This window comes from Diceros bicornis, chromosome 28 (genome assembly GCF_020826845.1).
Source record: "Diceros bicornis minor isolate mBicDic1 chromosome 28, mDicBic1.mat.cur, whole genome shotgun sequence".
NCBI classification, from domain to species: domain Eukaryota; kingdom Metazoa; phylum Chordata; class Mammalia; order Perissodactyla; family Rhinocerotidae; genus Diceros; species Diceros bicornis.
The window spans coordinates 37,716,962-37,998,432 of NC_080767.1; the positions used below are offsets into that span (position 1 = coordinate 37,716,962).

Here is a 281,471-nt window from a genome sequence, read left to right on the forward strand (position 1 = left end):
GACGCACACGGGACGATGACCAGAAACTTCACACACACACACGACTCAGCAAATGACATGATCCTCACTGCTATTCCTCCCCCGGGCAGACTTCCGCAGGAAGCCCCGCTGTGGTCAGAAGGGCCCTGACGTGATGAACTCTAAGGGCCAGGGGCTGAGGTCCCGTCCTAGGGACGTCGCCTGCAGGGCCCAGGAATTCTCCAGGTCTAAAGCCAAAGTTTTCTCTCTCTGGACTGTGCTGGGTGGTCACCACCCACGTGTGCTTCAGTCCTCGTCTTAATTTCAGCTCCCCCAGAAAAGGTCCTGAGTCAAGGACTCGAGGGCAAGGGTTTATGTGGGAGGTGATCCCAGGGAACTGACTGCACCAACCTGGGAGGTGGGTACTATTATCCCCGTTTTACAGATGAGAAAATGCGGGCTCAGAGAGGCTAAGTGGATATTAACATTACACTTGGACTATTTTTTTAATGATATCATAATATCGTTTATTATGTTTATACATGTTTATGTTATGTTTAAACATGTTTCACAATGTTTATAACATTGTGAAATTGCAGTTGTACATTATTTGTCAGTCACCATGTGAATGCACCCCTTCACCTCTTGTGTCCGCCTCCCAACCCCCATCCCCCTGGTAACTTCTCTGTCCCTGTGTTAGTTGATCTTCCACATATGAGTGAAATCGTGTGGCATTTGTCTTTCTGGCTTATTTTGCCTAACATAATACCCTCCAGGTCCATCCATGTTGTTGCAAATGGGACAATTTTGTCTTTCTTTATGGCTGAGTAGTATTCCATTGTGTGTGTGTATATATATATATATATATATATATATATATACACCACATCTTTATCCAGTCGTCAGTCGAGGTACACTTGGGTTGCTTCCACTTCTTGCCTATGGTGAATAATGCTGCAATGAACACGGGGGTGCATAAGCCTCTTTGGATTGTTGATTTCAGGTTCTTTGGATAGATTACCAGTAGTGGGATAGCTGTATCATAAGGTATTTCTATTTTTAATTTTTTGAGGAATCTCCATACTGTTTTCCATAGAGGCTGCACCAGTTTGCATTCCCACCAGCAGTGAATGAGGGTTCTCTTTTCTCCACAACCTCTCCAATGTTTGTTATTTTTTGTCTTGGTGATTATAGTGATTCTAACGGGTGTTAAGTGATATCTTAGTGTTGTTTTGATTTCCCTGATGATTAGTGATGCTGAACATCTTTTCATGTGCCTATTGGCCATCTGTATATCTTCTTTGGAAAAATGTCTAATATCCTCTGCTCATTTTTTGATCAGATTGTTTGTTATTTTATTGTTCAATTGTGTGAGTTCTTTACATATTATGGAGATTAACCCCTTGTCGGATATATGCTTTGCAAATATTTTCTCCCAGCTGGTAGGTTGTCTTTTCATTTTGATCCTGGTTTCATTTGCCTTGTAGAAGCTCTTTAGTCTGATAAAGTCCCATTTGTTTATTTTTTCTTTTGTTTCCCTTGTCGGTGTGGACATGGAATTTGAAAAGATCCCTCTATGACTGATGCCAAAGAGTGTACTGCCTATATTTTCTTCCAGGAGTTTTATAGTTCCGGGTCTTGCCTTCAAATCTTTGATCCATTTTGAGTTAATTTTTGTGTATGGTGAAAGAAAATGGTCTACTTTCATTCTTTTGCACGTGGCTGTCCAGTTTTCCCAACACGATTTGTTGAAGAGACTTTCCTTTCTCCATTGTATGTTCTTAGCTCCTTTGTCGAAGATTAGCTGTCTGTAGATGTGTGGTTTTATTTCTGGGCTTTCAATTCTGTTCCATTGATCTATGTGTCTGTTTTTGTGCCAGTATCATGCTGTTTTAACTATTATAGCTTTGTAGTATATTTTGAAGTCAGGGATTGTGATGCCTCCAGCTTTGTTCTTTTTTCTCAGGATTGCTTTGGCTATTCAGGGTCTTTTGTTGCCTCATATGAATTTTAGGATTCTTTGTTCTTGTTCCTTGAAGAATGTCCTTGGGATTCTGATTGGGATTGCATTGAATCTATAGATTACTTTAGGTACTATGGACTTTTTAACGATGTTTATTCTTCCGATATCTTTCCATTTCTTTATGTCATCATTGATTTCTTTCAATGTCTTATAGTTTTCATTGTATAGGTCTTTCACCTCCTTGGTTAAATATATTCCTAGATATTTTATTCTTTTTGTTGCAGTTGTAAATGGGATTGTGGTCTTGAGTTCTTCCGTTAGTTCATTATTAGAGTATAGAAATGCAACTGATTTTTGTAAGTTGATTTTGTACCCTGCAACTTTGCTGTAGTTGTTGATTATTTCTGATAGTGTTCCAATGGATTCTTTAGGGTATTCTATATATAAAATCATGTCGTCTGCAAACAGTGAGAGTTTCACTTCTTTGTTGCCTACTTGGATTCCTTTTATTCCTTTTTCTTGCCTAATTGCTCTGACCAAAACCTCCAGTACTATGTTGAATAAGAGTGGTGAGAGTGGGCACCCTTGTCTTGTTCCCGTTCTCAGAAGAATGGCTTTCAGTTTTTCGCCATTGCGTATGATGTTGGCTGTGTGTTTGTCATATATGGTCTTTGTTGTGTTGAGGTACTTTCCTTCTATACCCATTTTGTTGAGAGTTTTTATCATAAATGGATGTTGTATCTAGTCAAATGCCTTCTCTGCATCTATTGAGATAATCACATGGTTTTTATTCCTCATTTTGTTAATGTGGTGTATCACACTGATTGATTTGCAAATGTTGAACCATCTCTGTGTCCCTGGTATAAATCCCACTTGATCAAGGTGTATGATGTTTTCAATGTATTGCTGTATTTGGTTTGCCAATATTTTGTTGAGGATTTTTGCATCTATGTTCATCAGCGATATTGGCCTGTAACTTTCCTTCTTTGTATTGTCCTTGTCTGGCTTTGGTATCAAGGTGATGTTGGCCTCGTAGAATGTGTTAGGAAGTGTTCCATCTTCCTCTATTTTTCGGAATAGTTTGAGGAGGGTAGTATTAAATCTTCTTTGAATGTTTGGTAAAATTTCCAGAGAAGCCATCTGGTCCTGGACTTTTATTTTTTGGGAGGTTTTTCATTACTGTTTCAATCTCTTTACTTGTGATTGGTCTGTTCAGATTCTCTATTTCTTCTTGGTTCAGTTTTGGGGTTGTATGAGTCTAAGAATTTATCTATTTCTTCTAGATTGCCCAATTTGTTGACATATAGCTTTTCATAGTATTCTCTTATAATCCTTTGTATTTCTGTGGTATCTGTTGTAATTTCTCCTCTTTCATTTCTAATTTTATTTATTTGAGCCTTCTCTCTTTTTTTCTCAGTGAGTTGACTAAGGGTTTGTCAGTTTTGTTTATCTTCTCAAAGAACCGGCTCTTTGTTTCATTGATCCTTTCCACTGTTTTTTTTTGTTTGTTTGTTTGTTTCAATTTCATTTATCTCTGCCCTAATTTTTATTATTTCCCTCCTGCTGCTGAGTTTGGTCTTTGTTTGTCCTTCTTTTTCTAATTCTGTTAGGTGTAGTTTAAGGTTGCTTATTTGGGATTTTTCTTATTTGTTGAGGTGGGCCTGTATTGCTATGAATTTCCCTCTCAGGACCACTTTAGCTGCATCCCATATGAGTTGGTATGGTGTATTTTCATTTTCATTTGTCTCCAGATATTTTTTGATTTCTCCTTTAATTTCTTCAATGATCCATTGGTTGTTCAGTAGCATGTTGTTTAGTATCCACGTCTTTGTGACTTACCCAGTTTTTTTCTTGTAGTTGATTTCCAACTTCATAGCATTGTGGTCAGAAAATATGCTTGTTATGATTTCAATCTTCTTAAATTTATAGAAGCTTGCCTTGTTTCCCAACATATGGTCTATCCTTGAGAATGTTCCATGCACACTTAAGAAGAATATATAATCTGCTGTGTTTAGATGCAGTGCTCTCTATATATCTTGTTAAGTCCATCTAGTTTAGTTTTTCATTTAAGTCCACCATTTCCTTATTGACTTTCTGTCTGGATGATCTATCCATTGATGTAAGTGTGGTGTTAAGATCACCTACTATCATTGTGTTGTTGTCAATATCTCCTTTTAGGTTTGTTAATAGTTGCTTTATGTATTTTGTTGCTCCTGTGTGGGGTGCATATAAATAAGTGATATGTCTTCTTGGTGGAGTGTCCCTTTTATCATTATATATTGCCTCTCTTTGTCTCTCATTACCTGTTTTATCTTGAAGTCTACTTTGTCTGATATGAGTATGGCAACATTTGCTTTCTTTTGTTTGCCGTTAGCTTGGAGTATTGTCTTCCATCCTTTCACTCTGAGCCTGCATTTGTCTTTAGAGCTGAGATGTGTTTCCTGGAGGCGGCATATTGTTGGATCTTGTTTTTTAATACATCCAGCCACTCTGTATTTTTTGATTGGAGAATTCAATCCATTTACATTTAGAGTGATTATTGATATATGAGGGCTCAATATTGCTATATTATTGCGCATTTTCCCGTTCTTTTGCATTTGGTTTGTTTCTCGTCCCGTGTGTTTCGGACTACCAATTCAGTTTGGTAGTTCTGTATGACAGTTTTCTTAGCTTTCTCTTTATTTATCATATGTATCTCTGTTCTGTTTATTTGTTTAGTAGTTACCACGAGGTTTGTATAAAAAAATATCGTAGATGAGATAGTCCATTTTCTGATGGCCTCTTATTTCCTTGGACTAAGTCCCTTTCCGTCTCTTTCCTCTTCCACTTCTAAGTTACTATTGTCACCATTTATTCCATCTTGTGTTATGAGTTTGTGTTTAAAGTAACAAGGTTATATTTATTTTTGGTGTTTTCCTTCCCTTAATCTTTGATGTTATAATTAAGTGTTTGCTAACCTATTCTGATAGAGAGCTGCAATTTTTCTGATTTTGTCTACCTATTTTTCTCCTTGCTCAAATCTTTGTATCCCCTTTCTCTTTTTTCTTTTTTCAGGCATGAGCACCTTCTTGAGCATTTCTTGTAGTGGGGGTCTTGTGGCTATGAACTCTGTTAGCTTTTGTTTATCTGGGATAGTTATTATTTCTCCATCATATCTGAAGAATATTTTTGCTAGTTAGAGTATTCTTGGCTGAAAGGTTTTGCCTTTCAGAATATTGAAGACATCATTCCCTTCTCTCCTAGCCTGTAGAGTTTCTTCTGAGAATTGGCTGAGAGCCTGATTGGGATTCTTTTGTACGTTATTTATTTATTTTTTTGTCTTGCTGCCCTTAATATCTTCTCTTTGTCATTGACTTTTGCCAGCTTTACTACTATATGCCTTGGAGAGGGTCTTTTTATGTTGATATATTTAGGAGATCTATTGACTTCATTCAGTTGTATTTCTAGCTCCTTCCTCAGGTTTGGGAAGTTCTCAGCTATTATTTCTTTAAACAAGCTCTCTGCTCCTTTTTCCCTCTCTTCTCCCTCTAGAATACCTATAATCCTTATGTTGCATTTCCTAATTGAGTCGAATATTTCTCAGAGAATTTCTTCATTTCTTTTTAGTCTTAGTTCTCTCTCCTCCTCCATCTGGAGCGTTTCTGCATCCTATCCTCAATATTGCTAACTCTTTACTTAGTATTGTCAGCTCTGTTCTTTAAAGATTCCAGATTTTTCTTTATCTCCTCCATTGTGTTTTTCGTCTCCAACATTTCTGCTTGGTTTTTCTTTATAGTTTCAATTTCTTTTGTGAAGAAGTTCCTGATTTCATTGAATTGTCTATCTGTGTTTTCTTGTAATTCATTGAGCATTTTTATGATAGCTATTTTGAATTCTCTGTAGTTTAGGTTATAAACTTCTGTGCCTTCAGGATTGATTTCTGGGTGCTTGTCATTTTCTTTCTGGTCTGGAGATTTAATATATTTTTGCATACTGCTTGAGGGCGTGGGCTTATTTTTCCTCATTCTGAAAATATCTGGTCACAGCTTCCACCTGCTGCCACTAGTTGGGGGTCAAGAGCTGTGTATTCTGAGCCTGCTGCAATCCGCAGGCACTCTGGTGGACTGGTTGCGCTGAGGTGCTGGGTGAGGGTAGGAGTCTTTCTTTTGCCTGCCTGATCTCAGGGGCTTCTCACTATCTGCTCTCCTGGGGTGCTAGCTTGATGAAGGCACCCCCACAACAGTTCAGTCCCCTCCATGTGGGAATTTCCCATAGGCTGTGAGAGAACTTGGAGAGTGATGGTTTTCCCATGGAGGGCCACCCCTCCCCCCTCTCTCTCAGAGAGCTGCACAGTCCTGGTCCCAGGGTCACTGTTGTTCAGGAAGGAGAAGAGTTCTCCTTAGTCCTTCCGCATCCTCCGGGGATTCCAGCACCTCCACCTTCAGATGTATGGCTGCGTGGGTCTCTCAGACATCTTTTGTGTTGTGTGAATGTCCTTTGTTGGTGTATAAATGTCCTTTTTGTTGTATCTTGGGGGGAGAGTCTAAGGGGGAAAGCTCACGCTGCCATGATGCTGACCTACACTTGGACTCTTGATAGATTTTTTAATTGTATTTTTTAAAAAGCCCTATTGTCATGGCCAGTAAGCATGTTGAACATGTTTCACTTCATTAGCAAAACAAGAAATACATATGAAAAATAAGTATAACACATTTTCATCTACTATATTGGTACAGATTTTAAAAATAGCATTCAATATTGGGAAGAGTATAGGAGAATAAAGACTTCCACTCACTGCAGGTGGAAGGATATATTGGTACAGACTTTTTGAGGGCAATTTACAATATATAGCAAAAGCCATAAATACGTGCACTCTTCAACTCAGAAGTCTGCTTATGGAAAATTTTCCATTGAAAATAGTTAGGGATATGTCCAGAAATCCAGCTACAAGGTGCTCACTGAGTGTGAATAAAAGTAATAACAATAATTATCATTGCCTTGTTTGTATTTAGGAAAACAACTCAAAAAGTGGAAATAAGGCAAAAAGAGGGCCAGGCATCCTTTTAATGTCATGCTAGGGCATTTTGTAACAAGCCCACCTGAGGGTCAGCTGATTCTCTCAGGAGTTGTAACTTCTTTTGACTCTAATCGCCATCAGTTACGGATCGGATATTTTACAACTCTGTGAGGGTAGAGGCTAATTTGTAGACAACCAATACCGTGCAAAGATTTTCTTTTCTGCCAGGTAGAAAATAACCCCAAAGATAATCTCAGTGTTGTATCTACTTCAGCAATCAATGTTGGCATTCCTTCTTTCACCAACTGTAGACAAGCCCAGTCTTTTTCATATTCTCTCTCAACCAACTTTGTCTGATTCTCTTGCTAACGCACTCGGTCATGTAACATTATTTATTTGTATGAGAATTATGTTTTTATCATTTTGAAAATTTTGCTTTCACATATCTAATATTAAAGATAAGACACAACGTAAACGTCTGATTATAGGGCATTGGCCAAATAGACTATGGTAGAACCATGGTATGATGGATTATAAAGCAGCCACTAAAAATCAAGTTGTAGAAGACTCTTTAATGACATTGTAAGTAAGAGAGCAGATTCCAAAACTATAGGAACAGGATGAGGTCATTCATGTTAAAAATAAGGTGATGTGGACTGAATGACTGTGTCCCCCCCAAATTCACATATTGTAATCCTAACCCCCAAGGTGGTGGTATTAGGAGGTGGGGCTCTGGGAGGTAATTAGGTTAGATGAGGTCATGAGGGTGGAGTCCTCATGAATGGAATTAGTATCCTCATAAAAGAGGTCCAGAGAGCTCCCTCACCCCTTTGCCATGTGAGGACACAGCAAGATGATGGCCACCTATGAACCAGGAAGCACATCCTTTCCAGACACCGGATCTGCTAGCAGCACAATCTTGGACTTCCCAGCCTCCAGAACAGTGAGAAATAAATTTTTTGTTGTTTATAAGTCATCCAGTTTATGGTGTTTTTGTTATAGCAGCCCAAATGGACTAAGACAGAAGCAAAGACAGATGTCTGAAGTTACAGTCACCAGGATAATAACAGTGGTTATCCCTGGTGTGGAAATTAACAAAAGAAATCTCAACCAAATTGGAGTTGGGAAGGCCTCTAGGGGGAGCTCTCATGACCTATCACCCATCCTCAATTATACCAAACAGGAAGAGACCTAGGCTTCCATCTTGGACAGGAAGTAAAACTACTTTACTACTGAAGGAAAATTTTTCTTCCCACCCGGTAACAGTCCAGCCAATGAGAAATGCCACAGCTCAGCCAATCAGAAGCTGTTGCCGCCCTGAACTGTTACTTTCCTCCAATGGACTTTGGTTTAGAACAGCCCCTGCCTCCCCGTTTCTCTATAAAAGCAGCTCCCCTCCTTTGTTTGTTGGAATTGCGGATGACTCGCCATAGCATGCACATCCTGAATTGCAGCTCTTTTGGCTTTTTTGAATAAACTTATGTTAAAGTTTTTCAAGTTAACACTGGGAAACTGGTGTAAGGAATATTTTAAATTTTCATCACGTGTCATTGGTTTTTCTAATTTTCTGTAATGATCATGTCTTGTTTTTATGATAAGAAAAATATTTTTACTTAAAAACTCATATACATTAAGTTCTCTTCAGAACTATATATTGATAGCTCTTACTATTCTACACTAATCTTTTTGAGCTTCTGTAGTTTTTAATTTTATTTTTTGAATTAAGAGACAGTAAAACTGACTTTATTTTTGGTGTGAAGTTCTACGAATTTTGACAAGTGTAAATTTGTGTAACCACCATGACCATCAGGATCCAGAACAGTTCTATCACCTCAAAAAAATTCCTTTGCTCTATCCCTGTGTAGTCACACACTCCCCTCACTCCTAACTCGCAGCAACCACTGATCTGTTCCCGTCACTATATCACTATGGTTTTGTCTTTTTGAGAGTGTCACATAAATGGAAGCATGCAGTGTTGCAAGAGGTCATCAAGAGGACATGAACAGTTGACCCTCAAGCTGGACACCGGTTATTGGAGGCTCCACACCTCCTCCTGTGTCCTTGGAATGTATGCTCTGCCTACTGTTTCCACCGTGGGAGCCATTTTCAGAATGCAGCCTTGAGAGATTAAGGTGTAGTTGAGACCATCTGGATGGTAAAGCCTCTATATAAACTTTAAGATTCCAGCGGGGATGTGTGGAGATCTACTTGTCTTGTGGCTGTCCAAGATAAGCCTCGTAAGTAAGTTCCCTTGCTTATTAAAACTACCACCTACCCATCTGGAGTGGCCTGCTTCTGTCTTTGGTCTCTCCTCGCCCTCCTTGTTCGAGACCAGTTTCGGATTTCACCCAGGAAGCTCCCGAGGGTGCAACGCAACACGCAGCGTGTAACCTTTTGAGGCTATCACCTTTCTTTCAGCCTAATGCCTTTAAGATCCATGCAAGTTGGTACTTGTGTCCACAGTTCATTCCTCTTTGTTGCAGAGTAGTGTGGATGTACCATGGTTTGTTTATCCATTTGCCTGTTGAAAAACATTTGGGTCCTTGCCAGTTTTTGGTGATTATGAATGAAGCTGCTATGAACATTCATGTATAAGTTTTTGTATGAACATAAATGTTTACTTCTCTAGGGTAAATACCTTGGAGTGGGTCACTTGGGTCATATGGCAAGTGTATGTTTAACTTTATAAGAAACTGCTGAACTGTTTTCTGGAGTGGCTGTATCATTTTGCATTTCCACTCGCAATGAATGAGAGTTCCAGTTCCTCCACATCCTCACTAGCACTTAGTATTGTCAGTCTTTTTTTTTTTTTTTTTTTTTTATCTTGCTCTTCTACTAGGTATGTAGTGCATCTCACAATGGCATTAATGTGCATTTCCTCAATGGCTAATGATATTGAATATATGGAACAGTTAACTTCCGTATGTCCTCTTGGGATTATTTCTTTTCCTACTGTTGAGTTCTGAGAGTTCTTTATACATTCTGGATACAAGCTCTTTGTTGGATATGTGATTCACCAATATTTTCTTGCAGTCTGTAGCTTATCTTTTCATTCTCTTAACAATGTCTTTTGCAGAGCAAACATTTTTTTTTTTTGGTGAGGAAGATTGGCCCTAAGCTAACATCTGTTGCCAATCTTCCTCTTTCTTGCTTAAGGAAGATTGGCCCTGAGCTAACATCTGTGCCAATCTTCCTCCATTTTGTATGTGGGATGCCACCACAGCATGACTTGATGAGCGGCATGTAGGTCTGTGCCTGGAATCCAAACCCATGAACCCTGGGCTGCCGAAGTGGAGCGCACGAAATTAATCACTATGCCACAGCCAACATTTTTAATTTTGCTGAAGTCCAATTTGCCAGCTTTTTCTTTTATGGATTGTGCTTTTGGTGGCATGTTTAAGAACTCATTGCCTGTCCCCAGGTCACGAATATCTTCTCCCATATTTTTTTCTAAAAGCTTTGTAGTTTTACGTTTTTTATATTTAAATCTCTGATCCATTTTGAGTTGATTTTTGTATAAGGTGTGAAGTCTAGGTCAAGCTTCTTTTTTTGTTGTTGTTGGTTTTTGCATACAGATATCCAGTTGTTCCAAGACCATGAGTCGAAAAGATTATCCTTTCTCCACTGAATTGCCTTTGCACCTTTGTCAAAAATCAACTGGCCATAATTATGTGTGTTTATACCTGGACTTTCTATTCTGTTCCATTGATCCATGTAGCTGTTCCTCCAACAGTACCACACTATCTTGATTGAGAACTGTTGCTGTATAGAAAGTCTTAAAATTGAGCAGCATGATTCCCCCCACTGTATTCTTCTTTTTCAAAATTGTTTTGGCTATTCTAGTTTCTTTGCCTTTCAGTATAAACTTTAGAATTGGTTTGTTTATATCATAAAACCTGCTGGGATTTGTATTGGAATTGCACTAAATCTACAGATCAATTTGGAGAGAACTGACATCTTTACTATATTGAGTCTTCTAAGCCATAAATGCAGTATGTCTTTATTTCTTTGGGTTTTCTTTGTTGTCTTTCATCAGCACTTTGTTGTTTTCAGCATATGGATCCTGTAGTTATTTTGTTAGATTTATACATATAAGTCTGTCCGTTTGGGGAGCCATTGTCAAATGTTGTTGTTGTTGTTTTTTTAAATTTTGATTTCCAATTGTTCAATATTGGTGTATATAAATAAAATGGATTTTCGTGTGTTGATCTTGATCCTGCCACCTTGGTAAACTCACTTATTAGTTCTGGGATTTTTTTAGGGTAAATTCATTGGAATTTTCTATTCTGACAAGCGTGTCATATGAAAAGAGGAACAGTTTTATTTCCTCCTTTTCAGTCTATATGCCCCCCTTTCTTTATTCCCTTATCGGATGAACTAGGACTAATAAGATGTTGAAAAGAGTGTTGAGAGTGGACATCTTCTCCTGAATCCCAATCTTAGGAGAAAAGAGTTCAGTCTCTCACCGTTAAGTACAACGTTAGTTGCAGTTTTTTGTAGATACCACTTACCAAGTTAAGTAAATGTCCTTCCATTCCTATTTGTGGAGAGTTTCTCCATGAATGGATATTGAATTTTGTCAAATTCTTTCTCTGAATCAATTGATATGATCACGTGGGGTTTTTTTCTCCAGGCTGTTCATATGGTGGATTACACTGATTGCTTTTGAATATTGAAGTGTTTTTTTTATTCATCAGATAAACCCCACTTGGTCTTGGTGTATTATTCTTTTTATTTATTTCTGAATTTGGTTTGCTAATATTTTATTGAGGATTTTTGCATCTATGTTCATGAAAAATATCAGTCTGTAGTCTTCTTTTATTGTATGTCTTTATCTGGTTTTGGTATCAGGGTAATACTGGTCTCATAAAATGAGTTGCAAAGTGCTCCCTTCTCTTTTATTGGATAGAACTTTTTCCTCCTTTAAATATTTGGTATAATTCACCAGTAAATTATCTGGGCAAGGAGTCTTCCTTTTTGGAAGGTTTTAAAACTGCAAATTCAATTTCTTTATTAGTTATAGGATGAGTCAGGTTATTGATTTCATCTTGGGTGAGTTTTGGTACTTTGTAGTTTTTGAGGAATTTGTGCATTTCATCTAAATTATTGGCTTTATATGCATAGAATTGGTCTGATTATTTCCTTATTATCTTCTTAAAGTCTGTGTGACCTGTAGTAATATCCCTTCTTTCATTTTTGATATTGGTAATTTTTATCTTTTTTTCTTTGTTGGTCTTGCTGGAAGTTTATTGATTTTATTGATCTTTTCAAAGAACTAGCTTTTGGTTTTACTGGTTTTCTCTATAATTTTCTGATTTCAACTTCATTGATTGTAGCTCTAATATTTGTTTCCTGCCTTATGCTTTGGATTTATTTTGAAATTTCTAGTTTCTTAAAGTAGAAGCCCAGATTATTGATTTGAGACCTTTCTTCTTTTCTAATATGAGCACTTAATACTATAAACTTTCCCCTAAGCACTGCTTTACCTGCACCCCAAATATTTTGATACATTGTCCTTTCATTTTCCTTATTGATTTCTGGTTTAATTCCACTATGGTCAGAGAACATACTTTATATACTTTAATTCTTTTAAATTTGTTAAGGTTTGCTATGACCCGGGATATGGTCTATCTTGGTGACTGTCCCAGTTGCAATCAAAAAGAATGTGTATTCTGATATAGTTGGGTGGAGTGTTCTATAAATATCAATTAGATACAGGTGGTTGATGATGGTGTTCAGTTATTCTGTAACCTTGCTGATTTTCTATCTGCTAGTTCTAACAATTCTTGAAAGAAGCAGAGTCACCACATATAGGTTTTGGTCAAGCAGGGGCCAAAATGCCACTTGTGAAAGATGAGATGGCTTTGTCACCAAGAGGCTGAGTCCTCATGGCTACATGGGTGTTGTTCATTGCACCATCTTGGGAGGCAGATGCATGTGGGTTTGAATCTCACCAGACTTCCTCCTCCATAAGGGTGAGTTCATGGTTAATGGTTGAGTTTCAGACATGACCTACATACATCCAAACACACATGTGCCTAGAACTTATTTATCATTATGTTCTTATGACATTTTTGAGGAGGGAAGGTTGAGGGAATCTGGGTATTCACTACTTTTCCCCCTTCCTGATGTCCTCATGAAGGTTTTGTCATTTTCCTTGAAACTTTGTGGGCTGAGGAGGGGTAAGGATTGGAGAAGTTGAGACAAGCCTAAAGGGACTAAATTAATTTGCATTTTAAAAAGGGCTCCTTGCTATTGGAAGGGGAAAATAATGGATTTGGAAGGAAGAGGAGAGCTGGAGTGAGGGAGAGGAGGAGAAGAGAAATTTAGAGGGGCAGCTGTGACGATGAGAAGCCTTTGGAGAAGGCTTGGGAAGGAGGACTTTGGGAAGCTGAATGGCATATTGTGAGGTGTGATTCCACCTTTCCCAATACTCCAAGAGTCTTCAGTAAAGACTGACTTGACTCTTTGATGCCTTTGAAACTGGAAAACAGTTAGGCATTGATGATTGAGTAGCTAGTAACTAAAGTTTTTTTTCCTTTTTGCAATTACTGATTATAGCTTTTGGTTGTCCCCCACCCATTGTTAACTGTGCTGTTTGGGCAATATGCTATCTGACTCCCACTAGGTTCCTATAGATAACATCTCCTTGGAGCCTGGGTCACCATGATAATGGGTGTTTGAGCTTTTTTTCAGTAATTAGAGTCCCTTGCCCACTTCAGGCCAGTTGAGACCATGAACCCATCAACTGGGCCCACGCAGATGCCCGATAAGAAACGATTTGATGTCAAGAGGCTAAAAATTCCACCCTCAGGTCATGCTAATGCCGCCATTTTGTGAACATGTGCCCTATGAAGAGGCATGAAGTCTGACTACACTTGTGCAGATCATCAATTACCTCACCTCTCCTCACCGCCACTCATCTATTCCCACACTTCACACCACCTTGTCCCCCTACCCCATAAATATTCCTGAGTCCCCATTATCAAGGAAGTGGATTTGAGACTCATTCTCCTGTTTCCTGACTTGGTTGCCTTGTGATTAAAAAACACTTTCTCTGTTGCAATCTCGTCATCTTGGTGTTTGGCTTTCTGGGGAGCGGGACAAAATGAACGTGGTCTGGTAACAGTTTGGCAAGCCAACCAGGAGGTAAGTCCAGACGGACCTTTTTGCCTGAGATTCATCAGCCACTTGCCAGTGTGGAGAACCTGCGGACGAGTCCAGCAGCTGCCAGGAGCATTTCTCCTGGAACTGTTCCGGGATTCTTTTCCTGGCTTGGTGCTGCCGACTCCTTGGTGCATATTTTCACTTTGCAGTAGAGAGATGGTTTCTGGCTTTGGAAGACATCTTGTTGGTGAATAAACTTCAGTACAAGTGGCTGGATTCTTATTTCTTCTTCCTTCTGGTTTGACTTCTGAAAATGAAGCCTTGGTCTGGCCTTCATTGTGAGGGTCTTGGTTTCAGGGACACTTGAAATTCTTGAGATCTGGTTCTATCTGCAGCATATGTATGCTTTGACCGGTCTAAATTCTGAAACAATGGGAAACGCTAATTGGACCCCCACCTGTAGCCGTTTAGGGTGCATTTTCCCAAACTGGGTGACTTTTAGCTACGAGTCCATGAAACAGGAAAAGGTGATATTCTTTTATAACACCACATGGCCACAATCAGAGAGCTTTTGCAGTGACTAGTCTTAAGAACTTAATCAAATTTGGAGTCTCAGCTTCCTCTCGTGGTCTTACAGATGCTAATGAAATATCCACACCCCATCCCCACCTCTGGGAGCTCTCCTCTGGTTTTTGGGCACCTGGAGTGATTCCAGATTGGCCTCTGGATCAGTCATTTGACTAACAATCTGGAACCCTGTTTTGTCTCCTGTCAAGAAGCTGTTGAGTGTTTTAGGTGACTACTGAGTCAGTTATGGGGACAGGAGATCTGTAATTTATTCTGTAAACTGTCCTGCCTGGGAACTGTTGTTTGTGTGACCATTATCTTGATAACCCTTGGGAAGAGGCCATGAGGGCAAGGCCTGATCACCTGTTTCCCTTCTTTGTCTGTCTCCTTCGTCACCTCCTCTGTTGTCAGTAAGTCAAGGTTAAGTTCAGGCTGGACCTGAGCAGAACCTGGACCTTCTGTAAAAATTGAAAACTTAAAAAATTTTCAGCCAGGAACTTGACTCTCAACCCTGGTGTTAGGAGCCCCGGCCCCCAGCCCACTCCAGGCCTTTGCCTCTTGCCTCCCTGACTTGTTTTGTGCCGGCTCAGGGAGTAAGTGCCCGGGCTGAGTGGGACTTGACTAAATCTTATAGCTATAGTCACGCCCTCAGTAGGGCTCTGCACCCTTCTCTGGGCCGCTGTCAGTCGGACACCAGCTTTCCCATCATGGGGAACGCCCCAAGCATCCCTGAAGACTCACCCCTCTGGTGCATTTTAACTAATTGGAAACACTTTCAATTGGATGGGTTGCCCCAGAAACTCCATCTTGGAGAAAAGTTGAGTGGTTTCTCTGTGCCTTTATGATGTAGCTGGACAGGTAGATCAACCTATGTCATTTAAGTTACAGCCCAATTTCTGAGAAATCAAGAGCAGTTGTCCTTAAAAAAAATCCTCACGAGACTGGAAATGCAGCTATAGAGGCAGTTCAGATTCCAGCCAGTTCCTTTATCTCAGAAAGGATTATCATCTCACCTCTCTAGGAACTGTTATCTGGCCCATCACTAATTCTTAGGACTGAAGAAAAAAAAGTAGAGAGGCTAGAAAAATGGCCATAAGCACATCCTTGCCAAAAATCTAGCATCTTGAGTGTCTGCTACACAAATATTAGTAAAAAAGGCTTAAAAAAATTTGGATTCATAACTAGTGTATTACTGTACCTGATCCATGGCAGTAGTTTTAAAACAATAGGTGTGGAGACTCTGTGTATGTGTGTCTATATGTATGTTATATATGTGCGATGTTTTACCTCTGGATGGTATAATTTCTAAAAAGCTCTATTCAATTGGCTAAAAGTCAGTGCTTATATGAATTATTCCTAAATGTAATAGAAACTAACCCAAACGTCATTCAAGTTAACATGATGAAATTAATCTTTGGTAACTGAAAGCTTATTTAAGTTTGTTGGTTTGATTAAAATGGACATGTCCTCAGAGTTATCAGCACGGGATATGATGCAGGCATGCAGCCTTTATTCTACATTTATTGGTCAAATAAGCTGATGTTATCTCTATTACAAAAATAGTTAGCAAAAATAATAACTTAAAATGATGCCTAATTTTGCCAAATGTCTCATGAAATTTTGTACGCAATCTAAATAATTATTGGGAACAAGTAAACTAAACAGATGTGAAAAAGATAAAAGTGTTGGGCGAACTTTTTAAAATAATTATGTGTTATGGCATGTATATTTAAAATAACTTTCAAAATCTCTCTGGTAACTTGAAACTTCGAAGTTTTGCTAGGTAAAATTGAATGATAAAAAAACTCGTTGAATATATGGTCATTTTTCAAATAAGATAAAATACTGAAACATTTTCCCTGGACATGTCTAAGTTTATTTAATTTTGGCTTCTTGTTACAAAGAAACTAAAAGATGTTTGGATCTATTAGTAAACATGTCTTGTATTTTATTAAAAATTGTACTATGAAGTAGCATGTTTCTAGAAATTATGAAAAGTGTTTATAAACTTGCCAAACCACAGAATGCTAATGTAAAAGACAGTTCATAATTGCTTGTTTTTTAGTTTTCACTAAGGTCTGTAAGGGTTAAAAATTCTAATTAATATATATATGTGATGAAAGTTACTAAAAATTAATAAGGAAAACATCTTTGTATTCAAGGAAAGGAAGATATATGGTTTCAGTAAAGAAAGTATAAAGAATAGAATTATTTTTGTCTGTTTTGTTAAGAAAGATAAATTTGTCCTCAAGTACTATAAAGGAAGAAAGAAGACATGGGACAAATTCTGAATGTAAAAAGAAAGTTAATAAAGGTTTGTGAAGAGGAACCTTAAAAAAGAGTTTTATACATGGTCAAGTTGGCTAAGATTGAAGTAAATCTAATTAAGTAGATGAGTTTTAATGTCAAAAATAAGCTGGCACAGAAAATTAAAATTTGATTCTCTCCCTTATAAGGGATAATTTTGTTAAACTCTTCGTCTGCCCTTGATAAAGAGGTTATAAAAGATTTTTCTTTACCTTTGAGTAAGTCTGCCTAAAAGACAGAAAACCTATGTTTTGTGAAAATAATTTCCTATGTTCAAAAGGACTGAAGTCTCTCTATTAAGGTATTTTTTTTTTTTTGACTATTTTAACTCTCTATTTGCCCTGGACTGTTTCTGTTGTCACTTTGATTGAATGGATAACTGAGAATTGTTTCACAGTGAGCGTTGTTTCCTATTTGACCAAGTGTTTTAAAACGCTTTGATATTTTTGACAAGTTTCACCCCCCCCACACAATTCAAATCCTGAATGAAGTCTTTCTTTTGACTTGTAATAAGGAAAATTTTTTTTCTCTGAGAGGTTTCAGAGGGCCCCTGGGACTTCTCAAAGAAATTTGATCTCTCTGCTCTCCCTTCCTATAAAGAGGAAGATACCAAACTTATTAGGCTTATTTTGTATGTTAAATTACATGGGAAGCATTGTTAAATAAGTGATGATAAACTTTCTCAGGTGGTATTATGTGGGTAAATGTTATTGATATAAATGTTTAAAAAATTATGTAAAATTCTGATCTGTCCTGGTTGTCAGCCATAATTCTAGTTATTATCTTGAAGTGTTGTATGTCACAGAAATAGCTGGGTATCTTTGTCCATTGCCCTTTTTGAGTCTTTTGTCATTTGCAGATAGTTGCTGTTTTACTCTGATGCTTTTGCAAATATATTTCATCTTCAGAGAGATTCATGAAAAGGATTCTAACACTTACTCTAAAATACAAGTTTCTGATAAACTTTCAGAAAACTGGGAAACTGATGACTTCATGAAACTGCTAACAGAAGATTAAGATCAAGAATCAATTACACAGGACTGAATGAACTGATGAGGATGATTATAATTTATATGACATTTCATTTGAGATATTGCTGATTTTTTTTATGTTTTATTTTTTTCAGATTTAAAGAAACATTTTTCTCTTTCCTGTAAGCTATGACTGGTAGCAATTTGGTAAAATTACACTTTTGGGAGCAGAATTGAAACATTTATCTTTTTCTCTCTACCTGACCCCTCCAGAATTTGGAAACTATTAGTGAGTGTTGTTATTTTTATGGCAATATAGTTATTTGCATAAGTTCAATAAGAATCTGTTCTCCTTATAATGGGACACAATTGGAAACATTGGTTATATTACCAAGGCTTTGACTGGACTTTCATATTTGAGAGAAACATACAGACTCACATATGTCAAGACAGCTTTTGAGGCATAAAGGTTGACTTTATTGAATAAAGCCACTTGGAAATATTGGCCTGATACCTTGTTTACAGAGTTCCAAGCAACCTTACTAGGTAAGTAAGGAAGGTCACTTTTCCGGCAGGTGCAAGGAACCTCAATATTTTGGGGAACCTCAAGAGAATAGAGGAATTCACCCAAATCTAAGGTATTGCAGGCAAAGCCTGATGACAAATCCTTGACTTGGCTTTGAACAGCCTTTAAAGTTCAATCTGAGATTCCTCATAAAAATTTCCAGCAAAGCAGATTTAAAAGAGCCTGTATGATCACTGGCTATTCTTGCTGTACTTATGTAAATAACTGGTCCAAGTTTATTGAAACTGAACTTATTCTGCAAACCAGTTAGTCTTAATTTGGCCATCTTTTATAAAAATGAGGATGATTTTAGAGAGAAAAATTATATTTCAGTAGAAACTATAGTACACATTCATGGATATTAGGTTCTAGTTCTGATAATTGTCTTTGAGGTTTTTGTTTTATATCTTTAACTGGACTGGATCCTGAATTCTTCTAGTCTTCTGAAATATTTGGCTACAAATCTCCAAACTAATGTTTTCAATTTTTTCCATCATTTTCATTTGGAATCATTGAGAATTTAATCTTCCCTTTTTCCTGAAGCCTTACAAACTGAAGCTGGACAACTTGATATAAACTTAAGAGAGATTCATGTCTGTTGCTGTGTAAGCCACTCAGAAAGATACTTGAACACCCGATGACATCATCAGAGACATTTCAAGCTGCAAAAGATGCTTTGACCCTGACATCTAGAAATCTTCTTGACTGGCTGCCCCCTGGGCTCAGGAACTAGTTTATAATTTGCTCCAACCATTTACCTTGTTTTTCTTTTTGTTTCTCTAGAAATTCTTCTTACTGAATACCTAGTTACTTGCTTACACAATATAGACCTAACTTTGGGAGCCCACCTGCATCACTGCCTTACTATGAAACTGGTTCAATGAGATGGAATGACCTACACCCCTTATCAGCAGATACCCCAAGAGGTACCAGGTCCAGACTGGTTTTCAGGACTGTTTTCTTGGATTCCACAAGGGATTAGGTCTATTTTTCAAGGACTGTTAACATTTGGGTTGTCTATACTTCTTATACTTCTGATCAGATACTTGATTGTAAAATGCGCCTTACATGTTCCAAAACTGTTGAGCAAGGTACAAAAATTCTAATAATGCAAAATGAAGCTGGGAGCAAGGGAATATCTCCAGGTGAGTGCTAAACAGTTTCATTCCTCTAACCCTGATCTACATCCCAATTCAGCAGGAAGTAGCTAGATCGGTCATCACTCTGAATCCCTCAAGAATGAAGAATGACCAAAAAATAGGGGGGAGTGAAAGTGGCAAACAGTTCACTGTTGATGATTAAGTAGCTAGTAACTAAAGTTTTTTTCCTTTTTGCAATTACTGATTATAGCTTTTGGTTGTTCCCCCACCCATTGTTAACTGTGCTGTTTGGGCAATATGCTATCTGATTCCTGCTAGATTCCTATAGATAACATCTCTTTGGAGCCTGGGTCACCATGGTAATGGGTGTTTGAGCTGCTCTTCAGGAATTAGAACCCCTTGTCCACTTCAGGCCAGTTGAGACCATCAGCGCATCAACTGGGCCCACACAGATACCCGATAAGTGACCTTTTGACGTCAAGAGGCTAAAAACGCCACCTTTAGGTCACACTAATACCGCCATTTTGTGAACATGTGTCCTATGAAGAGGCATGATGTCTGACTACATTTGCACAGATCATCAATTACCTCACCTCTCCTCCCCTCCAATCATCTATCTCCACATTTCAGACTACCTTGTCCCTCTACCCCATAAATATCCCTGAGTCCCCATTATCGGGGAAGCAGATTTGAGACTCATTCTCCCGTTTCCTCACTTGGCTGCTTTGTGACTAAAAAATGCTCTCTCTGTTGCAATCTCATCATCTTGGTGTTTGGCTTTCTAGGCAGCAGGCAAAAACAAACCTGGTCTGGTAACACCATTGGGTCACACTTGTGTTTCTTCAGTCTGGGACATCTTGCTGAGCTGGGCCTGAAGGTCAGACAGAGGCCAAGGTGTCATGTTCAATGCACTAATTTGGGGGACACCCTACAGGAGCTTGGAGGACTATGTTTTCTTTCTTTCCAGGCCCAGAAGGCCCACAATTGTGCTCCCCATGCCAGCAGGGGAAACTTGGCAAGAAGATTACGAGTTGGAATTCAGGGAACTCCTTCGTTATGAAAGTTTTGTATTTAAAGTGGATTGCTGCCTCCAAGAGCAGGTCATCAACTCCCTCAGTGAGCACAATTTCCTGGTTACATCAAAAAATATATTTTTTCCCTTTTCAAGTTCACAGAGCTGGGAGGAACCACTTGGGGTGGGGCCTTCATCAGAACTGTTTGGAAAAAAGGGGGAAACAACCCATTCCAGATCCCAAGCCCACCCCCTCCCGTCAATCCCCTCCCACCCAACCCCCTGAGCTGTAAATGGGAAGAAGATATTAGGACCAATCATAATAGTGTCTTACTGTGCCCAGCAATTATTGAGTGCTTGCTGGATGCCAGATCATTTCACATACCTGAAAGCACCTAGGTCAAGACCTGGCATTAGAAAGATGCTCCATAAATGTTTGCTGACTGACTAATACTGGCCTGCTCTGCCAGTGGCATTTCAGTGTTCAGGGATTTTGCTCCTTTCAACCGTTAAGTCAATTGCCATCTCAAGAGAAAGACAGGCCTATGAGTCCATCTCCTGAACAAAGCAACATTTCTCCACCTTCAGTGTTTAGGACTTTTGTTAAAAAGGCAGAAACCCAACCCAAATGAGCCTAGGCAAGAAAAGGAAGCTAATTCATGTAATCACACTGCAGAAAGTACGGGGGATCAGGGGCTCAAAAGATGTCAGGCTTCTCTCTCTTCCTCTCTCTGCTTTTTATCTCTGCTGGTTTCATTCTCTCCTACTGCAGAGTCTCCTCCCTGAACCCTGAGGGTGGGAACATGGCTGCTGGCATCCCCCATGCATAGCCTTTGAGTCCCATCACCCCAGAAGCAAGAGAGACTCTTCTCTGGTAGAAACATCCCAGGGAAGGATGTGGATTGGCTCTGCTTGGGTCACATGCCCATCTCTAGACCAATCAATGTAGCTGGAGGGATGGGACAATAGGATTGGTTCAGCCTGGGTCACATGACCACTCTTTGGCTGAGGGAAGTCTGTTGGAATCCATTACCAGAAGGAATGGGGCAGAGTTCTTAATTGTAGGCAACAGAAGCTACCTTTTACTGATTTAAGCAGCACTATTGGGTGCTCACACGTGAGCTAGAGAATTATGCTTGGTGCTAACCAGCTGGAAACAAGTCCCCAAAGCCATCACAGCCTTACTCTGATGAGTAGAGGCTGTGGCTCACACCACTGCTCCTCATGCCAGGAACTTGATCCTGCTGCCACTGCTCCAAGGGGCCATCAGCTTCTTTGTCTCTGGCTCTGGATTCAAAGGCAGGTGCGACTGTATTTGATGGGTGGAACCCATGACACACCTATGTCTTGGTAGCAATGGAGGATAGGAAATCGAGTAACTGGCATTTTAGCATTTTGGGTGGCCAGAACTCACAACAATGTATGCTAAGAGGTATATAATGTATGTTTGTGCAGTAGCCACTAACTGCTTTGTTCCTGAGGCTTTCGTTCCTGCACTGTAGGCCTGTGTCCCCTAAATGTCAAATGAGAGGTAACCAGGTCTCGTTTTGTAACAGAGTCCATCCCATAAACCTTGGCACTTGACAAGCAGCTCCTCTTCATGCTAAGAAGGTCACGACTTGATGCCTGAGCTGGGAAGCATCATTTCTCTCCTTCAGATTTTCCAAATGGGGTTTCTTGGGAAGCAGCCTTAGGCACCATTAATTTAAACGTCTTGAATCTGATTCCCTTTGCAATTCTCTGCTTTAATCAAAGGTCACCTGTCACAGCTCAATTGTCAGGATGCATCTGTTTTCTTGATTGACATCATCTCAGTGACACAGTGGATCTTTGGGTGGAGATTTCCTGAGGGTAAACTGAATTGGCAGGAAGTTAAAGGAGACTAGGGGGCAGGAGTCCAGGGCGGTGGGAGAATCCATCACCGCCACTGCAGGGGCTGGGCTCAGCTTCACTCAGAGGCAGAGGGAGCCCCCCCGCTGGCCTCCCCAGATCCCTGGTCATTGAGAATACCTTACTCTGGTTTCCACCTGCCCTCCCCAGGCACCCACGGCCTGCCTTTTTTTTTTATTGTAGTGAAATACACATAACATAAAATGCATCATTTAAATGATTTTAAAGTGTACAATTCAGTGATATTTAGTACATTCACAGTGTTGTGCAACCATTACGACTACCTAGTTCCAGAACATTTTCAGCACCCCAAAACGAAAACCCATACCCACTAAGCAGTCACTCCTCACCCCCCCAACCCCCAGCCCTAGGCAACCACTAATCTGCTTTCTGTCTATGGATTTTCATATTTCATTATTCTGGATCCTTCCAGATTCCACGTAAATGGAATCATATAATACACGGCCTTTTGTGTCTGGCTCCTTTCACTTAGCATAATGTTCTTAAGGTTCATCCATGTTGTAGCAGGTGTCAGGACTCCATTCCTTTTTATTGCTGAATAATATGGACACCTATGGATACACCACATTTTGTTCATCCAGTCATCTGTGATGGACACTTGAGTTGTTTCCTCCTCTTGGCTATTGTGAATATGCTGCTATGAACATTAGGGTACAACTGTTTGCTTGGACACCTGTTTTCAATTCTTTGGGGTCTTTGTCTAGGAGTGGCATTCCTAGACCATACAGTAATTCTATGTTTAATTTTTTGGGAAACCACCAAACTGGTTTTCCCAGTGGCTGCCCCATCATATAGTCCCACTGCCCTGCTCTTCTTGACGTGGCATCTTTAAATGCTTTGCAGTGATTTTTCTTGGCTGCCACACTTCCCTTCCATTACCTTGGAGACAGGATCTCAGAATCTTCTGGTTGGAAAGAGCCAGTCTGCTGAACAGTCCAAGCTAATGTACTGATGGGAAAGGGCTGGGGACGTTTTGTCTGAGCCGAGTGCTGTATCACGGGCGCTTCCGGAGCAGACCCTTCATCTTTGCCATGTAACACAGAGGAAGTGGCACTAGTGGTGGGCACCTAGGCCTAACAGGAAGGGAACCATGGCTGTGACAGGAGGGGCCCTGACTTGGGGGTAGCTGGGGCCTTATAGAATCACTGGCTTTAATGACTCTGTCCCCAACACAAAGACTGTCCAATTCTATGTTCTTCAAATACTTAGGGGGAAATTATTCAAGTAACAGGAGCATGTGAATTAAGGGCGATTACTAAAGGAGCTAGGATACTGCTTATTGTATTTTAATTGTGCTGATTAAACTTGTGGTTTATAAAACAATGGATGGAAGGGCTTGGGCTTCTCTGTTCTATCCCTCCATTCACATAACACTTATTCACTGAGCTCTCCTATGCGTCAGGTACATGCTAGGTCTTGGGGCTGTGAAGGAGCTGAGTCAAATGTGGTCTCTGTCCTTTGGGGACATTTTCTCGTGGGTCACTTTCTGCAGTGGACAATCACAGCTCTTTCCTCAGGGGACCTCAGCGCGTGCCCGCAGGTTGGATTCCAAAGTCAACACATAAGAAGAAATCTAGGTATAGAAAAAATTGTTTGATAATCCTTTAAACTACTCATGAAAATCAGTGTGCTCGATGTTTTGTTTGCTGCAACGATGCAGGAAAATGCATTCTCGTACAAGACAAGAAAGCCACACCTAGGGCAGCTCCAAAGGGCTCTTCTCTTTCATCTCTCTTATCAGGCTGGCTTCCTCGTGGTTTCAGGCTGCAAAGTTCCGGGGGTCCTATGTAGACAGGACATCAAGTGGAAGAAGAGGGGCTCTTTATTCCTTGTGCCTCTTTTTCTAGAAGCTTTATAGTTTAGCTTTTACATTTAGGCCTATGAATCATTCCAAATTAGTGTTTGTGTATGGTGTGAGGTAGGGATCTAGGTTCATTGCTTTTCTGTACAGATATCCAGTTGTTCCAACACCATTAGCCAAAAAAGACTTCCCTTTTCCCCATTGGCACCTCTGTCAGGAATCAACTGCCCGTGTAAGTGTGGATCTATTTCTGAACTCTCTTCTCTGTTCCATTGGCCTGTTCATCTATCTTTTGGCCTAAACCACACCATCTTAATTACTGCTGCTTTAGAAGAAGACTTCAAATCAGGTGGTGTCAGTCCTCTGATGTTGTTCTTTTGTGTCTCTTCTGGAGACACACCAGCACATGTTCCTTCATGGCTCATTGGCCAGAACTGCAACAAATGCCCATTCACAGCCCAATCACTGGCAAGGAGAGTGGGACACGAGGGTGACTTGGAGAGGGGGAGGGGTCACCTTTCCTCAACTCACATGGAAGAAGAGTAGACATCTGAACCAAAGTCAGGGGGGAAAGCCAAGCTTTCCAGGAAGAAGGGAGGAAGAACTTTAGGTTAAGAAGCCAAACATGTCTGCCAAAATGTACGAAATAGTTGACTGGAATTTTGAGTTCGAGAGAGATAAAGAGGGCAAAAGAATAAAAGGGATAGATAGTAAACTTCAACACATTTTGGATATTCATGCCAACCACCAACGACAATGATAAAGGCAACATCTTGGCCATAAATGACAACAAGGCTTAGTGTTCAGCACAGCGAACAATGACCCCTGCCAACGAGGTGGGCTCCTTCTCTTTCGATGACAACATCAGGGGCTCAGCGGCACATGAGCTCCATTCAGGGGACGATGGGCCAATTCTGGGTGGTGGGGAGCAAGTCTTAGAGCTCTTGGCTCTGATTTAGCTCATTTGATTGTTTGTTCTTGAAAACATGGGGATGGGCAACAGTTCCTGCGTCTCTTGAGCTGCTCAAATATTTCTTGGGACCGTCTCAAATCACTCCTTATGGTCCAAGTGATTTGGAGGCTTGTTCCATAGAGGGATTGCATTCAGCGGTAAATCACTCAAGGGCCTGGTGCTTGGCGCCCTCCGCCCAGTTATGCAGATTCTAGCTTCCTGGCTCCTCCTTCTCCTCAGTAGCTCTGTCTTCCCCAGCTGTTTGTCAGTTCCTTCCATTCCCTGCTGGTCCTGTCTTCCAGGGCCCTCACTTGGTTCTTTAATACCTTCCTAGAGGAGAGAAACAGGCTTTGAGACTATTTCTACTTCTCAGGCCTGGGCGTGTGTCTGCAAAACAACAGGCATATCCACCCGTTTGTCTACGTGGTTGTTTCTTTCTCTCCCCTCATTTTGCCCAGGAAGTTTGGTTAAATATGGGTTGGATATGACTTTTCAGCACTTCAAAGGTGATAAATATCTGAAACTTGAATTGGAGTCCAACCCAAGGAGCTGCCCACCAAGCTCCACGTTGGTTCTAGAAGTTCTGCAGGCTGGGAATCCTGTACAAACCACCCCCCACATTTCTAGGGCAGTGTGGAAGGGTAGAGCAGATCATAGGCTTGGGAGAAAGGCAGATGGGGATACAAAGTCCAGCCTGGGCACAGGACTTCACCTCTCTGAGCCTCAGTTTCCTCATCTGTCACATGAAGAGTAAATATTGACCTTATTGGTTGTTAGAGGACATCTAATGAGGAGGTGTTCTGCAGTGTCTGGCACTCAAGGACGGGCAAATACTCTCCACCATTAGTATTTTAACTCTTTCAGAGGATGGAGCAGATTTCCTCAGGAAGAGGGCTGGAGTGGGGTGAGGTGAGAAGTGGTTCTTAGAATCACAGAGGATCTAATATGGCCAAGACTAGGATGCATTTAGGGAGTGGGACATAAGGAAGCCTAAGGAAGGCCCATTGGCAGGGAGGGGCCATGTTTCTTTGACCAGCCAAGTGTCCACAACCCTGGGTTCTGATCTAGCCCCTCAGCTGGTCTTGGATCCCCAGTGTAGACACAGTGGACAGGACTGGATTTCCAAGCCAAAGCTGAGCGTGGTGGGGTGAGTAATGACAGTGCATGCTTCACTTAAGTGAACGGGCCAGGCCCACGGCGCTCTCCATAGCAAACATGTGGTATGTTAGGAAACAAATAACTCTGCTGGGACCGCTCCTTCTGGAAATAAGGGAAAAATGTGGATTATCTTGAGTTCAAAAATGTGAGCTCCCAGGCAGCCTGGAGAGTTGAGGTGGTGGGATGGAAATTGATTGATGAGGTTCAGTTGTGTTTTCTCGGGGCCTTCTGTGCTCATGCTCATTTCCACTTGGATGGCTGTGGTTATGTTCTTGGGAAGCATTGAGCCCCTGGAGAGGGCCATGTTTGGGGCAGCACCCCTGGCCACCCTGGACGGGGTGACGAGTGCCTGCCCAAGGCTCCCTTTCATGGCAATTGGGGGAGGCGTTGCCACAATGAGCTCAGAACTTCTCGTGCATCCTTCCTGCGTCTCCAAGGGGCCCCCAGAGATGGTTCTAGAGTGGTGGGACTGCACGAGGTCATTTTGTCAGCCCCCCTCCATCTCAAGTAATTCTACAAATGGGGAAACCGAGGGCCAGAGAGGGGGAGGGCCTTGCTCAAGGTCACAAGGCGATTTCAGAACTCACATCCACTATCCCGCTTGCCCTCAGGGTCAGCCCGAGGAGAAGCATCTTGCTTTCTTTGGGCCAGCTCTGCTCTGTGTCCCTGGGGAGTAGATGTATGGTTTCTTAGAATCCACAAGATCTACCCTCTGAACTTCTGTCGCTGTGACCTTTCTGAAATGCGAATGGGATCAGGTCGCTTCCCTGCCTGCCATTCTTCAACAGCTCCCCAGTGCCTCTGGAGAAATCCTACACTCTTCGCAAGACATTTAAGGTCCTTCAAGATCTGGCCCTTGTCCTCTCCTCTGCCATCACCCTTCAATCACACAGGGCTAGCAGCAAGTCTCTGGTGTCTTCCTCCTTTGCACATGCTGTTCCTGCTCCTCCGATGCCCTTCTCTCTTGTTCTTGAAGGCTTCTCAGTCTTACTCTGTGGCCTCCTCTGACCCCTGAGGCTCAGCCACTCCTTCCTCCAAGCTCCCAGAGCTCTTGTTAAGTCCTTTATTAGCACTTATGTCATTGACTTAGAATTATTTGTTTACATGTCTCTTCTCCCCAGGGTAGAAAGCTTGTTTTACCCATCTATGTGTCCCCCTCCCCCAACAGTGCCTAGTGCCCGACACCCAGTTTAGGCTCAGCCGATGTTTGTGGAGTGAAAGACTGAAGGACTTGTTTGTCCCCAAATGTCACAGACTGTGCCTGAAATGTCACCGTCTGTGAGCCCTGCCTGGTCCCTGGCTCCTGTTCGCCTTTGCCTTCCCACAGCTGGGGCCTCTCTTCTCTCTCCAACAGCTGGCCCAGCCCTGCCCAGGCTCTGGGGCCAATCACGGCCTTAGTCCAGGGAGATTTAAAGAGCCAGTGTTCAGAAGTGCAGGTGACACAACCTCCCTTGAGTCTGGCTGTGAGTTCTTCTCTCCCCTGGGCCTGGGTGCTTGGCTCCACCATCTCCCGTGAGACAGGAAACTCCACGGAGACCATGTCCCCTGGATCCCAGCCCTTCTTACACGAGCGCCTTGCCCTGGTCTGGAACTGAGTCCCTGAGAACGTGTGCCACCTCCCCACTATGGCCAATGCCCAGCTCCCAGGCCTTTCTGATACCTGCTGCCCCATTCATGTGGCAAACCTTCCTTGGGCACCTACCCCGTGCCGGGCACCAGGTGTCTGCTGCCACAGAGCTCCCAGTCGGGATGGGAGGGGCAGACCTACAGAGATGACTCTGGCGATAGTGTGGTCAGTGCTAGGACAAGGGGGCAGACAAGGGGCTGGGGGGCCACAGGGCAAGGGTTCTGAAGTGGCCTCAGAGGCGGAGGTGAGCTAAGACTGAAGGGGAAGGAGGTGGTATGGAGTGGGGGGCCTTCCTCCTGCTTGAGGGCTCCAGAGGGGTAGGAGCTAGAGAACTCTCCCCCGCCACCACCCGTCGCAGACCCAGAGCCCTCAGGCATGTCTGCAGGCCTGGTCTTCTCAGAGACGGGACTGAGGCGTGAGGGGGCCAAGCTGCCCTCTCTCATGTGGCTCTCAAAACCAGGCAGGCCCGCAAAAGCTGTCTCTTCTTTCTTTATTCCCGCAGCGTTTAGTGAGTCCCCACCACGTGCCAGGGACTGGGCTGGGAACTGGGGGCTGATCCAGGGAACCAAGACACACCCCTGCCCTCAAGGGGCTCATAGGCCAGTGGGGAGAGAGTGTAGAAATGAGCCATGAGAGCACAGCCTGAGCTGAGCCATGGTGGCAGAAGGGAGCACCGTCAGGGAGGGGACGGCTAAAAGGAGCCCCAGGGAGCATCAGCAGTGCCTCATATGTGTCCCAGAACCTTCCCACACAATCCATGGGATCTGGGGAGGTCGGTGGGCAGGGTGCATCCCCCATCCTCTGGAGACATCAGGTGACCTGTGACAATGTCTTACAACACTTAGGGGAGGCAGCAGAGCCCAGGGGCTTCAGAACCTTTCCAGATCTGGCTTCTAGTCCTGCCTCCACACTTGAGAGCTGAGTGACTTTGGGCAAATGACTTCCCCTCGGTTTGCAAATGACTGAGCCTCAGTCTGCTCATCTGTAAAATGGGTTTAGTGTTAATGCCTCCCTCTGGGGTTGCAGCAAGCATTTGAGGAAATAATAACTGTGAAAACAATCAGCACACAGTAGGTGCTCAATGTATGGTGCTTGATTATAACAGTAATAATTAACAGCAAATGGGAAGCGCAGATCCCTGCGGAAAAGAAAAGGTATTGCAGAATGTGTGTGTGTGTGTGTGTGTGTGTGTGTGTGTGTGTGTGTGTGTGTAGGGGGTAGCTTTTAGGGGGCTGGGTGGAGGGAGCAACAAAAGCCAGGGCCCGCTGGGGCCAGGCCTCGGGGACAGCGGCTGTCTCATCCCCACCCTTGCTTCCGCCCCCGCAGTTGGGCGCGCGTCGGCGGGAGGCGCAGGTGTCCGCCGCGTCCCGTGCGTCCCCATCCCTCGCCGCCTTGGCCGCGGCCCCAGCTCCCTTCTGCCGTCCGCCCCGCGTCCTCCCCTAACCTCGGGTCTGGACTGTCGAGCAGCGGGGCCGGGAAAGTTTGAGTCACGGTGGGGGGAGCGGGGGAGGCGGGCCCGTGACCCTGAACGGGGTGGGCTCTAGGACCCGCCTCGGACTCCCAGCAGGGGGACCCCGCCGCGAGCCCCTGTCCCGCGCATCGGGCGGCCGCTGGGTGCACCGGACGGTCGCGCTCGCAGCGCCCCGCGCGCCTCCCCCGCGGCAGCCGCACCCCGTCGGCCGCGCAGCACGATGCCCGGGGCGCCGCTCCTGGGGCTGCTGATGGCCCTCTCCGCGGCCGCGGCGGTGGCCAGCGAGCCCGGGACGGCGCTGCCCCCTACCAAGGGGGCTGCCACCCTGGCCTTCGTCTTCGACGTCACCGGCTCCATGTGGGACGACCTGATGCAGGTGGTCGACGGCGCCTCGCGCATTCTGGAGCGCAGCCTGAGCAGCGGCAGCCAGGCCATCGCCAACTACGCGCTGGTGCCCTTCCACGACCCAGGTAGCGCCCCCTGCGCCCCCCGCCGGGCGCCCTGTCGCGGCGCGCTCACCGCCTGCCCGCCAGCGATTGCGCCCGGGGCGCACCTGGACGCCCGCGGGCTGCGCGGCGGCCGGGTGTGGGCGCCTTCTCGGACATTCGCGCTGTCCGCCCCCGGGCACCTGGGGCAAGCCTCGCAGCCGCCCCTTCCTCCCCCCAGGGAACCTGCTCCACCCTCTCCCGCGCCTCCCGGGTTGCGTTGTCAGCCTAGTAGCGGAGAGCCGGGGGCACTGCGTTCAAAAGCCCGTCAGCCACCTCCTGGCTGTGCGACTTCAGCAAGTGACCTCACCTTCCCGAGCCTCACTTTGCCCACTTATGAAATGGGGCGACAACTGCCTCCAGAATTTGCCAAGACGTTGAAAGGAGGCATTCGTGTCCAGGGCTTGGCACGCGACGAGCCTTTGCAGGGTTTGCATTTTTACTTTTTGTTAATTCTTGGAATTCGCTGCCCGCATGGGCTTCGGAGGCCAGAAAAGCCCTCCAAGGCAGGTGAACTCACCCCTGCCGCGTCTTGCCGCCTCACTTGCTCTTTCTAGGAAAACAGCAGCTCCCTCGCGTGCCAGGTGGCCTCACCTTACCTGCCTGTCCTCACTGCCCAGTCCCCACCACCCTTCTCCCCTGCAGGCAGCTCCCCCTCTTCCCTGGAGCCCCCTTCCTTTCAGTGTTAGGGGCGTGTCCATGAAAGGCGTCCCTGGGAGACCCCATTGTGGGGAGTCTCAGGGACAATAGGCTGATACACTGCAGATTCCTAACCTTCTGAGTAGCAGGACCGCTTTTTCTCCAATATTTTTTAATGAAAAATTTCAAGTTTACCGCAACATAGGGGGGGAAAAGTACATTGAACACCTGTCTGCTCACCACCTAAATCCTATGATTACTGTTTAGCTCCGTTTGCTTTATTGCATGCCTGTCCATCTGTCCACCTCCGTATCCAGAATAGCTTTAAAAAAACCAAACATTAAGAAATAAAAATGGCAGATTCCTTGTAAAATTGTACTGCAGTGTTCTTGTGCAGAGAAAATACACAATGACCCAAGGCTACATGAGATAGTAAGCCCTTTTTAGAAGAATTTGCCTTTCTTAATCACAACATCATTACAGAGAGTTGAAAGGCGACAGCGGGTGTGGCATAATCTGTGCAATCCTCAGGCTGTTTGTTGTCAGAGGCGTGGATGCAGCTCTGCTTCCTGGAGTTCTGGGCTCCGTAGGGCTCTGCAGCTCAAAGCCCGGAAGCTGGGGGTCTAGAAAAAGGTTTCTGGGCACATCAAAAGGAGAGCTCGCACCCCGGGGTCAGAGGGCGGCAAGGTGGGGGGAGCTGTGAAGACATGGGCTGCAAGAGATGTCTTGGGGCTTCAGCTGGGACACAGGTCACCCTCCATCCCCCCAACTCTCTCACTCCCTTTCTGGAGCATCCTTGGGCTTCCAAAGGCATCACACTGAAGGAGCTTAGAGATCATCTAATCCACCCCCTTCTCTTACAATTGGAGAAACTGAGGCTCAGAACCCTGATGGGACTTACCCAAGGCCACCTGCCAGGATGACATAATTTCTGATTCATATCCCATATTTATCTCTGAAATGCTTGGCTGCAGTTGCAGGGCAGGACAGCAGCCTATTGGAGCCAGCCCTAGTGTCCCAGGGCCCAGGCTGGGGCTCCTGAGGTCTGTCCTCACTGCCCACTCTGCCATCAGCTTCTTGAATCCCACGTTCCATCCCCCAGCTTTTCCTCTCCTCTCTGGGTCCTGAGCGGGTGTGTGACTTTCCAACCTTCACTCCATCCTCCATGAAACAAAAGACGTAATCCTTGCCCCATCCCCAAACCACCCTCCCTACACACACCCCCAGGCCCAGGCGTGGAGGGGGATCTCAGTATTTATTGAGCCCCTGCTGTGTGCACAGCCCTGTGAGGCTCCCACTGTGAAGGGGGCAGGGTTCACACCAGGAGCCAGCAGCCTGCTGGGGACAGGCCAGGCGGAGAATAGAAAGTGTCAGGTGCTGGCCCAGGTACCAGCTCCTGGCTGTCCTCCAGGGAGGGGACTAACCAAAGGCTCTGTGAGGAAGCAGCATGGGAGCAGGGCTCGAAGAACAGGAGTGAATGTTGATGGGGATGTGGGGTGCAGTGGGGATGAGGTCTCCCTGAGCACATGGAGCTTGCTGGGTGGTGGCTGGAGGACGGTTTGGGTGGCTGACATGTAGAGACACATGTGTGTGTGAGCCAGGGCGTAGGAAGAGTGAAATGGGAAACGGGGGAGAGGCGAGGCTGGTCCAGGCTAGGACTCTGGGACTGAGGATTTGGAGCTCTTAGATTTCCTTCTATGGGCTGTGAGCAGCCACAGACGGTTTCTGAGCAGGGATGGAGCTGTGGTTTAGGTTTGGCGTCCGTTTTGAATCAGCCAATGGAATTCCCTTTGGTGGAAGGGGCCCTTGAGAAACAGGGGTTTTTGCTGACCATTCAGGACCCCCAGGGCTGCACCCGGGGAGGGCTTTCTTCAAGGGAACCCCTGTTCTAAACCTCAAGGACCAAACTTTGCAGGGCAAATATCGGTGGTTCTGGACTGCGCATACTTGGAGATAAACCAGGACCTGTGCTTCGGAAATATTTTTAACAGTTTTTAAATGAGAAAAGTGGCACGTTCCCAAACGAAAAAGTTAGAATTTTGCTAATGGTTTCGTTTTGGCTAAAAATTTAGGTTGTTCTCAGTTTTTCTCTTTTAAAATGTTGCAAATAACATTCTCGCTTGTAAATCTGTGTCTGCAGCTTTGATTGGTTTTTCCGTAGAATTAAGTTTCTCGAAGTGGAATTTGTAGGCCATTTTTAACGCACCAAGTGGGTGGGCGACTCTTCAAATTGTTTTCCGGAAGGTTTCAGGAGTTTAAACTTCCACCAGAAGCGTTTGAAGGGCCCGTTTCAGAGCAGCCCCAATACTAGGAATTAGGATAAAGACATTTTTTCCCTAATCCAAAAGATGGAAAATATCTTCTTGTTTTACTTACTAGTGAGGTTCTGTACATTTTCAAGTGTTCACTGGATTTTTTTGGTGTGAATTTCTTCTTTTGTAAATTGTCGGTTCCTTTGTTTATTTTTCCATTGGCGTTTTAGTGGTTTTCTTACCAATCAGTATGAAGACTTTATATCGATGATATTAACTGTTTTTTGTTATGTGGTTGGTATTTTTCCTAGTTGTTTGCCTTTTAGTATTGTTTGTGATTCCTGATGTTCTGAAGTTTTAAATGTTTATGTAGTGAAATCTATTGACTTTTTCCCTTTGTAATTTCTTCACTTACACGCTTAGGAAGATTTTTTTTTTCTGTCACAAAATCAGTTAGGTATATGTTCTAGGTTTTTTCATTTATTTTCTCTTTCTCTCTTCATGTTTAATTTTTTAACCTGGAATTAAAACAAGTTGATGCATGGTATAAAAAATAATCTAATGTAATTCTTCTAGAATGGGATAATTAGTTGTTGAGGTATATTTTATTGAGTAATCCTTTCTTTTTCATTCAATTGGATCCTGCCTTTATCCTAAATTACTGTATCTATTAAGAATTTGTCTGGGCTTTCCATTCTCTTCCATTGTATGACAATTCTTATGCCAGGAACACTTTATATTCATTATTTGGGTTTATAATATGTACTAATAGGGCCAACTCTTCCTCATATTCTTTCTTTTTTTAATTTTCCCCAGCTTTATTGAGATATAATTGATATATAATATTGGGTAAGTTTAAGGTGTACAACGTGTTCATTTGATACTTGTATATATTGCAAATTGACAACCGCCATAGCGTTGGCTAACACCTCCATCATGTCACATAATTACCATTTCTTTTTTGTGGTGAGAACATTTAAGATGTTTTTCTTAACTTTCTTGGCAACACTCAAGTATATGATACAGTATTATTAGCTATAATCACCATGCTGTACATTAGACCCCCAGAACTCATTCATCTTCTAACTGGAAGTCTGTGCCATATGACCCCCATCTCCCCATTTCCCACACCCCCCGGTCCCTGGTAACCACCATTCTACTCTCTGTTTCTATGAGTTCAGCTTGTTTAGATTCCACATATAAGTGAGATCATACCGTATTTGTCTTTCTCTCTCTGACTTATTTCACCTAGCCTAATGCCCTCAAGATTCATCCAAGTGAAAGAAATCTCATGGCTGAATACTATTCCGTCGTGTTTATATATACCTCATCTTCTTTATCTATTCATCCGTTGGTGGTTAAAAAAAATTTAATAAACGTTTTATTTTAGAATAGTTTTAGATTTACAGAAGTATTGCGAAGATAGTGCAGAAAGTTCCCGTATACCCAACACCCAGTTTTCCCTATTAGTAACATCTTATCTTACTATGGTGCATTTATCACAATTAATGAACCAATATTGATATATTATTATTAAATAAAGTCCATACTTTATTCAGATTTCCTCAGTATTTCCTTAATGTCCTTTTTCTGTTCCAGGATCCCATCCAGGACACCACATCACATTTAGTTGTCATGTCTCCTTAGGCTCTTCTTGGTTGTGATAGTTTCTCAGACTTTGTTTTTGATGACCTTGACAATTTTGCTGAGTAGTGCTCGGATATTTTGTCCCTCAATTGTGATTTGTCTGACATTTTTCTCCAGTGAGACTGGGTGTTGTGTTTTTGGGAGGAACAATGCCATTCTCCTCATATCAAGGGTACATGCTATCAGTATGACTGATCACTGTTGATGTGGACCTTGGTCACCTGGCTGAGGTTGTCAGGTGTCTCCACTGTGAAGTCACTCTTTTCTTTCTCCCTTTCCATACTGTCCTCTTTGGAGGAAAGTCACTAAGCGCAGCCCACACTTAAGAAGTAGGGAGTTGTGTTCCACCTTCTTGGGTGTGGAGTAGCTACATCAATTATTTGGAATTCTTCTGGGTAAGAGAGTTGTCTCTTCTCCCCCAATTATTTATTTACTCAGTCATTTATATATATCAGTATGGACTCATGGATATTTATTTTATGCTTTGGGTTATAATCCAATACTACTTTATTGTGTTGCTCAGATTTTTCCAGCTTCAGCCATTGGAAGCTCTTTCAGTTGGCTCCTGTCTCTGACATGCTCCTCTTGCCATGGTTTTTTTTTAAAGCACTTTCTTACTTTCTGACACTACAAGATATTCCAGACTCATCTATGTATTTCCTGCCCCATTCCTAGAATTAGCCATTTCTCCAAGGAGCCCTAGTTCCTTTTATTGAAAAAAGGAATTAGAAACTAGGGTCTGATGTTAAATATGCTTATTGCTACTGGGGTATCATTGCTTCTAGACCCTTAGCTGATAGAGCAAGGAGATGGATGTCGTATATATAGCCTCTATATATACCTATATCTGTAAATATTTCTGTACGCAACCATCTGTATCTATCTTAAGCTGAACATGAGTTCATACTGATGTCTCCAACCCTAATTTGTTACCATGTGGATTACAGTAACCTCCTTTCCTTGGTTATCTGTAACCTCCCACACCAACAGTGACAAACCTGGCTCGCATCATCCACCATCCACCAGCCATTTACTTAATTGTCCAGTTCCAGTACACATAAATGGTGGCTTCAGCATGGTTAACCCACACCCCTGTGGGAAACAACTTTATTAACTAGAGTACAGTTCTTGCCTTTAGTCTTGCAGACTCACTCGTTTCCAAAATTACTTAGGCCAGCATCTTATTCATATTCTTTTTATTTATCTTGTTCATTTTCAAAATATTCTCAAAGATTTATTCTTTCAGATGAAATATAGAAAAACGTAGTCAACTTCCAAAAAAAATTCGTACTGTGATTTTGCTTGGAATTGTGTTAAATCTTGATTTGGGGAAGAATTATCATTTTTAAAAAGTTCAGTTGTTTCCATCCAGAAGGCATGCCTCTTCCTTTGTTACTCATTTATTTCTTTTAGTAAAGATTTATAGGTGTTTTTTTTTCTTACAGGTTCCACCCATTTCTTTTTAAGATCATTTCTGAATATTTTGTGCTTTGTTGCGATTTTGACCAGGAATTTTTTTCCATTACATTTTTTGCAAATGAGTATTGCTAATGTGCTGGAAAGCAATTCATTTTCATGTATTTATTTTGTATCAACTTTCTTACCAAAGTTTTTTTTTTTTAACTAGTTCTAATTTGGGGGGTAAAGTCTTGAGTTTGGCAACCACAGCCTGTCCAAATTATAATACCATCTTCTCTTTTCCAATCAAGTATTTCCCTTGTTTGAAATGTTTTGTGGTGTTTATCAGCTAGAACGTTCAGAACAGTGCTAAAGAATGGTGGTGGCTGCCATCATTCTTGTCTCGTCTCTGACTGTACACTGTTGTATGATTTTGGCTTTTGGTTTGAGGTTTCTTTGTCAGATGAAGGAAGATCTTTCATTCTTAATTTACTAAGGGTCAAAAAAAAAAAAAAAACCAAAAAAACAACACTTGCAATACAAAACACCCAAACGGGGATGGGTGCTGAATTTTAGCAACTGACTTTCTGGATTTGTTGAGATATTTGTATGATCTTTCTCCTGTTGACCTAGTGATGTGATTCCTTCATTTTTAACCATTTCCACATTCCCTGTCTAAGTCCTGCTGGGTCTCGGTGGATTGTTCTTTAATAAACAGCTAGATTCTATTTGCCATGGTTTTGTTTGGGAATTTTGCATTTCATTTCAATATGTATGATCAGTAAGTGATGTTCTTTCTTTGTGCTCTTTGTCAAGTTTTGGCATCAGGGTTTACCTCTTGCAGTTAATAATTTAAATTATTAAGTTTCCTCCAAAAATTGCAAAATTAATACATGCTTGTGAAATATTCTACTACTACTACTCTTAAGAGATGCCAACACTTTTAATAATTTTGTGTCCTTCCAGACTGTGTGTGCGTGTAATTCACTCATATACATATATACACTTTTTTTTTTATTGTAGAAAGAATGGGATTATACTATGAATAGTGTTTAGCAACTTGCTTCCTCCCCTCCCCCGACTGCCTGCCACGTTATATATCATGGATATCTTTCCATGCTAGGAAATATAGATCCACCTTATTGTTTTTAACGACACGTAAGATGCTACAGGAGGGATCTTAATTTATTTTAATCTTATCTTAATTTATCCAACCATTCCCAGATTGTGGGAAATAGGTTGCTTTCAATTTCTTTACAATAAACACACACACATTTGCAAATATCGCTATAGAATCGAATCCCAGGAATGGAATTGCTTTGTTAAAGCATATGAACATTTTCAATTTTGGTAGAGATGCTAAACTGTCCTCCAAGAGCGCTGTACCATCTTGCCCTCCTACTAACAGAGGATGAGACTGCGTTTTCCCCACATCCTTGCTGGCATCCGGGGCCATCCCTCTTCCCTTTTTTCTAATTGAACAGGTGAGACATGGTGTCCCATTTTGATTTGCATATGTCCGGTTGTTGGGGAGTTTGAATGTCTTCCCTGGGTCGCCAGGTGCATGGTCAGCCGGTCTTGGTCCATCAGGGGCGAGGGTGCTGGTAGGCGGAGCAGGCATGTTCAGGTCACAGAATTGCCTGTGAACTGGGAGGGCTTGGCCTCCGGCTGCATGCTCTGGGGTGTGTGTGTGTCTTTACTGTCGCCCTGGAGTGATATTGCTATTAACAGCCTCCCATCACGAAATAGATGCGATCAGTACTCACTCTGAGGGGAGAATCCAGCCCCTTGTCCTGGGCCCGGTGCTTCTCTCCTTGGAGGCCAGGAGCTCTGAGCTACCTGGGCGCCGTGAGCTGGATTAGGCATGCCCCTGTCATCGATGGCACCATCTCAAAGGGCAGCTTTCTAGGCATGAGCCTGTGCAGGGCAGGGGTGCGAGGAGAGAGACAGGCCGGGGTGCGTTGGAAAGGAGGAGCGGTAGGGAAGGCAGCAGTGGGTCTGAGGGCAGGAGCCTCCCTGAGGGGGCTGGGCTGGGCTGGTTGCATTAGGTCAACCTTTGCAGAGTGAGTCTGGTCCCCAGGGGTCCCTGATAGACCCGTTGTTCACTCACTAACTCAATGTGCAATTCTCCAGGGATTACCGTGGACCGGGCAGGGTGCCAACTTACTATGGCACCTTCAGTCCAGCCAGGCCCTCAGCGAAGGGCCAAGTTCATTAACCACAGTGTGGTCCCTGTGACAAAGAGGCGGGGAGACAGCAGTGGCGTTTGGGTTGAGATGAGACAAACTGGCTGGGTGGGGAGTGTCTGTCTATGTCGGGGAAGAATTCCAGGCAGAAGGAACAGCAGAAACAGTGGCTCTGAGGCTGGCAGGAATGTGGGTCAGAGCATCTCCTCCATGACAGTGGGGAGTGGCTGATGTGGACACTCAGGGAGGAGCCGGAATCTCCCCGGTGTTCGGGGCAAGAGGACCTCGTGAGGAGGCCTCAGGAGCTCGGGTTCTGGACTCCAAGGAGGAGGCAGAGGAGGGTTCTAGGGCCATCTTGGCTCTTTGGACAGAGCCACTTGTCTATGTGGTTCCTGCCCCTCCACGTCTGTCCTTTGGGGGTGTCTTCAAGGGGATCACATTCACCCAGACTTGGGCTCAGGCACTGTGGGAATTCTAGCAGGCTAGACTTCATTTTCTCCAGCCCCTGCCTTTTACAAGTGGGGGAACTGAGTCCCAAGGTGGGGATGCTGTTTGCCCACAATGGTGGCAGATTGTGGGGCCCTGCCTGGGGTCGCTGCGGCTGGAGTAGGGGGTATCCACACATCCAGAATTGGCTCCAGGATTCAAGCCCCATCTCGAGAAGGAGGGGGAAGGGCAGACCCCAGGAAGAGTCCTGGATGTGAGGTCTTTCTGAGACTGGACCCCTGGTGCCCGGCTGTGGTCTTGACCGGCTCTGCTGGGACACGCGAGGCTGAGCGAGGGGCTGGGTGGTTCCGCCAGTGTGTGATGCTCACATGTCCCAGAGGCGCCACACCCTCCTCTCATCCAGTGGAAAAAACCCGCCTATGGAGAGATGGTTCTGGGCCAGGCTTCTGGGGCTCTTATGCTCAAGAGCGGCACAAGTAGAGCCAAGGTCATGGGTTTAATCATCCCCTCAGACAGCGGGCCCTGCTCAGAGACTGCACTCCACATGTGCCCAGCTGTTTGGCAAGTGCCCACCTTGAGTCATGACCCTCCCTTACCTCGAGGATCGGGACAGAGGGACTGGGGAATAAGTTCCACGTATCTGCAGCTTCATGTGCAGTTGAGAGCTTGGATCTGGGTTAGAATGACCCGGGTTTGAATCTTATCTCTGCTGCTTCCTTGTGGTAAGACCTCGGGCAGGTCGCTTTACCTCCCTGGGCCTCCATTTCTCATCTGTAAAACGGGATAATAAATAGTAGACTTCATAGGCTGCTGTAAGGTTTTTCTGAGCGAATGTATGTCAAGGGCATAGAAGAGATCCTGGTGCTAAGTAAATCTCAAGCAACAGTAGCTTTCCCCATCATCATCACCACCACTGTTTTTGGAGGCAGTATAGCCGGTGGCAAAGGGCACAGGCTTTGGAGCCAGACATGTGGATTTGGACATTTTTCTAGGAGGAATGGCGTCCTTGCAAAACACAGGTCCTTCCTGTAGCCTCAGAATATGAGCTTATTTGGAAATAGGGTCATTGAAGATGTTCTTAGTTAAGATGAGGTCATAGTGGAGTAGAGTGGGCCCTTAATCCACTATGACTTGTGTCCTTATAAGAAGAGGAGACACAGGGACAGACACAGGGAGAAGGCAGAATCACAGTGATGGTGTGTCTATATGTCAAGGAACCACAAACATTGCTAATATCACCAGAAGCGAAGAAGAAGAAGGCGTGGAGCAAATTCTCCTCTAGAGCCCTCAGAGAGAGCGCGGCCCTGCTGACGCCTTGATTTTGGACTTTCAGCCTCCAGAACTGTGAGAGAATAAATTTCTGTTGTTTAAAGCCACTGAGTTTGTGGTATTTTGTTACGGTGGCCCCAGGAAACTAGTATAGATGTTAGTTACCACTTACTAGCTGTGTGACCTTCACCAAGGGCATTAACTTCTCTGAGTCTTGGCATCCTCACTTGTAATGGGGAGATGTTAACAGGACTGAGCAAAAGCCTGTAAAATAATAAGTGCTCAATGCATGGAAGCTGTTAATACCGTTATCACCACCACCTCCACCATCATCATCACCAGCATCATCTTCGCCAACATCAGCGTCATCGTTATCACCAACATCATCATCATCATCAACATCATCGTCATCATCAACATCATCATCAACATCATCGTCGTCATCATCATCATCATCATCGTCATCATCAGTGCCACTCTAGGAAGGGCAGCACGTTCAGATGGAAGATGGCTGGCGCTTTTTGTCCAGAGCCAGCCCTGCTGGACAGAGTGAAGGAGGGAGATGGAGGGGGGCTCGAGCGACCCCTGCCAGTGGATAAACTCAAGGGGGGGGCATACCAGGAGTCCTGCCCTGTGCCGCCCTGTCCTGGCCCTTTACTCTTTGTCCTGCTGGCAGCAGGGTCCTGAAATGGCCGTCTGCTGAGAGCATCCTTTCTGGGGGAGCTTCGGGGTGGTGAGTGATGGTGGTGCAGCAGATCCGAGGGATGACAGATGGAGCTGTAGAGCAGAGTTAGTTAACGACAAGACGGCATCCATCTCCGTCTCCCTGCCCGGAGCTGTGGGCGGGCACTTGAGCAGCAAGGAGGGCAGGGGGCTAGAAGACCTCCAAGCCCCTCACCCCTCTTGGCAGCTTGGAGGCTGGTCCTGCCCTGGAATGACAGGACTGGTCAGTAGCAGCCAGTGAAATCCCAGACTCGTGTGTGTGTGTGTGTGTGTGTGTGTGTGAGTGAGTGTGTGTGTGTGTCTATAAGTGTGCACTCTCCCAAGAGCCTTCATTGTTCAGAACTTAGGGCAGACATTTAAAAACTCTTGGCTTCAGTCTTTCCGAGGCCCCGCCCTCTGTCTGAGAGGAATCACAGACACTTTTGGCCATCTGGCCGGCCTTCCCTGAGTGTGACCAGCCAGCCCTTCTGCATGCCCTGCCGATGCCTGGGTTTGAGGACTCCTGACCTCCAGAGATGAGTATGTGTTATTTTAAGACACTAAGTTTGTAGTAATTTGTTACAGCAGCAATAGGGAAGTAATACAGAGGCCAACTTAAAATTCTTTCCAGGATCTCCAGCCCGGGGGATGCTCCCTGGCTCCTGGAATCTCCCGGGTCCTGTGTTAGCCATGCGGCCCCTGGTCCTCAGCGTGTGCTGGCTGAGTGCTGGGGACAGGAGGAGGTCAGATGACCACGTCACTGTTGGGGAGCATTGCTTAGGGGTCTGGGGGAGTCGGGGTTGAGCGATTTCCCAGAAGAATCTTCCTCTCTCCCAGAGCATAGAATCTCCCAGAACAACCTTGGCGATGGAAAGCCAGACCTTAGACTGTGGATCTGGCATCTTCCCCACCTTCCACCGCAGGGCCGCCCACTTTGGGTTTCTCAATCCAGTAAAATTGTTTAAAAAAAAAAAAAAAACTAAAAGAAAAGAGAAGAAAAAACCAGAGGGAACTGACAGGGATGACCAACTTTTTATCTTGCCAAGCAGAGCTATGAACAGATTCAACTCCTTTAAAGTATTATTGTCCCCCCATGAAAGAAAGAGCAGTCCTCAGCCCCCCAGGTAGGAAGCACAGAGACCGGGGAATAAAGGGCAGCCCTTCCCGCTGGAGTACGTTTAATTATGATAACTCATTTCACCAACTTTATTTTTCCTGTGTTGCTGCAATTGGGAGAGAATGTGGTCAGCCCAGCACTGGTCCAGCATTGGGAGCCACTGAGGTAGGCTGACATCGCTGATAGATCATGATGGGGGGCCGGGACCACCAGATTCAGAACTGGGCACTGCAGAGGCTTCACTCAGTCTGCAGGCAATGAGCAGTTCCTGTCAGCAGCAGCTCCCCCCGCCTCGAGCAGGGGGGGATGTGAGCAGAACAGGGCACAAGGGAGGGTTCTGTAGCATGGGCAGGTAGGGTGGATCAGAGGCAGGAACGGCTGGGGATGAGGAGGACGCTTACGAGGTTGCTGAATTTGCATCCAGAGTCTTTACAAATGCCCTCGCCTTTGACCCAACAATTCTGCTTCTGGGAATGTATCCCAAGGAAACAACTGCAGTGGTGCTTAAATGCTATGGATCTAAAGGCGTTCTTAATAACATTCTTCCTTATAAAAATTGGGAAAAAAAACAATATGGGATGGGGCAAGTCCATTATTAGACATTTATACAAAGGAAATACTTTGTAGCCATCAAAAATTATTTGAATTGAGTATTTACCTTCTGGAAAATTGCTCACAGTGTGTTGTTCAGTGAAAACAATCGGGTCAAAGATAGTATGTTATTTATACGTCAATAGAAATTCTGCTTAAAATAGTATGCATGTATGTAAGATATAGTTATATGTTTACAAATATGCATAAAAGTTTTCAGGGTTATATATACAAATAAAAGTGACTATCTCTGGTTGGTAGAATTCCCTTCTTTTTCTGCATGTTAGGAATTTCTGTGTACAGTTCCTAGGGAGCAGTTGTCAAGAGCTCAGATTCTGGAGTTGCACAGACTGAGGCTCATATCCCAGCTCTGCCGCTTACTGGCTGTGTGTCTTGGGCAAGTTACTTAACCTCTCTGGGCTTCCATTTTCTCCTCTTAAAAATGTGGGTAAGACTTGGACCTACCAGGTGCCAGGGAGGATTCAGTAAGCTAATACACAGGCAGCATCTCAGCACGTGCCTGGTACTTAGTAAATGTCAGTATCATTAATGCTTTCTTTTTTTTTTTTTTTTACAATGAACCTGTATTATCGTGTAATAAAGAAATAACCAAAGTTGAGTAAAATTATTGTTCATCTCAGTCAAACTAGAATTTGAGGACCTCGTGTTGGAGGAAGACTGTCTGCCTGTCTGCCCAGTGTGAGACCACCCGCTGGAGCACGGGCGAGTGCGTCTTCATATCAGCAGGGCCAGCTCCCATTTGCTGAGTCTTTGCTCTGTGTCCCTACCTGGCTTCACGGAATTCTCGCAGTGATGGTTCTCAGCCAGGAGAGATGGTGGTGTTATATGCCTCGTTTTACAGATGGGGAAACTGAGGCTGGGGCAGTGAAGGAAGCCCTGAGAGGCCCCAGGGCTGGTGAAGGATGGAGCCAGGATTCCAGTCAGATCTGTCTGGGGTCAAAGGCCGAGGGTTTGGCTGAATTAGTTACTGCAGAGTTCAGAGAGAGGGAGGTGGGGGGAAGACTTGGTAAAGTTCATAGCCAGTGAGGAAGTGGGCATGGACATGATGAATAAAAACAGAACCTGGAGGCAGGGGCCTCCAGGGGGAGAGTCTTCAAGTGTGCAGCAGGAAATCTGGTGTCCACACTTCTCCTTGATAATTGTGGATGCGTGCCAGATAATTCCACAGGAATCATCTAAGGAGGACCGAGGTCTGCTGACTAGTTGCCGAGTGTGGGAGTTTTTTTAGGGTGACTGGAGTTTAGAATTCCTGAACTAAAAATAGTCCATTACTAGAGTTCACCAAGGACTCAAAAGAAATATTTTCCTAAGAAATCTGCTGTCCACACAACCTTGTAAAACCCCCATTGTGCACACGCCTACACAGCGAGTGGACACTCTAGCCCCGTTCTCGGGCACTGGTAGCCTTGTCTTATTTTGGCTGTGGCTTTCAATTACTGCTATTAAAAAAAAAAAACCTTTTTATTAGGGAATATTTCAAATATATACAAAGTAAGCAGAATGGTACAATGAGTCCCCATATGCCCATCACCCAGCATCACCAAATATAAAAAAATTCTGCCATTCCTGTTTCATCTTTACCTCCTCCCACCCTCCACGCCCCCCCAGTGATGATCAGTTTTTATAGTTCTTTTTTTAAGAGATAAAATTTACATACATTGAAATGCACAAGTCTTCGCTGTTACCTTTTGACAAACGGATGCGCCTGTGGAACCCACACTCCTATCACAATATAGAAGGTTCCTGTCTCCTCAGGCAGTTCCTTTGCATCTCCTCCAAGTGAATCTCCCCCATCCCCCAGACAACCTCTGTTCTGATTTTTTTCATCTGAGATTAATTCTGCCTGTCCCAGAACTTCCTGTAAAGGGAACCATGTCGTTTGCACTCTCTCGTGTCTGGCTTCTGTCGTGAAGCGTTATGTCTGTGAGATTCATCCGTGTGGTTATCTGGATGGGTAGCGTGTTGTGTTTCCTTGCTGAGTGGTATTTGATTATATGAATACAGCACAGTTTATTTATCCCTTCTCTGGCTGACGAACATGAGGCTTGTTTCCAGCTTTGGGCTGTTAGGAATACACTGCTGTGCACATTGGAGCACAAGTCTCAGCGTGGAGGTTCGATGTCATTTCTCCTGGGTAAACGCCTAGGAGTGGAACGACTGGACCATGTGGTGGGTGCACGTTTAACTGTTCAGAAACTTCCGTTGTCTTCCAAAGTGGTTGACCCATTTTGCATTCCCGCGGGCGGTGGGCGAGAGCTCTAGTTGCTCTGCGTCCTTGCCAACGTTTGGTGTCATTAACCTTTGTGATTTCATTTTGGTCTTTGTAAATGGGCTAGTGTGTGGATGGTGTTTCTGAAAGATTAGCTGTTGGTGATCAGTCTGGTGTTGGAGGGTTGCTGTGTGGTCTAAACCAGATGATTTGTTCACTTCTGTTTCCATGTCTTCCCAGGATTCCTTTCCCCCGACGGTGGGAGTGGGTGGGCCGGTAGAGGGAGGTTCCTGGGGAGTCGTGGTCACAAAAGATGGGGGAACCGCTGTTCTGAGAGAGGAACTGGGGGTTGCCTCTGCCCCAACTCTGAGCTCCCCTGGAGCTCAGGTGCCCGTTTGGAGCGGGGCAGGTGGGCTGAGTGGTCTGACCCTGGCAGGCCTGGAAGCTGCTCCCTTACTGCTCCCCCTTTCGCGGGGGTCTCTGAGGCCCAGGCCTCGGCTCCCCTCAGCTCTGGCCGCACGTGGTGTACTGCTGCCCCAGCCCCTGGAGGCCGTGCTTCGGGAGCCCCCGCCCACCCGGCCTCTCTCTCTTCCCTGCAGACATCTACCCGGTGACCCTCACGGCGGACCCGGCGGTGTTCCAGAAGGAGCTGAGGAAGCTCGATGTGCAGGTGGGCCGCCCGCCCCTGGCTGCCGCCCTCTATGCCTTCTTCCCAGGCCAGGCCGGGGGCAAGGTCTCCGCCCCACCCAGGGGCCAGGATGGTGGCTTCTCGCCACCGCCATGGCCCGCCTCCCAGCTCCGCTTGGGGCCTGCACCCCAGCTTGGTGTCCTGGGGATCCTCTACTCCTTGGAGGTCCTTGCTTTATTCAGTTAACCAACTATCTACAGGAGCCCCTGTGCCTGGCACACAGTAGGTGCTTATTATTTAGTGAACGGACGAAGGGGTGGAAGGAGAAAGTATGTGGTAGCTGAGGGACAATGTTCGAGGGGTCAGTTCAGACCCCTAAAACCAGGCCCAAGACTGGGTCAGGTGCCCCATGGCCACCTGGGCTTCTCTGCCACACCGAACACCTCAGTTCAGCATCTGTCCTTCCCCTGTGCACTGAGACCCTCAGCTTCCTGAAGGCAAGGACCCCACGTATCAGTCTAGGTACTGCTGGGTCCCAGAACAGGCCCGGCACCTACCGGGGGCTCAGTGAGTCCTCGTGGGGTGAATGAGTGAACCAAGGAAAGAAGCGTTTACTGAGAAGTTACCACATGCACATCCCGCTGCTGGTGCTGGGCGTGGAGCCTGGGCGATTCAGGATGTGCTCCCTTCCCGCCCAGAGCTCCCGTCTGCTGGGCAGGGAGGGGAGGAGTGTGTGTTTAGGATCGATTCCAGGGCAGGTTACAAAGAGGATTTGGGGAGGCAGCTTTGAATGCTTTCCTCTGCCTGTCACCCATCTCTCCTCCTGGCCTCCCCTGCACCCCTCTGTCCTCTGAGCCTTGGCTACCACGTGGCTTCTTTGGGGCATCTGTTGGATGTCCCAGTGGCTCGCATCCCTCCTCCCCTGCTTGCAGCTCTCATCACAGTGGTAATTAAATAATCCTGTTGTGGTTATTAGTGTAGAGGCTGCCTCCCACCCCAGACCTGTGGGAGGGACCGTCACTCTAATGTGGGTGGGTGAATGAATGATGTTGCTTGTCTGAAGTTAAAGCAGGTAGGATGCTACATTGTGTCTCAGGGAAGGGAGTGGCTGGGGCCCTGGCCTGACCCCTGGATGGGCGGGACAGAGGCAGCTCGAGGGAACTCCCACCTCCTGTTGGTTTCAGAGGCGTCCCTGGGTGGGCCCCATGTGGAGGAGGTAGGCGGCAGCCGCTGACACGCTCCTGTCCTCCAGGGAGGTGGTGACTGCCCAGAGATGAGTGTGGGGGCCATCAAGGCTGCCGTGGAGGTGGCCAACCCCGGCTCCTTCATCTACGTCTTCTCGGATGCTCGCGCCAAGGACTACCACAAGAAGGAGGAGGTGCTGCGGCTCCTGCAGCTGAAACAGTCGCAGGTGAGCAAACCGGCCTTGGGGGTCTTGGGAGGGTCCTGAGGAGGCTGGGGCCTCCAGCTCGGGCAGCCCGAGCCCCCACCTGGGGAGTGGAGGCCGGGCACTTCTCTTCCACAGCCTGGGGTCCAGCCACGCCGGCCGCCCCTCAGGACGGAGCTGGTCTGGTGAATTCCAAGTGTGTTCTCATGCTCGGCCCTCCCAGGCCCCGCCGGCTCACGCCTCCCTGGCGAGGCCGTCCTTGAAAAAGACCACACCACCCTACTCCTTTCACACCCTGTCAAAGTCTGTGCGATCCATCTTCCCTCTGGCGTCGCCTCTGCTCCCTGTCTCTGCCGCGCACGGCGCCCTTCTCCCATGGTCTCAGGGTCTGGAAGCCTGCCTGGGCTTCTTTTTGCTTTCGCAACGCGGGTGGGGGAGGGATGTGCATGGGGACTGGAGAAGGGCCGGCCCGTTTGATATCCTTGGGTGAGGATCTCAAGGGCTGGGGCGGCTTCTCTGTTCCCCCGTCTAGAACAAACTCATTCTCCAGCGTTCTTCTAACTCCGTGGCCTCCAGGGCCACTCGGAGTGGAGTCAATTTCCATTCTCTTCCTTGTTGATTTAATAACAACTCCCATTTATTGAGCACCTACTGTATTCCTGGCCCTGGGCTGAACCCTTGACCTGCGTGGGTCCTCATCCCCGAGGGGGGTGTTCTCTTATCGTTCCTGTTTTACAGATGTGTCACCTGAGCACAGAGAGAGGAGAGGGCCAGCCCCAGGCCGCTCCCCGCTGGCTCCGGTCCTGCCACTCACGCCTGGAGAAGGTGGCGGGGAGCCGTGAGCCGGGCTGCATGTCCCTCTTCCAGGTGGTGTTTGTGCTGACGGGGGACTGTGGTGACCGCACCCATCCTGGCTACCTGGCCTACGAGGAGATCGCTGCCACCAGCTCTGGGCAGGTGTTTCACCTGGACAAGCAGCAGGTGACCGAGGTGAGCCTCCCCTGGGCATCCTGTGTCCCCAGGCGGCTCTGCCCGGTGGCTGGAGAGCATCGTAGATGAGCGTGGCTGAGAGCTCACCCCGCAGCCGGTGAGGAGCACTGTAGTCTCACCAGACCCTCCCACCCTCCCCAACGGCAGGTGCTACGGGGTTCCGATTCTGGAGGTGAGGAGGCCGGGACATGAAGAAGCACCCCGGGGTTTAGCCCGGGGCCCGCAGCTGGTCCCGGCTGGCAGGATGGACCTAGCAGAGTTTGGCGGAAGTGGGAGTGTGGGGTGAGCTTCTCCCCAGGGTCAGGGAACCCAGGAGTTGGGGGAGGAGCGTGGAGACCACCAGATTCAGGCTGTGTTGCTAGGACAGAAAATCCTGCTCCGGGACTTGCAGGCAGGGCTTTGCTTCGTGCTGTGGCCTGGGTGCAGGGCTGCCAGTGGTCTGGCTTCACTCGGCCTGGCGCTGACCGGGTGTCTGCGTTCTTGTCTTGTTCTTGGGCCAGCTGCCTACCCTCCTCTCCTTTAGGCTCCGTCAGCTGCTCTGGGCTCTCCCTCGTTCCCTCTGCCCCACATGCCCCTTCCTTCCCGGGAGCCAGAGGGATCCTTCCAGTGATGAGCTGGTAAATGTTTCACAACCATGTCCCCGGAAATAGCAAGAATGCCCATTTCTATGGTGTAAATGCTCCTACCTTAGCTGATTTCAAGCTGCCGTCGTGAAGTCACTGAGCAGAGTTGGGAAGTGATGCTTACAGTTGACTTTCTTGAGCCTGTAATGGGCTGGCTTCAGCATCCCACTGGATCCTTCTAAAACAAATCTGGCCAACAGGTCCCTCTCCGTGGACCCTGGAGGAGGTCCAGACCCTTATCTGAACTCGGCCTTTCTGATGCCCGTACCTGTGTTCTCCCCCTTGCCCACTGCCACCTCCCTGCCGGCCTCTTTGCTGTTTCTTCAATGCCCCATGCCTTTCCTACCCCAGGGCCTTTGCTCATGCAGCTTGCTTGTCCTGCTCCTCCTCCCCTGGCTCCTTCTTGTCTTCCCAGTCATAACTGAAATGCACTTCCTCCGGGAGACCTTCCTGGATTTCCCGTCAAGATTAAGCCTCCTTTCATACCCTCTCTCAGCTGGCTGTGCTGCTTTACATAATTGTAATTTTATAATGGTGCGATTATTTAATGCCACTAGGCTGTGAGCTCCCCGAGGGCCAGTTGCTACTGTATCGCATGCACAGCCTCCAGCACGTAGCAGGTGCTCAGTAAATAGCTAGTGAATGGACAGACGTCCCTTGCACCTGGGGCCCTGGGAAGAGGAAGGCGAGAGAGGCAGCGTCTCTGAGGCCGGTCAGGCCCTTGAGCCAGCCCTGCTGTCGCCTCCAGCAGAGGGTTTCGTGTGTTGTGTATTTGTGGACTGGAGAGATGGTCTCCAGGGCCGTGTTTAGATTAGCGTGCCTTAACTCCCTGTTGACAGATGGCGTTTATGGTTCCCTGTGACACATTAATATTTATTTTTTGGCGTGTCAGCCGACTCTGACACTGAGCCGCCTGAGCGGGGGTGGGAGGCGTTTCAGGGTGGAAGGATGGCCTGGTTCTTGTTTTGGGGGAGATCTTTTTGGGCAATCACACAAGAACTGGGTTCCCACCAGGGGCAAATCAGACGGCAGGGCCACTGGGCAGGTCGGCAGAGGACGGCTTGCCCAGGTATGGGGCTGGACTCCCCTGTTCTCTCCCAGGGCAGGAAACTGGGGTGAATCCACCAGCTCCTGGCTGTGGTGCCAGCCTCCTGCCGTGGGAGCCTGCTGGGCGGCGTGTCTGACTCGGTGGGCCCTCCGATGGCCAGGACTGGCTGCCTCCGGGCAGGGGCCCGGATCCCTCTCCTTCCTGGACGCAGAAGTCTGCTGTTCATTAGCTAATGCCTTGGACCTGGCCCTTTCCAGATGTTCCCAGGCTTTTGACAAGCCTGGGAAAATGGCCGGGGCAGCCAGGGCTGTGGTCATCCCCCCAGGAGAGGGGACAGTGCCTTTGCCCAAGCCGAGGGGGCTCCGGCTGGGAGAAGGACTCCTCAGAAGTTGCAACAGTCCCCAAACGTGTACGTGTAGTGAGTCCTTTTACCTTTGCAAAGTGCGCCCGGTGTGGCAGGAGCGACACGTTCTGCATGCTCTCCCCTCCTTTCTTGAGCACCTGCCACGTGCCCGTGCAGCGTTGGGTGCTGGGCACAGAGAGATTGTCCGTCAAGCTCGGGTCCCAGTGCTTCTGAGCATTTAGCTTTTCCAGTTTGGGGCTGACCTTGCTGGTACCAGGGAGCCCCTTGGTTTCCAGGGTAACTGAGGAAAATAAAGATCCCCTCCCCCTGCAAGGCTCATTTGAAGCTTTCACCATCCTTGAACAGATAGGGGAGGCAGGCAGCATGGCCCCGGGACCTGTCCCAGAGGTGCACATTTCTGATCAAGGCTTAGCTAGGTCCAAGAACCCCTTTGATCCAGCACAGCTTTCCTGCTGGCTTCCCCCAGCTCAGACCCAGCTCAGCGTACTGTCACCAGCCCTAGCAGAATGGGACAGAATTGCCGGGCAAACCCCATCATCCTGCAGCCTTCCCTGGTCCTGGGAAGTCCCATTCTGGGGGCTCCGACCCTTGCCCTGTTTAGCACCAGCAGGTACAAATATGACAGATTGCCCAGATTCTGCACATCAACTAGGCAAAAGGTTAACTGCCTTCTAAGCCGGTGGCGGGGCTGGTGGGGGGCGGGGTCGGGGGGCGGGTGGAGGGGAGGTCTGACCAGGTGGTTCTGATTAACGGATCAGAAGGCACAGGCCCTGGAGATGACTTCATCCTGGACTCTTCCCCGAGGAGGCGTGTGGAGGAGGGTTAAGCCACATGCCGGCTTTAGACCCCAGCCCTGCCACCTCCCTACAGTGTGACCTAGAGCACTGTACTTAACCTCTCTGGGCCTCCACTTCCTCGTGTGCACAGCTGGGCTATGGGAGCCCCTGCCTGGTGAGACAGCGGCGAGGATGAAAGGAACCTGTGCGTGGGGCGACCTGGGCCCGAGGCCGGGCACCGGGAAGCCCTTGGTAAGGGCTAGTGATGGCTGCGTCTCAGTGTGAGCCCAGAATACACCCCCCACCCCCGGCTCCAGCAAAGCCCCCTGAAGCGTAAGGGCTCTCTATGGAGAAGGTTCTCAGGAAAGCGGAGCCTGGACAAGGGCCCGGGTGCCCCGTCGGCAGGGGCTAGCGCTCTCTGTCCATCCCTCCCCGCAAGCGTCCTGACACGGGCCCCGGAATCCAGCCCTCAGCTTTCCCATCCGTGGCTCTGAGGCCCTTTCGGCCCCCTGGCTTCCCCGCTCTGCTCCCTCAGCCGGCCTGGCTGTCAAGTGTCCTGGGAGGAGCCCCAGGGGAAGAGTTATCTGCTGTGAAGGGCCCGGTGGCAGCCATCTGGCCGGGCCGGCAGCGCCAGATTCTTTCGTTCCCTCCCCGTCAGCGACAGCGAGGAGTCCCAGTGCATCTCTGGCTCCCAGGCCCCTCTGGTCCCGAGAACATCTGGAAGCCATTGCCTTCACCAAGTAAACATGGAGCGTGCTCGGTGAAGTCTCCTCAGGGTCCAGTCTGAGCCCTGGGGGCATGGCAGGGTCCAGAAGGCCTTCGCCTACGGGGGTCTGGCCTCATGTGGGTGAGGCGGTCACCCCCCCAGCTCCCGGGTGGTGATGTGCTTACAGGGCAGGCCCCATGGGCACGTTGCCTTCTGGCAGGGTCACTGCCGTTCCATCCCATCTCAGCCCTCTCCGGGGTTCAGTAGCCCGAACTAGGCATCTTCTCTCCATCAGAACATCCTAGAAGGAGCTTGTAATGACAGCTGCAACACAGTAGCGGGTGTGACTGGTCTGGGTAATTGTCAGCTGGTGCTACCACACTTCCTGGCAGCTCGGCTCAGTTACGATGTCCTCCCCACCCCTGACCAGGCCTGGCCCAGGGGAGAGGACGTGGTCCCGGGGCTGTTGCCTTGCTGTCGAGGGAGTTGCCCCCCTTACCTCGCCAGCCTCTGTCCGCCTCTCCAGCTGGGAGCCCTTGGCTGCCGCTTCCTTCCAGTACACCCCCGCCTGGACGGAGGACCTTGTCCCCACTCCTTGGCGAAGACAGGTGGGACCTTTTCGAGAGAAACATTATTTAGAAAGCGAGGCAAAACAGAAGAATTAAGTAGCTCCAAGTATATAAACAGATGGGTTTTCAGAACACAGAATTCTTATCCTGGGATCACTGAAATCTAGCTATAAAATCTAGGCACATATGTTCCAGCTCAGTCTGAACAAAACATTCATTTTCGAAATCTTGGGCAGTTCTTCCAATTCTCTTCTTTTTCCTTTCCCTTCCACGGAAGATCATGTGGCAGGCAGAGCTGAAGGACTCTGATGTAGAGCACAGATGGCCAATAGGTAGCATGCAAGTTGTTACTTTCTAATCCCATATCCATGGCAGACATTGCTAATCAATCACAGAACTTTTTCTAATTATTAAGGCTGAATGTGGCTTTGCATTTCTTCTTCAAACAGTATTCCAGGAAGCCACTTCCAGTGGATTAGGGTTGGCAGGCAACAGGATACCACTACGGTTGCTCGGGTATATATCAAAGTCATGGCATACATGTTCTTTTTAAATGACTTTCACTTTAAAAAATTACCGTGAAAAATATGGAAGATGATATAGAAAAGTAAAAAGAATATGTGTACCAACTAGATTTAGCAATGAACATTTTTGTTTCATCTCTCTCTTTTTATACTTTTGCTGAAGGGTGACACTTTATCCATAAAAATTCAGCATGGATTTTTTTAAAAAAGATAATCTCCAACATAACCTACAATATCATCTAATGAAATTAATAGTACTTTGCTAGTGTCATCTAATGCCCATTCCACATTCAAATTTCTCTAATTGTCCTCAAAACGTCTTTTATAACAGTTTTTGTCCTATCAGGATTTAATCAAGGGCTGTGCATTTCATTTGGTTGTTATGTCTATTAAGTCTCTGAAATCTGGAACAGTCTACCCTTTTTTTGATGCCACTAACTTGTTGGAGAGGCATTGGTGGTGCAGTGTCCCATGTTCCCAATTCATTGGATTGTTTCCTTATGGTGTCCCCCATATGTCTTGACCCCCTATATGTCTGCTAAACTGAGAGTTAGCTCTAACTGACTGTTTAGGTGGAGGCCGACATTTTTGGCAGGACTGTTTCATAGTCAGTGCTGTGTGTATTTTCTATTGCATCACACCAGGAAGCAAATAATGTCTGATTGTCCTACTATTACTGATGACAAGTTTGATTACTGGGTTAAGGTGGTGACAGCCAGCTCTCTGCATTGTAAGGCCATGTTTTTCCCTTTATGACTCAAGTGGTCAGTGGGGTAATGCTAGGGCTCCATGTGGACATCCAGTTCCCCATCACCTTTTCGTCTAATGGTCTAGCATCCACTGAGGTTGCTTGCCTGAAACAATGATTTCCTTAGGGGTTGCAAGATGGTGATTTCCTAATTGTGTCATTTCTTCCACATTTATTAGTGGCCATTCTTTCATGAAGAAGAGATTTTCCTCCTCAAAAGGGTTGACTTCATTTCTCTGAGGCACAATTCATGTTGAAAAGGGGAGAATCACTCTTGATTCTTTCTCTTTTAGAAATTGCGGGGCTGGCCCACGTAGTGGTTAAGTTCGCGCACCCCGCTTCAGCGGCCTGGGGTTTGCAGGTTCAGATCCCAGGCACGGACCTGCTCACCACTCATCCAAGCCTTGCTGCGGTGGTGTCTCATGTAAAGTAGAGGAAGATGGGCACGGATGTTAGCCCAGGGCCAATCTTCCTCAGCAAAAAAAAAAAAAACAAGTTGCCTTCATTAGTGGCAAGTGAAGTTTTATTGTTTTGAATTTTGCTTTTCTTTTTTGAGTATCATTATGGGCACATAGATTATATAATTCAATTAATTACGGTTATTATTTCTTTTTGGGACTCAAGTTGTCCCAAATGTAACCCACAGGAGCTCCTTCAAGCTGGTGCCTTTGTCCTGTTGATAAGTCCCTTTTAGTCTTTGAGAACTTCCCTGCTTTATGGAATCACCGGTTGTCCCAGGCTTACCTTGTAAATTGCCTGCCCCAGACCTGGAATCAGCCATTTCTCCAAGGAACCTTCGAAAGGAATGGTATTTAGAAACGACTGGGTTCTAAATTCACTTGGAGTGAATGTATACATGCATAAGATACTTATGGTTCTCTCTTACACTTGGCTGTAAGAGAAAATCTTGGTTCAGAAAATATTAACGTCTTGAATTCTTTGCTTTATCCTACAAGATACATAAAACAGTTTTGCAATCACAATACTGATAGTTCTGCCAACTTAAAACTACTGAGAAAGATTTCTTGGCAGTTCTTTTTGTGCTTGGGATGCCTCCCGCTGAGAAAGTACAGTTGAGCCTCTGGGTTTTCAGTTCGCTTGGAGTTGTCTTTTCTTTCTGTGGCTTTGGTGCTGATTTGTTGTGCAGTCAGGTTGGAGTCTTGTTTTGTTTCAGTTTATGGTTTGTGCAGAATGCTTCTGGAAGTCACTTGGCCTGGAAGGAGATGGTTCAGACTGGAGGGGCCCCTCTTTCTTGGTTGTCTTACGGAACCTGGGAGGCTTGTCTGTTGCGCAGGAGGCGTGAGTTGGGGGAAGGGGTGGAATTGACTGAGACCTTTGCGTCTGCGAGCACCTGAGGCGAGCCTGGTGGCCCTGTTCTGGAGGTGTGTGCCCTGCGTATCACCCACAGTGAACACACTTCCTGAACACCCGATCTGCACCAGCCCTGAGCTGGGGGCACAGGAGAGGATCTCTGTCCTTGTGGGGCTCCCAGGCCAATAGGGTAGACAAGCTGGGATCTAACCAGGAGCTGGTCGATGAAGAGGGGCAGGGCATTTCTGCAAAGAGAACAGCGTGTGTGGTGGGGCTGCCTAGGGAGGCGTGGAGGTCCAGCCCAGCAAGCACGGGGAGAGTCAGGGGCACAGTGTCCAACTCTGTCAGGTTGGACGGGGGAACCACAGAACGTAGGGCCTTGAAGGTAAGGATTTGGAGAAACTAAATAGTCTTGTGCTCAGTGAGATACCATCCTAGACTGGATCCAGGGTTGTTGACATGGGCTCCATGCACTCATGGGGATGGTCTTTGAGGGAGCTTGAGAACTCCCTAAAATCGTGCTCCAAATGTGTGCCTAAGCAGTATGGTATTCTGGAGAGAGAGGCCTTATCTGTTCCCTGATTTTCAATGGGACCTGTCCAAAGCACACAAGATTTTAGAATGAGTGAGCAACTATAGAAACCAAGGATTTAAGATTTCTCAACATTGTGAGAAGGAGCAAGAGGAGACTGTCTTTGCAGCAGACTCTCTCTGTCCCGCTTAGAGAGCATGGTGCCCTGGTGGGAGCACAGTCTGAGGCCCCTTGGGGGGTGATGGTGAACTACATTGGTCTGGGGGAGATTCTGGATCTCCAGGGTTCATGTGTAGGAGGCATCAGGGGTGCTTCCTGCAGGAAGTGATGGGTGCCGTAGAAGTTGGCCAGGTGAAGAAGGAGGGAAGAGTTTTCCCAGCAGAAGGACATCCCTTGCTTCTTCCCTCTGAGCTGAGTCCTCTGGGTGCCTCAGTTCAGGAGCCACAGCTCTGAGCCCACAGGCCAGGAGGTGACGACGTGTGAATCGGGCCTGGTGTGGGGCAGTGGGGTGTGGCCTCGGGTGACCTGGAAAGCCTGTATGCTGCCTAAAACCCATGGGGGGCCCAGATTCTGTGCACGGCTGGCAGCCTGTTAGGGACCCACCTCAGATGGGCCAGACACAAGCGAGACATCACGGGCACCTGCCAGCGTCAGCTTCTCATACCCGCCTCCCAGGTGCTGAAGTGGGTGGAGTCAGCGCTCCAGGCCTCCAAGGTGCACCTGCTGTCCACGGACCACGAGGAGGAGGGCGAGCACTCGTGGAGGATCCCTCTCGACCCCAGCCTGAAGGAGGTCACCATCTCCCTGAGCGGCCCAGGGCCCGAGATCGAAGTCCGAGACCCGCTGGGTACATGCGCCAGGGCCGGCCCCCTCTTGGCCCCGAGGCTGAGCTGGCAGTCCAGGAGGGGACAAAGAGAGAGACCTGGGGTGGCAGGGGGTTTGGACGCTCTGGAAACAAGGAGGGTGGGGTGATGCCAGGGAGAGGGCAGAGAGGGTGCCTGTAGTAGGTGAGGAAGCAGGGGGCCAGTGGCAGCCAAGCAAGAGGAAGTAAAATAATGGCGGGACCGGGGTGCGAGGTGCATATGGAGTCTTCCCCGTGTTCTCTCGGTGGATCCCTGCAGCGGCCTGGCGGGTCGATTGGGCAAGAATTAGTGGTACACCATACAGATGGGAAGCTGGGGCTCTGGGAGGTGGGATGACTTGTCAGGGTCACCCAGGGTCGGTGTGATTTGGACCCAGCCACCTGGCCCCACAATGCTCCGAGGATGCCGTGGGTACCCGGGTGTAGAGGCCAGGTGCACAGCCCGCACCTGGGGAGGGAGGAGGGCGGAGTGCAGAATGAGGTGGAGGCCTGAGCATTGCTGAAGCCCCCTTGTCAGTTCCTCTGGGAAGCCTGAGGCTGGTGTTTGGAGGGCTGTGGGTTCTTGGGGACAGAGTCAGGCCTCTGTCACCCCCAGGAAAGGGTCAGGGACTGAGCAGTCCTTGGGGCTTCCACAGGGAGGATCCTGCAGAAGGATGACGGCCTCAACGTGCTCCTCAACATCCCTGACTCGGCAAGGGTTGTGGCCTTTAAGCCTGAGCATCCTGGACTGTGGTCCATCAAGGTAGGAGGCCCTGGGTTCCGGGGGAGAGGGGAGACCAGCTTCACTGAGTGGACACCATTTCCCTCCTGCCTGCCCCGGGCAGCCGGGGGCCCTGGGAAGCTGAGGGGTGGAGAGTGGGTGCTGATGTGGGCATATCAATAGAAGTAAAAGATCAAGAACAGAGGAAGGGTATTCTGCTTTGCACCAGTGAGAGAAAGTGGAGTGGTTTGGCATTAGGGAACATTTAAGAAGGACTTGAAATAACAACTTGAGTGTCCAGAGGTGGGTGACTGAGCTGGCTTGTGGCTCAGAACCCTGTCCCGTGAAGAATGCACAAAAGAAGCCAGGGTGACCTTGGGGGGAATGGCTCAGAGAGGCAGGGCTGGTAGAGGGAGCTGGGCCTGCTATAATCTGCAAGGTACTGGAAGCCGGAGACAGGGGCAGGCTGGGCTCCCGACAGTGTCCTCGGATGGGGCAGCCTGTTGCCTCGGAAGGACGTGAGTGCCTGCTGCTCAACAAACATTTATTGAGCGCCTGCTGGGTGCCAGGCACTGTGCTCAGTGCTGCTGGGGAAGTGGCAGCGTTGACCCCTGCCCTTCAGACTCTGAGCATCTCTGAGCCAAGAGCTCTAGTGCCCACGGGGAAGGCAACGCGGGGATTAGACGTGCAGGGGGACAGACAGGCCTAGCGGGTGTTGAGGGGAGCTGGAAAGGCAGGGCAGCTTCGAGTCCTGCTCAGGACAGGGCTGTCAGCTGGGGCTTCTTCATTTTCATTTGGGGAGCATCGTGCTGGGCCCCCGAGGAGCAGGAAAGTTGCCCAGGTATCTGCAAAGGCAGGAGAATTCCAGCTGCTGACACTGGGCCTGGCTGGGTCGGCCGCCTCCTGCCCTGGAGCTGGGGTGCTGGAGTCGGACGCCCTGGTGACGTGGGCCCGGCCTGTGCCAGGTCTATAGCAGCGGCCGCCATTCTGTGAGGATCACCGGCATCAGCAACATCGACTTCCGAGCCGGCTTCTCCACTCGGCCCTCCCTGGACCTCAACCACACCATCGAGTGGCCTCTGCAAGGTACAGAGCTCCTGACCCTGGGGGCGACGCAGAGCCGCCTGCTGAAGGGGTGGGCTTGCCTTGGGCAGTGGTGGGAGCGCTGGGGGATAGGCTATGAGTGTGTGACTATGGAGTGGGCCCTGCGGAGGCCAGGTTGAGCCGTTCTCTCAAACCACAGTGAGCTGAGCCCCAGCCCCAGCCCAGGTGACACTATGACCATTTACCTTTAGAACATCCTTCCTGCCCCCACAGGCCTCCAGGACCTTCTGCTGTCCCACTTACTGCTGAGTTCACACCTTCTCCTTTTTCTTTGTCAAAACTTGTCTGTCTAGAGCCTGACTTCTTTGGTTTTCGGGTGAACATCGAGCTAGTCCAGTAAACTAACAGGCACTAGTGAGTTGATAGCTCACCTGAAAAGAAGAACAATGTCTTACTCCAAAGGAATGAATGTCCTGATGGACGTTTTGATGGCCCGGGGGCTGATGGGATTGGTAGCCTGAGGGCAGGTTGAAGTTGGAGGCACAGGGTCAGTTTTCTGATTAGAAGGTGCCCACTGGGGTCTGAGGTTGCCTGTGTGCCCGTGGTGGTTCCATCTGGAGAATGCTGAGCCCCAGAGCGGGCAGGGGCTTCTGGCTCAGGTTGCCAGAGCCTCCATGCCAGAAAATACCATCTGGTGGCCAGATCAAGGGCCCCAATTTATAGTTTGGAAAATATGGTCCCTCATCACGGGGCCACTCAGAGGATTTTGTTAGGACCAGCTCAGAAGAGAGAGGAGGAGTGGCCTAGACCAGGTCAAGCTAACTCTGGACCACTGAATAGTGACCAAAAATAGTACCTGCGAGACCCTTCGAGCTTTCTTTCGAGTCTGTACCTTCTCTGAAGTTTGTCATTCTTGTCGGCCCTTGTTGGTTTCCCTGCCAGGACCAGCAGTAGTATCTACAAAATGGAAAGGGGGCTGCTTGCTCATTTTGTGTTTGTTTTTGCTAACAGCAGGAAGAAGAGAGGCAGGGAAACTTTGTTCCTATTCTAAAGCCAGGAGACAAAAGGAATTCTAAATGGGGTGCTAGAGTAGGGATTGAAAACTGATCGGTTCCCAGGGCCAGTCCGTGGTGGGAGAGGGTGAAGGAGGCCACGTGTGACCCTCTCGGGTTTCTGCTGTTGATAAAGATGTGAGTCCAAGACATTTTTTCAAAAAAAGAGAGAAATAGCAGCAGGGCAATTAAAAATGATAAATAGCACTTGGCCCTTGGCCTCAGGGCCAGGGGCATCAGGGAGTGGGGGAGACTGTGGCTAACTGGACAGTGGCTGCCTGGGCTGCAGGGATCAGCTGCTACGTGCTGTTTGCTAATTTTTACAATGTGGGAATGGGGGCCGGCACTGACACACTTGATTTTTCAAGGCAGTCTAGAATTCTAGATTTTTACGTGTCCTTTCCAGATTCTTTGATGTTTCTTCAAAAATTTTAAGGCATTTCATGGACCACACCAACCACACCCTCTGGTCCCTGGTTTATGATCTCTGAGAGAAAAAAATTAATAGCTTTCTGAAAAGAGAGAGACCTGACAGAAGTTCCCAAAGCAACTAAGGGAATTGTGAAACCCAAGTCCAGTTCTGTCTTTTCTGGGATAGTGTGAAAGTGTATTTCTAATAAGATAGAAAAGGAGAGCTGAGCACAGGGAGAGGGGGGGCAGGAGTCAGAGTCCCCAGACTAGGGTGTGTATCTCACCTTTGCCAGTCCCAGAGCCTGCCTGATGACGGCCAACACCAGAGTTAATGGGGGGCGGGGAGGGAGGGGAGGTGCCCCTTCCCAGCTCTACTCCATGAGAGCCTGGGTCGGCGGAGTGGAGGTGATGAAGCTGTGGGCTGGATGGAAAGTAGCATTTCAGGACCACGGACAGTAGCAGGGCCCCCTGTCTCCTTATCCCACCCCCAGCAGTAGATGGCTCAGGGAAGAGAAGGTGAGGGAGCGCGTGAAGGAGGGCCAAGCAGGCTGGCCTGTGGTCAGACCAAGCAGACTGTGGTCCTAAGACGCCTGCTTCGGGAGGATCATGGAGCGCAACGCAGATGCCAGCACCTCCTTCCTCTCCCTTTCCTCTTCAGGGGTGCCCATCTCCCTGGTGATCAACTCCACGGGCCTGCAGGCCCCTGGCCGCGTGGACTTGGTGGAGCTCTCACACAGCTCAGGGCGGCCCCTCCTGACTTTGCCCACGCGGCCCCTCTCCAATGAATCCACCCATCAGCTGTGGGGCGGGCCGCCCTTCCACGCCCCCCAGGAGCGCTTCTACCTCAAGGTGAAAGGCAAGGACCACGAAGGGAACCCCCTCCTCCGTGTCTCTGGAGTTTCCTACAGTGGGGTGACCCCAGGTGAGTGATTGGCTCTTAACACCCCCAGCTCCCTGGCTCATGTGGAGGCCCGTTTCTTCCTGGAAGCCTTCCCTGATTAGATTAGATTAGGAAATGTTTGTTCATTAAACTTCTATGGGTAGCAAGCTCTGCAAGGCATTATACTAAATACTGAGATGCTTCAGATGTGGCCCTTAGCTCAAGGATTTAGTACAAAGTCATCCATCCATCCATACATCCATTGGTCCATCCACCCATGCTTCCACCCATTTATCCATGCATCCATCCAATCATCCATCCATCCCTCCGTCCATCCATCCATCCATCCATCCATCCACCCACCCACCCACCTATTCATCTATCCACCCAACCATCTATCCACCCATGCATCTATCCATTTATCCATGCATACATGCATCCATCCACCCATCCCTCCATCCCTCCATCCCTCTATCCATCCATCCATCCCTCCATCCCTCTATCCCTCCATCCATCCCTCCATCCCTCCATCCCTCCCTCCATCCATCCATGCATCCATCCAATCATCCCTCCATCCCTCCATCCATCCATCCATCCCTCCATCCCTCCATCCATCCATGCATCCCTCCAATCATCCATCCATCCCTCCATCCATCCATGCATCCATCCAATCATCCCTCCATCCCTCCATCCCTCCATCCATCCCGCCATCCCTCCATCCATCCCTCCATCCATCCATGCATCCATCCAATCATCCCTCCATCCCTCCATCCCTCCATCCATCCCTCCATCCCTCCATCCATCCCTCCATCCATCCATGCATCCATCCAATCATCCCTCCATCCCTCCCTCCATCCATCCCTCCCTCCATCCATGCACCCACCCACCCACCTATTCATCTATCCACCCAACCGTCTATCCACCCATGCATCTATCCATTTATCCATGCATACATGCATCCGTCCACCCATTCATCCATCCAAACATCCATCCATCCTTCCATCTGTCTACCTACCCACTCACTCATCCATCCATCCATCCATCCATCCATCCACCCACCCACCCACCCACCATGCATCCATCTATCCAAATACCCATCCACCTGTCCTTGCAACATTCATTTTGTGTCAGTCATAGCGCTGGGCATTGTAGACACAGCAGTGGCAGGGCAGTGGGTATGGGTATGCTCTTCCATAATCATAATTATAATCATGGTAATACTAATCTAGTCACCATTTTGAGCACTTCCCATGGGACAGTCCTGGGCCAAGCACTTGCCATGTATTAGCTGATTGAATGCTTGTAACAGTTCTGAGATGTGTCCCCATTTTATAGATGAAGAAACTGAGGTAACCGACCTCACAGGGTTACTCTGAGGGTTCCGTAAGCTAATGCACATAACGAGACAGTTCTCAGGCACTCTGAGGCTGCACCCAGAGTGTGGAAATTGTGGACCAGGGCCCTCCACATGTGGCAGCTGCTGTTACTGTTATGTCATTCTAGGCACAGGTGATTTTGTGGTCCCATCTTTGGTCATGTTGTGTTGGTTCCCACATGTGTGGTTTTTTGCTGGTTTCCTGTGTGTCCCTGCGGTCTCACTATCCAGGGCAGAAGCTCGCAGAGGGCAGGGCAGAGTCTTCGGCTTTCCAGCTCTGCCTCTGGTCCTAGCGGGGGTGTCTGAGTTCACTGGCCCTCAGCCTCCTTCTGGGCCTCGTTCCTTCCTCCTGCCCACTGCCCCTTTCCCTGGGCAGTGGCTGGGAGGACCTCACAGAGGTGGGTGTCCCTGACATTCCAACCTCTCCTTTGCTGGGGATCGCAGCGAGGGGCAGCCTCCTTCAGATAGGGATGTGGGGATGCCCGTGGCGAGGTGGAGGACTTTGAGGACCGTTCTTTCCAGGCTCCTTGTCTCTGCTTCCCTGCTGTGGTCCGGGACCCCTCCTTCCTTGGCCTTTGCAGCTTTGAAGAAGAACTTTCAGGAAGGAATTTCAGCAGGGGAATAACAGCCTCTGTTTCTCTGTCCCCTGTTCTTTGGTCTCCGTCTCAGCTCTAGATTAAAGTTGTGTGTGTGCGGGGGCAGGGATGTGGTTTGGGTTTTTGCTTCCTCCCTACCTTCCAGGTCTGGGAGGCCGGGAGTTTCGCTTAGAGCAAGAGGCTCTGGATTTGGAGACATGGGGGTGGTGAGGGCTGGGCCTGAGGTCCCTGGGCCCATTCAGCTCATAGAAGAGGGAGCCCGAGCTCGCCTTGCAGAGGCTTCCAGTGTGTGTGTGAGAGGTGGCTGCTTTGCACACAGCTGAGGACGTGGCTGGATGGTCCGATACCCCTCTCCCCTGGGACATGGCAGCGAGCCTGCAGCATGATGTCACCGCCACCCTCCCACCCCCAACTCTGTGCTCAGAGGAGGGCTGGGGCGTTGTCTTACCCTCGGAGCATCTCTGGTGGGGACGAGGGAGAGGGCCATACGAGGGTTGAGTGCATGCCCGCAATCACCCAGTGAGGCTCTGACGGGCCGCAACTGACCCTGTGGGGGCGTTCTCAGACTTTTCCATTGAAGCAATTCCAATAGCCAAGGAAAGAGAATGTGTCACCCCACGACCAGGGTCAGGCGAGGGGGCAGTGGTGTCTGATGGGGGCCCCAAGGGGCTCATCCCAAGCTGTGAGATTTCATTGAAGTCTCTTATTTTATCTCAAAAATGCGTGTGAATTTTGCATTCACAGCCATGCTCCAACTGTGCTTATTTTTAAATAAAAAAAGGCTTCCCTCCAACATCTTTGGGTAGAACTGACCCTCCAGCCAGACGAGCCCCACCCACACCCAGGAGAGCCCAGTCTGGCGAGCATTTCATCAGATTTTGGGACTGGTTCCACTTCTCTGTCCCGTACAGTTGAGGAAATGGTGGCACAGGCTGGTCCATCTCGGCCAGTCTTCTCAGCCAGCCATAGACACAACACGAGCGTTGATTGACGGAGCTCGCCATGCCTTGTGCATATGCCACGAGCTTTCTCCACACCACCTCCCACCAGCTCCTCATGACACGATGAAGGCAGTACTGTGATTAACCTCATTTTACCGAGGTCGAAACTGAGGCTTAGGGAGGGGACGCTACCCGCTCTCGGTGGCCACCGAGTGGTGGAGCCGGGATGGAACCCCGGCCTCTGGCTCCGGCTCATCCCTGGGTCTCTGTGTCACTGGGTGTGGCGAGGGCAGGCTGTGGGGCGGTAGGGAGGGATCCTGAGTGCTGATCCTTGCCTGCAGGCGCCCCTGTGGTCAGCATGCCCACCAGGATCCAGGGCTACCTGCACCAGCCCCTGCTGGTCTCCTGCTCTGTGCACAGCGCCCTCCCCTTCCGGCTGCAGCTGCGGCGGGACGGAGCCAGGCTGGGCGAGGAGAGGCACTTTTGGTGAGTGGCTGATGGCCAGCCGTTGTCCCCAGCCACAGGGCTCCGGGGGTCCTGATGCCCTGGAGGGATCTGAGGGGAGTGGGTGGCAGGAAAGGGACCTTGGTCTTGGTGATGTTTTCCTCCCGGGCAGCCAGGGATGGGGGACGGGAGTCCCTGAGGCTCCGGCCACTGCTGGGCTGTCACCCTGTGAAGGAGCCATGGGCCTTCCTCACCTTCCAGAAAACTCAACCCATGCAGGGCCCAGCTCTGTGGGGGTCAAGGCAGGAAGGACCCTCCGAGACTTTCCTCCTTATGGATGGGAGTCCAGGGCTCAGAGAGGGAAAGGGACTTGCTCAAAGTCACACAGCATGTCGTGGAATTTGCGTGTCCTCGGCTGCCTGAATCTTCTTACCAAGTCTTCAAGAGGATTTGGGGCCTCCCTTCTGGGCAGGATTCAGGGGACCAAGCCCCATGAGGGCCAGATGAGGCTGGGGAACCCTGGCTGGGGTCAGTGTGATTGTGTGTCTCCAGCTGTTCCGTGTTCGCAGGGAGTCAGGAAACAGCAGCTGGGAGATCCCACGGGCCTCCAAGGCTGAGGAAGGCGTGTATGAGTGTACAGCGGTTAGCAGGGCTGGCACAGGACGAGCAAAGGCCCAGATTGTCGTCTCAGGTCTGTCCCTCCTCATATCCCTTCCCCACCCACTTCCTGATTTTTCCCTCTGGGATGTCCTCTTGGGGTGTCTCAATCCATGGGGGAGTGCACCAGCCAGCCAGCAGCTGCTGGGGACTGTCCATCATCCAGAGTCTGGCTGCCCAGGCTGCCACCTGCCTGCTGGCCTCCGTTTGGCTGTCTCCCCTGGGTATGGCCTGTGGGTGTCAGCTGGAGGAAGGTTGAGAACCCGGGCTCAGGGCATGCCTCCCCTGCTCAGCCTCAGTCCCACCTCTGACTTCTGTCTGGCCTCTGGGGCTTGGCCAGCCCCCAGGCCCTTTCCGGGGCCACCATCCGCCTTGCAGTCTCCATCCTTTAATGCCTCCAAGTGCTCGCTGGGATGGCACCTGGAGCTCAGGAAGGTTGGAAACACCACAGACCATCTCGAAATGAAATTGGCGTTATCTTTTAAATTATGAACCTAACCTGTCTTGAAGAGAAGAAAAGGAGCCCAGGGCACGTGGGAAGATCAGCCACTCTGCTCTCTGATCTCACCCAGCCTCACATGTGCTCCTCGTAGGAAGGCTGGGAAGATACAAATAAGCCAAAGAAGATCCCAATAACCTGGGATCCCTCCATGCGAGAGACGACCTCAAGAGTATTTTGATTTACTTCCTTTCAGACCTTTATCGATGTGTACGTTTTAGCAAAAATGGGATAATATTATACATACTATAGCAACCTGATTCTTTATCACATAACAATATAGTATGTCAGCAAATATACTTCCATGGCACGAATTAGAAAATTTAACTTTTTCTAAGTGGTGAGTGCAGAAAAGAGAGCAGTGTAAGGAAACTTCCCCACCCATTACTTTGACTTCACCGTCGCTAATATTTTGCCATATTTTCTTTTTCACTTTTTGGCTATTTTAAAGAAAATTGTAGTCATGACATTTCAGTATTGGTCTCTTTTTTAAACAGTGGATTTTGCTGTGTGATAAAGCTTCTGTGATCACACCTAATGAACTGAACAGTAAGGCTGTGATGCTGTTTAATTTAGTCTGTAACCTGGTTTCCCCGTTTGCCCCGGGGTGCGATTTCCAGTTGTTTTGACAGCACTGTTGTTGGTGGCGTGGTGTGCAGACACCGCTCTTGAGCACGTGGGTACTCGGACGTCATGGTCATTACCACGCATCGCCTGTGTGCAGCCGGCTCTTTTCCTGCAGGTTCTCAGGCCCAGGTCCCTGGATAGACGGTCTCTGATCTTGTCACTCTCGTTGGCTTTTTCCGATGGAGATAGCGGTTTCCTTATCTTGTCCCTCCTTTGGGGCAGTGGTGTTAGATCGACAAGTTGGCCGTTATGAGAGCCCTGCTGTTTATTCAGAGAACACCTTTGTGCTCCTCGTTCTTTCCCTGTTGAGGGTTGTTTCCGGGGCTTTATTCTCCAGGGGGGAATTATTGGCTCACAGGGTGTGAAAGGGTCGCAGCTCTTGTTCAGTATTGCGGTTGGCTGTTGGGTGGAAGCACGCACAGGCCGTGCGGCCCCCGGCGGGTGTGCGATGGCGCTGGGGCATCCGCCCTCCCTGGAGTGTCACCGTCCCGGGAGGGTGAGCAGAGGTGGTTAACTGCGCTCCTGGCCGACGTCTGGGGGACCCGTGCAGGGTTCTGGTGTCTGGACATGACCAGGGCCTGCGTGACGGTGCCCTCCCCCGTGTCAGCCCCTCAGTGCCTCCTGTGCTCGTGTCCCTGCAGACCCCCCGCCGAGGCTGGTCCCTGCCCCCAACGTGACCGTGTCCCCGGGAGAGACCGCCGTCCTGTCCTGCCGGGTCCTGGACGAGGCCCCCTACAACCTGACGTGGATCCGGGACTGGCGAGTCCTGTCGGCCTCCACGGGCAGAGTCACGCAGCTGGCCAACCTGTCGCTGGAGGTCAGCGGCGCCATCCCCAGTGACGGCGGGCGGTACCAGTGCATGGCCAGCAACGCCAACGGGGTCACGAGGGCGTCCGTCTGGCTCCTGGTGCGAGGTGAGGCCCCTCCTGCCACTGCTGTCCTCCCCATCCCACACACTACCTAGCATTTACCCCAAGAGCCCAGTGATCCCTCCCTCTGCCCAGACGTCACCTCTGGCAAGCAACTCCAGACCTTTCGGTGTTTTCTGAACCTTCAGAGAAAGAGGATTCCCTAGCCTCTTGGCCTAAGTCTAGTAGCTCTCACTATTGGGAAGTTCATCCTCATATCTAGCTTAAATTTCTACTGCTGTAGGCCAAGCCAGTTTCATTGTGTCGTGTCCTTTTCCCATGCCATCAAGCACCTCCATTGTCCCTCCCCCCACCAAATATGTAGGCCAGGGATGGAATACTGGAAACTTCTGAAAGCGCGGAGATCAGATGTGCTTGGCAGGGTTGGGCAGCACTGAGCAGAGGCGGGTGGAGGAGGCAGTGGCAGGAACACCCGTCTGGATGTGGCCTCAGGTCTACCCAGGATTTAGAGGGATCCTCCTCCTGAGGGTGCTGGTTCCCCACGCGTAAAAGTGAGTGTGTTGGAATAAGCGTTTGCTCTTGTGCCAGCGACTTGATTGGCTGCCTGGAGTGTGTTGAGAAGGATTCTGAGGCCATGTCTAGGCCACTGGTATGGGAGGGGCGTGCTTGCCGTTTCTAGATGAGATGGCCCGTGAGGCCTGTTTGAGACTGACAAGTCCGTTGTACGGTGAGCTTTCTGAGGACCAGGCTAGAACCTAAGTTTGGGGCCAGTACTGGGGGTGCAGGCCTCAGGGTCCACTCAAAGTCACTGGAAATGAGAGCCAGCCCAGCCCTGGATCTGCTGACATCTCCCAAGCCTCTCTGAGGCACTCAGTCCAGAGCAGACCTCCAGGGAGCTCGAGGCTCCCGCTGCAGGGTGTTGGGAAGTCAGCTCCCTGTGTGGCCTGGCTGGCCGCCTGGTCAACCCGGAATCCCAAGGAGCCCACTCCTGGGATTCAGGCCCTTCGGTGCCTTTGCTTCCCATGTCTCTGCCGTCTGTGGCTCGGGAAGGGCAGGAGACCCAGGGCTGGGTGCCAGGGACACGGCTGCTCTGACGGGCTCTTCCCTGCCTGTCCGCTTTGCACCGCAGAGGCCCCGCGGGTCAGCATCCACACTGGATCCCAACGCTTCTCCCAGGGCATGGAGGTCAGGGTCAGCTGCTCGGCCTCTGGGTACCCTGCCCCTCGCATCTCCTGGAACCGTGAGGGCCGCGCCCTGCAAGAGGACAGCAGGTGAGGGGCCCAGGGCCTGGGGCTCTGGGACTGGGAACAGGTGGACAAGTACACTGAGGACCTCTCCGAGCCTTGGTCTTCTTACCTGTAAATGGGGGAGCAGCACTTGCCCTGCCCTCCTCCTGGGATCATTTGAGACTCAGGAGTGAGATCACTTTGGAAACATAACGATGCCTCAGTGTGGGCTCAGGGGTCAGGAGCTCCAGCTGCAGAATCCAGCAGATCTGCTCTTCAATCCTGCCTCTGCCATTCAGGCTGTGTGACCTTGGGCAAGTCACCTTACCTCTCTGAGCCTCGTGAATGAAAAAAAAACAATGTATGTAAAGTACTGAGCACATAGCCCGGCACAGAGGAAGCGGTCAGTATAGAATGGTGGTCACTAGTGATGGTATTCATTAATTTGTTATTACGATGATGGGAGCAACCCCTGGGACCCAGCCTAACCAGCCCTGTGTTGAACATATTTCATGGCCCGACTCCAGAATCCATGTGGATGCCCAGGGAACCCTGATCATTCAGGGAGTGGCCCCAGAGGATGCCGGGAATTACAGCTGCCAGGCGGCTAATGAGGTTGGCACAGATGAGGAGACGGTCACCCTCTATTATACAGGTACTCGGGCCTCGGGCATCTCAGGAGAGGGCTCTCCGTCCACAGATACTTAGTGAGCATCTGCTGTGTGCCGGGCATTGGGGGTGCGGCAGTGGAAACACGGTCCCTATCCAAGTGGAGCTTATATTCTGGTGGGGAGGCACAAAACAGACATGCAAACAGATAAATAAGGTATTCTGGGTGCTGAAGGTACTTTGAGGAGCACAGAGCAGGGGGTGAGATGGATGATGCGCAGGTGGGGATGAGAGGGGCGTGGCTGTGACACACAGAACGAGCCAAGGCCTCCATGAGGAGGTGCCCCTTGCCAGAGACAGGAATGGGAACAGTGTTCCAGGCAGAGGGACTGGGCAGGGCAAAGGCCCTGAGGTCAGAATGAGTCTGGGTGCTCAAGGGGCTGCAAGGAGCCTGGCGTGGAGTGAGTGGGGCTGGGTGGGGAGAGGGGCAAGGGAGGGGTAGAGGAGGGGCAGGTAGCCCTTATAGGGCATTTTAGGCCCCTGTAGGATTTCGGCTTTTATGGCAAGTTCCATGAGGAACGATGAGGGGTTTTGGTCCTAGGAGACTGGCTTTAATTTGAGGTCCTGTGTGGGAAGCTTTTTAAAAACCAGCTGTGGCTGGATCTTTCTGGGGTGACGGTTCCCGATTGGGGGGCTGGGGAGGAGGCAGGGTGCTCCGCTACAACTCTGTGCCCGCCACCCTCCTCTCCCCAGCTGTAGAAAGCCACATCCTCACTCTAGGGAGTTTGTGGGTTGGTCCTAAATTCCCCCTCTGCTCCCCACACAGACCCCCCGTCGGTCTCGGCCGTAAACGCCGTGGTTCTCGCTGCTGTCGGGGAAGAGGCCGTGCTGGTGTGTGAAGCATCCGGGGTGCCCCCGCCCCGGGTCATCTGGTATCGAGGTACGTGGGGTGGGGGGAGGGATCTGTGGACTGTCCCACTGGGGCCCTGGAGGATCCGCTTTCCTGAACAGTCTTTGGGGGGCACTCCAAGTAGAGTGTCTGGGGAGAGACGGCTGTTTCCAGCAGCCCCCACCTCACCCCAGCCCAGCATCCACACAGCTGATGCGGCACGGCTCAGCAGTTAGGAGGAGGTTTAGAGTAGACCCATATGTGAATTCCAGCTCCCCTGGGTGACCTTGGGCAAGTGACTTGCCCTCTCTGAGTCTGCATCCTTATCTGGAAAATGGAGAATGTCTAAGCTAGGTTGGTTGTGCGAGGATTAAATGAGTCCGTATATGTGAAGTGTTTAGACAAGCCTGGCACCGGGCTGGGCTCGGTGTTCTTCACGATGGTGACGATAAGGGTGTGACTGAGAAGTGGGGGTCATGGTAACAGGCTTGTTCTGGGGCTCTGGGTTAGCGGTGTGGAGTGTTTCCTCGGGGCCGGACGCTGAGCTGGAGTTTGACAGACGGGAGCGGTTCCTGCGCCCACACCAGCGGCCGTGAGTCCCAGGGTTCAGTCTTTCTGGGAGCAGAATACTGGCTCCTTCTGAAGCATCAGCCAGGGTCACCAGTGTTGCCCCTCCCACCTGGGCACGCTCCATCCTTTGCAGCACCTGTAGTGATCTTGTCAGAGCCTCACCTTGACTGTGAGACACGCAGGTAGGAGCTCAGAGTATTGGCTCAGAGTTTGAGCATTTTGTCCAAGGTCACCAGCTGGTGGGTGGCAGAGCCTCGGGACCCCTTACTCAGTGCTCGTGTCACTGCCTGTTCTGAGAGCCCCGCCAGCCCAGCCCCGGAGCCCTTTATAATAGGGGATCTCTCAGGGGAATGTTATTAAGCCTTAAAAAGGAATGAAATTCAAGTTGTACAACAAGATGACTGTGGTAACACCACTGAACTGTACACTTAAAAATGGGTAAGTTGGTAAGTTTTATGTTTTTTTACCACAATTAAAGAAATTTTTTTTAATTTGAAAAGAAGGAAAGAGATTCTGATACAACATGGATGAACCTTGAAAACATTATGCTAAGTAAAATAAACCAGACACAGAAGGACAAATACTGTGTGATTCCGCTGATATGAGGTCCCTAGAGTGGTCAGATTCATAGAGACGGAAAGGAGAATGGTGGGTGCCAGGGGCTGGGGGAGGGAGAACAGGGAGTTAGTGTTTAATGGGGACAGAGTCTCAGTTTGGGAAGATGAAAAAGTTCTGTGAATGGATGGTGGTGATGGTTGCACAACAATGTGACTGCACTTAATGCCACTGAATGGGATGCTTGAAATGCTTAAAATGGTAAAACTTGGTGTTTTGGATATTTTACCACAATTTAAAAAATTAAAAATGAAATTTTGAAAAGCGATCATAATCAGGGTTGTCTGTCAGGCCTCAGGAGCCTGGGGTGGATAACAGGCAGGAGAAATGAGGGAGGCCTCAGAGGCAGGCATGGGAGTGGTCATCTCAGGGTGACCCTAGGCCCCTCCCAGAGCTGATCCAAACCTCAGTCTGGACCTGGGGCAGAGGACGGGGACCCAGGAGGGGGCCCCAGGCAAGGAGCTCTTAGGTGATGAGCCTGCCAACTGTCTGGGGACAGTCTGGGCCTCACTCCTGGTCAACAGAGGGGCTCAGGGAACTGGGCCCATGGGTGCCGACTTTAGAGAAAATTTTAAAATTGTGGTAAAATACACATAACATAAAATTTACCATCTTAACCATTTTTGGGTATATAGTCCGATAGTATTAAGTACATTCACGTTGTTGTATAGCCATCACCACCATCCATCTCCAGAACTCTTTTCTTCTCACAAAACTGAAACTCTGTCCCCATTAAACAACACGGGTCCTGACTTTTGGGGGGAACCTTCCCCCACCCACCCCCTCCCCAGCCCTGGCCTTGGGGTGTCGCAGGAGCCCAGGGTCAGGAAGGCAGCCTGATCCCCATGGTGACGGTGGGCACCTGCCTGATGCCTTCTCATCTTTGGTCCAGGGAGTCATGAAATGATCCTGGCCCCCGAGGGCTCCAGCTCTGGGACACTGCGGATCCCGGCAGTTCGGGAGAGGGATGCTGGCATCTACACCTGCCGAGCTGTCAATGAGTTGGGTGACGCCTCTGCGGAAATCCGGCTGGAGGTTGGACGTGAGTGTGCACCTGGTCCCCACCTGCTCCCCCCACCTCCGCCTCTGAGCAGGGAGGAGAGAACTCTACCACGTAGCCCACCAGTGTGGAATTTGCATCATGTGGGTCCAGAGCACGTGGGGACAAGGGATGTCAGAGGGAAATGGTGTATGCGTTACCTCTTGCTATGTAACAGATTGCTCCGAAACTTTGTGGCTTAGAACAGTAAGCATTTATTGTCTCACATTCTGGAGGGTTAGGATTCTGGGAGTGGCTTATGGGGTGGTTCTGGCTCAGGGTCTGTCTCTCACGGGGTTGCAGTTCATCCGTTGGCTGGGGCTGCAGTCATCTGAAGGCTTGACTGGGGCTGGAGGATCCACTCTGAGCTCACTCTTGTTGACAGGAGGCCTCAGGTCCTCACTGCGTGGGCTTCTCCAGAAGGCTTCTTGTGACGTGGCTTCCCCCAGAGCAAGGGAGCAGAGAGAGAGAGAGAGAGAGAGAGAGAGAGAGAGAGAAAGAATCCAGCTGGAAGCTGTGGTCTTTATAACCAGCCACAGTCTTGCTAGTGACACATCATCCCTTCTGCTATATTCTCTTGGTCACACAGACCAACCCGAGTACAAGGTGGGTGGGAGGGGCTACTCAAGGCTGTGAATTCCAGGAGGAAGGGGTCATCGGGGCCATCCTGGAGGCTGCTTACCACAGAGACGGTTTGGTTCAAGCTGGGCCTTGTCATCTCTAAGACCTGGGTTCTGGTCCTGTCTTCATCACTTGCCCTCTGTGTGCTTTGGTCAGTGACCCTCAGTTTCCCCATCTGTAAATGGGTCTGACAAGACTTCCCTCATTGTGTTGCTGTGAGGGTTCAGTGATGTCAGGCATATGATACTTAGCACAGGGTCTGGCCCATTGTGAGTGCTTAATAAATGGAGGGTGATTATCCCCTTTTTACCCATGGGGAGTCTGGATTCTTCTGTGGCCAGTACGTGGATGTGGCTATGATTGCTGTATGTATGTCTAAGTTCCAGGCCTGGATCCCAGGCACTGGGACCTGCTCGGAAGTTGTGGGCTCAGCTCTTGGCATGCTGAGCCAGGACGGATTGGACTCAGAGTTTGCTGTGGCCGTGGGGGGAGAGGCGGGCGCTGGGAGTCCCGGGCAAGTGCAGAGAATTGAGCATGTGCTTGTCTGGGCTGGGCGGGATGGCGAAGGGGCTCCCCAGGGAGGGCAGGGCCCTGGCTGGAGCAGGCCATTCAGAGAGTCTGGCCTGGGGGCAATGGTGCCATCTCAGGGTTGGGATCCTCCCAGGCTTGGGGTACCCTTAGCCTTCATTCATTGGTTTGTTCCATCATTCATTCCCCCAACACGTGGTCACCAGGTGCCCATGCACCAGGCCCTGTGTTGGGGACACGGCAGCAGGTGAGACTCGGCATCTGCTTTCTTGTTGCTTGTGGGGTCAAGGAGAGAGGACAGAAGGTAATTAGAATGCTTAGTATACTGAGCGTTTTGAACTGGCATCCTCAGGGACTGTGGGTACCCAGAGAGAGGGGCCAACCCAACATTGGGGGCCGGGAAGGCTTCTTGGAGGAGGTGATGTCTAAGCTGAACCCAGAAACAGACAGCCAGGAGACCAGCTGGGGAGCAGCGTTCGCTGTGGCCTCGGGAGCTGGGCGGGGTTTGGGCTTTGTCCTGCGGGCGGTGAGAGGCTTTAAGGAGGAGAGTGATGTGCTCAGACTTTCCCTACAGAGTGCACTGTGTGGCTGGCCTCTTGGGTGGGGCAGGGTAAGTGTGGAAAGCCGTGGGCTTAGAGCCTGATGATGATAAAAATATAAGCTGACACTTCCATATTTGCCGTGTGCCAGGGCCAGCTCATCCTTTGCCCCACGTCTGATTTCTTTTCAGCAAAGCCTTATTTCTTTGGGGCCCGGGCTGACGTGCCTGCCTGGTCCTGTTCCTTCGCCTGTCAGCCACTGGCCTTGCAGCCACTTCCCCGTGTCAGAGGGCGGAGGTGACTGGTGTCACAGGCAGGGTTCTGGGGCACTGGGCCACTGGGCCACTGGTGGCCTCTGGCTTTTAGGTCAGGGGAGGGGTGAACAGTGGTCTAGCACCTGTGTGTCTGGGGCAAGCCGGCCTGGCAGCAGTGGTGGGAAATTGAATTTCCTGCCCATCTGGGTGGCAGCTGTGGTCCAGCCTTCCTGGCCCGGCTGGCAGAGCCGTCCAGGGCTGGAACGGGTGGGCACCATGCCCACTTCCTGCTGTTGAGCTGGAAACTGTCTTCTGGAGCATGAGAGGGAAGACAGCCTTCTCCTGTGCTGACAGCAAGTGCCTGCGTTTGTGGACCAGCCGCAAGGTGCTTCTGTATCACTTCTGGCCCTGGCATCTGGCAGTCAAGAGTCCTAGATCAGCGTCCAGGTCCTGCTGCTAATTTGGCCAAGTTATTTACCTCTCTGAGCCTCACTCTCCTCATCTGTGAAATGGGAGGATAATATTGGAGCCTGGCTCCCCGGGTCCTTGAGAGATTTAATAAGATTGTGCGCTTCTCTCAGGTCTTGCATGAAATAAACACTCAATACACTTGCCGTAGGCTGGGCCGGCCTGACAAGGGCCCGGGAGGCGGAGGGAGGGGAATGATTGGTCACGTGGCTGGTGACCAGGCTCCATGGCCTGTACCCTCTCCCCAGGTTCAATGCCCTTTCTGTCACTTTAAAAAACTGCCCTGAGCTAAGTTATCTTCGCCCTGCTGGATTTGTCTCTAAATGGATGTGCACACGTCTCTTTCTATCCTCTCATCTCAGTCCATGCTTCGTGTTCCTGGCTGCTGAGTGGGGAGAAGGGGGTGTGCTTTCGTGGGTCCAGAGAGCCTCTGGCCAGCCTCCTGGGTGCAGGAGGGAAGCAGAACTGGGCTCTGTGACACGTGTGGTCAGTACGGGGGCGGCTTCTCCATCAGGCACAGCAGGCACCGGTCCAGGGCCTGTGACACTTTTAGGGGCACAGGACCATGCTCTGATTTTAATTTCCCTTAAAAGCAGAAGAAAAAATGAATATTCTTGAATAGATAAAAATGACTCCAGCTTGGATTGTGTTTATCTTTATACCAATGGAGTCATAAAATATAATTTTTAATATGTTTTTCCAGAGGAAGAAGCCCATGGAAGTCATCCTGTACCCCCGGCCAGTGTGGCTGCGGCTCGAGGCCCGATCACAGGGTCTTTATACGGGAGATGAGTCGTCAGGGGAGGGGGCTGCGGAGGTCGTTCCCCCCAGCCCCTGGCTCAGTCTCACTCCCCCTAGGTTTCATCTAAATGCAGGGCGGGGCCTGAGGCCGGCCCCTTCTGTGATCCACTTGCCCATCTGCACAGTTTTTGGGCCTGAGACCCCCTCCCCCTCCCCGCCAAATTGAGTCCAGGCTGACTGGGGCTCTCCTTCCTGAGCTGGCTCATCCCCAGAGTCCTGACTTGGGACTCTGAGCCACGGGACCTGGGAGCATGGCAGAGGAGACTGGGGGCTGCAGGGTCTCCAGACGATAATAAAGAGCTCTGGAACTTTGAGATATTGGGACCAGAGTAAACATAGTTACCTCTTTCCAGATGGGGACACTGAGACCCAGAGCGGTGAAGGGGCTCATCTGTGGGTACCCAGTGGGGCAGAGGCAGTGCAGGGGTCCCACCAGGCTGTGGGCCTTCAGGCTGGTGTCCCTTGTCCTGGGGGCCGAGTAGGAGGATGGGAAGTCGGCACCTCTGTCATGGTCACTTCGCTGCAGCCGTTAGAATCCACGGGGGCCTTTCCTCCTAGAAGATCCCTGGGGGGTGAGTGGTCCCACCTGCGGGGTCCAGTTAACGTGCCCCTCAGCTCCTCTGAAGAGGGGGAATCGGGGAAAGGCAGAGGCAGCCCCAGGAGGCCTAGCAGGAGGTCCAGGGCATCCCTCAAGGTCCTGCCCCCCCCCGGCCTGCGTTCTTCAGTGGGACCATTCTCTCTCCCTGGGTGTTCCAGGCTCCCCACGCAGAGTCACCTCCCCACAAACACATGGCTGCAGCCGTCAGGTGATGAAACCTGGGCCTCTCCGGGGAGCGCTGGTAGCTGCTCTGATGTCCAACTGGGCATTTGCAGCTCCTGCCCCCAAAACCTGCACAAGGGAGCCGTCCCTGGGGAAATGGGATGGCGGTGGAGCCCGCTCACAGTCTCTCCCTGGGCTACTGCAGAGAGTCACCTGGGAGGAGGGGGCTCAGAGCCTGAGAGCAGAGGTGGCTGAGCCTGGAGGATGAGGCCCTGGGGTAGCACTGGGCTGGGAGCCTGGCCCCCACTCCTCGACGGGCTGAGGACTCAGGCCGGCCCCGCCCCACCCATCCTTTAACCAACGAGAGGACCTTCAGCTCTGGCATATGAGGGTTCTGGGTCCTGTCTTTTTGGGGGGACTCCAGGTGAGGAGTGGGGGGATGGTTGCACTGGCAGCTGAGTCACCGTTTTCTGGGCAGGGTCTGAGTCTGGGGTTTGGCTGAGAGAGGATAGAAGTGCTGGGTGCAGCTGTGGCCGGGACAGTGGCCAGGTTGTCCCCAAGTACCTAGGGGGATGCAGGGGTGCAGTGGTTGAGAGCCTGGGCCTTAGCAGGAGCCAGACCTGGACTCTGATCCCAGCTCTGCCATTGACTTTGAGCTGTGCCCATGGGCAGGTTCCTTAAGCTCTCTGACCCTCAGTTTCCTCATCTGTAATATGGGGGTTGTGATAATATCCACTTCATGAGTTTACTGAGACTGGTATTCAAATCGTGTTTCTAAAAGCGCCATCACCATGCCTGTCACTGAGTGGGCATTTCAAACGCTCCCCTTTATACTTATTATTTGCTTATTATTATGAAGGAGCTGTCCTTCTAGGGGGGAAGTTCAGGACTGAGAGAAGGATGGGAAGAGAGTGTGCTTCCCAATATCCCAGACTCAGGAGGCAAAGCTGGGCTGGCTGGGGGCTAAGGAGGAAGAGTTCCAGAAGCTCTGAGAGAGACAGTGGATGGGAGGCTGCCTGGAGGAGGGAGGTTTGAGCTGGGCCCCGCAGTTGGGCTGGGCGGTGCTGGAGAAGGCAGGCTCTGGGGGCAGCTGGCACTGGGGCTGAGCCTCCGCTCTCCCTAGGATGGGGTGCGGTGGCTAAGCCGTGCCCCGGGGCCAGGGCTCTGCGGGAGCCACGACCCCGTCGGGAGCACAGGCTTTCTGGGATTCTGAGCCGCGGCAGCTGCCAGGCCCCAGTGAGAAGGAGAAGAGGCGTCCGTGTGGTGTCCGAGGTTGGTTCCAAGACTATCTTCCTCCTTGCAGTCATTTTCCAAGTTGTGTTTATATCTCCCTGGAACCTCCCTAATCCCTGAGGCTGGGAGGGAAATTTGATGTCATGATTTGGAAGGCCGGGGGAGATTTCTGGAGAGAGACGGAAAGAACAGAGAAGTGGAGGATTTTCCATGGTGCTGGATGCAAAGCTTTAAAAAAAGGCCGGGGACCTTCCTGGTCCTGGGTGTGGGGACACGGACCTGAGGACAGTGCCCGGAGGCTGCAGGGGACAGGCCCGGACCTATCTGGAGTTGGACCTTCTCCTGGCCTGCTGATGGGCAGAAAGGATCATGAGTTTCTGTTTTGGGAAATAATTTATTTTTCCCCCGATTACAAAAGTAAGACAATACTTACAAAAAAGTTTTGGAAGAAACACTACAAACTATTAACAGGGGGTTTAGGGTGTGGGATTTGGGGTGTGTGGAGCAAAAATTAGGGAAACATACCCCTTATGTGTGTGTGAATTTTTGATAGCTCAGGTGTGCGGGGCAAACCTCATTTGGGTTGTTGTCTGGGTGTAATTGTTAATACAGCCATTTTTACTCTCAAGGGCCTCCGTTTGGACCATAAATTATAAGGTCACATTATTTATAATAAGTATGTTTTAATTTTGTTGTAGAGTTTTCTATGCTCATTACAAAAAGTTCAGCAGAGAAAGATGTAGGGAAGAGAGTGAAGATGGCCTATAATCTCCCCACAAAGTTGGCTCTTCGGGGTGACGTACGCAGAAGGGGCTGTGACCTGCTAGAGGAAGCTCCTGGGGCCCAGGAGGAGGGCGAGCGGGCGGGGGAGAGGGTCTCAGAGGCTCCTGTGGCTAGACGGTGACTTGCAGCCCCTCGGAGGTGTGCTTCCCGGGAGGTGTCGCCGCCAGGAGCAGGCCTGTTGCCCCCTGCACGGCCAGGCACAGCGAGGCCCCTGGGACCCCACGTAGGGGTACGCGGCATGTCAGCAGCTTCATCCCGCCAAAGGCCGCTCCCGCTGCCTCATGCCCGAGAGCTGCCCGGGGGTGGACCCCACCAAGCTCAGGTTGGCCCCAGAGCCCTGGATGTGAGTCAGCCCCAGGTTCACAAGGGCGAGGCTGGAAGGCGGGGGACTTCCCAGCCGTGGGAGGGGAGGTAGGCGTTGGGAGCAGTCTCCTGGGGGTCAGGCGGTCCCGCCGGGGGTGGCTGACCGGTCACCTCCCTGCAGATGCACCCCAGCTGATGGAGCTGCCCCGGGAAGTCACCGTGGAGCTGGGGAGGAGCGCCCTCCTGGCATGTCGGGCCACCGGCCACCCGCCCCCCACAGTCACCTGGCACCGCGGAGACGGCCTGCCGCTGGGGCCCAGGCGGGGCAGCAGGACCAGGAACCCTGACTCAGGAGTGCTGTTCTTTGAAAGTAAGAGATTGGGCTGGCGGAGGGTGGGCAGGGGGACAGGATGGCTTTTGACACCCTAAGCCACCAGGCTGGGTGGCCAGTAGCAGGACCCTGAGCCCCAGCACTGACCATGGGTCAGGCTGATACCTGACCCATGTGACCAGGGTCACATTTTGGCTGATGTGACTCTGGTCGAGTCATTCCACTACTCTGAACTGGACATACTAATGGTAATGACAATACCTACCACCTGGCCTTAATAACCAGCCACCTTAGTGGGTGATTGTGTGGGTAATACGTGGAAAGCGCTTAGCACAGTTCCTGACACATGTTAAGTGTTATATGTGTTGGCTATTGTCATTACCATCATCCTTACTACTACTGCTGTGACTACGATTTACTATGTGCCTGGCTGGATGCTGGGCACTGTATTTGCATCATCTTATTGACCCCTCCCAATCACACTGCAAGGCACAGGTATTGATAAATTATCCCCATGCTTCAGATGAGCAAGCTGAGGCCTTCTCATCCTTCCAAGGACCGACTGTATCCCTGTCCCGCTCCTCTCTGCCATCCCAGGCCTCCCACCCAACCTCCACAGGGCCAGGCTGTGCTGAGGGGTCCATCTCTCTGGGAGCTGGAGCTTGTGGGGGCTGCAGCCTTGGCGTGCCCGACAGTCAGGCCTGCCTCTGTCCTGCCCTCAGGTGTGCTCCCTGAAGACCAGGCCCCATATGTGTGTGAAGCTCAAAATGTCTTTGGGAAGGTCCAGGCGGAGGCCCAGCTCGTGGTGACTGGACGTGGTTCGCTGGTGGATCTGGAGATGCCGGGAGGTGGGGAGGCCGGGCTCCCCCAGGGACCCCCCGGGGCCACCCATCCTTTGAGACAGAAGTGTCCATAGCCTGGTTCTCCAAGAGGAGCATCTGGATCCCTGCTTCCTGGGGGATGTGCCCCAGACAGTGTGCCCTTTGACCCTTTAGGATCCTCCATCCTGATGCTTCCACTGGTTCCCTGGGGTGGGGGTGGGGGACCTCTGTCCCCCGGATGACCGCCCTCAGGGAATCTAGTGCAGCCAACACGGTCTCCTCTCTCCACAGCGCCCCCACAGATCGCCAGCAGTGCCTCCACTGTCCGGGTGCTGGAGAGGCAGCCCGTGTCCCTGCCCTGTGTCATCCTGGCCGGGAGGCCCTTCCCGGAGAGGCGCTGGCTCAGGGCTGGCCGACCCGTGAGTGCTGGCTCCTCCGGGGGCAGCGGGCAGTGGTGCCTGGGGACGAAGGTGCTGTCACCTTCGTACCCCAGCCTCCGCTTTGCTGTTCCTGTTTTAGAATGTCCTCCTCCTCTTCCCTCTCTTTCTTGCCTCTTTCCAGAACCTTCTCTGCTAATGCACTAATAGCATCCGTCACCCTCTGAAGTCCTGCCAAGGATTGGTGTGGCTGCCGCCCCCCATGGAGCACAGCGGGAGGATTTTGCCTCCATTCGTGCTGAGGGTTGGGGAGCAGGGGTTTAGTGGGGGCACAGACACGATGCATTCGTCACCTCCATTCTGATGGTTCCAGGGCAAAGGTGTGGCCTGTGCAGATTAATATCTGCCCAACTACCTAGCCCACTGCTCGGCACACAGTGGCTGCTCTATCCATTCATGTCAACTTGGTTTTCTCTATTTTCTTCTATATCCCCCTCCTGTTCACTCCTTCTCTGAACCCCTGGCCTGTCAGTCCAGGCTGCTCCCTGCCGGCCTCGTGGGCAGTGGGGTTTCTGAAGGGCTCTCTCTTAGCTGGCTCTGGGGGGCCCATGGTCCGAGCTGGTGCTTCCTTGCCCTCACCAGCTCCCACCTGGCAGCCGGCATTCCGTCCGAGCAGATGGCAGCCTCCACCTTGACCAGGCGCTGCAGGAGGATGCGGGGAGGTACAGCTGTGTGGTCACCAACACGGCCGGCTCTCAACACAAGGACGTGATGCTGGTCGTCCAGGGTGAGTCGGGGGCCCCAAGGTGGTGGGGGGTGGGGCGGGGGCTGGACCGGGATGGGGGAAGGCACGTGGGGGGAACTGATCATGAACACCTTTGTCTAAAAAAATTGCACAAATAGTACGTATTCTCTGTAGGAAAATTAGAGACTAGACAAGTAAAAAAATAGTCCCATAATACCAATAGCTGAGAAGAACCAGAATAATTTCACATTTTGGTTTGAATCTTTCATATTTGATACATAAGCAAGCTTGCACATGCACACATACACACACCCTGTATATATATAATAAATTATATGTAATATATAAATTATGTATATTCTTTATATACATTGTATATAAATTATTTTTACATAATATATACATTCTTTATATAAGTTTTTATATATAAATCCATTATATGTATGTATATTTCTATCCATCTATCTGTAAATTCTTTTTGTAGACATACACATACGTATTTAAAAACCAAGCTGGGACCACATTATGTTGCTGTCTTGCAACCTGAGTGTTTCCCTTGACGATATATGATGACTGCTTTCTGTTAAATATTCAGGGGCACCCGTTTAAGCCTGTGTGTCCTCATCTGGATGAGCCATGAGTCTCTAACCTGTCCCCTCGTGTCCGGTTTCTCACTAGCGGGCACACCCTGGGGATAAACATCCTTGTGCTGTCCCCATGACTGATTTTTTCCTGAGGATAAACCCATTAATGTGGAATTGAGTTTTGAGTCACGGAGACTGCCCATTTTTAGGGCTTTTAGTGCATTTTGCCCAATTACTCTCCCATCCGCAGTGTTGGAGAGTCCCTGTTTCCCTTCCCCACCTAACCGGGTATCACTGTTCTTTTTAATGTAAGATGAGAAGTTTAAACTAAGTTTGGTTATATTTTGTCATTTACCAAGTGTGTTAATATCCTTTTTATTATTATATGTTTCATAAATCCCATGAGGGACGAGTGGGAAGAATGCATCCTTCCCCATTTTATAGAGGAAAACCCGAGTTCAGAGGAGGCTGGGTCTGGAACCCAGGTGTTCTGTCTCCTCGTAATTCCAGTTAATAATAGCGCTCCAAGGTTGAGCCCACACGTACCGCGTGCCAGACCTCTGCAAGGTTCTGTGGATGTCTCACTTAGTTTTCATAGCTATTCCAAGAGGTGGGGTTTAAAAGACTCTCCATTCTGAAGTTAAGTCAGCTGAGGCTCGGAGAGGCCATAACTCACCAAGATCACAGGATCAGCAAACCGGGCTGCCTCTGCAGAGCGTGTCACCCTGTAATTTCCCACCGTGCTGGCGTGGCCTCTTCTGCCGGGGTGGCGTGAACAAGCTGGGTCTCTCTTGGTTCACTTCGTTTCCATTCGACAAGTATTAATCGACTAGCTGGCTTTGGCCCCCTGGGAGAATCCGGAAACTCCCTACAGGATCTCTGAGTGTTACCGTCAGAGCCCCTGGCTCCTGGCTTCCCCTCCTGACTTCTCCACACCCATTTCCACCTTCCCCCGCTCGTCTTGGAGACCCTTGCTTTAATGCCTGCAAATCTGGATGGTGCCCAGAATGGACCTGGCACTTGTTTTCAAGTTCGCTGTGTTCCGTGAACACTGTTTTCTGCCATTTCTCATCTGTCCATCCCAGGAGAGTGGGCAGGGAATTGGGGTTAATTTAGCTTTTTTGCTGATCAAGGAATATGGGTACCAAAAGATTAAGTGGTTTATCCAAGGTCCCAGAGCAAAGAAATGTTACGGCTGGTTCCCAGGCACAGGCTGCCCTCTGTCTGGGGCATGAATTTATAGCAGTGGTGACTGTAGATATTAGGCCATTTGGATTCTTCTGTTGAAATTGTTTTTTTCTTAAATTGTAATAAAATATACATAACCTAAAACTTACCATTTTAACCATTTCTCGTTGTACAGTTCAGTGGTGTTAAGTACATTCACATTGTTCTGGAACCATTACCACCAGCCATCTCTAGAACCTTTTCGTCTTCCTAACCTGAAACTCTGTCCCCATTAAACACGAACTCTCCATTCCCTCCTCCTCTCAGCCTCTGGCAACCACCATTCTCCTTTCTGTCTCTATGCATTTGATTGCTCTAGGGACCTAATATAAGTGGAGTCATACAATATTTGTCCTTCTGTGTCTGGCTTATTTTACCTAGCATAATGTTTTCAAGGTTCATCCATGTTGTCGTATTTATCAAACTTTTATTCCTTTTTAAGGCTGAATAATATTCCATGTGTACACGCCGCATGCTGTTTATCCATCATCCTTTGATGGATATTTGCTTTGTTTCCACCTTTTGGCTGTTGTGAATAATGCTACTATGAGCTTTGATTTATGAAATTGGTTTGTTTTTATAAGTGCCACCTAGAATCCGGCCCACTGCCACCCACCACGTCACTAATGAAGGGGTTCCAGCCTCTCTTCCCTGTGTGGCCTCGGGAGTTCCCACCCCCACCATCACCTGGACCAAGGTAGGCGGAGCCTGTTCCCGTGAGGGTAACCTGAGAGATAGGCCCAGTGCATCACGGGGAGGGGAACGGTGCAAATCTCTGTGGGGTGTGTGCTCTGCTGACGTCACCGGTGACTCTGCCGTAGGCACCCAATGCCCTGATCTCCAGGGATCCTCACTACAACGTGAGCAAGGACGGCACCCTGGTCATCGCCCAGCCGTCTGCCCAGGACGCAGGGACCTATGTCTGCACAGCCACCAATGCCGTGGGCTTCTCCAGCCAGGAGATGTGGCTTTCTGTCAACAGTGAGTGATGGCTGCGCCTGTCCTGGGAGAGGGGCTCGGCAGGCGTGGGGGCGGGGACGTGCACAATCTGCCTTACCTGCATCTTCCTCGAGCCCTGCCTCTAAATTCTTCTCATCTGAGCGGCACATAGACCAAAGCTGTCCTCCCTCAGAGCGCTGTCCCCAGGGGTGTGGTTAAGTGGTTCCAACTCAACCCTGTGTAACGGAATGGGGGAAGCCATTACATTAACAAGCCCTGGAAAGACACAAGACCCTACACTGGACCCCGGCCACCTTGGCAGCCCCTTGCCCACCTCTCTCCTCAACTCTCTGCGCCCAAGACCCTCTGGTCTCCTTTCAATTTCTTGAATGGCCCATTATGCCTTTGCATGTGCAATTCCTTCTGTTTGGAATGCCCTTCCCCGACCTCTTGGCCCGGCCGACTTCTCCCATCCATCAGATTTCAGCTATGATCCCTCAGGCTGAGTCAAATCACCTTCTGTAAACGCTCTGCAATGTTCCCTGATAGCATCCCTCATAATTGTGACTGAATAATTGGTTGTGTATTGAGCTATTTGGTTCCAGTGTTCCCTGTGGGCCTACACACTGTGAGGACGGGCAGGACCTATCTGCTTTGCTGCTGTTTCCCAGTGTTCCCACAGGGCTGGGCACTCAGTGACTGTCTGGGATGAGTGAGTGAATACACAGCCAATTTTGTTCTGTTGTATATGCTTAGAGCCAATATTTTTTATTGCAAAATAAAATTTTTAAAGAGGGGATTTCCTCTCTGAGCTAATGACGTACAGGAGAACATGTGAGGGCTGAATGGGTCTCGATGTCCCCAGCTGGCTGGCTTGTTTAGTTGTTGGTGCCCAGACATGTACTGGGTGCCTTCAGTGTGTGAGCATCCGGCTAGAAATATCGGGGTGCATACGGAGGGAGGGGGCCGGTCCTGCCTTCAGCTGCATGTGAGAGAGAGGCGATGCGCACAGATTGTTATAAACCCCCGACTGGCCACAGGGCGGGTTGTGTGTCTTCTGGTGGTTGATATCATGGGAATAAATGGGATGATCAAGGGGGAGAAGAGAGAGAGAAGAGAAGGAGGATAGAACCTGCTGGAATGTCCCCGGGGAGGGGGCAGCAGGATGAAGAGAAGCTAGAGGAGCATAGACGTTAGGGCAGGAGGGACCGCGTCAGGGCCATCAAAGCAAGGGGGGCTTCCAGAGGGAGGTGGTGGTGGAGAGGAGGAGGGGGAGACTGAGGGAAACCGTCAGATCTGAGCCCACCCCGAAACCTGCACTGTTGCATTATAATAGAGCCCACCCACCTTCTGCACCTCCAGGGCGGCGGTACCACCTCTGCTTCCTGGGGGAGCCACCTGCTCCCCGCCGGCCCCCATCCGTGGGCCCGGCCCTGCTCACAGTCCCCCCATGCTTCCACCCACAGCCCAGCCCAGGATCCACGTCAACGGGTCACAAGATGCAGACGAGCCTCTGAGAGTCACGGCCAAGGCCGGTGACGACGTGACCCTGGATTGCAAAGCCCAGGGCTCCCCACCTCCATTGGTCACCTGGACCAAGGACTCCCGCCCTGTGCCGCCCGTCACAGACAGGTAACCCCAGTCGTGTGGCCTCGGGTCGGAGAAGGGGCAGAGCTTGTGGCTTGAGGGGAAACTGGCCTCAAGGTGGCCAGTGACGCAGCGGGTATGTGGGACCCCGTGGACACCCCCAGGGGCATGTGCATTCGATTCCGCACACAGCGCTTTTGTCCCTGGGCCCCCTGAAGCCTCTCCATGGACCTGTAGGGTGCGTGGACGTTCGGGGTGAGACCCCCTCTGAAATAACACGCGCCCAGCACTTCACGCGCCCGCCGCTGGGCGCTGCGGGCAGCGTCTCCTCTACCCAACGACAGCCTGGCAGCCCTCCTTGTCTGAGCCGGACTGAGGCTCAGCAAAGCAGGGTGAGTGCTCGTGGTCACCCAGCTAGAAAAGACCAACGGCACGGTTGGGACGGCGGCCTGACCGGGAAGCGTGCTACGTCCTCCCCTGCTCTGCAGACCAGGTGTCTGGCGGCCGGCTTTCTGACTCAGCTTCTCTCCACCGTCCGTCTGGGATCCTGGGAGTGGGAGGAGGCTGCTTGGGCGTCCTTCAGATCCAGGCCGCACCCCCAGGCGGGGGTGTGGGGGGTGGTGGTTCCAGACGAGACGAGCTCAGAACTCCTGGGGGTGCCTCTTGACCCTGGTCGGGGGCGGGGGGCACTTCGGCTCTGGCTGGTGACATCAGCCCTGGCAAGTTCTCTAAGTTGCAGACTGAGAAGGTCTCCGAGCACCCCCGCCCCCTTGACACCCACACGTGGGTCTCTGCATCTCGGAACATCTGTTCAGCAAGCCCTTCCAAACCTTGAAGCCTGCACTCTGAGTGCAGCTGGGCTTCTGGGCCTGGGCTGAGTCTGCAGTCCCCACCCCCATGCCCTGTTGGGGGGTCTCTGCAGCTCCATGTCAGGGTGGGGGTGGGGGCCCGGGGGAGCCCGCATTTCTCCCCAGAAAGCCTGGTCCTCGCTCCTCGGCTGGGCAGCGGCCGGCCAGGTGCTTGCTTATTTCTGGCTTATTTATGGCTTGTTACTGAAATGGGGAACCACCGTCCCGTTTGTTCACCCCTCCTTGTTGGGATGCTTTCATCGATCAACCGGGAGCCATAAATTTGTGAGAGCTGCTTTTGCAATCCTAGAGTTTTGTTCTTTCTCCTTTGCCCTCTCTACTTCTTGCTGGCTTACAGCTTTCTCTTGAGATTTCTGAGATTCCAGGAGTCTATCTAAATGAGGGCGGAAAATATGCCTGGGGTGGGGCTGGGTGAAGAGCTCAGACCCTGGAGTTCATCAGACACGAGTGTGGACCCCAGCTGGTTCCTCATCAGTCATGTGGCCTCGGGGGACACTGGTCCTCTGGGCCTGTTTCTCCATCTGTAAAATGGACATTGTTTAAATACCACTTACGCAATACTGTGAGGGATACGCAGTGCCTAGTACGCTGTAGGTGCTGGAAAATCACTCCCTTTAATATCATTTTCCTGCTGCTGCTGTTCACAAACTAAGGTGTCATTTCTAGCTTTTAAAAAATTATCATCATCACGTCTCTTATCTCTCTTAATTCTCACCCATTTTGTTTAATAGAAAAGCTTTATTGAGGGGCCGGCCCCGTGGCTTAGCAGTTAAGTGCACGTGCTCCGCTGCTGGCAGCCCGGGTTCAGATCCTGGGTGCGCACCGACGCACCGCTTCTCTGGCCATGCTGAGGCGGCGTCCCACATACAGCAACTAGAAGGATGTGCAACTATGACATACAACTATCTACCGGGGCTTTGGGGAGAAAAAGGGCAAAAAAAACGAGGAGGATTGGCAATAGATGTTAGCTCAGAGGTGGTCTTCCTCGGCAAAAAGAGCAGGATTGGCATGGATGTTAGCTCAGGGCTGATCTTCCTCAAAAAAAAAAAAGAAAGAAAGAAAAGCTTTATTGAGATACAATTCACGTGCTGTACCATTCTGTGTTTTTGAATATATTCAGAGTTGTGCAACCATCACCACCATCAATTTTAGAACATTTCTAGCACCCTCCCAAAAAACTCCATACTCATTGGCAGCTACTCCCCATCCCCGCCCCACCCCTGACCGCAGCCCATGGCAACCACTTATCTGCTTTCTGTGTTTGGATTTATCTATTCTGGATGTTTCGGATAAATGGAGCCACACAATGTGTGGCTTTTTGTGTCTGGCTCCTTTCACTTAGCATCATGTTTCTGAGGTTCATCCACATTGCAGCAGGTATCAGGAGGTCCTTCCTTTGAATAATATTCCACTGTGTGGATGGACCACCTTTTGTTTCTCCACTCACCAGTCGATGGACACTTGGGTTATTTCCACTTGTTGACGGTTGTGAGTAACTTCACCAACTCTTGATTGTGTTTAAACTTCCTTCGCAGGCTCTGGGCCCCTTGGTGCTCTGGGCCTCCCTGTGGCACTCTGACAAACTCCCGCACAGAACAAAGCTCAGTGTCTCGCAGACACACAGGTCCCCTTAGTCCCATAGCTGTTCCACCGGAAAACGGAGATTTAAGACACCAGGAAAACACACGGAGCGGTGTGGTGCTGGGAGCGGTGTGGTGCTGGGAGCGGTGTGGTGCTGGGGGCGGTGTGGTGCTGGGGGCAGTGGGGACAGACTTGCTGTCTGTCTGCTTCTCCTCTTCCCCCGTCTCCTCTTCCTTCTCCAAGGGAATCCAAAGGCTCAGCTTCGAAGCTGCTATTCTAGAAGCTTGAGAACCTATTTTGATGAGCTGTAGGTGTTCGCCTGCCTCCGGGATCCAGCCTGCTTCTCCTGATGAGAGGCGTGGCTGCTCACCAAGTGTCCCCGCCGCCCCCTCCCCCGGGCTGGGCCTTGGGCTCCTTCCACCTGGTTGAGCTGCCTCCTCATCTGCACGGCCCCTTCCTCCGTCCTCGGGGAAGGCCCGCGCCTGCTCCGTGGTTGCCCAGGGCCTGTCTTTCCTGCCCTTTCCCTGGGGCTCTCAGGTCCGGCTGCGGTTCAGGTCATCAGCAGGGCTCCGGAGCAGGTGCCTCTGGAGAGCTCCCGGTGACTCTGGTGCGGTCAGGTGGAGAACCACGATGTGGCTGAGCCTCTGAGGCCTCCCCCATCTCCGTTTGGGCAGGGTGGCCCTCTTCTCCTGTCAGCCGTCCTGGAGGTGGCTGGGGTGAGTGGCATGTGCCCCAGGCACGGAGGAGGAAACAGAAGCACATGCGGTGGGGGAAAACTGGGGTCGTGACCTTCCAGCGCCTGGGCCGGGCCCTAACATGCACGCACACAGACGCGGACACACACAGACACGCACAGACGGGAACAGACGTGGACACACATGGACAGACACACAGACATAAGCACGCAGGCATACACAGAGACACAGACATGAGAACACACACATCAGGCTTCTGGGCCAACGTCAGACATGCCACTGCTCTCTCTGGAGGGTCCCGAGGATATTCTGAGCTCTCAGCAATCTTCAATGCTCTGAATCTGAGAGTCCTTGCTAGAAAGAAAACAGAATGGAGTTGAGTAGCCGCTAAACTCTAAACCACCACTTGTGTCCACAACCCCCGTCCAATTTGTTCGTGTAGCTGCTTTTATGGAATTAAACTCAGTGCATCTTCTATTCTGCCCTTATCTCTGATAACTTTTCCCCGTTTACCCATTTTCTCGAGTCATCCTGGCCCGTATCACCACTCGCTTTTTATTTAAAGGGCAGAACAGCATTCCGGGGCGAGCATCTCTCATTGTTGCTAAGCTGTTCCTCTGTTTGGGGCATGTGCTTCGTGGCCAGTTTTCGGTGGTAATAATGGAGATGTTGGAACGTCTTTGCATAAATGCTTCTCTTTATCTCCTGGGTCATTTCCTTGGGGTATGGTCCTGGAAGCAAACAGCTGAGTCCGAGGGTGGGAATGGTCGCCGGGTGCTTCTTACCCTGTGGGGTTGCTGTTTGTGAAAAGCCCTTGCGAACTGTGGGTTGGAAATTGAAGTCAGTGGGATTTCTTGAGCCATCTCGTGTGCCCAGGACTGTGCCCGAGCAGGATGGGAGAGAGAAGACACGGGCTCTGTCTGTGTGTGAGATCAGGCTGTGAAGGACCTGGGGTCCCTCCCAGCCTTCCCCCAACTCGCTGAGTGAACTGGAGCAAGACCCTTCCCCTCTCTGGGCCTCAGTCTCCCCGTCTGAGAAATGAAAGCGTTGGACAGGCGATAGTGGCCAGACAGCGCCTGGTGGCTCTGGTCCCAGGATTCAGCCGGGGATGCTGGGCGAGGCGGTGTTTCTAGGCAACAGTGTTTGTTTGTGGTTCTGATGTGTAGCTGGGACAGCTGCGAGGGCTCCTGGCTCCAGCTCCGGCTCCCGGGGGCAGCGGGCCAGGGTCCCACACAGGGCCAAATCCAGCTGCCTCCGGGGGGGGAGGTGGGAGCTGGCGGGGAGGGGACAGGGAGAGGATGGAGCATCCCGAGGATGCTGCGGGACAGTCAGCACCCCCGCCCCTCCTGGCCCAGTTCGCCAGAGCCCGGAGGTGGGGGCTGCGTCTGGGTTCTGGTGACCCAGGAGAAAAGCTGCCCCCTCACGGGAAGCCGGGGGCACCGCGTGGACTGCCCAGGGCCCCTCGTGGGGTCTTTACCTTGGTGGATGCTCACAGCTCATGCTGGTTCCTGGCCCGGTGCTTGAGGTCGGCTCTTGTCAGCCTGTGGCCAGCAGCTCTCTTTCTGGGGAACCGTCAAGTGAGGGACACTTCAGAGCAGACCGTTTAGAGAGCCACCGTGGGAGCGCCATTGCAGAGTCTGAGGGTCGAGTCCCAGTTCTGCCCTGGCCGGCTGGGTGGCTGTGGCTTCATCTGTCTGGGTCTCAGTTCCCTCCTCTGCAAAAGGGGGGTGACGATGGTACAATCTGCCTGCGTTGCGGGTTTGGCTGTTGTTTGGCTGTTGGGAGTTTCGAGTGAGAACGCGCGTGGAAGGGGCTCAGTGGCACGGTGGCCGGCGGGAAGAGCTCAGGAATTGAGGGCCATCCCCGCTAGCATTGCTGGGTTCGGGGGATGGCCCATTCTCTCTCTCTGTCTCTCCTGTGTTGTGCTTGGCTCTTGGCTCGGTATCAGGCCCCCTTCCTAAATTGCTCCAGCTTGGTTTTTCCGTCTGGGGCTTCCTTACAAGGGTCTATGGTGTGGGTGAGCCCAGCAAGGAGATGTGGTGGGTGAAGGTGCCCTCCAGGCCGGCTGGTGCCGGGGCGCCCTTCCCTGCCCAGGCTTGGACCCCGCCTTGGCCCCAGCAGGCACAGGCCAGGCCAGTGTACACTGGCGTGCGGAGGGCGTCTGTGGGCGAGGATCAGCTCTCTGGGCGGCTGGGTGACTGCGGAGAGCGCTGTTCCTCCACAGCCACTGACCCTCCTCCAGGAAGGCTTGGTGCTCGCGGACGGCCCTGTAGAAATGAGGCAGAGGCCGAGCAACACGGGACACAGCAGGAGGGACCGGGTGCAGCAAACCACCCGGACCCTGAGCAGCCTGAGGAGAGGAGCGTTTCCTCCGCCCCGGCGGCAGCCGGCTCACCTTGAACCCAATGGCTCTTGGTCGAGTGAATGAATGAGTGAATGAATGAGCAACTGGCTGAACGGGGCTCCATGCCCAGGGTAGATGGGCCTTTCTCGGGCCTCCCCCAGCCCCCATCTGCGTGGCTCTGTGAAACCCGCAGCCAACAGTGGAGGCTCAAGCCGATGGATGGATGTCATAAACAGGAAATTCCCTGCGAAGCTCTCTGGGTTTTCATCTGGGCGCCACACGGAGCCGTCTGGCCGCTCAGGCCATTGCTGCCGCTAATCACGCCACAGGCACACAGCAGTGTGCTCCCCACCTCTCCCTGCCCCCTCTCTGGGGGCAGCCCCCACACCTGCAGCAGAGCCTCTGGGAAAGCGGAGGGAGAGCTGGGACGGGGCAGAAAGCCTGCCCTGGATCCCCCGGGCCACCAGTCCCGTCCAGCCAGCCCCGGGCCCCACGGCTGCCACGTTATCTTTTTCCTAAGTCTCGCTGGAGTGGGGGTTGCTCTGTGCTGGGTCTGGGCTAGGTTCTGGGGAAACAAAGGCAGACAAGACAGATGGGGCTGTGTCCTCTGGGAGCCCCCAGGTGACAGGTGGTCACAAGACAGTGTGGTGAGGGCGTGGTGGGGCTCTGCAGGCCTCCGCCTGTCTGTCTGTAAGACAGATTTTCCCTTCTTTCCATTTCTTCCTTTGTGCACAGCCTTCCCCTTCTGGGAAACGACCTGGGGCTGGTCATAAGAAAGACAAGATGCCTACTTTCATTGTTGAGAATTGTTTCCACTTTTGGAAATTTCTTTTATTACTTTTTTCCCCAGAAGCTCCTACTTGCTATCCTTTTAAGGGCTTGGTGAGGGAGAGAGCGAGGGTTCTCTGGTCTCTCAAGTTCTCAGAAGACCTAGAAGGCAACCTCTGAGATAAAGGAGCCCAGAGCTGCCTGTTCAAATATGAAGAAATTAGGGTTCAGAGATGTCGACTGCCCTGCCTGAGGTGGCACAGCATGCCTATAGCAGAACTGGACCTCGGGTACAGAACTCCGGTTCCCAGCCCAGACCTCTTTCCACTGACCCATGCTGTCCCTGCTTTGCCCACCAAGCTTGGCAGCGATGTCCCTGGAGGGAGCTGTGTCCCTGTCTCGAGTGGATTGAGGGTACCTGTTTCAGCCTCAAATGGATTTGGCTCTTGTTTGGTGGATGTCAACATTAACTTGAAAAAAACTGTGGATGAGAAAAGCCACAGCAGGGAGTGGAGCCACGCGGGGGAAATGTGTGCCTGTCGCTGGGACAAATAAGCATCTGTGTGGTGTTTGTCCTGTGTTTCCTCCTCTTTGGAAGGTTAAGAGATCTGCTCGGGCTGCCCAGCTGATTGGAGGCGGGGGGGGGGCGAGGACACAGACACGGGGGTTGTCTGACCAACAGGAGGGCCCTTCATTGAGCACTTACGGTGTCCCCGGCACTGTGTCACTTCCCCGTCGCCATCTCCCGTGACTCCAGGTGAGGCCACCGAGGCTCAGAGGGTGGAGCCCTTGGCCCAAGGTCGGCTTGTAAGAGGCAGAACTGTGGTTCACACGGGGGCCACTTGCCGTCACAGCCCTGCTCCCATCTGCTCCGAGGTGCTGCTTCTCCAGACAGGGGCACTTCCTGTGTCCCTGCGCAGTGTTCCCAAGGGGTGGTCCCATGACCACCTGCGTCAGAGCCAGCTGGGGCCTTGGTAAAACCCCAATTCCTGCTCCCCTTAAGCAGAGTCTCTGGGCCTGGGAATCTGCATGTTTCATACATAGCCGAGAGATTCTAATGAGAAGCCCTGCCGTACAAGGTGTGAGTGATGAAGTCTCTACCTGTGAGAGCTGACGGCGTGTGAGCCTGTGGCCTACGAGTCCTGCTCCTGGGTGTGGGGGGCACGTACAGCAGTGTGCGGAGAGCTCTCCTGGTGAAAGAGAGAAAGAACGAATGGAAGAAAGAAGAGAGGAAGGAAGGAAGGAAAGAAAAAAATCAAATATTTAAATGTTCACCAAAAGGGAAACAAATTAATCAATTGCAGTATTGCCGTGCAAGAGAATATTATACAACAGTGAAAAAGGAACTAATGAGACCTACACACATACACGATGCCATTTATATAAGTGTTCTAAACAACACAAAACTGCACTGCAGATTGTTTATGGATGCACTGTTGTCATCGTGGTAGCAGCTGACTTTTGTTGAATTCCTCTGTGTACCTGAGTCCCTGGAGGCACTGTGCTGTGAATTAGGTCATTCAGTTCTCTGGACAACCCTATGAGGGATAAGCACTACTGTTATCTCTGTTTTCTAAAATGAGACAACTGGAGCACAGAAAGGTTAAGTGACTTGCCCAACCTCATGCAGCAAGCACGTGGCAGAACAGGGTAGACCCAGGTGGTCCGGCCCAGTGCCAGGGCTCTAGAGGCCACCACCCAGTGTATCATTCACAACTGTGCTCAGAGAACTTGCCCCAAGTGCCTGCTGGATGCTCCAGACAACCTGGAGGAGGGGGCTGCTGGGCAGGGCGATTGTTACCCCGCTTTATAGGCAGACAGACAGAGGCCCAGCAGGGCAGAGCTAGAGCCCGAGGTTGCACAGAGAGTGAACTGCTGGCACCTGTTTGATGAGTCTCCCAGCACTTTTCTTGCGGCTGCCTGGGAGACGGGGGGCTCCCGTCGTCCCCATTCTGTGGAGGAGGAAACTGAGGCTCAACAGAAAGGGGAGTGGGGACCAGGACGGGAGCCCAGGCCCGTTGGGTTCTGGAGCCAGCTGTAATCTGGTGAGCTCAGGCTGGGGGCTGGCCTTTGGGGTCCCCACATCCGTGCTGGCCGCTGCGCTTGGGGCCCCCGGGGGCCAGTGGCCGCAGCTGCCCTCCCTGTCTTACGGGGGCAGAGGCTGCACAGAGCCAGCACACGTGGGCTGGTGACATCATGTCTGCAGGGCCCCCTGGGGTCCAGCCCAGCTGCAAGAGCCTGGCCGGGGGGCCTGCTCCCTGTGGGGTGGGGGCCAGGTGACTACAGCAAGACGGGCTGGATGGGGGAGGGCAAGATGGGGACCCCCCACAGCTTCCTCCTGAGGACTCAACACAGCTCTGGACAACAGGACACCAGAAGCACTGCATTCAGAGTCTGGTTGGCCCTGGCACTTGGACGCAGAGGGCCTCTGGGCTGGCGGCTTCTCCCTGGAAGCCGTGTGAGGGGCCTCCAGTGGGGGCCACATGCCCCCTCCCAGGGCAAGGTCGAAGAATGGCATAGGCTAGAGGAGGGGCGGTTACTGGCAACCAGCCGCCGGGCTCTGGGCTGAGCCCATGTGGAATCCGTTCACCGGCCTCAGACATAGGCCCCCTTAGTCTGCCCATTTTGCAGATGAGCAAATGGAGGCTCCAAAAGTGAAGAGACTTGCTTCACCCAGCTAGGAAGGGTTCAGAGTTTGGCCTCGAACCCAAGCTGGTGGACTCCTAGTTCAGTGCTCTTTTATCTGAACACCAGTTGGAGTGGGACCTGGCCACGGCCTGGTGGTTCGGGGAGGTGGAGGTGGGGGTGGCGGGAGGAGTGAAGGGTGGTGGACATTGCCTCGCTTCCGCAGGCTTCCTGGGGGAGGCGGCTGGTTCGAGTTGGATCTTGAGGCCTTTCCAGCCAGGATGGGGTCAGTTGGGGTCTCACCAGTGCCCCTTACCCCCACAGGCACGGCCTCCTGCCCTCAGGCTCCCTGCGTCTGGCCCAGGCCCAGGTCAGTGACAGCGGCCTCTATGAATGCACAGCCAGTAACCCCGCGGGGTCTGCCTCTCGGCACTACATCCTCAGGGTGCAAGGTAGGGCCCGGGCTGGCAGCCTCGGTCTCGCCCTCCGCTCTGCGCTTCCCTCTGTCTCCTTCCCTCCTCCCTCTCCCCGCCAGGCCGTCGCCTCGCATGGCCCCCCTCGCCTCCACTCCCTGTCTTCCTCAAACCCCGTCTCTCGTCTCCCCCCCTTCTCCCCTGCTCCCCCTATCCCGTGGTCGGGGCCTGGAGAGGCTGGTCAGAGACCCCCTGAGAACAGCGGGCAGGACCCAGTGGGGGCCTAGGGCGGGGGGGGGGCCTTGGGGGTCGGGAGAGGGACCCAGGAAGGAGGAGCCACGGAGGGTGGGATTGAGGGCGTCTCTGCCTCGTGCGCGGGCCCAGCCCTGGAGCCCGGGGTTGGCGATGCTCAGGGGGCTGGGCAGCCTTCCTGCTGGGAGCCTCTGAAGCCCCCAAAGAGGCCCTTTCCCATCCCCTGCCCCCGTGCCTGTTCAGCAAGGCACTGTATACACGCCAACAGGAGTCGCTGCCCTCTAGTGAGCGCCTGCTGTATGCCAGGCCCCACACTGGGCCCTCTGCTGGCTCGTTTCCTCTCTGGCCGAGGCTCCTAAGCGCCCGCTGTGGCTCTGGCCCCCCACTCGTCTGGGCCCAGGAGTGGGTGTTCACCGGGGTGTCCAGGCGTCCAGGCTTCTGTCCGCGCACGGGAGCCAGCTGGTGGAGTCCGTCCACCAAAGCGCGGGGAGCTGGTCACCCCCAAGAGCCAATCATCTGAGCGGGGTCAGCCGACCACGGCCCCTGGGCCAAAGCTGACCCATCCCCTGTTTTCATATGGCCCACAAGTGAAATATGGTGTCTATGTTTTTAAATGCTTGGGGAGAAAAGGACAAATAGTGTTTTATAACGTGAAAATTATATGTAATTCAAATGTCGGTGTCCATAAACACGAGTTTTGCTGGAGCGCAGCCACACCGTGCATGTGTGTATCGTCTGTGGCTGCTTTCGCGCCGTAATGGCCGGGATGAGTCGTTGAGACAGAGACCATCTGGCCAGCAAAGCCCAAAATATTTACTATCTGGTCCTTTACAGAAAAAAGCCGACTCCTGATCGAAGCTAGTGCCTGTTTTACAGGTGGACAGGCTGAGGCTCGGAGAGGGAGGGGTTTCAGAGCTTTGCCGTGGGTTTGCATGAGCCTATGAGAGACGTGGAAGCAGGGCGCAGGATGAGGAGCAGAGCCTCAGAGCCGGCAGGGCTGGGTTTGAATCCTGGCTCTGCCACCATCTGGCTGTGTGACCTTAGGCCAGCTGCTTGGCCTCTCTGAGCCGTGCTTTCCTGGTCTGTAAAGTGGGGGCCACAATAATGCCCATCCCCTAGTTGGCAGAAAGGGTATCGAGGACATCAGTCCTCAGTGGAAGCTGTTGCTGTTTGGAGCAAGTGTGTGTGTGAGAGAGACAGGAGGGTGGGCGTGCGGCCAGGACATGTACACCCTCGTGCTCCTGGACAGCAAGGCCCTGGGTCGAGGGGCTGGTCGCTGCCCAGGGGCCACGTCCCCACAGATAGTCTTATCTCTGGGCTCCTCCTCTGAAGCTGGAAGGGAGGGGGTGTTCCTCAGCTCCCCCGGAGGGCCCAGGGCGCTTGTCCCAGTCTCCCGTGCAGTGCCTGTTGCAGGCAGGCCCCTGGGCTCTGAGAATGCTCCCGGGCCCACCTGGTGGGGCCCTATGGGGAGCCGCCTGGACGCCCGGTCACACAGACCAAGGGGTGGGCCGGCTCCAGCTTTCCCTCTGATCAGCCCAGGGGGGAGTGACTCTGGCCAAGTCAAGAACCTTTCTGAGCCTCAGTTTCCTCCTCTGCAAAATGGGCACGGCATCCCCTGCCCTGTGGAAAGGACCCGATGAGACTGAGGATGGGAACGTGACCTGAAAACACAGATGGGAAAGAAGTGACCCCACCGTCCTCCCCAGAGCCCAGGAAGGGAGAGCAAGACGGGAGTGAGGAGGCTGATTCCGGCCACAGCATTTGAGGCCCCACTGGGACCTGGCTCTGTGCCGGCAGGCCGCCTTAGTGCCGCGTCTCACTTCATCGTGGGGCGGCTTTGTGATGAGGGGAAACTGAGGCTCTGGGGTGCAGGGTCCTGCTGGGATTCGAACCTCCTGTGTGTGCTGCCGCTCTGAGTCAGTCTCTCTGCCCCCTGGGCCTCAGTTTCCCCATCTAGCACTGAGCTGGATGTTTCCCAGCTGGTGATTCCCAAATGGTGTTGGGTGCACTTGGGCCTGGGGGGCATGGGGGCTGGGGAGGTGGAGGAGTGGGGAGTGTGGGGGATGGAGGAATGGGGGGCGGGTGTTGAGGAGTGGGGAGTGTGGGGGATGGAGCAGTGGGGGGGCGGGTGTCGAGCAGTGGGGAGTGTGGGGGATGGAGGGATGGGGGGCGGGTGTGGAGGAGTGGGGAGTGTGGGGGATGGAGGGGTGGGGGCGGGTGTCGAGGAGTGGGGAGTGTGGGGGATGGAGCAGTGGGGGGTGCGTGGGGGCTGGGGAGGTGGAGGAGTGGGGAGTGTGGGGGATGGAGGGGTGGGGGCGGGTGTCGAGGAGTGGGGAGTGTGGGGGATGGAGCAGTGGGGGGTGCGTGGGGGCTGGGGAGGTGGAGGAGTGGGGAGTGTGGGGGATGGAGGGATGGGGGCGGGTGTCGAGGAGTGGGGAGTGTGGGGGGTGGAGGGATGGGGGCGGGTGTGGAGGAGTGGGGAGTGTGGGGGATGGAGGGATGGGGGGCGGGTGTGGAGGAGTGGGGAGTGTGGGGGATGGAGGGATGGGGGGCGGGTGTGGAGGAGTGGGGAGTGTGGGGGATGGAGGGATGGAGGGTGGGTGTCGAGGAGTGGGGAGTGTGGGGGATGGAGGGGTGGGGGCGGGTGTGGAGGAGTGGGGAGTGTGGGGGATGGAGCAGTGGGGGGTGTGTGGGGGCCGGGGAGGTGGAGGAGTGGGGAGTGTGGGGGATGGAGGGGTGGGGGCGGGTGTGGAGGAGTGGGGAGTGTGGGGGATGGAGGGGTGGGGGCGGGTGTGGAGGAGTGGGGAGTGCAGGTGAAATAATCTGAGAACTGAGAAGCGATTCTTCATGTGTAAGGCCAGATTCTACTCACTTTGGGGGACCACGTGGGGTGTCCTGCTGTCTTTTCCTGACAGAATGAGGCGCGGTCAGCCGTAGACTGCCCCCACGATGATTTCTGCTGGTTGGTGACGTCCAGGGCTGTGGGAAGCCTGCGGCAGGCCAGGCCCCCTGGGTGGGTCTGGGCTCTGCGACCCCCTCCTGGGGCCCCCTGCCTTGACACCCTTTCCTGTGGCCCCCTCAGTCCCCCCACAGGTGCAGCCGGGCCCGCAGGTCCTGAAGGTGCTGGCGGGAGAGGCGCTGGACCTAAACTGCGCAGCCGAGGGCACCCCGGAGCCCCAGCTGAAGTGGTCCAAGGACGGGGAGGCCCTGCGGGGCGGGGGGCCCGAGGGCTCCGTCCACTTTGCCGCCATCCAAACCTCCGATGCCGGGATGTACCGCTGCGAGGCCTCCAACAGCGCCGGCCTGGGCGCCTGGGAGCTGGAGCTCAGGGTGCTGGGTGAGCCTCCCTGAACCCCAGAGCTCCTCCCCCTGCCTCCCCTAGCAGCAGCCGGGGCGCTGAGATGCGTGACCCCTCCCTTCCTCCCAGCCCCCCGTCCCGGGGCAAGGAGCCGCCGTCAGCCCGTGGGTGCTCCGTCCTCCGGGGGGGCAGAAGGTGCTGTGGCGTATGATTGGAGGCGCCTGGGCCCAGGTCCAGCTTCTTCCACTTGCTAGCTGGACAACCGTAGGCCAGTCAGACCCTCAGTTTTCTCCCCTGTAAAATGGGCCCAGTAACAAATGAATGGGCAGTGAGAGAATGTGTGCAAAGTGCCTGGTGCATAGAAAGTTCTAGATTGGCACCGCGAGCCTTTTCACTAATGTGAATCTAAAACAAACTTGGAAACCGCTGCTGGAGGGAAGCGCAGGACTGGACGCTGCCCAAGCTCAGCCTCCTGAGCCCGTGGGGTCGTGTGTGGCCCTTGTGGCTGCTCTTTGGCCGGCCCTGCAGGAGGCGAGCCAGCACCCCTGGCCCTGACTCGACTCCCCCTGAGGGCTTGCACCCCCTAATGCCTGGGGTTCGGGAGGGAAAGGCCCTCTCCACTGGCCCTGGGTTCCTGGTGCGAGCACCAAGCTTTGGGCTCAGGGTGTGAGTGTGGCCACGTCACCTCCCACCAGAGCCGCCGCACTGGGGGGCCGACGAGACCAGTGGCCTGCTGGAGAAAGTGGCGGGAGAGAACGCCAGCCTGCCGTGCCCCGCCAGAGGTGAGGCTGGGCCGGGTGGGGCTGGGCTGGGAAGGAGCCCCGCCCACAGTCCTGCGCCCTGGGTCACTCGCTGTGGGTAGAGCCCATGGGTTATGGAGGGTTATGGGGTCCTCACTCCTATCCAGGGTCGTGCCAGGCGTTTCATCCCACCGACAACCCTGTAGGATGGGTATTAGCATTAGCTCTTTTTTATGAGGGGCAGTCTAGCCCAGAGGGGTTAAGCAGCTTGCCTGAGGTCACACAGCCAGGAGCCGACTCACTAAGTGTGGTGTGGTTTGCCCCAGCCTCAAGCGCCCATTAAGCCCAGGGGGTCTCTGCGCCTGGGGATTGTAGCAGCTGGCGCCGAGGAGGGCTCTAAGATCCAAGGATTGGGGCTCGGTGACCCCACCTCTCCCCAAGCGCCAGACTTTCTCACAGAGGATGGATTCCTGCTGCTCTGGGCAAATCAGCCCTTTCGGGGCCTGCTTTGGGGCAACAGCACAGTGTGGGGCTGAGGTAGCAGCCTCTGCTCAATGCCCAGCACAGAAGCCTGCTTCGGCCCTCCAGGCTGTGCAGCGTCGGGCAGTTCACACCTCCTCTCTGAGCCCCAGTTTTCTCATCTGCACAGTGGGGTCCCACGCTGGGCTGCTGAGAGGGCTCGGGGGACGACACGAGTCTTAGGTCCAGACACGGTGCCCGGTACGCGGTAGGGGCTCAGGGAAATGGTGGGATGGATGACCCTGCCTTCTGTAAACCTCCCCGCAGCACCCAGCGCTGCCTGCCCCAGTGGCCTCGTCTGGCCTTGGGCTCTTCTGTGACTGGTGGGAGGAAGCCCGTCCCCGCTGTGCACGGATGGTGCTCTCTGGAAGGGTGGGTGTCTGGGCGTCTGAGGAGAAGGCGCAGCTTACGGGAAGCCTGGCAGGAGCCAGGAGAGCAAGTTCTAGTCTCAGCTGCACTTCCTCGTGCCACAGGACCCAGGGAAGCCCCCGGAACAGGCCGAGGGAGAGGCGGCGGGGGGACATGGGCACCCAGGGGAGTCTGCAGGGCTGCCCACCTGCAGGGGCCCGGGTCCCGACTGTAGGCCAGGGCGCCACCTTGTGTCGGTGTCTGGTAACAGCAGGCAGCCCTTCTGCACTCTCGGGAGGTGGCAGGTGGCAGGTGGCAGGTGGCAGGTGGGGGTGGACCCACCCAACCTGGCCCCTGCCCTCGGAGCCCCACGGCTGCTCACGACCCACGTTCATCCCTGGCCAGTCAGGGGCCTGTCCTCCGGGCCAGACCTCAGCCGCATCAGCATAACCCACGTCCCCATAAACACCGCCTCGCCCGGCCGGCGGCTGCCCTGGGCCTTCTCCCTTCCGGCCGGCGGCTCCCTGGCGGGCAGTGCTGGGTGCCGGCACTCACCAGCCGTGAGACCTTGGGCTCTGAGGGCTGGGAGGGAGGCAGGGGAAAGCGCCGAGCCCAGCGCTGGAGCGTGGGAGCCCCCGGTCCCCGCGTGGTGACGCCGTGCGCCTCCTCCCTGTGGGCTGGGACGGAGAGGCGGTGATTCTGACACGTCACTGCTGCTCTCTCGCCCCCCGTGAAATGGGAGTGGGGAGGCCAGACGAGTGTGTGTGGTTTTCAGCGACAGCTGAGTGCCCTGGAACCTTCCCGTCACAGAGCTTCAGGCAGGTCTGTAGTGGGAGCACCTTTACACATTAGATGTTTTACATAAAAAAAGTTCCAGTGTTCAAACCCAACGCCCCTCCAGGCCAGCAGCTCTGAGTCCTGGTCCCCTGGGTGGTGGGAGGATGGGAGTGGGGTGGGGCTCTCAGGAGAAGCTGGAGGAGCTGAGAGGGCATGAGTGTGTGTGGTGTGCATGTGTGTGGTGTGTCGTGTGGTGTGTGTGTGTGTGTGGTATGTGTGGTGTGGTGTGTGTGTGGCGTGTGTGTGTGGTGTGTGGTGTGGTGTGGTGTGTGTGTGGTGTGGTGTGTGTGGTGTGTGTGTGGTGTGCGTGTGTGTGGTGTGGTGTGTGTGGTGTGGTGTGTGTGTGTGGTGTGTGTGGTGTGGTGTGTGTGTGTGGTGTGGTGTGCGTGGTGTGTGTGGTGTATGTGTGTGTGTGTGGTGTGGTGTGTGTGGTGTGTGTGGTGTGGTGTGCGTGTGTGTGGTGTACGTGTGTGTGGTGTAGTGTGTGTGTGGTGTGTGTGGTGTGTGTGGCGTGTGTGGTGTGGTGTGTGGTGTGGTGTGTGTGTGTGGTGTGTGTGTGTGGCGTGTGTGTGTGTGGTGTGTGTGTGGTGTGTGTGTGGTGTGTGTGGTGTGGTGTGTGTGGGCTGTGTGTGTGGTGTGTGGTGTGTGTGGTGTGGGTGTGTGTGGTGTGTGTGTGGTGTGTGTGTGTGTGTGTGGTGTGTGTATGGTGTGTGTGGTGTGTGCGGTGTGTGTGTGTGTGGTGTGTGTGTGGTGTGTGTGGTGTGGTGTGTGTGGTGTGTGGTGTTGTGTGTGTTTGTGGTGTGTGGTGTGTGTGTGTGTGTGGTGTGGTGTGTGTGTGGTGTGGTGTGTGTGGTGTGTGTGTGGTGTGTGTGGTGTGGTGTGTGTGGTGTGTGTGTGTGGTGTGTGTGTGTGGTGTGGTGTGTGTGGTGTGTGTGTGTGTGTGGTGTGTGTGGTGTGGTGTGTGTGTGTGTGTGTGGTGTGTGTGTGTGTGGTGTGTGTGTGTGGTGTGTGTGTGTGTGTGTGGTGTGTGTGTGGTGTGTGTGGTGTGGTGTGTGTGGTGGTGTGTGTGTTTGTGGTGTGTGTGGTGTGTGTGTGTGTGGTGTGGTGTGTGTGTGTGGTGTGGTGTGTGTGGTGTGTGGTGTTGTGTGTGTTTGTGGTGTGTGGTGTGTGTGTGTGTGTGGTGTGGTGTGTGTGTGGTGTGGTGTGTGTGGTGTGTGTGTGGTGTGTGTGGTGTGGTGTGTGTGGTGTGGTGTGTGTGGTGTGTGTGTGTGGTGTGGTGTGTGTGGGGTGTGTGTGTGTGTGGTGTGTGTGGTGTGGTGTGTGTGTGTGTGGTGTGTGTGTGTGTGGTGTGTGTGTGGTGTGTGTGTGTGTGTGTGTGGTGTGTGTGTGTGGTGTGTGTGGTGTGGTGTGTGTGGTGTGTGTGTGTGTGGTGTGTGTGTGTGTGTGGTGTGGTGTGTGTGGTGTGTGTGTGTGTGGTGTGTGTGTGTGGTGGTGTGTGTGTGTGTGGTGTGTGTGTGTGTGTGGTATGGTGTATGTGAGTATGTGTGTGTTCCCTCAGTGGGGAGCAGGCCCTGGCAGGGGGACCCTGGGACGGGTGTCCTGGGCAGGCATGGAGGGTTCCATGAGAGAACAGACATGGGGGAGTAAGTAGCCCCCCAGAGCGGGGGTGGCCGTGGCCCTCTCTCCCTCACGGCAGCAGGCAGAGTCCCCGCACTAAGGCGGGAACAGTCAGTGCAGGGTGAAGTGGGCAAGGGACCCCCTGAAGGAGGTGACCCCTGGGGTGCCTTGGAGGAGCCACATCTTGGTCCCGCCCCCGTGCCCTCCCGGAAGGAGGTGGCCCGCCCTCTCTCCGAAGCCCGCCCTCCCTGCAGCGGAGAGGATAGAAGAGCAGACAGAGCGAGTGTGTCTGCAGAGGGCGCCTGCGCTGCCGGGAGGCGGCAGACAAAGTGTGGGGTGTTGTTCATGATAATCAGTGTTAGTAATGGTCGTGCGACCCCATGACTAGTGGTGGCAGTGGACAGTGGGATGATGGAGGTGCCGAGGCTGCTGACTGCGAGTTTGGGGGGTCAGCCCCCGCAGGCTCCCCTTCCTTTCGGCGCTAGTGGAGGTAGGAAGGCTGGCGAGGGCTGAGTGGACAGAGCCCGTGGGCAAGGGCTGCCCTTGTCCAGAGGTCACTCATCGAGGCGGCAGAGCTGGGGCTCGCCTGACCTGAGCCCTGACCACTGGGCGCCGCTGCCTTGTGGGCGTGTGTGCTGCTTGGAAGGCTGGGTCATTCCTGACACCGATCTGAGGACCTACTGTGTGCCTGGCTGTGTATTGCACACCCACTGCATACCAGGCCGCGTGAGCTGACCGTCTGGTGGCAGAGACGGACATTGGACAGTCCAACGTGAGGAGTGTCCGAGAGGAAATCCAGGGGGATTGTGGCGCTCACGGTGGGGCTGGGGTGTGTGGCCAGCATCGCCTGACCCCATGCCCAAGAAGGGAAGAGCAGGCTGAGCCGAGCCGGAGCCTGCCACTGTCATGCTTCGTCCGATGGCACAATATGGGTGCTGATCACGGCGGGCTCATTCATTCATGGAGCACCCACTGTGTGCCAGGCCCTGGGCTTGCCGCTGGGGGTGCAGCAGAGAAGCCGGCAAAGACCCTGGCCCTTGTGGGAGGAGACAGGCAATAGAGAAAAACCCAAATCAGTGCGTCTTCTGTACGTTAGGAAGCTGGAGGTGATGGGCAAAGAGACAGCACAGGGCCATGAGGGGTTCGGGAGTGCAGTTCCAATGGGGTGGCCCCATGGGGCCTCTTTGAGAAGGGAGCCAGAGAAAGGGCTCCGGCCCCTGTGTCTGTGGCCCTCAGGGCGCTGGGAGCACCAGGATGCACAGCCTTGGGTGGAGAGGTTGTGGGTGAGTGAGAACCTGCAGCTCCAAGAGCAACTCCTCCCAGCCGGGGGCTTGAGGAGGTGCCTGGAACCACCCACCCGGGGGGTCAGTGACATTTGCACAAGGGGGGGCCGTGTGGGTGTGTAGGGGGAAGGGGACAGGGTGTTCATGCTCACAACTCCGTGCGCCTTGCCAGGGACGCCCAAGCCACAGGTCACGTGGCGGAAGGGCCTGTCCTCGGAGCCCCTGCGTGGCCGGCCGGGCCTGGCGGTGCTGGATGAAGGGTCTCTGTTCCTGGCCTCCGTCTCTCCCGCGGACAGTGGGGACTATGAGTGCCAGGCCACCAACGAGGCGGGCTCCGCGTCCAGGAGAGCCAAGCTGGTGGTCTCTGGTGAGCAGGGACCCCAGAGCTGGGGGTGGATTGTACACACCTCGCAATAGTACCCCAGGAAGCCCAGGTGTGGCAGCGCCAGCTCCCCGGGGCCCGAGAGCTCACCCAGGGGAGGCTGCAGTTCCCTGCCCCCGGTGCCTGCTGGAGAGGGCCTGAGGGTGCTGGGAGAGTGGCAGGTTGCATGGGCACCCCCTTCCCCAGAGAGACCCCCACAGAAGCAGTGTAAGGGGAAGAACCTAGAACTCCATAAATGGCTTTTAAAATGGCCTGGTAGGTAAATTAATTTTAAAATGAGCACTGATTGCAGCGGAGAGCCCCAGAGCCCACTTCCGGTGAAAGCTGCCGAAACTGACCCAGGGCTCACATCCTTCCAGTCAGCAGGGAGAGCTTCCCACCCCCCAACCCCCACCCCCTCCATGTGCTGTGCGCAGAGGGAGGGAGCCCTTCCCCTTGACACGGGCGTCACAGGGGGAGATGGGGAAGCAGTTTTAACGGCTCCTAATGGGCCACCTTCCACTCCCCATGACCAGCCACCCCCGCTGGCCAGGTAATGACTTTCCTGGGAAGTTTGTTGCAAAGACATGCCCAGGCCCCACCTTCAGAGATTCCAACTCGGGAGACCCTCCCAGGTGACCATGATGACAGGCTGGGTTAGAGCCAGAAAGATCCGGGGGCTCCGGCATCTTGCAAAGCTGAACGTCAGAGAGAGTGGCCTAGTGCCTGGGCGCGCCCAGGGTGTGCGGGTCCCAGGGCAAGGCTGCTGCAGCCGTTCCCACATCCACAGGGCCCTTGGTGGCCAGCTCAGGGGCTGTGGTGGGCATCCTGGGACCCCAGAATCTGGGAGAGGCTGGGAGTTGGGCTGCCTGTCCAGGCCGGGAGGAGCGGCCAGACGGGGTCCGGGTGGCTGTTGCTCTCCGGGGAGGGCAGCTGCTCCACTTCTCCTTGCTCCGAAGTCCCCCCCAGCATCCGAGAGGCCAGGCGCAGGACCAACGTGTCAGGCATGGCCGGGCAGTCCCTGACGCTGGAGTGTGACACAAACGGCTTTCCAGCCCCTGAGGTCGTGTGGCTCAAGGATGGGCAGCTGGTGAGTGTCCCCTGGGGCAGCCGGGCTGCGGGTGGGATTTGGCTAGGATACGGACCTTCTGGACAGGTTCCTGCCTGTGCCAGGTGTGGCAGGGAGATGTGACAAGTATCCTTGGGGATGCACTGGGGCTCAGGGCGGTGGATGACTGTGTTCTCCCGATGAAGCCTGGGGGGCTGCGTGGTGGAGAGGGCACAGCACTGTTCTGGGAATCAGAAGCCCCGGGTTACCTTCTCCAACCGGCCCCCTGGGCCTTAGTTTGCTCATTGCTGATACTGAGGGGTGGCTGGACCCCACTCACCAGCTCCCTCTGGCCTCTTCTGCCCAGATCCCTGAGGGGGGCAGCCACCGCCTCCTGGACGGGGCCCGGGCCCTCCACTTTCCCAGGATCCAGGAGGGCGATTCTGGCCTCTACTCCTGCCGGGCGGAGAACCAGGCCGGGACCGCCCAGAGGGACTTCAATCTCCTCGTGCTCAGTGAGTGAGGCCTGAACCCCCGGCTCCAAGTGTGCCTGGCCCTGCAGCCCTACCCTTTTATAGGCCGGTGGGGGAGAGGGGAGACTTGGCCTGCTGAGAGCCGGGGGCACAGAGGGGCCCGTGACAGACCCAGTCCCGGTCCTCCCAGAGCTGTTGGGGCAGACCTTAGGCCACCACAGAATTAACCAGGTGATTGCTGTTGTGTGATGTGCTACAAAGAGTCTGCTGCTGAGTGTGTGCAGGCTGCTGAGAAATCACAGAGCAGGGCCGATCCAGCAGGGCTTGGGGAGCTCCCTGTGAAGGACGGGAGGGAGAGGGGAAGGGCGCACCCGGCAGGGGGACCTGCACAGGCCAAGGCCCTGCAGTGGGCGAGGTTTGCAGGGTTGGAGGAGTTTTCACCCCCTACCCCTTGTCTCCCCAGTCCCACCTGCCATGCTCGGAGCTGGGGCCCCCCAGGAGATGCGGGGCCTGGCTGGTGCAGACGTGGAGCTGGAGTGCCGGACCTCGGGGGTCCCCATACCCCAGGTGGAATGGACCAAGGACGGGCGGTGAGTGGCCCCTGGCGGATGGCGTGGGGGTGGTGCCAGGCCTGGGCCGGTGGATGGAGGGGCTCTGCGGGGCACTTGACAGGCATTGCTGTGGCACTCAGGGCCCGGCAGAGGGCAGCGTGGGCACCTCCCGCCCCAGCCGGGGATCATTCAGGTGAGATCTGGCAGGATTTTCTCATCACTCAGCCTGCCTGCCTTTTCTTTTTTTTTTTTTTTTTTTTTTTTGTGAGGAGGACCAGCCCTGAGCTAACATCCAATGCCAATCCTCCTCTTTTTTGCTGAGGAAGACTGGCCCTGGGCTAACATCCACGCCCATCTTCCTCTATTTTATATGGGACGCCGCCACAGCATGGCTTAACAAGCGGTGCGTCGGTGCGGGATCCGAACCGGCGAACCCTGGGCCGCCGCAGCGGAACGTGCGCACTTAACCGCTTGCGCCACTGGGCCGGCCCCCTTGCCTTTTCTTTTTTAAACTCATTATTTTTCAAGGTAAAAGTCACATAGCATGAAATTGACCATTCTAAAGTGCACACTTCAGTGGCCTTTAGTACATCCACAAAGCTGCACAACCACCGCCTCTATCTAGTTCCAGAACATTCCGTCGCCCCGAAAGGAGACCCCATACCCATTAGCAGTCACTCCTCTTGCCCCTTTCCCTCCAGCCCCTGGAAACCACTCATCTGCTTTCTGTTTCTAAAGGTTTACCTATATTTCATATAAACTTCATGCCATCGTACATGTGGCCTTCTGTTCTGGCTTCTTTCACTTAGCACAGTGTTCGAGGTTCATCTGTGTTGTAGCAGGTGTCAGTACCTCATTCCTTTTAATGACCGAGTAATATTCCATTGCAGGGGTTGGCCACATTTTGTTTTCCATTCCTTAGTTGCTGGGCACCTTTCAGCGACTGTGAATCTGTCTGCCTTCCTTTTCCCCAGCAGCAGGCTCCCTCTGTGTAGCCCGCCCCTGCCAGCACCTCACCCTCACTGGCAGTGTTCTCTTGACCGTCCTTCCAGGCCTGTCCTTCTGGGAGACCCTCACGTGCTGCTCCAGGAAGACAGCCAGGTTCTCAGAATCACCAGCAGTCACCTGGGGGATGAGGGGCGGTACCAGTGCGTGGCCTTCAGCCCAGCCGGCCAGCAGACCAAGGACTTCCAGCTCAGAATCCACTGTGAGCCCGGCCCCTTCCGAGCCCCACCGCGGGCCGCTTGGCTTCCCGCCAGCTGCCCGCTGCGTGGAGGGAGGACGAGGGCAGACATGGGGGCCCTGGAGGAGCGAGCCCCCACTCCAGGAAAGCTGCTGGGAGGGACGGAGGGCAGCTGGACCAGCATTTCTCAAACCCCATCTCAGCTTCGCAAGTTTTACAATCTGATACTGGGGATAGTTGTTTCTTTAACTTTTTCTTTTCGTCGCGTCACTTTCCTTTATGCTGAAACACATTTATTTAAAAGGATATTTACTATCTCAGCAGTAAGTGGGGAGCCAGGGCCACTCGGCCTTCATGGGGGGAGCTGTAAAAACAAATTTAACAGAAGAGAGCGCTGGTAAGGATCCTCAGGCGAGAGCTGCCTGCAGAGTGTGCTGAGCTGTGTGCTCTCTCTGTGGTAAAAAGGGCAGAGTAGAAAGTGCTAGAAAGGTGAAGTGCACAGTCACAGCAAACAGAGCCTTTCCTGTGTCATGATCAGGATGGACGAGGTTTGGGAAGGGTGTAGCTGTGCTGTGATGAGATGCATTGTTATTTCATCTGTGCCCACGTACCCCTAGGACCATCTTGGGTACCACCAGGATGTGTGACCTGCCCTGCGGGAACCCCCAATCTGGTTCAGCCCCTCATTTTACAGATGGGGAGACTGAGGCCCAGAGAGGGAAAACGACCTGCCCTGGGTCATACAGCGAGTTAGGGGCGGAGTGGGGTGCAGAGCCCGAACCTGTGGCCCCGTCCCCCAACTCCTGCAGTGTGATGTGTGATGTGACCTCTTGGGATGACTGGGCTTGCTTCCTGTGTCAGCGTGTCCCGAGCTGGCCTCTCCCATCTGTTCCCAGACACCCCCCTCCCCATCCCCCACACCTTCCCACCCTTGCAGTAGAAGCATGTGACATGTGCGGGCATGCTGCTCAGGAGGTGGGGGTCCCTGTGACCGCCCCCCATTGCCCTTCTCAGCACCTCCCACCATCTGGGGCTCCAACGAGACGAGTGAGGTGGCCGTCATGGAGGGCCACCGGGTGCAGCTCCTGTGCGAGGCCCGAGGGGTGCCCACTCCTCAAGTCACCTGGTTCAAGGATGGGGCCCCGCTCCCCCCCAGCACTGAGGCTGTCTACACCAGGGGTGGCCGGCAGCTGCAGCTGGGAAGGGCCCGGGGCTCGGACGCCGGCCTCTACACCTGCAAGGCCAGCAGCCCCGAAGGGGTCACAGAGAAGGCCACCAGGCTGGAAGTTTACGGTGAGCACCAGAGGCTCAGCAGCGAGCAGTGGTCAGCTGGGGGTTCGGGGGGGGGGCGGGGGGGGGCAGTGGGCAGAACTCTGGGCCATGGCGGCCTCTGCCTGTCTCCAAGGGAGGAAAGTGGCTGGAGGCCCAGGACAGTGGGACTAAGGAGTCACCCAGGGAGAAGGGTCATCTCAGCTCGGCCAGCTTCCCTCAGACGGGGGAGGAAACTGAGGCTGGGAGCGGAAGGGCCTGTCCGGGGGTCCAGGCAGAGCCGAGTCAAGAGTCCAGGTCTCCCCTCACAGGTTACGGCTTTTCCCTAAACCTCATCCAGACCCCCTGACCGCTGCTGATAATAACTGCTCTCAGTGAATCACTTACTGTGAGCAGAGCCCTGGGGCTCCTCATGCATCAGCTGGTTTAATCAGCCGGTGCAGGGACTCGGGCCCTATCTCCCCTCTTGCGGATGAGGGTAGTGGGCTCTGGGGTAAGAGGCTGGCCAGGGCCACCCCGCTAGGAGGTGGTGGGACCCGGCTCATATCCGGGGGTCTGACTATAAACCTTGCACTGTTAATCTCCGTGTTGGCCGACTTCGAGGGGCTTGGCTCTGAGGACGTTCGGGAACTCAGAGGAAATGGTGTGGGTGGGTGGGCAGGGAGGGGTCTCAGCAGGTGGAGTTTGAGAGGGAGAATGCAGGCCAGTGGGGTCATCCTGCCCCTCGCAAGGAATCAGCTCAGGAGCGCTGGCCCCCAAAGATGCAGAAGGCTTGGATGCTGGAGCCTTAGGGGACCCTGAAGGGAACCTGGGCTGTGTGGGGTCTGTGGGCAGCCTCTGAGGGCCCTCTGGCTACTGAATGGAAAATGAGCATGTGTGTTTTCATAAAATTTTCAAAGGGACTTGTGACCCAAACAAGGCTGAGAAGCACGTCCCAGTCCATCATCGCCCCATGTCCCCTGGCAATGGCTCTGTGGGCTCAGCAACTTGGGGACCTCCCCAAGGGGAAGAGAGAAGCCCCCCGCCCCGGCTTGGCTGCCCTCTTGGCCATTGAGGGCTGAGTCAGGCGTCCCCGCAGGCCAGGCCGGCTGGGTTAGGGCCTGCCCCAAGTGTCCACTCCCTCAGGCTGGGGAGGGGACTTTAGGAGCAGTGGCCCTGGTCTTGGGCCCTGGGGAGCCCATCACTTTGAGTTCAGCAGATACTGAGACCTACTGTGTGCAGATACTGGAGACGCACATAGGCAAGCTGTTGTTCTGCTCATGACGAGCTCACGGGGGATGGAGAGAACATGCAAGCAGTGTCTGGGGAGGGGGTGCCCCCAAGGCCAGAGGAGGGAGAGGATGCTTCCAATCAGGGGCCTGCGGGAGGCTTCCTGGAGGAGGTGATATCTGAATGGGGGTTTCAGCCAGTGGAGGTGAGGGAGGAGGCGTTTCACATGGGGTGGGGTCTGCAAGGGGCTTAGCCAGGCCTGCTGGTCCCTGAGCAGCCCCGTGCCTCTTCCCTAGTCCCGCCCACCATCGAGGGCGCTGGCGGAAGGCCTCACGTGGTGAAGGCCGTGGCCGGGAGGCCCTTGGCGCTGGAATGTGTGGCCAGAGGCCACCCACCCCCCACCCTCTCCTGGCACCACAAGGGGCTGCCCGTGGTGGAGAGCAATGAGACGTGGCTGGAGGCGGGTGGCCGCACGCTGAGCCTGGAGAGCCCGGGGGAGGCGGCCGGAGGCCTGTACAGCTGCGTGGCCAGCAGCCCCGCCGGGGAGGCCGTGCTGCAGTACTCCGTGGAGGTGCAGGGTGAGCCCAGGCCTGTCCCGCCCCAGTCACCCGGGCTGTGGGCCCGTGTCCCCGCAGCCCCCTGAGGGATGGAAGGTGGTGGAGGAGTGACCAGTGCTCGTTATTGCATGAGACAGATGAGGACTCTGAGCCCCGGGCTGGGGGTCCTGCAGAGGTGGGTGGGGGCAGGGTTGAGCCCCGGGATCAAGGTTCCTGCTCGTGCCCAGAACCCTGGGCCAGGTCACCCAGGACGAGGGACATTACTCTGCCTTCCAGGAGATGCTCCCGGTCAGTGGGGTGAACATTTATAGAGAACTCCCTGAGGCCCAAAGCTGGTCCTAGGATGGGTCGGGGGCGGGGGGGCTTGCTTGCTTTCTTCCATTCCACAGACGTTTCTCAGGTATTAACCCTGGGCCAGCCCTGCGTGGTGCTGGAGACAAAGCAGGGCACAAGGCAGACGGGACTCCTGAGCCCTCGGTCTTGTGGGGAGATAGACATTGAAAAGACAGGCCAAGCCTGAGGGGAGGCCAGGGCAGCTACTCACCCTGCCCTGGGTGGTCCTGGAAGGCCTCCTGGAGGAGGGACCATGTATGGGGGGACTTGGGGTGAAGTGAGGCTTGGGCATTTCTCTGGGGCACTGGGGACTTGGGAGGGCATTAGGCCAAGCTTTGCTCAGCACCAAACACCCAATGGTGGGTCCTGCCTGCAGTGCCCCCACAGCTCCTGGTGGCTGACGGCTTGGGCCAGGTGACCGCCCTCGTGGGACAGCCCCTGGAGCTTCCCTGCCAGGCATCAGGCTCCCCAGTGCCCACCATCCAGTGCGTATGGGGTGGTGGAGGCCAGGGCTGAGAGGGGGCGGGCAGAGAATGCATACTTTGGGGGTGGCTGGGGGTGGGAGGCGTTCCCCCTTCCCGGGAGTATGGAAGTGGCCACAGAGCCAGGGACACACGAGCAGGTGGGAGATGCTGCCAGGCTTCCTGGCTTATCCTGCCTGCCCCGCCTTCTCTGGGCTCAGGCTGACCTGTCCCCCCAGTGTCTGTCTCCCCACCCCCCTTAGGTGGCTGCAGAACGGCCGCCCAGCTGAGGAGCTGGCCGGGGTGCAGGTGGCCTCGCCGGGGACCACGCTGCACATCGACCACGTGGAGCTGGGCCACGCGGGCCTCTTCGCCTGCCAGGCCACCAATGAGGCGGGCACTGCCGGGGCCGAGGTGGAGTTGTCTGTGCACGGTGAGGGGCCATAGGCAGCCCAAGGGGCCGGGGTGGGTGGAGCCAGAGGGCCCTGGCCATGTGTGCCTTTGGCAGGCCTGGAGGACTTGGGAAGGGCATGGGGCTAGTCTCTGGATGGCGCTTCTGGGCTGTACTTCCCAGTTCCCCAAAGAGACGTAGGTGTGAGAGGCGGATCTCAGCCGCTTACCACACTTGTCATCTGTCCAGTCCACTAGCTTCACTCCCCTTCCACCCTCCCCTCTCTCCACTCCCTCTCTTCATGATGACCACACTGAACTTCACTCTGCTCTTCAAATGCATCAGCTGTCTCACCTCCAAGCCTGCGAATGCTGTTCCCTCTGCCTGGAACATGCTCCCTCTTCCTCTTTGTCTACCCAACTATTCCATATCTTTCAGGTCTGCCCTAAAACTCCCCTTCCTCCAGGAAGCCCTCCTTGATTCCACTGTGGTTCTAATATGCACTGCCCAGCCTCTCATGGCCATAGTCCACCACCTACTGTATTGGGATTGCTGGTTTGGTTGTCCATCTCTGCTGCCCAGCTCTGGGCGTATGAGAGGGCAGCACTGTGGCCACCTTTCTCTGCTGTGTCTCTGTGCCTCATACAGAGAAGATGCTCAATGCACAGATGGATGGATGGATAATGGATGGATGGGTGGATGGATGGATGGATGGATGATGCATGGATGGATGGATGGATGATGCATGGATGGATGATGGATGCATGGATGGATGATGAATGGGTGGATGATGGGTGGATGGATGGGTGGGTGGATGGGTGGATGGATGGATGATGGATGGATGGATGGATGGATGATGGATAGATGGATGATAGATGTATGATGGATGCATGGATGGATGGATGATGGATAGATGGATGATAGATGTATGATGGATGCATGGATGGATGGATGATGGATGGATAGGTGGATGATGGATGGGTGGATGGATGGATGATAGATGTATGATGGATGGATGGATGGATGGATGGATGATGGATGGATGGATGGATGTTGGATGGATGATGGATGGATGGATGGATAGATGATGGATGGATGGATGGATAGATGGATTGATGGATGGATGGATGGATGATGGATGGATGGATGGATGATGGATGGATGATGGAAAGATGGTTGGATGGATGGATGGATGGATGGATGATGGATGGATGGATGGATGGACGGATGGATGGATGGATGGACGGATGGATGGATAGATGGAGGATGGATGGATGGAGGATGGATGGATGGAGGATGGATGGGTGGATGGATGGATGGAGGATGGATGGATGGAGGATAGATGGATGGAGGATGGATGGGTGGATGGACGGATGGATGGATGGATGGAGGATGGATGGATGGAGGATGGATGGATGGAGGATGGATGGATGGAGGATGGATGGATGGATGGATGGGAGAATTTTTAAAGGGAAAGACCTGCTCTGCTGGCTCCCGATCTGGCGCTCTTTCCTCTAAGCCAGGTGTCTGGGGGGTTGAGTTGGGGGAGGCTAGAGGCCAGCCCTGTAATGCCACTGATACTCCTCATGCTTTGACTGGGCTGCTAGGTGCCCACTGCACCTCTCCTAACCCTGACCCATGCCCTCCTTGCCTCTCTCCCTGCCCAGAGCTCCCATCAGTGGTCATTGTTGGAGGTGAGAACATCACAGCCCCCTTTCTGCAGCCTGTGACCCTCCGATGTACAGGGACTGGGGTGCCTACCCCAAGCCTCCGCTGGTGGAAGGATGGGGTGGCCCTGGCAGCCTCGCAGGGTAACCTGCGGGTACGTGCAGGGGTCCCAGGGCTGGCAAGGCAACTGGGTGCAGGTGGAGGGGCCCTGGAGACCCCAAGGAGGGCCCTGGCAGCGTGGAAGGCAGGATAAGCATTGAGCCCACTCAGCCTGGGAGTGCTCAGTGGACCCTGGGGTGCTGGGCCTGAAGAGGGAGGGGGCTCTCGGTCAGGTCCAGGTCCCCGGAGCTTCAGCCATCACAGGGAGAAAGTAGGGGGAAGGGAGTATCCCCAAGATCAGCGAGAGTCCCTGGAATCTGAACACATGGCTCGGAGCTCCACCCCCGAACCAAGCTTGTCCCCACGCCTCACTTCTCCTGACACTGGGGTTGGCCGCAGGCTGGCGGCTCACCCTGTCCCAGCGTTGCTCTGTCCGCCCTCCAGTTCTGGGCTCTATGCTCCGCCCCCCCCCCCCCCACGACACATCCCTATGGCACACACTCTTCTGTTCCTCCTCCTCCTCCAGATCGAGAAGGTGGACCTGAGGGACGAAGGCGTCTACACTTGTGCCGCCACTAACCTGGCTGGGGAGAGCAAGAGGGACATGTCGCTCAAGGTTTTGGGTGAGGACCCAGGCGCCGGATGGTGGGTGATCCCTTGAGGGCCGTCAGGGCTGCCGTGGGGGAGTCTGGGAAGGGGGCAGGGTTTTAAAATCATAGTCCTGCACTTAACTTTAGAAGTAGACCATCATTTGCTCTGTAGCCCTTTGGGTTGTTTTCTGTGGGACTTTTAGAGGGTAAACTTGTCTGCAATCCTATTTAACTTTGCTGGTCTTATTCGTTTTGGGTTCCTGTACGTCCTTGCGTGTGTGGGCAGACCCCTGCACTTGTCCCTTTGCACGGCTGCCTGGGATTGCTCCTCCTCGCTGTGCTGGATGTCGGCTGTTCCTGGGGGGCTGGGTGCTGGGGTCGTCCTTGTGTGATTGCAGTGAGGATTGCAGCCCAGTGCCTTTGTTCCTGGGCTGGCTCCAGGAGTAGGGTTCCTTGGTCAGAGGATGTGAGCCATTTGGGGGCTCTTGTTGCCCAAGACCCTTGGGGAAGGCCGGGGAAGGACACTGGGGATGGCTGAAATTTGAACTGCCCGGAGCCCGCACCCACCAAGTCAGAGCTCTCCTTGTCTAGTGCCCCCCAACATCGAGCCGGGCTCGGTCAACAAGGCGGTGCTGGAAAATGCCTCGGTGACCTTGGAGTGTCTGGCTTCAGGCGTGCCGCCTCCCGGTAAGACCCCTCCTCTGGGCTGAAAGCCACCTCCAGCTGGCCCCAGTTCCCCATCTAATGAGGCTGTGGACAAAACAGGATGAAGTCAACATGCCTTCCCTCTGCTTCCTGCATTTTCCTCTTTTCCTTCTCAGCAGCTGTTTCTCCAATGCGCGTTGTGTGCCCGTCACACCCAGGCTCAGAGCTGTTGCGCTGGTGTCTGAAGCAAACCCACAGGGCTTGTGCTCAGGGCTTCACAGGGCTCCCCTGGGGCTGGGGGTGAGGACCAGAATCTCCGAGTCACCATCCGTCAGGGCTTCTTCTCTAGACCAGCAGCCGAGGAAAGGGCGGGGATCCTGGGGCTGGGTGTGCGTGTTCGGCAGACAGGACGAGTGCAGGGGGGAGGGTCCATCTCCTGCCCCCCATCTGGGCCAGGTCGCCCTGCTTTGCCTCGGGTAGAGAGCTCTAGAGGTATTTGCGTCTCCCATAGGGGAGCTCTGTTCTGGGATGGGCCCTGGCGGGATGTAAGGAAGCTGAAGATACAATCGGTCCGTACTTAGAAGGCTGCTGCTTTTGGGGTGCACCATATTCTCCTTTAAAGCTTTCCCTTGTGAGTGGTCTCCTGGCAGAAGGAGGAGGTGAGGGGGCCAGGCTGGCTCTGACTCTCCTAGATCCTGGCTGCCCCAGACTCTACCCCTGGGGCTTCCTCTCTGCCTTCGGTCCTGTCTCAGACAATGCTGCCCTGTTCCACCCCCTGCCCCGTTCCTGGAGAACTCTGGCTTTCTCTCTGCCTGAACTGAAGGCACGCCATGTGGCCACCCGGGAAGCCTCTCTTAGATGCCCACTACATAGGCACAGCCTGAAGGGGCTGGTAGGACCCCTTGTCTCTCTTTTCTGTTCTGCAGATATTTCTTGGTTCAAGGACCACCAGCCTGTCTCTGCCTGGAAGGGAGTGACCGTGTCAGCCGATGGGAGGGTTCTCCTAATTGAGAGAACCCAATCTTCTGATGCTGGAAGCTACCGCTGTGTGGCATCCAATGTGGCAGGCAGCACAGAGCTGCGGTATGGCCTCCGGGTCAATGGTGAGCTGCCCTGGGACTGTTTGTCCAAAAAGTTGTCTTCCATTCGTTCATCTATCTACCAGTCTATTCATCCATCCATTCCTTGATCCATCCATCCATCCATCCTTCCATTCATCCTTCCTTCCATCCTTCCTTCCATCCATCATTCATCCATCCATTCATCATCCATCCATCCGTCCATCTTTCCATTTATCCATGCATGGAAACACCCAGCTGTCCATCCATTGATCCAGCCATCCATCTGATCCTCTGCCCGTCTGTCTATCCACCCATCTAACCATCCATTTGTTCATCCACCCACCTATCCATCCATTCAACCATCCATTCAACCATCCATCCGTCTTCCATGCAACCACATATATTGAGTACGTGACCCTGGGGCTGCAGCCCTGAGCAAGACAGACCCAGGAGCTTTCAGTCCAGTGGAGGATACAACAATTAGATATTTACCCAAAGTACCATTTCCTGACAATTACGATAAGAGCTAGCTAAGGTGAGAGACGACTGAGTGCCTGGAGCCGGAGCACTGATCTGGCCTGGGCAGTCTGCAGCGCATCTTTAGGCCCTGGATGCCTAAGTGGAGACCACCTGCCAAGCCCTGAGGCTGCAGAGACTGGGGAATTCAAGACATTGAAAGGAGGTTGAGGGCCTGGAGCTTACAGAACAATGAGAGGAGGCCCAGGGTGGTTGGTGCTGGTGGCCAGATAGAGGCTGGAGAGGTCGGTCTTTATCCTAAGAGCAGTGGACAGGAGGCTGGGGCCCTGGGCATCATGGCTTGTGTCTCCCAGATACAATTGAATCTTTCGACCATTTTCTGCCCAAGGGGGACTGCCTGGAGGATAGTGTTTCGTCTGATACCTCTGAGTTGGGAAACCAAAGCTGCCCAGGGGTCCTCAGCCTTCTTACCCCATTATCCCCATGATAATGACCTCATGCTGGCCAGAAGGCCCAAGTTCAAGTGCTGCTTCTGCCACTTCCTAGCTGGTCAACCTTGGGCCAGTGACTTGCCCTCTCTGAGCCTCAGTTACCCACCTGTAGAAGTCTCACAGTGGTGTTGAAAGCAAGTGATGAGCAGCCTTGAGCACTGTGGAGTGCATGCCCATCCTGTGCTTTTGTTTGTGGCCGTGTGCTGCTGTGGGGGTGCCTGGCCAGGGGCCCTGCCTGCTTTGCCCCCAGTGGGGCTCAGCCCGTGCCCTGTGTCACCCCCATCCTGCAGTGCCTCCGCGCATCACGCTGCCACCCAGCCTGCCAGGCCCCGTGCTGCTCAACGCCCCGGTCCGGCTGACCTGTGACGCCACCGGGGCCCCCAGCCCCATGCTGATGTGGCTGAAGGATGGAAACCCCGTGTCCACTGCAGGTGCCTCCGGCCTCCAGGTCAGTCGGCTGGGTGGCCCCCAGCTCGCCTCCTTGGTGCTGCAGTAGGTGCTGGGCGCAGAGGTCAGGCCCTGGGGGCTCCGAGGTGAGGGAGAGCGGTGATGGCCCAGGACGGCTGTCTGGAGGATAGAGCCACGTGGTCTCCAGAAACATAATGTGTGCTGCAACTGTGAGCTGTGTGTGTCATGGAAAATTTTCTAGTAGCTGTATTAAAAATGCGTAAAAAGAAACAGGTGAAACCAATTTTAATAATACATTTTAGTAAACCCAGTATATCCAAAAAGGACCATTCCATCACGTGATCTATATAGAAAATGATTCATGTGACCTTTCCCATTCTCTTTCCGTACGAACTCTTGGAAATCTGTTGTATATTTCACACTTGGGGCTGGTCTTGTTTCAAGGGCTCACCGGCCACAGCTCTGCTCTAGAGGGCTCTGTCTGAGAACCGATGTAATTGCCCGCCAGCCGGCCAGGGTCCCGGGGTCTGGGCGCAGCTCGTGGTTCCCCTGTGTGGTGGGGGCTCGGGGGTCTGGAGCAGGCTGCCCAGGTGTGCCCCGCAGTGGGGCTGGCCTGTAAAGGGTGGGTGCTGCCCCTTGAGGTGCCTAACCTCCTGTGGGCTTCCTTCTGGGGGCACAGGTCTTCGCCGGGGGCCGGGTCCTCACGCTGGCCAGCGCCCGGGCCTCCGACTCTGGCAGCTACTCCTGCGTGGCCGTGAGTGCAGTGGGGGAGGACCGCCGGGACGTTGTCCTGCACGTCCACAGTGAGTCCCAGGCCCGGAGGCCACCTGGTCCAGGCCAGCGGCACCAGATGGTGGGGCTGGGGGTGTCCCGGCCACATCCAAAGGGGAGGGTGCCGCCCTGAGACTGTGGCTGCCTTCATGTGGGAGTCAGTGGGAGTGTGAGCTCCCCCATTGTGGACGGGTGGGTGGGAAGGGGGCCCCATGTGGCCAGGAGCTCCGTGTTCAGGGCACGGGTGGAAGGAGCGCGACGTAGCAGGGTAAGCGCCGGGCCAAGTGTCAGGAACTGGATGTTCCCACTGTCCTGGGTCAAACGGGGATCACAGTCCGTTCAGGAAAGGCAGTGTGGGGTGGCGGTTAGGAACACCAGCTCTTGAGTGTTGTGGACCTGGGGTTCAAATCCTGCCTCCTCCACTTCCTCACTCCGTGACCTGGGGCTGGTCACTTTGCTTCTCTGAGCCTCCATTTCTTCACCTGTGAAACAGGGCGAGGACAGCACCCCTCTCAAAGGTTGTTACAGGATTCACTATACTCGTGAAGCCCGGTCGCTATTGTTTTTACACTTCCTCGTATGGGATTTTGCGGGGCTCTGTGGATCCCCACACAGAGAACTCTGGGAACCGCAGAGCCTCAGGTGGGAGCGGGGAGGAGGCGCTGATTCCAGCTCCTCCCCTTTGCTGGCGTCAAGACAAGAGTTAACAGGTCTTGTGTGCTCACCTGTGTCACTGTGGTTAACCTCACGGCAGCCCCACTGGGCGGGTACTTTGATTATCCTCATGTTACAGATGAGGAAATCGAGGCTGGAGAGGCTGAGTGACGTCTCCAGGGCCTCACGGTGGCTCTGACCCAGGAGCTCTGACTCGGGACCCTGCCTTCTTAACCCCCACGCTGGCCTGGTTGTTTTGTCTCAGGGGAAAAAGTGGCCGGGGACCCGCTTTTAAAAAACTTTTGAAAAAATGTTATTAATTTTTTAAAAACTTTGAGATAGTTGTAGATTCGCATGCAGTTGTAAGAATTAATACAGAGGTCCTGGGTCCCCTTCACCCAGTTTCCCTCTGTGGTGACATCTCATACAACTTGAGTTCAAACTCACATCCAGGACATGACGTTGTTATAATCCACCGTCCTGTTCAGATTTGGGGGCCTCCTTTTGAAGCAGGACTCTGAAGGTCGTTGAGGGCAGGACCAGAGGGCTGTGGCTCAAGGGGTGGCCCCATCCTGACGGTGACTCCCCAGCCCCTGGTGGTGGCTCTGGCCGCTGGAAGTGGCCGGGCCTGACCCCGGTCCTGCCGGCCACACCCACAGCCCCTCTCCGCTCCCCACCCCCGCAGCGCCTCCTAGCATCCTCGGGGAAGAGCTGAACGTGTCTGTCGTGGCCAACGAGTCAGTGGCCCTGGAGTGCCGGAGCCACGCTGTGCCCCCTCCCGTGCTGAGCTGGCGGAAGGATGGCCGCCCCCTGCAGCCGCGGCCCGGCGTCCGGCTCTCCGCTGACAAGGCCTTGCTGGAGGTGTGCGGCCTCCCCCAGCGCGGAGCCGAGCCTGGGCGGCGCGGGCCTGGCCGCCCCTGCGGGCAGCAGCTCAGCTCAGTGTCCCCTGCAGGCCCCTCCGGTCCCAGTGCCCCTCATGTCCTCCTGACCCAGTCAGAGCCGCCGCCAGCCAAATCGGGACGGAGAGCGAAGCCCCAGGACTGAGCCCTCAGGGCCCCCCTCAGGGCCCCCATAAAGCTGAGGGCTCTCTTTCCACCCGGCTTTCACTCTGTTCAAAGCCTTCTCACCTTTGGGCGTTTAAGGCCCTTCATCGGGCATCTGGCGCAGCAGGGCAGGGGCTGACTGGGGTCAGGGACTCTGGCGGCAGCCTGGATTTAAATTTTAGCTCCGCCTCCTCCTGGCTGTGCCGCCTTAGGCAATGTCCTGTCCACACTGGCCTCAGGTCTCTCACCTGTAAACACACTGACACCTCTTCCAGGGTGGCTGGGGAATTCTTAGAGAGAACGCCTGTGAGGTCCCAACCTACCCCAGAGAACAGCTCATCCATGTCAGCTGGGGGGTGGGGTACCTCTCTAGCTGTTGGGGAGAACCTTCCACTTGAGCCTGCTCCTCCTTCTCCCACCCCTCTACACCTTATGATATGATCATTCCCAACTCTGAGCACCACCGTTTGGTTTCTTCTGCCTGGTGTGCCTGCCTCTCCTCCCCTTCATTCTTCAAAGCCACAGCCTCACTCCATCACCCCCTATGTCAGGATCTGACCCCCGAGGACAGGGTCCACCACCCTCACCCTTCTTCATTCTCCACTTCTCTTCTGGTCTGTTCTGTGGGAACACACCTGGGCTGTGGATGTGAAGTGGGGTGAGGCTGGCAGGGCTGTGGTTTAGGGAGTCTGTTCCATGTGCTGGCCCATGTGAGGCCACCGCAGGCACTGGCTTCTGGAAACTTCATGGTGCGGGAGGTGCGGAGGCGCTATCATTGCCCCCACGTTCCAGGTGGGGAGGTTGGGACCCAGCGAGGGAAATGATCCCGAGGTCATGCAATCTGTCCGGGGGTACCCCATCTCCGTGCTGCCCCTGCTGACGGGTCATTTTGCTCTGGGCCAGGTGGACAGAGCGGACGTGCAGGACGCGGGCCGCTACACCTGCGAGGCGCTGAACCAGGCGGGCCGCTCGGAGAAACACTACAACCTGAACGTCTGGGGTGAGGGCCTCCCGGGCTGGGTGGGGTCCCTCCCCCTGCCCCTGCCCCTGCCCCTGCCCAGGCTGGCTTCACGCCCCAGGGAGTGCTGCCGTGATTGGGTCCCGGGCTACAGCCCTCCTCCACCCCATCCCTTTCCCGTCCCCTCCCAGCGCCCAGCGCCCACCTCACACCCGCTCTGCTCTCGCTCAGTCCCTCCAGTGTTCCCTTCGCGGGAGACCCACACCCTGACCGTGACCGAGGGCCACCCCGCCAGGCTGTCCTGCGAATGTCGGGGCGTGCCCTTCCCCAAGATCTCCTGGAGGAAGGACGGTAGGATGGCTGCCCTCGCCCAGCCCCGCCCTCATTGTCCCACACAAGGAGGCTGCTCCCTGCACTCATTGGGACCCCACCACCCCAGAGCCCAGCGAGATGGAAATGGGTGGGCTGCCGGCCCTGGGGGGTGGGCTGCTAGTTATAGAAATGACACTTCCTCGGCCCCTCTCTGCTCTGTCCCCGAATCTGCTGGGCCCCCGGCCCCTTCCCAGCCAGTGAGAGCTGGATTGATCCTTAGGCCTCTCTTCCAGTGTCTCTTCTTCCAGGAAGCCCTCCCTGACCCCCACACCAGGCTGGGGCAGGGCCCCATTGACACAGCCCCTGCGTGTTAACTTGTCAAGTCACGCATCTCAGTCCTTCAATGTCTGCTTCTCTGGGAGTCTGTGAGCCCCGTAAGGCACTGTCCTGGCCCCCACTGAATTCGAAGACAGGGCCTGGTACAAAATAGGTCCTCAATAAATATTTGGACTTCATGCATTTAACCAATATTCATTGAGAGCCTGTCTGGGCCAGGCTGTGTTTTAGGTGCTGGAAATACAGCAGTAGAGCGGAGCGGTCGGATGATAAACAAAAAGTTAGTGAATGCCTTGGTACCATAGGTGATGAGTGTTAAGGAGAAAAACAGAGCCAGGAAGGGGGAGAAGACGCAGTGGGGATGGGATTTGCAATTTTTAGTTGGGTGGCCAGGGATGCTTGACCAAGCAGACTTAAAGAAGGTGAGGGATAAACATGAGACTATGGTGGGGGAAAGCATTCCGGGCAGAGGTCATAGCAGGCGCAAAGGCCCTGGGGCAGGAGTGAGCCACGCATGTTTGAAGAACAGCAAAGAGGCCAGTGGGGCTGGAGCAGAGTCAGCAAGGAGGGCAGGGGATGGTCACCAGAGCCGTGGGGGCTGGGTCGGAGGCGGTTGTAAGGATCTTGGCTTTTACCTTGAGTGAGATGGGGCTACTGCAGGGCTCTGGACAGAGGAGGGACAATCTGGTTTACATTCTAGCAGGTTCACCCTGCCAGCCGTGCTGAGAAGAGACCTGTTGGAGCAAGGATGGGAGGGGGCGGCCAGTGAGGAGGCTCGTGCAGGACTCCAGCCGAGAGATGCTGGCCGCCTGGACTAGGCGGGTAGCCGTGAGGTGGTGCTGGGGGCCGAGTCTGGATGCATTTCAGAGGCAGTGCTGGCAGGATTTCCTGACGGGTTGGATAGGGGACTGAGAAGGAGGAGTTGTCGGGGGTGACTCAGGGTTTTGGTCTGACAGTCGGGAGCGTGGTGCTGCCATCGCCGAGGTGGAGCGGCTGCGGGGCAGGTTTGGGGGGCAGACCCCGAGTTCGGGGTGTGTTCCTTTTGAGACGCTTGTTAGACACCCAGTGAGATGTCAGAGGGCAGTCAGAGGCAGGTGTGTGGGGCTCAGAAAGAGGTCTGGACTGGGAGTAAGTCCAGAGAGGCGAGGCAGGCTGAGATCACCGGGGGAGAGCGCACGGGCAGAGGGGAGAGGCAAGAGGGAGGAAGCATCGCCACGTGGCCGCTGGGTCCTCCCCCTGCTGGGACGCGTGCTGATGGGTGACCCCAGAGGGCTGCTCCGCTGTGAACAGGCGCAGGATGACGGGACTTAGTGTTTAAGCCAGGGCCTCGAGGTTACAGAGTCCCTCCCCTGTGTCGGGGTCTGCTTGCTGGCAGGTGTCCCAGCTGCTCAGTCCCCCTCCCCAGGTCACTGTAGCTAGATGGAGGTGTCATTCATTCAATAGCCTCCGTTGAGCCCTACTACGTGCCAGGCCCTGGGGAGCCTCTAAGGATCCTAGGGGAAGGTGAGGCAGAGTCTGCTCTCCTGGAGGGCCCAGGCTGGGGTGGGATTCAGACGGGAGACCTGCAGGCGGATCTGCGATGGGGAGAAGCTCGGGGGTTGTGGGAGCCCAGACGGGGTGCCAGGATTGGATCTGGTGCTAAGGGAAGGCTTCCTGGTGGAGGCGATGTCTAAGTGGACACCCGAAGGGTGAAGAGGAGTTGGCCAGGATGGGTGGAGGACACACGTTCCAGGTGGAAGGACCAGGGACCAGGGCCTTCTCTCTCCCTGCCTCCAGGTCAGCCCCTGCCCGGGGAGGGGGCCGGCCCTGAGCAGGTGTTGGCCGTGGGGCGGCTGCTCTACCTGGGGCAGGCCCAGCTGGCCCAGGAGGGCACATACACCTGTGAGTGCAGCAACGTGGCGGGAAACAGCAGCCAGGACCAGCAGCTGGAGGTGCATGGTGAGCCGGGCTGGGGTGGCCTGGACCCAGGGAAGGGGCCGGAAGGGTGGGCAAGCAGACACCCTGGCAGGGCAGACCACCCCCCCCATCTGAGCAAAGACAGGGACAGCAGTGATGAGGACGTGTCCACGTTCCCCTTAGATCACTGCTGGTTTCTTCACTGCCTCTCCAGTCAGCTTCTTACAGCTCCTCATCTAACCATGACAGAGGGGCCACACGACCCCTCGGAGCCCCCGATGGCCCGGAGGAGAACACCACATCTGCAGACAGTTGGAAACTGAAAGAAATGTAGAGTTTATGTGCAGCTCCTGTAGATAATGGAAACCTAAGGCTTTAGGTTAATTAAACATTTCAGCCTTGTAAAAATCATTCTAGAAAATAAAACCGAGAGAAGTGCTATTCAGCATCTCGGGGAGAAACCCATCTGTGGGTAGTCCGCCCCCACAAACTGTCCCACGGCTGTTTAAGCTCCAGGAGCCTCTGGTTTCTGAGGAAGAATACCCCTCACACATCTTAAGGGCTGTGCCGTGAGCTGTTCCCCAAACAGCAGGCCACCAGGATTCCCAGGGCGTGGAGGGGCCGTGGGGTACTGTTATGATCCCGTTATAGAGATGGAAGATGGGCCCAGAGAGGTGAGGTCACCCGGCCGAGGTCACACAGCCAGCCAGGGCAGGGGAACATAGGCCTAGGAGGGGGCGAGCCTGGAGCCGGCACTTGGGGGGCAGCTTTCCGTGACGCGCTTCCCCCCCCCAGTTCCCCCTCAGCTCGCTGGCCCCCGGGAGCCCCACACACAGGTCTCCGTGGTCCGGGACGGGGAGGCCACTCTGGAATGCAACGCCACGGGGAAACCCCCGCCCGGGGTGATGTGGGAGCGGGACGACCGGCCGGTGGGGGCCGAGCCCGGGCTGCGGCTGCGGAACCGGGGCCGGAGCCTGCACGTGGAGCGCGCTCGGGCTGCCCACGCGGGACGCTACCGCTGCGTGGCCGAGAACGAGGCCGGGAGGGCAGAGAGGAGCTTCGCGCTCTCCGTGCTGGGTGAGCCACCGCCTGCGGGGGAGGGCCAGGGCGAGGGCGGGGGCGGGCGGGACGGTGGCGAGGCTGCGCCTGCGGTCACCCCTGTTCTTCCCGGAGTCACGCCTCTGGGGAGGGCTGCCCTCTGGGGAAGCCTCCAACCCTGCTCTCAGGTCAGGGCTGGCTCCAAATAGCCCTAACTTCCTCCTTCCCTCCCTCTGCTCCTTATTTACTGTTCCCCTGCCCTGTTCCCGGCACCGGGGCAATAAGCGGTCTCTCTCCTGCATGACTCATGGGGGAATTCAGGGGCCTGTGCGAGACCAGGAAGATCCTGATCACTGTTATGGGAAGTCAGGGCAGCCTCCCGGAGGAGGTGACCTTTTAGGTTATAAATGTAAAGGTTGAGTAGGAGTTAACAAGGTGCTGGGGTGAGGGGAACAGTGTGCCAGGCAGAGGGAACAGAATGGAGGCCTGGAGGGGTGACACAGCCGTTCAGCGAGCGTGGCTAGAACAGCCTCGTGATTCCAGTCTTTTGTTGAGCTCCTACTGTGTGCCTCAGTGTGGAGGCGGGGAGTGGAAAGAGAGAAGGTGGGAGAGGCAAGCAGCCGTCAGTTTGGGGCCTCTCCCGTCACGCCCCCAGCGTTGCTGGGATCCCCAGCCTCGTCCACTTGCCCCTGCCTGAGGGTGCAGCTTCCCTTTTGAGTGGATGCCTTAGAAACCGCAGAGCAGCCGCGTCGCTCTGCCGGGGGGATTTAGGGGCCCGTCTGTGATCACCTCTGCTCTAACTGCTCCGTACCGGGCACTGTGCTGAGCACCTGACTCCTGTTCTCAGTGAATCCTCCTGGCATCCTGGAGGGATGGGGAAACTGAGGCCCAAGTCTTCTACCTGACGCCAAAGCCCGGCCTGTGGCCGCCACTCACCCCCTTCAGTGGCAGCGGCTCTGATCTCGTCAAGACTTGGCGGGGGGCCGTCCTCGGGGAGGACAGTGGGGGCAGGAGCATACAGCCCTGTCTGTATCCTGACTGCACCTTCTCCTCTGTGTCTAGTGCCCCCAGAGCTCATCGGAGACGGGGACCCACTGACCAACGTCACTGCAGCCTTGCACAGCCCCTTGATGCTGCTCTGTGAAGCCACGGGCATCCCACCCCCAGAGGTCCGCTGGTTCCGAGGGGAGGAGCCCATCAGTCCCAGGGAGGACACTTACCTCTTGGCAGGTAAAGGGCCAGCCGGGGGGTAGCTGGGTGTCAGGTCTGGCCCTCTCCCTCTGTCCATCATGGTCGTGACTTCTGACCCTGAGCTGCCAGGCCTGGTGAGATAACTCTTTCAGCTATTGGTCCCCAAGAGTGCACCCCAAAACACTGGTCAGGTGAGCTGCTCCAGGGAAAAAAAAATGGACTTAAATAAATTTGGAAAAGGCTTTCTGCTCTGCTTCCCTCCTAGAGACCCACAAAGTCCATTTGCATAATCAAGGTTCTGATAAGTCCTGCAGCAAAAATATTCTCATGGCACTTACATAACATCCTACAAAACAGTAACACACTTTTGGAAAGGCTGATCTAAGCACCTCCTCCTCTGAATATTCCTCCTCCTCACAAAGTTAGTTTGTGATGCCTCTTGATGGTATACAGATGGGGAAACTGGGGCCCAAGAGGCAGTGTGTCCCATCAAATCTTGCAGGGACTTCAAAGGCCACTGAAGCTCAGCCTCAGTGACCCATCAGCTGTTCCACACAGCCAAAGCTGGGATTGTAAATAAGTTTCCCCTTGTGCACCATTTCTGAGCACGTGGTGGGGGCTGCCAGATGCATTCTGATGATACGAATGCAGAGACTGTATCTGGGCCCAGCAGAAAGGAGAGCGGCAATCAATTAGTGATGTCTGCCTGGGGTGCTGGAACAGCAGTGATGACACGTGTCCTGTGTATCTGCCCTCCCTCGGCTGGTCTTAGGAGAGCCTTGGGTTCCTCTGAGAGGAGCTGGCTCGCCTCTGAGAGGTCCTTGGGAGAAGGCGGCCTTTTATGGGGTCCCTCAGAGTAGAATGGGGGTCTGACCTGGGCCACGACTGCATAGCCCATCTCTGTCCTTTTACCCACAGGCAGTCCCCAGAACCAGGGGTAGCCGGGTGGAACAAGATCCTCAAGCTTACCCTGGTGCATGTCTAATGTCCAGGGAGCTCCCTCCATCTGTTTACCCTCCTGGGCCTCAGTTTCCCCACCTGAGGAATGGAACACTGGGGAGGCAGACACATACACATCTGATTATAACACCTGGCATGCTCCTCTTCCTGGTGGGCAGCCTAGGCTCAGCTTGGGACAGAAGGCTGCTCATAGTCACGCCTGGAGCCCACCCCTCTCCCTCCCCAGGTGGCTGGATGCTGAAGATGACCCGGGCACAGGAGCAAGACAGAGGCCTCTACTCGTGCCTGGCAAGCAACGAGGCTGGGGAGGCGCGGAGGAACTTCAGCGTGGAGGTCCTGGGTATGTCACAGCCGCATTCTCGTGGGCACCCCACGGATCCTGCCCCTCCTGCCTGGGAGCTTGCAGGATGGGGCCCGGGACTGAGGGCTCATGCTGTAGCAGGGGACTGGCACAGGAAGGAGGGCGAGGCCAGGCTTTATTTTCGTTGCCTCATCAGCAGCCTCTGCTCCCGAGGCTGCCATGGAACTTTCCAGAAACAACAGGGACTAACCCAAAGTGGAAGAGGGCACATATTTTCAACACCACCCACTGCCTTTCTCTGATTGGGGCCTTCTCCCTGAGAGTCTGGTGCTTCCCTCAGCCAGCAGCAAGTGTTTATTAAACTCACCGCCCCGTGGAAGCAGGCGGGAAGGGATAAGGAAACCGAGGCACAGGAAGCTGAAGAGAGATGCCGTGGGCTCTTGGCTTCCTGCTGTGTGGTGGTTCAGCCTGAGTGGGCCAACCCCGGTCAGTAACCGTCTGTCTCTGCTTCTCCCAGTTCCTCCCAGTATTGAGGACGAGGACCTGGAGGAGGCAATCAGGGTCCTGGAGGGGCAGACGGCCCACCTGGCGTGCAACGCCACAGGTAGGGGCCACACAAGGTGGGCTGAGGAGGGGGTGAGAAGGCAGCTTCAGAAAAGAGGGGGCCCCGGGGTCCTGGCCTACCTGCCCCCGCCCTGCTGCTCTCCACCGAGGGTCTCTCTACGTCTTGGACTTGGCGCCATGCCCCTGCTCATCTTTGCACTCGCTGTGCCTCTGCCCCAAGACGCTCTTCCCCACTCCTGAGCTGGTTGCAGATCTCGGCTTCAGGACGCTCCACTAGGAGTCCTTGGCTGACCCCTTGGGCCTGGTGGGCTCCCTCCATGCTTCCCCATCCCAGCACTGACCACCCTGGACCATCCTGGCCTTGTGACATCTGTGTACCCCAGCCAGGTGCTGAGCTCCTTGAGCACCCAAGGGCTGCCTTGTCGCCATGGTTTCCAGTGCCTGGCAGAGTAGGCTCCCATTAGTGCTTGTGGGCTGGGGTAGATGAATGAATGAATGGATAGATGGATGGGTGGGGGGGGGGATGGATGAATGGATGGATGGATGGGTGGGTGGATGGATGGATAGGTGGGTGGGTGGATGGATGGATGGATAAGTGGGTGAGTGGCTGGATGGATGGATGGCTGGCTGGCTGGCTGGATGGATGGATGGATGGATGGATAAGTGGGTGAGTGGATGGAAGGATGGATGGATGGATGGATGGATGGATGGATGGATGGATGGATGGATAGGTGGGTGGGTGGATAGGTGGGTGGGTGGATGGATAGATGGATGGATGGTTGGGTGGATGGATGGATGGGTGGATGAATAGGTGGGTGGGTGGATGGATGGATGGGTAAGTGGGTGAGTGGGTGAGTGGATGGATGGATGGATGGATGGATGGATGGGTGGGTGGGTGGATGGATAGGTGGGTGGGTGGATGGAAGGATGGATGGATGGGTGGGTGGGTGGATAGGTGAATGGGTGGATGGATAGGTGGATAGAAGGAATAACTTGTCTGTCTTTCTTGCCTGTCTGTATCATACCATCTCTGCCCACTCCTTGTAAGGAAAAGGCAATCATACCACATAGAAAAGAGTCCAGCCCCGGTTTGGTGGCTGCTTCTGTGTCTTGCCCTGCTGCATGGCCCTCTGGACCGAGATGGAGAATCCCTGTCCCCTGCCCCTTCCTGGAGCAGCCACCGAACTCCGGGCCGACCTGGTCAAATCCTACTGAATTATCTCACCTGCGCCTCTCCTCTGTGTCCAGGCCATCCACAACCCAAGGTCACGTGGTTCAAAGATGGCCGGCCCCTGGCTGGTGGAGATGCCCACCACATTTCTCCAGATGGAGCCCTCCTGCAGGTCCTCCAGGCCAACCTGTCTAATGTCGGCCAGTACTCCTGCGTTGCCGCCAACGCCTTAGGGGAGAAGACCAAACACTTCCAGCTGAGCGTCCTGGGTAAGCTCTGGGCGTCTTCTGGGTGCTGGCAGGACGGAGAATCAACAGGACCAGTTCCTTATGGACAGCTTCCCACAAAGCACTTTTCTTCCCCTTCTCCGAGTTCAACAACAACAGAAATAATAATAGCAGCTCTATTGGTTGAGCATTTATCGTGTGCCAGGCATTTGGACAGGCCTGATTGGTTGAATCTTCACAACAACCCTAGGAGGTGAGAGATGTGCTTGCCCCCGGGTCACTGATGAAGCTCTGAGGCTTAGAGAGGTGACGAGGCTCGTTCCAGGCCATCCGTCTCCCGAGGGCAGTGGAGCACCAGCTGTCTTGTTCAGCTGGAGAAACAGGGACCTAGAAAATGAGAGGGAAGCAGACTGGTTTAGCAAAATCTGTTTATAAAAATGCTGCTGGAGAAAGGGAGAGTCCCCTGCAGGGGGGAAGGAGGAAGTTTTAGGACCAGTGAAAGCAGAGCTGTTCTATTCAGCAGGAAAAAAACTCCACCCCCAATGCCACTCAGGGAGTGGTACAAATTGGAACCACAAGCAGAGTTGAGAAGGCTCTAGTTAATTTCGTAGATAGTCTGGATGTTAAGAGGCTCTTGGGGAAATTGAGGCAGAAATTGTCCAGCTTGCCCTATGGCATTGCTTGGTGGTGGAGAGCCTGGGCTCTGGGTCACCCAGGCCTGAATTCAAGTCTGACCACACAGTGCATAGGCTCCTCTGAGCCTCGGTTTCCCATCTGTGTAATGCAAATAGCAAAAGCACCGAAGCTAAACCCCAGAGTCTGAGACATCTCAGGATCCTCTGGCCCAGGGTTGGGGATCTCTGTTCACGAGCACCCTCCCTGCCCCACCACAGTGATTCCCACCATCCTGGGAGTGACCGAGGACAGTGCGGATGAGGAGGTGACTGTGACCATCAACAACCCCATTTCTCTGATCTGCGAGGCGCTGGCCTTCCCCTCCCCCACCATCACCTGGATGAAGGACGGGGCCCCATTCCAGGCCTCGAACAACATCCAGCTGCTCCCAGGTGATGCCCTCTGCGGGGGAGGAGCCAGGGGGCGGTGACACGTCATCGGGCTGGGTCAGAGGAGGGGACTGGTGAGCCTGGGTTCATGCCTGGGGGTGACCCTGGCTGCTGCCCCCACAAGCAGGCACCCATGGGCTGCAGATCCTGAATGCCCAGAAGGAAGACGCGGGCCAGTACACCTGCGTGGTCACCAACGAGCTTGGGGAGGCCGTGAAGAACTACCACGTGGAAGTCCTCAGTGAGTCGGGGACCCTCCAGGGCACCAGCTGGGCGGGCAGGAGGCTGCCCGGGAACCCGGGGCCCTGGCACCTGGGCCACACTTGACACTCCAGGTGCCTTTACGTGGCTTGTCTCCCCCAACGGTCACCAGGAGTCATTCCCGGTTGCCTAGGTCACTCCCCATTTTAGGGGAATTTATTCCCCATTTAGGGGGTCATTTTAGGGCCAAGGCACCAGGAGGAGGGAGCACTGAGTTAGGACTTGGGCCCCGTGGACACTCAGGCCCACGCCAGTCCTGGTTCCTTCTGCCACCTGCACTGCGGTGCAACGAGAGGCTCCACAACTTGACACCTGGGACCCCCAGAAGGGCTCCCAGAAGTCACCCCAGGAATTCCCCTGCCTCAGACCTGCCCTGTCCCGTAACCCTCACAGACAGACGCTCTCTCCCCTAAGTGGGCAGCCCCAGGAGACAGTTAGTTTGCAGGGTCCCTGTTCCTCCACCCTGGGGAGGCAGTCCCCCATTTCTGCGACTGCCCTGGACCAGAGTGAGCACAGGGTCTTGGCACCCCTTCCTCAGGCCTGCTCCTCAGACCCCCTTGTGGTTTTCAGTCCCCCCTTCCATCTCCAAAGACGACCCCTCAGGGGAGGCTGGCCTGAAGGAAGTGAAGACCAAGGTCAACAGTACCTTGACCCTGGAGTGTGAGTGCTGGGCCGCGCCCCTGCCCGCCATCAGCTGGTACAAGGATGGACGGGTGAGCCGGGACCCCGGGACCTCTGGGTCCTCCTGCTTCTGCTTGGAACCTTCCAGAAAAGGGGGTCAAAGCACCTGGCCCCAGAGCTGGCCTCGGCCCCACCCCACCCTTTATATGTTAATAAGAGATCCAACTCTTTACAGGGAACAAGTCTCATAGACATTAAAGTCTATATTCACCCATTTAATTCTCTCCCCATTTTTGAGTTATATGGATTTGGCTTTGCAAAGTTGGCAGGGTGTTCCTATCACTTTATGTTATGTTTTTAAATATTTATGAAAATATAAGTACACTGCTCTGGGTGCTTTCTGCTCTTCATATCTGTTCCCCGTTACCCCTCTTTCCTCCCCGCAGCCTGTGACCCCCAACCAGCGGCTCCGCATCCTGGGCGAAGGACGGCTGCTCCAGATCCAGCCCACGCAGGTCTCAGATTCGGGGCGATACCTGTGTGTGGCCACCAACGTGGCTGGCGAGGATGACCAGGACTTCAACGTGCTCATCCAGGGTGTGTGGGGCCAGCGGGACCGGGTGGGGTGTGGACCTGTGGGCCTGGGGGCCTGGGGGCGGCGTGGCTGGGGGTGGGGAGTGTCAAGGATTCTGGAGTGGCCTGGCAGGAGCACTCTGTTCAGGGCACCCCATCCCTTTGTTGTCGCTGTCTGGCACCTCTGGCCCCCACAGCCCTGGCCTGGGCTCTTTCCTTAACTGACCCGTGACCCAGGGACATCACTGCCCCCCGGGGCCTTAGTTTTACCTTTGTAAAATGTGGACGATCGAATCAGGCGGCCTTGAGGGCCCCCTGCACTTCTAACAGCCAATGATTTTGTGCCTCTGTGCTCCCACAAACAAACTCTGGCTAAAGTTAGTATCTGGCTTCCTCTCCTGAAAAATATCAGTGTGCCATGAGAAGTCTTTCAAGTCCCTTAGACACGAGCTGCAGAGAGCAGGAACCTTACTCTAGTGCCCAGCACAGTAGTTGCTCAATAAACTCGGGTTGAAGGGGTGAGTGGATTTAAAAACCGCCTGAACCTAAGGAATTGGGTCCAACTGTGGAATTTCCACTCCTGGGGAGGCTGGGATGGGAGTCTGAGCAGAGGTATCCCCATCCCTCAGCTGTGCATCCTAATGGCTTTGCCCCCACCCAGTGCCCCCCATGTTCCAGAAGGTGGGAGATGCCAGTGCAGCCTTTGAGATCCCGTCCCGGGAGGAAGAGGCCCGGGGCGGGGTGACGGAATACCGGGAGGTTGTGGAGAACAACTCTGCCTATCTGTACTGCGACACCAACGCCGTGCCACCCCCGGAGCTCACCTGGTACAGGGAGGACCAGCCCCTCTTGGCCACGGACCGGGTGTCTCTTCTGCAAGGTAGGCCAGGGCTGCACAGAGAAGTCAGGGCATCTGAAGGCAGGGACCAGGGTCATATCCACCTCAGAGCTGGTCTCCTCCTCCACCTTTCTACAAGTCCCTTGAGCAATCCTGTGTGCTGCTTGCTGTGTGACCTCGGGCAGAGCCCATGACCACTCTGGACCTTAACTGCCTTTTGTAAACCAAGCTAGAATTTCTTTGCCTGTTTAAAGGCAGGAATGGAGTTCTCTTCTGCCTCTGGTTTTTAGAACAGAGATTCTCCCCTGGGCCGTGCCCACCTCTGGGCTTCAAGATCTGTAATGTCCTGAAATAATCTGCCAAAGCTGGCCTTTCTCTGGAGGGGGAGCCGGTCCCTTATTAAGATCTCATGGCCCCAAACATTGAAGAAGCGCTGCTGGGCTCTGAGAACCACACTGGGGTCCAGGCTCACAGCTCATGTGACCTTTTCTATTCTTTATACCACTTTAAATATTTGTTTATTTAAAGTGATCTAATTTTTTAAAACAACCCTTTTATTTTAGAATAGTTTTTTGTTGACTATTTTCAATTAAAAGGCTCCAGGGGTGGGGCTTAGAAACGCCTGGCTTTCCAGGGGGCTGGGCCAGAGCTGGGAGGAATTCCAGCACAGAGCCCCGTATTGTCTCATGGGGGGGACTTGGGTGGTCTCCCAGCTTAGGATTCACCTGGGTCCTGCCAGGCTGGGCCAGGGCTGGGCTGGCGGGAGGAGATGAGCTGGGTTGCCCGGGTCTCCGGACGAGCAGGGTCATTCTGGGGTTTGGACTTTGGTGCTTGCAAAAGACAGTGGCCTCTTGGAGATCCGGGGGAGGCAATGCTTACAGAAGGCTGTTTACTCCTATTGGAAACCCCTGGACTGACCCCTTTGCCTGGCCACTGCCCTTTCACCCGGACACTGACCCACATCTGGGGCACACAGTGAGCTCAGGCACGTGCTGATCCCTCACTCAGATCCTGACCATGGGTTAATCCCAGCCATCAGCTGAACATTGGCTAGCCACTGATCCCCGGTCCTAGCCATTCACCTCCAGCCCCACCACTGACCTCTGACCCTGGCCACTGACCCCTAATCCTGGACACATGGTGGTCGTGGTCACACTTTATTCTGACCCTGACCGTAGATTAATCTCACACATCGAGTGACCCCTGACCGCAGCCACTGCCTCCCTAGTCCCGGCCTCTGTCCCCTGGCTCCACACGTGGTGAGCCCCTGGTTCTCTTCCTCTGTGGCGGGGACAGGAGGGCGAGGCACAGGCCCACCACAGCCCGGGCCAGCGATCCCCCGACCCGGAATCCTGAGCACACGGTGACCCTAACCTGGCCCCCGCTAGAGGCCAGCTCCAGCCCCCAGAGATCCAGGGTCTGGCCCTGGCTGGCTGTTGAACACAGAGGGTCCAGGTGATGCCCCCCAACACCTCCATCCCCCCCCCACTCCCCGCCACAGCCTGAGAGCTGCCTCTTTGCCTCCTAAGAGCCTCTGCTGGGACATTGGCCCAGCTCTCTGCCCCTTCCCTCTGCCGTCATCGAGGAGCTGGGCTCAGCACTGCTGGGCACTCTTGGGAGGCCTCGGTTTTCCCATCTGTGAGATGGGAGTTGGAACAGTACACAGAGTCGGAGGCCAGGAAGATGCCCAGCCCAGGGCCTGGCACACAGCGGGCCATGACAGCGCTTTATCTGATCTCCTTGACCACGACGTGGCCAGGGCTGGCGGATTCTCTCCATTTCACAGATGAGGCAGGGGCGGTGAGGTGTCCCAGGTTCCCTCCAGAGGAAAGAGCGGGCTTCTGGCCTTTGCTCAGGCCTCTGTCCCTGTGTCCCCGCAGGAGGCCGGGTCCTGCAGATCCCTCTGGTACGTGCGGAGGATGCTGGGAGGTACTCGTGCAAGGCCTCCAACGAGGTGGGCGAGGACTGGCTGCACTACGAGCTAATGGTGCTGAGTGAGTGGCCTGGCCTGGAGGTGGGGGTGTCCCAGGTCTGCAGGCCCCCCAAGGGCCTCCCTCCTGAAGGGGGGTCAGGGTAGAGCGCATGTTGCCATACTTGGAAGTTGCTGATGTAGGGGTTACAAGCTTGGGCTCTGAAACCACACAGGACTGGGTTCAAATTCCAAATGAGCTGCTTCCTAGCTGTGTGACCTCGAGCAAATCACAGCCCTCTCTGTGCCCCAGATTCCTTAGCCACATTACGGCCTGGGAGGGCTTGGTGAGCAGGGCACGGGGAGCCCCCGCCAGCGCCCGGCACCGAGTACTGCTCTCACCTCCACGCCCGCCCCCCACCCCCAGGGACTGTTCCCAGGAGGCCGCCTGCTCCTCACCCTCCTCTCCCCTCCCCCAGCCCCGCCTGTGATCCTGGGGGACACGGAGGAGCTGGTGGAGGAGGTGACGGTCAATGCCAGCAGCGCCGTCAGCCTGCAGTGCCCGGCCCTGGGCACCCCCGCGCCCACCATCTCGTGGCTCCAGAATGGGCTGCCTTTCTCCCCAAGCCCACGGCTGCGGGTCCTGGAGGACGGGCAAGTCTTGCAGGTCAGGGCGTCCCCCTGCTTGGGCTAAAGGCAGCGGCTGCTGCGACTCAGTGCTGGCTGGTCTGGGGACCAGGGGGCTGCCGTGATCTGTGCAAAGGAGGCTCTTTGCCCGAAACCCTATCGGAGCACCTGGGGTTTAACTCAGCCCCAGACAGTCCTCTGGGAGGAGCCTTGGTGGCAGGGACAGGGCTGCACAGCACCTGAAAAGGGCACCACGCATGCCACACCTGGGGGGAGGCTGTCGTCTCCACCTAGTTTGTACAGGGAATCTCCCAGCACCAACCTCCCCCCCCGAATGTCACAGGAAGCCCTAGATGGAAGTGGGGTGCACGTGCCCATCAGGGGAGCCCCCTACGAGCTGCTCCACGTAGACAAAGGTGGGGGGCTCCTCCGGATGCTGGCTGTGCCTGGTGTGGATGGGAGGGAGCCCTCACAGAGGCACCTGGGGGCCCAGGGCCAGCCGGCCCATGGCATCACCCAGGCACCTCCTCCCTGCGCCCACAGGTGTCCACGGCGGAGGCAGCTGACTCCGCCAGCTACATGTGTGTGGCTGAGAACCCGGCAGGCTCCGTGGAGAAGCTCTTCACCCTCAGGGTGCAAGGTGAGCTGGGCGGAGCGGGAGGCCCCGCCCCCTGGGTACCCCAGCTGCGGGACTGGTGCTCCGGGCCTGCTCCCGCTGCTCCCGATCCGTGGGGCAGCCGTGCAGGCAGACACAGCTCCTCGTCCATCCCCGAGGAACACCGCCTCAGTGCTCCCAGTGTCCTGGGCTCTGGGCCCGCGCTCGGAGTTCAGGGGTCCTGGTGTGGCGCCAGCCATATCCTGAGACACAGAGCATTTGGGGACCCTGGTCACTAAGGCCAGCCCCAGATGATCTTAAGCAACTTCGGAGGCTGCCAGAGAACGGCTCTTCTGAGGCCTTACAGCACCATTATTGAGCACTTACTGTGTACCCAGCATGGGGCTACATACTTTCCCTGGGCTGACTCCTTCCAGCAGAGCTGAGAGAGTAGCCTGATTTCACAGCTGTGGAAACACAGAGAGGTCACCCAGTAGGGGGGGCTCTCATTGCCCCGCAGTAGGCCCTCTCGACCTCTGCGTCCCTGTGACACGTGCACCTCAGTGGCCGTGAACTCTGCCTCCAGACATGGGGCAGCTGTGGCCTCAGGAACAGAGGGATGACAGTGTTGAGTGCTCAAGGTCTAGGACTCAAACCTGAATTGATGTTTTGGCTCTGCCCATGACCAGCTGAGTGGTCTCGGAAAAGAGACTCCCCCTCTCTGATCTCTGAGCCCCGTGTTCTCGTCTGTAAGACAGTTGTGATAAATAGGGGCTGCTGCACGGAGTCCTTTGAAGGTGCGCCGAGGTGAAGCACCAGGAGCTCGTACAGGCCCCATGTTTCTCTCTGTGGCTCTCTGCTCCCCTGCCAGTATGCGTTCTCAAGTGTCTTTCTCTATCCTGGTGGCCTCGGGGACAGTCCCACCACGCATCATAGGCCTGAACTCGGAGCAGGTCACCGCCATCCTCAACAGCAGCGTCTCCCTCCCCTGTGACGTCCGCGCCCACCCGAGCCCGGAGGTCATGTGGTACAAGGATGGCCAGGCCCTCTCCCTGGGAGAAAAGGTCTTCCTCCTGCCTGGTAGGTAAACTGAGACTTGGGGCCCAGCTCTGAGGCTACGTGGGGAGTCAGAGTTGCTTCCCTAAACCTGGGACTGGACTGGAAGTCTGGGAGGGCTTTAGGATTGTGGGCGAGGGGTCCGGGGGCAGGGGCCCGGGGGCTGGTGTGAGGGGCTGGCTCCCCGCAGGCACCCACACGCTGCAGTTGGCGCGGGCTCAGCCTTCGGACTCCGGGACATACGTGTGCGAGGCCCTCAATGCCGCCGGCCGAGACCAGAAGCTGGTGCAGCTTAGCGTGCTGGGTACGTCCTGTCTGCCCCTCACCTGCACCGTGCCCTGCTCCTTCAGTCAGCCCTCAGCCCCGCACCCCTCGGGCAGCACAGCCGGGAGAGGGGCAGCCGGCCCGGGGGAGCCTGGGATGCCCCATGCCCTCCCACAGCGATGGTGTCCGGGTGGCATGGTGGTTAGGATCCTGATCTGTAGAGTTGGATGCACTTGGGTTTGAAACTCAGCTGTGCGCTTATTTGCTCTGTGACCTTGGGCAAGTGGCTCCCCCTCTCTGAGCCTCAGCTCTCTCATCTGTAAGGTGACGGTTGGTATAAGGATGAAATGATGGCGTGTGAGCGCTTAGCCTAGTGCCTGGCACACAGGGAGCTCTGAGGTTGAGGAGGGGACAGTGGGACAATGGCAGGAGCGGGCACAGGAAGGGCCCTTCCCAAGTCTGATTGATGAAGTTCTCGGCGTGAAGCCTGTTTCCGGCTCCTGGTCTTCAGAATCCTCTTGGGGAAAAGCTGGCCTGAGATGTCACCAGTCAGGACTCGCTGGAAGGTTCTTTCTGGCCCCAGGGCTGGTTCATTCATCTGTGTGTGTTCACCTCCTGTGCCCCAGACACTGCACCAGGTCCTGTGGGCTCACAGCCGGGGGTGGGGACTTCTGCATTGGTTTACTGGAGCGGCAGGGGGCTGCGGGGACCCCCGTGGAGGACTCTAACCCCGTTGGGGCTTCCCCGTGTAGGAAAGAGCCCTGGAGGGCTGTCAGAGCATCTCCCTCATCTAGGAGGCTGAGGCCCAGAGAGGGCAGGAGGCTTTTCCCAGGTCACCCAGCAGGTCCTTGGCATGCTAGCCTGGATTCTTTTCCACCATCTCCTTGCATCTGTGCCAAGCCCTTGGGTGGGATCCACTGTGTGACCCTTGTGGGCCTCCACAGGCCGTTGACCTGTGGCTGAGGCCGGGGAGGACAGCGAGAAGGCCACAGCGCCTCACTCCGCTCGTCTCCTGCCCCAGTTCCCCCCACCTTCAGGCAGGCTCCCAGAGGCTCCCAGGATGCCGTCCTGGTGCAGGCTGGGGACAAGGCCGTCCTGAGCTGTGAGACAGACTTGCTCCCCGAGCCGACGGTGATCTGGTACAAGGACGGGCAACCGCTGGTCCTGGCTCAGCGGACCCAGGCTCTGCTGGATGGCCAGAGGCTGGAGATCCTGGACACCCAGGTGAGCAGCCTGGTGGCGTGGGCAGCTGTGGGCAGCTGTGGGAAAGTCACCTTCTGGTCCTGGTGAGCCTGGGGGTGGGCTGTGGGCAGAGTGTGGGGGCTGCTGCCTCCTTGGGCTGCAGGACCCCAGAGCAAGTTGATTAGAGGCCTCCAGGGCGGGAGACGTGGGAAGAGCACAGGGCTCCAGATCTGGCTCTGCACTGACTCACAGAATGACCTTGCGCAGGTCCCTTCCCCATAGCCTGCCTCAGTTTCTCCAGGGTCTGGAAGCTTTTTCCAGGCCCTCTGGTTATGACTCCCTGGAGTCTGTTCAGCCCACCCTCCCTGGTGTGCATTAGACACTCACAGTGTAGTTGGGTGAATATTTGCTGCAGCTCTGGAAATGCATCCTGGGCTTCTCCCTCCTGGCCCAGCTGCATGCCCACAGCGAGGGGGCCTTTCCCTCCAGGCCTGGCTGACGGGCAGGCCCAGGGGAGGGTGGGGATCTGGAGCATCAGTCCTCCCGCTTCTTGAGGCTCTTGGGAAAGGACAGAGGGTCCCATCACCCCTTGGCTTCCCAGGAGGGACAAGCATATTTGGGGAGTCCCTGCTGGAGAAGATTCTGGGACATGGATATTTTGGAGAGCCCTAGGTCCCCCGCCCCAGCCCCATGCACACCATCAGCACGTGCTCTCTCTGTCCCAGGTGTCAGATAAAGGTCTGTACAGCTGTAAAGTCAGTAATGCGGCTGGGGAGGCCATGCGGACGTTCATCCTCACTGTCCAGGGTAAGCTGGGGACCAGGCAGTGAGCGTTGCCATGGGACCCCTAGCAGCACAGAGGGCTGCCAAGGACGGGAAGGGCAGTAGCTGGAAAGAGGCGGGATTGCTGAGTGTTGGGGGCGCAAGATCTGGAATTAAAGACCCAGATCTGAATAGGACTCTGCCTGTGACTTCCTCTGGGGGATGGCTTTGTCCCTCCCACAGGGCAGTACCTGCCCGCTCGGCAACTGGTAAGCGCTCGATGGTGGACCGCTGTGACTGCGTCTGTGAAGTGCTGGGCACAGGCCTGGCCTGCGAGCACTGGGATGGGAGCCCTGAGATATCAGACACTCGGAGGCCTGGGCCGTGTCGCCTCTGTCTTGAGCCCAAGGGGCCTGTCCCATCAGCCTGAGGACGGAACATAGATGGCATTTGATTGGATGTGGCTCAAGCTGGGGGTGAGGGGGAGCCTGTTGGAGCTGCCTAGGGACACAGGGGATGAAGGCGTGGCCGGATTTTCTTGGGGTCAGATGTCCTGTCAGTCAGGGTATAGATTCAGCTGTGTAACAAAGAGCCCCCAAAATACAGTGGATTAAATGAGAGAGAAGTTGACCTCTGTCATCCACAAGCCCAGAGGTAAGTGTCTAGGCTCGTGGGTACAGCTCATGATCTGCCAAGTGGTAGGTAAATTATCAAGGGGTAATTTAGGGACCCGGGACCATTCCATCTTGTTGATCTCCCAGCCCCTGGGGTGTTGTCCTGTCCATGAGTTGAAGCTGGGACACGCTGCATCCTGTTCCAGCCCACAAGAAGCAGAAAAGAGGGAGACTGGGAAATGTAGTTGCTACCTGAGCAACCGTGTGCTCAGCTAAAAGTGCTGTGCAAGATGGAAGGACAGGTTGGGGGGACGCCAGCTGTCTGCCACAGATGGCACAAAGCCAGTAGCCTCCCCACCAGGCGAGCAGGGGATGGATACAACCCTGAGCCTACTGAATACCATTGTTGAAAATTGTTGATACCAGGCTTGCTGCTCAAAGCTCAGAGCCCCTTCTCCTGATGTCTACCTTGATGATCAATGGGAAGGAGGGGAATGTCTGGTTCCTCAGGGCAAAGATGTTTCATCCTGAGCACAGCCATCTCTGTTCCACTAGTAATGGCTGTGTGGGGTGCATGACTTCATCTTGGCTGAGCAGGAGAGAGTGTTGGGATCGATTAGTGATGTCTGCCCGGTATAGGCTAGGGGCTGCTGGTGTGTGAGCCATGCATTTACTCTCTTTGGGCTAAGAGGGCCCCTCCTGGGCTCTGCTTTGTAAATGTTTTGAAATAGCCAGCTGCTGGTTCTGTTGACATTTGTGAATAAAACAGCCCATGTCTCCATCAACGGCAAAGCATAACATGTCAACTCCTAACCACAGGGCAAGGCTTCTGGGGCACCCCTGACCTGCCAGAGAGGAAGGAAGTGGGAGGCAAAGTCTTAGGATTCTGGGGATCTGGCTTCTCTCCTGCAGTGCCCCCCACATTTGAGAGCCCCAAGACGGAGATGGTGAGCCAGGTGGCTGGGAGGCCCCTGGTTCTGACCTGTGATGTGACTGGGGTCCCTGCGCCCACCGTCACTTGGCTGAAGGACAGAATGCCCATCGGTGAGTGCATCATGTCCTTAACTTTTTAGTGCCAAATATTCCTTTATTTAACGAAACAACCATGAAAGCAGAAGGGAGTTGTTGGTTGTCAAATGTTCTTACTGGGCAAAATCAAAGGCTGCCAGTGCCCTGTTGGTCCCACCTCCTAGTTGTCTTTCAACCCTATGGCCCTTGAAATCCCAACATTGGAACTGTTCCCAGGAGGGCTCGAAGGTGCCTTGTGTTTGTGCCCACAGTCGGCTCCCACGAGACGGAAATGCAGGGTGGGCACTGAGGGCCCAGCTGGCCTGACCATGGCTTGGCATTGGCCCTCAAAGCTGCTCCTCCTCCGGTGACTCAGCTCTGTCCTGGCCCAGCCATTGGTCACTCCCATCCAGGCCTTTGTCCTTGCGCCATCCCTTCGTCTCCCCCCACTTGTCTGTCAATCAGCGGATCCCTGTGCTGTCAGCTGCTAAACGCCGCAGGTGCCAGCCCACTGCTCTCCTCCCGTAGCCTTCCCTGTTCCGGCCACCACTGTCCCCCCACCCTGCCCGGGCTGAGGGCAGCAGTCCCCACACTGGCCTCCTGGCCCACTGCGTGCCTCCAACGCCGGCTCCATGCAGGGCAGAAGGGATCTCAGAGTGCAGCTCTGAGGGAGTCACTTGTCTGTTGAAAATGCTTCCATGGCTCTATCCTCAGAACCACAGCCCACAGCCCAGGAGGCCCTTTGGGGCTAGGGACCAGCCCACCCCTCCGTGCCCCACTCCATGCTCCAGACAGACCCAGCTGCTCTTGGCTCCTTGCACACACACACCCCCCTTTCTCTCTCTCTACATAACAGTTTTCTTGAGATGTAATTCACATATTATACAAGTCACCTATTTAAAGCGTATAATTCAATTATTTTTAGAATATTCACAGACCATCCACACAATCAATTTTAGAACATTTTTATCACCCAAAAGGAAACCCAGGGGCCGGCCCAGTGGGGCAGTGGTTAAGTTCGCCCAGGGTTTGCATTTCAGATCTGGGCATGGACCTACACCACTCATCAAGCCATGCTGTGGCGGCGTCCCACATACAAAGTAGAGGAAGATTGGCACAGACGTTAGCTCAGGGCCAATCTTCCTCACCAAAAAAAAAAAAGAAGGAAACCCCATATCCATTACGCTTCACTCCCCATTTCCTCCCATACCTCCCCCACTACCAGCCCTAGGCAGCCACTTTCTGTCCCTGTGTATTTGTCTATTCTGGACATTTCATATAAATGGAATCATACAATATGTGGCCTTTTGTGACTGGCTTCTTCCACTTAGCATCATGTTTTCAAGGTTCATCCACGTTGTAGCATGTGTCAGTTTTTCCTTCTTTTTAAAATTAAGTTAAATTATTATTTCTTCATTCTTTTTTATGGCTGAATATTCGATATTCATATTCCATATCCACATGTAATATTGTGTGGATATATCACATTTTGTTTATCCTTTCGTCAGTTGATGGACATTTGGGTTGTTTCCACCTTTCGACTCTGATGAATAATGTGCTGTGACCGTTCGTGTTCAAGTGTTTGTGTGAGCGTGTGTTTTCGTTTCTCTTTGGTGTATACCTGGGAGTGGAATTGCTCCGGGTCCCGTTCTCTCTTACCTCCAGCCCTTGGCACGCGCTGTTTCCTCCCTGAAATACCCACCCAGACTCCCCGGACCACCTCCACTGCCACCTGGCTGATTCATACTCACCTTCAAGTCTCAGCTGAGGCTCACCTCCTCCGGAAGACTTGCCCCATCTCTTCAGGGGCTTCACAGGGCTAGTCACACAGGATTGTGCCTGTTTCACTGTCTCTGATGCATTTTGAACTCCTTGAGGATGGGGACTGTGTTTTACTCATCTTTAGCTCACCGTTGGGCATGTCGCTGTTCCTCAAGACATTTTGTGTTGAAAGCCTGGCTGGACAGATGAGGATCAGGGCAAGGGCAGATCAGCTTGGGCTGGTGCAGTTAGAAAAGTCTTCGGGGCAGAGGTGCAGCTGGAGAGAATGAAGGGGGAGGATTCCAGGCTGGGGCTGGGCGTGCAGCCTGAGCAGAGGCCTGGGGGAGCCCTAGCATGACCTGCGTGGGGTCAGTGAGTGGCTGGTTCACCCTGATTGGAAGCGTCGATCAGTGGGCGGGGGCACTGGAGGGAGGGTGGGAGGTGAGGTGGGCGTGAGAGTCAACAGGAAGAGGACCAAGTCCCGGACCCTAAAGGGAGTGGGGTCCCTTGGGAAGAAATGTCCAGTGGAAGGAAATGGTGAAGGGTTCTGAGGAACAGAGCGATCAAAGACCAGGCTGAGAAAGGTGGTGATGTAGACAGCAAGAGGCCTGGCCCCTGTCTGGGCCTCAGTTTCCCTACCAGCACAAGGAGGTGGGTGATTCAAGGATTCCTGGGGTCTTTCCAGCCTGTGAGCGTGGGGGACAGGCACCTGCTCGGGGAGTCACGTGACTTCAGTGTCTGGGCCCAGTGGCGGCACCTGGGGCAGCGGGTCTGTGCAGGTGAAGGCCTGGCACGCCCCTCCATCCCACAGAGAGCAGCATGGCGCACGGCGTGGTCTCCCGGGGGGGCCGCCTCCAGCTGAGTCGCCTGCAGCCCGCCCAGGCTGGCACCTACACGTGCGTGGCCAAGAACGCCCAGGCCGAGGCCCGCAAGGACTTTGTGGTGGCCGTGCTGGGTACGTCTGCGCCCTGGGCCCCTCCCCGTGTCCCACCCCCACGCCAGCCCCTGCCACTACCCCGGGCCTCACCGGAGCCCCTGCCGCAGTGGCCCCCCAGATCCGGAGCTCGGGCGCCACGCAGGAGCACAGCATCCTGGAGGGGCAGGACATGCGGCTGGACTGCGAGGCCGAGGGGCAGCCAGCGCCTGAGGTGGTCTGGCTGAAGGACGGTGGCCCGCTCAGCCAGGGCGTGGGCGCCCACCTCCGGTAAGGCCCGGCCTGTGCCCTCCCCGCGCCCCCGGCCACAGGGCCTGCGGACCCTCACGCACCTGCCCTCGGCTCCCCCTCCCTGGGCAGGTTCTACCTGGACGGCAGCTCCCTGGTGCTGGAGGGCCTGAGGGCCTCGGACGCGGGCGCCTACACCTGCGTGGCCCACAGCGCGGCCGGGGAGGATGCCAGGCTGCACACCGTGAACGTGCTGGGTGAGCAGCTAGAGGCGAGGAGAGGCCAGGGGCCCAGTGTCCCGAGACAGCAGCAGCCTGATGATCATGGGGCCTCCGCCGGGGCCTCTGGAGGGTGATGGGAGGGCCGGGATGCAGGAGGCCTGGTTCGAGCCCCAGCCGTGCCCACACTGTGAGCCAGGCCACGGTCTGCCCTCTCTGGGCCTCCATCCCTGTCCTCAGATGAGGGCACAACCGCTCCAGCCCAGGGGTGCAGCGTGAGAGTTGGGGGACAAAGGAGATGAGAAGAGAGCCCTGGGTGAGCCTGTCTCCCCCAGGCAGTGCGTTACCTCCTCACCTGGGCTGGGTGTGGCTCTGAACCCCCATACGTGATGGTTGCTTGAGGCAAAGGTCTAGGTATCAGTGTGGCCTCCCAGAACTTCCCTGGGAGGAGCCCACCTCCCCTCCCCGGACCCCCTCACCACCTCTCTTTTCTCTCACCCACCCCCAGTGCCTCCCACCATCGAGCAGGGGGCAGAGAGCGCCCTGGTGAGCAGGCCTGGGGAGCTGGTGACCATGGCGTGCCCCGTCCGGGGCTCCCCACCCATCCACATGACCTGGCTCAAGAACGGCCTGCCCCTTCCCCTCTCCCAGCGCACCCACCTCCACAGCTCGGGCCGCACCCTCAGGTAAGGGAGCTGCTCCCTGGCCCCGCCGGCCAGCGGATCACAGGCCCCAGGCACACTCTTCAGGCAGCTCGAGCTTAAAAACACATCTGAGTGGATTTTAGAATAAAAATAATATAAGCGTACAGAGGTTTATGATGGGGAGAGTGAGGACCCCACCCCCAAATGGAACTCCAGAGATGAAAGCGGCCTCTGTCCTCAGACTCTCAGAGGCCAGTGGGGGAGGCACAGGTCCAGGTGACATCATCTGGTCGCACCTGACTCAGCCTGGCCCAGGGTGGAGGAAATCAGGGAAGGCTTCTTGGAAGAAGGTGTCTGAGCAAAGTCTTCCACATTCAGCGACACTTAGGGAGTGCTTGCTGGTCCAGGCGCAGTTCCAGACACTGGGACAGAGCAGGGAGCATGATGCTCCTCTGCTCCTGCAGCTGCGGGAGGGAGAGGGAGGGAAAATAAACAGATATAAAAATGAAATGTCACAAGGGATACGTGCTCTGCAGAATAAAGTAGGGTGAGTGGTTGTGAGGTGGCCGTGGAGGGTGTCATTTTAGGGTGGTCAGCGATAGGTGCTCAGAGAAGGTGGCACTTGAGCAGAGATTGAAGGAGTTGACAGAGGGAGCTTCCAGTCAGTGATGGAGCAGCAGGTTCAAAGGCCCTGAGGTGGCCGTGTTCCTGTGTGTTCAAGGAATAGAGTCGGGGGTGTGGTGGGAGGAAGCCAGGTGACATAGGACCTGTAAGTCCTTGGAAAGATTTGGGTTTTCCTAAGGAGAGAGGGGGAGTCTGGGAGGGTTTTCAGCAGAGAAGCCTCATGATGTGACATTTTTTATTGTGGTAAAACACATATAATATAAAATTTACTATTTTAATCATTTTTAAGTGTACAGTTCAGTGGCTTTTAATACATTCACCTTGTTGTACAACCATCAACACCATCTCCAGAGCTTCTTTATCATCCTGAACCGAAACTCTGGCCCCGTTAAACGCTGCCTCCCCATTCGCCCCCGCCCCAGTCCTTGGCACCCACCGTTCTCCTCTCTGTCTGTGTGAGTGTGACTTCTTGGGGAGCCTCCTGTGAGTGGAATCGCACAGTGTTTGTCTTTTTGTGACTGCCTTATTTCACGTAGCGTAAAGTCCTCAAGGTTCATCCGTATTGTAGCAGGCGTCGGGATTTCCTTCCTTTTTAAGGCCGAATAGTATTCCACAGTGCGGACAGGCCACATTTTGTTGTCCATTCGTGCGTTGATGGACACTTGGGTTGCTTCCACTTTGGGCCATTGTGAGTAACGCTGCTATGGACATGGGTGTACGCATTATCGGTTCGAGCCTCTAAATTCTTTTAGGTTGTAAGTTAGGTTGTTAGACGATCGTTCTGTCTGTTGTGTGGACGACAGACTGTGGGGCCAAGGGCAGGGCGGGGAGGGCGCTCAGGGGCTGTGGCGACCATCCCGGTGCGCCGCCGTGCGGCCCGGATCAGAGCCGCGTGGTGGACGTGGCCAGAGCTGGTGGCGTTTGTGGAGGGATGAGAGCCGGGGAGGGGCTGAGTGTGACCCTGGGGCCTCTCTCTGGGAACCTGGAAGACGGAAGTCCCGTTTTCTGAGATGGGACCACGGTGGGAGGGGCCGGCTGAGGGGAGAGACTGAGTTCTGCTGGAACACGTGGGTGGAGAGGTTCTGAGACGTCAGGGCCGATGGCAGCCAGGCGTTTGCTGCTCCCCTCGGGGGATCGGGAGAGAGACGTTCGGGGACGTGAGCAAACAGGCAGTGTGGGAAGCCAGGACTGGCCCACGGCAGGAATGGTTGGGGCCAAAGGGGGTTCGAGAGAAAGTGGAGGGACAGACAGTGGAGACTGTGAGTGGAGGCGACTCTGGTGAGTCCTGAAGGTAAAAAGGAACTGTCTAGAAGAAGGGGTGGGGTACGAGCTGCCGTTGGGGTGGGAGAGGAGCCTCTGGAATCGGGGAGGCAGGAGGTCTGACTGCAGAGTGAGATGGTCAAGAAAGCCGCGGGGCCGGGGCCAGGGTGTCTGGGCTTTATTCTGGGGGCGCCAGGGAGCCAGAAAAGGGGTGTAGCGGAGGCTGGTCTTGTTCAGGTGTGAGTTCCAGAGCCGCCCCCTGGCCAGCAAGCTGCTGGGGGGCAGGACGGAAGAGGGAGGGACCGTTTCCACCAGGCCCGCCTCCCTCTCTCTCTCCCTCCTCCCTTCTCTCTCTCCCTCCTCCCTTCTCTCTCTCCCTCTGTCCCCCCTCTCGAGGGCTTCAGGATTTTCCAGGTGCAGCTGGCAGACTCCGGCATCTTCACCTGTGTGGCCGCGAGCCCAGCTGGTGTGGCTGACAGAAACTTCACCCTGCAGGTGCACGGTATGGAGCAGTGGGGAATAAGCGGGTCCTTTGGCCTTGCCGCCTCCCCTCTGCCCCTCTGGGTGGAACCAAGGGTCGGGCCTCAGAGGGTCAAGGCAGGGCCAACACGGCTACTCGGTCTGAGATTCGTTTGGCTGCTCATTCGTTCGTCTCACAGTGGTCGTTGGACACTGTGCTGTGCCGGGGCCTTGTGAGGCACTGGGATATGGCGGTGAGCAGAGGTGGCCCCTGACACCAGGAAGTCAGTGCAGGAAGCAACTCTGTAAAGAGACATCAGTGATCCCAGGGGAAGGAGAGGCGGCCGTGAGAGCACAGAAGAGGGCAGCTCCCCTGGCCTTGGGGGTTCAAGGAAGGCTTCCTGGAGGAGTTGAGGTCCAAGCCGAGGACAGGAGATGAGAAGGAATCATCCAGAAGAAGGGTGTTCCAGCCAATAGGAGCAGCCTGTGCAAAGGTCCAGGGGTGAGGGCCGCCTGGCGTGGAATAAAATGACTCATGCCCACACTTTTGCCCTGCACAGAGCCCCCCATCCTGGAGCCAGTGGAGTTCCAGACTGACGTGGCAGTGGTCCATGGCTCCCCAGTGGTCCTCCCCTGTGAGGCCCGGGGCAGCCCTCTGCCCCTAGTGTCGTGGATGAAGGATGGGGAGCCCTTGTTGCCGCAGAGCCTTGAACAGGGGCCCGGGCTGCAGCTGGAGGCTGTAGGAGCTGGTGACGCCGGGACCTACTCCTGCGTGGCCGTGAGCGAGGCGGGGGAAGCAAGGAGGCATTTCCGGCTGACGGTGATGGGTGGGTCCTCTGCCCCCAGCACCAGCTTCTCTGCGCCTGGAAGGGGAGGGTGGGCCTCTGGGGGCGATGGAGAAGGCGGTGAGGGAGGTGAGTCCCTCCTGGGGTCGCCGCCTGGGAGGGGGGCTCGGGGAACAGCCAGTCCACATGGGGCGCCTCGCTGACCTTGCAGAGGGGCTGGGCGGCTGGAATGCTTCATGCCTGGGGCTGTGCTCCTTGTCCGCCACACCTGGTAAAACAGGGACAGGAGCCACTGAAATCTGGGAGCAGAGCCCGAATCTCAAGCATAGGAGTTTGCAAGTGTTGTGCGACAGTGGAAGATTTGTGTCAACTGTGCACTGCCCTCCATACCACGTCCTCGTTGGTTTTAAAGCACAAACAATTGTCCTGGGCAGATGGGCCCACAGTTTCTGATGTTTTTCGGACCCTCCAGCACAACCCCCACCCACCCCGTCTGCCATCAGCGTCGGGATGCTGGGCGGTCGGGGAGGAGCCCCAGCTCCCAGCCCTCTGTGTACGGCCCCCACGGCTGACGCAGGTGGGGTGTCTTGCAGATCCCCCCCACATCGAGGACGCGGGCCAGCCTGTAGAGCTGTTGCTGACCCCCGGCGCCCCCCTGGAGCTCCGCTGCGATGCCCAGGGCACCCCCACGCCCAACGTCACCTGGCATAAGGACGGGCAGGCCCTGAGCAGGCCGGAGGACAGCAACAGGGCTGGGCGGGTGCTCCAGGTGGAGGGTGTGCAGGTGCTGCTGCCCGCCCACTGGGGGATGAGGCTGGGGGAGTGGAGGGGGGGACCTGGTGGCCCTTGGCAAAGTTTGTCAGAGCTCCTCCTTTGTGTGGGGTGTAAGAAAGTGGAGATGACCCACCTGGGCCGTGCCCTTGGGAGCTCCCAGCCAGGTCAGAGCCAAAGCTGATGCAGAAACCAGATGAATCCCCAGCCCAGCCAGAGAAGGGCTGGTGCAGTCAGGGGGGACTTCTTGGAGGAGGCAGGCTTTGCCCTAGCCCTAAAGCAAGGATGAGAGAGAGATAGAGAAGAAACATCCCAGAGCAGGAAATGAGTCGGTTGGAAAGGCGGGATGGCAGACTCAGCAGGTCCTTAGTTGTGTAGCAAGGGAATCAGATCAGGAGGTGGGCAGGCTGGGGCCAGAGGCAGCTGCTCACCCTGCTGCATCCCCAGGTGGCCGATGCTGGGCTGTACACTTGCCTGGCCCAGAGCCCTGCTGGTGAAGTCGAGAAGAGCTTCCGGGTCAGAGTTCAAGGTAGGGGGTGCCAGGGTGGGGGCCAGAGAGGGAGGCAGGATGGGTCCTGCAGGGGCGAGTCCATCTCTCATGCCCTCTCTGCCTCCCCAGCCCCCCCAAATGTTATTGGGCCCCGAGGACCCCGCTTTGTGGTTGGCCTGGCCCCGGGGCAGCTGGTTCTGGAGTGCTCAGTGGAGGCAGATCCGGCACCCGAGATCGAGTGGCACCGAGACGGCATCCTGCTGCAGGTGGGTGCCAGGCTGGGGACCCAGGGGCACTGCCTGCTGCCCCTCTCTGGTCTCAGACCCTGACCAGACTGGATGCCAGGTGCCAAGGGCCTGCTCTGTGCCAGCACTTTCCATACCTGCTCTCCTGACCCCGTTGTTACTGTCACCCCCATGTTATGGATGGGGACACTGAGGCAAGGCTAAGATTTGCACCCTGAGCTTCTGAGGCATACCTGTGTTCTTCCCCTTGTACCTTTTGGCTATACTTGGTGGCTGTGTGACTGGGCCAGTTACTGGGGTTCTGTGCGCTCGCCCCTGAAATGGGGCCAGTTTGCTGCTGTGGACCCGAGGACTGCAGATCTGGTCGAAGCTCCAGCTCCTCATCTGAGCACGTGTCCCCTCTGCAGCATCCCCAGAGCCTCAGGGGGCAGGGTGCTCGTTCCCTCCCACAGGAGCCTATTTCCCCAGAGGGTCCTGGGCATCACGTCAGGGGCTGCAGGCCAGCCTGGGGTGGGGCAGAGGCCACTGTGCAGCCCCGCTGGTTCTTTGGTCCTCCTTGCCTGGTGCCTGGGGCAGGGCTGGCCCGGCCGAGAGCTGATGAGGGTCTCTCCACCCCGGGGGCTCTGCAGGCGGACGCCCACACCCAGTTCCCAGAGCAGGGCAGGTACCTACAGCTGCAGGCCCTGAGCACGGCCGACAGTGGCAACTACAGCTGCACGGCCCACAATGCTGCGGGCAGCACCAGTGTGGCCTTCCGCGTGGAGATCCACAGTGAGTGGCCGCTCCCCACCCGCCCTGCCCACCCCGCCTACAGCGACGGGCTCCCAGCACCCGCTCCCTCTGTGCCCTCCTCCAGCGGTGCCCACCATCCGGCTGGGACCACCCACGGTGAACGCCTCCGTGAACCAGACGGCCCTGCTGCCCTGCCAGGTGGACGGTGCCCCCCCGCCCCTCGTGAGCTGGCGGAAGGACGGGGCCTCCCTGGACCCTGAGAGCCCCAGGTGGGAGCTGGAAGGGCAGGGCGTCGGGGAGGGTCTCGGGTACCTTTTTGCAGGTTGTAAACAGAAACCCGCCTGGAGCAGAAAGGCGGCTGTCCCGTCAGGACATGGGTCTTCTCAGAACCAGGGAGAGGCATGCCCACTCTTCAGGGGCGTCGAGAACCCCTGGTGTCTGTCTGTCTGTCTGGTTTTGACTCTTGATTGCTAATCTCTGTTTCTGGGTGTGTGGGCTTCATGCCGCTCTCGCTCAGACCAATTTTCTACACCTCCTCTCTCTGTGAACATGGCAGAGATGGCTCCCCCAGCCCCCAAGTTATGGCTCCTCCGTTCACACAGCCTGCAGAGCCCAGAGAGCCGTCTGTGAACCCCAGACCCAAATTCTCAGGGCAGAGAATTCCATTGGCCCAGCCTGAGTGACATGTTCATCCCCCATCCAATCAGCTGTGGCTGGGGGCGGGGTTACGCAGTACAGACCGGCCCTTGGGAAGGGGCAGTGCTCAGATCTAGGGGCCATTCTCAGAAAGAGTGGGGGTGCCTCTCCCTGCTGACTCTTGGGGAGTGGCTGGGCCCAGGTGGGAACACGGGAGGCCCGAAGCAGCCCCTCTCGCCCTTTCTGTTGCTGGGTCGGGGTGTGGTTGCTGCCCTTGGCTGTGACCCCATGACCTTGGCCTCATGGATGTAGGACTCCTGAGTTAGCACCCTCTTGCTGGGAAGCCAGGGGCAGAGGAAGGGTCTTGCTGGAGACTCCACCAGGGGTCCAACCCCTCACAGGGCCTCTCTGGTCTGCTGTCTCCATGGCAACCCCTCCCTGGGTTCCAGGTTGCAGCTTCTGCCGGAGGGTTCCCTGAGGATCCAGCCGGTCCTCGCCCAGGATGCTGGCCGCTACGTCTGCCTGGCGTCCAACTCTGCGGGCTCCGATCGGCAAGGCCTTGACCTCCGGGTCTTCGGTAGGTGGACAAGGGCAGGTGTGCTCCTTGCCTTTAGCATGCACCCTCTGTCTGGACCAGGTCCTGCTTAGTTTCTGGGTCACCCTAGCTGTCAGGAGCCAAGAGCAACGGTCTCCAAACGTTTTTGACCACAAAGGCCGTTCGTAAAAAGTTCTGAGCGTGCACACTCATAGGACGCACGTTTATTTTTATGCACATAGTACATACACTTACCACTACACTATTATATTGAGTGAGCGATAAAACACGCACGAGATGTGAAACATTGGAGAGGATGAGATTCAGAATCACTGGACCAGGAACTCCAGTCTGCTCTTTCCACTCCAATCGGTCACGTTGGTGGAGGCCGCGCCGGTGGGCCCGGGCCTTCCTTGGGCGGGGCTGGTGGGGAGCTGCACCCTGGGGGCCTCGCTCAAGGGGAGGTGGCTAGGGGGCGCCAGCCTCAGGAGTGAGCAAAGGCCCCATCACCCCAGCTTCGGGAACCTGTTGGAGGGGAGTTTCTCTGCCTCCTCGGGGATGGGTTGAAGGTGCTGGGAGCACCCCCTGCCCCCGCCCCCATCCCGCACCCTGTCTCCTGACGACTGCTCTCTCTCCAGAGCCTCCAGCCATCGCCCCCAGCCCCTCCAACCTGACCCTGACCGCCCACGCCCCCACCTTGCTGCCCTGTGAGGCCAGCGGCTCCCCCAAGCCCCTCGTGGTCTGGTGGAAGGACGGACAGAAGCTGGACTTCCGCCTGCAGCAGGGCGCCTACCGGTACTGAGCCGGTCCTCCGGTAGCATCAGGAGAGGCTTGGGGTGGGGAAGGGCATGTCCGTCTCACAGAGCGGGGGGCCAGGTCAGAAACGAGGCAGGGACGTGCTCCCGTCTCAGCAAAGCCGGCACCAGAGCTTGTGTCTGGACCTTGGGGGCCAGGAGCATCTTGACACTGAGATGCCTGGCAGGGCATGGGGGCGTTTGAGACATACAACCAAACAGAAAATGTACGGCCTTTAAAACTATTGCAGTCATGGTTTAAAAACATACATGGAGGGCCAGCCCTGCTGGCCTAGTGGTTAAGTTGGGCGTGCTCCACTTCAGGGGCCTGGGTTTGGTTCCTGGGCGTGGACCTACACCACTCGTCAGTGACCATGCTGTGGTGGCGACTCACATACAAAAAAAAGAGGAAGATTGGCAATGGATGTTAGCTTAGGGTGAATCTTCCTCAGCAAAAAAAGAAAAAAATAGGGGGCTTCCCCAATGGTGTAGTGGTTAAGTTTGCGTGCTCCGCTTTGGTGGCCTGGGGTTTGCAGGTTCGGATCCCGGGTGCGGACCTATGCACCGTTCATCAAGCCATGCTGTGGCAGTGTCCCACATGCAAAAAAAAATAGGAAGATTGGCAACAGATGTTAGCTCAGGGCCAATCTTCCTCGCCAAAAATAAATAAATAAATAAATAGAAACATTCACGGAAGCCCATGTTCCTGCTGGCTGAGCCTGGGCCCATGGGGTCTCCCCGTGTGTCAAATGCAGCCGATCGTGAAATGACCACTGGGAGCATTAGAGGAGTCAGTTCACCCATTAATTAACCAAATATTTATTGTGTTAGGCGCCAGCTCCTCGTGGAGCTTTCTGAGTAAAGCAGGTGTTCAGAAAACACAAGTGGTTCTGGTCAGGGGTTTGGATGTGGTCACCACCATGTTATAGACATTATCATAGAGGTGACTGTAGAAAACGCGCAGGGTTATAGAGACACAGGAATGAAGACTAAAGTCGCCCACAAACTCAACAGTTAGTCCTTCGGGGGTGGAAACTTCTAGTGTTGGGGCTGGGGGCCAGATACAGGAAGAGGAAATAGTCGTGAGACACCCCCCCGCCAGATTCCCCAGGCAGGGAGGCCAAGGCTGGCTGGTCACTTAGCAGACAATCGTCTGTCCGTCTGTCTATCCCAGGCTCCTGCCCTCCAACGCCCTGCTCCTCGCAGCCCCCAGCCCCCAGGACTCGGCCCAGTTTGAGTGTGTGGTGAGCAATGAGGTGGGCGAGGCCCGCAGGCTCTACCAGGTGACCGTCCACGGTGCGTTGGGGCTGGGGGCGGCACCTCCCTCTCTGGGCACTCTCTCTGCCTGCGGGGACTTGCACTGGTTCCCTCTCAGCCTTCCTGCACTTCACGGGCCACCTCCTCCAGAAGGCCCTCTCTGATCCCACCCTACCGGCACTGACATAACCCGGGCTACAGAACAGTTCCTGACACATGGGAGCTCGTAGAAGAGGCTTCTCCCCAATCCAGAATGTTCTAAACTCAAATCTGACCTTGTCATCACCGTAGTTGAACTCCCTCCCTCTCTGGCTACCCACTGCCCTGGATAGAATGCAAGATGTCACCTGGGCCCACAGGGTCCCCTGTGGGCTGGGCCCACTGACCTCCTCAGGTTCAGCTCACCCCACGGCCTGCCTGGCTCTGGGATCCAGTCGTGCTGCTCAGCTTTTTGTTCCACACCTCAGGGCCTTTGCACATGCTATTCCCTCTTCTGTGAACATTCTTCCCTTTACCCAGCCAGCACTTGCTTTTCCTTCAGATCTCAGGTTAAAGCCACTTCCCCCAGAGGCCTTCTCTGGCCGCCCCGACTCTGAGCTCCCACCAAGCTCCTTTCTCTGTGAAACACCCTGAGATTCCTGGCTTGTGTATGAACCTGGCAGTTCATAACTGTCCCCCACGCCCTGCAAAAATATTTCCTGAGTGAGCAAATGTGGCTTCTCTCCTTTGCGCTTCCCTCCCTGGCCCTTCGTCACTAACGTCACCTGGTGTCTTAGTCTCTGTTTATAGTTCTCCTCCACCTGGCCCAGGGCTGTGTGTCCCAAGAGGACCCCAGCGGGGCCTTAAGCCTTGTCTTGCGTTTCAGTGCCCCCCACCATTGCCGACGACCAGACGGACTTCACCGTGACCAAGATGGCGCCTGTGGTCCTCACATGCCACAGCACGGGTGTGCCGGCCCCCGTGGTGTCCTGGAGCAAGGCGGGCACCCAGCTGGGGGTGCGGGGGAGCGGCTATCGCGTCTCTCCTTCGGGTAAGAAAGGGAGAGCCTGGGAGCTGCTGCCGAGGGCAGGCGAGGGGAACCGGGCAGAAGGCAGCCCACTGGGGCCGGGTGGTGGAGCACGATGCAAGGTCTGGCCTGGCTCTGCCATTGCCTCGCTGTGTGACCTGGGAGAACCCCCTCGCCCTCTCTGGGCCTCAGTATCCCCTCCGTGCACTAGACTGTTGACATCCATCAGTGCTTCCTGATGCTAGTTGGCACATCAGTGCTGTGTCGTGGCAAAGGGAGAAAAATAGTAGCTATGTAAGAGTTTTCCTACAGCCAGCTTTATCTCGTTAGAAGCGTTGTCCTTTATTCTGCAATTAAGCTTTTCTTAATATTTTGCTGCTGAAAGCTCTTTTCTTTTGTGAAAATTAAGGTGATAGTAGATGGGGACTTGTAAAATGCCTTTGTCTATCAAAATAAAAAGTTGGCAACTTTATGGGGATTTAAATTGAATTTAGTTGTTAGTAGGTTAGTGAAATCCTAAAGTCTGAGAACCACTGGCCAGATGTGTGGTCTTCAAACTCTTCTGAAGCAGTGGAGCCCTTCCTTCCGACAGGGGGTCACGGGGAAGCCCAACATGTAAAGCAGCTGGGATTCCAGTTCCATCTGGGGCTGCACTGGGGGCTGCGGGGGTGTCCAGAGTCCAGTGGCCTCCCTCCCCTCGCCCCCCCAGCAGGCCCTCAGGGGTCCACGGAGCACAGTTTAGAAACTTCACTCGATTGCTGAGGTGCAGCCTGTGCTCTGAGAAGGTTAAAATGGTGTTCACTGAGCGCCCAAGGCTAAGAGAGGGAAGGCAAGGGGAGGACAGAGGAGGCAGTAATCCTGGGAGGCTTCCTGGAAGAGGCAAGTTTTGAGCAGAGCATGGTGAGGATAGCAGGGTGAGGGCCTGTGGAACTATGGGTGGGCCAGGGATTCCAGACAGGGCAGTGGCAGATCCTGGAACATCCCAGCCAGAAGGGTCTAGAGACCTTTCTGTCTGATTCCTTGTTGTACACATGGGGAAACTGAGGCCCAGAGAGTGGAAGGGACTTGCCTGCGGTTATGCTCTGGGCAGGGAGCAGCAGCAGGCCTAGAACCCAGGCTCCCCCATGCTGCTCACAAATGGGCAGGGAGGCAGGTTGAGTGGCTGGGACCAGAGACGCCAGGGTGGGGGTGCGTAAGAGCCCTGTGGCTCCATCGCTGGGGATATCCGTCCGGGTCCCCTCACCCCTCTCCGTGCCCCGTTCCCACCCCCAGGCGCCCTGGAGATCGGGCAGGCCCTCCCCATTCACACTGGCCGCTATACTTGCACGGCCCGCAACTCCGCAGGCGTGGCCCGCAAGCACGTGGTCCTCACGGTGCAAGGTAAGGGTCCCCAGCCCAGAGCCGAGGCCTGTGCCGCAGGGGAGCGGGCAGAGAGCTAGAGGCAGGTGGGCTGGGGCGGGAGCTGAGGTCCCAGGTTCCAGATGCCCAGACCTGCCTCTGATCTCACTCCCTGATGGGGTTCTTTGGGAGAAAAGAATCAGCCCGCCTGTGTCCTCCATGCGGAGGTTTCCAGAACCCCTCTTCCCTTCAGACCCCTCTCTCTTCAGTGCTCAGAGGCCCCTGGTGGGAGGGGCCTGGGTGTTAAAGGCGTCCCCAGGGACCTCTGCAGCCCTGTTCCTTTGCAGCCTCCCCCGTGGTGAAGCCACTGCCCAGCGTGGTTCGGGCCGCCGCAGGGGAGGAGGTGCTGCTGCCTTGCGAGGCCTCGGGCATCCCCCGGCCCGGCATCGCCTGGCAGAGGGAGGGGCTCAGCATGCCTGCAGGTGAGTCTCCTAGCAGCCAGCGCCCGAGGGAGGAGAACAGATGGGCCTGGGGTCCTCCCTCCTGCCCGGGGCCTCCGCACACCTGCAGGGAGATGCCAGCGAGCCCCCGCCCTGCCCAGAGCACGGCGCCCGCCCCGGCCCCTGCGTCCCCTCCCGCCCTCCTGTCCCCTTTCACCACCCAGAGCCCGGGATTCTACCTGAGCACTGGGGGTTGGGTTGGGACCTCGGGGACAGGGCAGCCTGGCTGGAATCTGGCTCCAGTTTCCATGCTCACTCTGCCCCCCGCACCCATCACCCTGTGGCCACGGTGGGTCACGTGCTGCCTGGTCAGACAGAACGGCCCGAGATGCCCTCCTGCCCTCCTCGGGGGTCCTGCTGCCCCAGCCACCAGCCCCCGATGTCCTCCCTCCACATCCAGGAGTGAATACCCAGGTCCTACCCAGCGGACAGCTACGGATTATCCGTGCCGGCGCAGAGGATGCCGGCAACTATTTCTGCATTGCTCAGAACAGCGCAGGCAGCGCCGTGGGGAAAACTCGGCTGGTGGTGCAAGGTGGGGCCAGGGAGGGGGCTGAGGTGGACCCCAGCAACCTAGGGGCTTCGAGGCCCCTGAGAGCCTCTCCCTCCCCTGCCCGGCTCTGGTCCCAGGCGAGACACATCCCTGTGTCTGCCCTTACCCCAGCACTGCTTGTGGTTCTAGAAGGAATTCAGGAAAAAACATCTTCTCCCATCGTGCACCCAAGGTCTGGCGTCAGACAGTAACTCCAGTCTTCTCTGCCTCCTCTGGCCCTTTGTGGGACATTAGTCCAATCATCCCTCATTCATTTTGGCTTTCCAGTAACAATAGCCATTTCTATCCCTTTAGTCATTGTGTATGCCTGTGAGTGCAGTGGAGTCACCCTGTCACAGCTTCACTAAACTTAAGAGTCCCCAAATTGTCCAGACCACTGGCGATGGCCTGTGACCAGGCGGTTGGTAGGGCAGCAGATGGGGGTGGAGGAAGGCGCTGAGGGGCAGGCGAGGTGCCAAGGGCCAGCCCAGCCCAGCCCCAGGCCCCGAGTGGACTTCTTCTCCACACAGTCCCGCCCACAATCGAGACTGGCCTCCCCGACCTGTCGGCCACCGAGGGCTCCCACGCCCTCCTGCCCTGCTCGGCCAGCGGCAGCCCCGAGCCCAACATCACCTGGGAGAAAGATGGCCAGCCTGTGTCTGGAGCCGAGGGCAAGTTCACCATCCAGCCTTCCGGGGAGCTGCTGGTGAAGAACGCGGAGGTGAGGGCCCCACCCCAGGAGCACGGAGGGCAATAATAGGAACAAGGGCAGCAAATGTCTCCTGAGCACCCTGTTTGTCCTGCTCTGTGCTGAGCACCGTGCAGCTTTTAACCCCAGGAACCTGGGGAAAGAGGTGTTATCATCCCCGAGTACAGATGAGGAGACCGAGGCTCAGAGTGTACCCAGTTTTTCCAAGATATGCTATTGCCAAGATGCAGAACCAAGATTTGAATCAGGACCTCTATGGCTAGTTCCTGGGGGTGGGAGGGAGCCCTGGATGGGGCAGGGGGTGGGGTTGGCGATGATTGTGTCCTCAAATTGCACCTGGGTGGTCTCAGTCGGACGTTGATGTTGGCCTGAGCCAGGGGCGTGGGTGAGACTCGGGACCCCCTTCCCCCATCGGCACTCAGATTCTGTAATTATAACACGGGCCGCTCTTCAGATGATGGGCGTCTGCTCGGTGGGCACACCTGGAGGGGGTCTGGAGGCCTCGGACTCTGCCACACAGGGAGGCAGGTAGTGCAGTGCTGAGTGACTGGCCCTGCTCGAAAGCACCACGGGACTTCTCCTCCCAGAGAAGTCACCAGAAGTAGGACCTGCCCCAGGGATGACATGAGCATGGACGAGCTGGTGCAGGTCAAGCTCTGAGCACAGAGCCTGGCACACAGTAGGTGCTCAGAGAATGGTAACTGTGAGGATCACGTGGTCAGAGCTCGTGTGAAGGCTGCCAGGAGGTGCATTGTGCAATGCTGAAGCTGACCCGTTTGCTAGCTGAGTCACTTCGCCTCTCTGGGCTGGATGCTCCATGGGAAACTGCATGGAGCGGGTCCCCAGGGGCATTCTGGCCATGCCAGGGGTGGGGGCAGTTCTCAGGCTGACCCTTCCCTTTGTGCACAGAGCCGGGACGCTGGCACTTACACCTGCACCGCGGAGAACCCTGTGGGCCGCGCCCACCGCCCCGTCCACCTCACCATCCTGGCACTGCCTGTCTTCACCACCCTGCCTGGGGACCGCAGCCTGCGCCTCGGGGACAGGCTGTGGCTTCGCTGTGCGGCCCGGGGCAGCCCTACCCCACGCATCAGCTGGACTGTCAGCGACCAGCCAGTCACAGGTCTGGGCCTGCTGGCGGCGGGGGGACGGGGACCCAGTGGAGGGGGAGGAGGGCGGGCAGGTGGGGAGACCCGGCCTAGAGGGGAGGAAGAGGGTGTCAGTTGGCCCTGCGGGTTCTGGGTCTCCAGACTTGGCCCTGGGCAGGGAGACAGGGCCAACACACGTGGCCATGGGTGACCAGTCACATGTCAGCCCCGGCAAGGAGCCACCTGTAAAAAAGACTCAACTCAGAGACCTCAGGGCCGGGGGGGGGCCTGTGTTCCAGCCAGCGCGGCTGCTCCCCTGGCGGGCCCCTCAGCAAACCCCTTTCCCGGGGACTCTGTCCTCCCACCTGGCCCCTGGGTGACGTTTAGGGAGGCACAGGGCCCACACGGGGCCTGCAGGGTACATAGTTGGTGCTCGATAAACATCTGCTGAAGTGGTGAATTGCTAAGTCCCCTCCACTGCAAAGTGATATTTTCAGACCCTCCTAACGCAAGTCGAGGTGCCGTGAATCGTGTGCAGAAGCCCATCTGCACACACCTTGAAGAAGGCTCTGCCCCAGCACGTCCTGGGGAGGGAAATGGGCCAGTGATTCAGCCTCTCGGAGCCCAGCCGCTTCATCTTAGAATGGAGACCACAGGGGTCCTGAGGCTGCAGTGATTTAATGCAGGAGGGCGCTGGGCAGAGCCTGGCCCAGAGTAAACGCCCACCGGTGGTGGCTCTTGTCTTTATTCCTGGTGTCGGGCAGTGTCTGACCGCAACAGGGGACACAAAGTCTGTAAATGGACTCCATCTGTATGTAAATCGTGGCGATGTTTCTCTCAGTGCTGTGTGTTAATAGGCCCCAGAGACCTACCCTGGGCCACCATCTCACTCACGGTGTGGACCCAAAATCAGAAAAGGCAGGTCCTTCAGCCGCATCCTCTGACATGGCCCGTGCCTGCCGTGAACGGGTCTGGCTTGTCAGGCTTCCACCAGGGAGAAGGGACACCTGTTTTCTGTCTGTATTAAGCACCTGCTGAGTACCCAGGCCTGAGCTAAGTGTGCAGGGCAGGAGGTCCCTGGCACCCTGGGCTCAGAGCCCCCTGGGGCGTCTCTTTCTCCGCCACAGAGGGGGTGTCGGAACAGGACGGGGGCAGCACGCTGCAGCGGATGGCAGTCACCAGAGAGGACGGCGGGACCTACGTCTGCTGGGCCGAGAACAGAGTGGGCCGCGTGCAGGCAGTCAGCTTCGTCCGCGTGAAGGGTAGGGCATGAGCCACGTGGCCTTTCTCGAGACCTCTGCTGAACCCGATCTATTGGTGTTTCTAAGAAGCTGGCCTCCTGACCTCTGAACTAGTAATTCGCCACCCTGGCTGTGCATTAGAATCTCCTGGGACTTTATACAACACTGAGGCCCAGGGTCCACCCCCGACTCAGTAAACAGCCTCTCTGGGTTGGGGGCTGGGCGTCACTATTTTTTAGGCTCCCCAGAGGACTCGGCTGCAGGTAGAATTGATATCTGACCATCAGCCTGCAGTGCTACCCTCAGCTGGATGGTGCCAGGGTTGGGGGAGGGCACAGGGGCCGGGGTACCCTGGCAAAAAGTGCCTGAAGCTTGCCAGCCTGCCGGTGGTTCCCCGCAGCCCTGCTCCACCAGGAGCAGCACAGTCACCCTCGGTGATGCCATGACTCAGTACGCTCGACTCCAGGATGGGTGGGGTGGGGCTTGATGGAGGGGAATGAGCAGCCCAAGGCACCAGGACACAGCTGCAGCTGTTGGTAGATTCAGCCTCAAGAAACCAGCAAGGATGAAAACTGGCTCGGAGCATCCAAGAGTGGTTTAAGATTTGTGTGAAATGAGAATCAGGGATGTCTTAGCATTGCTGTGTCTAACAGAGGTGTCCTAGTGATCAGGTAGTCCTTGTTTTCCAAAGTACCTGATACTCTGCATCTGGGGCAATCCATCTATGAGACAAGTATATGACACTCCAAACACTGCCACCCCTCCTGTGCCTGTCTCAGGCATCACTAATCAATCACAGCACTATTCCCACTCAGCACAGTGTTCCTGGCAGCCGCTGCCGGTCCATTTCACTTGACCCTTGACACGGAAGCTGTTTGCCATCCCTGATGCACTGACCATACGCAGCCATGCTGGGTCAGCAGGAACCTGTGCAGGCCCCTGGGGTCTGGCGGGCAGGCCTTAGGGGGTGGGTTTACAGGAGACTGAGCCTGAAGGGAGCTTCCTTTCTGACCCCTGTCTGATGTCACCTTGTGCAGAGGCTCCCGTCCTAGAAGGAGAGGCCTTCTCCTACCTGGTGAAACCTGTGGGGGGCAGCATCCTGCTGGACTGTGTGGTCCATGGAGACCCAGCACCCGACATCCGCTGGATCAAAGATGGCCTTCCTCTGCAGGGCAGCCGTCTCCGGCTGCAGAATGGCTCGCTGACCATCCACAGGACTGAGGCAAGGCGGCGCCTGGTGCCTTGGGGGGCCACCTGGGACAACCCTAGCTTTTTCTGATGGCTCAGAAGGGTTCTTTAGGTTGGCACCACCCTCTACAGTCTACAAAGCACTTTCCTGCCTGTTACCCAGAGATTCTCCCCCCACCAACTGTGACCTCCAGCTGGTGACTTAACTTCTCTGTGCCTCAGTTACTCCATCCGTTCAATGGGGCTAATAATTGTTTCTACCTCAGAGTTTATAGTGAGAAATCAGTGAGATGACCCTTACTGGGTATTTAAGAGTGACTGGCCCCTGGGTAATGCCAATAAATGTTGTTATTAACAACCCCGTGGGGCAGGGTACACGGGTAAGAGTGCCCATTTTACAGGTGAAGACATTGAGGCTCAGAGAGGCCCACAACCAGTAAGGGCCCGAGGCAGGACCCCACCTCAGGTCTCCAGATTGCTACTCCACACTGTTTCCAAAGCCGTGGGCACTGGGGCAGCCCCTGCTCACCTTCCCTTCTGTGCCCCAAGTCCTAGTGATCACACAGAAATCCGTAATTCCATCCTGTCAAGCTCATCTTAATCTGCAAACCATCTCCCCTCTGGAGGACTCGTGGTGCACACAGGCACAAAAAAAGCCCTGGGAAGTCCTGCAGCTCAGAAACATGTTGTCTAACTCAGTCTTTCCCAAACTTATTCCACCGTGGAACCCTGTTTTAAAAGATTCCCTAATAATGTGCCATGAAGTGATCATACTGTGACATGCACGGTATGGAAGAGGTGGCTCTAAATCATGCTTTTGCAGTGTGTGGCCCTACTTAGGGCAGTGAGTCCCTGCCCTTAGTCCCACCGCCCCCAAGTTCCAGGTGGAATCCAGATTCTTTTTGGATGACTATTGACAAGTGGCCGCAGAGGCCCGTGTGATGGACTCCGAGAGCCCGGCTGGTGTGTGCTCTAAGCTCCTTCCTGGTTAGATGGATCTCGCTCCAGTCACCCTCTCCGTGTCCAGCTCTCCCGAGCTGCCCCTCCCCCTGGTCCTCCTCTCCTGAACCCTGCCCCCTCCCGTGCCCACCTGCAGATGGACGATGCAGGGCGGTACCAGTGCCTGGCGGAGAACGAGATGGGCGCAGTGGAGAAAGTGGTGGTCCTCGTGCTGCAGAGTGAGTCTCGGCCTCCCCTTTCCCGGGCCCTGCATGGCGGCCGTGTGACGGGGTGCCCAGGGGCGCCGTGCTGAGGCGGCCCAGGTGGTCTGCTAAGGGCGGAGGGCAGAGAGGGAGGCCTGGGGACTTGGGATTCTCTTGCAAATATTGGTTCAGAACACACAGTTGATGTCCTGTGAAATGTCTCCTCGGTGTGGGATGGGAACCAGGGTCAGGCTGATGGATACTCAGGGACCCAACAGCCAGGCCCGGGGCCCCTGTTTATTCAAAGCTGTCATCAAGGTCACAGTATCGGTGCTTGCATCTACAAGACAGCTTATAGCTTACAGAGCACTACCTGAGCCTCAGAGTAACCCTGTGAGATAGTCTAAGTAGGGATTTGTGATAAAGCTTTGTATTGAAGATGAACACACCTGGGGAGAAGAACACGTGTTACAGGTGTACAGCTCTATGAATTTTCATAATTGAACCCACCAACCTGCACCTGGATCAAAAATAGAACAATATCAGCTCCCAGACTCTCCCATCGTACCCCCTCCAGTCACTACCCTGGCCCAGGTAATCACAACCCAGAGTTTTGCCTTAAAAGGAAAAGAAAAAAACCAGCTTTATTGAGGTATAATTTATATACCATAAAATGCACCCATTCATACAGTGGAATGTTATTCACCCTTAAAAAGGAAGGAGATTCTGACACCTGCTGCAACATGGATGAACCTTGAAGGCATTATGTTAAGTGAAATAAGCCAGAAACAAAAAGGCAAATATTGTATGATTCCAATTATATGAAGTCCATAGAGTCGTCAAATTCATAGAAATGGAAAGTAGAATGGTGGGTGTCAGGGGCTGGGGGAGGGGATGGGGGTTAGTGTTTAATGGGCGTGGAGTTTCAGTTGTACAAAATGAAAAAGTTCTGGAGATGGATAGTGGTGATGGTTGCACAACAGTGTAAATATATTTACCACCGCTGAACTGCACACTTAAAAATGGTTAAGGTGGTAAATTTTATGTTATATGTGTTTTACCACAGTTTCTTTAAAGTGAAAAAATGCACCCATTAGAAGCATACGGTTTAGTGATTCTTAGTAAATTTACAGTGTACAACCATCAGCACAACCCAGTTTTAGAACATTTCCCCCACTCCAGAAAGTTCCGTCTGCTTGATTGCAGTGAATCTCTGCTCCAACCCCCAGCCCCAGGCAACCATTGATCTGCCTTCTGTCTCTGTAGATGCACCTTTTCTGGAAATTTCATATCAGTGGAATCACATGCAGTCTTTGGTTCTGACTTCTTTCGTTTATCAATGTTTTTGAGGTACATCCATGTTATAGCATATGTCAGTACCACATTCCTTTTTATTGCTGAATAGTATTCCATCATATGGATATACCACATTTGTTTATCTATTCACCAGTTACTAGACATTTAGATTATTTCTAGTTTATGGCTCTTATGAATAATGCTGCTGTGAACATTTGTACAAGTCTGTGTGGATATAGGTTCTCCTTTCTCTGGGGTAGATTCCTAGGAGTGTAATTGCTGAGTGACATGGTCAGGGTATAGCTGACTTTTTAAGAAACCACCAAACTGGCTGTACTATTTTGCCTTCCCTCCAGCAGTGTATGAGGTTTTGGTTTCTCTACATCCTTGCCAATACTTGGTGATGTCAGTCTTTTTTATTTTAGCCATCCTTGTGGGTACAAAGTATATCTCACTGTGGTTTTAATTGGTATTTCCCTAATAACTAATGATATCAAGCATCTTTCATGTGTTTATTACCCTTTTCTGTATCTTCTCTGGCCAAGTGTCTTTTCAGATCTTCTGCTCATTTTTAAATTCGGTTGTTTGTCTTACTGATGAGTTATAAGAGTTCTTTATATAGTCTGGATGCAAGTCCTTTGTCAGATAGGTGATTTGCAAATATTTTCTCCGAGTGTGTGGCTTGTCTTTGCATTTTTCTGATGGTGCCTTTGAAGAGTAAGAGTTAAAATTTGATGAAGTACAAATTTATCAATTTTGTATTTTTTGGATTGTGTATTTGGTGTCATACTTAAAAAATATTTGTCTAACCGAAGGTCATGTTGTCTTCTATAATTTTTGCAGTTTTAGTTCTTACATTTAGGCCAATGATCCATTTGAGTTAATTTTTGTGTGAGGTAAGGATCTAAATTCCTGGGTGTTTTTTTTTTTTTTTTATGTGGCTATCCAATTATTCTGTACCATTTATTTAGATCTTCTTCCATTTCTCTCAGCAATGTTTTGTAGTTTTCAGAGTACAGGTCTCGTACTTTTTTTGTTAAATTAATTACTAAGTATTTTATTATTTTGGACGCTATTGTGGATAGAATTGTTTTATTAGCTTGATTTTTGTGTTTTTCATTGCTAGTACATGGAAATACAATTTATTTTTGCATCTTGATCTTAAATCCTGCAATCTTGCTAAATTAGTTTTTAGTTCTAGTAATTTTTTGGCAGATTCCTTAGGATTTTCTACATAGAGGATTTTCTCCATGTCATCTATGAGTAGAGACAGTTTTCCCTTTTTCTTTCCACTCTGGATGCCTTTAATGTCTTTATATTGCTTTATTGCCTTGGTTAGACCCTCTGGTACAGAGTTTAATAGAAGTGGTGAGAGCAGGCATCCCTGCCTTGTTCCCAGTTTTAGGCAAAGAGCATTCAGTCTTATACTATAAGTGTGATGTCAGCTGTGGGTATTTTGTAGGTGACCCTTATAAGGTTGAGGAAGTTCCCTTTTACACCTAGTTTGTTGCGAGTTTTTGGCATGGATAGGAGAGAGCGTAGGTTTCTGGTTCCAGACAAGATGGCATAGATGCACTTCTCCCTGTTCCTCTGCTAAGTACAGCTCAAAACCAATATAAAACCTATAAACCTATATAGAAGACAAACATTGAAAGACTCTGACAGGTAGAGAAAAGAAGGAGGATCGACTCAGGATTTGGGACCTGAGGAATGATATGGCGGTGAATTCCCTGGTTCTTCTTTTTGCCTCATACATCCGGGGCAGGATGCTTGAGAAGCTGGCAACGTGGAAATACCAATGGGCTCACACACACACACACACACAGAGCCCCAACAAAAGCCCACTGTCTCTTCCCAAAGGACTGGGAAAGGGACAGCATAGCAAGAAAAAAAACTTTTAGTTAATAATCACCCTACTCCAGCCAAACACCATGAAAAAACTGCAGCCCCACCCCAAGCCCCCTCAACAGAGATCAAGTGGAGGGTACACTTCTGCCCTCACCCCACTGTACTGAGGCACCCCCTTTCCCCCACTGGCAGGGCAGGTGGTATCATGTGAGGCCTCGTGAAGAGACAGAACTTGCACCACTGCCCAGCAGTGAGGAGCCCCCCAACAATGTCGTAGAGGCCGAGTGGGGGCAACACCAGTGCCGTTCTCCCTCCCAGCCAGGGTGATGTCAGCAGAGGCCTGGTGTGAACCCTGAACTCCCACTGCCCAGCAGTAGTGAAACACCCCTCCTCTTCTGGGTGTCAGCGGAGCCAGCCAGGGAAGCTGGATTTCCACCCTCACCTGGCAGTGATGAGGTAGCCTCTCCTTTCCCCTGGCAGTGTCAGAGGAGGCCTGCTGAAATGGATGATTTAAGTAAGAACTAGAGTTTTTAATACTCAAAATGTTCAGTATACAACGAAAACTCCCTTGTCATCCCAAGAACAAGGAAAATCTCAACTTCAGTGAGCAGAGATGATTCACAGACTCCCACACCGAGAGGACACAGATGTTGGAATAATCTGATAAGGATTTTAGAGGAGCATCATAAAAACGCTTCAGTGAGCAATTAGGAACATGCTCGAAACATGAAAACACAGCAGATCTCAGCAAAGAAATGGGAGACATAAAGCAGAACCAAATGGAAATTTTAGAGCTAAATTTATAATAACAAACACAATTATAAATGCAGTGGGCGGGCGTCACAGCAATATCGAGGACAGAGGAAAGAATGAGTGAATCTGAAGATAGAACAATGGAATTTACCTAGTCTGAACAGGAGAGAGAAAATGGACTGGAAAAAAAATAAATAAATGAACAGAGCCCCAGAGATCTGTGGGACTCCACTGAAAGATCTAGCATTCATGGCATCAGAGTCCCAGGAGGAAAAGAGAAAGAGAGCTGAGAGTATTCAAAGAAACAAGAGCTCAAAATTTCCAAAATTTCACAAAAGATGTAAACCTACAAATTTAAAAAGCTGAGCAAAATTCAAACAGGATGAAGTCTGCACTGAGACACATCATGATCAAACTTCTGAAAATTAAAGGCAAAGAAAATGCAGCTCCCATCCTCCATCAGTGCATCTGAGTGTGGTTGTGGCGTAATTGGGAGTGCAGCAGTTTTCAAGTCGGCCTCGGCTCTGACCCCTCCTAGCCCTCTGGGACCCCCTGCACAGGTACATATTTTCCGCGTCAGCCAGGGCCGTGAGGGAGCTGATCTGGCCTGTCCAGGGCTCCCTCATTTCCAGGTTCTCTTGGTTAAGTTTCCAGCTGGTCCCGGGTCTCCTCAACCAGGGCCACAACCTCAGGCCAGCAGAGCTTCCAGTTCCCCACTTGCTTCCTGCCGGTTCTACTCCTTTTCCTGACAACACCCCTGGCTTCTCGGAGTACACTTGCATCCCCTGCTGAAGTCACATCGGCCTCTTGTGACAGCAAAAGCTGCTGGTTTCGCTGCCAGCTCCTCCCTAACAAAGCTGCTATGATGATCAGGCTGTGGTGGGGGTGGGAGATGAGAGCAGCCCCAGGGAGGAAGGCCGCACACTTCCACTGTTCTTAACCCAAGTTCTAGAAGCTTTTCATGGATAAATGATTCTCAATCCGTTGTTTGCCGTTACTCGATTTCTAGAGCCCTGAAATAGTTGATTTTGACAATTTTGTCGGGTTTTGTACTTTTTGCGGGGAGCTGATTTGCTGGCCTCTTCACTCAGCCACAGCTGAAGTCTTGTTCTTGCTTATTTTTGACCTTTATTTCAGTGGAATCATATCGTATGTGCTCTTGTGTCAGGCTTCTCTTGCACAACGTTGTGTGTGAGATTGCTCGTGGAATGAGTGTATTCATTCTCGTTGCTGTATGGATTTCCACTATGTGGATGTACCACAATTTGTTTATGGATTCCACTGTAGGTCAGTCTCTAGTTGGGGCAATTATGAGCAATGCTGCTGTGACATTCTTAGCCATGTCTTTTGGTGAACACGCATACACATTTCTGCTAGGGTACTGAACCAGGAGCAGAATTGCTGAGACACACAGTACACAGATGTTCAACTTGAGGAGATACTGGCTGTGGTAGGCTGATACACAGCTCCCAAACATATGACCACATACTAATCTTCAGGACCTGTGAATGTTATCTCATTTGGAAAAAGGATCTTTGCAGACGTGATTGAGTTAAGGATCTTGAGATGAGGTTATCTTGGATTGTCTTGGTGGGCCCTAAAGGCTACCACAAGTGTTCTTATAAGAAAGGCAGAGGGAGATTAGACGGAGAGAGAGAGAAAGAAAAAGAAGGAGGCGATGTGAAGATGGAGGCAGAGAATGGCGTGATGCAGTCTCAAGCCAAGGAATGCTAGAAGCCACCAGAAGCTGCAAGAAGCAAGGAACAAACTGTCCCCTGGAGTCTCTGGAGGGAGCACAGCACCTTGACTGTAGCCCCAGGAAACAACTTACATTGGATTTCTGGCCTCCAGAACTGTGAGAGAATACATTTTTGCTGTTTTAAGCCACCAACTGTTGTAACTGAACTCAATGGGTTCATCTCTTGGTGAGCGTGGAGCTGAAAAGCACAACCACGGCAGGAGTAGGTGAGGAAAAGGTTTATTGCTTGCACAAGCAATGGAGAACACGGGGATAGCTCCCAAAAGCAGTGTCTCCCGGAGCTCAGCGCTGATGGAGAGTTTATCCACAGGAGAGCAGAGGGTAACAGATTTATTTGTAACAACTGTGTAACAACTGTGCTCATTCAGGGCACATGCGTAGTAAGTAAACATGCTACTGCATACATCCTGTGATCTGAAAATGGCTGCTTGGGCCCTCCCAGAGGAGGAGAATTTAAGATGCTAATGAGTTTAAGGTAACTTGAGGATGCTTGGAGCTGGAGCATTTTGCAGGTGTCTTGGGCAAGCGTGAGTTTCTCTGCAACATAGCAACATCTGCAAAACAGAACACATAGTTTCTTCTTGTCCAAAAAACATTTGACAGACCATGTTAGTTATTGACTAGATCCTCAGTAACATTTTTTTTTTGCCTGGTTCCCTGGTCACAGTTTGTAGCCATTTGTTACAGCAGCCACAGGAAACTAATACCCTGGCAGACAGTTTTCCAGTGGTTGTACCATTTTGTACTTCCACCTGCCATGTGTGAGAGCTCTGCTCGCCTCACATCCTCACCAGCACTGGGCATTTTCCATCTTTTTCATTTTAGCCATTCTGGAGGATCTGTAGTAGTAAGTGGACAGGAATTATCATCTTCCAGACGAGAAAACTGAGGGTCAAGGAGTGACCTGGTCAGAATCACTCACCAGTGAGTGACAGAGCCCACGTCTGCCCATTTCATCTGGCACCAAGTAGAGGCAGTTCTGGCAAGTGTCACCTCTTCATTGGAAACAAGCTAGATGTCCTATAATAGGGATGTGGTTAAGAAAATCAGAATAGATCCCAACAGTGGAATACCAAGTAGCCACTAAAAATCAATATTTAATGGCATGGAAAGGTAGTTACAATCTATTGTGAAGTTAAAAAAAAAACAAAACTGAAAGCAGCTGTGTGTAATGTGGTCATTCTTTTAAGGAAACATTGTCTGCAAGGAAATACCCAGGAATGGTAATTGGTGGGAGGATCATTTGTGACTCTATTTTCTCCTTTCTGCCTCTATATTTTCTAATGTCTAGATGAATATGTACCACTTGAATACACGAAAATAATAAAATGTTCCTACAAGCTGCCCTGGGCTTCCCACAGGTGCCCCGGTGCTCCAGGTGGAGCCCCAGGATGTGACAGTGAGATCTGGAGATGATGTGGCCCTGCGGTGCCATGCCACAGGAGAGCCGGTGCCCACGGTGGAGTGGCTGCGTGCGGGCCAGCCCTTGCGGGCCAGCGGGCGGCTCCGGACCCTGCTGGACGGGAGCCTGTGGCTGGAGCGAGTGGAGGCTGGGGACGCGGGCGCGTACGAATGCGTCGCTCACAACCTCCTGGGCTCTGCCACAGCCCGGGCGTTCCTGGTCGTGAGAGGTATGGGGCGTCCCTGCCCAGACCTTCGTGGACAGAGGCGGGATCTCCTGCACAATGGGGACGTGTGTGTTGTTTGGGGGGTCCTGCCCCACTGCGCTCCTGGTTCCCAGACTCTTCTCTTTGCTTAGAGTCGCAAACTTAGAATGAGCCAGCTGGGAGGGCCTTATGATCACCTCGACTACCCTGCCCTTTACAGTTGGGGAAACTGAGGCTCTGAGATGCTAGGAGTTTGCCGCTCGTCTTGGACAGGGGACCGTGGCTCTTCCAGATTACCTGGTGCAGACACGTGTCCTCCCTTTGGATGCTCCACAGCCCTGGGAAGTAGGCAGAATAAAACGAGGGCATCCGTGGTGCCCATCCGTGGTTGCTGTGAAAAGTCTGTGAATTAGTGCTTGTCCCCAGCTTTCCCTGGCCATGGTAGGTGGTCTCCTCAGTCAGCTCCCTTCTCCCTGGACTCAGACCCAACTTTAAAATTGAGAAAAGGACTATCTTGAGAAACCCCAGTAAAATCACTCGGACTGCATAATGGAAAGTCACTGAATATTATTTCTGTGCCTCTGTAGTAAATACTCCATATTTGTGGCTTTGTGTTGCCATCCCCGTCCATGGCAGACATGGCTAATCAATCAGTGCACACAACGTCAGATTCCTTCTCCATAGAGTACTTCTCCAGGCAGCACCTCTGGACTAAGTGGAATTGGGACTTGACACTTTGACACGTGAAAATCTACTTGAAACCCACTGCCAACCACCTGTGGGACCCTTTCTGGCCCCTGGTCTGATCTCCTGCAGGCGTGGGTGCAACACCAACACACACAGCTCTGAAAATTCAGTGGTTCTCTGACACCCAGCCACAGATGCTGTCTCTGGGGTCAGCTTCAGGTCTGAGCAGACCCTCCCTGTATTTCAGAGCTTGGTGAGGCCCTCAACCCAAACCAGAGGGCTCTGCACACAGCCTCTGTATGAGTTTCCCAGGGCTGCCATAACAAAGTACCACGAACTGGGGGGCTTAAACAACAGAGATTTATTGTCTCACAGTTCTGGAGGCTGGAAATCTAAGATCAAGATGTCGGCAGGGTTGGTTCCTTCTGAGGTCTGTGATATGCCCCTCCCCTAGTCTCTGGTGGTTTGCTGGCCATCTTTGGTGTTCCTTGGCCTGTAGGAGCATCACCCTTCATGTTCTCTGTCTTCGTGTTCATGTGGCCTTCTCCCTGGGCGCGTCTCTCTCAATTTCCCCTTCATGTAAGGACACCAGTCATGTTGGGCTAGCACCCACCCTAATGACCTCATGTTAACTTGGTTACCTCTGTACTGACTCCACCTTCAAATACGGTCACAGTCTGAGGTCTGGGGATCCAGACTTCAACGTATCTTTTTTGGGAACGCAATTGACCCCAAAACAGCCTCCTTACTTTTTTAATGGAAACAACTTTTTTTTTTTAACCTCCTATATGCTAATTGTAGAAAGGCCAGATAATTTAGAAAAATCTGTAAAGAAAAAAGTAATTGTCGACTATCTCGCACACTTCAATTACCAGGCATAGCTGAGGCAATTATTTGGGGTGTATCCTTCTACACTTTCTTCTCTAAATGTAAAGAGAGAGACTTGTTTCTTTTCACAAATGAGGTCGAATTTGCAGGTTATCTTTGCAACCTGCCATGTTTACTTTCTCTCGGACAACATCCATGACGATCAGCCTCATCCACGTTTTCCTCAATGGTTTCATATCATTCCATAGGAACGTTTTTTAAACTTAACTGCTGTTGGTTTTGTTAAATAAGCAACAGGTTTTTTCCAGTTTCCCCTCCGAAAACTGCACTGGGGTGCACAACTTCATGTGCTGGCCTGAACATTTCTATAGGATAAATTCCTTCGAGGGGCATTGCTAGGTAAAGGTATTCCAAGGTTTTGAGGTCCTGACGATGAGCTTGTCTTCTCTCCCTCCTTTCCCATCAGCCGGGGGCCCATCCTGGCCATGTGGCTGCTGCATGGCCCGTGTCTGAGAAAGGCAGTGACAGTGGCTTGTCATTCCTGGCCTCCAATTTCCTAAGCTGCTGGGGCCACACTGCTGCCTTCTTACCTGCAGCTCCTGACTCCTTCCTCATCCCCTTATTGCAAGGCTAGGGGTAGGTCCCTGGCTTTCTCCTGTCCCTCCCATAATCCTGGGAGCTGCAGATATGCAGGAGACATCCCAGATGGGCATCAAATCTCATCAAACCCCGGCTTTGGGCTGCGGGAAATGACACTGCTTCCTGGAATCTGAAATTCACCAGACCCCGATTCACCCATCTAGGGTCCTGGCAGCGGAGTGTTTTATGTTGTTTTTTTGAGAGATCATAGGCAATTTGTTGTTAATTTCCCCCGAGAGCTGGTGAGCAGAGAGGCAGGCTAGCTTCTGTCTCTCGCCCCCTGGAATCCAAATGAGACAGCTGGTCCATTAGCCAGAGGAAGCACCGCCTGTGCCCGCACCATCCATTTGATTAGCGCTGAAGAGCATCTGCTCGCGGACTGCCTGGCGGCTGCTAGAAATCCAACCCACCGAAGCCAGGCCAGCTGCAGGGCACCTGGAGCCAGGGCCACTGATGGAATGGGGGATGTTCGGGTGGCGGCATTCAGTTCCTGGCTTGGTGCCCTGCCTCTCAGCCCTGGCTCCTCCAGCCTGCCAGGCCCCGCCATCTTGGGCTCCTGGCGTCTTAGAACCCAACAGGTCTTTGGCGCATCTATGGTCCCATCTCCTCATTTTATAGATAAGCCAACTCAAGTGTGGCTTGGGGGCCTGACTTGCCCAGGTTTCTGGAAAGGCGACGGCAGAGCCAGAATTAGAAGCCGGCGCGGTCCCAGTGCGGTGCTCCTCTGAAAAGCCTCCCTCCTCTCTCAGAGCCAGGACCCCCTGGGCGTTGTGTCTGTCACCCATTAGCTGTGTGCCCTTGGGCAAGTTACTTCACCTCTCTGAGCCTCAGTTTACCCCTTCGTGAAATGGGTAACAGTACCTGCTTATACTGAAGGCACGGGAGCAGACAGTGTCACTGTCGTTCTCTGCCTTCCTCACAGGGGAGCCGCGGGGGAGCCGGGGCAGCATGATCGGGGTGATCAATGGCCAGGAATTTGGCGTGGCTGCCCTCAACACCAGCGTGCAACAGGAGGCACGTTCTGGGGTCACCACTATCCAGAGCAGCATCAGCCACATCCCCGTGAGTGTGGGTAAGTGGGGGCCAGAGGGTCTCCTGCATCTGGGGACCCTCCAACGCGTGCCAGACCCAGGAGGAGGCAAAGCCTGTGTTCCGAGGCCTGAGTCCCAGAGGAAATCAAGCACCACTGAGAGCTGAGTCCATGCCAAAGTGGGTTTAGGGGCAGGCCACTTCCCCCACACCCCACAACCCCCAACAAAACAGAATGACAGCCTTTAAAATCCAACCAAGAGGGGCCGGCCCGGTGGCATAGCGGTTAAGTTTGCACATTCCACTTTGGCAGCCTGGGGTTTGCGGGTTTGGATCCTGGGCACGGACCTACTCATGGCTCATCCAGCCATGCTGAGGCCGTGTCCCACAGGGAAGAACTACAACTCCACAACTATGATACACAACTACATACTGGGGCTTTGCGGGGGAAAAAAAAGAAAAAGGGGAAGATTGGCAACAGATGTTAGCACAAGACCAATCTTCCTCAAAAAAAAATTGCAATTTCCTGTATTGTTTAAAAAAAAAAAAAATCTGACTGAGAGAGTGCGAGATGGTCAGGTCGTGTGAATGCAGAGTCAGATGATGATTTGAAACCACCGATGGCGGCGTGAGGATTTTTCCACTGTGAAGACAAGAGCTGATAGAGAAGTGAAGTGATCACCAGTAACGTTAAGGGACGCAGGCAGGAGGGCACAGAAAGGGAGAAATGTGGAGGATAAATTAGCTAGAGAGTGGAGAACCAAGAAATGTCCACTTTCAAACAGATTCATAAACTAGTGTGTCCTAAGCAAATGGAATGTTCTGGAGGGATGCTGCGGACCAGATGGAATGGACTCTGCCGTCTTGCCCTTTCCAGGGCACCCTGTGTCCCCTCACGAGGGTCCAGAGCAGGGAGAGGGCAGTGTGGACGGGTCTTTGCTAAAAGCACCTCCTGCCCTTGACCGCAGGCCTATGTGAATGTGGGGTCGGGGGACCTTGGCTGGGGGTCACTCCGGGCTGGCTGTCCGCAGAGAGCGGATGAAGCGAGACGCTGCCCAGACGTGGCTGCTGCTTCCAGCTGCAGGAGCAGGAGTCCTGGAGAAGCATCTGGCCCCAAGCTGGGTGGGTCAGGCTCTGTTTAGGGGAAACAGAGGCACAGAGAGGTAGAAGAGGTTCTGCTCCCACGCCCCTGGCCCGGCTGGCTCCCGGGAACATTGCTCTTCATCCCCTCTTCCCGGCCAGCAGCTGGGCTGAGAAGCTGGACCATCCCTGACCCAAGCGAGCGGGGTTTCCCCTTCCCCCGTCCGCGCCTCCGCCTGCCCTGAGAGGAGGCCTGGGCATCACGTGAAGGTCTGAGAATCCACGTCCAGGGTTGTTTTTTGACTCTCTTTCAAAGTCAATGATTTAGAAGAATCCGTCCTCTCCCAGGCTCTTCTGGAAGTGTCTGCGAGCTAGGGGACTTGGCTGATTTTCAGCTCAGTCCAGCACCTAGGTGGTGGCGGTCTGTGCGGTCCCAGGCTGTATGGTGGCCCAGTAGCCCTCCATATTTGTTGAATTGAGTCACATATCAACAAGTTACCTGCACTTCTTTGTATAAATCTATTTGATTAATTTTGCAACTACTCCATGAAGTAGATATTTATCTTTGCCACTTCCCAGGTTCTGATCCAATGACGGACCCAGGTAATCACAGAGCTAGGCCTGGGCATGGAGGGAAGGGGTCAAGCTCTCTGGGGGGTAATAGAGAGCCATAGAGGGACCTTGAGCAGGAGAGTGGCTGCTCTGAGGACCAAGCCCTAACCTGGACTCTGCGCCCCGACCCGTCCAGGGCCTCTGATGCGGGTACTCGTGGTCACCATCGCCCCCATCTACTGGGCCCTGGCTGGAGAGAGTGGAGACGCCTTGAACGGCCACTCCCTGACCGGGGGCAGCTTCCAGCAGGAGTCGCACGTGGAGTTTGCCACAGGTGAGCAGGGGCTCCCCCGAGGTGGGCCGGGTGGGGCTGAGGCCTGAGCCCAGAGCCTCTCCCCGTGGTGACTCCAGGCTGGGCGGGCATGGATTGTAGGGGAGCTGCTCACGATGACCCAGGTGGCCCGGGGCCTGGATCCCGACGGCCTCCTGCTCCTCGACGTGATGGTCAGTGGCGTGGTTCCCGAGAGCCTAGCTGACGCAGATCTTCAAATGCAGGTGGGAGGCAAGCCCCGGCATGTGCAGATGGGGTGCGTGAGAGAGAATGGGTGTTCTGCCTGAAACCAGCCCCTAGCAGCTGGGCCCACTTTCCTTCCTGACACCCGAGCAGGGGCTGGAGCATGGCCTGGCCTGGACTTAGGGGAGGTCCAGCTGCCCAGTGGACGGATGCTCTAGGCCCTGCCCCTCGGGAACAGGTGTTCTCCTCATTCCATAGATAAGAACGCCCAGGGGAGGTGACCTGCCCCGTGGTGCCCAGCCGGTTGGAGGAAGAGCTGAGAAGCCCACCAGCTCTCCTCCCCCAGCACCCCCAGCCCCTTGCGTGGGGGCTGAGGGTCCCAGGCCGCTTGGAAGTTGAAATCCCAGATGTTCTTCCCTCCTCCTCCAGGACTTCCAGGAGCGCTACGTGCAGACGGGGCCCGGCCGGCTCTTTGTGGGCTCCACGCAGCGCTTCCTGCACGACAGCCTCCCCGCGCTCCTGCGCTGCAACCACAGTGTCCAGTACGACGCGGCCCGGGGCCCCCAGCCCCAGCTGGTGCAGCACCTGCGGGCCTCGGCCATCAGCTCCACCTTCGACCCCGAGGCCGAGGCCCTGCGCTTCCGGCTCACCACCACCCTGCAGGCTGGTGAGGCCCCCATCCTTTGTCTCCACCCCCACTGCCCTGGCTCAAAATCTGCCAGGGGCCCTGACGGCACCTGGCTGAGAGCCGAGATGACACCCCAGCCCCGCATCCGCTGACCGTGGACCAGAGATTCGGGACTGAGACGGCTCATCTCCTTGTCTGCCCATCTCCAATCTGTCCTTGCTCCCGTCCAGCCGTCCACACCCCCACCAGGGACACTGCTCCTCAGGCCACTCCTGTTCAAACCCTCCGGAGCCTTACCAGGGCCCCTAATAAAGGTCCAACCCCCAGGCTGATGTCCAGGACTTGAGCCACACTCCACCCTCTTCTCAAGGGTGCCTACATCAGAGGCCCTACGCAGGGGGCCGGGGGCCACTGTGGGAACTCCTGGAGACCCACATGAACATGCCATACATTCTCAACCGATGGATGCTAAAGATACACCCGTTACCGTAATTTGAGGTCCCAGTGTGTTTTAACATTGAACCTGGGACGGTGGTAAGAGCATAGCTTGAGGTCAGGCAGGTCCTGATTCAAACCCAGCCACACCGCTTGCCGGCTGCGGGACCTTGGGGGCAATCCCCAGGCCCTCTCTGAGCCTCAGTGTTCCCGTCTGTAAAATGGGCATGACACGGCCCACCTCGCAGGGTGTCGGGAGTAGAGGTGCTTCTCTGAAACCCTCCCCTGGCCCCCCGTGACTGCCTTATCGGGGGGCTGTCCTTACAATGACTCAGGCAGTCTGGTCTCCTTCCATCTCCAGAACACAGTCCGCCCCCACCCCTGCCCCTGTCAGATGCTGTCATTTGCCATGCTGCGTGCTCTCCGTGCATGGCCGGTGGCCGCGTCCACTCCTCTGGGTTCTCAGGAATGTGGTTTTGCATGTGTGCACCTGCAGCTGCATGCTTCTCTTTAATGATTTCTCCTGTGTCTGCTCACTTGTGATGTGGCCAGCTCACCATGCGCCCCTCGTGCCATCACCCCAGCCAACGCTCCCCACAGGCCTGGGCTGGGAACGGGCTCGCTGACTCACTGGGCACCGGGCCTGCTCAGGACAGGGGCTGAGCACCCTGCTGGGGGGCCCCTGCCTCACCAAGCTCGTGGGAGGGAGCTACAAGCCTGGGCTATGGTCAGGGCAGCTCTCTGTCCCCGGGCGGCCTTGGGCACGGCTGCCCTCACATCCTTAGGGCCTGTCCCCTTTGCCTTGCAGAAGAGAACGAAGTCGGCTGCCCGGAGGGCTTTGAGCTGGACGCCCAGGGAGAGTTCTGTGTGGGTGAGCGCTTCCCCCGCCCAGGCGTGGACGAGGGAGGCCTCTCAGCCTGGGAGGGACGGTCTGTCCCGGCCAAGGGGCCGCAGAGCCTGTGAGTGCAGACCACCAGCTCTCCCCCAGACAGGGACGAGTGCTTGGGCGGACCCGCTCCCTGCTCCCACTCCTGCCTCAACGCGCCCGGCCGCTTCTCCTGCTCCTGCCCGGCCGGCTTTGCCCTGGCTGGGGACGACAGGACCTGCAGAGGCGAGTGGGCCCCCAGTGGAGGGGCTTTTCTTGGACCCGGCCCAAGTGCCTGCAGGGGGTGCCGGGGTCCTGGCCAGAGGGCACAAACTTCAGGGAATGGCCTGTTCCTGAGGGCACTGGACGCCAGCCTCGGGCTCCCAATGCCCTGTTCCCACTGGGACTTCCTGCAGATGGGAGAGCTCAAGTCCTGGGGGGTGATGGGGATCCCCAAAGGCAGGCATGTGGCCACCACGTGCTCATGGCATTCACACCTGCTGAGCCTGGACACAACCTCAGAAGCTTTCCCAACACTCGGTGGTCGTTTCCAGTCAACTGGAGTTGGGAGTGAGCTGACACCCATCTGCCCACCTGCTCTGCTTGTCCCCTCAATGAAGCTGCTGGATGACAAATCTGAGCCTATGGCACTGTCCAGACGCTGACCCCTCTGTCCCTGCCCCTCCTCTCTCACCAGTGGGGCCTGGCGCTGCCAAGTCTCCGTCAGGCACCAAAGGGACAGTCTGCAACCTCGTATCAGACACCACAGGCCAAGGCCCTCGGGCCCCTTGGGGTGGGCTCTGTGTTTCTGGGGGCGGGGGGGAGATGATGGAAAGAGCTAGCAGGAAGGTGGGGACCTTCACGCCAGGGGCTCCTGGGCCTGGGGACCAAAGCTACTGGGCCAGAGTCGGGGTGGCAGGGAGGGCCTGGGGGACCTGTGTTCACACAGCCCCCTGCCCTGTGTGCCCCCAGATGTGGACGAGTGTGCGGAGGATGCCCACGTTTGCCGAGAGGGACAGCGCTGTGTGAACCTGCTCGGGTCCTACCACTGCCTCCCCGACTGTGGGCCCGGCTTCCGGGTGGCCACTGATGGAGCCGGTTGTAAAGGTGACAGTGAGGCTGTCCAAACTCTTGGGAACCCAGCGGTGCCCAGGGTTCAGCAAGGGGATGCTGTGTGTCCCTGGGACCCTGGGCCTCCAGGGAAACCGGAACTCTCTTGACGGAAGGCGCGTGGTGAGGCCAGGGGCAGAGCCTGAGTCAGCTCAGGAGGTCTGAGTCTGGCCCCGCCTGGCTGCTGGCAACCCGCATACCCTCGGACAAGTGTCTTTTCCTTTCTGGGCCTCAGGTTTCTCATCTCTTTGATGACCAGGTCCCCCTGCTACATCTGCTGCCCCTCTCCTATTCCCCCTCATAGATCATGGCCCCGCCTAGACACAGCCTCTGAATCCTTCTCAACACAGCTTCTCCAGCAGCCACTGTGTTGCAATTGGCCTTTGAGATGAAACCTAGGTGCCACCCCCGGATGGGTGACCTCTAGGGACCTCCCTGCCCCAGCATCTCTGGTGTCACGATTGTGGGTCCTCCTGGCCCCACAGGAGAAGCCATCGGTGGAGGGGGAGAGCGTGGTGGAACCTGAACTCAGAAGAGGCGGCCAGCCCGCTTCAGCGGCCCAGGGCCTTCAGGGGCCCTCCTTATAGGCCTCTCCTGCCTCGCCCTCCTTCTGCCCTCCCTTCCTTCTTTCTCACCATTTTTTGTGGCTCTTCCCGTGGACCTGGCTCCTGAGCCCTTCACATGCATGACCCAGGTTTCTCACCACGATCCCAAGAAGAGGCCCCATCCTTACCCCTCTTTACAGGCGAGGAAACTGAGGCTCAGAGAGGGAGAGTTACTTGCTCAAGGACCAAGAGATATGGCAGAGCCTGGCCCAAACCCAGACTCTCTGCTTTCAAAGCCCACCTTTCAAGTCCCTTCTTTCTTTTGGACCCAGAACCTTCGTACCTTCCAAAGCTGGTGTAATTGGGAGGGATGGTTGCAAATGCTGGCATTCACCCTGGTGGCACTGAAGCCGGAGAAGGGGACAGGGATGAGGCCCAGATGGGGAGAAGCATGATATGCCCCTTGGGGGAGGGGCTTAGGGCTCAGCCCTGCCCCTGCCCATGCCCTGCCTCCCCAGATGTGGACGAGTGTCTGGAGCAGGCGGACGAGTGTCATTACAACCAGATCTGCGAGAACACCCCAGGCGGGCACCGCTGCGGCTGCCCCAGGGGGTACCGGCTCCAGGGCCCCGGCCTGCCCTGCCTAGGTATGGGGACACCCACCCCCTCACTGGGGCCCTGATCAGCATCCCCTGACTCACGGGCAGGGAGTTTATGACAAGGGTGATGTTGAGTTCTGTGAATAACAAAACAGCAGCCAACACCAGCTGTGCAGCCACCATGTGCCTGGATCCGCGCTCTGCCTGCTATAGGGCACCAGACTTCATTCCCTACCCTGCAAGGTCCCCTTCCCTGGGAGCCCAGGAGAAGGAGGGGGGTGGAGAGAAGTGGGTGGGTCTCGGAGAGGCTTAGCAGGTACAATGGGCCTCAGCAGGACGCTGCAGGGAGGGGCACTGGGGACAGTAGAGTCTGGGATAAGGCTCAGAGTAAGGGAGGTTGGGGCCTCTTTGAGCCGCAGAGGCTGGAGTGGGAGAGGAGGCTGAGGTTGGTCCAGGAGAGAGAAGGCTTGGAGGCAGGTCTGCGTGCAGCAGGTGAGGAAGCTGGATTCTGGGGAAGGCCAGAGAGACGGCTGGAGCCAGGGGAGTGGCTGTGGCAAGCCCTGAACCACCCTCAGCCCCTGCCTGGCCCCATTCCTCTCCAGACATCAACGAGTGCCTGCAGCTGCCCGGGGCCTGCGCCTTCCAGTGCCACAACCTGCAGGGCGGCTACCGCTGTCTGTGCCCGCCGGGCCAGGCCCTCCTCCGTGACGGCAAGACCTGCGCCCCGCTGGAGCGGAGTGGACAAAACGTGACCACCATCAGCCACTGGGGCCCCTTGGTGCCCTGGCTGCGGCCCCGCATCCCCATCCCTGGTGGCTCCTTCCACGCCTGGGTCTCCCTCCGGCCGGGCCCCAGAGCCCTGAGCAGCGTGGGCCGGGCCTGGTGCCCGCCTGGCTTCATCCGGCAGAACGGCGTCTGCACGGGTGAGGCCGAGCCCCAATCATCCCACCCGCTGTGTCACCTCGGGCTCCTAGCTGGGCGTGTGGGCACCACACCCATGTTCAGAAACCTGGGGTTTGGTGGTGAGCACTTTGTAGTGTATGCAGATGTTGGATTATAATGCTGTCCACCTGAAACTTATATAATAATAATAATAATAATAAAAGAAACCCAGGGCTCACAGGCAAGCAGAGTGGGTGGTGCGGGCAGATGGTTGCTTCCTCGCTACGCGGCATCTTGGAGCCCTGGCTGTGCTAACGGGCAAGGGGCTTCCAAGAGGGAGTTAGAGTCTTTTCCAAACCATTTGGCTTCAGGACACTTGGCCCAGAGGGAGGGTCTCCTGGGCAAGTGTTCCCAGGGACCCACTTTGAGAAACACCCCTTTGGTGCACAGACGTGAAGCAGTCAGGGAGGGAGGTTTTCAGGAGTGAAGGAGAACGTTGCAGGTTGACATGAGAATGTGAACAGGGACTGGTGCGTAAGGGGGCAGGGAATCAGGACAGCCCCAGGACCCTGCCGAGGCTGGCGCCGGGCTGCAGAGAGGCAGGGGGAGGTAGCCTGGGGGGGGGACGTGCTTCAGCATTCCCGCCTGGGAGGCGGGGTCTCTACTGGGAGCTGTGTCTCCCCCCATGCCTCAGTGAACGTGAGGTGGACAGGGCAGGCTTCCCCATCTCGCGAGCCCAAGGACTCTCCTAACCCCCAAATCCAGGGTTGGGTGGGGCAGAGTGGAGAGAAGGCCTGGCCTCCGAAGTCCGGGGCTTCCCTGGCTTGCCCGGAGCCCAGTGGGCAAGCGTGTGACCACCTGGGCATCTGCGACTCACGGTGTATCTCTGCTCCCCGCCCCCCGCCTCCCACGCCTGGGCCAGACCTGGATGAGTGTCGGGTGAGGAACCTGTGCCAGCACGCCTGCCAAAACACGGAGGGCAGCTACCGTTGCCTCTGCCCCGCTGGCTACCGCCTCCTCCCCAGCGGCAAGAACTGCCAGGGTGAGCGGCTGCCCAGGGGTGGGCGGGCCGCCCTCCCAGACGCCCAGGGGCCAGGGCCGGGCTTGACGGGAAGGGGCGTCTCTCACCCGGTCCACTCTCTCCAGCCTCTTCTCAACCATCTCACATGAGGTGGGGGCAAGGAGACGAGCTCAGGAGGGCTAAGTGACCACCCCAGACGCCCCGGCCAGGCCAGGACCACACTCCAAGCAGGAGCTAAGAGATTGCAAACAAATCTCTGAAAACAGATCGCAGCTCTGCTCTTTGTCCCAGGGGAACTCACTTCACCTCTCTGAGCCTCAGTTTCCTGCTAAATGGGGCTACCACAGTCCCCCCCTAAATGGCTGGATGAGACATGTGGAGCGTGCGCACAGAGCCAGCGCTGGCAGCTGCTGCTGGTAGTAGTAGTAACGTCCTCTAGCTCTCAAGTCAGAGAGCACTTTTCCTGACGTGCTCCAGGGCTGACGCCACTCATGCTGCCTCCCTCCCGTAAAGTGGGGATCGCACCTGCCTTGCCTGTCTCCATCCCTGGCTCTCTGTCAGGGGGTCTGCCGAGGTCCTCTGAGAAGGGTGGCGCTTCCACTGGGGCAGACATGGCTCATGGCAGAGGGCACTCTGGGTCAGAGGGCAGCTCTCAACTCTCCCAGGCTCTCCAACCAGCTCTAGGGTGCCCACCTGGGGAGACGGGGAGGTGCTAGGGGCCTGCTGGCTGGGGACAAAGGGAGAGGGGCTGCCCCCCTCACTGGTCCTCTGAAGGCATTTCCCTCCCACTTGACTGCTACCCCACCCCCTCACCCCCATGCCTTCGCTGGTTCCTGCCTTTGGCCCTTCCCCTGTGATCTGTCTTCACCCTCCATCTCTTCCCAACCTCCCCCGCCCAGACATCAATGAGTGCGAGGAGGATGGCATCGAGTGTGGGCCTGGCCAGATGTGCTTCAACACCCGTGGCAGCTACCAGTGTGTGGACACGCCATGTCCTGCCAACTACCGGCAGGGCTCCAGCCCCGGGTAAGGGCGGAGTTGACCAGGGGGTGAACTGGGGCGCATTGTCTGCCAGGAGCTGGGCAGCTTACACTCTGGCTCTTGTATGTCCAGACCCCCTCCTCCTGGAAGGCCATGTCTCAGGCAGAGGCCCTCCTAGGGCCAATGGGGTCCACACTGCCAGAGCCTCTGGACAGGGCCTCTGTGCCCACAGGGCAGTGTGACCTCATGAAGAGCACCTTCCTGCAGCCACTCAGGGTACAAGCTCACCTGGACGCTATCATTTACCACATGGTGTTGCTGCTGCCAGAGCGTGGAGCACCTGGGCCCACAGAGGCTGGAGTCAGCAGAAAATTGGAGGGGGGGCTGGGAGATGGACACACAGGGACACATGAACACATACATAAAACCCTGGACAAAGGAACACACACCAATACACAAACGCCACCCAGAACCCCACAGAAAACCCCAGGACTCAGACACAAACACAAAACACATTTCCTCCACACCACTCACCGTGGCTACACACACTCAAAGATGCACAGACATGGGCACCTTGGCCGCTGCGAGCGGCAGCTGCAGGCATCAGGGAAAGCATCCTAGGGCAGTGACTTGTCCTGGGCCCTAAATCGGGAAGCCTAGGCTGTAGGGGGAACAGGTGCCTGGGGCGAGGCTGAGCACGTGTCTTGAGCCCCTCTCTCCCGCTGCAAATCCCAAGCGGTTGACTCAGCTCTGGGGCTCCAGCAGACCTGTAGGGTTTAAGTTTTATGGCCGCCCTGTGCCCGCTGGGCTGCCCTGGGGCGTGGGCTGGGAAGGTCCGCTGGCGGGACCTGCTCCGTGGGAAAGGGAGCGTCTCTGGCTTCTTCGGGCCTCAGTTTGCTGATCCCTAAAGTGGGCGAACAGTGGCGCTGGTGGAGAAGGCGTTTGGGGCACGGGGAGGGGGGACGGGCAGCGCCTGGGAGAACTGCGGGGTTGGGGGCTGCGGTCGGGTTTATGCGGCCGGGCACGCTCGGGTGGCAACCGGGGGTCGGCCCGTGTGTCCCGCCCGCAGGACGTGCTTCCGGCGCTGCTCGCAGGACTGCGGCGCGGGCAGCCCCTCCACGCTGCAGTACAGGCTGCTGCCGCTGCCCCTGGGCGTGCGCGCCCACCACGACGTGGCCCGCCTCGCCGCCTTCTCCGAGGCGGGCGTCCCCGCCAACCGCACCGAGCTCAGCCTGCTCGAGCCCGACCCGCGCAGCCCGTTCGCGCTGCGGCCGCTGCGCACCGGCCTCGGCGCCGTCTACACCCGCCGCGCGCTCACCCGCGCCGGCCTCTACCGGCTCACCGTGCGCGCCGCGGCGCCGCGCCACCAGAGCGTCTTCGTCCTGCTCATCGCCGTGTCCCCCTACCCCTACTGAGGGGCGCGGCCAGCGGCAGCAGCTATTGGGCCAGCGACCTCCGGGGATGGGGGGCGCGGAGGAGCCGGCCCAGACCCACCGCCCAGGTGGCCCTTGGCCGCGCCACCTGCTGCGGCAGGCGACGTCATCCTCTCCCGCCCCTGTGCGTCAGAGAGACCTTCAGCAAACACGACCCTGCCTGCGGCCTTGACCTGAGGACCCGCGCTTCTCCTACCCCCGTGAGGGTGGGCCCTGCAGCAGCCCTCCGAGGCGGCCCTTAGGTGGCAGAGCCCGCAGGCAGGGCTGGGGTGAAGCCGAAACGGGTGACCCGGTTCCTCCAGGCCTGCCCCAAGCCCCAGGGGGACCTGGGCCAGGACACAGCGCACCAGGACGCCCGAGGGGAGGGGCAGACCCTACCCTGTGGGGATGGCAGCAGCTGCCACACCCCCCACACCTGGCACAGTCATCCTGAACCCGGTGTGTGTGTGTGGGTGGGTGTGTAGACTATAAAAACGTTTGTTTTTTTAACCAACTTGACTTCTTTGTCCAATTATTTTGCTTTGGTAAGAAGGGGCTTTGACTGGGAGGGAGACCACCACCATTCTGGTCCAGGAGCCCTGGAGTAAGAGTCCAGCAGCCTGCTTCATGAGCAGGGTGGCCCAAGCACCTCTCCAGGCTCATGTTCCTCATTCAGTAATGTGAATATGACAATAGGGCCTCCCCCTGCCCCACATAGGGCGGTGGGGAGAATTAAACAAGAATGGAATGTATTACGTGGATTGCAATACATGGATTGCAAAAAGTATTCTTAATTAAGAATAATTCTTAATTATTTCGAATGAATTCATTAAATTCAGTGATTTACTCATCCACTGAAGATTCATTAAGTCCTCCTTATGTCCCAGGCAGTGAACACAACGTCCCTGTGCTCGTGACCTCACTTTCTGGTGGCAAAGGGTCTATAAACAGAAAGGAAATGGAGAGTGGGACGTGTACCTGTCGGTTAGTGAGGGGCACTGGGGAGAAAAACTGAGTTGGGAAGGTGAGGCGGGGAGTAGGGGTGTTTTTAAGGCCTGTTAGGGTGGGCCTCATGAGAAGGTGGCATTTGAGACCTGAAGAAGGTGAGGGAGAAAGCCGTGCAGACCTCTGGGGGAAGGGTGTTCTGGCAGAGGAACAGCAAAGACCAGGGCAGGAGGGTGCTCGTGGCAGAAGTCCGGGCAAGGATAGGGGAGGCCAAGGGAGGAACAATCAGAGCGGGGAGAGGGTTGGGGCAGATCCTGTGGGGCCTTTGGGCTTTGACCATGAGCTGGGAGGGACAAGATGAGAACATCCATCTGTGTACTGGGGTGTCTCCAGCGTGCTGGGACGGGGGCTGGTCTCAGGGGACTCAGCAGAAGCCCAGCGCTGCTTCTCCTCCCACTGCTCCTGCCCCTGCCCTCCTGCCTGGGCTGGCTGCAGCCCCTGCCGCAGCAGCGACCAGACACAGCCCCTGGCAGAAAGAGGCCGTCTCCTTCGCCTGTGCTTTTGGAGCGGAGGGATCCTTTTCCCTTCTCCCCACGCTGAGTGTGATGCTGTCACCTCCCCCTTAGCAGGCCCACTCTCTCCTCTGGGCTCCGAGGAAAGCTGTCTTGAGTTACTTCCCATTAAGGAGCCAGTGACAGTCTGACTATATGAGTGGAGCCTCCAGCAATGCTGGGGACAGCAGAGAAGAAATCGCCGTATCATCTACAGATGGGGAAAAGGAGGCTCCGAGAGGGGACAGGACCCGGGCACTGATGGGTGACTGGTTAATGGTTAGACAGCCACTTCTGACTCCCACCTCACAGCCCCACCTGAATCTTCCCCAGGGCACTTCCACGGTCAGAGCTGGTTTCCTTTAAATCAGGGATCATTTCCTGTAAACGGCAGAGAGTGAATATTTTGGCTTTGAGGAAATACAGTCTCTGCTGAAACTACTCTCCTCGCCGTTGCATCACAAGAACAGCCACGGTCGAAGGAATGCGCCTGGCTGTGTTCCAATAAAACTTTATTTATGGACACTTGTGTTTGAAGTTCATATAATTTTCACACGTCATGAAATATTCTTCCTTTGATTTTTTTCAACCATTTAGAAGTGCAGAAACCATTCTTAGCTTGCGGGCTTTACAAAAATAGGTTGGGACCCTAGTTTGTACGCGTACTGCTGGTTTAAACCACAGAAGTCCCTAATGGTGGAATTTCAGGCTGGGTGGAGGAGAGATTGGGGCAGGAGGAAAGAGGAGGGAGAGGGGCTTCCCAGGACCTCCCCCTACTCCCTACCCTGGATCCCGCCTGTGAGGGCCTTCCTTGGGCTGAATGGCCCTCTTTGGGCAACTCTGGGGGCCAGGGGTCACAGCTTGAGCCCTGCCCTTTGCTGAGCTGTTAATTTTTGATGGAGCCAGGAACTCTGCAGCCCAGCAGAGGGTCAACCCCAGGCCTCAGCACTGCAGAGGTGAGACCTGCAAAGGGGAGGCGCCGACTTCTCTTTCACCCCTACTCACTCCCGTGTGCCCCTCCCCAGTCTCTCCCTGGCCCTTTGTGTTTGTAAAACTACAGTTTGTTGAATGTCCTGTGCCTTATGGGCCTGAGTTTATGTAACTCACACAGGCGCTCCAGAGGCAAGACATAGTATGCCCATTTCACAGATGAGGGAATGGGGGCTCAGAAAAGTGAGCCCCTTGTCCAAGCTCACACAGCCTGGAGGGGAAGAGAAGGACTCAACCCAGGCCAGTTTGACTGCACAGCCCAGGGTCCCTAGCCTCCAGGCTCCCCTACCTCTACTCTCCGAGGACGGAGTGGGGCAACGAGAAGGAGGGCCGGGAGCAGGATGGAGAGCAGGGACCGGGCAATTCAAGACCTCAGAGCTGCCAAGGGAGCGTCCGTTCAGTCCGGCCTCCTTCCTCCCCTACCTCTCCTGAATCCCCCTCAAAGGCTATAAAATGGAGGCTGGTGAAGATGAGCGAGTGCTCCAAGTCCTGCAGCAAGGCAGCGGCAGACGTGGCCTGGATCCAGGCTCTGATTCCCAGTCTCGAGCTCCCCCCCCCACCCCGCCCACACCCACAGGGATGGTCGCCGAGTAGAGGAGGTGCCTCCCCAGGGAGCTCAGCCAGAGCCGGCTCCAAGGGGATGTCTTTCACTTCTCTTTCCAGCTGCCGGCCATCACTGGCCAGAGCCCTGTCCAGCTGCCCGCCCCCCGCTGCCACCTGACCTCCGAGGCTGTTCTGAACCATCCGGGGTGGAAAACAGCCCTGCAGGTCACTCATTAAACTCCCTGATGTGGCTTTTCCAAGAACGCAACAACTGGACTCTGTGCTCCCTCTGGGCAGGGACTGGCAACCTGGGGTCCAGCCTAGAGGACACGCTCTGTTCCTGGGGCCAGTGCCCAGGCCTGGGCAGCAGCAAAGTGGCTACTAGTGGTGGCAGGGCGAGGTGCTTGGGGTCTCTGCACACCCAGGACCCTCCACGACCAGCAGGTGCAGAGCCCTTGAGTGGCAGAGTAGAGAGATGGAGGACAGGAGGGGCCTACCCCATGGTTAGTGCACAGGCAGTGCCTGTCTGTAGGTTGTTTAATGAGATCACGGCCCCTGAGCATGCCCTTCGGCAGTTCAGACAAGTGGCCACAACAGTCAGAGCCGACACTTAGAATATCCCCCCTGGCTGCAGTGTGGAGGGGGAGCAGTGAGCACAGGCAGGGAGACAGGTCAGGTATCTCCTGAGTGGTACAGATGAGAGGGGGTGGTGGTCTATGACAGCAGCAGTGGGGAGAGGGAGAAGGGACCAGAGCCCTCACATTCCTTCATTTTGTTGCTGGAGACCTCAGGCATCTACTATGTGTCAGCACGAGAGTCAGCATGTGATAGGGGACGATCTGGAGGGAGGAGAGGAAGGGATCAGAGAGGCATCCCCAAGGAACAGTATGTGCAAAGACCACAAGGCAAGAAAGAGCTTGACACATTGAAGAAACCACCATCAGGCCAGTGCAGAAGGAGCATAGTGGGTGAAGGAGAAGGGAGAAGGCGAGGGCTCTAGATTTGATCCTAAGAGTGATGAAGAACCATCAAAGTTTTTTGAAAAAACATTTTAATTCATTAATATTTCAAAATATATCTCTCAAGTTTAAAAAATCTTTTAACTTTTAAAACACTTAACCTTTAAAAAATCAATAGTAATTCCTTGCTGTTGTCAAATATCCTGCCAGCGTTCAAACTTCTAATTGCTCATAAAGATGGTATTTCTTTATACACTTAAAAAACCAGGATCCAAATAAGGTCTACACATTGCGATTGATTTTCTCCTATATGCCTCTTTTTTTCTTAAACTTAAAAATCAATTGTATTGAGATATAATTATTCCAGAAATGCAAGGTTGGTTCAATACCTGAAAAATCAATCAATGTAATGCACCACATTTATAGAATAAAGGAGAAAATCATATGATCTTCTCAATATATGCAGACAAAGCATTCGACAAAAGTCAGTCCCTACTCGTGATAAAAACTCTCAATAAATTAGGAATAAAAATGAACTTCTTCACCTGATGAAAAGCATCTATGAAAAACCTACAACTAACGTCATGCTTAGTGGTGAAAGACTGGATGAATGCTTTCCCCTAAGATCATGAACAAGGCAAGGATGTCCACTGCCACCAATTCTACTCAACATTGTACTGGGGGTCCTCACCATTGCAATAAGGCAAGGAAAAAAAAGGCACAAAGACAAGGATGGGAAAAGTAAAAACGTCTCTATTCACAGATAACGTTATTGTGACATAGAAAATCCTATGGTATTTACAAAAATATACTAGAATTAATGAATTTAGCGAGGTTGCAGAACACAAGGCCAGTGCACAAAAATCAACTGTATGTCTGTATACTTTGTTGTTATTGTTAGTGTTGTCAAGTTGATTGTGACTCCCAGTGACCCTGTGTACAGCAGAGCAGAACCCTGCCTGGTCTTTTTGTGCCATCTTCTCACCTTCTGGTGCTGTATCAGACAATGCTCTGCTGCCATTCGTAGGGTTTTCATGGCCAGTTTTTTCGGAAGTGGGTGGCCAGGTCCTTCTTCCTAGGCTGTCTTAGTCTGGAAGCTCTGCTGAAACCTGTCCACCATGGGTGACTCTGCTGACATTTGAAATACTGGTGGTATAGCTTTCAGCATCACAGCAACACACAGCTGCCACAGTATGACAACTGACAGATGGGTGGTGCAGTTCCCTAACTGGGAACGTACTCGGGCAGTGGTGGTGAGAATGTCGAATCTTAACCATTAGACCACTGGAGCTGACTATCTACATACTAGCAACAAACAATTGGAAAATGAAATTTTAAACATCATTTACAATGGTATCAAAAAGCTTAAAATACTTAGAAATCAATTTAATGAAAGAGAGCAAGACCTGTACACTGAAAACTATAACACATTGCTCAGACATCTGAGCCAAGATGGATCTTTTGGCCTCCCATTGAAATTGAGGCCTTTTGTACCACCCATCAAAGATGCCCCAACCTGCCAGGTCTTCCTCTTCTCTAAACAGAAGACTTGGGTGTTTGCCTAAGAATAGGACTCCACTTGGCAAGTCATCCATGGTGACCAATAAAATATCCATCTCAAAGCTGGGCTCTGGAGCAGCCATACCTGTGACCCCAGGAAGCCCTGTCTCTTCTAGCACCAAAGGTGACCTTGTTCACACTGATGCCACAGACCTCAGACCTTTCCCATAAGAGCCACACATTCTCTCCCAAGTGGAGGCTGTCCAGCCTCGCGCAGTCCATTTGGAACACCGCCTCACCTGCAGGGACCTGAGGAGGCTCCAGTTCTTCTAGCTCTGCTAGTCTTTGTCCTTAGAAGATTCTTGCCCAAGATTTCACATCAAAGAAAGGAGCCCTTTTGTGACACTCAAGGGCATGTATTACAACACTATCTTAGAGATACGCTTCTGGTTTAAAATAAAAATTGAATTTAGCACAAATGACGTTCATCTCAAGATGTAGCCTCCTACACATTGACCTGACTGTTTGAGTTTCTTTCTCATTGCTCATGGAAATAGCAATTAATACTTCTGAATAAACAGTTTTAAGTTTTTTTAATGCTGGAAACCTTCAGAAGACATAAATAAATGGAGAGCTATACCATGATCATGGATTGAAAAACTCAATACTGTTAAGAAGTCCATTCTCCCCAAGCTGATATGCAGATTTATTGCAATTCCCAATCAAAATCCCAGCAGGCTTTTTATATAAACCGACAAGTTATTTCTACTATTTATATGGAAATGAGAAGGACCCAAAATAGCCAAAACAGTTTTGAAACAGAGCAAAGTTGGAAGATATACGCTGACTTCGAGACTTACAATAAAGCTATAGTAATCAGGATGGTGTGGTATTGGCATAAGGATAAATAGATCAATGGCACCAATAGCGGTGCCACGCAAGCTCACTTACCTGAGAGGTGGTGTGTAGGCTCCCTGAGGAGCCCTGAGCCCGGTGTGGTGAAAGGCAAGGCCGTGTGGCTCAGCCCACGCCCCAGCCCTGGACCCTGGAAGGAGTCTGCAGGGTGAGGGCAGGGGCAGGGTGCGGAAGTCCGCCTGGCAGATGGAGGGTGCAGGTGGGAAGTGGCTCATCCAGGAGCCAGCAGTCCACCTTCACCTTGATCTCTGCCTCTGGGCCACCATCCACCCTGGGGCTCAGTGCGGGGCGCCCCTGCTGGCAGTTGGCCCCCTGTTTTCCTCTCAGGACAGCTGTGACCTCACTGCCTCTCATTGTACCAGTGCCTGTGTGCCAGGAAGGGACAGTTCCCTGGGCGGAGCCATTTCCGCAGCAGGGAGTAAAGGTCCCCACTGCCTGTGGCTCTGGGACTGGGACCCTGGCTCCTCTGTTAATTCAGCTCAAGCCTGAGCTAGAGCAGAGGGTTTGGGCCAGAGCTTCAGACACTGGGTTCTAGTCCTGCCTGCCACTTACATGCTGTGTGGCCTTGGGGAAGATACATCCTCTCTCTGTGCTGCAGGTTCCTGCCTGCAAAATGGGGATAACAGTAATAGCGACTTCATATAAGGTAGTCGTGAAGATTAAAGGAATGTACAGAGAATAAAAGAACGCTTGGTGATAACCAGACGGTTTGGTTATGGCCCGGATCCACCCAGATGTCCTAGGGAATATGACCTTCCCTCCTCTTTCACCCCCGTGCCCCTCACCCATCCATCCCAGACTGGCTGGGGCTCACCCCTCACCCTGCCCTCTTTCCAAGGTCTGGGTAATGGGGCTTCTCTCTGGGGCCACCACTGACTTTGGGGAGCTTGGGGGAATGTCAGGCCTTACTGTCTCAGTTTCCCTCTCCACTTCCTCTGTAATAACTCCAAGGAGGTGGTCCTCACCCAGCCAGGCCCTCCCCAACTTTCTCAAAGGGCAGTGACATCTTAAAGGAAGAAGTGAGGATCGAGGACCGACCACAGAGTGGTAGGATGGAGACCTAGAGGAGACGGTCCAATGCTCTGCTCCCCCGGGGCAGCTCTGAGAGGAGGAAGTGGAGCTGTAGGGAGAGGAACCTGACCAGTGCTGCCCGACCGCTGCCGCGGATTGTTTTATGGCTGTTCCTCACTCGCTTCCTGCTGCTGCGGCAGGCCAGGGGCTCCTCGAGGCCCAGAGGCGGCCCAGTGAGCGAGCTAAAGGGGCCACTGCTCACAGCACCTCCTGGCAGGAAGCTGCCTCAAGTCACCCAGCCCCACGTGGCTCGTGGGTGCCCCCTCGCCATCACAGCCCCCTCAGGGGTTTGGATGCCACAGGCTGGGGGGCTCATAGTGATTTTAAGCTGTAGCTTTGCTTGTAAATTGGTTTGATATCTTTTCCCTCCTGAAGGACTCACAACTCCTAAACTGACAGATATGCTTGAGCGACTAGACGGGAGTGCGAGGGGTGGGATGGGGGACCGGCTGGCAGAGGGACTGAGAGGGACAGTTAGCAGCCTTCGCCCCTCTCCTCCGAAGGTCCCTCTCTCTGGTTGCTTCTCCGTTGCAGGAAGGGGCCTGCATCACCTATCCTCCCACTTTTTTCCAAGATGGCTGAGTGGCACACCCAGTAGTGCCGCCAGGCCTGGGCTCCCACCTCCTGGGGGTTCAGGGCTGGGAGGACTTGGGAAGCTGCCCTCTGGGTGAGTCCTCACTCCGGCATTGCCCTGGACCTGTTGGGACCTGCTGTTTTACTGGGTTGTGGTTGCAGTGACTGGTGATCTGGGGCCTGTAAACCAGGCTGGGAAACTTCTGAGGCACAGAAGCATCTGAAGGCCAGACGGGGGTCACAACTCCCTGTTTCTTTTTGCAAGAAGCTTCGCCTCTGTGAACCTCAACTTTCCCTGCCCAATGGGTTAGCAGTCGGCCAGTCTCGTATTCACTATTTACTGGGCGCCCTCGGAAGTCTGGTCAGGTGCCAGGCTCTGGGAAGACAGCCAGGATCCAGCCCGGGACTGAGGATGAAACCTCGACCTTCTAGTGCCACCTCCGCTTCGGTTTTCTCATGGTACCATGGGTTCCAGCTCACCGGGACTACTGGGGGTAAGGGAGGAGCTTTGAGGGCTGCAGAAAGGCCACCACGAGACAAAAGTATGCAGGAAACTCACCGCACCTAAGGGACTTTTATCCCCACTCCCACCTCAAAGCGCTTGACCGCTCCCCAAGGGCCAGGCGGCAAGTCTCTGGCAGGACGGCTGCGGTGACCCCGCCAGTCGCGCGGGTTCCAGCCACCGCCGAGCCCTAGGAGCCGCCGGCCCCCGGGCCACGGCGGGGAGACTCGCGCCGCGTGCACCCGCACCGTGCGCCCTCGGGAGGCTGTGCCGGCACCAGAAGGGAGGCAGGAGCGTGGAGGACTGGGGGAGGGACAGGGGAGGGGAGGACGAGGGAAAGGGGGAGGGGCAAGAAGGGAGGGCGAGCCGGGCCCCGCCCACCCGCAGGTGGCCGCGAACGCTGAGCGGTTCCGCTAGGGGGCCGGGCCCGGGGGCGGGGCCTGTCGCGCGCGTCCCCCACGTGTCCCGGGTCCCCGGCCCTGCCCCAGGCTCTGGGTTTATAATCCCGGAGGCCGGCCGCAACTAGCCCTGCTCCGCTGCCTGCCGCCGCCGCCTGGGTCGCGGTAAGGAGCCCCCGGCCCGGGAGAGGCCCAGGGTCCCCTTCCCACTCCCCAGCCTAGGACACCCTCTCCCCGGATCCCACCGAGAGCGAGCCGAGGAGGCGGAGGGGACCCGTGGGCTCGGGCAGAGGACGGACGCCCGGGCGCCTGCTGCTCAGACGCCTGGCGGCCGGATTCCTGGGTTCCTCGGGGCGCCGGGATGGGGCCGAGGCGCGAGTCCGGGGGTCTGTTGGGTTATTTGCCCCCTTTGTGGGCCGAGGACCTTTCTGGGTTTTCCTTCCCTGACCCAGCTTCCTCTGTGCCGCGAACCCCCCAAATGGAGACCTTGGGAGTCAGGAGAGGGTAGGGGTCCCGATTTCCTCGCCCCTCTACCCCCACCCCTTCTCTGTCTCCGCCTCTTTTTCTCTGCGTGAAACCAGAGTTCCAACCCCCCCTCTGCCACGCCTCCGGTACTCTTGGGCGTAACGGCCCCTCCCACAGCCCCGAGCCTCAGTTTCCCCCGGCACGTGGGCTCCTGACCCGGGCCGCCCGCCCCAGTGTCTTGGGTGTGGCTGGGCTCCCTCCGCTGAGGGGCGTCAGTCGCGGGCTCTGCCTCCTGAAAGGGCTTTGCGCTCCCCGCCCAGGTGGGGCCGGTGGCCTCGCGGGCGCCGGGCCGTAGGAGGGGCTGCTCCGCAGGAAACGTCTGTTCGGGCTGCTGTTGCCTTTGGTCGCTGTGGCGGCTGCGCCCTACAGGGCGGAGGGGGGGGTGGTCATTGTGCAATGGAGGAAGCTCTTGTCTCCTGCGCTGGGGCTCGCTGAGGAAGTCCCAGTGACCGAGGCCACCTCCGCGTCCCTCTCTGCGAAGTGAGCGCGCCGCCTCCGGAGCATCGCGGTCTGGCTGCACATCGCCGGCAGCAACAAACCCGTCCTTTCCCCCTGGAGGGACCAAATGGGCCCCGGGCCTTGATTCCTCCCCTCCCAGCCCGCGGCTGGTGACAGGAGAGGGCGGGTCCTGGAGGCCAGCAGACCGCAGCCTGGAAGGCAGGCACAACCGGGTGAGGCCTGGGGTCAGCCTCCCAGCTTTCCGGGCCTCAGTTTCTCCGTCTGCCATCCCGGCGCAGGCTCGAGGTTAGGAAACAGTAAGGCTGTGCAGGTCTCCGTAGACTGTTGAGAGCGGTGCGCGGTGCTCCGGTCCATTCACTTGCTGTGTCTGGAGAGTTGCTCACCAGGGACGTAGAGCAGGAGACAGGCCTCCTACCTTAGGTTCTGGGGTGGGGGGGTAGGGAGGACAGGAATTTTGATGATGAACAGAAACTGTAGGCGTCTCCATTCTAAACTCCCTCAGACCCAGTGCTGGGGGGCCTGGGGGTGGGTTGGGATCCTGTCCTGTGCTCTATGCTGAGAAGTAATTCTGGCTCTGCTCAGTGGTAGTTAATGAGTGGCTGCAGGCCAGGCACGGGGTGGGTGGGGGAGGTGAGCCCTCACTCAGCAGTCTGAGCTCCCTGAGTCTCCCATGTGCCCCCATTAACTGCCTGCCTGCTCTGGGCTTGTGGGGTCAGCTGGCTCTGCTGGTAACGGCTTTCCCTGGCTCCAGGCCCCAGGAGCCTGACTCCTTGTGGGGGGCCAGGCCCAGACTCACCTGCTGTGCAAGCACTCCACCTGCCATGCCCCCTTTCATCTTCGCCCCCTGAGTCCCTGGGGGTAAGCCAGGACCGCCAGCTCCTTCCTCAGAGCTCTGGGCACACAGCCTCTAAAGTGAGAGCCTTGCCCTTGGGCACTCATATGGAAAGAGATAACCTCGCTGGAATTCAGGGTCCAAGGCTCTAATTTCTACTGTAACACTGGCAAAGTTGATCTTCCAGGCCTTGGCTCCCTCCTGTGGGGCAGGATCCCCCCCAGACTTGGGACAAGCCAGGCACCCATAGGCATTTCAATATTAGTAGTAGAATAAACAAATGGTGAATGCACCCTTTCCTCCATAAGCAAATGCTCTTAGGAGAGAGTCTGAGTGTCTGTCAGCAGGGCTTGGTGAGATCTAGTAGTCTCCCTACCACCTGCCTCAGGGCATTGACACTGAAACTAGAGACTCACCCTCTCTAAGCCAAGGCAGACGCAGGAATGACCCCTAACCTTGGGTGGAGGAAGCTTGCTGGAGTGCTGGTGCCCCCAAGAGAGCCAGTGTTCCTGATATGATTCTTAGGCCCCAGGAGTCCACAGTGTGTAGCCCAGGGCCAGCCTCTTGCCCTCAGCTTCTTCATCTGTCTGTTGGGAAGGAAATCCCTCTCCTTTCTGTCTCTCACCAAAAACAAGCAGACGATGTGAGCCGATGCTGTCAAGCAAATGTTACAGCGGCACCTCCTGGTCAAAATGTGGAATTGCATCCTAGCTCTATTGGACAAGGCGGGGAGCGGCAAAGTGATGGGGCTGCAGTCCTAGAATGAGGAAGCCCCAAATTCAGGACAATTCTATTGCCAAGGTGGAGCCAGGGTTTTTCAAAGCTGTGATGAACTCAGCTCAGCTGAGTTAGAATGTCAGGGAGGGGTTCCAGAGGAACATTCACTGGCTGTAGCCCTGACGTACAGAGAAGCAGAATACTGATGGGTGATGACTCGTTGGGGGCTTTGTCTTCTGGAAGGCATGTAAGGTGAGGGGACACAGTCTGTGGTCTCCTGGAGGCTGGAGTATAGGGCACAGAGCGGTAAAGAGCAGGCCGTGTGCAGTCAGCCTGGGTTTCAGTCCCAGCTCTGCTGTCCCCTAGCTTGTGACCTGGGCAAGTCACTTCACTTTCTGAGCCTCAGATTCATCATCTGTAAATGGTGGTCATAACAGTCTCCACCTTGAAATGACGCACGTGTGGCACTGGACATAGTATCTGCTCTTGTCATCGTCCCAGCTTTGACCTTTTAGAGCCGTGTGAATTTTCTTGGTGTTGAGCAAGTGCCCGGGCTGGCCTGGTGCATTCACGGGAAGCTGGCAGGATGGCTCTCGCTGGGGCCACGGAGAATGTCCCCTGCCTTGCCAGCTAAGGCCGGGCTGGCAGGCATCTTGGCATGAGGCCCCTTCTTCCCTCCCCCCAGGTGTCCCTCTTCCGGTGAACGGTGGCTGGGCTGGCACTGGGAGCTGGGGAAACCTGCCCTGGTCCCTTCCTGGAGGGGGTGGGGGCGAGGCTGGGACTCAGGGAGGCTGAGTACAGCCAGGATCTGCTGGACATCTCCGCTAGGCAGGCCGCCCGGTGTCCAGGGGTGTCAGAAGCGGAGGGCCTTTCAGATTGTGGTGTGGGTGGTGAGATCAAGGCCTGGAGAGTGAGGGACTTGCCCAGGGTCCGCCGTGGCCGTGGTAACGAGAGGTTAGTGGGCACAGGCTTGCTGCCCGGCTCCCGCAGCATCTCACGGAATCCTCGCAGTCGCCCTCTGCGGGACGGGCTATGCTCGCCTGCCCCCATTTTGCAGGTGAGCAGCTTAAGCAGCTCAGGGCTGCAGGAGCCGGCCACTGTGCTTTGCCCGTAGTGAGTCCTCACTCCCTGGCCTGTGGGTGCTGTTTCTTCTCCTCTCCCCGTCTCTCCCTCCCCCAGTTGGAGACCTCAGCTTGGTTTTGCACAGGCTCAGCCTCATCACCCAGCCCAGGGGCCTTGCTGGCTGAGGGAGGAGGGAGCTTCACCAGACACTGAGAGGGCAGGAGCAACGCCAGTGTCAGATTGCATCATTTTCCCAGCCCGCTTGCCCTGGTAATCTCGGTGCACACACAGGCCCAAACACACCCACACATGTGCGTGCATGCAGGCACACACGTGCAGGCGTGCACACACGTTCACTCTCTCAGGTACGCACTCCCAGGTGCATGCATTCTTTCACACCGCTCAGACCCGGAGGCTGAGGTCCTCCGTGGGCGCACGTGCACACAGCCTGCCAGGCAGGAGGGGCTCGCTAGTGTCTGGATGAGAGCATGCGTGGAATTCCAGACCTGCAGGGGATTTTAATCCTCTCTTTTTATAGGTGAGGAACTGACTTCTAGACAATAGAATCAGCAGCATTGTTCTGAGCGCCTGCCACATGCCAGGCAACGCGAGATGGTCCTTGTCCCCACAGAGCTCACAGTCGGGGGTGCACACTTAGAGCACAGCATGACGTGTGCTATGATGGGCCACGTACGAGGCACAGGGGATCACTGAGGCAGAGCAGGGCAGGTGCAGGTGGTCTGCTCTGCCCCCACTCCGGTGCCCACCCTCTTGGCTCCAGGTCCCTTTGGGAGGTGGCAGAGCAGGAGTGACTCTAAGAGCTGGGTGACTCTTGGGGCCACATCATCTGTCCCTTCTCGAGCCCACCCCAGGGTGTCTGAGCCACCTGCGGCTTCCCGGACCACACCTTGCCCCAGCACTTCCCTTCCCTGCAGCTTGTACCCACAAGCAGTGGCTTACGGAGCCCAGCTGATCTGGGCTGGAATCCTGGCTCTGCCACTTACCAGCCAAGCAAGGCCTTGAGCAAGTTGTTTAACGCGAGCCTCAGTTTCTCTGTCTCTAAAATGGGAACAACACAAATGGGAGGGCTCAGCACATGATGGATGTGCTCATTATGGTGGTGGTGGGGCTGGTTCACAGGTGTAGACACCTGCCGGGACTCACCGAACTGGGTGCTCTAAATATAGGCAGTTTATTATATGTCACTTAGAACTCAATAGAGCTGTTTAAAAAATATGCAACAGGTTACTCGCCCCACGCCAGCACACCGCCAGCACCATTGTGTGAGCACTTATGCACACACACGCGCGCGTGCGCACGCACACATACACACACAGGGCTGGGAACACACACTCCGAGTGCTTCCTGGGCCAGGAGGCTGGCTCTGGGGCTCCTGGGCCTCCCCGAATCTCCTGCTCAGCGAGGTTTCTCAAAGAGGATTCTGGCGGCTGGAAAGGCCAGGCTCGATGCCACTGCTATCACCCGGGCTGCCGTGCCTGGAGCTGAGCAGATTCTGCTTTCGCAGAGTGGTTCGCCAAGCCCTGAAGACAGATTCTGGAAGCCGGGAACCCGCACCTGCAATCCTAGGTACTTCCTACCTCAAGTCCTTCTGCCTCTCTCCCACCTCCTTCCCTCCATCCTTGAGGGCCTGTTGCCTGGCTGCGGTTGCCATAGGCGCAGTCTGCTGCCCCAGAGTCAAGGTCTGGTGAGTCACCCGCAGCCCAGGGGCAGGGCCTGGCAGGTGGCTGAATGCCCGGTGGAGGGGAGACTTGAGGGCATCCGTCAGAACCACCCCCCGCCCTCGCCCTCGCTGTTCCAGGAAGTGTTTCCCTTTCCAAGTCCAAAGGGCGGAAAGGCGTGTGAGCCTCGGGGCTGGCGGGTGGGCAGGCCTGGGAGGCCTCGGGGGCTACACACAGGGGGTGTGTTCTCGTCACAGTCGGGCTCTGCTGCACAGGGTTGGGTGAGGGGACAGCGCTTCACCCCTCTGAACCTCCAGGCACATGGGGAGTTTCCAGTACACAGGAGCCCGCGTCATTGCCGTGGTGGTGGCCGGGTGCCCCATCTGGGCTCCCGTGGATCTGTGGAGGGGTGTCCATGGCCTTCCCCACTAGTGTTCAGTACAGGCCCTGACCTTGGTCAGACTCCCCTGTACACGCCCCCACCAGACAGAAGCATGCCCCTGTAAATGTGGGGTGCCGGGGCCATGCCTGCGGAGGCTGGTACCAGATGGCCTGGGTCCAAATCTGGCCCTGCCGCCTGCCGACCTTATGACCTCAAGCAAGTGACTCGCCTCTCTGACCCTCAGTTTCCTCCTCAGCAAAGTGGGCGTAATAATAGCGTCTGCTCTCAGGGCCACGTGGGGAGTGCTGGGGGAGGCAGGGCAAGCCCTAATGTAGCCTGAGGGTTCAGTGCACAGGAGCCTGCTGGACAGAAGGAAGAGCGGCTGCAAAGGCAAGGAGACAAGAGGCCCTGGTGCCTTCTGGAAGCTTCTGTGTAGCTGAGGAGAGGGATAGAGTGGAAATGGTACATCTGTCCCCACTGCAGAGAGATCTGTCATCTGTACCCCCTGGTTACAGAGAGATATTGTGCCTCTGCCTACCTCTCTCCTCTCTGGGCCTCAGTTTCTCCATCTGTGCCCTGGAGGAGTTGGTCTCTGAGCTCCTTCTAACTGAGCATGTTCAGAGCTGTCTTCACTGGGGTGCTCAGGTCTCCTGTGTTTTTCGGCACAGAGGTGCTTGCGTTTGAGAAGAGCCTGAAATCCCAGTGTGAAGGCTCCTGGAGGCCCCGGGTGGGAGAGGCACAGGGGGTGGGGGCTCTGCCCCAAGCATCCTATTCCACCTGCAGGTGGGAGGCAACATTGCATGCTGGGAAGAGCCCAGGTTCTGGAGCCAGACACAGACACATGCTCTGTGACCTCGAGCCAGCTGCTGACCTCTCTGAGCCTGTCTCTGCCTCCCCAGTGGGCATGACACACTTTCTGCATGGGGGCCAGAGCGGGGGTGCAGGGTGATCCACGCAAAGCCCCCGGGGCCATGCCTGGCACTGACTGAGCTTAGCAGAGGGCGGTTCTGATTGGGGATGTCCGGGCTGCCAGAGGCCCAGGACCGAGGCCCCTCCGAGCCGTTCATCCTTCACATCCCGGCCTTGCTTCAAACAGCTCAGCCTCAGGCACCCTCTCCAGCTTGTGGGGAATTGTCTCCAAGACATGCCTACCCCCTGCCAGCCCCAAACTCTGCTGTCAGCAGTCCCAGGCCCCAGCATGGTGTGTGGGTGTGCACGCGTGTGCGGGGTCAGAGTTCCCTGGGGCGGCGGGGGTGTGGCTGCACGAAGGAACAGCTCCTCAGCTGGCCACGGGTGAACATCCTATTCCCCGCCCCCTGGTGGCAGCTTGTCCAAGGTGGGGCTGAGGGACAGCCAGGAGGGAGCTGGTGGCAGGGGCTGGCTCTGGGTCACTCGCGTTCTTGAACTCCCTCCAGACGAGATGTCCGGCAAAGGCTCCGTGGTTCTGGCCTACAGTGGCGGCCTGGACACCTCCTGCATTCTCGTGTGGCTGAAGGAACAAGGCTATGACGTCATTGCCTACCTGGTGAGGAGGCGCCCGGTGTGTCTGTTTTTCTGTTGTCCTGCTGTCACTCCAGCCGGCCCTACTGCTCTTTGTCACTCGTCCAAGCCGGGCTTCTCCTTTCTAAGCCTGAACTGTAGGAAAATGCTTCTTATTGTACTGTCACTTTCTTCATCTGTAAAATGAGCGTCCTTGATGTCCCCAAGTCCGAGATGCCCCCCAGAGCATGGAGGAGGCCGGCTTTCATCCGGGTGACTGGAGGGCTTGGCAGTGCTGCTGGGCCAGCCAGCCTGGAGCCGGCTGTTGGCTTGGGCCTGCTGAGGGCCGAGGGGAGCAGACAGTCTTCTCCTTTCCAGAAGTCCTTTGTCAGCCCCCAATAATTCAGCAAAGATTGTAGAATCCTGCCGTGGTTGGGCTGAGAGAGACTTTGGAGGTCACCTAGTTCTGGGATGGCAAATAGGTCACAGGCCATAGGTCATAGGTTAGGTATGATGCCACTCCCCCATTCAGCGTCCATGGCTGAATCCCTAATCAAAGCGGCTCCATTTCTCATGAACCTGGATGTAGCCTCTGAATGTTTCTCCATGTGGCTGTGCTATTCAGGACTCCTGGTTGCAAAGTCTAGAAAGCCAACTCATACCAGCTCAAGCAAAAAAGCCGAAAAACAAGACAGTTCTTGGCTCATGTAACTTAGAAGTCTAGGGGTGGGATGGCTTCGGGCAAGGCTGGATCCAGGTGCTTATCCAGATCTGTCTTCGTCGCTACTTGGCTTCATTCTTGGCTTCCCCCAGTGACTCTGACAGGAGGGCCCAGGAGTATTCTCATTGGCCTGAGTCACTGCCCACCATGGTCACCAAGGCTGTGTCTTGGAGGGCTCTGACTGGCTAGGCTTGGGTCATCGGCCTGCCCCTGCAGTGAACAGGAGACGTGATTTGCTCCTCTCCATCCCTGTGGAAAGAGATCTCAGGAAGGAAGGTTCTGTTTCCAGAGGAAGTAAGGATGGCACTCTGGACACAAAAGTTCAGCTGTGGCCAAGCGTGGTTTGTTGGCTGTTACAGTCAATATACCATACAGAACAGCTCCCCGTCCCCTTGTCATTCAGGTGGAGGGTGAGGCCCAGGGAGGGCAAGTGCCTGGCTCACAGTCACCTGGTGGGTGAGGGCACAGCCTTGAGTGGATGCAAACAGCCCGCGGTGTGTTCATCGAGTGGTCCAGATCCCGGGCCGATTTAAATCTCAGAAAGGCACCTGCAGCTAGGCTCTGGGGAGATTCCAGAGTCCGAGGAGCAGAGTGCCAGGCCAGGTTCTGGGCAGCAGGCCAGAGAGCAGCCAGCAGAAAACAGGTCAGTGTCTAGACAAGGGGCCGCGGAACCAGGTGTCTTGGGACGACGCTGCACTTGGCTGGGGAGGCGAGCTGGGGGTTGGGCAGTCCCGAACAAGCCGGGCTTTGGGGGAGATTGGGAGAAGAGATAGATGGGTTCAAGGAAGCCTCGGACCTTCAAGGCAGTGACAGCTCGTGTTGCGTCCCAGTAGCCAGGGTACAAAGGGCCGGGCTCAGCCAGTCCTTCCACCCACACAGGCGGCTTCCCAGTCGCCCAGGCAGCTCCGAGTGTCAGCTCCTGGAAGTATCCCAGCTTCTCCCACCCTGATTTGTACGCGGTCTCCTTTTCCCTGTTACCCTGGCCCCTCCAGTGGAAACCACCTCCGTTTGGGGGCTGTTGTGGCTGGACGGTGCTTGTCCAGAGCTCACCCCGGGGGTGGGGGGCTGATATCCTTCTCCCGCTCATTTCTCTGCCCCCTGCACTGATTGGGCCTCTGCTTCTGCTCCTCAGGCCAACATCGGCCAGAAGGAAGACTTCGAGGAAGCCAGGAGGAAGGCGCTGAAGCTCGGGGCCAAAAAGGTACAAAGTAGGATGCAAGATTTGGGGCTGGAAGTGGGGTTTTGACATGGTGGCGGCAGCAGTGGGTGTTCCTGTCCCAGAGCTCCGTGTCCCCTGCACCCCTTCCAATCTGTCCTCTGGATTCCGGGAGTATGAGATCAATTCCTCCTGCTTTCAGTGAATGCCATCGTCTTCCTGCCTCCCCAGCCAGTCTTCCGCCCAGCCAGCCCGCCTCCCCCCTCCTCATCCTTCTATCTCATCCCCATCCGTCCCTCCATCCATCCATCTGCCCATCCCTCCTTTATCTCTCTGTCCATCCACCTATCCATCCATCCACCTATCCTTCCATCCATTCAACAGAACCAGAAAACTCCAGCTGAGTCCCGTGCGTTGATTGAGCATCAAATCCTGTGGCAGGCAGGCCCTGTGCTGGGTCTGGGGCCCATGTGGTTAACGGGGCCAGCATGGCCCCTGCTCACACGGGCTCACAGTGAAAGTGTGAGCTGCTCCCGTGGGGAAGTCCCTGGCACCGTGCCCCTTCACTTAGGGGAGTTGGCAGGGGACGTGGCAGGAATGGTGTGAAAGGCCACCAGCCCACCTGTCCAGTCAGAACCAGTTCCCTCTAAAAGGCACTTATGCAGGGTTCCCAGAACCTGAGACACGAGCCTGGCCCATAGGAAGGCTCAATTAGCATGTTAAAATGAACGTGTGACGGAGTGAGCACCCACGACCCCACGTCACATCACTGGCCACAGGCCTAAACCTGGATGTCCCTCCTCAGGGGCGTGTCCCCTCAAGTCTCGGAGAGGAGTTGTCTGAGCTGGAGACCCGAAAGTGGGGTAAGAATCGCTGGGTGTTGGAGATGTGAGTGGAGTCTCGGGCAACGCACAAGGGGGGTTTTTGTGTGAAGAGCCTGCCTCAGTTCACTCCTCCAGAGAAGCAGCTCTCAAATTTTTTTGCGCTCAGACCTCCACTACCCTCTTATTTATTTGGAATTTTTTATGCTTATTTTCTTGCATATAACATTCTGAAGTGGTTCCCATTGCTTTTCTTTTCATTTTCATTTTCTTTCATTTGCTTCATTTTTAAAAAAAAATCATTTTCTTTTGAAATAGCTATAGGCTCACAGGAAGTTGCAGAAATGGTACAAAGAATCTTCTGACCCCTTTACACTCTAAAAAATTATCGAGGGCCCCAGAGAGCTCCTGTGAATTACGTCTATCAACACTGTCACGTTAGAAATAAAAGCCGAAATTTTAAAAATATTAATTCATTAAAAAATATTAAAAACAGTACATGTTAACATAAGTAACATTTTTACTTATGAAAAATAACTATTTTCCAAAGCAGAAATATTTCGTGAGAGTGGCATTGGTTGACATTTTTGCAAAGCTCTTTAATGTCTGGTTTAACAGAAGACAGAGGGATTCTCACAGCCGTTTCTGCATCTGATCTATGATGTGTTGTTGGGGTTGAAATTAGGAAGGAAATTGGGCCTTACAGATGTACCACTGGAAGCGAGAGGAATATTTTTATAGCCTTTTCAGATAGTTGGGGACATTTTTTACTACACCAAGCTCAACAAGTGAGAGTTTCTTGAAAGATTAGTGTGATGGGGAATCTGAAACTACAGCAATGAGTTTTTCATGCATTAAAATCCACTGGTCTGGGGCCGTCCCGGTGGTGTAGTGGTTAAGTTCACATACTTCGCTTCGGTGGCCTGGGTTCTCGGGTTCGGATCCCAGGTGTGGACGTACACATTGCTCATCAAGCCATGCTGTGGCAGCATCCCACGTACATAATAGAGGAAGATGGGCACAGATGTTAGCTCAGGGCCAATCTCCCTCACCAAAAAAAAAAAAAAGAAAAAGAATCCACTGGTCCATCTTACACTTTGAGTGGATCTTTTTCCCACACAAGATTGTGTAACATCATGCATTGGTCATTTGAAAAACATTGTCTCATTGAGTTATATAGATCTTCCAAATGTTGACACGTTTCCTGATAAAATATCGAAACATCACATTTGTCAGTATCACCACTACTCACATCAGAAGTATTAGGAAGCTGTCGAGCTCACAGTGTCAGATACAAGTTTTCTGTAATTCTGATTTTTGCTGGAAAGCTTGAATTTTATCATTGGCAACAAATACTCAGATTTCCTGGAAGTGGCAGAGTCACTTCATTCATTTTTGTAAAACTATTGGCCAAAAACCCAAGTCTGAAGGACCACGTTTTGTCTGTCAGTCCTTCTTCCAAGTATAAAAAACGTTCTATGAAAAAAGTGGCTAGTTCAGCTTGCGGCTCACCTTGGAATGCAGCAGAAGTATTTCGTGCGTATTTCACATTTTGTACTTAAGGGTTGAGATTTAACAGTCGTAATTATTTTTACTGCTTCTTCAAGACCAATCTTAAGAGAATTGGCATTGTGGAAGCGAGGCGTGAAGAACACAAGTGCAATGCGCAGTTTGGTGCCTCTGCCCTCATTGTTGCTGAGGCGCCAGCCCTTTCACCCATCATTGCTTTTGCATATTCAGTGTGAATGTCCAGAGTGAAAAAGGCAAGTAAGGCTGAATATCATTACAAAAAATGTTTTCACTCAGAGTCCCCCGGAAAGGGTCTTGGGGACCCCCGTAGGTCTACGTTTTGAAAACCATTCCTCATCCAACCATCAGGGTTTCTCAGACTCAGCACAATGGACGTGTGGCTGGCTGTCCTGTGCATTGCAGGATGTTTAGCAGCATCCCTGGCCTCTACCCATTAGAGGCAAGAATCGCCTCACCCAACCTGCCAGTTGTGACATCCTCCAGATATTACCAACTGCCCCTGGAGGACCAAATCATCAGTGGCTTTTGTGGATCACATCTGTCTACTGCGCTAGATCTTAGGTGGCAACTGAGTTTCATCTCAGGCCCAGCATGCTGTGCTGGGAGGGGTTTAATAACCACATGTAGTTTCAGCTGGATGGTGTATCAGGATTGATTAGCAATGTCTGCCATGGGTGCAGGAGGGAGAGTAACAGTTCTGTGTGCTGGATTGATTAGTGATGTCTTGTACAGATGCAGAAGGAAAAGCGGAGGTACAGCTTGCCAGGATTCATTAGCAGTGTCTGCCTTAGACACAGGCCATTTGAGCCCCTGGGGCTGTCTTCCAACTGGGCCCCGTCCTTGCCAAGGCTCCCTCCCACAGGCTCCTCTGCCCACAGGTGTTCATCGAGGACGTGAGCAGGGAGTTTGTGGAGGAGTTCATCTGGCCCGCCATCCAGTCCAGCGCCCTGTATGAGGACCGCTACCTCCTGGGCACCGCTCTCGCCAGACCCTGCATCGCCCGCAAACAGGTGGAGATTGCCCAGCGGGAGGGCGCCCAGTACGTGTCCCACGGCGCCACAGGAAAGGTGAGGCAGAGGAGGGATGGCACTCGGGGGCCGGGCGGAGGGAGGAGGAGGCAGAGGAGCCTGTGAAGGGGGACACAGGCACCCGGGCGATGGATGGCCCTCGAGTGCGTGTAGGTTTCCCCCACAGCTGTCCGGCGTGCGGCCAGCAGGCTGGCCTATCTGGTCTGAAGAAGGGGACCATAGTAGAGATAGTGAGTACCAGGGGTGACAGCCTCACCCTGAGCTCCGTGTGCGGTGAGTCCCCTGTGCGTGTTCCACACACAGTGGGAGTGATGTCACCCTGTTTGGCAAACTTGATGCTGAGGCTTGGGGACACTGCCAATGGCCAAGGTCACCGAACGTGTGTCACCGTGTGGTGTAGGGAAAGGGTCAGAAACCCCGAGTTAGCAGAGCGGGGTTTGAGTCCCAGCTCTGCCGGGTCCTACCTGTGTGCCCTTGGGTGAAGCCCTTCCCCTCCCGGACCCTCAGTTTCTTCATCTGCAGAATGGGGATAACACCCCGTCTTAGTTTCCCAAGGCTGCTGTGACTAAGCACCACAGCCTGGGCAGCTTAAACACCAGGAATGTGTCGTCTCACAGTTCTGGGGGCCAGAAGTCCAAAATCAAGGTGTCAGCAGGGCCGTGCTCCCTCTGCGGGCACTAGGGAAGGAACCGTTCCAGGCCTCTCCTGGCTCTGGTAGCTCGGTGTCCCTCGGCGTGTAGGTGCTTCACCCCGACCCTCCATGTGCACGTGGCCTTCTCCCCGTGCATCGTCACACCCTCTTCCCTCTGTGTCTGTCTGTTTCTGGGTCCAAACTTCTCCTTTTTATGAGAGCACCAGCCATACTGGATGAGGGCCCACCCGTGACCTCGTCTTAACTTGGTTACCTCTGCCTGGCACAGACCCTACCTCCAGTAGGATCACATTCGGAGACCCTGGGAGCCAGGGCTTCATCTTCTGTGGGGGACACAATTCAGCCTATGACACACCCCTACTCCCGGCCCTCGTGTGTGCCAGCGCACCCTGACGGAGGACCCTGTGGGGTGTAAGGCAGGAAGGCCCCCAGCGTGCTGTCCCGAGGCGGCAGTGCCCAAGAAACAAGACTCCTAACAGTGCTGACGACTCTCAGGCAAGGTTACTGTAAAGGGCCTTGAGTCATGAGTTCAGTGGGTGGACACCACGCGAACAGCCGGGTACAGGAGGTGGCTGCTCAACAGCCCGCATCAGCAGACTCTGAACCTCCCAAGTGACGGGGAGCTCACTACCTCACCAGCACACATGTGCTAACCAGACACTGGCCCCCTGCACTGGGTGGCAGTGCTGGGAGGAGCAGGCCCTGGCTCGTTGTGACGTAGGGACACTCGCAACTAAGATTAAGTTGGAGGAGCCGTGACTTGAGGGTGGCCTTGCAAGCAGCCAGCCCACCAGGGTGGCGGTGGTTCGTGTCTTTGAAAGCTCACGCGTCCATTCATTCGTTTGCTTGGGCGCTGTGTCAGCAAGCTGGTACCGGGTGTCTGTAAAGGCTGGGCGCCTGCTGGGCATGGCAACAGTGTTGCACTTCTTGGTCCCCGTCTCCGCCCTGGGGGAGCCTGTGTCCCAGCAAGGGGGAGGAGAATGGACGCATGATGAGGCTGCTGGAGGGTCCATGCCAGGGGAACCGTGGGGGCAGCAGGCAAGGGACTGAAGGAAGGCTGTCTTACAGAGCACAGCCCTGAAGGATGAGTATAGGTAAATGAATAACGGGGCACGGGAAGAGTGTGCCAGGCAGAGGGAACAGCCTGTGCAAAGGCCTAGAGACAAGAGGCCTGTCTCGAAGCGTGGGGCAGGAGCTGTAGCCATGAGAGAGGTATCAGGGTCAGGGCTGGGCCGTGGCCATGCCACAGGGTTGGGCTTCATCCCGAGGGCAATAGATTAGGAGGTGTGGGAGGGCCCCAGGCTGGACAGGGGGTGGCCAACGACTCCCCCAGTGGGATGTTGGGGGTTGTTCTGGACTGAAATGGTGGGTTCCTGTGGAAGAAGGGGACTGGCGAGTGTGTCTCACACACACAGGCCCTGGTGTTCACGAACAGCCCAGTTGAGCACGTTTTGAGCAGGATGACGGGAAATCAGAGGGGGAGGGATGGGCATGTGCGTGGCGCCCTCCACTCGAGGGTGGTAGGAGAGGGTGCAGGAGACCCCAGAGGTTCGGGACTCAGGGCTAAGGGGCTCGTACAGCTGTGGTCACATCCTGGCTCCACTTTCACGCTGGGTGACTTCACCCCCATGAGTCATTTCCCCGTCTGTAGAATGGGGATAGAATAGAACCAGCTCATGGGGCAGTCAGGAGCAATGAGTAGGATAATTCCCATGAAGTGCTCAGCACGGCCTGGCACGCGGTGAACCCTCAATGGAAGGGAGGTGCCCTAATCGGACGATTATCAGAACTTACTGGAGGCTCCTGCGAGCAGAGAAAGGTCAGTGAGAACACATGTCAGCACAGAATAGAGAAGCTTCCGAGCCGTCTCATCTGCCCATGATGAGATGAGCTGGGCAGTGAGCTCGCTGTTCCAGGAGGTATTCAAGCCAAGGCCAGATCAGGAATCTGGAAGGGCTCCTGCCTGGAGGAGGTCCCTGCGCCAGTACCATCAGGACTAAGGAGGGTGCATTCAGGGCTGATGGAGTGAATGGGTATTCTTGGGGTCCAGGGAGAGACCCCCCCCACTAGCCCGCACGCAGCTGGGAATAGCCAGTGGCAGCTGTGTGCGTTGCTCCATTTGGCCACCAGAGGGCACCAGAGGCTTGGGTTTGATGCCTCTGGGGCTGACCCTGGAGAGAAGCCGCTGGAGGGGGCCACGGCCACCCAGCGTCCTCTGTTCCCAACTTGGGTCCTGCAGGGCTTTGGTTCTGAGAAGAACACCCTCTGCAGCCTTTCTGTGGCCCCTTGGGAGTGGGGATGTCCCTGCAGTTCACACTTAGTGTCCAAAAGAGGGACAATCAGCCCCAAAACATCTCTGGGGCCCTCCAAGACCAGCGGTGGGAAGGCCACAGGGGACCAAGATGGCGGTGGGAGGTGTCCCAGTGCTACCCTGGATCTACCCTCTCCTCTGGGGGTGGATGGGCAAGGCATACTCCTGGGCCTCAGTTTCCTCTTATTTACAGAACCTGGGGAAGCCCCCAAGACCCTCCAGAGATAACTTCCTAGAACAGGGAGGTGTGAGTGGGGGGACCGGAGAGGCCCAGTGTGGGTCCAGAGAAATGCAGTGTGGGCCAGAGAGGTGGCGGGGAGGGAGGGGCCGGCCGCCTGCAGGGCGTGTGGTCTGGTTGGCTGGGGTGGGCGGCACTGACTTCACATGTCAGGAGGTGGGCATCCAGAGAGAGGCCGTGTGGCCCCAGAAGGCAGAACCAGGGCGGTGTGGGGTGGGCCGTGGGAGGCTGGCAATCCCAGAGGCAGATCCCAGGACACTTGGCAGGACTTTCTGCAAGGGGTTCACAGTGAGGAAAAAGAGCTGGGGTGCACACAGATGGTGGGGGTCCCCTACAGGCGCAGAGGAGATCCCAGCACGGCCAGTCCTGAGGTCCTGGCCATTTGGATAACTCAGCCACTGGCCTTTCCCAGCTTCTGGCTCCTGAGTTGCGCGATGGGGAGAACCAGTGCCTCGGGGCTCCTTGTTCCAGCGTCACAGGTGTCACCATCATGCATTCGTTCACTCACTCCACACACGGAGTATTTACCCAGCACTGGCTCTCCTCCACGCCCCAGGATGCGGGTACAGGACGGGCTCGCAAAGGCACTCGGGGGCCGTGATGCTGAGACGTCTAGGGGAGCAAGAGTTAGCAGTGACACGAAGAGGGAAGGGCACCCCAGGCTGCAGGAACAGCCTGTGCAAAAGCCTGGAGGCGAGTGGCAGCCGCCCTCCCGGGGCCCAGTCCGGGCAGCTCCCGGTGCAGAGGAAGAGCTGGGCTCCACCCTCCCCGTCCCCCGAGACCCTGACCCCTCCCCGCCAGAGAGCTGCACAGAAGCTGGGGTGGCCCTCCCAGGGCCTTCTCCCTGGCCCCCCCAGTTTTGGAAGAGGGGCCTGGAAATATGAGCCTGAGACTTGGGCAAGGGTGCAGGGGGGCAGGAGTTTTGTAAATGGTGCCATCTGTATGGCTAGCCGGGAAGCAGATGGGACGCCCCCCGCCCCCCGCCAGCTCCTCCAGTCCCTGTGGGCGCTGCAGCCACTCTTACACACACCTGCATGTGTATCAGCGCATGCACACGTGGTGTGTGTGACAGCTACGTCCCTCCTCCCCTGCCCCGGGGAGCTGCCAGGGGCTGCCCTGGGGTTGGGGTCCTGAGGTTGGGGAGGGGAGGACTGGATGGGCCTTGGCTTTTGTCTGGGACAGGGTTTGAACCAAGTGAGCCTGCGTGTTTGGCTTCTGCAAGGGTCTCTGGCTAGAGAACAGATGGGTGTCTGCACGCGGGTCGGGAAGGGCAGTGTGTGCCGGCGCTGTGTGCCTGTCCGAGGATGCAAAAGCCGCCGTTGAACGGGGGAAACATGAAGCCGTGGGGACAGAACCGCCAGGATATGCAACTCCACGTACTTTACAAATCTAAAATGAGTCTGCTTTGTATGGTGGCTGCCACTGCTCCAGAGCTGCGCTGGCCATGCATCCTTGGGCAATTGCTACCGCCTTGTGCCTCAGTTTCCCCATCCGTAAGATGGGCATAATAATAGAACCTGCCTCAGGGGGCTGCTGTAAGGATTCAGTGAGTTCGTTATGTAGGGAACTCAGACAAGTTTCGTGAACGGGACCTATTAGGATGGGAGTGTTACCTGCTGGCTGTGTGACCCTGGGCAAATGACTTCACCTCTCTGAACCTCGCTTCCTTCATCTGTAAAATAGGGTTAAAAATCCCACTGGCCCCAGGTGGCTCTCCGGGGTGACAGCCAGCACACAGTGGGTGCTCACTAAAGGGACTGAATGGAGGGTGAGGGGGATCTGGTCCGGCGCTGCTCGTGGCCCCGGGAGGTATTGGAGAAGAGCAGCCTCAGCCGCTCCGCGCTCGGCTCCCGGCTCTGCGGAGAGGGCTGGAACCTGTGTTTGTGCGTCGCCTGACAAGGCTCTGGAAAATAACACGTTGCTCCTGCGGCTGCCGGGATGCGCCGTGCAGTTTTCACAGTAGGCGAGAGGCCCCTCTGTTATTTCCGCGGCGCTTGAGTCTCTCTCCAGCCGCCGAGCTGATGGGAGCAGGCAGGACGCTGGCCGCCATTGTCTCTCGGGGCCTGGGCTGGGCTGGCTGCTGCTTCCTCTTCCCCGTCGTCGGCTCCCCGGGGTGTCAGATGAGAGATGAGTCTCCGTTTTACAGGAGAGGACGCAGGCGCAGACAGACCGGACCACCCCCGCAAGGGCAGTGGGCAGGGGGCCAGTACCAGGCCAGGCTCTGTGCGTGCGTCCCCTTCCCTCGCCAGGCCTCTCAGTTTCCCTGTTTGTGCAGAGAGGAGCTGAGGAGCAAAGGGCCCTGAGTGATGGTCTGTATCCACCTCCTCTCCCAACCAGCCTTATATAGATGGGGAAACTGAGGCTCAGAGAGGCAACAGGTGTCCCGATTTTATGGACCTGGAGGATCAAAGCACCATGAACTTGGTCTCTAGGTTGGCAGGGGGGAGGCCAGGCAGTGGGACCTTCAGGAAGAGGCTGAGGTGTAGGCAGCTCAGGGGCTGCCTGGAGAAGGACCCGGAGTCTCAGGGAGCCGGGCCTGCAGCCCTGCACACGCACGCACCCCCTGAAGTGAGCACATACGTGACGCCGTGTGCACGCCCCAATGTGTTCCCAGGTACGTGCACCCTGCACCCCCCTACCTGCCCCACATGCACGCTCACACACCAGTGCACACATGAGTCCCCACAGTCACGACTAAGCACAGGCACGGACACAGGGGTGTCCTGTCCTGCATGCCCACACAGCTCCGCTCCCGACTCGGGGTCCTGGGTTTGAGTCCTGACTACACTTTTGGGGCAGGAACCAGTGTTTCCTCTCCAAGAAAACCCAGTTTTCATCCTTAAAACGGGCCAGTAATAGTCCCCAGCTCAGAAGGTTGTGAGGCTGGAGGTGAGCATGTGTGTGAGAGGAGAACCACCCAGGGGGCCTGTCTAAGCAGCCCTCAGGCTTCCTGTCGAAGGTCATGGCGCTGCCCCTGCCCCCAGCGCCCCCACCCCACTCGTGGCTCCTGACAATCACCGATTCTGTGTTTCAGGGGAATGACCAGATCCGGTTTGAGCTCACCTGCTACTCACTGGCCCCCCAGATTAAGGTAAGACGCCGCTCCTCCCCTCGGGGTGGGCGCCAGGGGCTGCGGCTCCTGGGAGGCAGGGCATGGGGTTCTGGGAGCTTCCACAGGGCAGGGGCAGGGTGCACCTGCATCTTCTCTGGTGGGTGGTGCCCCTCTTTCCCACAGAGAGCTCCCTTTGCTCACGCCAGCGGCAGGGGCACAGCCCTCTCTCCCCCTGTTTGTCCTTCCCAGGGATGCTGCCCCGGGGCTGGGGTAGGTCGGGGCAGTGGACAGAAAGACGTGGCTGCCCTTCAGCCCGTGTCCGTGTTCCCAGATCTGGCTTCCCGGGTGCGGGCTGGAACAGTTCTGGGGCCTGGTCGGCTGGTGTCTGGGCTGCTCATAGCCCTCCCGGCCCCGGTCAGGGCCACCCGGCTAAGGCCCTGGCTCCTCGCCGGCTGCCTGAGCCCAGACCCCCGACGTCTTGGATCCTTCCCTGGGATGGGAATCACAGGATCTTGGGGAATCAGCCGCTGTGGCATGCCACTCAGGCGTGAGAGCCCTCACCAGGACCGCCCAGCCTGCGTCTGCTGCCCCTGCCCCTGCAGCCTGACCTTGGACCTGGGCCTGTGTCCGTCCTTCCATTCGTCCATTCCTTCCCTTATTCATTCCCTCAGTATTTACTGAGTGCACACTTGGTGCAGGCCTCGGGCCGCGCTCCAGGCCTACGGGGCTCAGGCCAAGCAGTAGAAATGTAGTGCGAGCCCCACAGACAATAGACAAAGCAAAATAAAAAAACAACAACTGACACCATTTTAATAATATATTTTACTGAATCTGTATCCAAAATGGTGTCAGTCAACATGTCATCAGTATAAAAAAGTATTAATAAGATGTTTCACATTTTTTTTTTGTACTGAGTCTTCAAGATCTAATGTATGCTTTACACTAGCACATCCCTGATGGGACCAGCCACGTGTCAGACCACGGTGGCCACGTGTGGCTCCTGGCTGCCATATTGGACGGCACAGGTGGCAGTCTGAGCTCCTTTGAGGCCACTTCGGGTGAAGCTACAGAAGATGTGCCCCCTCCCAAGCCCCCAAGGGGCTCTAAGAGGGTTCCATTTTTTTTCTTTTAAGTGGAACGTCTTTGTCCCTTTAACCTGCCAGCAGCTGCTTGCAGGGTGCGAGTGCCCTGGAGGTGAGCCAGAATGAGCTCTGATGATCTAGTTTGACCCCAAACACCGGGGGGCTGAGAAACCCTGAGACAGTGGCTGTCTGTTGACTTGCTGCGGGCCGGTGGGCGTGGGGACCCTCCCCCGACCCCTACTCTCTGTGTTCCCACCAGCTTGGGGGGCCAAAGTGTCCGGTTTCTGGGTCTTTGTCTGTGGAGGCCAAGCCCAGAGGCTGGGATGGGGTGGGGGCAGGGGCCCAAGCTGGTCTCTGGGAGCTGGGATGAGGCCAGAGGGTGATCCCGGTGCCCTGGTCCAGGGGCTGCTCGTTGTAGGGCTGGGGGAGCCCTTCTCCCCCCACCCGACCCCCATCACTCCACAGCCCAGAAATCAAACTGGCTTCTCCATCTAGATGACACTCCCACCCCCCAACTGGGCTGTTGCCATCAGAGGCAGGGGCCTGGCTGGCTCCAGGGCTGAGTGGGGGCTCTTGGGGACCTGTTCCTGGCACCCCCAGGCTGGAATGGGCTCGGTCCCCTCAGTCAGGCTCTGACACCTGACTCCCTTCCCCACGCAGAGCAGCTCTGAGGTGCGGAAGGAAGGGAAGCAAGAGAAGAAGTGGGTGGGGGCGTGTATCATCTCTGGGCCCCACCATCCCGGAGCAGGGCCAGGCCAGGCAGCTGCAGCTCCAGGGACCGTCCCTTAGTCCCCAGGGGAGTCCTGGCCCTCTGACCAGTGTGCTAGCAAGGAACTGGAGGGCTGTTTAGTTCAAACCCTCAGGTCTCAGTTGGGGAGACTGAGGCCCAAAGAAGCAGGGACCTGCCCAAGGAGACATGGCCATTCTGCCATGGAGCTGGGGCCTCTCCACAGCCACCCCCAGCGTGGCAGGCCACATTCCTCCCCTGACTGTTGGGGTCCTCTGCCCACCCCCCATGGACTGCATCCCCTCTGGGGACACAGCAGGAGACTCCCAAGGTGGCCATCGGAGCCACAGGCCCCTTAACAGAGAGGCCAGCTCTGCAGCCTAAGGGCCAGGAGAAGCCAGCAGCCGGGCCCTCCCGGGGCTGACTCTGTGCCCCGTGTCCAGGTCATCGCTCCCTGGAGGATGCCCGAGTTCTACACCCGGTTCCAGGGCCGCAGCGATCTGATGGAGTACGCGAAGGTATGGCTGAGTCCACCACCACCCCAGCCCTTACCTGCTGCCCTCCCGGCACATCCCTCCTGGGGGCTGTCTGGGCTGGTGTCACGAGGCCAGGGCTGAGCCCCATGCCTGGGGGACTGAATCTCTGCCTGCGCTGCCCCCCTCCGTGGCACCTGTCCCCTGGGCCGGCCTCACAGAGGTGTGGTCCCTGCCTGGGCTGGGCCTCTCCAAGGGGAGTCCCCAGTCCCTCCAGTCAGAGGGCGCCTGACCCCCTCTGCCTCCCGTTCTCCCGCCACCTCTGCTGTGTGTCACTCACGGGACAGCCGGGGATGTGAGCGAGGCCATTCTCTGCTCCTCAATTACCTGGCTGCTAATTGTCCCCAGCGCTTTCCTGGGAACAGGTAGGCTTCCCAGGTAGGCGCTCCGAGGGGCAGGGGCAGACAAAGGCCTTTGTCACGCCAGCCCTTTTGAAGTACAAGTTGCAATAAAACATATTAGAAGTTTTGCATCAAGATCCTTAGCTGCGCCCCGGGGTACCTTTCTTTTTAGCGACGTGATGGCAGCCCTTGACAAACAGCCTCAATCAATCAGACGGGGAAAGCAACGCGGTGCACACACCAGAAAATTGCTCAGGTTTTTAAATAGCAGTCGCCAGGGCTGGCTGCGAGCTCTCGCTGCAGCCGAGGTGCCGCGTGGTAGGGGACGCCGCGGGGACACAGCCCTGCCCCTGCCGCCAGCAGCCCATTAAGACCTGGAGTGCTCGGAGGAAGGATCTCCTCCACCATCTGTTGTTTTATTATTAAGAGGGGAGTTTACAAGAGCAGGCCCATATGTTGCCAAACAAATTCTCAAATAGCGGAGCTATTAAGGGAACTGGGTTGGCGAGGCTTTTTTCCCCCTCCGTCTCCTTGATACAGAATATGAAGCACGTTTCATCTTTAAGAATAATGAATCGGAGCCCCCGCCCCGTCTACATCCTCACGCCTGCAGTCGTGGTTCAAGAGAGGGCCGGGGCTGAGCCGTACGATGCCCTTCGTTTCCGTTGCACTCCCAGACAAAAGCCGCTCCTGGGTTTCCCAGCACACACGAGTTTCAGGACTCGTGGGGGTCCTCCTTCCCAGATTGTGGGGACAAGGTGCTTCACGCAGCTTCTCTCTCGAATAACCTTTTGAACAAGAAAGTTTGCCCCGGAAGGACGAGTCTGGTCCTTCAGCCACCCACCCTCTCTCGGAGGCTGGTATCAGAATTGCATTCTGGGGAGTCTGCACATTCTAGGAGGGAGGCGGTGGTTCTGCACCCAGGAAATGACTAGAATAACTGAGCAGCAACGAGGCTTTGTCCAAAATTCAGAGCCAGGCAGGATGTCAATCAGCTGCGACGAAAATCAGTGGGGCTTTGAAAACCCTGCTTTCAAGACCCATAAGTCGCCAAGGCAGAAAGGTGCTGTAGAAGGCCCGGGAAAAACACGAGTTCACTTCACTTTCTGTCTCGCCCCAAGTCCATCTTCCAAGGGAAAAACACTGAGGACCACGCCATCCTTATCTTGCCACCATAATTAATTTTTTTTTAAAGCCAGCCTACAAGGTGGGGAGCTGCAAAGCAGGGTGGTCTCCTGTCTACACATTGAAGGTGGTTTAGTTTCCTGTGTGTGGCGGGTGGGGACCTCAGGACAGAGGGGAGGGGAACACAGATCTCTTTGGTCAGAACTGTAACTATTTTTGGCATTTGTGTGCATCTCCCTGCCGAGCAGGGGCTGCCATCCTGGTCCTCCTTCCTTCTCTCCCTTTCTCTCCTTGCTCTGATGGAGGCCCAGCGGGAAAGAGACAGCAAGAGTGTTTCCAAACTACCCCCCAAAACAAGGCTCGAGGGAACCCGATGGCTGGTTTTCTCGGGCCCAGCCCAGGCTTCCTCTCTGCGGGAATTTCAGCCTGTCTTGCACGGCACCCTGGTCCCCACACCGGGCCCACTCTACCAGGAGAGAGCCCAGGGGGAACGTGTGGGTTTGACTCTGGGGGGGACAAGTGGCCCCCCAACACTGACCAGCCTCTAAATGAGGTGTTCCCATTTGCCTGTGGTTTAAATTGAAGACTACACAAATTCTGGATTAGATGTGAGCTGTTTCTTTTAAAGCGAGTCTCTTGATAAAGGTTGGAAAAAAAAGAACCCAGAGGGTTTTAGCCTAATTTATTTTGAAATAAATAAAGTGGTGATGAGGGAAACACAGTGGCTCCCTGGAGGAGGCGTCTAGAATCTTACAGTCTTGGGAGTGAGAGCAGAGCCCCGTCAGGAGGGATAGGGGAAGATGCCAGTGGATGCTGTTGAGGCTGGAGCCTCCCAGGTTCTGGGAGCCACGCAGACCGAGGCTCTGAAAGGGGGCTTGGTGGGCAGAGTATCTGGTCTCCCCGGCTTAAAGGGGCCGGGCTGAGCCACTCAGCTGCCTTCTGTGCCCAGTTAGCACGAGGAGGAGCAGGCAGAATGCAGTGCCTGTGCTGGATTCTAACCAGGTGTCAGCCAGGGCAGCACGGGGCCACTCAGGGAACCAGCCTCATCTTTAATCCAAAAGGCTGAGTAAGGTGGGCCTTCAAAGTGGTCGCCAACAGCCTTTCAGGCGCAGGGTCTCCGGGGGGGATGGGTTTTCTCCTTGAACCATGGATGGATCATTTGGGAAGCAAAACATAGTCAGAACCAATGGGGAGGATGGGGCGATCTGCCCGAGTTGTCCCCTTTCAGGGTTGCAGAGGGATGTGTGTGGCGATTGTGCTGAACAGGAGGAGATGGGTGGTTTCCAGAAAGTGCCATGAGCTAGAGGCACTTGTGGGCATCTCTCCTTTCCTTGGGTCAACACGAAGCACCCGTGTGGGCACAGACACCCTGGGTGAGATCCTTGGTGAAAGTTTGGTCCATTCCAGCCCCCAGCTTGCAGGGTCGTGGTTGGGACCAGTGAGCGGTGTTGGGAGACCCTCGGAGCAGTGCCTGGCGCACTCAAAGTGCTTCAGGGGCCCTTAAAGTGTAGACTCAGAGAACCTTCTGGAAGGAACCTCCAGGGTCAGCATTCGCTCTGCAACATATCAGACACACGGTCTGGTAGTTTCTGCATGGGCAAGTCCAGCGATGGGGCCCTCACGCCCTCCCCAGGCAGGCTGGGGAGACAGACGAGGCCAGGGTCTTGACTGCATGGGGGCCAGAGTTTGAGGATGTCTGCGACCTTGGAAGAAAACCAGGGCAGCCGGTCCTGCCCCTCACGTCCAATTCAAGCTCCCTCACGCCTGCTCTGTGTCACTCTTGCCTCCAGCAACACGGAATCCCCATCCCCGTCACCCCCAAGAGCCCGTGGAGCATGGACGAGAACCTCATGCACATCAGGTAAGACATGACCCAGCTGTCCACCTCTGTCGGTCAGAGAGCACCTGCCTGCGCTGGGCCGGGGTGTCGTTTTGACCCGACACGCATGGTCCCTGCCCTTACAGAGCCTGGGGGGCCTCGGGGAGGACAGACCATCTCTTACTCAACTCATTCACAGCTCTCGTTGCAGCTCTGCTGAGTGCTGGGGGGAGACAATGGGCGCCTGGCATCAACTGGGTTATCAGGGAGGGCTTCCCTGAGGAAGTGGCATTCGCAGTTAAAACCTCAAGGATGAAGAGACATAGCCAGGGTGTGGGGAAGAGCATTTAAAGCAGAAGGAACAGCATGTGCAAAGTCCCCCCAGATGTGGAGCTCGGGGCTGTGCCCCAGAAGACTAAAGGAAATGCCCCGGGCCCTTCCATGCAGCCTGCAGTTCCTGCAGGCAACCGTGGTGGGCCCAGAATGTTCCAGGCAGGGTTGGCAGCAGTTGTTGGGCAGAGAGAAAAGGACAGACTGGACTTGCGTTGGGGGGGTGGGGAGTGTGCATGGCATAGCTGTGTCCCTCTGCCCTCCCCAACTGACCCCCGTCTTCCCTCTCCCCCTGCAGCTACGAGGCTGGGATCCTGGAGAACCCCAAGGTAATCCCCCATCTCCTCCAAGCCGCCGTCTGTGGTGGTAGCTGTTCCGCGCCGATGCCGGCTGATGTGTTTGTAGCCTAATTTGAAATTTCACGGGGGCCGGGCGTGGGGCTGGGGCCGAGCCCTGCCTGTGTTCCCCGACCCTCGCCACCGGGCCCCCTCGCCTGCCCACTCCGCACTGCGTTTTAAGACCCCCCCTTCCCTGGCGCTCTTTTTCTAATTGCCACTGGGATGAATAGGGGAAGGAAATATTTCAGGGCGGCAGAGAGCGAGTGTGATTGTGAGACAATAAAGAAGCAATTAGGCGGATGAGGCGCTCGTGGGAGGGCCCAGCCTGTGCCCACCAGCTCTCAGGCCGAGGCTGCCGCTGTCGGGGGAGGGGAGGTGGCACAGACTCGAGCCTCAGGACCCATTTGTCTGGTGTGTGCTCCGCGCCCACCCGCGGCAGGCTGCCCTGATCCCCGTCCCCAGCCTCCTGGGCCTGCCGGGCTGGGCCTTGGCCCCATTTGAAGTTTAGGATTTCTCTCCCTGGGGGGTTTCCCTTTGTGTCTCCCCCTGCCCACCGTGGGAGATGGGGGAGGCAGGGCGAAATCTATCCTGGGAAGAGAAAAATCTCTTTGTCCCGGAGGGAATGTGTCTCCATTCCCTGGCTCAGCCCCACACCGGGGCGGGCGGCTGGTTTGGGGGTGGGGTGGGCTGCCCGTCTGCTGTTAGAGAAGAAGAGTGCTGGGGGGTGCTCGGGCAGCTGAGCCTGGGGATCCTAGAAGGCCAGCTGGAGGGGAGGATGCCCGGGTGGCTTGGGGAGGGTGGGGAGAGCTGGAGCCCTGCCGGGCAGGGGTCCCAGGATGGCTCCCGCACAGGGGCCACGCTGGCGATAATATAACACGGACCAGTGACGGTTTCTGTGCCCAGGCCTGGGGTTAGCCTTCTCCCGGCTCACCTTCCTCGGCTCCCAGCTGTGAGCAGCCTCATTTTGTGGGTAAGGAAACCGAGGCCAGGAGAAGTGACTTGCCCCAGGGCACCAGCTGCTCCATGAGAGTCACCCCATTGCGGGAGCTGGCCCTCTGGCCTCTGTGGTTCCCCCACTGCCCACGCCTGCTCCCGCTCCCTGCTCACTCCACTGGGCACAGCCGTGTCACTCAAGAGAGCCCACACCCTTGCCCCCTGGGAACTGATGGCCCCACGGGGCTGCTGCCTGCTGGCCACAGGTTTTTCCAGTTCATGCTCCGCTGACCCCACGACACTCGGGCCAGCCACCCCTGATTAGCCAGTCAGTCAGCACCCAGGGGGCGGGAGAGGCTGAGCTGAGCAGAGTGGTTTGCTGGCGGGATGTCCTCCTGGCCTGCTGGGCCCGGAGCATGCTGGGAAACCTCTCCCACGCCTTCTCAAGCCGCCTGTGGCTCTCACCTCAGGACTGGGGCAGCAGAGCCGAGGCCAGAGGGGAAGTCACCCCGCGAAGTGCTGGGGTACAGGTCGCTGTGTGACCATGAGCAGGTCTCCCCATCTCTCAGGGATCCTGTCTTATGAGGGCAGTGGATGGATAAGTACATGCTAGAGAGTGTCTTTTTAAGGATTCTGCCACCATCAAGGCAGGAGGGTTAATGCTCAGGTCCCAGAGATGCGAAACCCAGGTCTGAATCCTGACTCTGCCTCTATGGCTGTGCAACCGTGGGCCAGTCACCCAGCCTCTCTGAGCCTCTGATTCCTCATGCAGTGGGAAACCACAGCACTTCCCTCCTGGATCATCGAAAGCGCTTGGCCTGTCCCTGGCACAGGGCATGGCCTCAGTCATGGAGCCGGGGGTCCTGCCCTCCATCCTCAGGCCGGCTAAGATTCTTTTGGGAGGAAGGGGCCAAGGTCCTCTCAGAATCACTCTTGTCAGGCAGGAAAGGCTGGGCGGGGTGTCAGTGGAGGGGAAGCATTCCCATGGGGAAGTGTGAGGCCGGGCCGAGGAACCCAGGGGCCGGCTTTCCCGGCCTGCCCTGTGGGCACCTGTGCCTGCCAGGGGCCTCCCCGCCACTATACACCCTTGCATCTCTGGATCTCATGTGCGTGGGGGTAGGTGGTCCTCCTATCGCCACCCCTAGATCCCAGGAACGAGGAGGCAGCAGCTAGGGGCCGGGGTGCACCCTCCACAGTGGAGAAACGCTGCACCCCAGGAGCCGGGGAGACAGAGCTTACGGGAACCGGTGCCCCCTCCCCCTCTCCAAAAAAAGCCCGGAGACCCGCGGAAGGGAGGGTTTGCAGGCAGATGGCGGAGCCATTTTCTGCCTCCGTGAGGGCTGATTGAGGGGCAATGAGGCAGCTAATGCGAAGAAAGATAGAAATTTACTTGCTTTAACTTCATACGGCCCACAGTGAAAGAGTTCATTCAGTCGCCGGCCCGCCATATCTGATGGATGAATAAACCATTTGCAGCATCGATCATGCCTCTGCATCATGGTTTAGTTCATGGGCCATTTGCTTCCAATTTCTCCTTCCCGGCCCTGTTTCATGCTTTCTTTCGCCCTCTCCCCCCACCCCCCCTACTCCCTCTCTCTCTCTTTTTTCCTTCACTCTCTTCCCTCCCCCTCAACCCCCCCCCATATGACATTGGAAGTGAGGCCTCCCACTGGGGTGGATAAATAGATGGTATTGATACTCGGCAACAAACTATTTGTCATTTGAACTGTGCTTTTAGGATGGAGAGTAAAAAGAAGGCAGGCTGAGCCACCTTAGAATGCAAAACAAATGTCACTTTATTTCTATTTAGTTATTTTATTTAATCGGCACTGTCAGGGTGTCGGAAGCCGCCGACAGCTGTCTCTGACCTCCACCGCGGCGTCTCGGGGACGCTGTCCTGCGGGGTCTTCCCACCGCCTCTCTCCTTCTCATCCTGTTTGGGACTCCGTTAAGAAGTGTGGTGGGAGAAGGTGACAAGCACCAGATTGAAAAGGAGGGTCAGACACTGTGCAGGTGGAGGTGGGAGGTGGTGGGCTTGGGTGGAGGACTGGGGTCCCCAGCTCAGGCACCCTGGTTTGAGTTCAGCCTGGGCTGGGGGGTCCGTGAGCCGCCCTGGGCAGGTGGGGAAGGGGCTTCAGAGTTGTGTCAGTCACCCAGAAGTCCCAAGCCCTGTTTCACTGTGCCTGTTGGCTGAGGATGGCCTTGGGCCTGTCTGTGCCCAGGGAAGGCAGTGGTTGAAACCAGCCCTGATGTCCTCCCCGTGGCTTACGATGCTGGCCCTCTCTGGCCACATTCCTCACGCTGTTTCCCAACACTCAGGTTGCTAAAGCAGCTGGGAAACAGTGTGGGGAGATGGAAAGAGCACTGGACAGGGAGTCCAGAGTCTGGGGCTGGCTCCCACAGCTGTGGAGATGGCAGTATGGTTTGGACAAGCTGCTTCTTTGGCCTTGGTTTTCTCTCTGGTCCATGGAGGCATCAGGCTGGGGGTCCTTAACGACCTTCCTCTTCCTTGGGTGTATCTCTGAGGTCGGTTCTGGGTCCTTGTTCCTGCTGCACAAATGGATACAGATGAAGGGAGGCAGCTGGCCCGAGTCACACAGCACTTTGGAGGTGTGGGGGCGCCATCTCAGGCCCCGTCTGAGCTCAGAAGTATTGCTGGCAGGGTCAGCTGTCCCAGTTTGCCCAGGACCGAGGGGTTTCTCGGGGTGTGGGAACCGGGATGGTTGGTCTCCCTAATGTAGATCCAGCAGGCAAAGTGACTGCAGGTGGAGGGACGGAGGCACTTCTGGTGGCCCCACCTTTCCTGGAGGGGCTCTTTTCAGAGGGGAGCATCACCAGGAGGTTCTACCAGCTGTCCTTCCCACCTGCAGAGCAGGTGACAGCTGGCACCTGGCCTTCTGGACATTTCCTTGGGTGATTTTCACATCCAGCAAAAGACACAAAAACTGTCCATACGCTTAAATTGTAACAGAGTCGAGGGCAGGCATCATGTCGCCCATTTCACAGATGAGGAAACCGAGGCTCCAGGAGGTGGAGCAGCTTGCCCAAGGCCTTGCACCCTGAGGTCTTGACTCCAGGCTCTGGGGGTCTTTTCCACCCCTCTAAAATCCAACACACATTTGCTGAGGGCCTCGGGGGGGTCCCTGCCCTGTGCCGTGGGGTCCATGCCGCACAGAACGGCCCCTCCCCCTCAGCCTCTATATCTTCATCTGTAGATGGGCTAACAGCCCTTGACCTTCTTACCAAACAGGGCCGCTGCAAAGAAAAAGCAATTGCAGATGGAAAGTGACATGTGAATGTTTGCAGGGCTTTGAAAGCACAGATTTAAGGGACTACACATCCCAGGATGTGAGCAGGTGACACCACCAGCTGGGCCCAGGATGCCCACAGGAGGGACTTCAGCAGTCAGGCCCCAGAGGCCCCATCCCCACCGTGGCAAGGGTCCAAGCTGCAGCCTAGGGGGCCGGGGCCTCAAGAGGTGGGAGGGAGTTCTAAGAGTTCCAGGCAGCCAGCGGCCCCTCCACCGCTGCATCAAGACGAGAGGCCCATTTCCCAACACGCCCAAGAAAAAATATACATAAAGGTTGATGTGTTTTCAAATGGGTTTTTGCTTGGCTCTTCTCTTTTCTCCCTGTGAGTATTAACCTCGGGGACCCCGGGGAGGGCTCTGCCCGCTGGAGCACCTGCTGGGGTCACGCGTAGTCATTAATTTGCGGTCAGCGCAGAATAAACCCCAATTCCCGGCGCCTGCGAGAGCGTGCGCGCCTGCTCCCGGGCAGCCCGCCGAACGCCGCCTCGCTCCTCCGAAGTCGCACTTTTCCTGCCTGACTTGTTCCTCTCCTGCTATTCTACCTCCAGCTGTGGGGGCGTCGAAGGAAAAGATGAGATCAAGTTGAGGGGAAAAATAGTCTGATTTCTTGAGCCCTTTGTTTCCCAGGCCCCTGGCAAGCGGGGCTGGCTCCAGGCGGGGGGCTGGGAGGCTGCTGGACTGTGCCAGCCGGTGGCACGTGCTGCAGCCCCCTGGTCCTGGAGAGGGGTGCAGATCTCTGCAGGAGCTGGGGTGCAGGGTGTCCAGGGGTGGCATGGCATGGCTTGGCCCAGGACACCCCATCCTCCAACCTCTTTCGTCTTTCATCAGAACCAAGCACCTCCAAACCTCTACACGAAGACCCAGGACCCGGCCAAAGCTCCCAACAGCCCTGACATCCTTGAGATCGAGTTCAAGCAAGGTAGGTACCCACCTCTTGTGGCTCGAGGCAGTGAACTCTGGGGCTCCTTTCCCCTCGCCCAGGATCCTGGGCACAAGCCCTCTGCATCCCTCTGCATTCCTGGAAGCCGGAGTTCAGACAGGGGCTTCAGGGGTTCCCAGCCATCCCCTTCCCCCATGGCATGACCCGTGGAAGCCTCCAGGCTTGAGAGGAAAGCACTTGACTGCTGGTCACATGAGCTCATGGGCACCGGGTCCAGAGAGAGAGCATTCCAGTCCCTAAGCAGTGACTTTGGGAAAGTCACTCCACTTTCCTGGGCCTCGGTTTCCTCATCTGTACACTGGAGTTAAAAGAGCACTGGTGTTTTCAGGGTGTAGAACGAGATCTGTATGGGAAGGATCCAGCACAGGGCCCAGCCCCGAGGAGGTGCTTGGTAAATGGCAGATCTTAAAGAGCCGGCCTCAGGCCCCTCAGCTAGTCCCACTTAGCTGTTGGATGTCCTACCCACCCCTGTCCCCGAGTTCAAAGCTGCTGCCTCTCTTGCTCCCTTGGCAGTGGGGGTGTTGTGCTCTCCTCCTCTTCGCTGCTATCAGCAAGAAGCAATTGCTGGCCTGGCCTTTGTGCCCAGCCTCCAGCCTGGCGCCAGGGCCACCTCTTGCCCTGGAGGACAGAGGGGAAGGCAAGGTGTGCCTGGTAATGGGGAGAGCAGGACCAGGCTCAGAGTGAGGGCTTGGGGTGTCCAAGGAGAGGACCTTTCCAGGAGGCTGCAGAAATCAGGGGGGCTTCCTAGAGGAGGTGGGGCTGGGCAGGAGCTGGAGGAACTGAGAGGGGGCATGAGGGCATCCCAAGCCCATGCAGAGAGGCTGGCCCCTCCATCCAGAAGGCGGCTGCCTGGGCTGGAGCAGGGAACAGAGAGAGAGCTCTGAAGCTTGGCTTTTCCCAGGGCGCCTCAGAGACCAAGGATCAGGGTCAGGGAAGCCGAGGTTCAGATCCCTGCTCTCTCTCGTGCTGGTGTGACCTTGACAACCATTTTCACCCCTCTGGGCCTCAGGCTCACTCACCTATAAAATGAGCCACAGAAATGATGTTCACAAGTGCCAAGTATGGTGCGTGGAATGAGACTGTGAGAAATAGAGGCTGTTAGTACTTTAATAATCCGCCTCTTCCTGGCCTTTCCCAAGAGCCTGGCTAAGCCCGTGGGCATCTTCATTGCGTGCCCCCATCTGTTCAAATCCTTGAATTTCACACCACTTGGGAACCAAAGGGCCCGTGGTCTGAGGCCCCTACAGCCAGCTGGAGCTCTAAGTGCCCGCTCTGTCTGACCCAGGCCTGGTTCAAGGGCGGGGGACCTTTTCGGGCCTCATCGCTGAGAAGACGGTGGGGCGCACCCAGCAGCACCTCCAGCAGATCCCCCAGGAGCCCGAGTGAGGGTGGGAGGGAGGCGAGCAGGAGGCAGCGGAAGGTCCCGGACACAAGGCTCTGGCAGCCTTTCCTCCAGCAATAGGGTAGCCCAAGGGCTGAGCCAGAGAGGAGACGTGATCCATTTTAATGATCTGGGCACTGTCTGGAAAAAAAAAAGTAGCCAGGAGGAGCCCTCCCCCGACCACTCCCCATTCACCCTCTAGTTAATTTATTTGAAGTTTTAATCTAATTATTAACTATTTTAAAGGCTAAGAGGCTTTCTCCGGCAGCAGCACCAACAATGTCAGCTCCTCTCCAGGCAGGCCCCGTCCAAGCCAGAGGCCATAATAGGACCGGGGAGGGAGAGAAAGGGAGAGGGGAGAGGCGGGGGTGGCTAGAGGGGCTTAAGGTTCATTATTGGGCAGACTTACATTTAATAGCAATTTACAACCAAGTTATAAAACCCCTGGAAATGGGGGTTAAGAATGGCGGGGCTGACAGCGCCTTGAGTGAAGCCCTCCGAGCGGCGCCCCGCTAATAAAGACTCGAAAGCCGCTATTGAGCCCTGACTGGCACCCGATCGCCGGCGACATGGTAATGAGCTGGGCAGATGGGTGGGGGATTAGCCGCCAACTTTGAACAGCTTTTCTTTGTCACTGTTACAGCTCTCTTGTTAGCCCCCTAATACATTTATTGCTCATTTCACACCGCTCGAGAAAGTGCCCCTTGCTATTCAAAGTCAACCCCGAACCCACCCACCACCCCCCCCCTCCCGCCACCACCCCCCTCGACTGCGCCCTTCCTGCCCCGAGCCGCGGCCACCTCCCTCCTGCCCTCCTGCCACTCCAGCCCTGACGTCTCAGAATTCTCGGACCCCTCCGACACCTCGCCTGCTGGAGTGGGCACCGCTTCACCCCCATCAATCAGATGGCTGCGTGCGGGCCTGGGGTGCAGGGTTGGGGGTGCGGGGGTCCGCCTGACAGACGTGGCAGGGGCCTGTGAGTGTGTGTGTGTATGTGTGTGAGCTCAGGCGCACCTCGGCCAGGCGGCCCCCGGGTAACTGGTGGGACAGAAGGTGCTCCGGGCGTAAGACAATGGTGGAGCGTGAAATTCAATTAGTTCAGGGCCTGGTTCCAATTTCACAGCCCCTAAATGCAAAAGGGGCAAAGAGAATGGGAAGGGTGGGGGAGAGCGTTTTTATTGCGTTTTCCCTTTCATTCTGGGGGCGTTCTCGCCCCTTCTCTCCCCCCGGCAGGCCTCAACCTGCACAGGGCTTTGCAGGGAGTCACTTGGACTCCATATCTGTCACATCCATTTAAGGCGTTGCAGGAGGAGGGGAGGGCGGGGCGGCAGGCACAGGCTCCTCTGCGGAGCTCCGGCCCGCAGGCCCACTGCCCTCTCCTCCCGCCCTAGGGGTCCCCATGAAGGTGACCAATGTCAAGGACGGCACCACCCACCACACGGCCTTGGAGCTCTTCCTGTACCTGAACGAAGTCGCGTGAGTGCCCGCAGCCCTGCTCAGCCTCCTGGGAAACCCCCACGTCGGGCGAGCACTGGCCCGGGCCATTGTGGCCGGTGGTCACAGCCCGAGGTGTAGGGGCCGAGGAGGACAGGCCTGCGTCCTGCAGGCAGCCTTGGCACAGCCCCATAGGCACGGGGTCTCCTGATTGGCCCTCAGCCTCAGAAGGTAACAACCCCAGGGGGTCTGCAGCCCCCTAGGGATGGTCCAGCTGGAGCCTCCAAGCGCCCTCGCCTGGATCTGAGTCCAGGGTAGAAGGAAAGATGAGCGGTGGTTAGGGCTGGTGCCACACAAGGCCCCAGGACAGAGGGAACAAGTTGCAAATTGAACTCACTGTGTGACCTGGCAATCCCTTTCCTCTCTGGGCCTCAGTTTCCCCACTTGTGCAATGGGCAGCTGGACCAGGTGACCTGGCTCAGATGTCCTCTGAGTCTTGGGTCCTGAGATGGTGCCTGATGCCCTGCATGTGGCTCTGGGTGGGCACAGCTATGCCCAAGCTGCGGCAGCCTGGTGGGTGGCATGTGACTCCAAGCCTGTGGCAGCATATGACTCTGTTCTCCCCACAGGGGCAAGCACGGCGTGGGCCGCATCGACATCGTGGAGAACCGCTTCATCGGGATGAAGTCCCGAGGTGAGTCTGCTCTCCCCCCTCGGGGCTGCTCCTCGGCTCCCAGAGACCCCAGGGACCCCTGAGATCCCTGTCCCATTCGGGTGCTACTCCACGCCATAGGGGTGACTTTGGGCAAGTCCCTTCTCCCCGTCAGACTCAGTTTCCCCCCTGTGAAGTGAGGCCTTTTGCCACCAACTTCCTAGGGTATTATGAGAAGAGCCGTGCCACCAGCAGAGAGGAGCCTGGGGGTCCAGGGAAGGCTCAGAGGAGAGAGGAGGCCAGGGCCAGGCCCGGAGGTCCTCTCTGCGCCCGGGGTGGATCGGCCAGGTTTGGCGGCGGGCCATCCAGGCCCGATTTCATGGTCATTAGGTCTGCATTGAGGAGGCCGGCCGGCCGGGCAGGGGAGAATCGTGCCGGGGCGGGGTTGGGGGTGCTATGGGCTGCAAGGGCGCCGTGAGCCCCCAGGGCCTGAGGGCCTGTCCCAGGATCAGGCATGGCACCCGGGGCCCGTTTTCCAGGGATGAGCAGGCCTCTGCCTCCGTATGGAGTGGCTGCCACTTTGGCTGGCCTCTAGGCTGCCTGGCCGTATCTGCCTCTGGCTGGGCCGGGAGGGAGGAGAGGTTGGTCTCTCTGTCTTCTCTTAGTAACCAGAGCCCCATGATGCACTTTGTCAGTTACCCCCTGGGCCATCTCGACCCCTCCCCTTCGGGACTCAGTTTCCGCATACAAGGGGATCTCATGTCCCTGTGCATCTGGGATAAAGCAGTGCTGGTCTGTGATAAACGAATGTTCTTCGGAGCTCTCAGAGGGAGGGGGCAAGCTTTCAGCAGTTAGAGCCCCTGAACTGGGTACCTGAATTTTTGACTACTGGTGATGGTGTTGGGGCCCGCTGTTTTGGCAGGTGTTCAAATCGCTTTGCTTGGGGGGTCAATTTAAAAAAATAACAGAACCACTTAAAACCAGGCCAAGGTCGGGCCCTTTGTCCTCAGGACCTTTTTACTAAGATTCTAAAATCCAAAGGGAGCAGATTTCAGCTGTCAGAGAGGGGCGCTGGACCCGGAGGCAGGAGGCCCGGGTTCTCACCCCAGGGTTGCCCTGCCTTGCCCAACCACTTTGGGCTTGTCACCTCCGGGCCTCAGTTTCCCCAAGTGTAGTGTAGGCTGAGGGGTGGGAGTCAATCATTCTGGCTCTGACCTGTTCGGATTTCTCTCCAACAGCGCGGGGAGGAGGGGAGGGAAGCAGCCGCTTTGCCTCTTCCGTGTGGTTTTTTTCCTCCTCGAAGCAGCTATTATCCGAGAGAAACAACCTAATTGAAACTCCCTCGGGAAGGCCTTGTCGAGAACAATCTTACCAATTAGCTGCTCCTTTATCCTGGCTTACCTTTGTCTCTCACCTGTATTAACATCTGCTTAAACGTGCCTTTGTCTCTGTCTGCCCTTGGGAGCCAGCACAATGTAACCATCCACGGCAGACCTCAGAGGGACCTTGGGGAGCCAGAGACCAGCACCCTCATTTTGCAGACGGGGACACCAAGGCTCAAAGTCACAGGCTCATTGGTGGCAGGGCCAGGACTGACCCCCCAACCCAGGGAGGCATGGAGTGGAGGGCTGAGAGCTTGAATTCTGGAGTTGAGGGTCCAGGTTCTAGCCCGTGTATAGCAGGGGATGTGCTCCGTGAATGGTGTGGGCCCCTGGGGGATGCTGAAAGGGCAGAGGCAGCCTCTGCCCTCTGGGAGCTGTCAGTGTGGCTCAGAGATGTCCACTACGGCACCTGCTGTTGTGCCCTTCCTGTGCCTGTGGTAGGCATCACTAATTGATTGTGGATGTGTCTCAGTGCTGCAGGCAGTCACTACCAGTTGATCAGGATTGGCACTTGTGGTGAAAATGAATTGCCTTCCCTTATTGGAAAGATAAGGACTGGCCTGAGGTCACCCTGTGAAATGGCATCCTGCTGGGTAGGGACAGCAAACTTGAGCTGAAGGAGGTAGTGATACAGGCATGGACTGGGCCATTCTGGGAAGGCATCCTGGAGGAGATGGCAAGAGAATAGGCTTCAACTAGTGGAATGTAGAATCGAGAGGATAGAGCAGGGGCATTCCAGGGCCGTGGGAGAGAATATAGGAGGCATCCCAGGTGGCTGCTTCGGTGGCGGGTTGTCTGGGGGCCGAGCCCCTGGAGACCTGGAGGAGGCACATTTAAGAGCCAGGGTAGAGGGTCCAGGCTTTGGTGCTGTATTTGAGTCTCCATCTTGGCTCCTTCACCGTTGGGAAAGCAACTTGGCCTCTCCGGGCCTTGACTTCCTCATCTGTGAAATGGGTTGCTGTGTGGATCAAATACATAGAGCTCTTGACCCATAGTGGGCGCTGTGCCTGGACAGAAGACTTTCTACCTTTTCCCCAGAACTGAGGGTGTCACCACCACTGAAGATCAGAGCCTCGAGGTTAGCAGTCTGTTCCGACTCCCTCAGCTTCTTACCCCCACGTCCCCCAGGAAAAGTTTCCTAGAACACAGCCTTCCCTCGGCCCAGGTTCTGTGTGTGCCTGTGGGGGGCTGTCCCCGAAAAGCGCAGAATTTAGTCTGAGAGTTGTACAGTCTTTCAGGAAGACAACCAGGATTCTGACTCCAAGAACTTGCTGTGTGACCTTAGGCAAGTTGCTTTCCCTCTCTGCAGCTCCAGCTCTCAACGGTGGGGCAGACTGTTGATCTCGCCATCTCCCTCTGGAAGTTCGAACTTGCCTATTTTCTTGGGTTTGGGGGTGAGAAAAGAAAGTTGCTTGGTAATTTTCGGTTGATATCTTGTTTTTATTTCTCTACTCCCCGTAATTTGTTGTGAGAAAGAAAGCGGGGGCAATAAATGAGGGCATTGTGGATTCCCCCACGGACGAGGTTTTTATTAAGTCGCCAGTGATGGGAGAAGCTGCTAATTGTCAATTACATTGAGGGCAGAGCAGGAAGGCGCTATTGTCTGTATCTTGGTGTACAAGGAAAAATGTCATTTGTATTGATTTTACAAAGCTCGTAATTGAAATTCGTTAAGGGCTTGTTTTTTTTTCCAGGGGGCAGGGATGGATGGGTAGGGAGCTGGGCAGTGCTAGGCCCTGGGTCCAGGGTAGCCCGGTCAGCAGCGCAGGGGCCATGGGGTCAGGGGGCAGGGGCTGGGGAAGCTGCAGACTGAGTAGCTCTCCTGTATTGTGGCTGTTCACACTGTCATTATCACATTATCTTTTTAACTCCGGAGGGGGGCTAATTAAGTGAAGTAAATGAAATCAGTGGGGAGGAGAAGGGGGGGCCGGCAGGCAGGAGGGCAGCCAGGAAGGAGCCAGGGCTTGTCCTTCCACTCACCTTCCCTCCTTCTCCAGCCGCTGGGTGACTCCTCTCCTCCCAGCCCTGCCCCTCCGGGTCTCACCCCTGCCCGCCAGCCTCTTCCTCCTCCTCCTCCATAGCCAAAGCTCTTCTTCCTCTCCCTCCACCCTTCCATCTCTCTCCCACTCTCCCCCTCACTCTCACTTCCTCCTCACTTCTCCACTTTCTGGCTAAGAAGGAACAAGGGCTGCCCACTCACTTATCCACCTGTCCAGGCCTCCCAGAGGATCTGCTCAGGTGGAATGTTCCAGATGGAAAGTGGAGGGAGATCTGTGAAGCAAAGGTGTTAGCTCTCCCAGAGGCCTACCCTGATTCCCAGGGTGGGGCCTGCAGGGCACCAGGAAAAGAGAGGACGGCTAGAGACCCACAATGACTTGCCTCCCTGTCACCATGGCAACCACCTCTATCCTTGGCCCTGGTACCTAAGAGGGGAGCCCTTGGGCCCCAGCCAGCCTCCCTTCCCCCGGCCTTTCCAAATCCCCCGTTCTGGGTACTGCCTTCCCAAAGGACCAGAGCCTCTGGTCCAGGTACCCTGACCCCCACTTCCACCCCCGACCCCCGGCTAAGTTGGTGGAACCCACTCAGTTCTGCCAAATCGCTCCATCCGGGCTAACTTGGCAGCCTCAGGAGCAGATGAGAAGAATTTAAGCAGCAGCATCTGTTTTGGTCTCCACCTCTTCCTCCTCAGTCCACTCTCCCCCCACCGCCCCCCACCCCCGGCGCCCCCCCAGCTCCTCACTCTCCCCCCCGCCGCCCTGGCAGTAATTATGGTGTGATTGAAGCTGCTCCACAGAGAACCGCTGACACCTCTGTCTTTTTCCTGTAAACACGGGGAGATGAAAATAGACACTTGGAGCCGCTGTGCGTGTCATTCCAAAGATGTCTGTTGTCTCTTCCACGGCGACACCGAGACTCAGCTGTCATTTCCTCCTTCTTTTTGCGCAGTGGTTTGTATGCCGACTGTCAAAAGCCCCAAATCCATAGTCTTTTAGCATCAGGTTTCTGTCACTGGTTTTTTTAAAGTCATTTTTTTCCAGAAGAAATACACAGAAATCATCTGTACCCTATAACCCCGTGGAAAGGAGAGGGAAGATCTTTAAAATACACACACACGCACACACACACACACAACAGCAGCAACCTGAAAACAAGCTTTTCAATCAGGCACAATTAACTTTAACACCTTCTAAGAAAAGGAGCAGGAATATTAATTGTGCTGGCGTGTTTCGTGCCTGTGGGTTTTCTTCTTGCCCACGACTCTTCCTCCGGTGCCACGGAGGGTTGACAGCCGCGAGGCTGGTTCTGAGGACTCAGGAGGGGCAGCTCTGCCCACCAGGCACTCTCTGCTCTTCCTGGGGAATGGCTGGGATGGGCCAGCAGGGCGGTGCTTGTGGGCAAGTCATCCTCTTCCTCGCTGGAGAGTATAGATGTCCTCCACACGCCCTGCACACCACCGGTGTTGTCCCCTCTCTGGACTGTTTGGAGGTGATGCTGGGGCTGTGGCTACCGTGTTCTAGAGACAAAACCATCAGTCTGCACGCCACACCAAGGGGCCCGTGTGTCTGGGTACTTACCTTCAGGCGGGTCTTGGTGGACGTTAGAAGGTTAGAGCAGCCGACACTTGCAACCTTCTTGGTTTTCCAGACAGGTTGCCTGGGGCTCAGAGAGGGGGCTGAGGCTGGCCGAGGTCACACCGCAAAGCTGAGCTGGCTACTGTCTGTAAAGGTATAAGTTGTGTGGGACTTCTGGTCTCCAGTCCCAGCCCTGCAAGTACACCTTGGACAGCGCCCCCAGCTGGCCCAGCCCGGGACGGGAAAGCAGGGAGGCCGCCAAGTTTCCTGGGAGCTGAAAATGAGGAGGGGTCCTGAGTGGCCCGCCCAGGATGGCACTGTTGCGACTGTCTGTGCCAACAGGAGGACAGGCTTTGAAAGTTTTGGGGTTTTTCCAAAAGGTGGCAAAGCTAATAATTAGAAGGCCTGTTTCCAATCCAGTAGATATTGAGTTCCTGGTAACAAGCCGGGGGAGGAGACCAGTTCACTGTTGTCAGTGTCTTGCTTTACGTGGCTCTTGGGGAATTACTTTATTCTTGGTGATAAAGTTTCCAGGATAGCTGAAAACTTGCCGCTCATGTTGTGGTTATTTCTGCCATTTTGGAGGCAGGTATTTCCAGAGGTCTGCACACATCTGTCTTTGTCAACAGACTGCTGAACCGTTGGGCCTTCCCATGGCCTGGGCCCATCAGAGCCACTGTTTGTGGCACCATGCTGCCCCCACATGAGTGGCCTGACTCCCGTGCCGAGCTCTTGTGTCTGCTTCTCGTGGATTTTCCATGCCCCTGTTCTCATCTGTCAGCAGTGGCTTTTCTCGGCCGTCCAGCTGTCTCCACCCCCAGCAGTCTTCCTGCCCCTCTCTGGTCGTGGCTCCTAGCCACACTGCAGAGACGGAGGGTAGAGCCTGTTTGAACTGTATTTATAGGAGTAGCAATAGGCCACTGAAGGCCTGAGGGACTGCCCAGGGAGTTGAGGGTTTGGGCCTGGGGCGTAAATTTGGGACGTCGGTGTTTTCCTGCCGGGGAGGCCATTTCCCCCCAAAAGATCACAGCTGCATCAAGACAGCAGAGGTTGCCCAAGAGCTGTGAGCACACAAGTGACACGGCACAGGCTCTTTTGTGGCACATTGTAATCGTATCAGCGCCTGGTCTCTAGGTGGGGCTTTGACACACATCCCCTGACAACAGGACATCAGGGGTTTGCCGATGGGAGACTCACCCCAGAATAGCCCTTTTCTGCTTGGGCACACCGCGGAGCCATGGTGAGAACCCAGACTTTCCTCCTTGGCCATGGCACCTCGAACCTGCGTGGGCCCTTTCGTGCTCTGGCAAGCACTGGGTCACTTTGCCAAAGGCCCTGAGAGGCAACCTGGAGCAGAGATGGGAGATCCAGATGCTGGTCTGACTCGCCTTGGGCAAGGCACTTCCCTCCTGGGCCTCAGTCTTCCCATCTGTCAAACTGGTGTGTTGAACCAGCTTGGCATTTTAGGGTCTTCTTGGTGGAGCCCAGGGTTTGTAGAGGGGCCTCTGCTCCCCGCAGCAGGGCTTGGGCTGTCTATCTGTATGCTGGGCTTCTGCTTGGGACTGTGTTTGAATAATGGGTTTGCAGCTAAAAGTTAGAAGGACATGAGAACATGGCACCGAGAGATCCTAAAGGGCCTTTCCTTCAAGCTCTGACATTCCTGTGATTCCCAGACATAAAGATCAAAGATTAGAGGAGTTTCAGAGGAGGAAATTTCTGGCTATTCACATAGACTCACATCAGACTCAGCCTTGCCCATGTCCCCTTTGGATTCAAAAACAATCTCCTGTCCGGTTTCTGGGGTTTTTTGAAAGCATTTTTTTAAATGGTGGTAAAAAATATATAACATAACATTGACCATTTTAACCATTTTTAAGTGCACAGTTCTGTGGCATTAAGTGCATTCACATTGTTGTGCAACCATCACCACCATCCATCCACAGAACTTTTTCATCTTCCCAAACTGAAACTCTGCACCCGTTAAATACAAACTCCCATTCCCCCTCCCCCTGCCCCTGGCACCCACCATTCTCCTTTCTGTCTCTAAGAATTTGACTATTCCAAGGACCTCATATAAGTGGAATTATACAGTAAGTGTTCTTTTGTGTCTAGCTTATTTCACTTAGCATAATGTTCTCCGGGTGCATCTATGTTGTAGCATGTGTCAGAATCTTCTTCCTTTTTAAGGCTGAATAATATTCCATGTGTGTATATAGCACATTCTGTTTATCCATCATCTGTTGATGGGCATTTGGGTTGCTTCCACCTTTTGGCTGTTGTGAATAATACTGCCATGAACGTGGGTGTACAGATCCTTTGTGTTTCACAAAGCAGCCAGTGTGGAAAGACGATGGTGGTAAACCTTCAGGATACCTGAAACCTTGCCCCTTTACCGCTGGAAGGGTATGTGGTGGGAAGAAAGGCATCTTTCAGGGTAGCACTGTGGGGACGGGGCAGTTACGGCCTCTCCTCCATCAGGAAAGTGGACCCAGGGCTGGTTTGCCCGTGGTCAGCTCCACGTGTGCCCCCGAACTTTATTCGAGAGGCCGCGCTGCTGGGGCAAGAGGGAGTCTGGCCATGTGCACGTGGGCAGTTCTGCTGCCCAGTGCCTCAGTGTCTTCAGATCTAGCGTGGCACTGCCAATCAGACCTTCCTCCTGGGACCACGCTCAGCGCGGGGCCGGGCGCCTCCACGTCACTTTGGAGACCATCTGGTCCAAGCAGGTTGTTTGACAAATGGAGGGACTGGGCCTGCGGTGTGAAGAGGGGGCTTGAGCAAGACCATCTTCGCACAACCTTCCCAGTGTGGGCCCCCATCACCAGCTGACCCACAGGACAGTGAGCGACAGCAGCAGTCAGGGACTCGGGGTCCTGGACTCAGTTCCCAGCTCCACCTCAGGCGTGTCCTTTCTCCTCCCGGGCTCAGTTTCCCCATCTGTAGAGTGGGGTCAGCACAGGCGATTGCAAGTCCTCCACCACCGCACCAGTCGGGATTTATCTGCAGAGACGTGGCTGCAGGGGAGCTGCTGGCCGAAGGTGGCATGTGTGTGCACACGTGTACATGTGTGTGCACAGCCGTCCCCTCCGCTGGCTCCCCGGTGGAAGGGAGGAAGGGATATTTGGGGCCCTGGGCTCCACTGTAGTCGGCTTAATTACAGGTTTTCAGCCGCGGGCTGGTGGGCATGCGTTGGGAAGGAGGGGGGAGAGGCTCCGAAACCCTGTCATTTTCCACCGTCTGAGGGCCTCTTCAAAGGGGGGCATCTAGACATTTTCTCCACAAGCCACAGAGTGGACTGTCGTGGCCCCAGCATGAACATAATGACAGATGCGTTTTGCGGCAAGCTGGGAGTGAATGGGTCCGACCGGCTTGTCTCCTGTCAGACGAGTCATTATTATTTTTTTTTTTTTGTCATTTGCTGACAGTTTGGGTTTCACACGTTTCTCTCTTTTTTCTCCTTTTCCCCCTGCCTGGAAAAATGGCTAGGTATCTACGAGACCCCAGCGGGGACGATCCTTTACCACGCTCATTTAGACATCGAGGCCTTCACCATGGATCGGGAAGTGCGCAAAATCAAACAAGGCCTGGGCCTGAAATTCGCGGAGCTGGTGTACACGGGTGCGTAGGCTCTGCCGCTGTCCCCTGCCCCCTACTGCATGGCACGCTCCTTGGTCCCGCCCCACCCGCCGCCATCTTCGTGACAGAGCCTGAAAGATGTAGGTTGAAAGGGGTCGAGTGAGGGCAGGGGACGAGGGAGTGAGGAGGGGAGGCCGGGACCTGCCTTGTTCACAAGGTGTCGGGGGAGATGCGCCAGTCTCCCCAAGGTGTCTGGATGCCTCTGTCACCCGCCGTCTCCATGACTCCAGCAAGGCCACGGAAGCATCACGTGTCATCCTTAGGGCAGCCAACCTCTGTTCTGCACATGCCGGGTGCTGGGCACTGTGAGTGGACATGAGGGATCCCCGGGGGTCCCAACATTCCCAGGAGAGCTGCGGTCAGCTCCTTTTACAGGTGAGGAAACTGAGGCTCAGAGCAGAAGGAGTTTGTACAAAGTTACACAACCAGAAGTGGCCTTCTGGGTTTGACCCCAGGCCAGGCTGTCTCCAGGCAGAACCTGGAACGACTACATGGACTGCCTCAAGCAAGGGAAAGCCTGGGCCAGCCCCGGTGGCCTAGTGGTTAAGTTCTGCGTGCTCCGCTTCGGCAGCCCAGGTTCGGTTCCCAGACGTGGACGTACACTGCTCTGTTAGCGGCCATACTGTGCTGGCAGCTCAAATATTAAAAAATGGAGGAAGACTGGCACGGATATTAGCTCAGGGTGAATCTTCGTCAGCAAAAAAAAAAAAAAAAAAAAAGTAGGGCCGGCCCCGTGGCTTAGCGGTTAAGTGCTTGCGCTCTGCTACTGGTGGCCTGGGTTCGGATCCTGGGCGCTCACGAACGCACTACTTCTCTGGCCATGCTGAGGCCGTGTCCCACATACAGCAACTATAAGGATGTGCAACTATGACATACAACTATCTACTGGGGCTTTGGGGGGAAAAAAAGGAGGAGGATTGGCAATAGATGTTAGCTCAGAGCCGGTCTTCCTCAGCAAAAAGAGAAGGATTAGCAGGGATGTTAGCTCAGGGCTGATCTTCCTCACAAAAAAAGAAAAAAAAAAGCAAGAGAAAGCCTCCCTTGACCAAGAACTCAGCTCCAGGCCCGGGCACTGCACTGCAGGAGCCAGATCTTAAGTGGGAAATCACCAGGACGGTCCCATGCCCCGCCCACTCGTGGAGTGACTGGTGGGTGACGTTAGCATGTGGTATGGGTGGGTCCCCATTTTGCAGGTGAGGAGACTGAGTGTCCGTGCCTTACCTGTTGTCACCGAGCTGGAATCCAGGCCTCCTGGCTCCAGATCCGTCCCTCATCTTGTATAACAGAGGTCCCTAAATCCAGCCCGTTGCCTGTTTTTGTTCAGCCCATGAGCTAAGAATAGTTTTTACATTTTCAAATGGTTGGGGAAAATTTTTTAAAATAATACTATTTCATGATATGTGAAAATTGTAGGAAATTCAAATTTCAGTGTCCATAAATAGTTTTTTGGGCATGGCCACACTCATTCATTTACAGATTGTCTGTGGCCACTTTCGAGCTCCAATAGCAGAGTTGAGTAGTTGCAACCGAATGACCTGCAGACCTTAAAATATTTGCTATCTGGGGGCTGCCCAGCAGCATAGTGGTTAAGTTCCAGTGCTCCGCTTCAGTGGCCCAGGGTTCGCAGGTTCAGATCCCAGGTTCGGACCTACGATCGCTTGTCAAGCCATGCTGTGGCAGGCGTCCCACATATAAAGTAGAGGAAGATGGGCATGGATGTTAGCCCAGGGCCAATCTTCCTCAGCAAAAAGAGGAGGATTGGCAACTGATGCTAGCTGAGAGCTAATATTCCTCACAAATAAAATAAATAAATAAAATTTGCTATCTGGCCTTTTCCAGAAAACTGCTGACCCTGCTCCGTAATATTCACATCTCCGAGGCCAGCCCCTTGGCCTAGTGGTTGAGGTTGGTGTGCTCCGCTTCAGCAGCCCTGGTTCACAGGTTCAGATCCCAGGCAAGGACCTACACCACTCATTAGCCATGCTGTGGTGGCGACCCACATACAAAATAGAGGAAGACTGGCACAGATGTTAGCTCAGGGTGAATCTTTCTCAAGCAAAACAAAAAGAGAGAGGAAGACTGGCAATAGATGTTAGCTCAGGGCAAATCTTCCTCAGCAAAAAATAAAAAAAAACTTCATGTCTTCCTAATGAGAAATTACATCAAACGGCTTCTCTGAGTTGCTGGGGGGAGCAGGCTGTTGCCTAAGGCCGACCTTGATATATCTGTGGGGGCCTGGCATCAGGGGGACCCGGGTAAAGTTCATATTAATAACTACGTGGGGTAAGCCTCCATTGCCCTCGCCTCTTCCCTTCTCCTCCACTCTGAGGGTTTGTTCCCTTTGAAACCTCCTAATCACTGTAACTCATCTTGGGATTTAAAGGGCTCGGTGGTTATTGGCTGGCGTTATTTCTCCCTCCTATTGTTCCCAGCAGCTTGGAAGCCAAGTCCCCCTTCCCAGGTACAGACAGGTGTTTAAATACCATTGTCTCCTGCAGGCTCTTGCTCGGTGGGGTTTCGACGCTGAAAGGTGGATTTGGGTTACAAAATGGGAGAGTCATTAAGCCATGGCAGGCTGCGAAGCAGAGGAGAGCACCTGCCCGGGGCTGCTCCTGCTCCGGGGAGGGGGTGGTCGTTCGTGGAGCCTAAGCTGGGAGCACACGGCCAGCCTCCCCCCCAGGATAGAATGGCACCACCTCTCTTGCTGTGGGGCCCTGAGCGGGGCACTGGTGGGCAGTCCCTAATCGGAGCTGCACAGAGGTGAGAAACCGAGTCCCAGGCCGGTGAAGACTCTTATCCGAGGTTTCACGGCTGGTGAGCGGGGCTTTGAGCCCAGGACAGGCCAGCTTCAGAGACCAAGTTCTCAGCCACTCCGGTACGTCCCTGGGGGGCAGGAAGGTGGGCTGGGACGTTAGCGAGGGGTGATCAAGGGGCCTGACCACATGCACAGGGGAGCCTGGTGTCTCGGCATGGCCTGGCCCTCGCTGCAGGCTCGGTGCCTCCGCACCAGGCTGCCTGGGTTGCGTTACTGCTTTGTCACCCACCGAGCCCTCTAAATCCCAAAATGAGTCACAGTGATTAGGACGTTTCAAAGGGAACGAACCCTTAGAGTGGAGGAGAAGGGGAAGACACGAGGGGACTGGAGGCTTATACAGGTGGTTATTATTGATTAATTACCTTTACCCGGCTGCCCCTGACGTCCAGGCCCCCCTAGATGTCAGCATTGACCTCAGGCAGCAGCCTGTCCCCCTACTGCTCGGAGGGGCTGTTTGATGTGATTTCTCACATTAGGGATACAGAGATGTCATAGGCTAGGAGTTAGCGTGAACAAGTTACTTGTTGCTGTGCCTCAGTTTCCTCATCCGAAGGGTGGGGATGATAATTCCACCTGTCTCGTAGTGAGGACTAAATGCATGAATATGTGTAAAGTATCTAGAACAGTGCCTGGCGTGGAGGAGCTCTGTTCCAGCAGGCGTTAAGTAAGTACAAATGCCTGGCAAGGTTTCTGAGCGTGGAGGCAGAAGACTGGGGCCCTGCCTCTGGCCAGGTTTATGATCCTGGGTAGGTCTATCTCCTCCCTGAGCCTCAGTTTCCCCTCCTGTAAAATAAAGGGCACGAGGCCAGGTATCTTCCCAGTAGCTGTCCAGCTCCTCAGTGGTAGGGCCTGCCACCCTGCTGTGGCACTTGGCTTCCTCAGAGCCCCTGTGGTCTCGGGGCACAGATGGGGAAACTGAGGCACGGGGAAGCTCTCCTGTCTCAGCCCCAGTTCTAGATGCCCTGGCGACTGTGACCGCTGTCCATCTCCCTCTCCTCTTGCCCCATCCCCAGATTTCCTGAACTGCCTGGATGTGGTTTGTACAGACGCCCTCCGTCCAGGAGCAGCCTCTCTCCTGAGAGACCCTGGAGGGGCCTGATGGAGCATCTCATTTAGGGGCATAGCTCACCTCCTCTCCCCTCGCCCCAGTCTCTTCAGCAGTAAAGTGGGTATAATGCACAGAGTTGTCGTCTCGATTAGTGCAGAGTGTGGCCCAGCCCCAGGCCCCACCCACCGTGCGTCCACATGCCTGGGGCGTGCACAGTCTCCCCCATGCAGCACACCAGGCTCACTGTCCCCACCCCAGGCTGGGTCTGCTGGGAAGAGAAATCTGAGTGGAAGACCTCCGTGGAGTGGAGGTGAGAGATCCCGAGATAAGCCCAGGCCAGGTGCTCCCACAGGGGTCTCTGTCCCCCTGTCGCGGCTCCATCTCCCACCTGTCTTCAGCCTGAGAACTTAATGGTCTAATTGTGCTGACTTAGCAGAAGCACAGCCGAGCCCAGGACACTGGGGCATGGTAGGGGATGGGGGGCGGTCAGTGTCCCCTCCCACGGGGGTCTGGGCTAGAGTCAGGAGCACTCGGTCAGACCTGGGCTGTTCAGAATCTCGCTGTGTGGCTTTGGACAGGATCTTTCCCTCTCTGGGTGTCTGTCTCGCTGGATATAGTGAGGGCTGGCAGAGGTCATCGTGTTCAAATCGGAATGCAGAATGCTCAGCGCTCTGCCTGCATCGTCTCATTGAATCTGCACTGCCCCCTGGAGAGCAGTTAGTAATATTATCTCATTGTGCAAACGAGGTAACTGAGGCACGAAGAGGATACGTTGCTTGACAAGGTGGGGCCGGGATGTAAGCTCAAATGGCCGGACACCGGAGAGTGAAGACCCAACGTCTTCTCACCCTGCCCGGCCCTCCCCCACCTCTGCAAGCCAGCAGACCCCAGCCCCGAGCAGGCCTGCCCCTCTTTCCCACGGAGAGCCTCAGCAGGTGCCCCTGGAGGCCCGGGCCTCCAACAATAGCCGCAGGCCCGGGGCTGACCCTGCCCTTTATCAGGGCAGGAGATCGCGCACCATCTGGCCCCGCAGCTGCCCAGGTGGGCTCACCTTCCCAGCTCCGTTTCAGAGAAACCCAACCCCTAGCGCTGTCCCTCCCCCACCCCTGGCCCTGGCCTGCCTGCCGGCCCTCGGTCCTCCCCTCCCACAGCAGAGACTAGGGAGGAGACGGCTGTCCACAGGTCTGAGCCTGCCGGCACCGGCTCCAGCACCGGGGCAGACGGGGACTGAGCACGCAGCCTGCCCTGGCCTTAGGGGTCTGGAAGAGGGGGGAGGGAGGAGGCGGCAGGAGGTAGCACATTTCTCAGGCACCTCCTGCCCGGGCAGGTTGTTCAGCCACAGACAGGAAAACTCCAAGATTATCATACGAAGCAGAGTCCTTACAACTTGGGCCAACTGAAGCCAGATCTAGGCCCCTCACTGACAGCCTGTGTCGTCTTGGAGAAGTTTGTCCAATTCCCTGAGCCGCACTTCCTCACCCAGAAAAGAGAGGCTGAGACAGTTTTTCTCCTGGGGCTGTTTATGAGGACTCAAAGAGCTAAGCTGTCCAGGTAAAGAATTTAGCACAATGCCGGTGCTTACTATGTAAAAACAGAATATTTGTGGATGAAAATATGAGCAGTATCTAGAAGACAGGTCACTGATTTCCAAGGGGCCTGCCCATCCTGAGGGGTGGGGCTCTTCCCGGCTCTCGGCTGGGACACCAGTGTCCACAGCAGCCCCGGAGCCCAGGGCCTCCACACGCAATAAGCCCACTAGTCCTGGGGGGGGATACTGTTTCACCCTCACTCAACAGATTGGGAAACTGAGGCACAGGGGAAGAAGGCCATGCACACATGGTCTTCCTGACCCCAAATCATCACCCAGCTGCCCGTGCTGGGCACCCCTATCGCTCAGCCCCGGGTGACACGGCCTGAGTATTGCCTGAGGTCTCCTGCTGACGACTGTCTGCTGCCCTCATAAAACTGAGCTCCCTGTGGGCGAGGGACAGGGGTCCCTTCACCACTGTGTCCCCAGGCCCTGGCTCGGGTCTGGCATAACACAGTGGGTTAGCTCCCCTCCTGACCATTGGAAGGTGACTGCATTGCAGGGACAGGGACACCCCTTACCCAGGAGACCTGCAAAGTTACAGGGCAGGTACACGGGCTTGTTCCTTGTTGGGGTCGTTTACAAGTGCGCGTCGTGCCCAAACTCAGCAGTGAACAGGCAGACGCAGGCCTGCCCTCCCAGGCTCACGGTCTGCCACGCCGGGGCGAGGCACGGGGTGCCCTTCCTGAGCCCCGGTCCTCCCCGTGCCCTGGCCCGAGGCAGGCAGCACGTGGGCCTCCCTAGCAGCCTTGTTTTTTCCTCCCCGCAGGTTTCTGGCACAGCCCCGAGTGTGAATTTGTCCGCCACTGCATCGCCAAGTCCCAGGAGCGCGTGGAAGGGACAGTGCAGGTGTCTGTCTTCAAGGGCCAGGTGTACATCCTCGGCCGGGAGTCTCCACTGTCCCTCTACAATGAGGAGCTGGTGAGGTGGGTGCCCCACATCTGCCCACAGCTGGGCACAGACCCTCCTGTCCAGAGTCTCTTCTGACTTCTCCACAAAGACGGGCCTGAGCATGTGCTCAGCTGAAGAGTGTCAACACCACCTCTGCCCTCGTGGAACTTACGGGCTGGACGGGGAGAAAGGCACTAGCCCAGTGATCACCCTGAGGTAGAATCAGGAGAGGTGACACTGGGCTGCGAGGAGGCGCAGAAAACTCTGGCTGGGTGTTTTGGGGCCGGCCGGTGGCACAAGTGGTTAAGTGCACGTGCTGCGCTTCGCCGGCCTGGGGTTCTCGGATTCAGATCCTGGGCACGCACCGACACACTGCTTGTCAAGCCATGCTGTGGCGGTGTCCCATATAAAGTAGAGGGAGATTGGCACGGATGTTAGCCCAGGGCCAATCTTCCTCAGCAAAAAAAAAAAAAAAGAGGAGGATTGGCATTGGATGTTAGCTCAGAGCTAATCTTCCTCCCCCCCAAAAAAAACCAACTCTGGCTGGGTGTAGTAACTGGGTGTGACTTTCCTGAGGAAGTCATCTTTGAGCTGGTCACCAAAAGAAAGGCATTAACCAGATGGAGAGGGTCAGGGAGGGTTTTCAGGGCCAGTATGTCATGTGCAGAGGTTCTGAGCCTTGGAAGAGCCCAGAACATCCCAGGCACTACAAGAACACCGGGGGCAAGGGGCCTGGAGCCAGATCATAAAGGGAAGGACTTGATCAGACCTGTGGTTTTTGAGGGTCCTTCTGGCCGTTCTGGAGAATGGATGTGAGCGAGGTGGGAGCTGGCAAGAGTGGATACAGGGGCACCCCGTGGGACATGCTGGTGGCTTGGGCCAGGTTGATGGTTCTGGGAATAGAGAGAAGCAGACAGATTTGGCAGATACTTGGGAGGTGGGATCAAAAGGGCTTAGATGTGGAGGGAGATGGAAGGGTCCAGAATCACCCTGGGTTTCTTTGGCATAAGCAGCTGGGTACGTCAGTGGCAATCACTTGAGTGGAGGGAACGTTCTTGAGGAAAGATCACGCGTTTGGGTTTGGACGTCAGGAGGCTGAGTTTTCTTTGCAGTAGGCTGCTGGACACTTGGGTCTGGAGTTGGGGAGAGACGTGAGGTGAAGACCCTGGACGGTGGTAGACATCTCGATGTTCTCTGAGGCCAAGAGCAGGCTGCCTGGGAAAGGCGAGCCTGAGATGAGGAGGGGGCCAAGGAGGGAACCCCGAGGAGCTTCCTCACTGACGGGCCAGGCCGGGGGCGCTGAGGACACCTGGAGAGCGGGACAGCCCTGGGGGCCAGGTCACAGGGCAGGGTTGCCTGGTAGCTGCACCTGTGTTTTCATCGTGAATGAGAGCGGCCTTGACTGAGGAGCAAGGCCTCTCTTTGGAGGTCACCTGGCCAAACAAGCAGTGGGGACAGACCCTGTGGGGCAGACAGCCCACCTGACTCAGGTCCCAGGCCCAGCTCAGCTCAGGCTGAGGCCGGCTCTCCCCTGGCGGAGGCCGGCTGGGAATTAAGGCACGAGTTGTGTTTGGCAGTCAATATTTTTTTTCTGTCTCCCTTCTCTCTGCCGTGTTGAGTTTCTCCCCCTTTCCATCTTTCTAAACACTTTATAAGCCATAAATATAACCGAATCAGTTTAGATCAGTCGGGGTAAATGTCAAATTATCTTCTCTCTTTCTCTCTCTGGCTCTTTCTTCCCTCCCCCTCCAAATCAACAGCCTCTAATAATCTGTCCAACCCTTCATTAAGCCTTACAGTCTCACTCAGGGAGATTAAATGAATAAAGTAAAAAGGGAAGGGGGAAAAAAAGAGAGAAAAGCAGGAGCATTTATTCTCACTGTGTCTCCGACCATTTCTCTTTTCTTTTTGATTTCTACATCGCTGACTTGAAAGCCCTTGAGTGACAGCGTCACAGGGACCAGCGAGGAAGCCGCGAGAGGTAGCAGAACTGGAAATGCCGCGGCACAGTAGGTAGAAAGTAACGTAATTATAGAGCAGGTCAGAGCCACTCGAATGAACAAAAATAAAAGCACAGAGGTTTTCTGTAGACCGTCAGGGGAGGTAAAAAAAAAAAATCATTGTAAACTCTTTTTCCACCACATCCCCCCCCACCACCCCAGGGCACAATTTTAAAAAGAGGTTTTTCAGTGCCTGAGAAACACCTCTGGGAACTCTGGCAGCCTCGTGGGACAAGTTTGTCCCTAGCTATGGGCCTCCCTTTGCAGGGGCTGCTGGGACGGTCTGGGGGGCCCGGGTGGGGGAAGGGAGTGAGAGTTTGTTGTGACACGTGAGAGATGGGGGCGAAAGGAGAGATGCACGTGGTGGGGGTGCTTTCTCCCTGGGCTGAGCACAGCGTCCCTTCCAGAGGGGACAGGGCCATGCAGACAGTGGGAGTGAGGCCAGTGTCCATGTCTGTTGGATGGCTTTGGGTGGGGGTCATGTTAAGCATCGTTTATCACCCCGAGCAAGATCTGTAAAAGCGATTTGAGGAGGCTGGTGCTTTTAGTTTCGTGCCGCCTTTCCTCTGCCTGGTGAGGCAGCCCCTCTGAAGTCTGGCATCTTCTCCCTTGCGGGGAACTTGCTGGTCAGCTCCTGGGGGCTTCAGCCTCCTGCGCTGTGGAGGGGCCAGCGGAGGTGGAGAGAGGGGAGGGGTGGGAGCGTGGGAGTCCCACGTGCCCCGTGAAGGTCAGGGCGAGGATGTGGTGGGAGGGCAACGGAGCCCAGGTCCTGAAGGAGCTGTGAGGCAGCCAGACACAGAGCCCCACTTGTTGTTGTCAAGAGTCCACAGTCCACAGAGAGCCAGTCAGAGGCACAGCCTCAGGGTCTCAGAGAAACGGCAGATCCCCTCTGCCCTCCCCTCCCCAATCCCACCTCTCTGGAGAAGGCTCCTGAGGGGACGGGCCACCTTCTTGTCATCGAGAACCTTGAGACTGCCTTGTCCCGAGGCTGGAGTTCTGCAGACATGAAGACAAGGGGCTGATTCAGGCCAGGACCCGACCAGGGGCCCGTGAGAAGCAGAGGAGGGACCCCTCCCCCCCGGAGGCGTGGAGGGCGGCCGTGTGGAGTCAGATCGAGACCACAGTGCCCGAACCTGTCCTCGAAAAGCTTATCACGGTCGTAATTAACAAAGGCAGATGGGTGATTGATTGCTTCTGTCTGCCCCCTATGAGCCCTCTTCTTTTCTTTCTCGTTTCCTCTGCACCTGGCACAGCGCCTGGCAAGCAGTAGGTGCTCAATAAATACCTGAATAAATGAATGACTGAGTGAACGAATGATGTAATAGTGAGTGCTTACTGTGTACCGGGTGCCAGCTGCATGATTTCACATGGAGACAATAATAACATTGATAGGCCTATTTCGCGAGTGCGAGACTGAAGCTCCAAGAGCAGGAATATTTTCCCTAAGCTCTGTGGTGGGGAGGGGTGGGGGCCTCGGATGCACCCCCCGGGGTGGCCGGACCTGAATGACTGCAGTTGGGAAGGGTTTCGAAGGACAGCTGAGTGAGACAGCCCCACAGATGAAGGCTGTCGAATCTGGACGATGGAAACTGCAGATGGGGAGAGAAGTCTGCTGGGCTGAGTACAGCAGCGGTGGCCCGGGCGCTGTTCACCACCAGCTGGCGTGGGGTTGGTGCTGGGTTTGAGGCTGGATTAGGCAGGGTGTCACTGGTTGACAAACAAGGTGAAAGGTGACAGTGGACCAACCTTGCTGTGAATGCTGGGGACCTCCCTGCATTGAGAGCTTGAGGGACGCTCATCCGAGGCTGTTCCTGTGTGCACCCCATGGCCTCCCAGGCCTTCAGGCCACTGGACATCATCAGCCGTGCCTGGATTCTCCTCTCAGAGCCCCCAGAGCCCCGAGGGCAGAGCTGGCTCCTGTGTGTCCTCTGCTGACAGACGCGGTGCTCTGGTTCATGGGAGCATCTCGCCGGCCTGCACTGGCTGAGCCAGGACTCACCCTGCCCGTCTGTGGAGCAGGAATGCGGCTCCCTGCTCTCCAGGCCCAGGCACAGGGCCTGGCCCAGAGTAGGACTCCCAAACTGGATGGGAATGGGGTGAAAAGGCAAAGTGCAGGGAGGGTTTGGAGCAACACAGGGAAATGGCTGTGTCTGTGAGGCTGGGCTGTTCCTGGCCCCAGAGGCACCTCGGATGCCAGGGGCAAGGCTGGTGGGTGCTGACAGGCTTCTGCTCTCTCCTCGCAGCATGAATGTCCAGGGCGATTATGAGCCACTCGATGCCACTGGCTTCATCAACATCAACTCCCTCAGGTGAGAAGCTCCGGGCCATGGCGGGTCCTCAGACTCCCCAGGGGTGGGGAGCAGGCTCTGATGGGACTGTGACCGGTCTGACCGCTGCCCTGCCCCAGACAAGCCCCACCTTCCCGTCCCTCCACCCATAGCATCCTCAGTGCTGCTTTGGACCCAGCCTGCTCCCATCCTCAGCGGGGCCAGAAAGCACACTTGTGACAGCCAAAAGGGTCCTAGGCACTAGGGTTCCAGGTTCCTGGGTCCTGCCCTTTGCCTCTGACATTCACTCCCACCCTCTCCGGCTGCAGGGACTCCACTGGGAGCCCCTTTCTGGGCAGGTCGGAAAGAGACAGGGCCAAGAGGTCGAAGGAGCCTCAGAAGGTCACTGGCCAGCTCCCACCTTCATGTCACCATACCTGAGCTGCAGGTCTAGCTGGAAACCATCCATGGCCCAGTGGGGTGGCACACATTCTCTGAAGCCACTCAGAACTGGGTTCAAATCCTGACTCTGCGGTGTGGTCTCAGACCCCTTCCGAACACCTGGGAATCACAAGCGGGGCTGTTAGCCGTACCTGCCTCACAGGTGCAGTGAAAGTTTGATATGAGTCTATGGAAATCAAGCCAGCAGCCCAGACTCTGGCCTGCAGGAAGAACGCAGTGCCTGGCAGCAAGTGGACAGCCTGGGCATGGCCCTGTGGCTGGCACGCATGAGGGCAAACGGGCATTTACTAGCAGCAGCCACCATAGACTAACCACTTCCAGGCACTCTCCTAGGTTGTCTCATTTCTTATACAAATTTGCAACTCCAGAAACATGCCCAGAGTGGTTAAGTAACTTGCCCATGGTCACACAGCTAGGAAGACATGGAGCTGAGTCCAGAGGGCCTGTCTGTCCAGCTCTGGGTTCTTAATCACCAACTTCCTTCTCGTGGAGCTTGGGTCAGGAAGAAGGCGTGAGTCTCCCTCCTCTCCCTGACACGTGCCCTGGGCACAGAGCCACCATTTTCTTCTAGAGCCAGCATCCTGTCCCTGGAGCCAAGACTGGGAGAGACGTCGAATCCAGTCCGAGTGCCCTGGGCACTCTCCTCCTCCCCTCCTCTTGGGTCCTCTGTTTGAATTTTATGACTCTATAAACCCTTTTAAATGACTCCGAACACGAGCACACACCGGGTTTTCATAATGGCCTCTTCATTTCTCCCATTGCCAGTTAAACGCTTTGCCTTCAACAATGACAAGCAATGTTTTCCCCCTAAGATAAATTAATTACATTATCCCGATTGGAGGGCGGGAAAGGGAATAAAGGAGGAGAAAAGACAACTTCACACACGTCTTAACAAACAGCTGCCCCCTCCGCCCCAGCTCTGCCTGAATTAATTGAACGGAGTGCATGTTTTTATTGTTAATTTACATTTTTCTTTGTTTTGAATCTGGTTTACAGGCTGAAGGAATATCATCGCCTCCAGAGCAAGGTCACCACCAAATAGACCAGTGGACAATGAGGAGCTGGGCCTCCTCACTTTGCCCATCTCCCGAGCACGGGCGCTAATTGTTGTGATAATTTGTAATTGTGACTTCTCCCAGGCTGGCAGCATCGCGGGGGTGCCAGGCCCCAGCTTTGTTCCCTGGTCTCCTGTAGCCTGCAAAAGTGGTCAGCGAGGGGACGGGTGGGGGGTGGCTGCAGTGGGGAGCTTGAAAATGACAACTAAAAAAAAAAAAAGATACGTTAGTCTTTTGTTTGTTTATTTCTGCGGAGATGGGGTAAGAGTGTGTGTGTGTGTGTGTGTGTGTGTGTGTGTGTGTGTGTGTGTGTAGCGAATCATGCTTTTCTTAGACCAACCTTTGTGTTTTCTGATTTAAGTGCTCCCAAGGCCACCTTTTGCCAGAGAACCTGTTTATCTGGAAGAATCGACCCCTCTCTCCTCCAGCAAAAAACCAAATCCAGAAGAGCCCACCTGGGTCAGACCCTAGTCCAGCAGCCTGTCGTTTTGTCACCCACTGTGGCCCTGTGGCACGTGCCAGGGAAACCAAGGAGGATTTAGGTGACATATTTGGGAGCCGTCCTGCTAGCAGTGCACAGGGAACTCCCGGCCACATGAGGCTTCCCCACCATGGCTGAGTGGCCTGAAGTAGCCTTACTTATGGAGAAGGAAGAACCCTGACTAAAAAGAGAAGCGCGAGCAAAGAGCAGACACAGAATTTAGGGGCGCTTGGCGGGGAGTCCACCCTGCTACAAGGATCTCATCATTGCCCCTCCAAGAACCGGGGCCCAGAGTAGCCACGTGTGTACTGGGACTCCTCCCCTGTGGTCATATCTGATTGGACCATGGCTGGTCACCTGACCCGAGCTGGGCCAATCAGAAGCTCACTCCCAGGAACCTGGGCTGGTGGGGTGGCCGGAAGTGAGGAAAATTAAACAGGCCTGGTGGGATGCCCTGTGCCTGGAAAAGCAGAGACGGAAGAGATGGGAAGGGTGGGTCTTGGGTTTATAATCCCAGTTCCCAGCCTGGTGGGCCTCATGGAAGCTGGTGGCATTTCTTAACCTGGGTTCTCTGAGACACCCACCCTGGTGTGCTCATAACCAACTACCATTTAGGGCCTAAGCTTGGTGAGGAGTTTCTGCCACTTGCAACCAAAAGTGTCTTTCCTGGGAAGACTTGAGGGGCGGTTGCTCTGGGCCCTGCCCTGGTTCTGACCTCCACTACACGGCCTTTGTCAATTAGGGTTTCTTTTCTTTTTTTTTTTTTTTCGCTGAGGAAGATTCACCCTGAGTTAGCATCTGTTGCCAATCTTCCTCTATCTTGTATGTGAGTCACTGCCACAGCGTGGACACTGATAGAAGAGTGGTGTAGGTCTGCATCCAGGAAACAAACCCGGGCCACCAAAGCGGAGTGCGCCAACCTTAACCACTAGGCCACCGGCACTGGCCCGAGGGTTTCTTTCAAAGCAAGTTTTGTCTTTAAAACTTCTTTTTCTCTGATTATAGAAGTTATAAACAAATTCTCAGTGAATATTAACTTTATGCCAGACACTGCTGCACACTTTATTCACATTATCTCGTTGAATCTTCAAAACAACACTGAGAACTACAACTACCTCTATTTTGCAGAGGAGGCAATGGAGATGCAGAGAAATTGATTTGCCAGTGTTCACTGAGCAGTGACAGAACCAGGGACCAAACCCTGGCCTGGCTGACCACCAAAGTTGTGTGTTTATGTCCTTAACCATCGTGATAGGCTACATCTTACTAAAAAAATTAAAATGCTATAGAAATAACTATCATCCATCATCTTACCATCCCATTACAAACACTGCTTATACTTAGTGTATTTATTTTCAGTCGTATTTTTCTATGCTTATGAATATTTTTAAAGTTATTTAGGTTAAAGTATTTTAAAAGCAGGTGTTGTAGGGCCCGGCCTGGTGATGTAATGGTTAGGTGCATGCACTCCACTTCGGTGGCCCAGGGTTTGCAGGTTCAGAACCCCGGGCACGCACCGATGCACCGCTTGTCAAGCCATGCTGTGCTGGCATCCCATATAAAGTAGAGGAAGATGGGCACAGATGTTAGCCCAGGACCAGTCTTCCTCAGCAAAAAGTGGAGGATTGGCAGCAGATATTAGCTCAGGGCTGATCTTCCTCACAAAACAAAAAAAGCAGGCGTTGTACCCTGTGTTAAAAATTTTAACATGTCATAAACAGTTTCCTGCATCTTAGAAACTCTTCTTAAACACTTTCAACAACTACATAATATTTCATTATATTGATACTCCCTAACTTGCTTAACCTTTCCCCATTTATAGGTTCAGTTTTTTCCACATTCTAAATTATTTTCCTGCCTTTTGTTGGATTTAATTGAATGTTTTTGATATTCATTTATTAGCTATACAGTCACGTGTCGCTTAACAACAGGGATACATTCTGGAAAATGTGTCATTAGGTGATTTCGTTGTGTTCACAGAGTGTTCTTACACAAACTTAGGTGGTGTAGCCTACAACACACCTAGGCTTTATGGTACTATCTTATGTGACGGATGTTGTACATGCAGTCCATCATTGACCTAGACGTCATTGTGAGGCTCATGACTGTAATTCTTTTTGCCTTTTTAGTGGTTTCTCTAGGGTTTACAATATATATCTTTAGTTTACCACAGTCTACCTTCAATTAATAATATACCACCTCATGTGTAATACGAGAATCTTACAACAGTACACCCTTAGAACATTTCACTTTGTGCTTTTGTTGTCATATATATTACTTCTACAAAAGCCCACAATATGTTGCTATTATTTTTGCTTTAGATAGTCAAACATCATCTTGAAAAGACCAAAAATAAGAAAAGAATGCGTTTTCTATTTATCCTTGTGTAGGATTGGTAATGTTTCTTTCATAAATGTTTGATAGAATTCACCAGTGAAGCCGTCTGGGCCTGGAATTTTCTTGGTGGGATGCTTTTAAAGTATAAATTCAGTTTCTTTGATTTATGAAGGGTTATTCATGTTGTCCGTTTCCTCTTGGGTCAACTTTGGGTAATTTGTGCCTTTTGAGGAGTTTTCCCATTTCATTTAGGTTGTTAGTTTTATTGGCATAAAGCTTTTCATATTTCCTTATTATCCTTTTAACGTCTGTAGGATTGATGGCGATGTCCCTCTTTCGTTACCCACCTTGGTAATTTGTGTTCTTGCTTTTTCTTCATCAATGTAACTAAAAACATCATTTTTTGTTCTCTTTTTTTTTTTTGTCTGCTTTTAAGACCTTCTCTTTATTCCTGATTTTCAGCAATCTGGTTATGAGGTGCCCTGGTATGGTTTTCTTATGTTTATTCTACTTGGGGTTCGTTGAGCTTGAACCTGTGGATTGTTATCAAATTTAGAACATTTTTGGCAGTTTTTTCCTCAAACTTGTCTCTCCCCTTCTCCTTTCTGGCACTCTGATTATATGTATTGTAGACCACTTGATTGTTCCAAAGGTCACTAAGACTCAGTTCCTTCTTCTTTGTTGAGTCTGTTTTCTCTGGGAGCTTCGTTTCCTGCAGTATCTGTTGCTATGTCTTCAAGTTCACTATCTTTTCTTCTGCACTATCTAATCTGCTGTTAATCTCACCAGCTGTATTTTCCATTTCAGAGATTTTTGTCATCGCTTCATGGGTCCTTTTTCTATATCCTATTTCTCTCATCAATCATGGTTATGTTTTCCTTTACATCCTTGAGCATACAGAGCATATTCATAATGGCTGCTTTCATGTCCTTTTCTACTAATTCCATCGTCTCTGTTACAGCTTGGTCTGCTCCTGCTGAAAGATTTTTTCACCTAGTTATGGGTCACATTTTCTATTTCTTTGTATAACTCAAATTTTTAAAATTTGACACAGAGCATTGTAACCTTACATTGTTGAATGCTGAGTTTTCTTGTATTCCCTTGAAGAGTATTGGATTTCTTTTGGAAGGTAGTTCAGTTACTTGTGGATTAGTTTGATCCTTTCCAGATTTGTTTTTAAGCTCTTTAGGGCAAATTCATGTTTTATTCTAGGGATAATTTGGCTCCACTTCTAAGGTGTGGCCTTTCTAGGGTTTCTATTTAATGTCTCATATTCAGTAAGGTCTCTCTACTCTAGCTGGAGAAGATTTGAACAATTCCTCATCCTGTATGAGATTCTCAGGAATTTTTCTTTCCTTTAAAGTTGTTCTTGTGGAGACTCACGGGATTTCACTCTATGCTTGAGGAGACTGGCATCTGCCAAAGACTCAACTGCACACCTATGCAAATGGCTGGAGTTCTCTCTCTTAGTAGCTCCCTCCTCAGTCTCATAAATTCCAGCTGCCTTGGCCTCCCCAAACCCCATCTGTCTTCTCAGCTCAGCAAGATCCCTGGACTCTGTTTCCCCTCTCCATTCTCTCATTCAGTTTGGGAATTACTTCCGGGCAGAAAGCTAGGCAGAAGTGGGACTCCCCTTGTTTGCTTCCCTTTTTTCACAGTCCTTCTGCCTGTTGTTGAATGTCTGAAGATAGTTAGTCCCTGTGTTTTGTTCAACGTTCTGTTGTTTACAGCGGGAGTATAATTCTAGACCCATTTACTCCTTTGTGGACAGGAGTGGAAGTTGACTTTTTTCAATAAAACAATAACATAATCCAAATACCCCTAGGCCACTCTGGCCTGATATCTGTTTAACATAACTCACATAGTTTCTCATCCTTGCTGAACCAACACCCACCCACCCCCACCCCCACCATGGCTCTTATCTCACTCAGTATAAAATCCACAGTCCTTACTACAGCCAGCACCAACTACCAGACATGGAAGTGAGACCACGTGGGAACCTCCAGCTCCAGTCATGCCATAAGTTGAGAGCAGCTGCCTGAAAGATCCCCCATGAGACCAGCAGAAGAATCATCAGACTGACAACCTAGAGGCTCACGAGAACAAATAAATATAGTTTTTGTTTTATTGCATTAACTTTGGGTTATTTGTTATGCAGCAACAGATAATTGATACACTTACTGTGGCCTACAAATCCCTTCATGATCTGGCTCCCTGCTACCTCCCTTCCCAACTTCCCTTCACTCTCCCTCTCACTCTGCTCTGGCCTACTCTTACTTGCACTTCCCCAAACATGCCAAGCTCTGCCTGGAGCCTCCTCCCCCAGAGAGCCACAAGGCTCTCTTTTTATAGAACCCCAACCTGGCACTTACTATACCCTTTGCCCCACCTTTCTCTTCTCCATAGCACATGTCACCACCTGACAAAGTATGCATTGATTTGCTTTGTGTGTCTAATAATTTTTTATCAGATGCTGGGCATTGTTGAGTGTTTCTCCCACTAGACAGGGAGCTCCATGTGGGCAGTTACTGGGTCTGTCTTGTTCACAGCTGCATCCCAGATGCCAAAACCATGCCCGGATGCTCAAATGAATATTGAGCATCAAAAAACAGGTGCTCAATGAATATTTGTTGAATAAGTGAATATCTATCCAGTCTTCAATAGCCCAGAAGCCACATCCAAGGAACTTCAGGAACACACACTCCCCCCGTCCCCCATTTCAGGGGCTGCCCCTATTCTGGAAGCCCAATGAGTGGTGTCTAGGCATTCAGGAGCCATTTTAATCCAATTCTCATGCCACAGCCCAGGATCTGCCTTCACTCACCTCCTTGTCCCTCCTGTCGCTCCACTCCAGCCACTGCCCAGAACATTGACCTGCTACTGCCCCTGCTCTCAAGACCACTGACCCTGGCTCCACTGAGAAATGGGTAGGAAACCACTGCCTTAGGGTATCCATAGTAGGGCTGCTTGGACACCAACATATCAGGAATCTTAGCTTTTCATATACACAGCCCCTCTCCTCCTGGGCACGCAGGTGTGGCCAAATGGTCTCGGTTGGTGATGGTTTCAACCAACAGCCCCCAACTGCCACTAGAACCACCTTGTCCTCCAGCTGTCAGATCCTATTGAAGGGGTTAGCTCATTGGGACTGACTCTATCTTCTCTCAGGGTAGATTCTGTCCTTGGGAGACCCCAGATTCCCCACCCCCTCGTAATAAGACTTCCATGAAGTTGCCCCCAGACCACCACAGAAGTCTGGATATGTCTGAATCAGGTCACTTCCAACATAGGAGATCTTTCTCTAGGCATGTTCTTAGCTCTCAAGTCAATCAGGAATTGCAAATAGATATGGGGATGTAGATGGGGTATTGGTATCTTACACCACTGGTTACCCGGGCTCAGCCAGAGTGTCCTAGTAGAGTGACATTGAAAATTACAGAAATTTTGGAAAATAATTAGGAAAAAATTCATTTCCGAATCCGACATGTTACCCAAGATGTTCTGGTTAATATTTTTATATGTTTCCTGCTAGTCATTTTTGCATATGCATATACAGTCATGCGTGTAATTTGTTTACATTGTATACCTGCACATTTGTTTCATTTTTTCACTTAACATAGTAACATAATTAATTTTCCACATTGTTGATAGGTTTCACAACAAACTTGAGTTGTATACTTTAAATGGGTGAATCTTGGGGGTGGGGGAGGGCAAAAGGGGTAAAAGGAGGACATTTGTATGGTGACGGATGGAAACTAGACTTTAGGTGGTGAGCATGACGCAGTCTATACAGAAGTCGAAACATAATGATGTACACCTGAAATTTGTATAAGGTTATAAACCAATGTGACCTCAATAAAAAAAAAAAGGTGAACTTTGTATGAGATGTAAATTATATCTTAATAAAACTGTTAAAAATATATATTTTTTTAATGTAATGGGGTTGGGGGTGAGATGGACAGTGTTAAAGAACGGATTGAGAAGAGTGTGGGCTAGGAAAGCGCTGGGCTGGAGCCAGCCTCTGGGAAGGGGTGGGGAGGCATCTGGCCAGAGTGGAGCAAAGGATTCTCACAAGGTGACTGTGGGCAAGCAGGTGGGATGCGGGGAGCCCCAGCTCGGGGACCAGATTTGGGCTACCCGTACTAAATCCTAGCTACTTCCCCTGTCACTATGAGAGCTTGAGCGAGGACTGTGAGAGCTTGGGTTAGGACTTTACCGCCCAGAGCCTCAGCCTCTCCATCTGCAAGATGGGATCATAATGGGCCCTTCCCCCCAGGGATATTGGAGGTTCCACTGAGGCACACGGTGGGCTCCGTCAGGGACGGAGCCTGATCTCAATCATTGCTCCACAAGAGAGGCTCTGCAGCATCACAGAAGCTGGTAGAGGCAAATAAAAACTGCCCTTCACGTGCGCCCTGGGTGGACAGTTGGAAAGGAAACTTTCTTCTCCTCCGTTATGCCGTGGGAGCCTCACAACCATCATGGCGAAGGAAGGAGGGGGTGGGAGAACCCCCATTTTACAGGTGAGGCTGCATAGACCTGGGTTTGACTCGTGCCTCTGCCACCTTCTACCCATGACCTGGGGTGATTTCTTTAGTATTTCAGTGTCCTCGGCTATAAAATCAGGATAGTAATAGTGCCCAGCGGCAGAGGCATTTTATTATACAGCAGCTGTGGGTCTCAGGGCTCCTGGCCTCTGACCATGGTTTCTCAGCCATGCAACAAGCCCACAAGGGAACAGGCGCTCCCTTGACGTGAGTTTGGCCTGTGTCACAATTCGATTTTTTGTTATAAAGTCACAAATTGGCGATTGGGTGCATTTTATTTATCGGCAGCCGCTGCTTCTGAGCTGATGAGCCCTGGATCGTGACAAGGGCCACTTTCTTGGCCTTCGAGGTTGAGGACCACATCCTCCAGTTTTCCCTAAAAGCCCAGCCCTGGACATTCCTGGGATGGGATCCATCTACCTTGTAGACCGCAGGCACCCCGCGAGCAGTGACCGTGTCCACTGTGCCCACCGCTCTGTCACCTGGCACTCAGCACAGGGCTTGCGGATGAGAGGTCTCTCCATGAAGTGGTGTTGAATGAACGGATTCTCCTGTCCCATCTTGGTTATCATTTTATTGTTGTCTCTAAATGTCCCCCTCTCCTTCCCCCAGCTCCTGGCTGGGCGATGGAAGGTTTCTCGTGTCTGGGGATGCTGAGAAGTCGGGTGCAGGGAGCCTGGGCCTCAGCAGGACATGCCAGCAAGGACCCCAGGCCCCTCTCACCTTCTGGGGCTGGGGAGACAAGGAGCAGTCCAAGCCGCCAGCCAGCCAGCGTGGACCCACCTTCCAGGCCCCTCCTGCCTCCCAGAAGAAGCAAAATATTCCTGTTCGAAGGCAGAAGATGGGGTTGGTTTTTGTTGAGGCACAACATATGTACACACAAACATGCATATACACATGTACACACACATACACATGCATACACACACACGCACATACACACACGTACACTAAAGTGCATAAATTTTAAGTGGCAGCTCGCTAAGTTTTTCTCTGTGTCCACCTGTGTAAGCACCACTCAGATGAAGATACAGAACATTTCAGTGCCCCAGAAGGTTCCCTGGTGCTGTGGTGTGACTGTTTGAAATCATAGGGTTAAGAAAGGAGAATGCCTTCCTTCTTTTCAAAAAGGTACGGTGGCATGATGGGCAAACAAGAAAGTGGGCAAACAGCTTGAAGCCACCTGGGCTGCCCCTGTCACAGCGCTGACGGTAGGGACCACCGAGTGCTTCTTGCTTGTCTGATGAGAGCTCTGGGCTGTGCCTGGCTCCTGCTCTGCCGGATTCCCTGAATGAATGAAAGAATGAGTGAATGAATGAAGGAGGCTGCGCCTGCCTCTGTTCTCTCACTCGCAGCTGATTTCCGCTGAGATATTCCGGCTCACACCTGGGCAATGTGTTCAGCCCCCTGCTATGGTGGGTGTGGCGTGGTGGGGTGGGCAGGGACGGGGCAGACACAGCGTCCGCCCTCCCAGAGCAGCCCCCAGGGCCCAGGTCTGGGGGTCCGCTCTCCATTTCAAGTGCTCCAGTGCCCGCATAGACGGAGAAGGAGCAGACCTCAGGAGGTGCCAGCAAGCTGGTCTGCCTGGGGAGGGGCCGAAGTTTCAGGGGGCAAAGGTGGAGTTAAGATCTTGTCACCTGCTGCCCCAAAGCTGGCACTGCCCACCCAAGTGCTGACATCAGGGTGCCAACCTCCCCTTGCAGCCTCACCTCCCGCTTCTCCCCACTCCCCATGGCCTGGCCGGACGTCACCTCTCAAGGCTCTGTGCAGGTCGTCCTTTCCCAGTTTCCCACTTTGCTCACGTAAAGCGCTGCTCTCCCCAGCTGGCCTTCTTGAAAGCATCGAGGATATGGAAAAAGGTTTAGAGCCCAGCCCAAATCGGCTACCTGATGGGGCCGCTGTGCCCTTCACCTGGATCCCCAAGCGCCCGGGGCTGCGGGGAGGAGGCTGCAGGGCCCCGCGGCGCAGGCTGTGCACAGAGCTGCTCTGCACGCCTCTCAGGCTGGGGAAAGGGCTCGCCTGGGGTCAGCGCAATCGATATCTCATCTGCCGCTCTCCTAGCGGAAGTGATGGCTATTGGAACGCGGTAATGGGTGTTGTCTAGTGGAAGAGACTAATCTTCCCAGCTGTGGAGGGCTCCGCAGGTGGCCTGCGCACGGCTCACTGCTGCCTCTGGGGCTGTCCAGGCATTTTTAAAGCCACAACAGCCTCACTGCCTGCTGGCGTCCACCCTGGTTACCCTGCAGCTTCCTGGCACAAAGCCTCAGAGGTGACGCTAACCCAGTCCTCGTAAGCACAGATGGGGAGACTGAAGCCAGTGATTTGCCCAAAGTCACACACTTAGAAGGGGGCAGAACTAAATTCTAGTCTCCAGGCTCCTCGTCCAGTACTACACAGAATGCTGGCTGTGCCAAACCCATGGCCATGGGCCATACTTAGCCCTTAGGTATCTCCAGGTTTTCTATTGCCTGGCTCAATGCTTCTTGAAAAAAAAAACTAGAATTCAAATGCTATCGATGTTGGCCACAGTCCCTACTACTCCCTAATGTCTCACACTCAGCCAGCTTCCCTCATTTCATCACTGTCTGACCTTGGGTCAGTAAAACTGAGGTCTTGGCATAGCGAGGAGATGAGGAAGAGAACCAGCCTCCTCCCCTGGAGAAGCGAGGTCCCTGCTCAATCCTCCTTATCCTGGCTCACAGGCCATGGAGGCCCGATGGGCTGTGAGCCCCGTGACAGCAACGGCTGCGTCTGTCTTGCCCACTGCTGTGGATGATGCTCAGTGCACGTTCAGAAAATATTAGCTGAGACGCTGCTCTATGCCGGGCCCTGGGACACATCACCACTAACACAAAGCCCTTTGTTTTAACGGCTTCATGTGCGCCTCTGAGAACTTGGCTGTAAGTACTGACCCTCCAGTGGTGGAATCCCACACGCCTGTTACCCCGGCAGCTGAAGTCATGAGAAGTTGCTGGAGTGACTCTACTACCAGCTTCTTATGTGACATTGGGCAGGTCCCTTAACATTTTCAGTCTTTTGTTTCCCCAAATGTAAAACAAAAGGGCTTAGATTTAATGACCTCCAGGTCCCCTTTCTTTCCAAATGCCCTTTTTACAGCTTGTGAGGCTGCGAAAGCCCCTTCAGCGTTCTCCTCATGAAGCTCCAAGTGTCCCAGCTGGTGATGGCCTGGAGAGCTCAGCGGGGACAAGCCACGGAATTTCAGATGTGGTTCCAGCCCACCTGTCTGAGTTCTTGACCGGCTCAGGCGGGCCAATCCAAAAGGACTCTGGGCTGGTTTCCTTTGTGGCTTTTGAAATGGCCGAACAGTGTTTGCTCTGGGGGTGGGATGTTTCTTGATAAACAGGTGGATTCCTGAGTGGGGCCTCTCTGAGTCTGGGGCCCAGAAATCCACCTGTGTAAGAAGCTACCTGAGTAACTGATGCCCGCAGAAATTGGAAAACCACAGGCCTGGAGAGAGGGAGGCCGATCGCATCCATCAAAGGGGAGGCCTGATACATAGGCTCCACGGTGGTTCCTGTTGCCCCTCCCTTCTCTGTGGGATCTGGGCGGGGCCGAGCACCTGCATGTTTAGCCAGGACTATGCAGACTCGGCCCACACTGGCCACACTCTCCGGCCTCCCTGGGGAAGATGGCCAGAGCTGCCAGGGCCTTTGAGGGCTCCCTGCAGGGCCACAGCAACACTGGGGAGCACAGCGGTCACAACTCCAGTCAGGACTCAGGCTAACCTGGATGTGAAGCCAATCACTTCAGCTCTGTCTCAGTTTTCCTCACCTGTAAAATGGGCCCAACAATAGTGCTTATGTTCTGGGGCTGTCCCGAGGAATAAATCATGCACATAAAGAGCTTACAACAGGGCAGGCATCTCATAAGTGTTCAACAAAAGAGAACTGTTGTTCTACTATTACTAGTTATCACAATTCCGCCAGCCCCTCCCCCACGCCCTGACCCTGGGGTGGGGGCAGACACCAATTGTGACTAATCATGACATTAGCCACCCCCCTGGGCTCACAGGAACCCAGCCGGCCACTCAGTTAAGATGGTAATGAAGCGGCTGTGAAACAGGAGGCCTTTCCATCTGGGACCCGGGCTGACCCCACTCCTGCCTGAGGTTTGAGAAATTGCTGTGTGGACTCTGCCCCCCACCCCCATTCCAAGCCCCCACCGGCTGTTTGTCCCTGGTGTGATCATTTATTTATGTCCGTGTTACACACGCACAGGCCCTGCTCTCACCTCCCATTTGTCTTCACTGGTCTTCCCCTGGGCTTCGCCCTGCCCCTGCCAGGCCCCGATCATGAAGACAGATGTCCCGGGCTGTGGCTCCAACTGAGGCAGCCCCAGCCCTTTGGCATCGCTCAGAGGATGGAGGGGGGTAGCGATGACAGAGGTGGGGGTGCGAGGCCCCTCCCCTCTTCTCGGGGTGAGAGGAGCCCGAGGGCAACGTTCTATAGCTGTGGGTAAGAGATTATGAGCCCCTAGAAAAGCTCTGGAAAAAAACACATGTGGGTTTCGGTTCCAGTCACTCCTGCCACTCACTCTGTGACTTCCCCTGGGGAACAAGTTCACTTCCTTTATTCAACAGGGACTTATGGCTCGTGTCCTGGGAACTCAGCACTGTTCCGGGTCCTGAGGACACGAGGGGAAGGAAACACACAATCTCCCCCATGCACCAGAAGGCCGTTGTGGGGAGTCAACGGGATATGAGGTGGGGGACGTGAGGGCAGGGGAGGCAGGGAGGCCTCTCCAAGGAGGGTGAGCAGGGCCAGCCATGTGAGAAGTGCACAAAAGGGCATTCCAGGGAGAGGGAACAGCATGATTAAGACCTCAGGTTGCAGGAGCCAAAAGGGTTGAGTGGGCTCAAGGGAGAGAGGATGAGGCCTGGGGAGGCGAGTGCAGCCAGGTCATCCAGGGCCTCAGGGGCCTTGCGTTTATTCTAAGAGCATCGGGAAGCAACAGGTGTCTCACGTGGTTGAGAAGAGCCAGGTCCAGGGGCAGCTGGGTTACCCCCAAACCCAGGAGTCCTGTTCTCAGGATGCAGGCCCCTCAGCCCCATTCTCTCTGCCCTCCCGTGCCCAGGACTCATGGAGACCGATGGCCCTGCTCCTGGGAGCGGCTGGCCCCATGCACCCTGGAGAGCCCCTGAGGGGAGGTGTCTCACCAGGGAGTGGGGTCCCTGCTCCCCCTGAGCCCTCCCAACAAGGGGGCTTTGTCTGGCAGTTCCGAGGACTCCAGTGCTCCTCCCTAGGCCCCCTGCAGCGGCCTTCGAGCCGCTCTGAAAGGCGGCTTTATCTGTGTCAGGGGCCAGATTGCTGGGAAGCCGGCGCCGGGGCTGGCACTCGGGCCAGGCGGCTGCCGCAGCCCTGACTCCTGGGGCTGCAGGGGTGCAGAGAGAGGCCCCAGACAAAAGGGTGCCCTGCGGGGAAGCCCGTCAAAGCCCCGCCCCAGAGGAAGACAAGAGGACTACACAGGCACCCCGTTGCCCCACCCCGCGCCACCGTGGCAATCTGCTCACTTACTTGCAGTGGTCACTGACACGGCCTTTGTGCAGCCCCCACCCTGTGGGAGAAGAGAGGCAGGTAAGGCCACGCTGCCTGTAACCGGATCCCCTGGGCCTGCTCCCCGTTCCCTTTCTCTGGTCCTGGAAAGCATGGGAGAGGGCAAACAAACCAAGGAGGGCAGCTTTCCAAATGAAAAGGAGCTTCCAGAAAATCTACGCCCTAAGTCACTGTTGAGCAGACTGGAGACAATGAGAATCAGAAAGAAGAAAATTCAGAAAGGGAAATGTTCTCTGGGCAGACTCTTCCTGGGTGTGTGGGGTGGTGTCCCCCGAGCCGGGTCTCTGTCACCCCTGTTTAGCCCTGGTTAGCACTGATAATGGCAACCAAGATGTGTGTGGAGTGCCTGCTTAGGGAGTATCTCTAATGCCCACAAGACCCTTTGTGGCAGGGGGCAGCAGCCCTGTTTTACAGGTGTGGAAGCAAAGGCCCAGAGAGGTTAAACTACCTGCCCAAAGCCACCCAGCTGGTGAGAGGCAGAGCCAAGATTCAAACCCAGGAACATCTGATGGCAGAGCCCAGGGCCTGAGTGCCAGGCCTTCTTGCTGGGCTGGGCCTGCCCGCCTGCCGACAGTGGATGAGCAGAAGTCCCGCGTCAGCTCCATCCCCGGCCGTGGGCGCCCCAGATGGAAGGATTGGGAGGAACACCCAGTCATCCCCCAACAGCCTGCAGGGGACCAACCTACTATTATTCCCTACTTACTGTTTTTCCTTTGAGGGACTCTGCTCTCTCTCTGTTAAAAAGTGAATAATACTATTAAACGTACCCCTAAAAATGGTTAAGATGGTAAATTTTATGTTATGTGTATTTTACCAGAATTAAAAAAAAAATTTTAACTCTCAAACATAAAAGAAAAGAAGTGAGTTTCAGGAATATTAAAGATGCATTGAAGACAAATCAACACCAGCCCAAGTGTCTGTGACACAATAGGAAGGGATGGGAGAGAATTGAAATGATGACACATTTATCACAACGGGGTCCAACGTAATTACATGCAAAACCCTAAATCATCTGTGGGCACCAGGTGTACCTGTTGCTTTTGGGAAACACCAATCATTGTACAAATGGGGCGACTGAGGCCCCGAGAGAAGAAAGGGAACCCCTGGATGCAGGGCCGGTTACGGCAAAGCTCGGTCTGGAACCCGGGCCGGCCGCCTCTGGCTGCACCTCACCCCGGGGGGCTGTGCAGGGTCCAGCAAGGACGGTTAATGCTGCCAGGAAAGCAGAGGGGCAGATGCCCCCATGCCCTGCACTGCGTCTGTGCCCTCTGCCCATCTGTGTTGGGCACCAGGGACCCAGCAAGAGGGTTGTTGCGGCTGGAGAAGCCCCGAGGCTGGAGAGCTGAGGCTGCCCAAAGGGGAGGTGGGTAGTAATGGCAGCCATACCCGCTGCTCCACCCCAGGCGCTGCTAAACCTTTAACATTCCCAGAGGTCAGGATGGGGAAACTGAGGCTCAGAGAGGCAAAGTCACTTGCCCACCTCCACATAGCTAGTCAGGGCCAGAGATAGGACTCGAACCCAAGTCTGTCAGACTCCAGGAACTGCGAGGTGAGTGCTTGGGAAGATCGTGGGGGCTGGGAAGCGGTGCTGGGAGGGAAGCTCAGGCTTCATCATCTCCACCACACCCATCACACCCATCACACCCCATCACACCCATCACACCGGCCTCCCCTCTGGCCCCACGCAAGCCATCTCCCACATTGACAACAGTGTGAGCTTCCTGGAACACAAATTGCATCATGTCATCCCCTCCCCTGCCCTGAGCTGAGACCCTCCTGGAGCTCAGGAAGCCGGGAAGCTGGTCCCTGGCCAACTCTGGAGCTTTGCCTCCACCTGTTCAGATCCCCTTGGATTTCATCCCCCAGGCAGGCTGACCCATTTGCAGTGCCTCAAAGGCTCTGCCACCAGTAAGCTGGGCCACCTGGGCCAGGTCTGAGCCCAGTGTTCCCCACTGTCAGGTAGGGCCATGAACCCCGCCCCTTCAGAGTCTGCTGAGTCAGGACCGGGTGTGGAGAGTTCAGTACAAACTGTAAAGTGCTGTGCCCCATTATATGACGACAAAGAGAGCAGACAAACCCAGGCTGGCCAGGGGATGCTGGACATCTAGCCATTTGGATCACGGCCTCTCGCTCCCCTAACATCTCTTCCTCACCTCCCCCTTGCCCCTGTCCCCACTGTCCCCACTGTCCCCACTGTCCCCAGGGGAGGCAGATCCACCCCTAGATTTACTAGGGCATGTTAAGAACATGGTTTGAAGCCATCTCTGAGGTCACAAGGTCATGGCAGTTTCCCATCGATCTATTTGGCCCTCCCTTGGCTGGAGCCCTTTGCCCTGCCAGCCCCCAGGGCCATATCAAACTTCAGCAGACTCCCCCCACCTCGCTGCTCTGAGCGGGGACCCAGGGAGCCAAAACACAGGGCAGAGCTTCACAACACTGCCCCTGGGTGATTTACCAGCTGGGCTGCCCAACCCCTGACCTCAGGAGGAGAGGTAATGCATCTCCCTGGTTTAGCTGGATCAACGGTGCGGTGAAAAACAGTCCCTTGTGGGCTAGCTAGGACGGCAGAGAAGGACTCCCTCCCCCTGCTGTGACAGCCGCTGAGCTGTGTGCACATGTGGGCTCAGGACATCTCTGGGCTTGTCCTCTGTCCACCGACATGCCTCAGGCACAAGCCTGCAGGAGCTGGGATTTCTGAATCCAGCTGCCCAGGTTTCAGATGGGGAAACTGAGGCTCGGGGGGCTCCTCAAGGTCACAGAGTAAGTTCAAGGAGGCCTCCGGTTTCCTCACAGGGCACTCTCTCTGCTCAAGTCTTCCACATTCTGTGGGCAAAGGTGACAGTCATGGTATTTGGGGTGTTGCTGGCACCTCAAAAGGCCAAGCTCGTCTCTCTCAGTGCCTTGGAGCTGGACCACAGTGGACCCGACATGCCACCAAGGTGGAGCTCCCTGCCTTTGACTCCATGTGCTGCAGAAACCAGACCTTCAGGACAGTCTTCTGGCTCGGCTGAGGCATCCCAGCAAGGGCAGAGGCCGGAGGCACGATCTGTGCTCAGACCCCCTCGCTCCCCAGAAAGCACAGCGGCCTTTCTTTAGGGAGGAAGGTTACCCAGAGCTGGGGACCCTGAGTCCAGATCTTCCTCAGTCCTCTTGTGACCCGCCCTCCCACCCCCGTCCAGCCAGCACCAGCAGGGAGAGCAGGTGGTTCCGCAACCTCCCTACTCAAAGCGGCATCCATGGACCAACAGGGGCACCTGGGAACTTGCTAGAAAGGCAGAATCAGGGCCCATTTCCCCAGAACCACCAACCAGAATCTGCATTTTAACAAGGTCCCCAGCCAGTTCACATTCATGTTAAGGTGTGAGAAGCGTTGGAATACAGGACCTCCTGGAGTTAAATAAGGTGTGTGTGTGTCTGTGTGTGTGTGTGTGTGTGTGTGCACGTACACACATGTACACTTTAAGATCTGTACCCTAAAGAAAGAGCCTAGAGACGAACAAAGAAGGAAGGGAGGGAGGGAGTTAGGGAGGGAAGGATACTCTGCCTGTGTCCAAAAAGTATTTGAAGTAACTTCAGAACAGCACATGGCAACTCACTTAAAGAAAAAGAAACAAACGAGATCCCACCTGAAAGAAGCGGAGGGAGGCGGGGGCTGGGACAGGGACGGGAGGTGGGTTGGGCCAGACCCCAGTCACTCAGGATCTTGGGCCACTGGAGGATTTTGGACAGGGAGTGACATGTTCCGATTTATGCTTTGGAAAGATGGTCACTTGAAAAGAGCTGCTGCCTTTGCTCTAAATGCTACCCGAGTCGGTGAGGTTTTATACGAGTGATGACGAAGATCGGGGAAGGAGAGAGGGGATGTCTGACACTTGGAAGGAGGCCACAGTGGTCCCAGTGCTTGGATAGATAAGAGAAGACAGAGGACAGGGGAGGGAGGGAGGCTGGGATGGAAAACTAGGGCTGGTGATCGTCGTGCTCTCCACTGGAATGTTTTAAAATTTAGGTGTAAGTTACATACAGTAAACTGCACAAATCTTCAGTATATGGCTTGATGAATTTTTACTACTGAGTACACCCACATAACCACCGCTGCAGTCCAGAAGTAGAAAAATCCAGCATCCCAGAAGCTCCCTTATGCCCCTCTCCCAGTCGTTCTCCCTCCAGGGGTGTGTTAGTTACCTGTTGCTGCCTAACTCACGACCACAAACTTAGCAGCTTGAAACAACGTCCGTTTATGATCTTACAGCTTCAGTGAGCTGGGAGTCTGGACAGAGCCTGATGGGTCCTCTGCTCAGGGGCGCCCAAGGCTGCAGTCAAGGCGTCAGCAGGGCTCGTTCCTCTCTGGAGCTCAGGGCTGCCTTCCGTGATCTCACGGTTGTTGGCAGAATTCAGTTCCTTGCAGCTGTAGCTCTGTGGTCCCTGTTTTCTTGCTTGCTGTCAGCCGGGGACTGGTCCTCCCCTGTGGCCTTCTCACAGGCAGTTCACATCACAGAAGCTTGCTTCTTCAAGCCAACAGGAGAGTCTCTCTTTTTAAGGTTTTCACCTGATTAAGTCCGGCCTACCCTTTGCATGAACTCAAAATCCAACTGATTTGGGACCTTAATTACATCTGCAGAACTCCTTTACCTTTGCCATATTCTTTCAGCTAAAAGCAAATCACTGGGCCCACCCACAGTCAAGGGAAGGGGATTATACAGGGTGTAAACAGTGGGGGGTAGGAATTGTGGGGGGTCACCCTAGGGTCTGTCTGCCTCCAGTGGTAATGACTATTCTGACCTCTATCACTGTCTATTAAAAACTTCCCATAAATGGCGTCAGGCTCCTGTCACTCAACACTGTGTCAATGAGATTTATTCACGTTGTTGCCTGTATCAGTAATTTGTTTCTTTTCACTGTTGTGTGGTATTTCATTACACAAATGCACCACGAATGCAACAGCCTCTGTTGATGGATATTTGGGGCGTTCCCCATTTCTGGCTATTAAAATAGAGCTGCTAGCATGTGGGATTCTGGATTGGATTCTAGGACAGTAAAAGGACACTAATGGAAAACCTGGTGAAATCAGATTAAAGTCTGTAGTTTAATTAATAACATTATACCAATGTTACTTTCTTAGTTTTGACAAACGTGACATAGTTACATTAAGAGGTGAACGGAAAGTGGGTGAAGGGGATAGAGGAGCTCTCTGTACTTTTATGTAGATCTAAAATTATTCCAAAATCAAAATTGTATTTAAGGAGCAAATAAATAAAGTTGGTAGCAGACATCTGCTACTGGCCATGGTGGAGTAATGGGTCCACAACTAGCCCTCCCACATAAACATCCGTAAAACTGGACACAACATACAGGGCAGTACAAGACTACAATCCCTGAGAGAAGAGAAACCCGGGAGGTGAGCCCCATAGTCATTAGCTCTCTGCCTGGGGCCAGTTTCCCAACCACAGATCATAGAGCTGGGGTCCAAGCTGAGCACAGCCATCCCGCTGAGCTGGGGAGGCAGAGGTCAGAATTTGGAGCTGCTGACGCAGCTGGAATCTGTGGGGCCAGAGAAAAGGGTGCTGCACCAGGGTGGGTTTCTGAGCAAGTCATTGGTCCAGGTCTGGGCTACACACACTCAGGACAGGACTACTCGGGTCTTTCCAGAGAGCAGCTGCTAAGGGGTAGGGAGTGAAACAGAGATACTGGAAGTCAAGCAGCACTGGAGGACTTTGGAGTTCTGGTCCAGCCAGAGAGGAGAGACCTCATTACATGGGCATCCAGCTTTGATATCAGAAGAGTCTCCCCTTAGGAATAAGGTCCATTCCCTAGAATAAAGCCTACATACCCTAATAATGCCTAAAACCAAGCCCTGACAAGATCCACAGGGGAAGAAAAATTTGGAGTTTAAATCCTGCCAGGTTAGAGGGAGTTGAACCTTGGGCTAGCCACAGATCTGCTCTAGCCAGGCACACCACCAAGCATGCATAAGTCCAAGGTGATCAGCCAGTAATTAAATAAGAATTTATTTAAGAAATTCTGCTTAATTCTGCTTAAATCCTGCTCCAATAAGAACCAATAGTCTTCCTAAGAAGATAACAGAATCCAGATTCTCTACGATGTATCATTGCAACGTCCAGTATACAATCGAAAATTACTAGAAACACAGGAGTAAAGCTCCTTCGCACATTCTCGTACATTACTTTCATAGGCACTCGTCTGTTATTACTTAGAAGTGGAATTGCTGGGTCTCCTTGTCGTTTTGCTAAAATCATTCATTCTGCTGCCTGAGATGTTAAGAGGAATGAGCCCAAAAACCAGCCCGTTTCCCAGTCTTCAGACTGTTTTAGTGCGGCTACAAGGGGCAATCGATACCCAGCACCTACTGCAACTTTGGGCTCCCCGGCCTGTGGGTTTTCGCCAGGAGAAGGCCAGGCGGGGCCTCCAACAGCCTGCATCCCCCTAACATCTCTTGTTGTTCCCTTAGCGTGGGCTGGAGCTGGTGCCCTCCAGTGAAGCCCAATCTTTTTATTATTATTCTAAATCTCTCCTATGTCACCAGAGTTGGGCCAGGGAGCAGGAAAATAAAATCACATGTCATTCATTTGGACAAGCTACCCTTAGAAAAAGAAAGCCTGTGATCACTTACCTGTGTCGGGGGAAGAGGGAGAATCTCCCTCTGCCCTTTTCCTTAAGGTTCTTATGGCTGGCCAAATAATTAACAAGACAGGTTAACAGGAGAAAATAATACCAAGTTTAATAACATGTATACATGGGAGAAAGCAGGGACACTGCGTTTCTCAACACAGTAGCAGAAATTCTCATCTTAAATACCATGTCCAACCAAAGACAAGGAGGATGTTGGGGGTGGGGGGTGTCAGTTACAGGAGATTATCACTAAAGCACTGTAAACAAGAGTAAGGTTTATTATGCAGTTTTAAGGCCTCACCTTCCACATTGATAAGTCTCTAGACATGAGGTCATCCCCCCTCTTCCCAATACAGAGAGGGAGATACCTTTACAAATGGAGACTTCCCTTGTAAATGATTGTCTGGCAACTCCTCGCAGGGCCATCCAGAGCATGTGGCCAGAGAGTCAGAACTTCTGATAAGATGGGCTTGTTGGTGCCTTTTCTATTGTAACCTCTATCCTACATCATCTTTATAGCAGTCATGATAATAACTCCTTCCTGAAACAGATCTTTTGTTTTAAATTCTTTAGGCAGTTTGGGAGGGGAAACTCAAATATTCTTCCTGAGTTCTCTGAGTCCTTATTGTCTTCAGCTTGAAATAATCCACATACCACAGTGGTGCTTCCTGGGGTAGCTTGCCCTGAGCACCATCACCTCCAAGCTCTGCATGTATCCTTCCACCACCACCCCCACACAACCCCCCCACCTCCCCCCACCCCCCCCATCTCACCCACACTGGATGGTGGCCATTGGAGCCCATCACAGTCAGGATCATCTCAGCAGCCAGGGTGACAGGGACCAATGGGAGAGAGTTTGGCTGGGGCACAGGGCACTCTCCACACAGTAGGCACTGGTGGGCTGTGTACCAAGTGTTAGGCTAGCCCTGGGGGAAACCAGAAGGGACAGAAAGAAATAAGATCTGGCCCTGATCCTAAAGGGGAGAACAGCTGGTGCGAGCAGGTGTTAATAAACATGCATTGAATGAACGAGGCTGGAGAAGCCGCCTCGTTCCCTGCCCCCGTTGCTGGGATGGAGAAGGAGGGAAAGGAAGGCGGTGGAAGACCCAGGTTCGGTCTAGCCTCAGCCATTCTGTGAACTTCCACTCCACTAGGCTCCATGGATGCCGTGGTGAACAAACTGAGTTTCTATGCCCATGGAGCCCACGCTCAGGGGGCAGGGGAGCAGATCATAGACCTGGAAACAAACAGGTATGTGTATACAAAGTCAGACGACGATGAGGGCTAGTAAGAAATATGAAGCAGAGCAAAGAGGTGAATGGTCATGGGAAGGCGCTGCTTTTTTACATTTCTTTCATCGGGTCTTTCTTTCTTATAATCACTCCACGGCAGTGAATGCTGAAGTTGTCCTCCCCTCCTGCAGCCACTGCACTACTTAGTAATTGAAAATAGCATTTAAACCATCTACCTGCTTCGATGTTAGAGTCCTGAAGACTGACAATACCTGCTCACAGGCTGGAGGCCACCTTTTGGCTATCTGCACCTCCTGTGAGTTCTACGCATCGGAGCACCATCTGTTGTATTTGCATACATGATTGAATTTTTAAGTTTTTAATTGTGGTAAATACATATAATGTAAAATTTACCATCTTAGCATTTTAAGCATACAGTTCAGTGACATGAAGTACATTCACATTGTTGTGCAACCATCACGACTGTCCATCTTTTCATCTTGCTAAACTGAAACTCTGTGCCCATTAAACACTAACTCCCTCTTCCACCCTCTCCCCTCAGGCTGGGAAGGGGCTATTTTAAACAGGGCGGTGAGGGAAGCCCTTCTGAAGTGCTGACACTTGGGGAGTGACCTGAGCTAGCCCTGCAGATGGGGAGGGGGAGGGGTATTCAAAGCAGCAGGTGCAAAGGCCCTGAGGCAAGAGTAGAGTCATGGGTTCAAGGAGCAGCAAGGAAGCCAGTGTTGCTGGTGGGGGTTGGGGGTAGAGGAGAGATGAGGAGAGAGAAGAGGGAGGAGGGCAGGTAGAGAAGAGAGGTGGGGGACAGATCATGTAGAGTCTTATGGGCAGAGAAGAAGAGTTTGGCTTTTGCCCTGAGACGAAAGGCACCAGAGGCTTTTGGACAGAGGTCTGTCACGGTCCCCCGTCCCCTCAATGGCATGGTGTCCGATGGCTGCTGAGTGAAGAGCCTGAGGAGGGGGCTCAGTCTGGAGGCCATTAGGAGACTACTGCCCAGGTCCAGAAGATCCATGACGGGGGCTTGGGCCGGGGCGGTAGGGTGGAGGTGGTGGCCACTGTTGGAGTCGGGGCACATTTTGAAAGTGGAGCCACAGGATTAGCTGACGGACTGGACATGGGGGTGGGAGGAAGGGAGGAGCCAAGAGGGTCCAGGTCCCGGGCCAGTTGAATTCTGTGATTCTTGACTTTCTCTTACAGCAAGTACGTGTTACTATTGTGATGAGAAAAAAAGAAGATGTATCTTTTACTCAAGTGGGAAAACGCATTCTCTTTGTTGAAAGCGCTCCTGAGTGGAGGGCGTTGTGGGAGGCGCCATCTTGCCCCCGGGGCCCCTCGCAGAGGGTCTATCCACCCTAAGGAACCTGACGCAGGGCGAGTCGGACCCTGCCTCCTGCACGTGGTCGGTCTCTTATCCTTCTTGCTCATTCTCCCCGTTGCATATGCCCTTTCTGTCCTCCAGCCCCTGACCAGGTCCTGGGAAGAGGGCCCAGAACAGTGGGCCAGGGTGGGAGTGAGGATGAGTGGCAGCAAGAAAGCTTTGGTGAGTTGAATGAAATTCTTGCTTTTGGTGAAAAGAGCATCTTTCTCCTCCATCAGCTGGATTCCCTAACCAGACCAGGTTCCCCTTCACAGCTAGGTCCTCCAGGGCGAGGACTGCCTTCCTGGGCGTCTCCCTTCAGCCCTGTCTCTGTTAGCACCAGTGTTTACCATCATGACTTGGAGAACTGGGCCCTTGCCTGGTCTCATCCCTGTGCACAGCCTCGTGTGGGCTCCCTGGCTCTTGCTGTGTCCCCTCCCACCTCTCTGGGCTGCACCCCTCCTCAGAGCCTTTTCACTACTCTTCTGCTGCCCAGACATCTTCTGTCCTTCCCTCTCTGCCCCCCGAGGCTCTCAGTGTCCCGTAGCTCTCCTCCCTGCCCTGCCCCTCAGCAACCCCACCCACAGGGCCTCCTCCCCCAGGCAGTCTTCCTGACCCTCCACCAAGGGGCCCTGCAGGCTCGGGCAGCTTCTCCACAGAGTGGGGGTCATGACTGTAATTAGTGACTATCTCTGGGATTTTTAATTACCATCTGTCCCCCTGCGAGCTGTGAGCTTCTTGGTCACCTCAGTACTTTCAGCCCCTAGCGGAATGCCAGGCCCATAATTGGGGCTCAAAAAATACTTAAATTAAATGATATATAAATCATACAGAGATGAGTACATCTGGAAAAGGGCCACACAGGAGCTAGCTTGCAAAATGGGCTTTGAAAGTGGATAAAATGTCAATAAGCAAAGATAAAAAGATGGAGGTTTCCAAGGAGAGAACTCACCATGAACACAGGAATGGTGGTAGGAAAGTGTACATCAACTTCAGTGACTCAAAGCTGCATGCACAGCAAAATAAAATATCTTTAACCTTTCTCTAAAAAAAATACTTATTAAATGAATGACTGTCCAGCTGGCTAGATGGATAATTGGGTGGGTGTGTGGGTGGATGGATGAATGGATGGATGGATGGGTGGATGGATGGGTGGATGGATGAATGGATGAATGGATGAATGGATGGATGGATGGATGGATGGATGGATGGATGGGTGGATGGGTGGGTGGGTGGGTGGATGGATGGATGGATGGATGGATGGATGGATGGATGGGTAGGTGGGTGAGTGGATGGATGGATGGATGGATGGATGGATGGATGGATGGATGGGTAGGTGGGTGAGTGGATGGATGGATGGATGGATGGGTGGGTGGGTGGGTGGATGGATGGATGGATGAATGGATGGATGGATGGGTAGGTGGGTGAGTGGATGGATGGATGGATGGATGGATGGATGGATGGATGGATGGGTAGATGGATGGATGGATGGAGGGGTGGATAGATGGATGGGTGGAAAATGGGTTAAATCATATCCCCTCCTTTTAAGGAAGCAGAAACAAAGGCCTGGAGAGAAAGGGAGACTGATAAAGACGGCTGCACTGAATTGAGGCTAAGGAAAGCTGTTTTAACTCCAGACCACATCCACTATCTACCCTTGTGTCACCATTGCCTGTCTGCCATGCTCCTCCCTGCTCCCAGGACCCCTGCCTCCTCCCCAGCATCCCCCCTTCCAGCGCTTCCTTGCTAACTACTTTTTACCAAACCTGGAGCAGAAGCACTGGGCATGAGGGTGGCCAGGAGACAGGCCCTTTGTCCCAGCTCAGCCCAGGTGTGGGCTCCCTCCTCCCCACTCCCTCTGCCATCTCTCTCGGTGACTTTTGTCCTTGGATCGTCTGCGTGATCAGAAGAGGTTTCATTCTCTGGCGACTGGGCGGCCATTAGGAAGAGGCAGACACATTACCCTCTCACGGCACAATGGTTGGCTAATTCAGTGATTCTATTTCACCTGAAGACTTTCTTTGCAGCGGAGCCTCCCCTTCAGAGCAGGGCGGGCCCCATCTGTCGGACAGTTTGCCCCAATGTCTCCGGCCATTATGCCTCCACTCGGAGGAGTGCATGGTGCGTGTGCAAGCGAGCGAGCGCGTGTGTCTGTCTGAACTCTCTGCCTCTTGTCTCTTTATCATTCTTCTAGGGCTGAACAGAACTTGCTTCAAGGAGTGATGTCAGATGTGTGCAAAACAGACCAATAAAACCTAATGCACTCACTCCCCTTTGTCCGCACAACTCTCCTACGGAACATTTCCCACTCAGAAAGCCACTTAAAACACATCAGTAGTAACTCCACAAAACAGCCACTTGTTGGCTAATTGTGCTAAGCAGCTGCCACCAGGGCTGGGGGAGGGGGCGAGGGGCTCTCTGGGAGGAGGCCCTCTGCTCCCAGCCCGAGCCCAGCTCCAGGGGGAGGGTGCCCAGCCGGGCATCGCGTCCCTCCCCTGCCTCTGCACCCGGAGACCCCTGCTAGGAGCACTCACAGCGGGCTGGAGAAGAATGCAGGCCTAGGGCCAGCAGGGCAGGATTGTCTCCCAGCTCCCCACCAACTTGCAACGTGAACCAGGGGGTCACTGCCCAGCTCTAGGCCTCAGTTTCCCCATACATCCCTCGAGCAGTTTGGACTGTGACCTCTAAGGTCTCTTTCAGCTTCCAAAGGCTGCCTGGTGTGGTGCTCCAGGAGCCGTGGGCAGACTTAGGTTCAAATCCTGGCTCTGCTACAGACTGGCTGTGCGACCTGTGGCCTCAGCCTCTCTGAGCATTACTTTCCTTGTGGGGAAAACGGAGAGTTGCAGTGCCTGCCCTCAGCAGGTGCTGCGAGAATTCACAGAGGGTACCTGTGTGGATCTTGGGGTCGGTGAGCTCAGGCCCTCCCCCACCCTCAGGAGTTCACAGTCTGAAGCATGAGGGCTGCTCAGACCATGACAGGGCCCCCAGACGCAGTCTCAGGAATCAGAGCAGATTAAACTGAGACCCGAAGGATAAGAACCGAGCCAGCACAGGGTATGGGCAGAAGTGGGTGGGATCCCAGTTAGCAGGAACAGTATATGCAAAGGCCCTGAGGCAGGGCTGAATTGGAGGACCAGAAAGGAGCTCAGAGGAAAGGCTGGAGAAGTGGCAGGAGCCTGGCCAGAAGGACACTGCAGGCCACAGTAAGGAGCTTAGCTTTATCCTGAGGGCGATAGGAAGCCAGGGAAGGGATGAGAGCAGCAAGGGGTTCTCACTAGATTTCTCTTTTTCAGAGACCCCTCTTGGTTTCCAGCTGAAGAAGGAGTTGGGGGGCGGGGTCAAGAGCAGAAGCAGGGAGCTCTCCCTCCACTGCTCCCACGGCCCAAGCAGGCACCGGCTGGGTGGCCAAAGTGCAAGATCCTCCCTCGGACGGAAAAAGGGAGGGCTGGCCTTCCCTGCTCTGGTTCCTGGGGACCCCTCGCTCGCTGGCTCCACTGGTGTGGCCACTGCCCGCCCCGGAGAGGCAGGAGTTAAGCACTGCAGCCTTGCAGAAATCAGAGGATTACAAGTTTGCCAGTGGCCTGTCCCTTCTGCCACACAGACACCGACGCACCCTGCTATCTCTGGGCTCAACTGTCACGCCATGCACTCTATCAGGACTCCGTTAGGAAGGCCCAGGCAGTGGCTCTCAGCTGACAGACCTGTGGTCCAAGGACGGCTAGTCCTCACCCCCTGCGCCTGCGCTCGAGGACAGCTCTGTCCGCTGATGATGCTGCAGCCTCCTCCTGCCCCTTCTCCAGAGGCGGGGGGGGGCCATGGGCGCGCTGGCACACGTGGGCTCAGGGGTCTGAGCAGCCCAGGTTGAAGCCCAGCTCTGCCCTTCCTGCTCCTGGACGTCGGATGCAATGCTGAAACCCTCCGAGCCTTGATTCTCCCGTCTGCTCAGTGAAGGCAGCGAGGGCATCCTCCCCAGAGGGGCATGGAGAGGTCTCAGCAAGACACGAGGCTTCAGGAAAGCACTCAACAACCTGGAGCCACTGTCACATTCTCTGCTCCCTGAGCCCTGTCTTTCCGCACTGCAAGGTGCGGGTTATTTTTATTACCTCATTGTCCGCCTCTGCCCGTTTCCCTTTTGGCCTCATCTTTGGAAGCTCCAAGTCAAAGTGAACCGTCGGGCAAAATAACTCGCTCTTCCCAGGTTTATGGTATAATTACCACCCCTTCATCGTTGCTTCTGATGCCTCCTCTATTTATTCTTTATAAACCTTATTTTAACTGTCTTTTGTGCGTGTGATTTCAGGGGGAAAAACATCTTGCAAATGAAAATAACTTAATTGCTTTTTCTGATTTTCAAAGTAACACATGCTCATTATGGAAAACACCCAGACAATACAGAGAGGTAGACAGAAGAGAAACAATGCGATGATTTTGAAGCGGCCTCAAGTGGCTTGCAGCAGAGTTGGAATAAGAAGCTCCCCTCTTTATAAAACTGGGGTGCTCCCCTTGCCCCTCAGCCTTCACTCGTCCACGTCCTGCCCACCTCTAAACCCAGCTGAAGCTCTTGCTCCCCGCAAAGGCTCCCTAGCCCTCTGCAGCCCAGGGCACTCTCTCCTTCCACTGAGCTCAGTTCTTTTCATTTCAACAAACACTCGTTGCGCATCTGTTTTGGGCCAAGACACGTGATCCAGCTGTATGGACTCACCCCCTTCTGCCTGCGGTTAACCAGTGTTACGTTCTTTTATTGCCCTGCATCTAGACCTCTCCTCCCCAGCCTGAACTGTCAGCTCCTTGAGGGCAGATCCACAGCTTCTGTCTCTTTGTAACTCTGTCTGCAGCATCTATTGCTCCCGAGTGGGACTTTCTGGGCACCTGCAGGAAGGGTGGCTGCGTGGATGGCACGTGCTGGACACCAGGCCAACCCTGTTGCACACATGATCTCATCTGATCCTCACATTGACCGTGGGAGGTGGGTGTCGTTATTACTCCCACTTTGCAGATGAAGAAACTGAGTTCAGACAGGGTCAGAAGCTTATCCAAGGAACCACAGCTGTTGAGCTGAGAGCCAGGATTTGAACCTGAGTCTCTGAGGCTGGGGCCTGAGCTCCAAGCTCCAACACGGAGGACTGCCTCTTTGCACAACTCAGTGATACAGGGCAGGTGATAAATGCTCTCAGCAAGGTATGCCCAGCACAGGAAAGACAGTACCATCATCCTTAGGGGCCTAGGAAGGCTCCCGGGAGGAGGTGATGCTTGACTGAGTTTTGAAGGATACGTAGGAGTCAGCCGGGTGGGAAACAAGCAGAAAGCATTGGGAGAGGAGAGAACAGTCTCTGGGATGGGCCAAAGGTGTGAGTCAGTGGGGGCAGGAGAACCACAGGCCATTCTGAGTGGCGCGAGGTGCACGGGGGGGAAAGGTGGGAGGTGAGGTGAGTGGGTGGTCAGCTGGCAGCACCGTGACAGGCCTTGTGCACTCTGCGCAGGCATTTGGACTTGAGCTTTAGGCCAACGGTTCAAAATGAGCTCCTTGGAATTCTATGGGTTCCTCAGAGACTCCCCGGCAACCTGGAGAAAGATAAACCAAAGGGAGGTGGCCCCTGCGAGGGCCCTGCTCCCAGCCCCACCCGGGTCTCAGACAGGGGAGCTGCGCTGTCATTGGCTGAACGGTTAGATTTCAGTATGAGATTTCACTTGAAAGGTTCTACAGCAAACGTGTCTGAAACCGCTCCTGCAGGTTGGGGGACGTGTTCAGCCAGGAGTGACATGACCAGATTTTTATGATTTGTTTGTTCTTCAAAAACCTTGGCTGAGCCCCACCCTCCACCCTCCCTGCCGCAGGCTCTCGGGAGGGTGTGTTCACCAGTTCCTGTCTCAGGATGCTGTGCCCTGGCCTGGGGCTGGGATCCCTGGGTCCTAGTCCCAGCTCTACCTGTAACCTAAACAAGTGCCCCCTCTCTGGGTCCTAGGATTCTGGCCCTCAGCCCTGGACTTGATCTGTGCTTATGACCACAGACTGAGTGTAAACTTACCCCCAGCCAGTTGTCCTAAGGGCAGATGCCCACTCCTGATGGGGCAGAGGCTGGCTAAGGCAGAGCCTCCCAGATTGGACAGAGAGCCGTGATAAGCACAGGAGCCCCGGCCAGTACCAGTACCAGCCCTTCCTCTGTGACAAGCACGCCACACAGAGAGTCTTGCTGAATCTTCACAACCACCCATTTCACAGGTGGAAGAATTGAGGCTCAGCAGTGAGGTCGGCTGCCAAAGACACGGCAGCTAAACAGTGGAGGCAGGACACGAACCCAGGGCCTGTGGCTCTGGAGCCTGCGCTCCCAACCATCCTCGCAGGGGGCTTCCCAGCAGAAGGCAGGGAAGACAGGCCTGCAGTAGCTGTGGACGCCCGCCTGAGGCCCTTGAGGCTGTGGTGCTCCCAAGTGCGCTGGCGTGGGCGCCCATCTCCTCAGGTAGGCCAGGAGGCGTTTCTAAGGAAGAGGAAGGACGAAGGTTGTGCTGGAGGAGGGGGAACGAGTGGGTGTTAGTGCTGGAGTGTGGACAGCTCGGAGCTGGCGTCTGGTCCTGCCTGGTTCCTGCCTTCGGACACTCCTGACTTCACTGTTGGGCCCTGGGACCTGCAGGCTGAGACCCACAGGTCCCCGCCCTGGGTCCATCCTGGCCTCTGCAGGAGAATCTGCTGAGCTCAACATCTGGGGCTCCACAGAGAGGCACCTCTGCTGTCCCTCCTTCCTGATTCTGCACCCTAGCTCTGAGGTGGCCCAATGGATGTCCTTAACTGTGGGCAGTCACTTGCAGTCCCAGGATGTGGGCACTGGAGGCTGCCCAGGATGCCTGTGCTGGGGGGTGGGGAGCTCTTCCCTCCTGGCCTCCTGCTCTGCCTCTGGGGGTCCTCTTTCCCTCACAGCACCTCCAACAAGAGCCCCAGTCCCGTCCTCAGCTCCCACCGTAGAGTCGCTCCCACCAGCATCTACGCGTTTTATGGCCTCTCCTGGAGATGGCTGGGCTAGGAGGTCCCAGAGAGGCCTGTGCCCCCCTACATCTCTGCTCCTCACCCCCACCCCCAGAAGACCTCCACATTCCTCTTCCTCTGCTCTGCGGGGCACCCCCTGGCATCTCGGGCCCCTGCCAGGACTCTTGTCCAGCCCCAGCACCAGAAGGCTGCTGTGTGGTATGACCCGGTGGTCCGGTAAGTCTGACCCTGCAGCGCACTATCGTGCAGTCCTGGTGGTGGACTAAGCTGAGCAGTCACCCACACGGGGCACCACGATCGACGAGCCGCTCTGCCTTACAGCTGTGCACTCTCCACGAAGCAGGAGGCTGCTGGCGCTTTTATGGGATATCCCCTCTGCACAGGCAGTTCATTGATCTTCCCGGTTGTTCACATTTTTCTTTTTAAAGGGAAAAAAGTTCTTGAAACACTTTTTCTAGTGGAATGCTCATTTTGAGTTGTGTTCCCCAGCTATGCAAGTTTACGTAAAGTCAATACTTCTGTTAATAACTGCCCATTTTCATGTATCATGAAAAATATGCACTGTGTTTACGTGGCTAAGGCTCACTTTTGCAGCGGTGAGGAGGCTGGGAGAGTGACTTCTGCAGTTTTTCATTAATTCGTTCATTAGGCAAATATGTGTTGAGCTCCCATTGTGTGCCAGGCCCTGTGCTGTGTCCTCAGGATATAACTTTCAAAAAGGCAGATGAAGGCCTTGGCCTCCGGAACTCACAAGCTGGTGGTGGAATTAGCCTCAGGACAGGGCAAGCCGCATGGGGAGGATATGAAGAGGGGTGTGTGCCTTACAGCCTCAGGGAGATGAGGAGGGCATCCCTGAGGAGGTTAGGCCTGGCTGAAACCTGGAGGAGAAGGAATGTTAACCATACCAAGAGGCGGGGAAGGGTGTTGTGGGCGGAGGGAAAAGCCTATGCGAAGACTGGGAGGTAAAAGAACACTAGACCTGTCTGGGAAACTGAAGGATCATTGTGGCTGGAGGGGGAGGCACTCAGCCAGGGGGACAGGAGAGAGGGGGGACAGGAGAGAGATGAGGGACAGGAGAGAGATGAGGCAGAAAGTGAAGGCGAGGATCAGGCCTTGCAGGACCCTTGGGCAGAGTTCAGGAGTGTGGAGGCCACTGAGGAGGATTATGCAAATGAATGGCCCAATCTGATGAGCACTTAGAAAAATCTCTTTTCAGGATCAGAAGGGCCTGAGTTCCAATCCCAGTTCTGCACTCTCTAGGAAGTGCAGAAGGTCACCGAGTGACCTCGGGTGAATCGCTCAAGATCTTTGAACCTCAGTTTCCCCAGCTGTAAGACAAGGACAATCATAGTTTCTACCACCGAGAGATGTGGGAAGGAGTCAGCCAGACGCCGTGTGAAGCTGTCAGCCCGGCGCCCCACGAGGCTCAGTGGACGGGAGCCGCCAGGTGGCAGCTTCTTGTCTGATCGTTCGCTGCCGTATCTTCACACCTGGAAAATAACAGACACTCAGTAAATACGCGTCGAGTGACGGAGAAGTGGACGGTGGATTGGAGGGACAAGCAGGGACCAGCCAGGGAGCCCTCTTGACAATGAAGCTAAGAGATAAGAAAAGTCGCTAAATCAGTAATCCAAATGCCGCGTGTGGGCACAAGGAGTTGAGTAATTTACATGCATTACCCACCCCCCCAGGTGAGGGCAACGGGGCTCAGAGGGGGTCAATCAGCTGCCCAAGGTCACGAAGAGAGAGAGCGCTGAGGCCGGGATTTGCATCCAGGCCCTGGACTCTGTGCCTTTGAGGTACACCCACGACGCCAGGAGGCCATGTTCTGCAGGGATCGTACTCGCCCTGTTGGCCTCCCGCGTGTGGCTAAGTGGCATACAGGCGTAGGAGAGGACAGGTGGGCACAGAATTCGGTGGTCCCAGAAAGGGCCTGGTCCCGAGGGCCTTCAGTCTGTCAACAGCTATTTATCAAACACCTACTATGTACACCACCCCGAGATGCAACAATGAGCAGGAAGCACACAGTGGTCCTACATGGGGCTTTGGGCTGGTGCAGGTTACAGGCCTCCGACCAAGAATTACTAGTGGTGGAGCCCTGTGGAGGACAGTCACCGGCAGCAACGGCGATTCAACTACTGGAGCACATATTTCTGTGTCCATTTCCCTCACCTGGGACCCACCACACAGGCCTCACCCGCCCACCAGCTGAAGGGTTAAGGCCTGCCCAGCCTGGGGGCCTGCAGGACCCTGCTGCAGGGCTGCAGCCAGCACCCACTCTGATTGGTTGTACCTGTTCCACGTGGCAGTTCGATATTTTGTATATTACCCCCACGCGCAGGGGCTATGAGAGTTTTGAACGGGGCCGGCCTGATGGGGGGCAGGGCAGGGGGGTGAGCTGGGAAGGCTCCTCGAAGAGAGGACATTCCAGTGCTACCTGAGGCTGACTGAGGGTTAGGTGGGTGAAGAGAGAGAGGCAGGGAGCAGCCAGGAGGAAGGAGCCACCGCTGCAGAGGCCCAGAGCAGGAAGAAGCTGCGAGTGGATGGAGAGAATTCCCGACAGGGGAGGGCAGGGGAGGACTGGATCTGCCGGACCTCATGGGCCAAGGGGACAGATTTGGTTTTTATCCCAAAGCCAATGAGCTGGAAGGGGTTCTATGCAAGGGGGGGCCTGGCTTGGTGGGAGGGGCCAGAGGGGGCAGTGAGGTGAGTAGGAAGGGAAGCTGTGGCCTTGTTGGGGCAGAGCTGGTGGAGATAGTCAAGACCAAAGTCATGGAAGAGGGATGGAGAGGGATGGAGAGAGAGAGACAGGACAAGTGAGAGGTGACAGGCTCCGCTTCTCCACTTGTCCCCGCCCATCAGGGTCCTGGGGCCTGATGCTCAGACACCATTCCTTGGAGCCCCAGAGTCCCTCAAGGAGAACTTTCTGAAGCCTGCTGCAGCTTCTGAGGCTCTTGCCTGGCAGAGCGGGCAGGTGTGAGCACAGCAGAATCCAGGCCCGGCTCCCCGGAGCGCCAATTCCGAAAATGACAAACGGAGAGACCCAATGAGAAGGTTGGAAAATGGGCACCTCTGTGCCTCCCTGTGTCTATTGCAGGGTTTGGAAATAGCTGAGATGAAAGGAGAACCGCAGGGAGGGGTGCCCGCCGGGCAGAGGAGAGGCCGGAGGAAGCTGCTGCCACTGCTGCGCTCGGGAGGTGGAAAAGACAAACGTCAAAATGGACACACGCAGAAAGACCAGTGTGGTGTGGCCTCAGAGTGTGGGGTGCGAGTGTGTGTGTGTGTGAGTGTGTGTGTGTGTGAGGCAGTCTTCGAGGAGCAATTCGAAAGCGTCCGGCCCCTTGGCCCATCTGAACACCCCCCTTCTCTCTTCACCCCCCCGACCACGAAAAAAAAAAGAGAGAGGGAGAGCGAGAGAAAGAAGGAAAACAAAATATCTACAGTTGTCGAGACAAGAGGAGAAAAATAGAGGCAAACATCCGTAATTTTCTCTGTGGGGCTTTGCGGTAATTGAGCCATTTGGATAAAAATAAAGGCAGCAGGCCCCTTAGGTAAGAAGAGCTTTTGCAATCTAAGAAGCTTGAATTATGCGTCTTGTGTCACTTGAAATCCCCCGTGCTCCCCCTTCCATGGGCGACCCAAACCACTTTCCCTTTTCTTATTATTTTTTTAAGTACCCTGTCAAATGTCGTCTGTAGAGCAGAGAATTTCAGCTGTCACAACTAATTTCAATTTTTCCATGTGCTTCTCCCGCTTTGGTGTCCTGGGGGAGGGGCCTGGCTGAGCCCCCTCTCCCTCCATCTTGAATCCACTCACTCTTTTGATTTATCATTATTGTTATTATTTCAAAACCAGATTTACATCGTAAATTTGTTTGGGGAGTGTTTAAGGACTGTGGTTTGCGCCTGTGGGAGGCTGGGCCTGGCCCTGTCGGTTTCCAGCTTCCCTCCCCCTACCGCACCCCCCAATGGACACCCCCACCCTTACCACCCGGAGCCCCCATGACTCCCACCACTCTCTTCTTGGTCCCCCACCACCGACTCCAACTATCCACCAGGGAAAATTCAGACCTCGGACACAACATCGATTCTCGAGTTTCTCTCAGAACCACGGGAACCGCATCAGTCTCCCCAGTGAGAGGGGGTTCCTGGTGGAGGGGAGGGCCAGAGGGGGCAAGTATCATTGATTGGGCCCATTCCCCACTCTCCTCCATCTTTTTCATCTTTTCTCTCATCTTTCTTTCCTTCCCAATTCATGCATTAACTCAATGGGCATTGATCCAGGGCCCCCTCAATGTGCGGTCCTGCCAGCGTGCTGGGCACACCAGGACGAGGAAGGCACAATCCTTGCCCTTGAGGAGATGACAGCCTGGCAGAGTCGGGGAGACAAAGAGGCAGACGGATTGGTACAAGGGGTTGGATGTGCTGGCCGCTGGTTGTGCAAGGACAGTGGGGCACAGCCGAGGGACGTCACTTTCAGCTCGGCTACTGTGAGGCCTTTGCCAGGGAGCAGTGCTTGAGCTGACTTCTTGATGCAAATGGACGCTTGTCTGCTGGACAGCTTGGGGAAAGGAGTTCCAGGCAGAGGGAACAGCACGGGCAAAGGCTGATGTTATAAGTTGAATTGTGTCCCCCCAAATTTGTATGCTGAAGTCCTAACCCCCCGTACCTTTAGAATACGACCTTATTTGGAAATAGGACCATTGCAGATGTAATTAGTTCAGATGAGGTCATACTGGAGTAACAGAGGACCCTGATTCAATATGACCAGACAGAGACACACAGCGGGAGGAGGCAGAGGGAGAAGGCAACTTCACGTGAAGATGAAGGCAGAGATTGGCATGATGCTTCTACAAGCCAAAGAGCACCAACGATCGCCAGCAAACCAACCGAAGCTGGGGAGAAGTCTAGAACAGGTTCTCTCTCACAGCCCTCAGATGGCCAACCCTGCGGATACCTTGATCTCAGACTTCTAGACTCCAGAACGGGGAGACAATTAATTTATGTCGTTTAAGCCACCCTCCTGGGGTCCTTTATCACAGCAGCCCTGGGAAACTAACATGCGTGGAGACGCAAAACAACATATGCTGAGAAATGTGTGCAATTCAGCAAGGTGGGTGCTTGGGCTTGAAAGCGGTGGGGCTGGAGTAGAGCAGGGCCAGATCCTGCAGCACGGGGGACACTATGGAGTAGGTGAGGAGTCGGGGAGGACGTGGGAACATTTTAAGCAGGAAGGAGATGGAAGGGAACCAGCTCTGTTAAATGAACAGCCTGGTTACAGAGAAAGCACTAGAGGGGCACAGCGTCTTTTTCTTCCCATTCCCTAGCTCTTCCTCCCCCTTCCGCACGCACCCTGGGGGGCAGGCCTGGCTTTGTTCACCAGCGGGTTCTGGGCCCCGGGACAAGCCTGTCCCTGGAGGGCCACAACCAGGGTTTGTTCAGTGAAGAAACAGATCAGCCAGCTCCTGGTTCCTCAGCTCTTCCCCTACTGATCCCCTTGGTTACAGAACACTGTTTAAATGAGGGAGCTGAGCGACAACATGTCCCCTCTGGGACGCCACGCACTGTCTGGTCTGTGTGTGAGAGCAGAGCTGCAGAAGGAGAAGCGGCCGCCTTGGGGCAGGCGTCACCAAATGAGGACCGTCGTGGATGGGGTGGAGGCCCAGCCCTGTGTTTCTCAATCCCTTCTCTTCCTTCTTCGTCCTCCCAGGTTCCCGATGAGAGCTGTTTGATTTTCTCCTGTGTTGTCCTGCCTTCTTCTCCTGCCCCTGCTGTTCCTGGGATAGAGAAAGGAAGAGCCTAGAAAAGGCCAGGACCCTTCTTGTGGAGTGGGAGGACCTGAGGCACAGAGAGGTTACACGACCCACCCAAAGTCACAAGCTAGTAGGAGGAGGAGTCAGTGAATGAAACCAGGGAAGTTTGGGCTGGAGCCCTCGCTCTCAACATACACAGCCCCCACGAGGGCCTTGGTGGGCACTCAATACTATTTAATTCAGCGCTCGCTTCCAGAAAGGCAGTGTAGCCTGCTGGCTAAGGGCATGCTCCCTGGAGTCAGAGTGCCCACAGCTGAATCCCAGCTCTACCCTCTCCCAGCTGGACAACTGGACCACTCAGAGCTTCGATTTCCTCAGTGCAAAATTGGAATACTCATGGTTCCTACCAGTGGCAAATACTGGCTGCTGTCCACCAAACTGTTGCCCTTTTCCCCCCAGGTGCACAGCTAGACTACATTTCCCAGGGTCCCCTGCAGGCCCCATGTGACTGAGTGCTGGCCAATGGACTGTAGGAGGAAGTGATGTCACCACGTCTAGGCCTGGCTCCTAAAACCTCCTGTGCCATTCTTCCTGCTCTCTACCCTGGGCCCACGAATGACTGTGTGAAGCAGAGTCCCCACCCAACACCCCACCTCCCATTGGCCTGTGATATGAGCAGGACATGAGTTCTTATCGTGGGGTTATTTGTTAACGTAGTCTGCTCTTATGAACACAGTCCCCATGGGCTCTCATGAGGCTAAAGAGTGAATCTCTCCTGATGTGCTCAGCACAGAGCTTACGCTTAGTAAGCCCCAGTTAACGGTTTATCATCATTGTTCCATAGTTCCCTCCGGCTAGAGTGTGAGCTCCAAGGGCCTGGCACATCCTGGGTCTCCTAAATCCATGCCGGATGTCTTGTGTGCCTGTGTCTGGTGTTTGGGCCAGGGTTCCCATCCCAGGCCTTCAGTCTCTAAGAGCTGGGCCCCCTATTGTTCTGTCAGGGATACCTCAGGCTGGTGGCTCCTGGCCTGTGTAGGCTTCCTCCTCCCTGTAGCTGTAGACTCAGCCCTGCCTCCACCCACAGCAAGACAGATGTGCCAGCACCCACTGAGGGATCCCCCGGCCTGTGGCCATGCCTCAGACTGCTGGTTCAGAGTTCTTATGTCTGTACAAGGGGCACCAATGTCACACAGCATGGCATCTGCTAGCCAGCTCTGCCGTCCTAACATTTAGAAGCTCCTTAAGGGAGCTGTGTGACTTTGGACATGCACTTTAACCCCTCTGAGCCTCAGTGTCCTGCTCCGCCACTCCTAGGCCCAGCCTCCTGGTTATGGTGCACAGAGTAAGTGTTCAACCAATGTTATGGGGTCAAGGCTCTGCCCATCCTTCTCACCCCAGCAGAAACTGGGAGGATGAGTCTTGAGTGCCGAGGAACTGCTTCTGAGATAAGGCAGCACCGGGGCAGACCCAGGGGGAGCCAGCCCCACCAAGCCTTGTGCTCTATGCCAGGGCTGGAACTCATTCGGCTGGGAAATCGCTTGTCCACAAGCCCGAGCCCACTCATGGGGCTGCGCTACCATGAGGGAAATTGCCCTAAATGTGAATCCATGTCCGGGCCTGGGGAGAGCAATTTTGATGCTCAGGAGCAGATAGCGGTAGCCCTTCCGTGCACAATGTTTTCAGGTTGTCTGCCTTCCAATCACTCCTAAATAATATGTTTTATTTGGTGTGACTGCTCACAGGGGCCCTGCTCCACCCAGCACTGGCAGCCGAAGCACAACATTTAACATCACATCTGTTTTTCATTTGTAATGAACAAAGCAGGTTTTGAATTCCCACAGCCGGCTCACCCAGCACGGAGGAGCAGCTCTCTTCAGGATCGCTTTGGGCCACTGACAGGCCTGGCACTGAGCAGACACCAGCGTGGCTCAGAGGCTTCAGGGAGGGATGGACAAGAGCGCCCGGGGGGCTGGGAAGCAGTGCTTCATGCGGCAGGTCTGGGTTGGAATGCTGACTCTCCCCTTTCCTGGCTATGGGACCCTGGCGCGTCGTTTGGCCTCTCTGAACCTCATTTCCTCATCTGCGGAGAAGATGATAAGGTCCTTGGCAACCAGTGGTTACTCTGGTCCTGATTTTCCCCAGCAAGGAACCAGTAGGCAGAGTTCTTGGTTTGCCGCATCCCTGCCCGTGACAATGGCCTCAAAAGTCAGCTTCTATGTTTATACAGACTTGTTCATAGCAGCATTATCCACAACAGCCAAAAGGTGGAAACAACCCAAGTGTCCATGGACAGATGGATGCATAAACAAAATGTAGTCTATCCATAAATGGAATATTATTCAATCTTAAAAAGGAGGGAAATTCTGACACAGTTACAACATGGATGAACCTGGAGGACATTATACTAAGTGAAATAAGCCAGTCACAGAAGGACAAATATTGTAGGATTCCACTTATATGAGGTCCCTAGAGTAGTCAAATTAATACAGACAGAAAGTAGAATGGTGGTTGCCAGAGGGTGGGGAAAAGGAAGAATGGGGAGCTGGTGTTTAATGGAGACAGAGTTTTGGCTTTGCAAAATGAAAAAAATTCTAGAGATGGATGGTGGTGATGGTTGCACAACAATGTGAATGTATTTAATGCCACTGAACTGTACACTTGAAATGGTTAAAATGGTAATTTTTTTTTTTTTGCTGAGAAAGAGTCACCCTGAGGTAACATCTGTTGCTAATCTTCCTCTCTTTGCTTGAGGAAGATTCAACCCGAGCTAACATCTGTGCCAATCTTCCTCTATTTTGTATGTGGGTTGCCACCACAGCATGGCTGACCAGTGGTGTAGGTCTGTGCCTGGGATCTGAACCCACGAACCTGGGCCACCGAAGCAGAGCGCGCTGAACTTAACCACTAGGCCATGGGGCTGGCCCCAAATGGTAAATTTTATGTTATGTATATTTTACCAAAATTTCTTAAAATTTTGAAATTAAAATGAAAAAATTGGCTTCTAAAGAAAACAATCTAAAAAGGAAGAAAAGAGAACAACAAATACATACCATTAGGAGTGGGATACAACCAAGGAGGAGATTTCAAAAATTAGTAGCAGATTCCATGTATAGATCTAGGCTAATAACATCAAAAACCTAGATAAAATGAAAGATTTACAATTTCCAAGAAATTGTAAAATTACTAAAATTTACTTTAAAAGACATAGAAAAACCAAATAATACATTAACTGTGGAAGAGACAGACAATTTTCTCAAAGAATTCTCTCCCAAAGAAAGTCCCCAAGCCCTGATAGTTTTACGTCTGGATTATTTCAGACATTCATGAAACAGGTAATCTCGAGATTCAGACTTTTCCACAGCAGAGAAAAGAATGAAAGCTTCCCAACTTATCTTATGAAATTTGCATAAGCTTATCGCCAAGCAGTAACA

General features: G+C 54.4%; 2 protein-coding genes across 6 annotated transcripts; both read left to right on the forward strand.

Annotated features, from left to right (window-relative positions):
• The first annotated feature begins 29,686 nt into the window (after positions 1-29,686).
• Positions 29,687-179,891, forward strand: HMCN2 (hemicentin 2). The gene is made up of 98 exons (XM_058524290.1): positions 29,687-29,936; positions 45,029-45,099; positions 46,310-46,468; positions 47,312-47,434; positions 55,311-55,482; positions 56,133-56,239; positions 57,163-57,283; positions 59,363-59,626; positions 62,838-62,982; positions 63,510-63,631; positions 65,365-65,637; positions 66,722-66,863; positions 67,346-67,473; positions 68,254-68,367; positions 70,394-70,543; positions 77,012-77,200; positions 77,884-77,979; positions 78,274-78,401; positions 79,002-79,146; positions 81,500-81,612; positions 81,737-81,896; positions 83,321-83,486; positions 92,648-92,775; positions 96,071-96,325; positions 96,982-97,068; positions 101,803-101,997; positions 102,951-103,081; positions 103,407-103,554; positions 103,976-104,102; positions 105,116-105,270; positions 106,261-106,539; positions 108,021-108,302; positions 108,991-109,099; positions 109,339-109,508; positions 111,134-111,288; positions 111,760-111,856; positions 112,415-112,510; positions 113,395-113,571; positions 114,788-114,945; positions 115,585-115,708; positions 117,016-117,191; positions 118,277-118,373; positions 118,563-118,682; positions 120,756-120,917; positions 121,671-121,952; positions 122,976-123,143; positions 124,291-124,404; positions 124,883-124,969; positions 126,178-126,369; positions 127,221-127,394; positions 127,519-127,632; positions 128,223-128,365; positions 128,720-128,870; positions 129,508-129,726; positions 131,565-131,678; positions 132,073-132,260; positions 132,764-132,860; positions 133,734-133,895; positions 134,062-134,175; positions 135,157-135,359; positions 136,043-136,124; positions 137,606-137,737; positions 140,274-140,417; positions 140,507-140,666; positions 140,757-140,881; positions 141,351-141,528; positions 143,775-143,872; positions 144,390-144,656; positions 145,208-145,398; positions 145,833-145,914; positions 146,005-146,141; positions 146,750-146,891; positions 146,977-147,121; positions 147,938-148,065; positions 148,662-148,818; positions 149,992-150,113; positions 150,940-151,104; positions 152,353-152,460; positions 152,766-152,900; positions 153,319-153,453; positions 153,981-154,171; positions 155,069-155,282; positions 156,375-156,509; positions 157,526-157,710; positions 158,773-158,854; positions 165,836-166,105; positions 169,158-169,307; positions 171,093-171,230; positions 171,330-171,451; positions 171,840-172,077; positions 173,282-173,344; positions 173,462-173,584; positions 174,311-174,445; positions 175,512-175,640; positions 176,195-176,515; positions 177,397-177,516; positions 178,395-178,521; positions 179,546-179,891. Exons 1-98 carry the CDS (start codon positions 29,687-29,689, stop codon positions 179,889-179,891), a joined length of 15,210 nt encoding a protein of 5,069 aa, XP_058380273.1.
• A 9,042-nt stretch (positions 179,892-188,933) lies between these two features.
• ASS1 (argininosuccinate synthase 1) lies at positions 188,934-243,305 on the forward strand. 5 transcript variants are annotated; one of them, XM_058524297.1, is made up of 16 exons: positions 188,934-189,000; positions 193,956-194,017; positions 195,907-196,031; positions 197,824-197,892; positions 201,077-201,265; positions 207,462-207,518; positions 209,732-209,806; positions 213,078-213,148; positions 213,735-213,765; positions 218,846-218,936; positions 221,730-221,814; positions 222,402-222,466; positions 230,862-230,993; positions 237,232-237,388; positions 241,597-241,662; positions 243,079-243,305. In XM_058524297.1, the coding sequence occupies exons 3-16, from the start codon at positions 195,912-195,914 to the stop codon at positions 243,122-243,124; spliced, it is 1,254 nt and encodes a 417-aa protein (XP_058380280.1). In that variant the 5' UTR covers positions 188,934-189,000; positions 193,956-194,017; positions 195,907-195,911; the 3' UTR covers positions 243,125-243,305. The 5 variants fall into 5 exon arrangements, with proteins under 5 accessions (XP_058380280.1, XP_058380276.1, XP_058380279.1 ...); XM_058524293.1 differs by lacking the exon at positions 188,934-189,000 and having other exon boundaries at positions 191,402-194,017; XM_058524296.1 differs by lacking the exon at positions 188,934-189,000 and having other exon boundaries at positions 191,402-194,017; positions 237,232-237,383; positions 243,079-243,143.
• Positions 243,306-281,471: the final 38,166 nt, after the last annotated feature.

Bases quoted from the DNA above. Each gene is read 5' to 3' on its own strand.
- HMCN2 (XM_058524290.1), top strand. From the start codon at position 29,687: ATGCCCGGGGCGCCGCTCCTGGGGCTGCTGATGGCCCTCTCCGCGGCC. The intron at 141,529-143,774 runs GTAAGGGAGCTG...CGAGGGCTTCAG, and splicing joins AGCTCGGGCCGCACCCTCAG to GATTTTCCAGGTGCAGCTGG. The intron at 143,873-144,389 runs GTATGGAGCAGT...TGCCCTGCACAG, and splicing joins CTTCACCCTGCAGGTGCACG to AGCCCCCCATCCTGGAGCCA.
- ASS1 (XM_058524293.1), top strand. From the start codon at position 193,666: ATGCAACAGGTTACTCGCCCCACGCCAGCACACCGCCAGCACCATTGT. The intron at 197,893-201,076 runs GTACAAAGTAGG...CTCTGCCCACAG, and splicing joins TGAAGCTCGGGGCCAAAAAG to GTGTTCATCGAGGACGTGAG. The intron at 221,815-222,401 runs GTGAGTGCCCGC...TTCTCCCCACAG, and splicing joins CTGTACCTGAACGAAGTCGC to GGGCAAGCACGGCGTGGGCC.